Below are 275,000 nucleotides of genomic sequence, written 5' to 3'. Positions count from 1 at the left end.
TAATTTTTTGGGAATTTTTTGGGGAATTTTTTGAAATTTTTCGGATCAAATTAACTTCATACACCCCCTTTAAAGTGGCCGTAGACATTGAAAAGTTTGCCGACAGCAATCAGCTCCCCATTTGATAAAAAAAATATTGAAGACGGCCATAACCCGTGACTCCCTCATTAACATGCACTCTTGGCTCAGCTATTTTGCTAATGGGAGCGATTCCCTGGGGGGAGGGGGAGAGACAGGTAACAATTCAACCTATTGGATCCATGCTTCTCCCCAAGGCAGACATCAGGGGACTATGCCGCAGACATTACTGATACCATTTGACAAATTCTGCATCGCTTCCTCTTGTCCTATACTTTCCTCTGCAGGTAAATGACGTCCCCTAGTATGTATGACACTATTTGGACTAGTTCATGTGCTATACCTACAGTATATATTTATACATTATTTAAATTTATAAAATCAGCTCTAAGAAGACTTTTTTTCCCAAGCTGAACAAGCCCAACATGTCCAGCCTTTTGTTCTAACAGGGCCATTCCATTTATTAATCTAGTTGATTACCTTTGAACCCCCTCCTGCTCTCTTATATCTTTTCTATGGTACCTGAAACTGCATTTCCCATATTCCAGATGTGGCCTAACAAGTGGTTTATAGAGGCGCAAGATTATATTTAAATATATTTGAAAAACTGCTTTTTATTATTCTTTTTGGGCACTGTAAAATTGTACTTGCTTATGTAGCTGCTGCTTGGCATTGAGTGCTTCTGTTTATCTTGTTGGTAAGGCTTCGTTCACATCTGCGTTATGCCTGCTGTTCTAGTGGATCCGTTAGAGGACCACCAGAACGGAAGTAAACGTTTTAAGAAAAACCCCATTGATTTCAATGGGTTTTGTTTTTGCTTCATTTGTGCTCAGTTAGGCTCTGTTCCGCTAGGTTTCCGTTTTTTTTTTTGACTGAAGCAATAGCGTAGTCTGCTGCGCTATTGTTTCCATCAAAAATTATGGAAACTTGACGGAAAGTAGGTCTCCAGTTTTTTTCAACATTGAAGTCAATGGATGACGGATACAAACTGATATACCATCCGTTTGTATCAGTTATGCATTACGTGTAACAGATCCGTTTTTTTCTGGACATGCACAGACTAAGTGCTTGTTCACATCAGCGTTGTCTTTCCATTGAGAGGTTCCATCTGAGCATTCCGTTAGGGGGAACCCCTCGATGGAATGGCAAACGGAAAATATAATTTCCGTTTGCATCACCATTGATCTCAATGGTGACGGATACTATGCTAATGGTTTCCGTTTGTGAAAGGGTTCAGGTTTTTTCTACGGAATTTAATAGCGCAGTCGAGATCTATAGTAATGCCAAAGGAAGCTATGGTATTCCGTTTGCCTTTCCATTGAGGGGTTCCCCCGACAGAAAGCTCAGACAGAACCCTCCCACGGAAAGGCAACGCTGATGTGAACTGGCCCTAAAAATGAAAAGAAAGAAAGATGCAAAGATAAAAACAGATCTGTTAAAGATGGAGTATGTATAACTGATGGCAAACTGACACAAACGGAAAGAACTGATCCGTCAAAAAAAAACATATTTTACTTTCCGTTGCATTCAGTCTGGCATCCATTAGTCTGTCCGTTTTTGTTTTTTTTCCAATGGATCCGCTAAAACAGATGCCACAACGCAGATGTGAACGAAGCCTAACTAGTATCTTCAAGTATTTCTCTTGCTCTGCTAAACCTAGTATTTTTAGCCATAATATTCCTTTGGTTTAGGCGCACTATGTTACATTTATTAACGTTACATTTCATCTGCGATTTATCATTTCCCAGTATAACGGTTCTCACCGGTTTGTTCGTGGATCCTCGGTGTCGTCTGGGAGATGGTGCTTGGAACCCAGGCAACAGTTGGCACAGCGGTAGAGGCGGTCGGATGGATAAGCAGAAGTCAGGACAGGCAGCAGACGTCGTAACGGGTATGGCAGCAATAGGTCAAGGCAGGCGGCAGATTTCATAATGGGTATGGTAGCAATAGGTCAAGGCAGGCGGCAGACAAGGATAGTCAAGTTCAAGCAGAGGTCAGTAACGGGGAATCCAGACAAAAGGCAGAAGTAACGGAAACAGGGAACTAGGGCACAGGGAACTCACGGGGAACTTGGTTGAACAAGCAGGGATGGAAGGGAGGAGAAACCTTAAATAGGAAGTTCAAGGAATTAAGGCGCGCGCTGGCCCTTTAAGGCAGGACGAGTCAGCGCGCGTGGCCCCTAGTGACTGCAGCCGTACATCGAGGATGCCGACCGCGGAAGGAGGTAATGGATGCACTCACCTGACGCCGTCCAGGGCCAGCAGAGCGTCCGGACCGGGTAAGTGGAGCTCAGGATGAGCAGCTGATGAGGGAGGGCGCCGGAACCAGAGCAGAGGCCGTGGGAACGGCGGGGAACGGCGCGGAAGCCGTTACCGTACCCCCCTTTACGCCCCCTCTTTTTAGGCTTGCTTGGAAACCTTCGCTCAAAGTCCTTGATGAGAGCTGGGGCGTTGATATTCTTCACAGGCTCCCATGATCTCTCCTCAGGACCATAATCTTTCCAGTCCACTAGGTACCATAATCTCCCCCGTGATCGTTTGACATCCTGGATCTCTTGAATTTAAAATTCGGCATCAACCGCTGGTACAGGATGAACCGGAATTTTCTTAGAAAATCGGTTGAGTATAGTGGGTTTCAGCAGAGAAATGTGGAAGGAATGAGAGATTTTTAGAGACTGAGGAAGGTGAAGTTTGAAAGTTACTGGATTAATTTGTTTCGTTATTTCATAGGAAACCGAGGAGCTAGCTTGTAACAAGGGGTCTTCAGACGTATGTACTGGGTGGACAGCCAGACTTTATCCCCAGGAAGGAGCTGCGGCGGTATCCTGCCTCTTTTATCCGCGTCTCTTTTAAACCTGGCTACGGCTTTGTGGATGGAGTCCTTGTCCATCTGCCAAATCCGTAGAAAGTCGCGGTGGACCGTGTTAGCAGCTGGAACCTCAGAAGGCACAGAGACTGGTAGGGGAATTCCTGGGTGCTGGCCATACACCAAGAAGAAGGGAGAAGAGCAGGTAGATTCCCCCGTATTGTTGTTGTAGGCAAACTCGGCCCATGGAAGCAGACCTGCCCAGTTGTCTTGTCTCGGAGACACGAAATTCCTGAGGAAACCTTCAAGTATTTGGTTAATCCGCTCTACTTGACCATTGGATTGGGGATGGTACGCGGAAGAGAAGTCTAGTTTGACCTCCAGCAGTTTGCACAAGGCTCTCCAGAACTTGGATGTGAACTGAACTCCTCTGTCAGAATTAGGGATCTCAGGCTGTCTAAGCAGGGGAGCCACTGACTGGATGTCAGGTCTCCTTTAAGTGTCCCATAAAGCACACTGAGTGGGTTCTTGATATGAGTGGTCGAGGGAATCACATGGGAGGGAGGGTTTAAGATTATATAAGTGAGGTTACTTCCTGTAGTGAGCCTCTTTCCCGCTTTCCAGACAGAGTTAAAGGCATAGTGTTGCCAGAAAAACATGTTTTGTTTTTTTTAATTAAACATTTAGTGTGTGGGTGATTAAACATTGTTCAAATTTTTTTTATTTTTTTCACGAGTCAGGAAATATTATAAATTAATTCTAATTTATAATACTACCCATTTTTGGTCACTAGATGGAGCTATTCCCAAAATTGCAGCATTGCAACATTGGGTTAAAAGCCCTCGCTCTAGTGAGCTCTCAGCATCCCCCCCTCCTTTATCCTGGCTAGTGCCGGGATAAACGAGGGGTTTGAACGGTGTAACCTCCTACACTGTGTGTCGCCATTTTTTGAGCTAACACACAGTGTAGTAGGTTTACATACAGTAGTAAACACACACAAACACGAACATACATTGAAATCTCTTACCTGCTCCTGCCGCCGCGGCTCCCTCCGGCCCGTCCGCTCCGTTTGCTGCCGCTCGTCCAAGTGCACAAATCCGGAAGCCGCGACCGGAAGTAGTAATATTACTGTCCGGCCGCGACTTCCGGTCCACAGGAAAATGGCGCCGGACGGCGCCAATTTCGAATTGGACTGTGTGGGAGCGGCGCATGCGCAGTTCCCACACAGACGCCGTACACGGAAGTCAATGGGACGGGAGCCGTTCGCAGTCCCTATGGGACTGTGGCTGCCGTATTCCATGTCTGTATGTGTCGTTAATCGACACAGACAGAAATGGAACAAAAAATGGCAGCCCCCATAGGGAAGAAAAAGTGTAAAAATAAGAAAAAGTAAAACACAAACACACAAATGAATATAAACGTTTTTAATAAAGCACTAACATCTTTAACATATAAAAAAATAATTTGTGATGACACTGTTCCTTTAAGGAACCTCTACAGCTAGTGAAGCTTTACAGAGTAATCATCACTCTAATATGGCAGAGCAAGCGCTGCTGGCGCTTTTAAAAGAGAAGATAGCGAAGGAAGGATCAGCCTGGCTAACCCCGCTCCTACGAGGTGGGTCTGAGCAAATGGATGGCGCGGTGTCTGAGCCGTTAGCCAGTGGCAAGCGGCCCACAAGGAGGTGCCGTCGGCCTACTTGGCTGAGTCCTTCCCCCACTAGAGCTAGAAAACGGGGGAGGGCGCCGTCTCGTCACCTGGCTCAGCAGCGTGGCGAGGTGAGCGAGCAGCGTAGTGTAGGAGAGACACTGCCGGTTCACGATGAAGGAGGACGGGCTGGGAGCCAGGCCTCCCTTCTCACAGGGCAACATAGCAGACAGGCAGGTGTAGTGAGGCAACGCACACCCCCGCGCGTAGACGGCGCGGTGGGTCATAGCAGCGGCATGGAACAGGAGGCAGTGCAGCAACAGGTTGCTCCAAAACCACCTGGCAGGCTTGCTAGGTGTTTTGGCAGAAAATCTGCCAATGTTGTAAAGGACACGCCGGTTATGAGAGGAGACAGGGGGAGGGGGAAGTTCCCACAAGCAATGCAGGACTTAGTCAGATTGCAGACGATAGTGAAGAAGACTTTTTCGAGTGCATTCAGGGTACACCGCAGGATAGGGCCAGTGAGCAATTACAGAGATGTGTTTCCGCCGGCAGAGCCCATAGGTGTGGGACAAGGGGCCGTGGATCGGACACATGCTCCGAATCAGGATCTGACAGGTCGGGGAGACGAAAGCAGAGAAGGCTTGGCTCCCACAGACGCACAATTTATAGGGATAGAAGGAGTAGGCATAGGCAACGGTCGTGCAGTAGGGTTTCTAGACATCGATCACGAGGCGCACGAAGAAGCAGGTCAGCATATCGCACGTCCTCGGCTTCCTCGGAGGAGTCCGTGGATAGACACAGCAGGAGGTCACGCGTGAGCAGACAACGTGGGCGGAGAAGCAGATCGTTCGACCGAAGGAGACACCGGAAGACTACACCGGTTGAGGCAACAACGGTTGTTTCTCCGCCGCCCACAACGCAAAATGCAGATGTTCAGTCAGCGGGTCATCAGAGTGGTGAGTTATCATGTGCACAAGCATGGAATAAAAACGCTGATAATGGTGACGAGTTATTTGGTATGCTGAAAAATGTTTTGGAAAAAATGGGTGGGGCTGAGGTCCCGATTAAGGTCCCAGGGGCGGCGGAGCCGCAGCCTGTGCAGGCGTTGGATAACACGGGCATGTTGCTCAGGGACTCGTATTTTTGTGGAGTTGCTCCCCTGGGGACACATATATCAAATGAAGTTAGAGAAAAAATTAAAAAATGTGAATATGTGGATATATGGTCTTTAGTGTCGCCAGAGCAGCTAACAGTTGATAAAGAGAGGAAGTTTGATAAAAGTGATGATAAAAAGCCCAAAGTGGCAAAAACGTTTGGAAATTGGTTGCAGGCTTTCGCGGTGTTGGCGAGCATAGCGAGTCAAAGTAAACCAGAAAAAGCCTTTGAATTATTTACATATCTGGATACAATTTATTCTGCGCATAAGTTGCACGGGGGAACTGCATGGTGGAGGTACGACGAGGAATTCAGGCGCCGTTTAGCTATTCGGCCAGACATAGGTTGGTCCTCTAAGGCCACGGATGTATGGATATAATTAATGTTGACGCAGAGGCCCCAGAATTCCTTTCTTGCCTCCTCCACCGCCCCCCCTCAGGCGGCAGTTGCGGGTCGCAGACCAGGGGCTTGTTGGCTCTTCAATGAAGGGCATTGTCGGTTTTTCGCTTCATGCAAATTCAAGCATGAATGCTCCATATGCGGGGGATCCCACTCAGCGCTGCGTTGCTTTAAGAGAAGTAAGAACCCCGCGAGACCAGCTGCTGCAGGTAAGCCAGAGGACGCCGGTGAACGTCCAAAGGATGCGCCCCTGGTTAGACAGGTACCCCAGGAGACAGGAGGCAGAAATGCTCATTAGGGGTTTTTACACATGGTTTTCATATACCGCATGTTTATCAGCCGGCTGCTACGTTTGCTTCAAATTTAAAGTCTGTTATAGCTCAACCGGAAATTGCTCAGGAGAAAATAGACAAAGAAGTTAGCATGGGGCGAATGGCGGGTCCTTTCGCGGAACCACCATTAGAGAACCTCAGAATTTCCCCTCTGGGGATCGTGCCAAAGAAAGAGCAGGGAAAATTTCGTCTCATACACCACTTGTCTTTCCCTCCAGGTGAATCAGTCAATGATGGGATATCTAGGGAGGAGGCGGCTGTGTCGTACATATCATTTGACAGAGCTATGCAGTTAGTTTCAAAAGCGGGACCGTTTTCCTTGTTAGCTAAGTCTGACATTAAATCAGCCTTCCGCCTCCTCCCGGTTCATCCTGACTGTTTTCACCTGTTGGGGTGTCAATTGAACGGCCTATATTACGTGGACATGTGTTTGCCGATGGGGTGCTCTATTTCATGCTGCTATTTTGAGATGTTCAGTTCCTTTTTAGAGTGGGTTGTACGGTCTGAGACAGGCAACACATCGGTAATACACTACTTGGATGATTTTTTGTTCATCGGTCCTAGAGATGAGTCGTTATGTTTATACACTTTGAATTCTTTCAGGTTTTTTATGGCCATGTTTGGTGTCCCTCTAGCGGAGGACAAAACGGAAGGCCCATGTTGGTGCCTCTCCTTCCTGGGGATAAAAATCGATACGAGCAAGATGGTTCTCAGCCTCCCGGAAGACAAGATTGCAAAATTGAGACAGGATATTAACAGCAGCATATGCGCAAAAAAGGTCACGTTGCATGACTTACAGTCCTTGTTAGGTCAATTGGCTTTTGCATGCAGGATATTCCCTATGGGAAGGGTTTTTTCTAGGAGGTTGGCCATGGCAACGGCAGGGGCAAAACAGCCGCATCATTTTATAAGACTACCCAGTTCATTAAAAGATGATTTAAGGATGTGGAAATCTTTCCTAAAAGATTATGAAGGTATATCGTGTCTCATGGAGGAGGAAATGGGCAATGCGGACCTGCAGCTGTACACAGATGCGGCAGGGGCCCATGGTTATGGGGCGGTTTTTGAGCATAAGTGGTCGGCTGGTGTTTGGCCGGCGGATTGGTACAAAAAAGGTTTTAATAAAAATCTGACGTTATTGGAGTTGTTCCCCATCGTAGTAGCAGTGGAGCTATGGGGTGCAGAGATGGCGAACAGGCGTATTTTGTTTTGGTCCGATAATGAGAGTACGGTTGTGGTTATAAATAATTTAACGTCTAGTTCTCTCCCGGTGTTAGCTCTGCTCAGACGGTTAGTGCTAAAATGTTTATCGTTTAATGTGGTGTTCAGGGCATGTCATGTACCGGGGGTTGTTAATGACATTGCTGATGCTCTGTCTCGTTTTCAGTGGCTTCGTTTCAGGACATTGCATCCTCGGGCGGATCAGGAGGGGTACGACTGCCCGCCATCTCTTTGGGACCTGCCGGGGAGCAGCTGACACCGCTGCTGCAGAATTCTCTGGCAACAACTACGTGGAACTGCCATGGTAAGGCATGGTCTGAATGGCTGTCACATGCAAATGCGACTGAGGTAATGTCCCCGGAGTCATGTTATGTGATCACGTTGCAGTATTTAGGTTCTTTAAGGGAAAAAGGCATGTCGGCAGCGGTGGTTCAAAAGCGCTTATCAGGGGTTGCGTTTGCGCTAAAGATGTTGGGGGTGGAGGACGTCACCAAGCGTTTTGTTTTTGCGCAAATGTTAAAAGGTTGGAGGAAGGAAAGGAAGACATCGGACGGCCGTCGTCCAGTGTCTTTTATTTTGCTACGGCGGACGCGGCGACATCAGTTTGTTCATCCGTTTTTGAAGCATGCTTATTTTCATGCGCTTTTGCGCTTGCTTTTTTCGGGGCACTGCGCGTTAGTGAATTAGTCTCCACCTCGCGGTCATGTCCGTCGGGCTTGTTTGGCGGACGACGTAGTGGCACTGTCGGATTCAATAAAAATTCGGGTGCGGCGGTCAAAAACAGATGTGTTGGGAAAAGGGGTGTGGTTAACCATCTTTGCCCTAGATTCAAAATTTTGCCCGGTAAGGGTGGTGAAGAGTTACATGGCGTTGCGCCCACAGGGGGGTAGTTTCTTGTCACATAAGGATGGCTCTCCTTTGTCAAAATTTAAAAAATGCTTGGTCTCGGTGGGTTTGCCTCCTTCTGAGTTCGGGACCCATTCGTTCCGCATCGGGGCTGCCACAATGGCGGATGTGGCGGGTTTGACGGAGGTGGAAATAAAAAATTTGGGAAGATGGAAATCGGGTTGTTTTAAGAGTTACATTCGTCCTCATTTGTTAACCTGTTGAATTTTATATGTTTCTGCAGATGTTCGTAGACTGGTGGTTTGGTTTATCGGTCATTCGTACATTTATTGGGCGGCTCAGAGGGCGTCTTGCCGACCTGGAGGGCTGGATCTTGGCTTCAAACATGCGGATGTGTACTGGAGGGGCATCAGAGGCCTAAAATGGCTGCAAGTCCTTCCGGAGGTGGTGGCTGTGAGCAGAATGTCACAATCTCCAACGGTCGTGGTGATACACGCAGGTGGCAATGACCTTTGCTCAACGAGGGTAGCGGAGCTGATTTCCATTATGCGGTCGGGCTTTGATCGCTTCGCGGCCTTTTTTACGGATCTGGTGGTAGTGTGGTCCGAAGTAGTTCCGAGGGTTTTATGGAAGGGAGCTAGGAACAACGCGTCCCTGGAACGGACCAGGCGGCTTTTGAACGTCAGGGTATCGCGGCATGTCAGGGGTCAAGGGGGTGTAGTCCTCAGGCATAGGCAGTTGGAAGGTGACAACAGGGGTTTAATGTTGCAAGACGGGGTCCACTTGAACGACATTGGCCTGGACATTTTCCTTTCAGGTTTGCAGGACGCCGTCGATAGGGCATTGTTTTTGCTTAGGGGGGTGGGACGGAGCGCGGTGTAGGAATACACCCGTCTCCGCTTGGCGTGTTCGGAGGCTCTTGTTCCGTTTCGTTGAAGGGAATGTGTAAGACGGCTCACCTGGCAAAACAACAAAGACATGCCCACCGCGGGGGCGGTGGCACGGCATGCGAGGTGATCGTCATCCAGAACATCAAGTTAATGAATGTCAATGAACGGACAAGGTTTCCTTTTGTTATATTGTTAATAAAAGCTGTGGCCACCCCCACTTTATTCCACAAAGATGACTATGTGTGTTTTTCTATAGTAAGTATTTAAGTAACACTCAGTAGCACGGGAAGGTACATACAGTCTTAGGGATCTCAGGCTGTCTAAGCAGGGGAGCCACTGACTGGATGTCAGGTCTCCTTTAAGTATCCCATAAAACACACTGAGTGGGTTCTTGATATGAGTGGTCGAGGGAATCACATGGGAGGGAGGGTTTAAGATTATATAAGTGAGGTTACTTCCTGTAGTGAGCCTCTTTCCCGCTTTCCAGACAGAGTTAAGGAACGCCCGCCCGCCCGCCCTTCTTTTGTATTGAGAAGTTAGAAGTATTTATGGCTTTGTGTTGTATGACTTTGTATTGATAAGATTTGGTCTCCATTTGTCACAGCTGGCGTGTTCGGAGGCTCTTGTTCCGTTTCGTTGAAGGGAATGTGTAAGACGGCTCACCTGGCAAAACAACAAAGACATGCCCACCGCGGGGGCGGTGGCACGGCATGCGAGGTGATAGTCATCCAGAACATCAAGTTAATGAATGTCAATGAACGGACAAGGTTTCCTTTTGTTATATTGTTAATAAAAGCTGTGGCCACCCCCACTTTATTCCACAAAGATGACTATGTGTGTTTTTCTATAGTAAGTATTTAAGTAACACTCAGTAGCACGGGAAGGTACATACAGTCACAATGTGCTTAGGAAGACCATGCAGGCAAAAGATGTGCTCGACAAACAGCATGCTAGTCGGGAAGATGACGGAAGGCCTGAGAGAGGTACGAAGTGCGCCATCTTGGAAAAGCGATCCACCACAACCCAGATTACGGTAGTACACCCAGCAGAAGTAGGCAGATCGGTGATGAAGTCCATGGCAATGTGCGACCAGGGAGAGTCAGGCACAGGCAGGGGGTGCAACAGGCCAGCAGGTCTTGATTGGGAGATTTTATTTTGAGAGCAAGTAGAGCAGGCAGAAACAAAGTCTTTAGTGTCTTGGGACATGGAAGGCCACCAGTACTGACGACCAATCAAATCGAGAGTCCTTTTGATGCCAGGGTGCCCAGAAACCCTGGAGGCATGACCCCAACGCAGAACACAATCCCTTTGTTTCGGGGGTACGTAGGTCTTTCCCCGTTTCGGATCTATAATAAACTGTGGGCTGGGCACTTGGTCTGTGGGGTCAAAATAGCGAGATAAGGCGTCAGCCTTGGTATTCTTTCCGGCAGGTCTGTAATGAAGCTGAAAATCGAATCTGGAGATGAATAATGCCCACCGAGCTTGACGAGAATTTAGACGTTGAGCAGTCTGTAAATATAGGAGGTTTTTATGATCTGTGTTAATGATGATGGGGTGCCGTGCACCCTCAAGCAAATGTCTCCATTCCTCCAGGGCCAATTTAATAGCTAAAAGTTCTTTATCTACAATTCCATAATTTTTTCAGCGGATGTGAACGATTTGGAAAAAAAAACGCAGGCCAACAGTCTACTTCTACAAGTCTTTTGGGACAGAATAGCTCCAACTCCCACAGAAGAAGCATCGACCTCCAGAACAAATGGTTTGGTGGCATCCGGTCTATGTAGGACTGAGGCAGAAGAGAAGGCAGCTTTGAGAGCTTGGAATGCGGCTTCGGCCTCCGCGGTCCAGTCTTTAGCATTAACCCCTTTTTTGCTCAGAGCAGAAATAGGAGACGTCATAGAGGAGAAATGAGGAATAAGCTGGCGGTAATAATTTGCGAATCTTAGCAGGCGTTGGACCGCTTTGAGTCCTTGCGGACAAGGCCAGTTGAGAATTGAGGACAGCTTGGCTGGATCCATTTGAAGACCCTGGTTGGAAATGACATATCCCAAGAAAGGCAGGCTGGTTCTCTCGAAGAGGCATTTTTCTAGCTTGGCAGACTTTGTAACACTTGGCGCACATGCACACGATGAGTTTGAATATTGGGAGAAAAGATTAAAATGTCATCTAGGTATACCACCATACAGCTGTAAAGCAGATCTCGAAAAATTTCATTAAAAAAGGCTTGGAAAACCGCAGGAGCATTACAAAGTCCAAAGGGCATGACAAGGTATTCAAAATGCCCATCACGAGTATTGAATGCAGTTTTCCATTCATCTCCCTCGCGGATACGGATGAGGTTATAAGCTCCACGAAGGTCTCGTTTGGTGAAGATTTTCGCCCCCTGTAGATGGTCAAAGAGTTCTGAGATCAATGGTAGCGGGTACTTGTTCTTTAACGTGATATTATTTAATCCTCGGTAATCAATACAAGGACGCAGGGAGTCGTCTTTTTTCAGAAAATTCCCAGCAGATCCGGAATCTAGGAAGGGTTGAACGTCGAAAGATGTTCCTGCAAAGGACAGCTTCGCTGGTATGGTCATCTTCCGAGAGGAAGGTATTCCACCTAGGGTAGCCTCTCCTACTTGCCCTAGGCGTTGGACAGTCTCTGAGGAAGTGCGTTTTTCCACCACAATACAAACACAAATTCAACTTGCGTCTATTCTGGCACTCCTTGTCTTCTTCTCTCCACCTGCATGGGTTCGTCCGACCGGGAGGAAGATGAAGCCAGAAGAGTTCTTTGGAAGGTTGATGCCAATCGTGATGTCCGATTGCCTCGAACAGATTCCTGTGGTCTCTCACGGAAACGTATATCAATACGATTAGCTAGGGTAATCAAGTCATCCAAGGACGGTGGAAGGTATCGGCCAGTAAGTTCATCCTTGATTCGGCCCGCCAGACCCTCCCAGAAGGTCGATACCAAAGCCTCATTATTCCACTGGAGTTCAGTAGCCAAGGTGCGGAATTGAATGGCGTATTGGCCTACAGTGGAGGTTCCTTCTCGGAGCTTGAGTGGAGAGGAAGCTGCAGAAGAGGCTCGGCTCGGTTCTTCAAACACCTTTTTAAACGTGGAGAGAAAGTTCTGAATGTTGTACATGATCGGGTCGTTTCTCTCCCACAAGGGCGATGCCCAAGCCAGCGCTTCACCAGACAGCAGGGATAGGATATAGGCCACCTTAGCCCGGTCTGAGGAAAAATGATGTGCCATGTGTAAAGGATCTGCCAGACACAGCTTCTGTGTCGACGCCCGTGGTTACTCACTCTGCACCTGCTCCTAAGTCTGGTCGAGTGACCCCTTCTTCCACCAATCAGCCTGGGAGGCTGAGGAGTGGGAGAGCCTATCACAGCCTGGCCAGACGGAGCTAGCTCCCGCCCTCTGTCTATTTATACCTTCACTTCCTGCTCCTCCTTTGCCTGTGATTCCTTTAGTCTGTTTCCTGGCTCTGTTGCGGCTGCTGCTTACTACTTGTCTTCTGCTTCATATTGACCCTGGCTTGACTGACTATTCTCCTGCTCTGCGTTTTGTACCTCGTCCACTCCTGGTTTGACTATGCTAGTTCACTATTCTCCTGCTCTGCGTTTTGTACCTCGTCCACTCCTGGTTTGACTCGGCTCGTTCACTATTCTTGTTGCTCACGGGGTTACCGTGGGCAACAGCCCCATTTCCCTTAGCTTCTGTGTACACTTGTCTGTTTGTCTGTCGTGCACTTAGTGAGCGTAGGGACCGTCGCCCAGTTGTACGCCGTCGCTTAGGACGGGCCGTTGCAAGTAGGCAGGGACTGAGTGGCGGGTAGATTAGGGCTCACCTGTGTGTCTCCCTACCCCGCCATTACATAATCACAGGCCCATATACCTTTTCTACCCTGGTCCCTGTCACAACTATGGACCCCCTTGAGACCCTGGCTCAGCAAATGCAGGGCCTCTCCCTACAGGTCTAAGCCCTGGCTCAGAGCGGCAACCAGCAAGATGCTACCCTGGTAGTGCCCCCCACCTCACCTCTTGAACCCCACCTCAAGTTGCCTGACCGGTTCTCAGGGGAACGGAAGACTTTTTTCTCCTTTCGGTAGAGTTGTAGGCTCTATTTCCATCTAAAGCCCCACTCCTCAGGTTCTGAGAGCCAGCGAGTGGGTATAATTATGTCCCGACTCCAGGACGGGCCCCAAGAATGGGCCTTCTCCTTGGCTCCCGACGCCCCTGAACTTTCCTCTGTTGACCTTTTTTTTCTGCTCTCGGGCTCATATATGACGAGACTGACAAGACTGCCTTTGCCGAGAGTCAGCTGGTGACCTTACGTCAGGGTAAGAGACCCGTTGAGGAGTACTGTTCGGACTTTAGGAGGTGGTGTGTAGCTTCTCGGTGGAATGACCCTGCCTTGAGGTGCCAGTTTAGATTGGGTCTGTCGAACGCCCTGAAGGACCTGTTAGTTAGCTACCCCTCTTCCGACTCTCTAGATCAGGTTATCGCTTTAGCGGTACGACTTGACCGACGTCTCAGGGAACGACGGCTTGAACGTTTTTGTGCCTTCTCCTCTGGCTCCCCCATGATGGCTCCCGAAGTTCCGTTGCTTCGTTCTTCCACGGAAAACTCGGATGAACCAATGCAACTCGGGGCCTCCGTGTCTCCCCAACAACGTAGAGACTTCCGCAGGAAGAATGGTCTCTGCTTCTACTGTGGGGAGGACAAGCATCAAGTGAACAACTGTCCTAGGCGTAAGAATAAGCAGCCGGAAGAACTTCCGCGCCTAAGTGATCATCGGGGAGGTCACTTGGGCGCACAGGTATTTCCCGTAAATATGAAACCTAATAAGATCTTGCTTCCCTTTCAGGTCTCTTTTGGGGGTAGGTCTGCTACCGGCAGTGCCTTCGTGGATTCAGGGTCTTCTGCTAATATTATGTCTGTGGAATTTGCTATGTCTCTAGCTATGCCACTGATTGATTTGCCTAAACCTGTCCCGGTAGTGGGTATCGACTCCACTCCTCTTGCTAATGGTTATTTTACACAGCCTACCCCTGTTTTTGAACTCCTTGTTGACTCCATGCATTTGGAGCAGTGCTCTGTACTGGTTATGCAGGGATTATCATCCAATTTGGTTTTAGACCTTCCCTGGTTGCAGTTGCATAATCCCACGTTTAACTGGAATACTGGGGATCTTACCAAATGGGGTAATGAATGCATGACGTCATGTTTTTCTGTAAATTTTATTTCTCTCCCTGAGGAGGTGAACACTCTACCTGAGTTTATTCAGGACTTCGCTGATGTTTTTCTAAAAAGGCCTCTGAAGCGTTACCTCCTCATAGAGAATACGATTGCGCAATCGATTTGGTACCAGGAGCTAAGCTCCCTAAGGGTAGGGTATTTAATCTCTCTTGTCCTGAACGTGAATCCATGAGAGAGTATATCCAGGAATGCCTGGCCAAGGGTTACATTCGCCCCTCTACTTTGCCGGTAGGTGCTGGCTTCTTCTTCGTAGGGAAGAAGGATGGTGGTCTTAGGCCGTGCATTGATTACCGAAACTTGAATAAGGTCACTGTAAGGAACCAGTATCCCCTTCCTTTGATTCCTGATCTCTTCAATCAGGTTCAGGGGGCCCAATGGTTCTCTAAGTTTGATCTACGGGGGGCTTATAACCTTATCCGTATCAAAGAGGGGGATGAGTGGAAGACTGCGTTTAACACGCCCGAAGGTCATTTCGAATACATCGTCATGCCCTTTGGGTTGTGTAATGCTCCCGCGGTCTTCCAGAATTTCATAAATGAGATTTTAAGAGACTACCTGGGGGTATTTCTTGTAGTGTACCTTGATGACATCCTAGTGTTTTCCAAGGACTGGTCCTCCCGCATTGAGCATGTCAGGAAGGTGCTCCTTCGGGAAAACAAACTGTTTGCTAAAACCGAAAAATGTGTGTTTGGGGTGCAGGAGATACCATTTTTGGGTAAACTCCTCACTCCTCATGAATTCCGCATGGACCCTGCCAAGGTTCAGGCTGTGGCGGAATGGGTCCAACCTGCCTCCCTGAAGGCGTTACAGTGCTTCCTGGGGTTTGCTAATTATTACAGGAGATTTATTTCTAACTTCTCGGTCATCGCTAAGCCTCTTACGGATCTCACTCGCAAAGGTGCTGATCTCCTCCATTGGCCTCCAGAGGCGGTCCAGGCTTTTGAGATCCTTTAGAAGTGCTTTATCTCGGCCCCAGTGCTGATTCAGCCTAACCAAATGGAGCCATTTATCGTGGAGGTTGACGCCTCCGAGGTGGGAGTGGGTGCTTTCTTGTCCCAGGGTACCAGGTCCCTCACCCATCTCCGTCCCTGTGCCTACTTCTCCAGGAAGTTCTCACCCACTGAGAGTAACTACGACATTGGCAACCGCGAACTCTTAGCCATTAAATGGGCATTTGAAGAGTGGCGCCACTTCCTGGAGGGGGCTAGGCACCAGGTTACGGTCCTTACCGACCACAAGAATCTGGTTTTCCTAGAATCTGCCCGGAGGCTAAACCCGAGACAAGCTCGATGGGCGTTATTTTTTACTAGATTCAACTTTTTGGTCACCTATAGGGCTGGGTCTAAAAATATTAAGGCTGATGCACTGTCACGTAGCTTCATGGCCAGCCCTCCTTCGGAGGAAGATCCTGCTTGTGTTTTGCCCCCAGGTATAATAATTTCCTCTGTTGATTCTGACTTAGTCTCCGAAATTGCGGCTGATCAAGGTTCAGCTCCCGGGAACCTTCCTGAGAACAAGCTGTTTGTTCCCCTGCAATTCCGGCTAAGGGTACTCAGGGAAAATCATGAATCTGCACTATTCTGCCATCCAGGCATCCTGGGTACCAAGCACCTCATTGCCAGAGACTATTGGTGGCCTGGGTTGCTTAAAGACGTTAAAGAGGATCTGTCACCAGATTTTGCAACCCCTATCTGCTATTGCAGCAGATAGGCACTGCAATGTAGATTACAGTAACGTTTTTATTTTTAAAAAACGAGCATTTTTGGCCAAGTTATGGCCATTTTTGTATTTATGCAAATGAGGCTTGCAAAAGTACAACTGGGCGTGTTGAAAAGTAAAAGTACAACTGGGCGTGTATTATCTGCGTACATCGGAGCGTTTTTACTACTTTTACTAGCTGGGCGTTGTGTATAGAAGTATCATCCACTTCTCTTCAGAACGCCCAGCTTCTGGCAGTGCAGACAGCGTGTTCTCGAGAAATCACGCTGTGTCGTCACTCACAGGTCCTGCATCGTGTCGGCCACATCGGCACCAGAGGCTACAGTTGATTCTGCAGCAGCATCAGCGTTTGCAGGTAAGTAGCTACATCGACTTACCTGCAAACGCCGATGCTGCTGCAGAATCATCTGTAGCCTCTGATGCCGATGTGTCCTCGCTTGTCTGACACGATGCAGGACCTGGGGAAGTGACGTCACAGCGTGATCTGCCAGAAGCTGGGCGTTCTGAAGAGAAGTGGATGATACTTCTCGTCAGAACGCCCAGCTAGTAAAAGTAGTAAAAACGCTCTGATGTATGCACATAATACACGCCCAGTTGTACTTTTACTTTTCAACACGCCCAGTTGTACTTTTGCAAGCCTCATTTGCATAAATACAAAAATGGCCATAACTTGGCCAAAAATGCTCGTTTTTAAAAAATAAAAACGTTACTGTAATCTACATTGCAGCGCCTATCTGCTGCAATAGCAGATAGGGGTTGCAAAATCTGGTGACAGAGCCTCTTTAAGGCCTACGTCGCCGCTTGTGAAATTTGTGCTAGGTCCAAGACTCCCAGGTCCCGACCAGCGGGCTTACTATGTTCTTTGCCCATTCCCCAGAGGCAAGTCGGTGGTATGGGTGGTAGTGGACCGCTTCAGTAAGATGTGCCACTTTGTGCCCCTCAAGAAACTACCCAATGCTAAGACGTTAGCTACCTTGTTTATCAAACACATCCTGCGTCTCCATGGGGTTCCTGTCAATATTGTTAATGACAGAGGGGTACAATTTGTTTCATTGTTTTGGAGAGCCTTCTGTAAAAAGTTGGAGATTGATCTGTCCTTCTCCTCGGCCTTCCATCCTGAAACTAATGGCCAAACTGAGAGGACTAATCAGTCTCTAGAACAATATTTAAGGTGTTTTATCTCTGACTGTCAATATGATTGAGTCTCCTTCATTTCCCTCGCTGAATTTTCCCTTAATAACCGGGTCAGTAACTCATCAGGGGTCTCCCCCTTTTTCTGTAATTTTGGGTTCAATCCACGGTTCTCCTCCGTTTCACCTGGTGGTTCCAACAATCCTGAGGTAGATGTCGTTCATCGGGAACTGTGCAGAGTCTGGGCCCAGGTTCAGAAGAACCTAGAGGTGTCCCAGAGCATACAAAAGACCCAGGCAGATAGAAGACGTTCTGCTAACCCCTTGTTTGCGGTCGGGGATCTGGTGTGGCTGTCTTCAAGAAATTTGCGCCTTAAAGTCCCGTCCAAAAAATTTGCTCCCAGGTATATAGGGCCGTACAAGGTCATTGAAGTTCTTAACCCTGTCTCCTTCCGACTGGAGTTACCCCCGTCTTTTCGAATACACGACGTGTTTCATGCCTCCCTCCTGAAACGCTGCTCCCCGTCCTTGGCTCCCTCGAGGAAACCTCCGGTCCCTGTTCTCACCCCTGAAGGGGTAGAATTCGAGGTGGCCAAGATTGTGGACAGCAGGATGGTCCAAGGCTCTCTCCAGTACCTGGTCCATTGGAGAGGATACGGGCCTGAGGAGAGGACTTGGGTACCCGCCCGGGATGTTCACGCTGCAGTATTGCTCAGGAGGTTCCATCTTCGGTTCCCCTATAAGCCAGGTCCACCTAGAAAGGGTCCAGTGGCCCCTCATAAAAGGGGGGGTACTGTAAAGGATCTGCCAGACACAGCTTCTGTGTCGACGCCCGTGGTTACTCACTCTGCACCTGCTCCTAAGTCTGGTCGAGTGACCCCTTCTTCCACCAATCAGCCTGGGAGGCTGAAGAGTGGGAGAGCCTATCACAGCCTGGCCAGACGGAGCTAGCTCCCGCCCTCTGTCTATTTATACCTTCACTTCCTGCTCCTCCTTTGCCTGTGATTCTTTTAGTCTGTTTCCTGGCTCTGTTGCGGCTGCTGCTTACTACTTGTCTTCTGCTTCATATTGACCCTGGCTTGACTGACTATTCTCCTGCTCTGCGTTTTGTACCTCGTCCACTCCTGGTTTGACTCGGCTCGTTCACTATTCTCCTGCTCTCCGTTTTGTACCTCTTCCACTCCTGGTTTGACTCAGCTCGTTCACTATTCTTGTTGCTCACAGGGTTGCCGTGGGCAACAGCCCCATTTCCCTTAGCTTCTGTATACCCTTGTCTGTTTCTCTGTCGTGCACTTAGTGAGCGTAGGGACCGTCGCCCAGTTGTACGCCGTCGCTTAGGACGGGCCGTTGCAAGTAGGCAGGGATTGAGTGGCGTGTAGATTAGGGCTCACCTGTCTGTCTCCCTACCCCGCCATTACACCATGACTTCAAAGTGGATGGTGCATTGGTTAACAAATCCCCTGCAGGTCTTGGGGTCTCCCTCATAGCGGGCAGGCGTAGGTAGGTGAAGTCCGGGTCTGTAGACAGGAGCTTGTTGCGGTGGTGGTGGTGGTGGTATCGGAGGCGCCGGAGGTGCCAGCTCGTTCAAACGAGTGGACACATTCTGCAGTAGCTGAAACAGCTGATCTTGGCGGACTCATTGTCTAGAAAACTCCTGAGCCATATCAGCCGTGTCAGGCAGGACTGTGTCAAGGGGATCCATGGCTTGTTCAACCTATAACGGTTCTCACCAGTTTGTTCGTGGATCCCCGCTGTCGTCTGGGAGATGGTGCTTGGAACCCAGGCAACGCTTGGCACAGCGGGTAGAGGCGGTCGGATGGACAAGCAGAAGTCAGGACAGGCAGCAGACGTCGTAACGGGTATGGCAGCAATAGGTCAAGGCAGGCAGCAGACGTCGTAACGGGTATGGCAGCAATAGGTCAAGGCAGGCAGCAGAGAAGGATAGTCAAGTTCAAGCAGAGGTCAGTAACGGGGAATCCAGACAAAAGGCAGAAGGAAAGGAAACAGGGAACTAGGGCACAGGGAACTCACGGGGAACTTGGTTGAACAAGCAGGGATGGAAGGGAGGAGGAACCTTAAATAGGAAGTTCAAGGAATTAAGGCGCGCGCTGGCCTTTTAAGGCAGGACGAGTCAGCGCGCGCGCCCCCTAGTGACTGACCGCACATCGAGGATGCCGACCGTGGAAGGAGGTAATGGATGCACTCACCTGACGCCGTCCAGGGCCAGCAGAGCGTCCGGACCGGGTAAGTGGAGCTCGGGATGAGCAGCTGATGAGGGAGGGTGCCGGAACCGGAGCAGAGGCCGTGGGAACGGCGGGGAACGGCGCGGCAGCCGTTACAGCCAGGCTGTAAACTTCTCGAGATCTTTTTTCAATATGGATCCTGTGTCAGGACAGGACAATTTCTCTTTATTATTTTGTGTCACCAGTAAAACCAGACTCTTCACTTTTTTTTCCAATCCCATCGTCATTATTAGGGTATGTTCACACGGCTTATTTTCGGCTGTTTTACAGGCCGTAAATGGACGAAAAACGGCCGATAAAATGGAAAGCAGAACTCCTCCAAACATCTGCCCATTGATTTCAATGGGAAAAATGGCGTTCTGTTCCGAGAGGGCGTTTTTTTACGCGGCTGTTTTGAGAAATGCCCGCTAAAAAGAAGTGCATGTCAATTCTTGAGCCGTTTTTGGAGCCATTATTCATTGACTCCATAGAAAAACAGCTCCAAAAACGCCCATGAAAAACGCGAGTTGCTAGAAAAATGGCTGAAAATCCTCAGACGTTTTTTGTTAAGCGTGTGAACATACCCTCATTAGTAAAACAATTTATAGAAGTGAAACCTGCATGCCATTCCCTAAACAGGGCATCTGCTGGATCCTGGTATACTAGAATTAGGAACTATTATTCTTAGTATTATTGTTGTTTTTATTATTTTTATCGCTAACGGCGTGGTTTCAGGACAGGCATTAAAGTGGTTCCCCGTGTTGGACAATCCCTACTTGTTAGAAGGGTTTCTTGACGATAAGCAGATCACAAAGTGTCCTCCTACAGGAACCCCCAGCGATCAGCTGTAATCTGAGAGAGCATGGTCATGCAAGTTACATGAGTGAGAAATCTACGTTAAATTGGCGTATACGCTAATATACCTATTTACGTTGGGAAAGGGTTTTTAAAAATGGTGCCCGCTCAGAAGCCGAGCGGGCACCATGGCTGCCGGGTCTCTGCTGTGTTGCACAGCAGGGACACAGCGGCAATGCTTGAGATCAGAAAAATCTCTGATCACAAGCATTTAACCCCTCAAGTACTGGTGTCAGATGTGACCACCGGCATCTGAGGGGTTTTTACTGCCCCTTTCACTTCGGGCGGGTCACTGTCTCCCGCGCGGCAAGATCGCGGGAGCCGGTGTGTTCCTACATCAGCCGGCAGCCTTGTGAATGCTATAGGAAGATTGCCTGTGGAAGGTCTCAATAGCAATGCACTAGTTTTGCCATAGACTGCAATATTGAGATATTACAGTCTATGGCATAAGCGATCTAATGAACGCAGGTTCAAACCCCATAGGGGGGCTAAAAAATAGTATTAAAATAAGGATTATAATCACCCCCCTTTTCTTAGATCACATAAAAAAATAAATATAAACACATTAGGTATCCCGGCATCCAAAAATGGCAGAACTATAAAAATATTTTTCCAATACGGTGAACGCTGTAGCGGAAAAGAAAAAGGTAAAAATGGCCGGATCGCTGTTTTTTTGCCACTTCAACCCCCCCAAAAAATGGAATAAAAAGAGATAGAAATGCCAGACATTCCCGAAAATTGTATTAATAAAAACGACATCTTTCCACGAACAAGAAGACGCCTTACACAGCTCTGTAGACGGAAATATAAAAAAAGTTACGGGGGTCACAATATGGCGATGCAAAAAATTTTTTGTTTCTTTTAAACTTTTACATTTTTTTAAAGGTACTAAAATATAATAAAAACTATAGAAATTTGGTATCTTGGGATCGTACTGACTCGCAGAATAAAGATAATGTGTCATTTTCACCGTACAGTGAACACCGTAAAAACAAAACCCATAAGAAAATGGCGGAACTGCTTTTTTTTCAATTCCACCCCATTCTGAATTTTTTCCAGCTTCCCAATACATCACACATAATATCAAATAGCACCATTAGAAAGTACAACTGGTCCCGTAAAATTAAGCCCTCATATGGCTGTGTCAACAACAAAAATAAAAAAATTATGACTTTTTGAAAGCGGGAAGGAAAAAAGAGAATGCATAAAAATGAAAATTAGTTTGGCCCTGAAAGGGTGAATTTCCCAAGCGCCGCAATCTGTTAGAGCCGTCACTCAGAGCAGAGAATCACACTTGTGAGCGCGGAACTGGGAACATCAAAGCGTAGATTTCTCTGTCAACTTGCATGACCGACAATAATACACACCTCAGCTGCTGCAGAACATCATAATACACACCTCAGCTGCTGCAGAACATCATAATACACACCTCAGCTGCTGCAGAACATCATAACACACCTCAGCTGCTGCAGAGCTTCATAATACACACCGCAGCTGCTGCAAAACATCATAATACACACCTCAGCTGCTGCAGAATATCATAATACACACCTCAGCTGATGCAGAACATCATAATACACACCACAGCTGCTGCAGAACATCATAATACATACCTCAGCTGCTGCAGAACATCATAATACACACCTCAACTGCTGCAGAACATCATAATACACAGCTGCTACAGAACATCATAATACACACCCCAGCTGCTGCAGAACATCATAATACACACCCCAGCTGCTGCAGAACATCATAATACACACCTCAGCTGATGCAAAACATCATAATACACACCTCAGCTGATGCAGAACATCATAATACACACCTCAGCTGCTGCAGAACATCATAATACACACCTCAGTTGCTGCAGAACCTCATAGTACACACCCCAGCTGATGCAGAACATCATAATACACACCACAGCTGATGCAGAACATCATAATACACACCTCAGCTGCTGCAGAACATCATAATACACACCTCAGCTGCTGCAGAACATCATAATACACACCCCAGCTGCTGCAGAACATCATAATACACACCCCAGCTGCTGCAGAACATCATAATACACACCTCAGCTGATGCAGATCATAATACGCACCTCAGCTGCTGCAGAACATCATAAGACACACCTCAGTTGCTGCAGAACCTCATAATACACACCCCAGCTGATGCAGAACATCATAATACACACCTCAATTGATGCAGAACATCATAATACACATCCCAGCTGCTGCAGAACATCATAATACACACCACAGTTGCTGCAGAACATCATAATACACACCTCAGCTGCTGCAGAACATCATAATACACACCTCAACTGCTGCAGAACATCATGATACACACCTCAGCTGCTGCAGAACATCATAATACACACCTCAGCTGCTGCAGAACATCATAATACACACATCAGCTGCTGCAGAACATCATAATACACACCTCAGCTGCTGCAGAACATCATAATACACACCTCAGCTGATGCAGAACATCATAATACACATCCCAGCTGCTGCAGAACATCATAATACACACCACAGTTGCTGCAGAACATCATAATACACACCTCAGCTGCTGCAGAACATCATAATACACACCTCAACTGCTGCAGAACATCATGATACACACCTCAGCTGCTGCAGAACATCATAATACACACCTCAGCTGCTGCAGAACATCATTATACACACCTCTGCTGCTGCAGAACATCATAATACACACCTCAAATGCTGCAGATCTTGTTTTTGAAAAGAATGAGGTAGTTTCATATTAATCAATGGTAGACAGGAATCTACCCCTTACTATACAGAAAGAGGTTCTGCAGCAGCTGAGGTCAGTATAATAAGGAATAATGTACCTCCTACTATAAATGATAATGTTAGACGTTGTCTCGGAGATCCCTGTCCTGTATAGATCATCTCATCTTGCTGCTTCTACTTTTATATGGTGACAGATCTCCTTGGTGACTGCTAATATTCTTATAATGTACAGGGCGGGGGGGGGGGTTAATTATTCGTATATTATTTTATGATTGGATCCCTCTCAGCATTTCTTATACTAATTATATATATTAAAAAATTGCTATTTATCATTTACCAAAGAAATCTAGAAATAATGGACTGTACCACTAAACCTGCGGCTTCAATGAATGACGTGCAGGAAACTTTTGGTGGAGCAGGTGGGAGCCGCCATGTTCATTGCGCCCGTTGTTATTACGTCTAAACACAATTGTTCTCGTGTTCTCCATAGAAGAAAGCGAACACAGGACGGGGGGCTCTGGGGGTCATTTGTGATGCTGGAGAAGAACAGCTGCAGCCATAAGCGATGTCATGTACGGATGATAGAAACAAAGGTCTATTCTGTGGCGGGAATAATATCCGTATAATCTATAGAAATCCCGGAGACATAAATATAAAGTCCAAGGAGCTTTGTCAACATCACCAGCTTTCTCGTCTCCGTTATTAGCAGTCACGCTCCGTCGTGTATTTATAAGACGTCTATAGGTTTATATACAGTAAATATATCATGGAGTTGCTATAGATAAACTGCCTACAAGACTTTTGAGTGGGGTTGCTAGGCAGAATGTCCATAGCAACCAGTTTGTCTCAGATTTCTTAGGTCTTTAGCTTAAGGTTGAACCGCTACTGACATGAGGGTAGAGAAGGGGAAATAATTATTGGGAGGACCTAAATCATGTCTTTATGTAGTACATAGTACATAGTACTACTAGTATGGTCCCGTATTAAGGAGCCATAGTTACTCCGTGTGCTGGCACATGGTGCCCCCATGATACTCCCCTAGAATCACTGTCTCCATAATACAGCGTGCCACAAGTTTTGTGTCATGGATCCCTAATGTGTCTCTTTTGCATATAATAGGGGGCACATGAGGGTACAATATTGGCCCAAAGCACTCCATGAACACTACGGATCCTTACATTACAGATACATAATACGGCCATGTGCAGGAGCCCTAAATTATAAATTTAGCTAAGAAATATATTTTTAAGAAACAAAAAAATAATTTAAACTTTTTCTGACTTTTTTGCTTTAAGAATAATTGAATATTTTATAACATACTTGCCAAAAGTCCCAATATTGGCAGGACAATACCACAAACCATACCGAAAAAGGGGTGGAGTTGTACACAAATTTGCTCAAAAGTGTGTCTTTATAACTATTTTGGGGCATTCATGGGTGGAACAAGGGCGGAGCTCAGATTTCCCGATTTTGTGGATTTAACCCCTTCCCTCTTTAGCCACTTTTGACCTTCCTGACCGAGCCTCATTTTTCAAATCTGACATGTGTCACTTTATGTGGTAATAACTCCGGAATGCTTTCACCTATCCAAGCGATTCTGAGATTGTTTTCTCGTGACACATTGGACTTTATGTTACTGGCAAAATTTGCTCGATATGTTCAGTATTTAATTGTGAAAAACACCAAAATTTAGCGAAAAATTGCAAAAATTAGCATTTTTCTCAATTTAAATGTATCTGCTTGTAAGACAGGCAGTTATACCACCCAAAATTGTTGCAAATTAACATCACCCATATGTCTACTTTAGATTGGCATCGTTTTTTGAACATCCTTTTATTTTTCTATGACCTCACAAGGCTTAGAACTTTAGCAGCAATTTCTCACATTTTCAAGAAAATTTCAAAAGGCCATTTTTACAGGGGCCAGTTCAGTTGTGAAGTGGCTTTGAGGGCCTTATATATTAGAAACCCCCAAAAAGTCACCCCATTTTAAAAACTTCACCCCTCAAAGTATTCAAAACAGCATTTAGAAAATGTCTTAACCCTTTACACATGTCACAGGAATTAAAGCAAAGTAGAGGTGAAATTTACAAATTTCATATTTTTTTGCAGAAATAAATTTTTAGTACAATTTTTTTTATAACACAGAAGGTTTTACCAGAGAAATGCAACTCAATATTTGTTGCCCAGTTTCTGCAGTTTTAGGAAATATCCCACATGTGGCCGTAGCGTGCTACTGGACTGAAGCATCGGCCTCAGAAGCAAAGGAGCACCTGGTGGATTTTAGGGCCTTATTTTTGTTAGAATAAATTTTAGGCACCATGTCAGGTTTGAAGGGCTCTTGCGGTGCCAAAACAGTCAAAATCCCCCAAAAGTGACCCCATCTGGGAAACTACACACCTCAAAGAAATTATCTAGGGGTACAGTGAGCATTTTGACCGCACAGCTTTTTTACAGAAATTATTAGAAGTAGGCCGTGAAAATGAAAATCAACATTTCTTCAAAGAAAATGTAGGTTTAGCGATTTTTTTTCTCATTTTCACAAAGACTAAAGGAGAAAAAGCACCGCAAAATTTGTAAAGCAATTTCTCCCGAGTAAAACAATACCCCACATGTGGTAATAAACGGTTGTTTGGAGACACGGCGAGGCTGAGAAGGGAAAGAGCGCTATTTGGCTTTTGGAGCTCAAGTTTAGCAGGAATGGTTTGTGGAGGCCATGTCACATTTACGAAGCCCCTGAGGGGACAAAACAGTGGAAACCCCCCACAGGTGACCCCATTTTGGAAACTACTCCCATTGAGGAAATTATCTAGGGGTATAGTGAGTGTTTTGACCCAACAGGTTTTTTGCATAAATTATTGGAAATAGGCCCTGAAAATGACAATCTAAATTTTTTCAAAGAAAATGTAGGTTTAGCTAATTTTTTCTCATTTCCACAAGGACTGAAGGAGAAAAAGCACCGTAAAAAATTTGTAAACCAATCTCTCCCGAGTAAAACAATGCCCCACATGTGGTAATAAACGGTTGTTTGGAGACACGGCAGGGCTGAGAAGGGAAAGAGCGCTATTTGGCTTTTGGAGCTCAAGTTTAGCAGGAATGGTTTGCGGAGGCCATGTCACATTTACAAAGTCCCTGAGGAGACAAAACAGTGGAAACCCCCCACAAGTGACCCCATTTTGGAGACTACACCCATTGAGGAAATTATCTAGGGGTATAGTGAGCTCTTTGACCCCACAGGTTTTTTGCAGAAATTATTGGAAGTAGGCCCTGAAAATAAAAATCAACATTTTTTCAAAGAAAATGTAGGTTTAGCTTATTTTTACTCATTTCCACAAGGACTGAAGGAGAAAAAGCACCACAAAATTTGTAAAGCAATTTCTCCCGAGTAAAACAATGCCCCACATGTGGTAATAAACGGCTGTTTGGAGACACGGCTTGGCTTACAAGGGAAAGAGCGCTATTTGGCTTTTGGAGATCACATTGAGCAGGAATGGTTTGCGGCGGCCATGTCACATTTGCAAAGCCCCTTAGGGGAAAAAACGATGAAAACGCCCAAAAAGTTACACCATTTAGGAAACTACACCTCTTGAGGAATTCATCTAGGGGCGTAATGAGCATTTTGACCCCACAGATGTTTCATAGAATTTATTAGAATTGGGCAGTGAAAATAAAAACAATCCTTTTTCTTCAATAAGACGTAGCTTTAGCGCAAATTTTTTCATTTTCGCAACAAATAAAGGAAAAAAAGAACCCAACATTTGTAAAGCAATTTCTACCGAGTACGGCAATACCCCATATGTGGTCATAAGCTGCTGTTTGGGCACACGGCAGGGCTCAGAAGGGAAGGACCGCCATTTGGAGTGCAGATGTTTCTGGATTGGTTTCTGGGCGCCTGTGGGCCCAAAACAGTGGAAACCCCCCAGAAGTGACCCCATTTTGGAAACTACACCCCTCAATGCATTTACCTACGGGTGTAGTGAGCATGTTAACCCTGCAGGTGTTTTGTAGAAATTAGTGTGAACTCGATGTTGCAGAGTGAAAATGGGATTTTTTCCACAGATATGTGGACAATATGTGGTGCCCAGCTTGTGCCACCATAACAAGACAGCTCTCTAATTATTATGCTGGGTTTCCTGGTTTTAGAAACACCCTACATGTGGCCCTAATCTCTTGCCTGGACAGTCGACCAGGCTCAGGAGTGAAAGCGTACCATGTAAAATTGAGGCCTAATTTGGCGATTTACAAAGTATTGGTTCACAACTGCAGAGGCTCAGATGTGAAATAATAAAAATAAACCCCTGGGAAGTGACCCCCACTATGGAAACTGCACCCCTCAAGGCATTTATTAAGGGGTGTAGTGAGCATTTTCACCCCACAGATCTTTTCCATAAATGAATGCGCTGTGGATGGTGCAAATTAAAAATTTATATTTTTCCCTAGATATGCCATTCAGTGGCAAATATGTCGTGCCCAGCTTATGCCACTGGAGACACACACCCCAAAAATTGCTAAAAGGGTTCTCCCGGGTATGACGATGCCATATATGTGGAAGGAAACTGCTGTTTGGGCACGCTGTAGGGTTCAGATGGGAGGAAATGCAATTTGGCTTTTGGAGCGTGGATTTTGCTTGGTAGTAGTTTTGTTTGGAGTCTTACTGGTGTTTCCGTTTATAATGTGGGGGTATATGTAAGCCGGGCGGAGTATATAAGGGGCATAGTCAGGTGGTATAATAACGGGGTAAAAAAAAAACAATAAAATGATCCATAGATGTGTGTTACGCTGTGAAGCAATCCTTTCTGCACAGGCCAGTGTCGCACTGATAAATGGTGTCATTTCTTATCCCCCTTTTGGTCCACACTCCGCACCTTTGTAGTTTGGGGAATTTTGCTGGGAAAGTGTTGTCCTGGTATAATACAGGCACCGTCGCTTCCAGCGGATATGTTTGGGCCCTCCCTTTCCTGGTTCCCTAATTTTAGGTCCTTGAAAAATCGCCTCTTCAAACAGAAGAAATGTTCCCATCGGGCTGCACAGCTGCATATTTTTTTATTTCCTGACTTATTGGAGCCATAACTAATTTTATTTTTCATAGACGTAGCGGTATGAGGGCTGGTTTGTTGCGGGACGAGCTGTAGTTATTATTGGTACCATTTTGGGGTACATGCGACTTCTTGATCACCTTTTATCCTATTTTTTGGGATGCCAGGTAAACAAAAAAACGCAATTCTGGCACAGCTTTTTTCGTTTTTTTTTTATACAGCGTTCACCATGCGTTATAAATTACATGTTAACTTTATTCTGCGGGTCAGTACGATTCCGGCGATACCTAATTTATAGAACTTTTTCATGTTTTACAACTTTTTGCACAATAAAATTACTTTTGTAAAAAGAATGTATTTTTTCTGTCGCCAAGTTGTGAGAACCATAATTTTTTAATTTTTTTGTCGACGGAGGTGTATGAGGGCTTGTTTTTTGCGGGACGAGCTATAGTTTTTATAGGTACCATTTTTGGATACGTGCAACTTTTTGATCACTTTTTATTCTAATATTTGTAGGGCAAAGTGACCAAAAAACAGAAACTCTGGTAACGTTTTTTACGTTTTTTTTTACGCTGTTCACCGCGTGCAATAAATAATATAATATTTTGATACCTCCGGTCGTTACGGTCGTGGCGATACCAAATACATATGGTTTATTATTATTTTTCAATAATAAAGGACTTGATAAGAGTAAAAGGGGGATTGTGTTTTATTTGATTACTTGAAACTTTTACTGTTTTCAAACTTTTATTTTGTGCACTTTTTTTTACACTTTTTTATACTTTTTTTACACTTTTTCTCAAGTCCCACTAGGGGACTTGAAGTTCCAACGGTCAGATTTTTTTTTTCTAATACATTGCACTACCTATGTAGTGCAATGTATTAGATCTGTCAGTCATTCACTGACAGCAAGCCGATTAGGCTTCGCCTCCCGGCGGGGCCTAAATCGGCTTCCGTAATGGCAGAGCAGGAGACCATTGTGTCTCCTGTTGCCATAACAGCAGTCGCCAGTCCCGATTGCCTGTCAGGGCTGGCGATCTGCTAGTAACCGCTACGATGCAGCAATCGCTTTCGATTGCTGCATCGAAGGGGTTAATGGCAGGGATCGGAGCTAGCTCCGGTTCCTGCCGTTACAGGTGGATGTCTGCTGTACAGTACAGCTGACTTCCACCGCTGATGACGCCGGATCAGCTCCTGACCCGGCGCCATCTTGCCGGCAGCTACGGAAGCCGATCAGGCTCCGCCGCCGGGCGGATCTTGACCGGCTTCGGTGCTAGGCAGACCGGGAGGCCAGTATTAGGCCTCCGGTTGCCATTGCAGCCACCGGAACCCCGGCAATTTCATTACTGGGGTTCCGATGAGCTGCAAACACCTTAAGTGCAGCGATCGCGTTTGAGCGCTGCACTTAAGGGGTTAATGGCGGGGATCGAAGCTAATTTCGGTCCCCGCCGTTACAGCCGGATGTCAGCTGTAAGATGCAGCTGAGATCCGGTGATGATGGTACCGGCTCAGCTTCTGAGCCGGTCCCAAACATTTGGCGTACATGTACGGCAAGATGCGGGAAGTCAGTACTTTCCATGACGTACATGTACGGCAAATGTCGGGAAGGGGTTAAAGAGGCTCTGTCACCAGATTTTGCACCCCTATCTCCTATTGCAGCAGATCGGCGCTGCAATGTAGATTACAGTAACGTTTTTATTTTTAAAAAACGAGCATTTTTGGCCAAGTTATGACCATTTTTGTATTTATGTAAATGAGGCTTGCAAAAGTCCAAGTGGGCGTGTTTAAAGTAAAAGTACAACTAGGCGTGTATTATGTGCGTACATCGGGGCGTTTTTACTACTTTTACTAGCTGGGCTTTCTGACGAGAAGTATCATCCACTTCTCTTCAGAACGCCCAGCTTCTGGCAGTACAGACACAGCGTGTTCTCGAGAGATCACGCTGTGACGTCACTGACTTCCTGCCCCAGGTCCTGCATCGTGTCAGACGAGCGAGGACACATCGGCACCAGAGGCTACAGTTGATTCTGCAGCAGCATCGGCGTTAGCAGGTAAGTCGATGTAGCTACTTACCTGCAAACGCTGATGCTGCTGCAGAATCAACTGTAGCCTCTGGTGCCGATGTGTCCTCGCTCGTCTGACACGATGCAGGACCTGGGGCAGGAATTGACGTCACAGCGTGATCTCTCGAGAACACGCTGTGTCTGCACTGCCAGAAGCTGGGTGTTAACGAACAGAAGTGGATGATACTGATTCGTTGGCATCATACACTCCCATTCACAACGCCCAGCTAGTAAAAGAAGTAAAAACGCCCCGATGTAATGAACATAATACACGCCCAGTTGTACTTTTACTTTAAACACGCCCAGTTGTACTTTTGCAAGCCTCATTTGCATAAATACAAAAATGGTCATAACTTGGCCAAAAATGCTCGTTTTTTTAAAATAAAAACGTTACTGTTCTCTACATTGCAGCGCCGATCTGCTGCAATAGGAGATAGGGGTTGCAAAATCTGGTGACAGAGCCTCTTTAAGTGTTGCTATGTTTTAATACAGTTAAGGTAAGTTCACACAACCTATTTTCAGCCGTTTTTCGGCCCGTAAACGCCCCGAAAAACGGCTAAAAATACGGAGTCTGAACGCCTCCAAACATCTGCCCATTGATTTCAATGGGAAAAACGGCGTTCCGTTCCAATGGGCCCGTAAAAAAACGCTGTCACTTCTTGAGCTGTTTTTGGAGCCGTTTTTCATTAGGACAATAGAAAAACAGCTCCAAAAACGGCCGCAAAAAACGCCTCAAAAAATGTTTATGGTTTTTAAAAACGGCTAAAAATCAGAGGCTGTTTTCCCTTGAAAACAGCTCCATATTTTATAGCCGTTTTTCGTTTTGAGTGTGAACCTACCCTTAATATGAAATCCTTTAGACCTGGACATTATATATTTTTGTAAAATGATTAGGCCGGATTCACACGAGCGTGTTCAGTCCGTGATATACGGTCCGCTGGTCGGCTGCATTTCCCGGACAGAGCACACTGCAGGGAGCCGGGCTCCTAGCATCATTGTAATCAGAAGACGCTAGGAGTCTTTTCAATACAATTACACTAGAAAATTTGTGTAATTACAATAATAAATTTGCCCCTATATATGTGTGTGTGTGTGTAAAAAAATTAAATGGCATAAAAAAACATGCAGTATATATATATATATATGCAATGCATATTTATTTATATTAAGCGGTTTAGGTGACATTAGTGTTCGCAGTGTGCTGTCGGCATTTTCTTGTGTGCTGTATATTTGCAGTCACAGGCGTTCTTGCACCTGTATTGTTTCATTTTGTTGGAATGTGCTGATCAAACTTTTGTGTCTCTTATGTATTGCATATATGTGGGGATAGTCACTGCCTCCATTTTTGATATTGCACTCCTCCCATTCTGCCCTGGGTGATTTTAATTTGTTTAATGCTGGTTCCTACCATCCCCAGATACATGTAGGCTTAGTCCCAGTTCTGGGGGTAGGAGCAGCATAAGGACCCACCTTATAGAGGTCGTCTCGTCGTGGCAGGTGGGCTCACACAATTTGATCAAAATGTGCGCAGAGAACCTCATTATTGTAAGTAGATTCAGCAGCAATGCATATTTATTTATATTTAGTGGCTTAGGTGGCATAGTGTTGTCGCCATTTTCTTGTGTGCTATATATATATATATATATATATATATATATATATATATATATATATATATATTAAAAATATATATAATTTTTTTTTAGCCCTTTCACTACATATTACACATCTGTTGTGGTAGCCAAAACGTATCTAAAATTATCATGTGTGAGTAGAGGGGTCAACAGAGATGAAGGGTCCTAAATATTAACCTGTTGGATTTCCTAGGCCCCTCCCTCTATAATACAGCAGAGACCCTGCACAGCCCAGGTGAGATGTTTTGACATAAACACTATTGAGGTCCCTCGGAGTCAGGAGAGTTTCCTGTGTTCTGTTGTCTACAACACAAAGTTATCTGTAAAACCTCTCTGTTTTTGGAGAAACTCCTATTGATTTCTCTGTTTGTTAGCAAATATTCCCCAATAATTCCCAGGCTTTATTTTTTTCCAAACCACAAATGTAACATCATTCCCTAAATATAATTCCATACAGGAATAGACCAAGGTGCCTGGTTATGGTGTAATGTGGAACCAAACCAGAATCAGATAATTGAACCCAGTGGGGTTTTTAAAATGTTTGAAAAAAATATAGTTCTTGTTCGGACTTCGTACATAGCGTTCCCAGGCTCCTGAATGGGTAATTTGCCTAGATATGCAGAAACTAGGATGCAGTACTGCATGAGTAGGTAGATTAGGAGTTAGATTGGGAAAGTTGGGTAACAACCTCTTTGGGATTACTGGTTCTCACCCAACTGGTAAATTTAACGTTTGGTTTTACGCCCTTTTTTTTGCTTTGTTTTCAATGTGGTAGTAGTACAGCCTTTTGCCACACCAGTACCTGCACATGTGAATGGACCCTTAGATATTGGTGGCCAGGCAAATATAGATATTTTTTTTAGGCGGCCGTAATATTTGGCCATGTTATAGGGTCCGTGTTATGGCTGCAACATCCAAGCTTCGATCATCATAGGGCTTTATGTTTCATTTTTGTTTCATTTTTATTTCTATAACATTTTTCAGTTTTTCATTTTAGTTTTTACCTCCCAGTCTTCCAAAGGCCATAACTTTTTATTTTTCCATTGACATGGCCGTATGAGGGCTTGTTTTTTTGCAGGACGAGTTGTAATTTTTAATAGCTCTATATAATGTACTGGGAAACTACAAAAATATTCTTTGTAGGGTGGAATGAGAAAACTGCGATTCCTCCATTGTTTTTGGGGTTTTGTATTTAGGGCGTTTACTGTGCGGAACAACGATATGTTAACTTTATTCTGCGGGTCAACATCATTACGCGAGATACCAAATTTATATCGTTTTTTTTTATGATTTACGACTTTTACAAAGGAAAAAGTATTTGTAAAAAAATAAAAATTTGTGTCGTTCTGAAACCTATAACTTTTTTTTGTTTTTAAGTGGGTGGAGCGGTGTGAGGTCTTGTTTTTTGCAGGGTGAACTGTATTTTATTGGTACCATTTTGGGGTATAAACTTTGTGATCAATTTTTATTCTATTTTATTTGGGAGGTAAGTTGACCAATTCACAGCAATTGTTTTTTTTGTTTTTTTACAGTGTTCACCGTGCGGTTTAAATAACAGTATATGATAATAGTTCGCACTGATACGGCGATGAATGTGGCTCTTTTTTTTCTGTCTTTGTGTTCATTTACACTTTTTATATCAGACCCGTATTAATTCCATTTTTATTACATAGAAAAAATGATGCCAATATATTTAAATAGTTTTGTTCAAATTTCAGTTTTTTCTATATGCACAATTTTTTTATGTTCATGCTGTTTTTTTTTTTTAATACGCAGCCAATCTAAGCCAATGGGTTGATTTTAAAAATATATTTTCTTTTTTGGGCTAGTTCACATGTGCGTATTTGGTCTGGTTTTTTACATCTGTAGTTCAGAAACAAAAAATTGACAATCTTTTAACAAAAAGCTGAAAAAATACGGATGAAATATGAACAACTCATAACAAAATACAGAACAAAAACATAAAATACGGAAAAAAAAGAACGAAAACAATTGTGGAGAAACTGATCCTTAGGGCTTATTTAGACGAACGTGATATACGTCCGTGCCACCCGCGTGATTTTCACGTGCCTCGCACGGACTTATGTTACTCTATGGGGCCGTGCAGACTGTCCGTGAGTTTCACGCAGCGTGTGTCCGCTGCATAAAACTCACGACATATCCGATATTTATGCGTTGTTCACACATCACGCACCCATTGAAGTCAATGGGTGCGTGAAAAACACGCGCAGCACACGGAAGCACTTCCGTGGGACAAGCGTGATTCGTGCAACAGCAGTAAAAAGGATGAATGAAAACAGAAAAGCACCACGTGCTTTTCTGTTTACAAACATCCAAACTGAGTGTCATAAAGATGGCGGCGGCGCAAAAAGCACGCAGCCGCGCATCATACGGGGCTGACACACGGAGCTGTTAAGTGCCTTTTGCGCATACAAAACGACGCGTTTTTTGCGTGCGCAAAGCGCACACGCTCGTGTGAATCCGGCCTTATTGGGCATCCGTATTGAAGGAGCCCTTAATAAGATGTAGGACTGGAAGATTTCACTCTAGAAGGTGATCACAGATTAGGAACAGGGTGTTGAAATGTGGAGAAGACCCATCCACTCTACTATCTTGCTTCTCCTAATATATTTATCCACACAAAACTGTTTTTGGTTTTTTTCTGATTTACAGAATTTTCAAATAAAAAAAATAAAAATATATATTAAAAAAATCAGTCAATAAAATCAGATGATTAAAAATAATTTTTGCATTAACCCCTTAACGACATGCCACGTACATCGCTGGTTCAAGTCCCCCAAGGGGACTACTAAAAAAAGTAAAAAAGAAAGTTTTTTATAATGTTCCAAAAAAAAAATAGAAAAATGAAAGTTAAAAAAAACCACTCTTTACCCATTTTTTCCCTAAAGCAATGTTAAAAAAAAGTTAACATAACTGGTATCGTCGCATCCGTAAAAGTCAGAACTATCACAATATAGCGTTGTTTAACCCACTCGGTGAACGCCGTAAAAAAAAATATAAAACGTGCAAATTGCTGTTTTTTAGTCACTTCAGCTCTCCTAAAAAAAAAAGAATAAAAAGGGATCAAAAAGTCACTTGTACCCCAAAATGGTATCGGTGAAAACTACAGCTCGCCCTGCAAAATGTAAGCCCGCACATTGCTAAATTGATGGGAAAATAAATAAGTTATGGCTCTCAGAATATGGTGACACAAAACATTATTTTTTTTAGCAAATAGTTTTATTTAAAAAAAAATGGTAAAACATAAAATAAAACATATAAATTTTGTATCACCGTAATCGTATCAACCTGTAGAATAAGGTGAATATGTCATTTTGGTGGACGCCCTAAAAATAAAACCCCCCAAAAAATGGCGTAATTGCTGTTTTTTGCCCATTTCACCCCACAAATAACTGTTTTTCAGCTTATTAGCACATTATGTGGTACAATAAATGGTGCTATAAAAAACTACAACTTGTCCCGCAAAAAACAAGCCCTCATATAGCTATGTCGACAAAGAAATAAAAAAGTTATGGCTTTTGGAAGGCAGGGAGGAAAAAACGAAAATTAGCCTGGTCTTTAAGGGGTTAATCCTTAAATCACTATCTGCTTTTCAGCCATGAGTTAAATGTGTTTCTGAGAAAGCTGGGTGACAACCATTATGGCCACCATTACCGTCCTCGAATTTGAATCCCAGCATTTCTAGACCCCCGAATGGCAGATCTTCAGCAATATCGGAGCAGGTAATGTATCACTGCATAAACAGGGGTCATGGAAAGCAAACCCAAAGTGAACTAAAATAATGGCTATGTCACTCAGCTTTTTTGAAAACAGCTAAAATTTAGTTCATTTTTTTTAGGGAAAGAAAAAAATAATAATATAAAAAAATAATTAAAAATAACATAAATAAAATGATAAAAAAATGTATTAAAAACAATCAAATGAATAAAAAAAATCTAATAATAATTTGATATAAAAGTAAGTTATTAAAATATATTTCCTAATGTTTGCCTGCTTAAGAGAGGAAGATTATACTGGCGTCAGCGCATCCTTTGTACGGCGCTGCGGAATATGTTGGCACTATATAAATAACAGATAATAAAATAAATAGTGCTAAATAATCATCACTCTGTAGATGAAGATTGAACTGGACTTGTCCTGTCCTGGATAAGACAGATCCAACATCTTCACTCACACCATGACAGCCGGGTATCTCTTCAGCATCGTCTGTACATCAACAGGCGGACCTCACCTTTTCACACACTGCAGCCAGTACCTAAGGCCTCAGTCCATCTTATCACAGGCCTTATCTGTCCTCGGTGAATGCAGCGGAGATCATTAATCCTCTGCCCTCCCCCACAGCAGTTATACTGCAGGTTAATCCGTCTGTCATTACTGGATTTAGCCCCCAGGTATCAAAAGAGATATGGAATGTTATGTTAGTATAGTAACACTGACGGGGGCGGTCATGTACTGAAATGGGGGTGGAGGTAAAAAAAACCTGAAGTGAAGTCAAAAACAAATTTAGTAGTTAGATTAAAAGCTCCACCAGATCCCCCTATACTGGAGTCCTAGAGGTGGACACACTGATCATATCATAATTACATCGGTTTTACAGCCACTTTATATATCACGGAATTGCAGTAGGAGCAATTACCTAATTACTATTCTGTCGGTTGTGAGTGAGTAGGAAAATTTAAATTCCTGTTCACACATTCATTTATTGTTTCGAAAATGTAGCATGCTCTAGACGTGCTGTTTTTGGAGCAGTTCCCACCATAGACCTCAATAATAACAAATAATGCACCAAAGAAACGCTATTTGGTGGTATTATTCAGTAACTGTATGGTGGTAATAATCAATCACCCTATGGTGGTATAAATTAGTCACTGTATGGAGGTATTATTCATTCCCTTTATTGAGGTATTATTCAGTCACTGTATGGTGACATTAGTCAGTCACTGTATGGAGGTATTATTCAGTCACTGTATGGAGGTATTATTCAGTCACTGTATCCTGGTATTATTCAGTCACTGTATGGTGATATTATTCAGTCACTGTATGGTGATATTAGTCAGTCACTGTATGGAGGTATTATTCAGTCACTGTATGGAGGTATTATTCAGTCACTGTATCCTGGTATTATTCAGTCACTGTATGGTGATATTATTCAGTCACTGTATGGTGATATTATTCAGTCACTGTATGGAGGTATTATTCAGTCACTGTATCCTGGTATTATTCAGTCACTGTATCCTGGTATTATTCAGTCACTGTATGGTGATATTATTCAGTCACTGTATGGTGATATTAGTCAGTCACTGTATGGAGGTATTATTCAGTCACTGTATGGAGGTATTATTCAGTCACTGTATCCTGGTATTATTCAGTCACTGTATGGTGATATTATTCAGTCACTGTATGGTGATATTAGTCAGTCACTGTATGGAGGTATTATTCAGTCACTGTATCCTGGTATTATTCGGTCACTGTATAGAGGTATTATTCAGTCACTGTATGGAGGTATTATTCAGTCACTGTATCCTGGTATTATTCAGTCACTGTATGGTGATATTATTCAGTCACTGTATGGTGATATTAGTCAGTCACTGTATGGAGGTATTATTCAGTCAGTGTATGGTGGTATTATTCAGTCACTGTATGGAGGTATTATTCAGTCACTGTATCCTGGTATTATTCAGTCACTGTATGGTGATATTATTCAGTCACTGTATGGAGGTATTATTCAGTCAGTGTATGGTGGTATTATTCAGTCACTGTATGGAGGTATTAATCAGTCACTGTATCCTGGTATTATTCAGTCACTGTATGGTGATATTATTCAGTCACTGTATGGTGATATTATTCAGTCACTGTATGGAGGTATTATTCAGTCACTGTATGGAGGTATTATTCAGTCACTGTATCCTGGTATTATTCAGTCACTGTATGGTGGTATTAGTCAGTCACTGTATGGTGGTATTATTCAGTCACTGTATGGAGGTATTATTCAGTCACTGTATCCTGGTATTATTCAGTCACTGTATGGAGGTATTATTCAGTCACTGTATGGTGATATTATTCAGTCACTGTATGGAGGTATTATTCAGTAACAGTATGGAGGTATTATTCAGTCACTGTATCCTGGTATTATTCAGTCACTGTATGGTGATATTAGTCAGTCACTGTATGGAGGTATTATTCAGTCACTGTATAGAGGTATTATTCAGTCACTGTATGGAGGTATTATTCAGTAACAGTATGGAGGTATTATTCAGTCACTGTATCCTGGTATTATTCAGTCACTGTATCCTGGTATTATTCAGTCACTGTATGGAGGTATTAATCAGTCACTGTATCCTGGTATCATTCAGTCACTGTATGGTGATATTATTCAGTCACTGTATCCTGGTATTATTCAGTCACTGTATGGTGGTATTATTTAGTCACTGTATGGAGGTATTATTCAGTCACTGTATGGAGGTATTAATCAGTCACTGTATGTTGGTATTATTCAGTCACTGCATGGTGGTATTATTCAGTCACTGTATGGAGGTATTAATCAGTCACTGTATGTTGGTATTATTCAGTCACTGTATGGTGATATTATTCAGTCACTGTATGGAGGTATTATTCAGTCACTGTATGGTGATATTAGTCAGTCACTGTATGGAGGTATTATTCGGTCACTGTATGGAGGTATTAATCAGTCACTGTATGGAGGTATTATTCAGTCACTGTATGGAGGTATTATTCAGTCACTGTATGGAGGTATTATTCAGTCACTGTATCCTGGTATTATTCAGTCACTGTATCCTGGTATTATCAGTCACTGTATCCTGGTATTATTCAGTCACTGTATGGAGGTATTATTCAGTCACTGTATCCTGGTATTATTCAGTCACTGTATGGTGGTATTATTCAGTCACTGTATGGTGGTATTATTCAGTCACTGTATGGTGGTATTATTCAGTCACTGTATCCTGGTATTATTCAGTCACTGTATCCTGGTATTATTCAGTCACTGTATGGTGGTATTATTCAGTCACTGTATGGAGGTATTAATCAGTCACTGTATGGAGGTATTATTCAGTCACTGTATCCTGGTATTATTCAGTCACTGTATCCTGGTATTATTCAGTCACTGTATCCTGGTATTATTCAGTCACTGTATGGAGGTATTATTCAGTCACTGTATCCTGGTATTATTCAGTCACTGTATGGTGCTATTATTCAGTCACTGTATGGAGGTATTATTCAGTCACTGTATGGAGGTATTAATCAGTCACTGTATCCTGGTATTATTCAGTCACTGTATGGTGATATTAGTCAGTCACTGTATGGAGGTATTATTCAGTCACTGTATGGTGATATTATTCAGTCACTGTATGGTGATATTATTCAGTCACTGTATGGTGGTATTATTCAGTCACTGTATGGAGGTATTATTCAGTCGCTGTATGGAGGTATTATTCAGTCACTGTATCCTGGTATTATTCAGTCACTGTATGGTGGTATTATACAGTCACTGTATGGCGGTATTATTCAGTCACTGTATGGAGGTATTATTCAGTCACTGTATAGAGGTATTATTCAGTCACTGTATCCTGGTATTATTCAGTCACTGTATGGAGGTATTATTCAGTCACTGTATGGTGGTATTATTCAGTAACTGTATGGTGGTATTATTCAGTCACTGTATCCTGGTATTATTCGGTCACTGTATGGTGGTATTATTCAGTCACTGTATGGAGGTATTATTCAGTCACTGTATCCTGGTATTATTCAGTCACTGTATCCTGGTATTATTCAGTCACTGTATGGAGGTATTATTCAGTCACTGTATGGTGGTATTATTCAGTAACTGTATGGTGGTATTATTCAGTCACTGTATCCTGGTATTATTCGGTCACTGTATGGTGGTATTATTCAGTCACTGTATGGCGGTATTATTCAGTCACTGTATGGAGGTATTATTCAGTCACTGTATAGAGGTATTATTCAGTCACTGTATGGAGGTATTATTCAGTCACTGTATGGAGGTATTATTCAGTCACTGTATCCTGGTATTATTCAGTCACTGTATCCTGGTATTATTTAGTCACTGTATGGTGGTATTATCAGTCACTGTATGGCGGTATTATTCAGTCACTGTATGGAGGTATTATTCAGTCACTGTATGGCGGTATTATTCAGTCACTGTATGGCGGTATTATTCAGTCACTGTATAGAGGTATTATTCAGTCACTGTATGGAGGTATTATTCAGTCACTGTATGGAGGTATTATTCAGTCACTGTATCCTGGTATTATTCAGTCACTGTATCCTGGTATTATTCAGTCACTATATCCTGGTATTATTCAGTCACTGTATGGTGGTATTATTCAGTCACTGTATGGAGGTATTATTCAGTCACTGTATGGAGGTATTAATCAGTCACTGTATCCTGGTATTATTCAGTCACTGTATGGTGATATTAGTCAGTCACTGTATGGAGGTATTATTCAGTCACTGTATGGTGATATTATTCAGTCACTGTATGGTGATATTATTCAGTCACTGTATGGTGGTATTATTCAGTCACTGTATGGAGGTATTATTCAGTCACTGTATGGAGGTATTATTCAGTCACTGTATGGAGGTATTATTCAGTCACTGTATGGTGGTATTATTCAGTAACTGTATAGAGGTATTATTCAGTCACTGTATGGAGGTATTATTCAGTCACTGTATAGAGGTATTATTCAGTCACTGTATGGAGGTATTATTCAGTCACTGTATGGAGGTATTATTCAGTCACTGTATAGAGGTATTATTCAGTCACTGTATGGAGGTATTATTCAGTCACTGTATGGTGGTATTATTCAGTAACTGTATGGTGGTATTATTCAGTCACTGTATCCTGGTATTATTCGGTCACTGTATGGTGGTATTATTCAGTCACTGTATGGAGGTATTATTCAGTCACTGTATCCTGGTATTATTCAGTCACTGTATGGAGGTATTATTCAGTCACTGTATGGTGGTATTATTCAGTAACTGTATGGTGGTATTATTCAGTCACTGTATCCTGGTATTATTCGGTCACTGTATGGAGGTATTATTCAGTCACTGTATGGCGGTATTATTCAGTCACTGTATGGAGGTATTATTCAGTCACTGTATAGAGGTATTATTCAGTCACTGTATGGAGGTATTATTCAGTCACTGTATGGAGGTATTATTCAGTCACTGTATAGAGGTATTATTCAGTCACTGTATGGAGGTATTATTCAGTCACTGTATGGAGGTATTATTCAGTCACTGTATGGTGATATTATTCAGTCACTGTATAGAGGTATTATTCAGTCACTGTATGGAGGTATTATTCAGTCACTGTATGGAGGTATTATTCAGTCACTGTATCCTGGTATTATTCAGTCACTGTATCCTGGTATTATTCAGTCACTGTATCCTGTTATTATTTAGTCACTGTATGGAGGTATTATTCAGTCACTGTATCCTGGTATTATTCAGTCACTGTATGGAGGTATTATTCAGTCACTGTATCCTGGTATTATTCAGTCACTGTATGGAGGTATTATTCAGTCACTGTATCCTGGTATTATTCAGTCACTGTATGGAGGTATTATTCAGTCACTGTATCCTGGTATTATTCAGTCACTGTATCCTGGTATTATTCAGTCACTGTATCCTGGTATTATTCAGTCACTGTATCCTGGTATTATTCAGTCACTGTATCCTGGTATTATTCAGTCACTGTGTGGTGGTATTATTCAGTCACTGTATCCTGGTATTATTTAGTCACTGTATGGTAATATTTTTTTGTTACTTTATGGTGGTATTAATCAGTCACTTTATGGTCGTATTTTTAGTCACTACATGGTGATATATTTTTGGAACTTTATCTGAGCAGGTCCTTGGTTAAATTGATACCTGAATCTCAAGTACAGAATAACTACAAGTCTCAGCAACAAGAAGTCGTATGAATTGTGGATCCCTGAGAGTGCTGTTACAGAGTATATGTGCCTCATTGTTTTTCAGGTTGCCAGCCCCACAGCGACATACTCCATATTTAATGGAATTGTCCATAGGTTACATGCCTGTGTATTTATGCTTATACCCTTCCCCATCCCTTGGTTGAACTTGATGGACATGTGTCTTTTTTCAACCGTACAAACTATGTAACTATGTAACTATGTAACCCTAATGCTTACATTCATTGGAATTAATATTCCCAGAAACCCTTAGAGGGCCCTCCTGAATAGGTAAATACTTAAATTCCCAGGGTCCCCCTTGACCCAACCTAATGCATTGTCGGTCCACCCTCACACGTTTCTTTACTTAATTCTTCATGGTCCCTTACCCATTCTCCAGGTTGTTGGCCTCCTGGAGGCCTCTACCTTCCTACCCTCTATATTATGTCCCTTACTTTTTCCCAGTTGGGTCAGTTGAACATTAAAGTGCTTGTCTTGTTTAGAAAACCCATTTTCAATACCCTATTAGTAAATTCTGAGTTAATAGAGGGTGTTCCCCCAGAGTGGAGAGCAGCTACAAAGAGTGTCTCTTCCTCTGGAGGACCCGGCACCTCCGCGCATTACACGGAAAGCCCATTAATTCAAATGGAAAGTGTGTAATGCTTCATTTCCCCTGTGGTAGCGCTGCAGGAGACTTGACTACTTGCGGATGGGTTTACATATTAATTACAGCAGCGGGACACCCTGTGATCAGCTTGTCAAGTCAGTGCCCAGCTCTGATGACATTATTATTACCCATGCTTATAGTATCTGATGATTGCAATGGTCACATTACTTGTACCTAACCCTTTGCTTTTTTTTGCTACATGTTTTAATAGATATGTTAAGCATTACCACAAAAAATAATTTATAGACAGAAGCTGACTCTGGAGCAATTTAGTACATGTATTCATTTAAATCTATCAGTTTAACCCCTTAATACCAAAGGTATTTTAACCCCTCCCTGACATTTGACGTATGGCTATGTCATAGCCGGGTAGGGGGATGTATGGGCTGAGCCCGCTCCATACAATGCGGGTGTCCAGCTCGTTTAACACATTCAATGCCACGGTCAATAGTGACCGCAGCATTTAAATCGTTAGAAAGAGGGGGGCGAAATTTCCTGCGTTTTTTGACTGCAGAAAATGGTGTGTATTTTGCTGCGTTTTTCTTAATGTTAGGAGATGGTGACATCTACTCTGAAAAACGCAGCAATTCAGTCCGCTTTCCGCAGCAGGAATTGACGTGCTGCAGTACAAAAAAATATGCACCGCAAGTCAATTTCTGCTCTGAATATTTGTTGAATCTCATCCACTTTGCTGCTGCTGCATTCTGCTGTGTTTTTTCCATCCACAATTTCGGACGGAAAAAACTGAGCAATTACGCTACGTGCGGACGAGCCCTAAGGCTATGTTCACACACTTAGCAAAAAAGTCTGAAAATACGGAGCTGTTTTCAAGGGAAAACAGTTCCCGATTTTCAGTAGTTTTTTATTCAAACACATGTTTTTTATGGCCGTTTTCGGAGCTGTTTTTCTATAGAGTCAAAGAAAAACGGGTCCAAAAACGGCTCAAGAAGTGACATCCACTTCTTTTTCGCAAGCGTTTTTTTACGCGGCTGTTTTTAAAAACGGCTGCGTAAAAAAAATCTACCCCTTCAGAACAGAACGCCGTTTTGCCCATTGAAATCAATGGGCTGATGTTTGGATGCGTTCTGCCTCCGATTTTTAAGTGGCCAACTTCTTTAGCCGTTTTTGGAGCCGTTTTTCATTGACTCTATAGAAAAACAGCTCCAAAAACGGCCGTAAAAAACGCGAGTTTGATTAAAAAACGGTGGAAAATCAGGAGTTATTTTCCCTTGAAAACACCTCCGTATTTTCAGCCGTATTTTGTTAAGCGTGTGAACATACCCTAACAGTCCTATATACAGGGTGGGGAGAGCTGTGTGACGATACCTATGTTGATGGTCATGCAAGTTGCATGACTGAGAAATCTTAGTTTCGTTTTCCCCAATGCTGCAATCGCAAGTGCCACTCTTTGCTCTGAGTGACGGCTCTAATGGTCTCCTTATTGGACGCTGGAGCTGTCACTCAGAGAGGAGAGGAGAGGCGTTTAGTGCAGAGAGTCCGGAGCACTGAACATAAAGAGGCCATCTCTGTGGCACTTGTGATCACGGCGCTGGAGACATCAAAACAGAGATCTCGGTCAGGCAACGTGCATGACTGACAACACAGGCACTCTATATAGCACTGTCAGCAGTTTTGAGGGTTTAAGGCCTTATTCACACGAACGTATGTAAGTGAATGGGGCCGTTCAGACTGTCAGTAATTTTCACGCAGCGTGTGTCCGCTGCGTAAAACTCACGACATGTCCTATACTTGCCCGTGTTTCGCGCAGCACGCACCCATTGAAGTCAATGGGTGCGTGCAAATCGCGGTCGGCACATGGAAGCACTTCCGGGTGATGCGCGTGATTCGCGCAACAGTAGTAAAAAGAATGAATGAAAACAGAAAAGCACCTCGTGCTTTTCTGTTTGTAAACATAAAACCAGTGTCATAATGATGCCGGCTGCGCGAAAATCACGTAGCCGCGCACCATATGCTGATGACACACGGAGCTTTTGCGCGCAAAACGCAGCGTTTTTTGCGCGCGCAAAACAGACACGTCCGTGTGAATAAGGCCTAAGACTGCTGACAGGTTCCCTTTAGGGAACATCCACACACACAGCGTTAACACTGCAGAATTTCCGACCAGATTATATGTGCGGAAACTCTGCAGCGATTTCGCATGAGAAATTGACATGCTACAAATTGAGAATTTGCACGTGTTAATTTAAGCACTTCTTTTTCTGCAGAGTGTGCATTAGATTCATTAAAACCTCAACCACTTTGCTACTACTGTAATACGCCACCGATTTTCCGCAAAATATCATCATAGTTATCGCTGTCCCGTACTGTAATCATGTTTTCAGCATGGGACTGTATTCCCGCGGGGAGGCAGGGACTCCTAGCATCATAGATCACTATGACGCTAGGAGCCCGGCTCCCTGAAGTGTGTTCGGTCCGGGAAATGCCGCCGACATGGGGACCGTATATCACGGACCGAACACGCTCGTGTGTGGGAGGCCTAAAGGGGTTCTCCGGTTTGCTGCCACACTCCATAAACTGACTGATTGGTTAATTGGCTTCCAATGAATTTGATCCTAGTGTGTAGGTGAGTCAGGGAAATTAGATTTCAAGCCGCATCGGGGACAGGAACGAATGTGAATGGCGAAATCTGTACAGCGGTGACGGTGAGGAATACGATGGCGTTATATAAGCAATATAAATAAAGGGGTATTCCAATCCTATAATGTTATAGGACATCTGTAGGTTAGGCCATAACATTATGATCGTGGGGGTTGGACCTCTGGGAACCCCACAATCCTCAAGTAGGAGGCAGAAGCCCCTTCGTCTCGGCTTTTTTCCCAGCACAGGGGACTGCAACACATCTCCATTGAACCCCAGATGGATACAGGGATTTGGTTCAAAAATATGTACGGTTGAAGCTATGCATAAAAATAAATTCAATGACATTTTGTTTTTTATAAAATACAAGAATAGAAATGATAAAATATGCAAAATAAAAAAAAGAAAGCATAAAATAGAACTACAAGTCCCATCATCCTATGTCCTAGGCAGCTCAAGGCGTTACTATTAACGTTGTTTATTTTGTTGTTGTTGTTAATAAAGATTTAATCTTCAAGTCATTCTAACTTCGCTGCCAGTACTTCTTACCTACAGCTTACTTCCGGGTTCCCTTGCATGGGCTGGGCAGGTTCAACCAATCAGGAGACTGAAGCTTTCCCCTTGTCAGAAATCTTCCAATCAGGAGTAACTTAACAAAACACCCGGGAGCCTTGCTAAGAGACCGAAGCACGGATTGGCTGATGAGATGGCAGTGACAGCACAGCAAGGTTGTTAGGTGGTTTCATGTTTAGTTTCATGATCAAGGCTCCATAGACGTGCATGTGAGTTGTATGTTGTGCTATGTCTGATCTATAGGGGAGGGATTGTTGTGATCAGTTAGTAATGGCGCCTGTAATGCATGTTCTGCTCTCTTGCCTTGTACTAATCCTCTGCACAGACATAGAGGGAGTTACTAATGCCTGGTGTAGTGATATTGAGTATGACTCTGCTGTAATACTCTGTCAATTTGTTAAAAGTTGCTCTTTAGCTGTGTTTTTGGTCTATGTATTTGGGAAAGTTGGATGACAACCAAATTAGAGGCTATTACAGCTCCCCCAATGGTGATCACCCAGCTTTCCAAGACTCCTGAATGGTATACTGCCCCAATGACCCTGCGTAACAAGACAAAATGGACGTTCTGGGAAAGCTGGGTTTTGCCTGCAACATAATTTTGAGACCACTGAATAGAATTTAGAACAATGAGACAGAAAAGGGAATTTTTATTTTTTTTACATTTTTAATGAAACGCTCTTTCAGTAGAGATGGTGGAGCGGCTGTCATGTGTCATTATGACAGCCAATCCGCTGTTTGTTGTATATTATATTCAGCAGTTTCTAATTCATACAGTATCTGTTTAGGGGAAAGCTGGGTGACCACCAATATGACTTGGGTCATCATCCAGCGGTTATAAAGTCTTGAATGGTGAATTTGCTTAATTATGCAGAGATCTGGAAGTGGAAATATTTGTTGTCACCCAGCTTTCCCAGAAACCGATATAACGTGCTTCGTCATACAGAGATCCCGTGAGGGGGATCACTACATTACTGGGCAGATATGCTGTTCAGGGGTCTTGGAAAGATGGATTAAAATCCCCTCTCTGTTGTGGAAGATATGACGGCCATATTGATTGTCACCCAACTTTACTAGATATAGATATGACTAATATCAGAAACGGCTGAGTAGAGTTTTTTTGCAACTTGACAGAAGAGAATGAAGGATTTCTATTTACTGGAGCTTTTTTATTTAAACACCCAAAATATAAGACCTTCAGACGTCTTTAAAGGGAATGTCCACCATTTCATAATTTATATACAAATATATTCTAAAGAAGTTGCGTAACATTGCAAATACATCACATCCTGTATTATACTCCAGAGCTGCACTCACTATTCTGCTGGTGGAGTCACTGTGTACATACATTACATTACTTATCCTGTACTGATCCTGAGTTACATCCTGTATTATACTCCAGAGCTGCACTCACTATTCTGCTGTGGAGTCACTGTGTACATAGATTACTTATCCTGTACTGATCCTGAGTTACATCCTGTATTATACTCCAGAGCTGCACTCACTATTCTGCTGGTGGAGTCACTGTGTACATACAGTACATTACTTATCCTGTACTGATCCTGAGTTACATCCTGTATTATACTCCAGAGCTGCACTCACTATTCTGCTGGTGGTCACTGTGTACATACATTACATTACTTATCCTGTACTAATCCTGAGTTACATCCTGTATTGTACTCCAGAGCTGCACTCACTATTCTGCTGGTGGAGTCACTGTGTACATAGATTACTTATCCTGTACTGATCCTGAGTTACATCCTGTATTATACTCCAGAGCTGCACTCACTATTCTGCTGGGGGAGTCACTGTGTACATACATTACATTACTTACCCTGTACTGATACTGAGTTACATCCTGTATTATGCTCCAGAGCTGCACTTACTATTCTGCTGGTGGAGTCACTGTGTACATAGATTACTTATCCTGTACTGATTCTGACTTACATCCTGTATTATACTCCAGAGCTGCACTCACTATTCTGCTGGTGGAGTCACTGTGTACATACATTACATTACTTACCCTGTACTGATCCTGAGTTACATCCTGTATTATACTCCAGAGCTGCACTCACTATTCTGCTGGGGGAGTCACTGTGTACATACATTACATTACTTATCCTGTACTGATCCTGAGTTATATCCTGTATTATACTCCAGAGCTGCACTCACTATTCTGCTGGTGGAGTCACTGTGTACATACATTACATTACTTATCCTGTCCTGATCCTGAGTTACATCCTGTATTATACTCCAGAGCTGCACTCACTATTCTGCTGGGGGAGTCACTGTGTGCATACATTACACTACTTATCCTGTACTGATCCTGAGTTACATCCTGTATTATACTCCAGAGCTGCACTCACTATTCTGCTGGTGGAGTCACTGTGTACATACATTACACTACTTATCCTGTACTGATCCTGAGTTACATCCTGTATTATACTCCAGAGCTGCACTCACTAATAGCTTCCTATAATAAGGGGCTATTCTAAAAAACCTGCAGGTCCTGATGATATTGATATTATTGTTATGTAAGGCAATTCTAAGTAAATCTACCCAAAAGTATATAATGCCCCAAGTGATGGAATTATCCTGGTGGTAACATAATGGCCAACCTGTGGGTACATGTGTTATAAGAATAAGACAGACACGATGTTCTGCACCGCCGCCCCACAGGGCTCTATAGGTATGGCACTCGTGAGGCGATGGGCGAAGACCAGTGCGCTTCTGTAGAACCTGACATGCTGCCACTGGGGCCGCTCTTTGTATCGGAAACTGTCTCACTCGTAGGGCAGTGAGGCTGCCGGCGTGGAGTATATCTCCAGAACACGGAGTGAACGCTCCCAGATAGTGTGCTGCTGTTCTGTACTAGTGCCGGCAGGGCAGAACATAAATTGACTGTAAAGGATCTGCCAGACACAGCTTCTGTGTCCACACCCGTGGTTAATCAGTTTGCATCTGCTCCTAGGTCTGATAGTGACTCGATCTGCTACCTGGGAGGCTGAGGAGTGGGAGAACCTATCACAGCCTGGCCAGACGGTTCTAGCTCCCGCCCCTGGTCCACTTATACCTTCATTTCCTGCTTGTCCTCTGCCTGTGATTCTTTCCTGTTTCCTGGCTCTACTGCTGCTGCTTGTACTATTGACCTTGCTTCATTTTGACCCTGGCTTTACTGACTACTCTCCTGCTCTGCATTTGGTATCTCTTACACTCCTGGTTTGACTCGGCTCGTTCACTACTCCCGTTGCTCACGGTGTTGCCGTGGGCAACTGCCCAATTTCCCTTGGCTTCTGTGTACCGTTGTCTGGTTGTCTGTCGTGCACATATTGAGCGTAGGGACCGTCGCCCAGTTGTACTCCGTCACCTAGGACGGGCCGTGCAAGTAGGCAGGGACTGAGTGGCGGGTAGATTAGGGCTCACCTGTCTGTCTCCCGACCCCGACATTACATTGACTTTCTAGTTTTATTGACTGCTTGTCCCTGTGTGTACATGAATGAAGTAAGGATAAAAATTAACCAAACACCCGACGCGTTTTTCGCCGGCTTTTCCAGCGCCGTCTAGGAGTGGGGACTGCCGCTATCACGGCCATAATATAGGTCAGAATTTGATCGACAGAACGTACAGCCAATCACAATATTTAAATGGTGTAATCCAGTGGAAAAGCTGTATATTGAGTTATGCGTCGTCTCTCCCTTAGTTTTAAAGGGATTATGTGGGGACCAAAAATAATTAGCAGTGTAGTCCCTGCACTATGTGAGTACACTCGCTAATATACATTCCGGTCACCCCCCCCCCCCATCGCGCTGATTATTAAATTTTAATAGTTTATTATAGCGCTGCTGGCGGATTAGTTGCACAGTCTTCTTTGATGACGATACGACTGTTTGTCATGTGACCTGCCCCGCTTTACTCTATGTGCTCTATGTACTCCATGTGCTCTATGAACTCGCTGTACTACTTCTAATACTTTTCGGTCCCCACTTAACTCATTTAATAAAAAATACCACCACGTGAGAATTTCTTTATTGTGCGATAGAAGAACATGTAGAAGATCACACCCTTATACATAATAGTATATATACAAACAGTGATGACAATAGAGCTATATGTACATCTGCTAGTTTTGAATATTACTTTATAGATAAAGCTTAGGCTACAACGTATGAGGGAAACCCCCAAATATGTTATTAAACTGGATTTAGGTCTCATGCACATGGCTGTGTCCTTTTATACGGATCCGCAAAACACGGTGCGGTCTGGTTTTTTAACAGACCATTGAATAGAATGGGTGAGACTGATCCGCAAAAACTGACAGGGATAGGACCTGCTTTAAGTTTTGCAAAAAAAAAACGGAAGCGTGCATGGCTGCATAGAAATGAATAGGTCAGCGGGCTATCCTTTAGAAAAACGTACAGCCAACTAAAGAAAATAACTGATGTCACGAGCCCTAATGCATGAGATGAAAAGTGAAAGTAATAATGTTGTTGTCGCTCCTCACATGAGGACTGGGACATAAACCGCCCGCTATGTGATGATACGTAAAGCCCTGATAAATAAGGGAGCTTAACCCCTTAGTGACCAGCCTGTTTTATGCCATAATGACCAAGCAATTTCTTTAGTTTTACTATCGGCGCATTTAGAGTTATAACTTTTTTTTTTTCCCCGTCTACGTAGCTATTTGGGGACTTGTTTTTTGCGGGATGAGTTGTATTTTTCAATGGGACCATTTTGGGATAGATATCATTCTTTGATTCACTTTTATTAACAGTTTTTTGGGGGAGAATAGAAAAAGCAGCAATTCCGCCATTGTTCTAGGCGTTTAAAATTTACGCCGTTCACTGTGCGGCCTAAATAACATGTTAACTTTTTATTCTATGGGTCGGTGCGATTACATTGATACCACACGTATGGTTTTTTTTAATGTTTTACTACTTTTGCGCAATAAAAACACTTTTGAACTAAAATGATTTGTTTTCGTATCGTCGCTTTCCAAGAGCCGTAACTGTTGTATTTTTGCGTCAGTGTCGCCATATGAGCGCTTGTTTTTTGCGGGATGTGATGTAGTGTTTGGTGCCATTTTGTGGTACATGGAACTTATTGATTAACTTTTATTGTTATTTTTTGGGGGGCCACGGCAACCCATCTGCAGCCCGCCATCGCTTTTGCGTGCCGCCAATGGTTGACAGAGGGAGCTCTCTTTCTCTATAAACCACTTAAATGCCGCGGTCGCTATTGACTGCGTCATCTAAAGGGTTAAACGGTCGCGAACAAAGTAAACTTTGATCGCTACCATTAGTGCAGCAGCCCGTGCAGGACTTAGACTAGGCTGCTGTCAAAAGGCAGCAGCCTAGCCTAAGGCCCGTTCGTGATCTCCGTGAAATGGCGTATTGGTGGTCCCTGAAGCTCCATTTACTCTCTTATTTTTTTTTATTTTTTTAAAGAAGTCCCATCAAGAATGCCTCTCGTAAGCCGGAAATGCCGGCGAAACGCGTAGTGGGTGTCTAGTTAATTCCACACTTCATCCATGCACAGGCAGGGACAAGCAGTCAATAAAACTAGAAAGTCAATTTGTGTTCCGCCCTGCCGGCACTAGTACAGAACATCTGGGAGCGTTCACTCCACGCTGGCAGCCTCACTACCCTACGAGTGAGACAGCTTCCGATACAAAGAGCGGTCCCACCCTGGTCTTTACTCGCTGCCTCACGAGTGCCATACCTATAGAGCCCTGTGGGGCGGCGGTGCAGAACATCGCGTCTGTCTTATTCTTATAAAACATGTACCCACAGGTTAGCCATTATGTTACCACCAGGATAATTCCATCACTTGGGGCATTATATACTTTTGGGTAGATTTACTTAGAATTGCCTTACGTACCATTAATATCAATATCATCGGGACCTGCAGGTTTTTTAGAATAGTCCCTTATTATAGGAAGCTAATTCTACCCCTGCCCCAACTTGTTATTCATATAAGAGCTGTTACCATTTACATGTGAACATTATCTGAATAGGGTGTGATAGTAGGGGGGGGGGGGGCACTCACATCCATCCGCAATTATTCGAAGTGTAGGAGAAGATTTTTCTTTTGAATATTGGGTTTATTTTATGGTTTCTATTATGTAACCACAAACTTTGTCCTCTGACCTTTTCCTAAAACCTCAGCTTGTATTATATTCCAGAGCTGCACTCACTATTCTGCTGGTGCAGTCACTGTTTACATACATTACATTACTTATCCTATACTGATCCTGAGTTACATCCTGTATTATACTCCAGAGCTGCACTCACTATTCTGCTGGTGGAGTCACTGTGTACATACATTACATTACTTATCCTGTACTGATCCTGTGTTACATCCTGTATTATACTCCAGAGCTGCACTCACTATTCTGCTGGTGGAGTCACTGTGTACATACATTACAATACTTATCCTGTACTGATCCTGAGTTACATCCTGTATTATACTCCAGAGCTGCACTCACTATTCTGCTGGTGGAGTCACTGTGTACATACATTACATTACTTATCCTGAGTTGCAGCCTGTATTATACTCCAGAGCTGCACTCACTATTCTGCTGGTGCAGTCACTGTGTACATACATAACGTGCCGTTTTTAGAAAATGAGGCGTAAAAAAACACCCCATCGGAACAGAACGCTGTATTGAAATCAATGGGCAGGTGTTTGGAGGCGTTCTGCTTCCGATTTTTCAGCCGTTTTTTGGGCTGATTACGTCGTGTGCACATACCCTTAGTTTTTTTCCTATGACATTCATCCAGCGGGTTAAATAACGTGATACCAATTATATAAACTTTTTTTTAAATTTTTTACATTCCTTAAAGAGGCTCTGTCTCCAGTTTATAATTGTCCTATCTTCTAGCTAATCTAATAGGCGCTTTAATGTAGATAAGTAATGTGTTGTTTTTTTTTGTTTTTTTTTAAAAACTTTTATTTTTTACAAAGTTATGAGCATTTTAAGTGTTATCCAGATTTGTTCTTAATGCCCAACTGGGCGTGTTATAACCTTTTGACCAACTGGGCATTGTAAACAGAAGTGTATGACGCTGACCAATCAGTGACCAATCAGCGTCATACACTTCTCTCCATTCATATCCATTTGTACTCCGCAAAGAGTGATCTCGCGAGATCACACTGTGACGTCGCTTACTCCCACATTAACTTTACCGGAGTGTCGGGAGGATGAAAAGACATCTCTTCCTTCTCATCGTGCCGCAAAAAACAAGCCCTTATACAACTGCATCGGAGTAAAAATAAAACAATTATGGCTCTTAAAACATGGCGACACAAAAACAAAAAGAATTTAAAAAAAAAGCGTTTTTACTGTGTAAAAGTAGTAAAACATACAAAATCTAGATAAATGTGGTATCGCCACAATCATAATGACCCACTGAATAAAGTTATTTTGTCATTTATACCACACGGTAAACGGCGTAAATCTAAGACGCAAAAAAGGGTGGGGAAATTTATGTTTTTTTTTTCCATTACCCCCCCCCCCCCCCCCCCAAAAAAAGTTAATAAATGTTTATCAATAAATTATATGTACCTTCAAATGGTGCTATTAAAAAATACAACTTGTCCCGCAAAAAACAAGACCTTATACAGCTATGTCGACGCAAAAAATATAAAAGTTCTAGCTCTTGGAATGCGACAATGTAAAAATGCAAAAAATGGTTTGGAGGTAAAGGTTTGAAATAGGCCGGTCATTAAGGGGTTAAGGGCAACTGGGTGTCTTTGGTTTTATCACAAATAGTTTAGGATATCGCTACCTGGTGCATTACATCTCTGCTAGACTTTGAGTCATTTTTGAGTTTGTTTTTTACTGTTTTATTTTTATGTTTTTATTTCTAGAGAAGGAATTTGATTCTGGACCTAAAGGGGATTTACATTCGGAGACCCCCTTATTTTACGCCTATGGGGGATCTATGATTTAATGGCTGTGTGCGCTCCCCCCATCACCATCCTCCAAGTCACCGAACGTCATGCTCATAACCCTCTGCTACGTGTATTTGTGGCTACGTTTTCGGTCCTGTTACGCTTTACTGATCAGGCGCTGTGTGAGCCAGTTCCATAGGACCAGCACCTTAACTTTTTGCACCCACAATCAGGAACAGGTGAAAAAGATCCGTAGTGGACGACAGGGGCCTGCGGAGGACAAGTTGTGCCTGAGGGTGGGCCGGAACGCCTTCTTCATTGACAATTCCCAGGTACTTCGGGCCTCTGTTAAGCTTTGCTGCACTTGACCAATTAAAGGGGTATTCCCATTATAAACATTTGTGGCATAACCACAGGAAATGCCATGAATGCTTGATAAGTGCAGGTCCCACCTCTGGGACCAACACCTATCAGGAGAACTAGGGTCCAGTGACCTTCTTTCTCGGTTCTTTCCATAACTCCCATAGTCTTCAATGGAGAGGTCCGTGCACATGTAAGCCACCTCTCCATTGACTTCTATGGGTTTATGGGCCGGCCTGAATCAATGAACTGGCGTCACAGGACCCCCTGTCCTCCCAATAGGTGAGGGTCCTAGAGGTGGGAGCCACACCTATCCAGCATTTATGGTATATCCTCTGGATAATCCGTACATGTTTATGAGCGGAATACCCCTTTAAAGAATTCCCTATGTTTGGAACTATGGAAAATTGTGATCTGCATTTGCCTAAATGTCTGTATTTTAAAGAGGTTTTATCTTATGGAGAACCTCTCGCCTCTCCTGACGTGTCTGGTTTAGTAAACATATGAATTCCCCATAAAATGACAATTCTGGAGCATCTTTTCTTCGCATTCTGCATTGTACCTTTCCTCTCTTATTCCTCTGAGAAATGTATTTATAAATTGACAAATGGGTGTTACTATTCTCCTTGTCAAAGGGGTGTGTCTCTATACCGTCTCACTCTCAGCACTGATTGGACAGTGTTATTCTGTGTAGGGACACGCCCCCAACTAGTAACACCCAGTTGTCCATTTATTCATACATTTCTTGGAGGAATAACAGAGGAATGCCACATGTGAACTGCGCCAAATATTGTGGCAAATCTTCGTGTCTACCAAAATTTCACATAAATGTTGCTTTTTATGCCGCACTCGCCAAATGTTGACATATGGGCATAGTCACAGTGGAGTGGGCATGCTTTCCTTCTTTTAGACGTATTTATTATAGTGAAAATCAGAAAATGGCACATTTTGTGGCGCAAATGTACGTCAGCTGGCATAGATTTAATTTTCTGACTTTCAGGCAATAAGAAATGCACCAAATTAATTGAGGTAATCACCTTTTAATAAATTTGGCGATAACCCCTCCAACGATCTTTTTTTTTTTTCCTTTCTCTAAGACTGGTGTATGAAATGCCATTATTGATAAATCGGCCCCATTGTGAATAACTGAGAAATAAAGAAGGACCCTTTAGTTTGGTTTTACAGAGGGAGGGGGCATTTGTAATCTAATTAGGTGCTGCGTTCGTTATTGACTGCAGCATCTAAGTGGTTAAATGGCTGGGATCAGAGGTATCTCCGATCACAGCTGTGTCGGTTGTATAGTACAGCCCGTACCCGCAAAAGAGATAATGAAAATATATTAAAATTTTAGATTTTCCAGTGGCATTTGTCGCCCGTTGACACCCATATAAAAAATAACCCAAATCGTATACGACGCGGTTTATGTGTTTATAGGTTCTGCGCTCGTGAACATGTTACTTCTCAACATCTGACGTGTCTAGAGCTGACTTTTTGGGCTCCACTTTCAAGGCCAACGACCATTTGCAGCCCCCTTGCCCCCTTCTCGGACATCAGTGATGTAGCATGTATGCCGCATGAAGTTGTTTTTCCCCGCTTAGGCTTTGTTCACATCTGCGCTAGGGCTCCATTCCGACATTCCGTCTGCGCTTTCCGTCGGAACAGAGCCCTGGCAGACACAAACGGAAACCGTATTTGATTACGCTATTGATTCGGTCAAAACGACGGAACCCTTGCACAACGGAGACAAACGGAAACCATTGGCACCGGATCCGTCACCATTGAAATCGATGGTGATGGAAATGGAAACATGTGGTTTCCATTTGTGTCTGTCAGGGCTCCTTTCCGACGTAAAGCTCAGACGGAACGTCGGAACGGAGCCCTAGCGCAGATGTGAACGAAGCCTTATATGTATGTGTTGTCTTATGCAGAGTTAACGCCGTCCACGCGGTGTATAATATGGAGGAGTCGTCCTCTCTATGGTATTGACTTTGGCTTCCATTACGTCTCATTTCCTATGTCTCTTTTTGTAGTTCTTTGAAGATTTGAACAAGTGGAACCTGTTGCTGGGATCGCCCAGTGATAGTGATCTCGGAGTCAGGAGAATTGCCTTTATTACCGAGAGCACTTCATTACCCAGTGAAACCTTATCAGCTGCTTCACACTCTCCCAAAAAGGTGACCCCCCCCCCCCCATTCGATCTCAGATCCTTTGTCCTTTCTTCCTACTCCTTCTGTTGTGTAAACCTGTAAATCTAAACTTCATTGTAAACATAGGGAACAGGGACATATAGGCTCCGAAAATGATCACGGACCATTCATACAGGATATTATAACAACGATGCGCCTGATAACGAACGTCCATCATGGTCCATGTAAAATATATGAAATTAGACCATTTAAAGGGCATGTCCACCTTTTTACCTTTTCGCTGATCAGAGTTTTTGGACCTCTGGTATCCAGGACAATGGTAAAAAAAACAAACAACTAATTTACAAAATAAAAAAAAACATATCATACCTATATATTTTATGACTTTAGAGACCTGGTACATTGTCAAAATGCCAGTCAGCACTTTATAGGCACCATCATGCAATTTTTTGTCAATGTAATTTTTCAAAAAAATTAGATGCACCACATATCCTATAAGTGAAAGTTTAATATATGCAAAGTTCATACATACCACTTATGCCTATGTCCGCATGCGCTTATCTTCATAAAATCACTAGAATTGAAGATATCAAAAATCTGGTTTTAAGCCAAAAATTTTTTAAAGGTACCATTATTTAAAATCTTGGAAAAAACAAACAAACCCAGGAACTAAATAAAAAAAACTGGATAAAAAAACGCAGTATGAACCTAGCCTTTGCACGCCTACAAAAAATTGCTGCAAAATCACACTATTTTGCGGCAATACTGCTCTAAAGACACCTCTGGGACCCGCACCTATCTCTAGAATGGGGTCCCTTAAACCCCGTTCTAGCTTACTCGGCTCTCGCTGCCTCCCTGCCACTTCAACTAAGGGGTGTGTCTGACAACATGGTTGTGGACTGTTTCCAATGGCAACCAGCAGAATTCTCACAAGTCCTATAGAACCCTCTAATTCCGAAATAACTTGATGTATCAAGATCACCGAGTTCTTTCTGATGCTGTTTTTCTGTATTAAGAATAAAAAAAACATAATAAAACATGCCACTTGCCCTGTACAACCTTAATGTTTTTAGGATGTTTAAACTTAAAGGGGTTGTCTCATAAAGACGATGCCTGACCATTTGCTCTATTAGGATGTCATAGAAGAAGTACCCGACTAAGGACCTCACTTCTATGATCCAGAACGGAGAGCTGTTTTTGGTGGACCCCATACTGTCCATATGGCTGCTGTAGGGAAGATGTATGACCAATACCTGCTGATCGCTTCCATTCAAATAGAGGTTTTCCAGTTTCAGCTGATAAATCCTCTACATTGTATATTATTACATTTTCTTATGTACTATGTGTTTCACTTCCTCACCATTTTCAATTTCTCTGCTATTAGTCCTTGATTAGAAACCTTCATTGTTTAAATCCAAAACATTAGAATCTCTCCTGGTCATGTTAAGATCACACAGCTGCATGGCTTGTTACAGTATCAAAGCTGTGACCTCATGAGCTGGAGGGATTTTCATCCACTAAGAATAAACCAGAAAACTTTGGAAAACTGCTTAAAGTGGGTATCTCGTCCAGATTCATTGAAGCTAACATGATGGTCCGCTGATGTGGGCTCCATCTTATGGCTAATAGAGACGGGTCCAGAGTGGTAGACCCCCCCTCTATGATGTCCATATGCTACAGCAGGGCTTTTCTAAAGGGGTTGCCGTTGGGAAATTACCCCTTTAACATTTCATTATACATAGAATAAGCTTTTTTTGCTGAAATGAGTATATCCATTTAAAGGGAACCTGTCATCAGCATTTCACCTATTGAGCTCTACGCACCCATCGCTGGCCGTTGCTTTTTAAAAGTTCATTGCCATTATCCCTGCTCCTAAACTCCCCCTCCGACTGTAAATAACGGTCTGCAAACAGTTTGCGCCTTTTTGGTAATAATCTGGCAATCTTGTTCGTTCCTCTCCTTATGCCCGCTCACCGCTGAAAACTGGCCCGCCCTGAGAGCCGAAATCTCGTCTGAGATACCGCGCATGCGCCCGTTCTGTTTGGTCTGACACCCTTCCCTGCTACGTCCGGGCCTCTCGTTACTGCACATGCGCCGCTATGATGTTCCGTTGGGCGCACGCTCCAGAACAGGACATCGATGCGCAAGCGCAGGATTTCTATTGTGCTGGGGGAGGCGAGGAGCTGTCAATCAAAAGTAAGGAGGCGGAGTTAAATCGGAAAAGCTTGAGGAATGAAGATATTATTTTATGCTCATTAGCATACGGCGCAGGAAACACAACAAAACTGAATACTAAAGGTACAGAGATGACTTAGAATATAATTATAGGTTACATCAAAAAGATTTTTACCCACTTCCACCAGGTATTGCTGGTTTAATAGGTGAAATACTGGTGACAGGTTCCCTTTAAGTTAGTTTTTGTTCTTTTTTTTCGTCCAGATTGGGCATTGGCTGAGCTGTGACCCGCCAGTAGAATACCACATATAGGGCTTAATAGTGACGGGCGAGCCTGGCATGGAATGCTGGGCAGTGGCAGCCCCTGTAATTAGATTGAGCAGTAATTTATTTTGTTTGCCCCGGGGTCCCCATTGTGTCTATATTGCACTTGTAGGACAAAGCAGCCGCTGTGTGTGATGATCCGCCCGACCGGGGACGACTTGAGTTCTCCGGACACAATGGTCTATGAATGGAGCTCGCTGTGTGAGAGCCTCTTGTTTGGGGCCGGTCTGGTTTCCTTTGCTTTGATCCTCCAGCTCCTTGCTCATGTCCCTATCAAGTCACAGGAAGAGCTGGTCCCTGTTTACTCTTGTGCCTGAGTGCACGGGAAGCCTCTCTTGTACCTGGGCTTCGATGCGACATGACAAGGCTTTGATCAGGTTACCCAGTCCTTGTTTTGGTTGTTCTACATCTTATGTCCTGACGTTATTGGTTATGGAGGATGCAATTAGGTGCGGAATGGGAACTTGATCAGGAGAATATTATTTCAGTGGCAGGGGGCCATTTATTAGAATACTTGTGAATCGCAAGGGAAGCGCTCTCGCATTACCGCCAATACATTAAAGAGGACCTGTCACCTCTCCTGACTCGTCTGCTTTAGTAAATACGAGTATTCCCCATAAAATAACAATTTTGGAGCATTTGTTGTACCGTTCCTCTGTTACTCCTCCTACAAATGATGAAAAATTTGACAATTCGGTGTTACCAGTTGGGCTTTGTCCCTACACAGTCTGACCCTCTCCAATGCAATGCTCACAGTTTGACTATGTAGGGACACGCCTCTGACATGGGAAGTAGTAACGCCCAGTTGTCAATCTTTTTAGAAATTTTTAGGAGGAATAACAGAGGAACGGCACATTGCAGCAAAAAAGATGCTCCAGGAGTCTTTACTGAAACAGACATGTCAGAAGAGCTGTTGGCCAGTGAGATATAGGATATTGCCCTAAGATGTAGCTAGGCTTCTCCTTACCTAGGGCAAAAATTTGGTTTGCTACTCTAGCCCTTTATCTGGATGTCCTGGTCCCCCAGGCACCCATCATCCGGGACAAATGTCTGCCAGCAGCCCCTAGCTATGCCCCTGACACTGTCTGAATTGAAGGGTATCTGTTAAACAGGTTCTCCAGAAGTATGGACCAAATAACATAGACGGAAGGGTTGCTCTCATTTCCTAATATAGGGTTTGATTTAATTCAGTCAGGGGAGAGCGGCGGTGAGTATTTGTTTATTTAAAGGGGCTGTCCACTCTTCACAGTTCCGTTTTGTTGAGACCCACAGCGATCAGCTGTAGTCTGGGAAATCTGGTAGTAAGCGTTTAATTCCCCTGCAGCGCCATCACAGGTGAAATGAAGCATTACATGGTGCATATTGAAATCAATGGTGGTTCATGTATTGCATAGATGTGCTGTGTCCTCCAGTCACAGAGAGAGACTCTCCGGCTTATTGATCAAGATACCAAACGAGGGAGCCCCTTTGTTTACTTAGAAAGTCCTAGTAGGATATTTAGAAATAGGTTTTCTAAACCAGACGGCCCTATAAAACAACATTTAATCTCCAAAATCAAAGGATTACCAGTAAATATAAGACATTGAATCATTCTCAAATTCTATTTAGCAGTTTCTTAGTTATATCTGTTTCAGGGAGAGCTGGGTAATATCTAATCTGGCGGCCAAAAAGTTCTGTCACTCAATTTCGGCAACTCTTTCTAGTTCTCGCTCCCTAAATAGGTGAAGTTGTCATTCAGAATTCCAGAAGAGCTTTTTGACCAGCCCTTTGGGTGCTGCAATATTCCTCCTATCGGTGGCCATATTGGTTGTTATCCAACTGTGGAAGGAAAAGGGAGGCTAAGGGGAGACATTGTACAGCAAGCAGAGGTAGGCCGTGCAGACAATAACTCTTAAAGGTTAAATAAACGTTTGCCAAACTTCTGACATGTCATAGTGACATGTCAGAAGTTTTGATGGGTGGGGGCCCGAGCACTGAGACCCCCACCGATCGCTAAAACGAAGCTGCAGAAGCGCTCGTGCGCGTTTAGCCGCTTCGTGTTTTTTTTTTGTCTTTTTACAGAAATCCTAAAACAAAACATATCAATTTGGTATCGCCGTAATCGTATTAACCTGTAGAATAAGGTGAATATGTAGTTTTTACCGCCTGATGGATGCCCTAAAAACAACCCCCCCCCCATATAATGGCGTAATCGCACTTTTTTTTGCCCATTTCACCCCACAAATAAATTTTTTTTTTCAGCTTCCCTGTACATTATGTGGTACAATAAATGGTACCATGAAAAACTACAATTTGTCCTGCAAAAAAAACAAGCCCTCAATTGGCTATGTCGACGAAGAAATAAAAAAGTTATGGCTTTTGGAAGGCGGGGAGGAAAAAACGAAAATAAAAAAACTCAAATTGGCTGTCATTAAGGAGTTAAGGCTATGTTCACACAGGGTGGTAAGCTGCATAAAAGCACACCGTGTATCCGCCCTGTGCGCCGAAGGGAATTCCGGACGGAATGTATGCTGCAGAAAACAGCACAGAAAAGAAAAAAAATAGATACTTATGGCGACGCGTCCCTCTGGCGTCCTGCAGGCCTGAGATGACCTTTCATCCCGTATGACCGCTGCAGCCTGTGATTGGCTGCAGCAGTCACATGGGAATAAACGTCATCGTAGGAGGCTGGATGAAGAAAACGCATTCTGGGTAAGTATAAGACTTTTTTCAGCAAATTCTGAAAAAACAAAAAAGCAAAAACTGAATTCAATGGGGGAAACCCGCAACAAATAAGCAGCGTTTACGCAAATACAATTGATATACTGCGGACTAAAAAAACGTACCACATGTCAATTTCTGTGCGTTTTTTTCTGCTTATCACTTATGCTGCGGATTTTTAGCAACGAAATCCGTTGCGGTAAATCTGCAGTATTTACGCTACGTGTGAACTTACCCTAAGGGTATGTTCACACGGCCTATTTTCGGCCGTTTTCGGGCCGTAAACGCCCAAAAAATGGGCGAAAAATCGTAAGCAGAACGCATCCAAACATCTGCCCATTGATTGCAATGGAAAAAACGGCGTTCTGTTCCGATGGGCTGTTTTTTTTACGCGGCCGTTTTGAAAAACGGCCTTGTAAAACAACGGCCGCGAAAAAGAAGTGCAGGTCACTTCTTGGGAGGTGATTGAGCCTAATTGTATGTCTTTTAAATAAAATTATTTTTTTGGAAATCATTATCATTACTTTTGGGACGCACCTCGTATATAATATAATGTGTCACTCTATGATGTCACTTGTATATCAGTTACCCCTCCCCCAGAACAAAATCCTACAAGCCAATCCGCTGAGGGACACGTAAACTTTCATATGTAGCATGTTCTCTCTTTCATGCTATATATTAAATGTACGAATCTAAAAAAAGGCCTCAAAGTTGCATTTCTATTGTTTTTGGAATTTTTCATTGTATTATCAAAAAAAACCAAAAAGAATAAAAAATGCAAACCAAGAAAAACCCCAAATGGTCTAATTTACCCTTTTTTTTTTTTGCTAGGTTCGGAGGCTCTCTGAATACTGTTTACCCCTGGCTCTCTGCCATGGAGATTCTTTAAGGTTATTGGCAGCAGCGAGCGTGGATAATTTCAGCGAGCTGGGTATAGCGTTCATGGAAGATCGCCTGCAGATGGACAACGGATCGCTTCCTCAGAAAATTACCTGTAAGCTCCCATCCTCCTAATTCGTGTAAAGCAGATGAAGGGAGCCACGAGGCACCACGTACCTCACACCTCAGTGACCTCAGTAGCTGCGAGTGAACGCACTGCATGTAGATGAATATATTGACATATTACGCAGTTTTTTTATTATTATACCATAAAGTTTGTATTCGGGGTCTTGGGGATGAATCGGATGACTGCCGTGTGTATATGCACAGTACAAGCTCCACACACTGGTCCTCTGTCTACTGATCTCCGATTACCGTCAATCACAAATATTTCTGTCAGATGGTTTGGATTTATTAACTCCCGGGGTCTATTTCTGAGAAAATTCATAGGAGTGGTAGCCCCAAAAATAGAGGGAGCCCAGGTCTTCTCGGTCAGGTGATCATTTGATTGTGTGATTGAAATATAATGGAAATAGAGGAACATTTGCCTTATGTGGGCCCAGGCTCAAAATTGACAATGGGGCCCTGGGAGAACCAGCCCCTTAATTCCCAGCAGTTCCCTTCTGGAGGTGACTGTAGGGCGGGTCATTCTCTGCTGGAGTTTATAACTTTTTATAGATAACCCTATAGACCTTATAGGTGATGGGACCTGTGTGTGTGCAATGATAACAGCAGTGGTTATGATGCGATTAAAAGGGGGCACACTTGTTCTGTATAGCTGTGGGATGGACCTTCAGAATGGTGGGTCTCAGGTACACTAGTGCGAGGCCTGTGCGACTTTGGTACCGTCATAACCTCCACCTGCTTCGCTTCAGGTGACTAGGTGGAGGGGCTTAAGGATGGGAGTGGAGCTTGTAGGACAGGCCCTGCTATCTCCACCGAGGTATATAACATATGTTGTATGGAAACTTTCCAATATAAAACATTATTTTAGTTAAATCTTTATAAAAGATTAAAGATAAAACTTGCTTTATGTTTGTTTTGTTTATGTTTGTTTTGTTTTTACCAATTTTGAGTTATGTCATTCTGAAACATAGTGTTAAAAGTTCTGCTGATTGTCCTTGGAAACAGACAATGTCTTATCACCCACCCGCTGTCAGACATGTGACATCTTAGCTCTAACAGTCATTTGTTCTCCCAGAATGCACTGCTCCCACTCCCTTTCTCTAACTCACTTTCTCTCTTTTTCTCTTTCTCTCTCTGTCTCTTTCTCTCTCTGTCTCTTTCTCTCTCTGTCTTTCTCTCTGTCTCTTTCTCTCTCTGTCTCTTTCTCTCTCTGTCTCTTTCTCTCTCTGTCTCTCTCTGTCTCTTTCTCTCTCTGTCTCTTTCTCTCTCTGTCTCTTTCTCTCTCTGTCTCTTTCTCTCTCTGTCTCTTTCTCTCTCTGTCTCTTTCTCTCTCTGTCTCTTTCTCTCTCTGTCTTTTTCTCTCTCTGTCTTTCTCTCTCTGTCTCTTTCTCTCTCTGTCTCTTTCTCTCTCTGTCTCTTTCTCTCTCTGTCTTTTTCTCTCTCTGTCTTTCTCTCTCTGTCTCTTTCTCTCTCTGTCTCTTTCTCTCTCTGTCTCTTTCTCTCTCTGTCTCTTTCTCTCTCTGTCTCTCTCTCTCTGTCTCTTTCTCTCTCTGTCTCTTTCTCTCTCTGTCTCTTTCTCTCTCTGTCTCTTTCTCTCTCTGTCTCTTTCTCTCTCTGTCTCTTTCTCTCTCTGTCTCTCTCTCTCTGTCTTTCTCTCTCTGTCTTTTTCTCTCTCTGTCTCTTTCTCTCTCTGTCTTTCTCTCTCTGTCTCTTTCTCTCTCTGTCTCTTTCTCTCTCTGTCTCTTTCTCTCTCTGTCTCTTTCTCTCTCTGTCTCTTTCTCTCTCTGTCTCTTTCTCTCTCTGTCTCTTTCTCTCTCTGTCTCTTTCTCTCTCTGTCTCTTTCTCTCTCTGTCTCTTTCTCTCTCTGTCTCTTTCTCTCTCTGTCTCTTTCTCTCTGTCTCTTTCTCTCTGTCTTTTTCTCTCTCTGTCTTTCTCTCTCTGTCTCTTTCTCTCTCTGTCTCTTTCTCTCTCTGTCTTTTTCTCTCTCTGTCTCTTTCTCTCTCTGTCTCTTTCTCTCTCTGTCTCTTTCTCTCTCTGTCTCTTTCTCTCTCTGTCTCTTTCTCTCTCTGTCTCTTTCTCTCTCTGTCTCTTTCTCTCTCTGTCTCTTTCTCTCTCTGTCTCTTTCTCTCTCTGTCTCTTTCTCTCTCTGTCTTTCTCTCTCTGTCTTTCTCTCTCTGTCTTTCTCTCTCTGTCTCTTTCTCTCTCTGTCTCTCTTTCTCTCTCTCTTTTGCTCCCTTTTTCTTATATTTCGCTTTTTATTATTTTTTTTTTCTTCCTCGCTCTATCTAATGTCCAAAAAGATGTCAGCTGCACAGCCCCAGTAGTTTGTGGGTGCAAGCCTGCCTGGGTCACGACCATAAGACCCAAAATTAGTAGATCCAAAGAATCAGGCATCTATCTAACTATCTATCCCATTTACAGTCCAGTCTTTTTCACAGCCAATATGAAGTGTTTCACTGTTTTGTTACATCATACACTTTGTTATTGTATTACAGCTGTGCACTTAACAGAGCCTTCGACAAGTCAAGGTAAAGCATTGCAAGAAGTTGAGACAACATCCACACAGGAACCAAGCGTCTCCAGTTCTATTAAGAACCATAAAGAAGATATGGGAGTAGCTGAGAGCACTGAGATGATTCATACCCAAAACAGTGGTGGAAACTCCAGTGCAAGCGGTGGAACTAATCCCAGACAGAATGAGGAAGCTGGTGGAGAACATCTTCATCTCCACCTATCTAGCTGCCATGAGTGTCTGGAGTTGGAGAACTGCACCATCGAGTCAGTGAAGTTTGCGTCTGCCGAAAACATTCCGGACCTCCCCGAGGATTTCAGCAGCTTGGAGGACAGTTCTGATGTGAGTTGCCTTAGAGAGACATCAAATCTGAACAGAAGTGGAAAGCCACCAAACGTTCTCATTTATGGTGGCTCCACATCGCAAGAACGGCTACAGCAAGTCAAAGATGTTCTTCTCCAGTGCTTTGATCCATGTAGATATGTGGTCTACGCCCTCCCAGAGGAACAAGTCCTCAGGGCTCCGTGGATGGATAACTGCTTGTTGTTGGTTGTGGTGGCTGAGGAACCAATTCCATCCCAGATCCACAACCTGTTTACTTCTTACTTGGGAAATGGTGGGAAGATCCTCGGACTCTCCTCCTCATTTACATTTGGCAACTTGAGTTTACAAAGAAAGTCTCTATTGCAGGAGTCCGTTCAAGCTTTTGTTTTTGACATACCCAATGGCAACCAAATACATTTTACTGGAATAGCCAGTGGCTATGTGTATGAGATGCACGTCGATGATCAAGTGGATGGATGGGGCCATATGAACAATGACAGTAGAGATGTTATGATGGTCCACCAAACCTATGGAGACTGTGGGGGAGAAGCTGTTCTTTGTCAGGTAAAAACGTTTTCTTGCTCAATTCAATTTCTAGTGCATATTTTCACCCTTCAAGTACCATTTTTTATTTAAAATTTTTCTCAATAAAAAGTTAAGTAAGGCCCCATGCACACGACCGTGCCCGCAATCACGGCCCGCGATTGCGGGCACGGCCGGCCGCTGACTGACAGCCGCATTTTCGGGCCGTGCTCCCATACAAAGTATGGGAGCACGGCCCGCAAGATGCGAAAGAACGGACATGTTCCATAATTCCCGGAACATTTCCACGGCACTGACACCCTTCCGTAGTGCTACGGAAAGGTGTCAGTGTTCAATGAAAGTGAATGGCTCAGTTTTTGCGGACCGCAATTGCGGTCCGCAAAAACGGAGGTTTTTTACGGTCGTGTGCATGGGGCCTAACACTGTAAATATATTACATTACTTATCTTGCTGTTATTTTGAGTTACAGCCTGTATTTCACTCCAGAACTGCATTCACCATTCTGCTAGCTTCAGAGCTGAAATCTCCCAGCATTCCTCAATGCCTGGCTCAATGTCTGCGCAAAGCTTGCTTTGCTGATTTTCATTTTGGCAAGTGCAGTATTCACCACAAACACTGTCTGGAAATCTGATGTAAGTAAAAACTAAACTGTTAGGGGTGTGCCTGACAACAATATTGGTTTCCAATAACAACAAACAAAATAGGGAGTGCAGCTCTGGAGTATAATACAGGATGTAACTCAAGATCATTACAGGATAAGTAATGTCATGTATGTACATAGTGACACCACCAGCAGAATAGTGAGTGCAGCTCTGGAGTATAATACAGGCTTTAACTCAGGATCAGTACAAGATAAGTAATGTAATGTATGTACAAAGTGACTCCACCAGCAGAATAGTGAGTGCAGCTCTGGAGTATAATACAGGATGTAACTCAGGATCAGTACAGGATAAGTAATGTAATGTATGTACACAGTGACTCCACCAGCAGAATAGTGAGCGCAGCTCTGGAGTATAATACAGGATGTGATGTATTTGCAATGTTATAATACAGGCTTTAACTCAGGATCAGTACAAGATAAGTAATGTATGTACACCGTGACAACTCCTTCAGAATATTGAGTGCAGCTCTGGAGTATAATACAGGATGTAACTCAGGAACCTATGGTTTCCGTTTGCCTTTTCCTTTTGAAGGGTTCCTCCGACAGAAATGTCTCATGGAACCCCTCAACGGAAACCAACGCTGATAGGAACACGTCCTTATATGTAAATCTAGAGAATGTGTCTCCTTATTAGTTATATCTGCTTCTGGTTTTATGGAATTCCCTGTTTGTGTTGCAGTATCATGGCGGAGACTAAATTACTCGACTGCTGGATGCTACATTAAAAATATGTATATATAATATTGAGCATGTGTGTGACCAATATAGAAGAGAATTAATTAAAATTGTATGAATGTGATAAGCCCCCAATGGGATTGTCCCATCAAATGAACCCCTTCCCATAGGCCTACTTGGGTCCCCCTCTATTAGCCGGAATGGAGATCAACTTCTACTCTGGAAGACTTGGCGTTGCCACCATGTATTACATGATATCAATGGGTTCTGTGTGATTCTACGATATGTTTTGTTGATTGCCATCGCAGCAAATCCCCCCTTCCCCCAGCGATAAGTTGATCACTGACCCCGTTGGTCTGCTCATCATTGGTGGAGTGGCTTTAGGAGACGGGGTTGTTCTGATTGGGGCTCCACATCCCTGATCATCGCCAGGTATCCGCTCTCTAGTCTTTATAGCACAGAATTGCTGCCTGTGTCTGAGGATTTCAATGTGTTCATTTAGTATATTTTTTTTTGCATTAACTTTTTGTTTGTCCTGTGTTTTTTGACCACAGGTGAGACTGGAGATCGCTCCGCAGAGTCAAATAGTTGATGATAAGGGGACCTTTGACTCTCTGAAGCTGAGCAACCCCAAGAGGCACGAGGTGCTGACACAGATCCTCATCAGTCTTGGCCTGGATTGTGATTTCACCTCCGTACCCTCTCTGACACCCGTCTACCTGCTGACCGCCCGACAGGTGAGTGTCTTCCAGTGACCTCTAATATGCTTATTAAAGATAATTTCCCCTTGAAGTCACCTTTTATATGAAGTTATCTATATATCATTAACTGATTGGTCCTCCGAGAAATGGCAGTGTTATGGATGTTTTTGTTTTTTTATGATTAAATATGTATATTTTGGAACTGTCAGGACATGCTGGGAGTAGTAGTTCTGCAAATGCTGGAGAATCACCGTTTAGAGACCGTTAGGCCTCATGTACACGACCGTAATTTTTATGTATCCGTAATTGGGGATAAAATACTGATCCATTCATTTTTATCGGCCACGGACACCTTCCCGTATATTTACGGGTGTGTGTCCGGGCCGTAGAAATGACCCGCAAAAAATAGGACATGTCCTATTTTTCGCATTTACGGACCATGCTTCTATGCTTATTACTGCACACGTGGTCCGCAAATTCAGGTGACACGCCACGGCCCGTAAATACTGCCCGATTGTGTGCATGAGGCCTAACTGTGCAGGACATAAATATGGTCCGTCTTATTCGGTCACTGCAAGAATTGGCGCCATCTAGCCCTAGGTTTAGGAATTCTTGCTTTCAGCCGGAGGCTTTATGCCTGTACAGACCTATAACTTTCCACAGCTGAGATTTGCTACCATTGTATTTAGTTTAGACAATCACGGCAGCTACGGGAGACCTTACTACTCTAAGGCCCTGTTCACACTGAGTATTTTGAAAAATTTTTGGGCGCGGAAACCGCTCCGCAAAACATGTCAAAAACCGGCCGAAAATGCCACCCATTGATTTCAATGGGAGGCAGAGGCGGTTTTCTCCTGCGAGCGGTAAAACCGCCTCGCGGGAGAAAGAAAGGACATGCCCTTCCTTCGCGCGTTTACGCCTCTGACCTCCCATTGACCTCAATGGGAGGCAGAGAAAGCGTATTTCGCAGAGTTTTTTGCCCGTAGCACTCAATGGCCACGAGCGAAAAACGCTGTGAAAATCGCGCCGCGCAGGAATTTCTAAATCTGCCTCAAAATCACAAACAGAATTTTCCTCCTGCAAAAAACTCAGTGTGAACACAGCCTAAGGCTTTCGGGAGGTAGGAGACCAGCCTGGCGCTAAACTTTAATCCCTTTCCGCCCTATAAAGATGCTGACTTCAGCATCTAAGTGGTTAGACCGAGGTAGGGGGCTCCCTCTGTCATCCCATCAGCCGCGATCGCGGTGTGTCGATGGGTTGCTATGTCAGCTGGGGGCCTAACAAGGTCTACAGCACTGCCACCTTAGCAGGGCCTAAGGGCGGATTTACAAGAGCGTGTGCGTTTTGCGCACGCATTAAACGCTGCGTTTTGCGGGCACAAAAGGCACTTAACAGCTCCGTGTGTCATCACCATATGATGCGTGGCTGTGTGATTTTCACGCAGCCGCCATCATTATGACACTCTGTTTGGATGTTTGTAAACAGAAAAGCACGTGGTGCTTTTCTGTTTCCAAACATACTTTTGACTGCTGTTGCGCGAATAACGCGCGTCCCACGGAAGTGCGTCCGTGTGCTGCGCGTGATTTTCAGGCACCCATTGACTTCAATGGGTGCTTGATGCGCGAAAAACGCAGAAATATAGGACCTGTCGTGAGTTTTACGCAGCGGACACACGGACACACGCTGCGCAAAATCACAGACTGTCTGCACTGCCCCATAGACTAATATAGGTCCGTACGACACGCGTGAAAAACATACGCGTTGCACGGACGCATTACACGTTCGTGTAAATCCGCCCTAATAGTATGACTGTCAGTGTTCTGTTTACAGGCATAATACACTGCAATACAGACATTTTTTTAGGGTATTATTTCAACGATCAAACGATTGTATAGTCAATCCCCTAGTGGGACTAAAAAGGAATATAAAAAGAGTAAACATTTAAAAAAAAAATATTCACAATATTTTTTTTCCCATGAAAAAATGCTTTATTATGTTGAAAACCAGCAGAATTGCTGTTTTTTCCCCCCACCCTCCCTCAAAAAAAAAAAGACATGTTTACAATGCATTATACTTACCCCAAAATGGTGATATTAAAAAATATAACTCGTCACGCGGGTATTTCGACAGTAAACTCAAATGTTACGGCTAATTCGAGTGCTGCAATGAAAAAAATCGCTGCACCCTGAAGGCCAAAATAGGTCGCGTCTTTAGGGGGTTAACCTAATTATATCTTGCTGTAATGCTTGTGCGTGTCATGTTGTGCATGCGTCTGCCATCTAGTGGTTATATTTTGAACTTCTCATGAGAAAAGATCCGCTGAGTGTAATAAGTCTCTTATAAGGCTGCCGTGCTTACAACACAACAATTGGGATGTGAAATATTAACATTTTTCCTGTTTTAACTAAGAAAAAATAAAGATTTGCAGGTTGATATTGATGACACGTTGAACACTTTCTTATAATATCTCATTCAATCGCCTCCTCCATATACTGATTCTGAGTCCTCCCATTCATTGTGTATATATAATCAGCTGCACCGTACAGTATTACGTCTTCTGCTCTATTCTGTTTCACTTGTTTTGTTCTCTAAGTCACAATTCTAGACAAACACAAGCTAACTAAATCTTATAATACACAGACCGTTGTAATGTCCATGTCTTTTATTGAGCACATGGAGTAAACATCTACAGTGCAAGGAGAAAAAGTAAATGAACCTGTGTTAATGACTTCTCCAAGAGCTAATTAGCAAAGGGTGTTTTAATTAAGGAGATGAGATTGTAAGTGTGGGTGTCACAGGTGCTTTGCCCAATGCATAAAGGCACACAAAGCCTGGTTACTGACAAATCTGTTCTTCTCAAGAAAGGTTTGTTAGTCTGAACCATGTCTCAGGACAAACAACTTTCAGAAGACCTCCGATATAGATTGAGGGAGGCATACATAATAGTGTCCACACACACATCACTAGTATGCCAATGTGTGGGAAATTATTTGAGCGTGCATCTCACCAACATGAGATCAATATAACTACAAGAGAGATATGAGACCAAACACCGTTATAAATGACAAATCATTAAAGCTTTATTTCATTACATATAAGACAGATACAAATGAGTCACACAATGGGCAATCCCACAAGTCCAAATATCCTCTGGGGCGATGTATATATCGGATCAAGGATCTTGATACCTCTGGATGTAGCATACACTAGTAAAGTCCTATAAGACACGTGATAAAATCAGAGAAGGATCAAATGTTTGTATTAAAACCAATAAAAAAAAATTTATTGGAAAAAAAAAAATCCGAGAAGGATCACAACATCCAAAATATATAGTGTAGATAATATTCCTTAAAGTGTTACTAAACGTTCAAAAAACTACTGACATGTCATATTGACATGTCAGAAGTTTTGATTGGTGTGGGTGCGAGCGCAGAGACCCCCACCGATCGCTAAAACAAACCGGCTGAAGCGATCGAGTGATCGCTGAGCCGCTTGGTTTCTGATCGGCTTTTCTTGGAAAGCCAAACAATCGGTGTATGGGCCCAATAGAAAGTTTGAGTCTATACACCTTTTCTCGGAAACCCGAGCAGAAATGAAACGGCTCAGCGCTCACCGGATCTTCGTTTTAGCGATCCGGGGGGGGGGGGCGGGGTCTCTGTGCTCTGATCACCGCCAATCAAAACTTCTGACATGTCACTATGACATGCCGGGAAGATTTTTTGAACGTTTAGTTACCCTTTGAATCAACTTTGGGTATGCATTAAACTGGGATGGCGCCAACGCTGATGAGCTTTTCAGCACAAACTTTGTGGGTGACGTCATCTCGCTGAGTAACACACTTTAAACTACAGTCATTATCGGCGGCATGGCCAGCACAGATGGCAGTATTCGGAGGTATGCAGATGGCCCTGACGCTGACAATGCTCAGGTGGTTGTTCTAACACGTGGCCGTTATCGATATGATGACTGTAATATAAAGGGTGTTAGAAGATTTGTGTTTTGGAACGGCCGTCAGAATCCTGAACTTAACCTTATCGAGATGCAATTGCATGACCTGTGCACGGCTTCCCAGAAATATTCATGAACTGAAACACACTTTTTAATATTAACTTAAAAAAACAAGAAAAAAAAGAAAAAGGAAAAAAAGATAAAAAAGAAATAATATTATATATATATATATATATATATATATATATATATATATATATATTTATATATAAATTTGACTTACAATGGTTCAACCATGATTTCGAATATTGCATCAATTTATTCCGAATTTTTTAATTCTTCATCTGACCACGTGGTGTCACTGTTGAGCCACAGTTATCCTTGCAGACTCAAAAGGCATAGAACATTTTTCTTTATATTTCTTTCTTTATTAGTATTATCCGAGGTGTAAATCATTATTATACTAATATTTAGAGTAAGTTCATGCAAGTATTATTGGCATCGGCCGATCTTACCTATAGTGTAGTTCATAAAATGAGGTAAGAGGTAACCGGCCCCAGAAGAGAACCTGTGCACTGCTCGGTGTTTATGTGATCGCAGGTCCTATTTAAGAGTGGAGGAAGGTGTGTTCTTATCCAACATTTCGGAGATATTTAATGTTATGTTATAATTGGAAAGCAAATCTGCAGCAAAAAAGAGAGCGGGCGCCTCCTGGGATAGTATGTTGTGTAACAGTGAATTAAAAGTACAACGGTGCTGATCTGAGGTTTGTTATCCGATAAGCGTTTTTTTTTAGATGTGTAATTTTATTTCCAATGAATCCCAGTTATTTATCACATCCGGGATTTTATTTCTGCCATTATTTTGGTTGCGCCGAAGTCTGGAATATTTTGCTACGAAATATTCCCCCGGTGGTGTAATTGGAATCACTTGATTTTTGAGCATACGTGGCCCCACCTTTACCTGACTGTAGACCCAATACCAGACACCGCCTATAGGAAGGAGAGGCCGTCTTATCGCTAGGATATACCATAAAATTGTGATCTGCGCAGCAGTTCTCCAGGGGCCTGGGAATGGCGCTGTGTTTGGGTACGTTCACACGTATTTCACCATAAACTCCTTCCGTGGAAGAAATCCAAAGCGTTTCTGCCGCGGTTTTGCTTTGGGTTCCCAGCAGATCCGCATGAGGTTTAGCCCCGTTGTCATTCAATGCGGCTAATCGTTGGATTTTCCTTGCGGAATTGGGTGTAAATAGGTTGCGTCTTATTTATTTCTGCGGCTGATTTTAATTTTTTTCTGCTATGCGTGCAAAAATCCCCACAATTTTTTTTTAGAGCATGTGAATGGGGAGGTGGAAACCGCATTAACATGCATTGGATGTGGATTGTCGCCGGATTTGATGCAGATTTTGCCTCCGAAATCCGTACGTAATCCGACACGTATGAACAGGGGCTTATTGTTCCCTTCACAGTTGGTGGCCAAGAACGCTGCTGTGCAGGGAAATACACGAAGGAGCAGCAGCACTTAAAGCCATTACAAAAACATGGCTGCTTAATTCCAAAAACAGCACCGCACCTGTCCTCCGGTTGTTTGTGGTATTGCAGCTCCGCTCCATTTACTTCAATGGAGCTAAGCTGCATTTCCAGACACAACCTGTGAACCGGTGTGGTGCTGTTTTTGGAATTGAGCAGCCATGTTTTTGTAATCCTGGACAGCCCCTTTAACTACAACTCTGACGCCTTTCATTCTGAGGATCACGGGTCACCCCAGCAGTAGGACTTCCGCTGATCAGTACATGATGGCACATCCTAGTAATATGCCGTCACTTCTGACTATGGGAATAGCCTTTCTTTAGTAAAAAAAAAAAAAAAAGACGGTGCAAAATGCAGTGCTGTGTTCTTTTCTAGAAGTCTAGCGCCCCCTGTTGGTGCTGCATTGAATGTCTCTCTATAGGTCAAAGGCCCATGCAGGAATGTTCTGTTCTATCAGCGTTTCATAGAAGCCGTTAAATCATAAATTAACATTTGTCTTGTTTAAAGTCTACGGAGGGGAAATTTATTGTGTATCAAATCATCTGAGAAAGTTTTTCTTCCACTTCGGGGCTATTCCCCACGTACTTGTAACTTTACCTTTCCTGGCTACCAATAATGTTGTAAAATGGCATAATTGTTAAGAAAGTTGAAGCCTAAAGAGACTAATAACTGTTCTGCATGAAAAGTGAACCCGTAAAAACAGGACGGGCAAGAACTTAATACCGCAAGTGAACGCTCGTCTTAGCAAGGAAAAGAATTGGCTTGAATATGTCTTCAAAACCTGGGAACAGATGGCTAGACGGCACAGGAGAGCAAAGAAAAAACAGCAACCCCCTATATGTTCAATATGAACACGTCCCTCTATGAGGAGCCGGCAGAACCTGAGGAAGAACCCTGGAAGGATAGGATTTAAAGTCACGGCGTCGTAAAACCTTTTTGCACCTGAACATGGGAATTCTGGGTCTAACCAGCAGATATTTAAAATCATCATTGAATAACACTCAAATTGGCCCCATGAAAAACACGCAACTTTTACTTCTGCTCAGGGACCAATATATCATCGCGCGCTCGCAAAACCAGCAAGGACGTGATCCTTTTTCATGTACTTAATTGACAAAGTCTATAACTTTTTCCCATTTGCAATACCAGGTTGTAAATGGGTGAAAAGTCTTCTTGGGTTTGGGCTTTTTGCGGATGCGAAAGGCGAAAAAGACAAAAGTCCTTTGTGCCGGGTGTCGTAAGGAGTCGAGTGGCTCATTAACACGTTCTGCTATTGTTTACACAGATGTCTGTTTGAAAAAGTAATGAGGATATTAAAAATAAAAATGGAATGGTTTAGGAAAGCCGGGCATATGTTGTCACATCTGTGACTTGGGAGAGCGGTGGGAATCTGCTCAGAACACATGAGGTCGTCTTGAATCCACGTATCGGTGGAATTGGCTTCCAGGTAGAGCCAAGTTAGATTTAATTGGACGTTTTGTCTTCATTTATTTGCACTGCGTTTATTCTGTTCTTAACAGGAAATCCATCTGTTTTCTAACTTTGTAGGCAACTTATAATGTAAAAGAATGTTCTGTGTTGAAGGTTAGGAACTTAAGATTTCACACTTAAAGGAACCCTCCAGGCAAACTGATCCACTGTATTCTGTCTAGTGCAGGGCCTGAGGGGGTGGAGCATGACACGGGGATTAATCATACACTAAAATAAGATCCCTGTGTAATACATCACCCTCTAGGGCCCAGCACTAGACATAACAGTGAATTAATTTTGCCGCAGGGAAAGCTCATCTTTAACATGATAGCAACACTTACATGTACTGAGAACACTTCTTGTTCTATCTCTGAGAAGTAATAAGTTCTCCTGTGTGGTGTAGCGTAGAGGATCTGTCAGCTCTCCTGTGTGGTGTAATATAGAGGATCTGTCAGCTCTCCTGTGTGGTGTAGTATAGAGGAGCTGTCAGCTCTCCTGTGTGGTGTGGTATAGAGGATCTGTCAGCTCTCCTGTGCGGTGTAGTATAAAGGATCTGTCAGCTCTCCTGTGTGGTGCAGTATAGAGGATCTGTCAGCTCTCCTGTGTGGTGCAGTATAGGGGATCTGTCAGCTCTCCTGTGTAGTATAAAGGATCTGTCAGCTCTCCTGTGTGGTGTAGTATAGGGGAGCTGTCACATCTCCTGTGTGGTGTAGTATAGAGGATGTGTCAACCCTCCTGTGTGGTGTAGTATAGAGGATCTGTCAGCTGTCCTGTGCGGTGTAGTATAAAGGATCTGTCAGCTCTCCTGTGTGGTGTAGTATAGGGGAGCTGTCACATCTCCTGTGTGGTGCAGTATAGAGGAGCTGTCAGCTCTCCTGTGTGGTGTAGTATAGTGGATCTGTCAGCTCTCCTGTGTGGTGTAGTATAGAGGATCTGTCAGCTCTCCTGTGTGGTGTAGTATAGAGGAGGTGTCAGCTCTCCTGTGTGGTGTATTAAAGAGGATCTGTCAGCTCTCCTGTGTTGTGTAATATAAACGATCTGTCAGCTCTCCTGTGTAGTATAGAGGAGCTGTCAGTTCTCCTGTGTGGTGTAGTATAGAGGATCTATCGGCTCTCCTGTGTGGTGTAGTATAGAGGATGTGTCAGCTCTCCTGTGTGGTGTAGTATAGAGGATCTGTCAGCTCTCCCTTGTGGTGTAATATAGAGGATCTGTCCGCTCTCCTGTGTGGTGTAGTATAGAGGATCTGTCAGCTCTCCTGTGTGGTGTAGTATAGAGGATCTGCCAGCTCTCCTGTGTGGTGTAGTATAGAGGAGCTGTCCGCTCTCCTGTGTGGTGTAGTATAGAGGATCTGTCCGGTCTCCTGTGTGGGGTAGTATAGAGGATGTGTCACTTCTCCTGTGTGGTGTAGTATAGAGGATCTGCCAGCTCTCCTGTGTGGTGTAGTATAGAGGATGTGTCAGCTCTCCTGTGTGGTGTAGTATAGAGGAGCTGTCCGCTCTCCTGTGTGGTGTAGTATAGAGGATCTGTCCGGTCTCCTGTGTGGGGTAGTATAGAGGATGTGTCACTTCTCCTGTGTGGTGTAGTATAGAGGATCTGTCAGCTCACGTGTGTGGTGTAGTATAGAGGATCTGTCAGCTCTCCTGTGTGGTGTAGTATAGAGGATCTGTCAGCTCTCCTGTGTGGTGTAGTTTAGAGGAGCTGTCAGTTCTCCTGTGTGGTGTAATATAGAGGATCTGCCAGCTCTCCTGTGTGGTGTAGTATAGAGGATCTGTCCGCTCACCTGTGTGGTGTAGTATAGAGGATCTGTCAGCTCTCCTGTGTGGTGTAGTATAGCGGAGCTGTCAGCTCTCCTGTGTGGTGTAGTATAAAGGATCTGTCAGCTGTCCTGTGTGGTGTGGTGTAGAGGATCTGTCCACTCCCTTGATGTCTCTTTTAGTAAATACTTGTATTCTCCATGAAATAACAATTCTGCCAAGTCTTTTCTTAGAAATCTACATTGCACTGCTACTCTGTTATTCCCCTAAGAAATTAATAATTTTGACAACTGGGTGTTAACATTCATCCTTGTTAGTGGGGTTTTTCCTAACGTGCTCTGACATTGTCAGCACTGATCGGACAGTGGACAGTTCTTTAACAGCTCTGGAGGTATCATTTAGTCATCGAGTCACCCAGGCTTCATAGGAATGCATAGTCCCTTCTCTTTCCTTGCTTTTCTCTATGGTTACTTATCTTGAATTCTGTACAGTGCCTGAGACATAAGCGCAAGAAAAATTCAGGCAACGCATGAAGTGTAATAGTAGAATCTAGCCTTCAGTGACTAATTTTAGGCTCTCCCATGGGATAATGTGTCGCTGTGGACAGAACGTCACTGTAGCCTAGTAGAACCCCAAAACTTACACCCATCCTGGAAAAAAATAATAATAATGTATTTTGTAAAGGACACATCTGGTTATAAGTGACCACTTAAAGATTCTTCTATAGGATGTCCCCATGAAATGTGCGGTGTCTGAGCTGTACGGAATCCAGTGCCTTGTCTGAGCCCCATATGCTGTGTGTTTGGGATGGGATATACGTCTATATCTTAGTGTTGAAAGGCTACAGAAAAGGGCAGCTGGGACACAAAAGCAAACACTTAGTGGATTCCGTCTTATACAATAGGTTTGTAAAGTTGTCAGGTTTTGGCTTCTTGACTTTGCTCTTGTGTTTGGATAACCCTGGAATCCCGGCAGCATAGATATTCAGCGCTACTCCGCAGGTTTAATCCCCGGCAGCATTAGTATATGTGTACAAGCGCCTAAAACAGATGTCAGGAATTGACTGCTGTGTACTGCTCTGCGTCACCGTGAGAATAGACAAGAGACTCAAAGTAAGGGGAGGGGGTAGAAACAAAAGAATGGAGAATGTCAAGTATTTGATAATTTTAGAGAATCTGTCACCAGGACTGACCCCTTTAAGTAAGCGCATCTATTAGACACTCTATAGCCTCATGAAACCTACTGATTCTCCAGCAAGTAGCGACTCTGCGGAAAAAAATAGGAAAAAATGTGTTCTTTGTAGGGAATGGATCAGTTCACTCTGAACAGCACCCAAAATCCATGGATTTCGAGCACGTTATATGTAAATTAACATACCTCACGATCTCATTCGCCAAGAGGCACCTCATGCAACTTCAAGTACTAAAGTGTCATGGCGGGGAACATGTGGTACCACCCTGCCAATCCGGGGAGGTACATAAACTTACATATAGTTCTTGCTTTAAATCGGGGGCACCTGCTATTGTTCTGTATTTCTTAAAGAGCAAATGTTAACAACTTAAAGGGATTTTACCGTTCGGAATATGATTGTCCTTGTGCCCGATTAGAGCATATGGACATAATGGAGCAGAGCCAGTGCCAAGAGTGAAACAAAGTATTACATTGTCGCCCATTCATTCAAATGAGCGCCATGCAATACCACATTTCTCCTGCAGTGGCCACTGCAGGAGAATCGTGCCATCACCTGCATCTTCTCATCGATGGTGATCAGTTGATTGCCAGTTGGTCCTCCATTTAGAGAACATATTTTTCATGATCCCTGAAAAAAAGAACCTAATTATTTGCAGCAAGAAAAATGTACATGGAGTTGTGTGAAAGTCCTAATATAAATATATAAAAAAAAGCCATGAAGTGAAGAAGTTGCGTGGAAAGTGCTTAACTGCAATATATGGAGGTAGCCCCACCCTACAATTTACACCCAATATGACCAATGTTTCAATAACTTTCACTATGTGGACACTGATCTACAAAGGTTCAGACACCGATACCTACAAATGTCGGCATTACTTTCCATGTATTGCTGCTACTATTATTTTCTCATACAATAACTGATTAAACTTAACGCAGCCAGGGGTTTTGGGACAATTTCCACAATTTTGACATAGACAAACAACTTTAATTATGAAATAAAAAAAATTATATTCTACCCCATACCTATATATTTTATGAAAGTAGACACCTGGAGCATTTAAATGCCACCCTACACTCCTGGACGCCTTCATGCAATTTAGCATCAAAGCGTAGCGTTGTGTATAAAATGCTTAAAAAATTAATTTGCCGCTTGAATTCTGATCCAAGCGGAGCCTGAGATGGACAAATCCTAGAACGTACATATTCACCAGACTGGAGGAGGCCAAAAATCTCAGCGATCTAGAATAGACAAATGGTCTGAATAGGTGCAAGGGGTGATTAGATGTGTAAGTGCTCATCCTCTCACTCCTTTAGTACAACACCCTCTCCCCCAAATGTTTAGTTGAAGTAATGATAACAAAAGAAAAAGAGCTCCTGTATCGCCTCACGCCCTCCTGGGGGTCAATGATGGCTGTACAGGGAGGGAGATGACCGTAACAGGCTGTGATCTTTCTTCCTGCTCTCACTTTCCTCCTCCCACCTCTCCCCTACACAGACACAGAACCAGAAAGTAACATTTTCATTCGGTTTCTCGACTTCAAACAAGTACTGTGCCCCGAATACTTCAGATGGGACTTAAATAGCTTTCTAGTATAATTTGAAAGCTAAGATTCTGATTATATTCTAGTCGCGGTTTTCCTTTAAAATTTGCTGAAACCGGATAACAACTTTAGTGTTTTTTTTTTTTGTTTTTTTTTGTATAATTAAAAGTTATAACATTTTCCAATATTCTTTGTGTATTTCTCATGGTTTTCAAGATCTCTGGTTTGTTTTTCCAGTAGGAACATTTATCATTTACTTCCAGTGGATAATATTCTATCCTGGTCATGTGATGGACACACAGGTGCACTGCTCGTTACAAGACTATCTCTGATACACATACTGTAACGAGCCGTGCACCTGTGTGTCCATCACATGACCATGGACAGAATTTTCCCCGTTGGAAGTAAACAATGAATGTTCCTACTAAACAACAAGCGGAGATCTTGAAAACCATGAGGAATTCATACAGAAAGTAGATTTCAAAATTGTACAACTTTCAATTACACAAAAAAATAAACTAATTTTCTGAAAACGGACAACCTTGTTAAAGTCATGACTTATTAAATATGTCCTTGGTAGTGAATGGGTTAAAGGGTTAGTCCCAATATGACAATATTTTTTCCTTATAACCTATTCGGGCATATGGATCTTATATAGGAAGGTCTCTTTCTCTGGATCTTATTTATTGGCCGCACCAAGACCTCTGAGCTGTGGCTATCCATTACATGGCTTCTAATTCATGATTGTGTGGCTGCCTGAAGCTTCCCCTCATCGCCAGCAGGTCTGTATTTAGAAAAGGGGTGTCCTGATGGGACAACCCCTTTTACATTTTACAATTTCTCCTCCAGCCTGTGCTCTGGGAGGGTCAAGGGATGGGGGACAATGGGTTGAAAAGGGTATAGAACTTATCAAAACTTCTATGACATGTCAAAAGTTTTTGGAAAGGAAAGTTTTTAGTTGCCCTTTAACAACTGAGAAAAATTCTTCCTATGTGTAATAACCAATATGGCCCCCACCGTAGCTCACGCAGGAGTTAAAACCCAGTTTAGCCAGTGCAGTGTTCACCCAGCTTTTCTAGATTCCTGCACGGCAAATCTGCCTGGTTATATAATGATACATACCCCTCTCCTGCATACATATTACCCTGGAAAAGCTCAGTGCCATACTCCTAACGCTAATGCCGTCCTATCACCCAGCAGTACCGCTATAACCACTGAAATGAAAATAATTTTTAAAGACTTGACATAAGAGGTTGACTCAACGGGCCTTCATTTTAGTGGAGATTTTTAAACGGTCGATTGAGGGGAAAAAAAAAAAGTCAAAAATTTTTTCCAAATTTTTTGTTTTTTTATTGGTACATTTACCCATCACTTGTGGATCTTCCATATTCATTTAGCCAGTACTAGTGTAAATATCCTGTATTGATGGTGCCGAGCGCACAAGTGGAACACTGCTGTGACTGAACAGCGCGGTTCATTCAGCGCACACGGTTCCTGAGTAAATATACACGCTCGCCCTGCAGACCTGAATGTGTTTTTCTTGTATTATTTGGCTGTTTTCTTATGCAGCGGGTGTATCAATATGCAGGTCTATTTGCTTGCAGATAGAGTTTAGCTCTTGACCTGAGTGTTTTCCTACAATAAACACCTCGGTGATGAGGGGAGAAGTTCCGCAGATTGCTTCCAGATCAACTTATTTTGCAAGCGACAGGTAAAATAAAGGGGGGAGGGGCAGGATTGAGTGACCACGAATCCTTGTAAATCTGACATGAGCTCATTGACTTCTTGTTTAAAAAAATTCTGCCGCAAATCAACACAACATTATTAGTATTTTTACTATATTCGATTTTTTTAGTACTATTCTCGTAAGTATTAGCATTTGTTTCAATGGGCCTCGAAACGTAAGCCTTAAAAGTCCTCGTGTAAAAATATTCACAGAACAGTGACCCCAAAAAACATGACCCAAAGGGCGAACTTGTTTCGGACCTTAGAGAAGATACAGCTGCTATTGAACTCCATAATGAACCAGTCTTCAGAAAGCTCCTATGATCAGAGACACGCAGGACCTGCGGTCACTCAACCCGTCAGTCCCACGGAGCTGACGGGAAGAGGAGTTAGCGAAAGATACAGCTGCTCTGTATAGAGAATACAAAGCAGCTGTATCTAAAAAAAGTCAAAATAATTTTTAATTAAGGATTTGTAAAGTTGCACCGAACACACTGATACACCTTTCGATTTAAAAAAAAAAATAAAAATAAATTTGCCTTGCCCTACCGTGGTCACATGATGGAAGAATAATCGAAAGGTATATTTTAATCTTGGCTTTTAGAATCCCTTTAAAGGCTACGCACAGTAGCCTTTAAAGGGATTCTAAAAGCCAAGATTAAAATATACCTTTCTATTATTCTTCCATCATGTGACCACGGTAGCCCAAGCACTGCCGACTGTGGTGAGGTTTTGCCCAGGGAACGACGCGAAGTAACGGCTTGCAAATTTAATAAAATAAATATTAGAATATTTTTGTTGATTTTTGGCTTTTATGAACATTGGGCCATATTGTCCTACATGGGACAACCTTTTTAAACCCTGTACTAAACTTTTCTTTTTTGTATATATTTCCTTTCCCTAATTTACTTACGTTTTCTGAATGCCTCCCTTTGTGTAGAACCGACCTAATAATCGAGCTGGAAATCAAACTCCTCGTTGTTGTCATGCTGCACGTTTAGGGGTACTGGCATATCTAAAATATACACGAGTGTGGAACTTCATGTTGCCATAAACACAATGATATATTCCCGGTCAGATGAGCATACATGTACAGATGTTCAGTTAAAAAACGTTCAGGTCATGGCAAAAAATTGTACAAAAAATTTGTGCTCAGAATTTTATGAATTTTTGAATTGCTTCATTTTTTTTAACATCCATTTTTGCTGAAATATGTTGAAAAATTATTTCTGGAGGTGGAGTACAAACCGGTTTTGTTACTTTATCATGTCTGGGGCCACTTATAATCTATTCTACTGGACTCATTGCGCATTGGTAGCTGATGTTTTGCGGCTTTTACGTGGTATTAGGTCCTTGTCCCCTTTTCATTGACATTCTGGTTAAATAACACGCTGGCTAAATTTTTCTTCTTGATTTGAAGTCTTATTAGCCATTAATTGTAGCTTTTTTTCTTTTCTTTTTTGTATTTGTATTGTATTTTGTATTTGTATTGTATTTTGTATTAAGATTGTGAACAAATACAAAATACAATCTAATCATCTGTTATAAAACCTGTAATTCTGTTTCCCCCCCAAAAGCCCAAAAATTGCCATATACTGCTAAATCTGAAGAGAAAGTTAGTTAATTTTGTATTTTAGTTTTTTTTCTTACGGAAATATTGAAATTTTTCTATGTTGCATAGAATATTTTTGTGAGATTGGTGATAGGATCTGACCCCTTATTAGTTGTCATTATTGAATGTACATGTGGGTTGTGCAGTACAGAAGTAATTGATGGGACAACTGTTAAATCGTGAAAATTGGTGTGGCCTTTGATCAGGCGAAGTCTCACTTGCACGGATGGATATTTTCTGCCTAGAAAAGATGTATTTAGTCTGATATACAAATATTATTACTATTTTTATATGGTGTGTGTATGTGTATGTGTATAATATATATATATATATATATATATATATGTGTTATATCCACTTATTACATATAAATGAAATCTATATTATGACATTTAGTAAATATGTCAAATCTAATAAAAAAAAATTGTTGTTAGAATTTTTTCAAATTAACAAATTGCAATTTTTAAAATGATTTTAGGTTTGGTTTTTTTAAGCAGTAAAGTATGTGTATCTATATATTTAACTTTTTACCTAACTTCTGATAGATTTTTATGAAATTTGTTAATAAATTATTTAGTCATTTTGATGAGAGAGAAATTGTAATTGTCGATTTTTTTATTTTTATTTTTTTTTTAATTTCTTTTTTGGTTCATTAAAATGTATATGATCATTAACAGGCATCAGTGCTCATTGGGAAATTATAATACAAATTTAATTAATTTAAAAAAAAAACACTAACTGCCATGATGTTAGTTAATGAAGATTTCTAATATATTATTATTACTATTTAGTATTTTTTTTTTTACTTAATTCTTGTATTGAAATCAAGTACATATGATAAAGTAATACATTGTAAGCATTTTTTAAGCCTAACTTTTTATTGCAGTTTGGAATTGGTAAATTTGTCTAAAAATAGAAAGATCATAATCTCAAAAATAATTATTAATTAGGAAATAGATATATAATCTGTAGTTTTTTTTCATGTATTATGTTGAAATTGTTTTTATTTATTTTTTCCTTTTAAAAAATGAACTAACTTTTTAATTTATTGAGTCATTTTCTTCAGGTTTTGTCCATTTAAATGTATTCTTTTTTATATAATGGATCTTCCAAACTCTTTACTGTGTGTTCATAAGTGCCTCGTACGGTGCAGCCGGAGGCTATTTTTTCAGGAGGTATAATTAGAGATTTGTAGAATATGAACAGCTTAGTATTTTGGCTATTAAAGCAAATCTTTAAACATTGTGAATTATTTGAAAGTAAATATCAATTCATGAAGAAATGATATATTCAGTCCATGGTGGAATTATATATGTCATGTTTGGAACAAGTGTACTAAGGAAGATGCAGTTTGTATACATCTTTTGTTGTCTTTAACGAAGGGACACAAGGCTTTTATTTTATTGAAAAATTGAAAAAAAATCAATTAAAAAATTTCTAAATCAATCTTACATTTAAGCAACAGAATTGATCATTATAGACTGAAAACAAAAAATAAATGTTGGTTGTAGGACGAAAACCTTATACTGTACAAGAAAAAGGAAATTAATTTTTACTACTTTTTTTCCAGTGGTTTATAGTGTGTGTGTGTGTGTGTGTGTGTGTAAAATGTTGTTTTTTTTGTTATTTTTGTTATTTTGCTATATTGTAAATGCTGCGAATATAGTTAATCATATCTTTTGTTCTTTTAACACTTTTTTACTTTCTCCTGGCAAAAGGAATCACCAACATACAGTATAGTAAAAAACCAAAATATAAGTGAATAAAGTCATATATATATATATATATATATATATATATATATATATATATATATATATATATATATATAATTCACTTTGTTATATAAATATATACATATATCAATATTTTTTTTTTTATTGCACAAATAGCTATATATATATATATATATATATATATATATATCTATTTGTGCAGGGAAAAAAAGTTATCTGTCACTTAAATGTTTCTGCTCTTTTTGCTACATTTAGTGATTTTAGGATTCGTGCATCATTATGTTGAGGGGGGATTTGAACACTAGAGGGCAGTATAGATTGAAAACGGTGAACTATTTCCATTCCGTCTACAGCCATATGAGAACCAAATTGGATTCTGTAATTACGATTATAAAAACTATTATTATTTTAATTATTATTTTAGAGTGGTATTTGTGCAAAAATCCTTATGCAACAATAAAGAATTTATATTCACAGTTTTATCATAGAAAATTCTAGTGATTTCAGGCGATAAAAAAAAACAAACAAACAAATTTTGCATATTATTTAACATGTAGATTTAATTACTAATTTCTTGGGGTTAAAAGCCAGAGGTCCCGTGGCTCTCGGAATGGCTACTTTGGGAATAAGTCTTTGGACCACATTTACTAATGCGATCTCAGGATGAAGCCAGGTCTTTTCCGGTGATACGTGCGGGGCTGGTGGTTTTTCTTGGTGTGTCATTTTCTGGATCGCTGTATGTATTTTTGTATACAATGGTTTTTTTAAATTTATTTTCTGGTTTCTATAAAATGTTGCAATTTTTTTTTTTTTAAATATTGGCTGGATGTCATGTCCATTTTTTTTTTGCCCTACTTTTTTGCTAGTCTTCAATTTTGGCACATCTTTCATGACCTATTAGACTCTCTTCTCTTCCTTATACCACATTTTTATTTGTAATTTTTTTTTATTTTGCGGCAGTTTTTTGACGCATTTTAAGCTTTGTCCCGTTTCCGACGCTTTCCAGACCAAGATACAGTAGTAAATCTGCTCCTTTTTTTATTTTTAGCATTCCACCTAAACATGAATTTAACATTCTATTACTCTTGCCAAGCACCAATGGCATCCACCGGTTTATAAGACATAAATATAAATTTAATTCCATCTTGTTTTGGTTGTTTGTTACCCATTTTTATACATTTTGTTACATGTTTTTAAATATTGTAGTATTTATATATTAATATTATATAAAATATAATATTGTTATCGTTATTAGTCAAATTGAACATAATTTAATAATATAATTTTTATTCCCCTCATTTTATAGGCTATATGATTTATCTTCAACATTAAAAATTATTATTTTGAAATAAAAAAATTACCTCCATATCTATAAATGGGCTGTTAATAACATGAACATCCCAACTGGTGTTTGCTCGCAGGGTAAATTTAATATCACTATGGGGTTTTACCCGGAACCTTTGTATGACCTAAAGGCAAATAACGCTCTACACTTACAGGGGAAGTTACTATAATAATTGCCTTGAGATTTTGATAGCAGATTAGTATTTGTAAAATTAGCATTGAAGTCTGTGGATCTGTTATGCAATTTGCTCAACAACTGTTCCAAAAACTTCCATAAATGCACAAATAACTCAGCCGATATAATTGTTCGTTTTGGTGTCTGAAGACAGGATATCTATGGCTGAAAAATATATGGAAAATTTGGTCAACCTGTTGTTATTTTTACTTTTATGCCCTAAATCAGAAAAAACGACTTGTTGACTTCTATTGGAGAGTGTAGTGGGCATGCTCTGTGACTTGTGCAGAGGACAGTGGGAGGGGGAGGAGCTGAACTGTCCCCATCACCTATTGTCTATAGTGATATTCTGTATTCTCTATTTCTAGCTTCATAATGAGTGTTGTAATTCTGTCTGTGACATTAATGAAATGACTGGTGAAAAGTAATCTCTACAGCACTGTAAGGCCGCTCTCACATCTGCGTCAGGGTCCCGGTCTGATCTTCCGTCTGAGCTTTCCGTCAGAACGGGACCCTGAACTGACACAAACGGAAACCAGGGGTTTCCTTTTCCATCACCATTGATTGCAATTGTGACGGATCCGCTATTGATTCTGGCAAAACGACAGATCCGTTGCACAACTGAGACAAACGGAAACTATTGGCACCGGATCCGTCACCATTGAAATCAATTGTGATGGAAACTTTTATTGTGTCTGAAAATGTTTGAATTAATTAAAGTGACCCTCCAGTCCAAAATAAATGACTATACATTGGAAATGTGTAGTCCATTTACCTGCTGCTTTGCTCCTGAATGATCTGAGTTCTTGTCGCCCAATTTCCGCTCTCCATGATGGTTGCCGCAGTCTCCGTTTTCACTATGGAGAGCTTTTTAAGAAGTCATAGACACACCCCCAACCCCTTCACTGCCCTCCAACAGACGAGCGCTGATCAAGTCCGCACTGGTGTACACAGTGCCCACACAGGGGCTGACGTTATCCACTCTTGTTCATCGGAGGGCAGTCAAGGAGGCGGGGGCTTGTCTCAGATTTCCAAAGAAGTCCCCCCCCCCCCCATCAGGAAGTCTGAAACTGCGACGGCCATCTTGGAAAGTGGAAAATGGGATACCTGAGCAAAGGCTGGATCATTCCGGACCAGGGCAGCAGGTAAGTTGACTATACATTTCCAAATTTATTTTTTTTTGGACGGTCACTTCAAGGCAATGATTGGATGGATTTAAGGTGCAGTTTTTTTGGTTGCTATAATTGCGGCAAAAAAACCCGCTACAGAACCTTCTAGTGTGAATAGCGCCTTAGACAGCTCTTTACTTACTGTGCTTGTAAGCTTGACACATTCTATTTTTTTAGATTCAGTTGGGTTTTGCATAGAACGATTTGCTGTCACTTTTGCTGCTTTTAGAACTGTCATGGGCTGAATTTACACATTCAGGTTTTGGGGCAGTTTTTTTTCTTTTTAGCCAAAGCCAGGAGTGGATCCAGAAACTATTACCCAGTCCTTGCATTGGCGTAAAAAAAAAAAATTAAAATATTGCATCAAAAACTGCATGTGTGAATCTAGCCTTAGGCCTCATGCACACGACCGTGTTTTTGCGGCCGCAATTCCCCCGAAAATCCACGGGAGAATTGCGGCCCCATTCTTTTCTATGGGGCCGTGCACACGACCATAGTTTTTGCGGTCCGTGCACGGCCCGGGAGCCCGGACCGCAGAAAGAACGGGCATGTCTTATTACGGCCCGGTTCTGCGGTCCGGGCTCATTGAAAACAATGGCATGTGCATGTCCCACGATTTGCGGGCGGCCTGCGGCTGACAGTCCGCTGACAGTCCGCCGACCCGAAAATCACGGCCGTGCACACGGCTACGGTCGTGTGCATGAGGCCTTAGGCTTGAATCCCACAAGAATGATGCTGTTGTTTGAGCCAAATGCAGGAGTGTATAGAAAAGAAAGAAGAAGTATCAACCTTTTACTTTATACAACTGTATATGTAATTTCAGCCTTAGCCCTACTTTACACAAAGTTTTTGGCTGGCATTTGCCTGCTATTTTTGAAGTTCTATAGAGAAGCCTATGGAGAAAAATTCCAGACCTAATGCCATACCTATAGCGGGGCCAGTCACATGACGAAGAGTATTATAATCCTCAAAGAAGACTGCAACTAGACTTCGGGTCCCCCGCCAGCACTATAAAAATCTCAGAATCAGTTCGGGGGACCGGGATGTAAATTCGCGAGTGTATCACATACTGCAGCAAGTACACTTCTAATATAATAATTTCTGGTTTCCGCATAACCCCTTTAAACAAAAACATTTACTATCAAATGTACAAATGAAATCTACATATTTCAAAAAACACACATAAACTCCATATACCTACTATATGACAATCTAGACGGCTTTGCCATTCAGGAGTCTGAGCTAACAGGGTTACAACCCCAGATGTCCATCGGCCATAGAAATGAATGGGTCTGTAATTACGGGCGATTTTATGGTCGTGTGCATGGGGCCTAATATCAGAATTCACGGTTCCATCAATTATGACAAATCGTCCAGGTTCTGCAGAAGCAAAGCAGTCTCCGACCATCACACTACCACCGCCATGTTTTACTGTTGTATGATGTTTTTATGGTGGAGTTCGGAGTTCGTTTTACTCCAGATGTAACGAGACCCATGTCTTCCAAAAAGTTCCATCTTTGACTGATCAGTTTACAAAATATTAACCCAAAAGTCTTGGGGCTCATCTAGATGTTTTTTGGCAAATGTTTTTGCGTTCTTTTTGGTCAGCAGTGTTTTGCGCTTCGCAACTCACCCTTGGATACCATTTATGTCCAGTGTCTTTCTTATTGTGGAGTCGTGGACATTGACCTTAACAGAGACAAGTGAGGCCGGCAGTTCTTTTAGATGTTCCTCTTGGTTCTTTTATGGCCTCCTGGATGAGTCGTTGATGCGCTCTTGGTGAGATTTTTGTAGGCTGCCCTCTCCTGGGAAGGATCATCACTGTTCCAAGTTTTTTCAATTTGTGGGTAATGTCTCTCACTGGGGTTCGCTGGAGTCCCAGAAACTTCGCAATGGCTTTGTAACCCTTTCCTGTCTGAGATTTCAGAGACTTTGACATCTGTGTTTGAATCTCTTTAGGACGTGGCATCTTGTGCTTCTTTTTAAGACCTTCTAGCCGGCTTCAAATTGTCACACAGGTTATATTTAAGTAATGTTTAGATTCAACAGGTCTGGCACTTGGGTGTCGCTAGTGAAATGTAACCTAATTGTCAATTGAATTTGGTTAACTAGTTGGTAAAGTAGTTAAGGGGGCAATTACTTTTTCACATAGGGCCAGGTAGGGCTGAACAGCATTTTTCCTACAATAAATGAAATCATTATTCAAAAACAGCATTTTAGGTTTACGTGTGTCCAATATTCAAAGTAGTTTGATCCGAAACAGTCAAGTGTGACAAATATGTAAAAGTAGAAGAAATACTTTTTCACAGCACTGTAGGCTCCTTTCTGCAATCCAGGATCCCTCTTCTGGGGGTCTGAACCTAAAGAAAGTCATGGGGGATGCTTGGGTGGCAAAAGGTACCGGTGGGCAGGCCTAATCTTCAGCCTTGATTCTTTTTGGGCCTTCTGATTCTGAAGGTTAGGAAATGGTAAGGGCCCATTCTCTTTTCAGCGAGATTTTGCAATAGACCACACCCTAGTTTTTTTGTGATTCACTTTTTATGCACATGGAGTAAAAAAAAATATAATCTAATATTTTTTATTCCCTGTGTATACAATGCTTCAGTTTTATATATGGATATAATCTGCATGAAAAGTTGTGTGACTTTGTAAATACATTACTTATCTTGTTCTGATTCTGAGATTCGGTCTATATTATACTCCAGATTTAGCTCTAAAGCTAGCAGAATTGTGAGTTCAGCTCTGGGGTATAATACAGGCTGTAACTTAGGATCGGTACAAGATAAGGTAATGTATTTGCAAAGTGACTGTACTTTTTATGTGGAGTATAAAATAGTGTTCGAAGGTGAACACCGTCTTCATTAACTGTAAGCTGGTGGTGCAATTTCCTCCCTCCGAACTATATTAGGGTGGTCTTAAGAGAGCGTGTCAGATAGACCTAGAGATAACATGGAAAACTTAGTGACGGCATCACAAGAAATGTCAAAAGGGTGGTCAAATTTCCAGGATGCAACTTTGCAAAAGAGGGATCATCTCCAAATCCCAAAGACAAAACACCTCCGTCCATTAGTTCGAGCTTGAGAAAGTCCCATCTGTTGTAAGGGTCGAAAAAACGATGCTGTTTTATCTGCTATTTTGGTCATAATAAAAGACTATTTATGGTGGATACTGTTAGTCCTTCATTAATTGAGGACCATCACAAGAAAGGTACCCTGCAGCTTCTCATGTGGTTCCTCTCGGCCAATGGCTCCCTAATTCTTAGATCGAGGGACATTCAGTGGGTTCAAGAGCGCTACTAGCCTACTGGTATTAAGGCAAAACAAGTTTCGTTTTTTTGTGGTTTTTTTTTTGTGTGTATTATTATGTGTATAAAATCAATCCCATTTGCAGGGAGTTTACATATTTGGGATACGTTATCCATTGAGCGGTCAATCTCTCAATATAGCCTAAGCATCATAGTGGGTTGTTCTGACTAGGTTAGCATCCTGGTCTAGAGTGATGGGAGATGGTAAAATTGGTTGACGGTAGTTCTAGAAATATGTGAGTGTTGACATTATATGGGGCAATGTCGTCATGGAGAAAGCTTAGAATGGAATAGATTTACTGTTTCTCAGCAATGTGTACCTACTGCAAACCCAATGGTAGGCTTGGACGCCTCTTAAAGGGGTTTTCCACCTTCTGACAACTGATGACCTATCCACCCGACAGGTCTACAGTATATCATTGGTTCGGGTCCGACACCTGGATCCCGACCATTAAGCCGCTCCAGTGGCCTGCGGGCCCTAGATGTTATGGCACAATACGGAGCCCGGAAGCAGTTGGCTCCGTACATAGCTTAGCGGCTGTGCTACAGAACTGCTCCTATTCACTATTCGCTATTCTGCACGGAGGCATCAGACCAGCTGATCTGTGCGGGGTCTGGGTGATGGACCCCCACAGATCAGGTACTGATGACCTGTCCGGTGGATAGGTCATCAATTGTCAGAAGGTGGAAAACCCCTTTAAGCAGTAAAGTCTAATTGGTTGACCAGTCTTCATGAGAATTTCCCTACGATTAAATAGACTTGGATGTGTGTGCCTCTTGCTGGACTGAGCTTTCAAACTCGCCCCTTTAAATTCAGCGTCTTCGATACTATAACTGGACTAAATTGTTGCAGAAGAACCAGAAGACACAACCTAAAATCACAATTGAGAAGAAGCCTAAATTGAAGATGACCAGGAACAAAATGGATAAGTCTTGGATCAGAATTGTGTCCGGAAGCTGGAGAACAATGATTGGACAAAGAAACTATGGATCAGAATTTCAGAACTGTTAGAAGCCCGGTCTAGCTGGAGTCACCTATGAAGGCAGAGACTTGGGTGTCTCAGTTGCTCATCACGGCCAAAGGATTATGCCATCTTGAATAGTCTGATAAGAAACTTACATCACCCTGTTGGGTTGGCACAGCCAGTATGTTTCGGTATATTTTTTTGTAGACCTGATGGAGAATATGACCTTGAGGACCAAGGATACTGGTGGAGAGAGGTTCCTACTACTCCCCACTCTTATTCTAAGATGTGATTATTATTTCTGTTGGCATTGTTCTGGTGACTTGAATGTTATTTGTCTCACGCTTTGGCTTTTCCATTGCGAGTATCACAGTTTCCTTTCCATGCTACCAACATTGAGAGGATGTGCGATGATTGGATTTAGCAGATTTGCTGTGTTTTTAAAAAGTATTTCTTTTAGAACCCATGAGGTGTCCACCCTTATTACTGTGTTATGTTTGTCTTAGGAAGACCGCATGTGTGGCCAAGCCGTGCTGGTCGGTGTTACTTGACAGATGCGTCTATTACTATAAAAAACGTTGACTAGATCCTTCACATGTTGAGGACACTTACGGGAATTGCCAGCGACAAATATTATTTTAAAGAGTAGTTCATCGGAGTAGTATCAGTAGCTGTGAAAATAGCTCTCGCCTCATTCCTGAACACATCTGTAATTCCTTGTGAGATTTGTGGCAGTCAGTTTGGAAAAGTCTGACGTTGGAAAATTTGTCTCGCTATTATAGGATGGAGATTTTCAGAAATATGCGCTACCTTGTTGATGTATCTTTTAAAACAAAATCCGGCGTTGAACTTTGCGTAACGCAGTACTGAGCAAATGTAGAATGTTCACAACGATTATATGAAAAATAGAAAGTACACCCCTCATTCATATAGTTCTTCCACAATCAGTTACAATTCTACAATTCATTTTTTTTACTCAACGAAAAAATTCTGTGGGTGGAAGTTAAGGTGTACGAAGGCTGCAATACTGCTGTGGTGCTTGTCCAAGATTCCACACATTCATTATAGGGCAAGAAGGGCTTCGGCTCATTTTCTAGCTCTTTTTCATCCCTAGTATGAAATGTCGTGAGATCTTAAGGCAATATAAATTTGCCTGAGGAAAACGGTCAATCTTATCTGTAGTCTACCTAGTCGTGGTGTGCCTATCAACCATGGAGACTGCTTATATGGTACATGCATTGGGTTTGTAATGTTAACATGCACATGAATATGTCTTTGTGTTCAAGGAGTTAAAGATGAGCTGGGAGGCAACTAGAGTTAGTAAATAATTTTTTTATTAAAGGCGTTTCAAGGTCGGATTGACTTTTTCATGGTCACCGTGCGGAAGAGGCTACTTCATTGAGCTAAGAGAAGCTATTGCGGTATATCGCTATGTAAAGGGCTTCAAAGTATCTCCAAAGCAATAAAAAAAGTCCATCATTCTATGGTCCGAAGCAACATATTCACAAATGGAGGAGAATTTAGAAGGTCAACAGTCGCCATCTGGGTTCGAATTCCATGCCATTTCATCCAAAGATTTGTTTAATGAGAACAGAGAAACCAAGAGCCATATCGAGATAACTGTAGGACTCTGGCAGCATAGTTAATTTTTAGTTCATCACCATATCTCCAAAAAATTATTGGATAAATATGGCTTTCATGGAAGCATTATCAAGGAAAGACCGCATCCTATAACACTTTGTAAAGCTTAGTCGTAAATTTCTATAGTGCAACTCTTCAGAAACAATGTCCACCTGACCGAAAGCTCAAAGGGGACTGTATTGCGAACGGAAGAAGTGCCCTTCACACCAAGGTGCAGTAGATAATTGTATAAGGTTATCTGTCCAACAACTAAGGCTTGGCTGAAGATCTAACAGGACAGTAGTCCTAAGAATCCCAACAGATATATGGAATGGATTTTTACTAAATAGCAAAAAGTTAAAGTTTTGAAATTGAGAAGATCGTCTAGGTGAGACTTCAGTGCGGTGAATAACATGCTAACGTGGCAGCTTTCTCATATATGTGCATTTGATAGTTGTAAAAAAATAAATTCTACAACTTTTTATTGGATTAAGTTTCGTTTCACACGGCCATAATATTGCTGTATTTTAGCATCTGACACCCGTAAGATCTGGACCCACCGTGGTTCTACGGAACTGAATTTGGATCACCCTAGAACCTTGCAGGGATTCAGTAAGAGTTCTGTGGATCAGGACGTTGTGCACGTAAAATGGATTCCAAAATGTGTCCATATTAGATGTGTAACAGGCCTAAGTTTTTTTTATATTTTGTGATCTTAGGTTCTTAGTATATGTTTCTCAAGCCATGTGTGCCAATATACCCTACCATGGCGACTATATTTGGATTGGCCATGACTAATATCATATCGATACAACTGGAGATTTGCTTCTTTTATTGGACCTAAACCCACAGACTACATCTAACCAGATCTGCAATGATAAAAGTAGGCTATATGGTGGCGTGCTGCTTGGCCAAAAAGGAAGCGGTTACCACCTGGCGAGTTGGACGGATTAATCTGGGTTGGGCAGATCCATAACAAAAGTTTGCGGAAATTTGGTAGAATTTGAATGACCTAAATACAGTAGAACACTGACCTCAACTACATCAAAGATCTTTGGGAAGAATTGAGCGCCCTTTCAGAACCAGGCCTTACTGGACATCCCTACTCAACCTCCCTAATAATCTTCAGCTGAATCTACGCAGCCAAGTTCCAAAAGCTATGGGAAAGCCATCTGAGATAATTTTAAGCTGGTGTAGATGTCCTATTAATGCCCATAGTTTCAGAGTAGGAGATGTTTGGTAAGCATATGTGAATGGGATGATCAGTTGTCCACATACGTTTGGCCCTGTTTATGCTTTATATACCTTTTATACAGATGTAGCAGAGCTAAGTTTGTAATTTTGTACAATAATTCTCAGTTAGCAAGTAAAACAATTAGCCGGAAAAATTCACCTTGGCTATTTAATAATTTTTGTGATGCTAAAACTCCAGTGCTCTTTAATTTCCTTGTATAAAATCAAATACAGGTCCAAATACCCAAATTTTTATGCCAGTCCTTTACTCTTGGTAAATGACCTCCAAAGTCTTTCCACCTATTACTCCAACATTCTTGTGGCACATCCAGTCCTGTACTGTTACTTATTAATGTGTCCCATTACAGTCCTTGAGAAAGTGAGTTATAGCCTCATAGGAAGAACCAAGTAACACTGTGTACAAAATGTTTATTGGCGTGTTCAGCAGAATACCCCAACTAGATTTTGACGATCAGTCCAGTTTCAGACGTCCATAATATCGCTCCATTTTAAAGTTTGTATTCTAGCCGCAAGACCTAGGCTTAACCCCTTAATGACCGGGCCATTTTGCACGTTAATGACCAAGGATTATTTTTTGTTTTTTCACGGTCGCATTCCAAGAGTCGTAACTTTTTTTTTATTACGTCGACATAGCCGTATAAGGGCTTGTTTTTTGCGGGACGAGTTGTATTTTGTAATTGCACCATTTTTAGATGCTTACAATATATTGATTTAACTTTTATTAACTTTATTTTAGGAGAGAATTGAAAATAAGCAGCTATTCCAGCATTAATTTTCACGTTATAAATTTATGCCCTTTACTATGCATCATAAATAACATGTTACCTTTATTCTACGGGTCGGCACGATTACGAGGATACCAAATATGTAAAGGTTTTATATGTTTTCCTATGTTTGCACAATAAAAACCCTTTTAGAAAAAAATTACTTGTTTTTGCATCGCCGCGTTCCAAGAGCCGTCATTTTTTTATTTTTCCGTCGATGTGACCGTATGTGGGCTTGATTTTTGCGGGCCAATGCGTAGTTTTCATTAGTACTATTTTGGGGTACATAGGACTTATAGATTAACTTTTATTTTATTTTTTATGGGGGGAATGGGAGAAAAGAGAGAATTTTGCCGTTGTTTTTTTGCGGGTTTTTTGGACGCCGTACATCCGGCGGTTTCATTAATGTGTTCATTTTATTGGTCAAGTTGTTATGATCGCGGGGATACCATATATGTGTATGTGTTATTTGTTTTGACACTTTTACTGAATAAAACCACTTTTTGGGCAAAAAAAGTAGTTTTATTTGATTTTGACTGTAATTATTTTATTTTTTTTCAACAAACTTTATTTAACTGATTGACATTTTTTTTTTAAGTCCCACCAGGGGACTTCACTATGCGATGTGCCGATCGCATATATAATGCTTTGGTATACTTAGTATACCAAAGCATTATTGCCTGTCAGTGTAAAACTGACAGGCAACCTGTTAGGTCATGCCTCCGGCATCGCCAAACAGGCAGTTGCGGAAGACAGACCTGGGGGTCTTTGTTAGACCCCCGGCTGTCATGGAAACCCGAAGGCGACCCGCGATTTGTTTGCGGGGGCGCCGATCGGGTGACAGAGGGAGCTCCCTCCCTCTGTCAAACACATTAGATGCCGCTGTCACTATTGACAGCGGCATTTAATGGGTTAAACTGCCGGAATCGGAGCGCGCTTCGATTCCGGCAGTTGCAGCAGGAGCCAGGCTGTGTATAACAGCCGTGCTCCTGCCGCTGATCGCGTGGGTACACTGGCAGTACCCGCGCCATCACAGGACGGATATATCCGTCCTCCTGCGCGAACTAGCAGCTGCTGAGGACGGATATATCCGTCCTTCGGCGTTAAGGAGTTAAGGTGACCTGCTCCCTGAATGTTATGCTTGATTCAAATGTCTTTAGTCCTGCAATGATGGCTCCATTCTTCAGTTAAATTGTTCCCTCAAAGGCTAAAATTGGCAAAGATCTTGTGAGGGAGATGAGTAAGACGTCCTAGACGCCTCGTAGAAGAAGTGTTCTCCTGTGTACAGAATTGGCACCGGGTGTTGACTTAAACTTATATCACAGAACCTACGTAATGTACTCAAATATACCCCACAAAAGGGATAGTAATCACAGTGATCGTGCAGTACAGAGATCATGATAGTGATGTCACACTGCAGAGATAATGCGCACAGTGATGTTACAGTACAAGGATAATAAATATAGTAATGTCACAGTACAGGGATAATCACAGTGTTGTTGCAGTACAGGGGTAATAAACGCAGTAATGTCATAGTACAAAGATAAACACTGATGTCATAAGACAAAAATAATAAACACTGATGTCACAGTCCAGGGGTAATACACATCATGATGTCACAGTCCAGGGATAATAAACACAGTGATGTCACAAAAAAAGATCATAAACAGTGATGTCATGATACAAAAATAATAAACACTGTGATGTCACAGTACAGGGCCCAATATAGAGATAATGCACACAGTGATGTAACAGCACAGCGAATAATTAGCAGACTGATGTCACAGCACAGGGAATAATTATCAGAGTGATGTCACAGCATAGGAGTAATAAACACTGCTTCATAATACAAAGACCATGCACAGAGTGGGGCCACAATACAGAGATAACTAGTGCAGTGATGTCACAGTACAAAGAATAAACACTGGTATTCCATTATGTGGCAGAGTGGCTGTTGGGCCCCCTCAGGAACTGGGGCTGCAACCTCTGCACCCCCTATAGTTATGTCCTTGACTATCACCACCAGTTTGGAAATGAACATGAAATATTAAAATATGCTATAGCACAAATTAGGCTGTTTAAATTAAAGCAATTTTGATCAAGAGAACCTAATTAGCATTTTGTTTAGGCTGTTTCACACGAGCGTAATATGTTTTTTTGTTTTTTTTGTTTTTTTGTTTTTTTTTTGCCTATGGTGCTCTCACTTATGAACGGCAGGAGGTTCAGGTGTTGCGTGCGTAATAAAGCACCCATATTATGCTCATGTGAAACCATGAACCTGGACTTCAACCATTCAGTGTTGGTGACTGGATGCCAACTCAGGCTGCATTTCCTTGTTTTTGGGTTAAATTCCCGTCTCGTCCTTAGCCTATCCACCGTATTGCTTATTGATTTACTCATCCCAAGATATTCCCATCTTTGTCGTGGTTTCCGTTTATAACGGATCCACAATGCAGTGTCAGACCTGTCTTGCGTCCAACCCTATTGACTTATAATAGGGTCTATCAAGTTCCACCATGGTCTCTGTCGTCATGACAGAAAGTTTAGTTCTGCATGCAGAGATATTCTTCCTATCAAATCTGATGGAATTTGCGACACAGGCGCCAAAGCAAATGTGAACAGTGCATGACTCTTCATGACCTCCGCGATCAACCAGCAATTTTTGATTGATATTGTTTTGCTTCTAGCAACCCTCATGGTACACTCCTCGACACACTGGAGTGGTGAAAAAGCTGGTGGTTCAACAGATGTGAAATGCATATGTCCTATCTAAACCATTGTAACTTGTATGTATCAGAATCGGCTTCACCCGCTCCACTTGTATATATCAGAAGCGGCTTCACGCGCTCCACTTGTATGTATCAGAAGCGGCTTCACCCACTACAATTGTATATATCAGAAGCGGATTCACCCGCTTCACTTGTATACCTTCGCCTGAGCATGACCAACATGGGTTGATGAGCACCCTCTATGTACTTTGTTTTTTTTGTATGTTATCCCTATAGCCCCATTTTTAATTTGAAGTTATTTGAAATTTATTTGTCACATTGGCCCAAAATACCTTCAACTTTTTTACTCCAAACAACTGTCGACCAATCGATAACGGGTCAGAGCAGGCATGCATATAAAAGGGCTTTTTAAAAGGTCAAAAAGACCCAGGCCCGATTTCTGTCCTAGGCTGGTACAATATATAGAGAGTTCGCTAAAATTTTCAAACATCTTTGCTCCTTTTTTTGGAATTAAGGTGAGTCCTTGTAAAAAGTCAGTAGTATTAATGAAACCGATTGCATAGAAAATGTATGTCCAGGGTTTATTTCCTTTGAGATGTTCTGAGTCGATGTAACCGCGCAGCCAGAATGTAATTAGAGGTTACAGTGTGGGATTAAGATAAACCGCACATTGATGGGACCTTGACAGGGGCTGATGTGATACAGACATATGGTCTTCTGCCAATGTGATACCTGGCCTTACTATCCATGAAGGAGCAAACCACATGGAGCTCCCAGGCCCATCCATTCACAGGTCATGCTTTTCAATCCCATTCTGGGTCTCGGCACGGAGAACTGCATCATATTAATTGGTGTTACATCATTTTGCACGATCTTCTTTTCAGAAGCCTCGGACTACATTACAACGCTCGTCCATCATACAGTTTTATGCTAGTAGAAAGGCAATCTGTAATATTATATCTGTACAATAACCACTACACTTCATAAAATCTGGAAAGTCATGAAAACCAAAGACATTATCCCGAGTGACGGTACATCACTATGGAGGCCATCCTCCAACTTTCACAGTCCCCCAAATAGGAAATCGGCCACATTGTAGGGCTCCCAGCTCCATTACCTGTATTGCTCCTACTTCTATTTGGGGTAACAGATATATATTTGTGAATTGCTAATAATGGTTTACTGTCACCCTCCAATCAACTGTTCTTGGCAGGGGAAGTCAACGACCAGTGTTCATTTCTAAAAATCAATGGGTCATTCATGTAATGACACACAATGTCCTCCGGAGCATGAACTCCTCTTTGTTTCAGCTCTCAACTTTGATTTATAGGGATCTCAAATAGGGAGTTTGTGTTAAAGGGACTATCTTCATGAGAACATATGGACATCATAGATGGTGGTTCCCCGCTCAGGGGCCTCCCTCTACAAGCCAGAGTGTAGTGCCGCTAGGTATCGGTGGTTGCCGCTCTCACAGACCCAGTCTATTCATGTATTCCATGGGCGGCCATCCATGTGAAATGATTCAACCGCTTTCCGAAGCCGAACCCGTGGCAATCAGTTGATCGCCGGGCTAAATAAATAAGTCTGATCCAGACTATCAATTTAATAAGCTCTTCTAGCTTGTGGTATTTGCTTTTGCCTTCACAATTGATAATTATACCCTCTAGCTGTAGTCCTCCATGATATTTTATGGTTATGTCTCTCGTATAGGATGAATACCTTGATGTTCTTCAGTGGATTAAATCAAGGAGAAACAAAAATGATTTGATAAAATCTAGCAGGATGTCTCTGAAAATCTGTGACTCCCCCCAACATGATGTGGACATCACTCCATCTCTAGCTCCACTTATAACTGGAGAAGAATGCTTCGTGTCTGAGGACTTCAACCTTGACAAGTATAGGGAGAATCTCCAAACCGAAAAGCTTGGCAAAGTCGTACTGTTTTCAGAAGTCACCACTTCCACATTTAATGTTCTTGATGGGTAAGTTCAACCTAGAGACTTATTTCTTCTTGTGTGAATTATTTAATGTGACCAAATCTGAAATCCAACCCTTGAAATAGGAGCAACCATGAATGCCATAGTGTTGTTGTACCTTGTGTTACCTAAATTTCACAGAACGTATAATTCCATAGAACTCACTGGGACAAATATGCCTATTGGTCTGTGATCTGTATAGTGGATTGGTTACAGTCCATATTGAAGAAAATCTCAGAATGTCTTCAGAATTGTGGCCCTCCCTAGGTAAAATTAACTATGTGGGGGACCCCTTCTGGGAATTCCAGTTTTTAGGTGTTCTCTTAGGGAGAACTAATGGGTAATTTACCTGCAACGACTCTTAAGGGGAAGCAACCCATTATATGGAGGTTGATTTCAGTGCGTGTAGGCAGTAATGGAACTGTCGGCTATAGCTAATAGAGAAGGGGTGGGAGGACTTTTACATGGTTTTGTCTAACTCCGACCTTCCATTTTAAATATCATGGTCTTGCTTCTTGTAACCCAACTGCTTATCTGCTATTAATTTGCAAGGGGCGCTGTATAATACCACATAATGGTCGTCTTCTCCAATAAATGGTCCCCTATGTTCCTATTCAATACCATACAATGTTCTGGATAAGATGGCTGAATATATTGCCACCAACCTCTCTTGCCCCCTCCCAAAAGCAGAATTACCAGAGTGTTTGTTTATTAGAAACTTGAAAACTTTTCTGATACCTGCCTCTGGGGCATTTTAATAAAGTGTAGGAACCCCTTTAAGGGGTTATCTCCTTTTTTTTTTTCTTTTTCTTTTTTTTAAGACCGGTCCCCTGACTAAGTGATCATGGGGTGTGCCTTTTGTAAACTGAAAACCTACGAGTGTTCCATTACCCTACAACGCCACCGCAGGGGAAATTAAGTATTACACAGTTCCCACTGAAGTCAATGGGCAGTCTGTGTAATCCACGCATGTGCCAGGTCCTCCAGAGCGAGACACTCTCTGCTCAGACTAGTAAATTAAGGTCCTGAATGGTGACCCCCATTAACTCAGAATTCCCTAATATGGTATTTTTGATCATTCTAAATCCGATAACCCCTTTAATAAAATATAAATAGAAAAATAGTAACTTCCCTTCAGTGCTGATTACTTCAGGCAATATTTCTGTCTACTGCCACCAATCTACACCACCCGTTAGAAAAACTTTTCGTTTTCGGCTAAATCCATTGACAATCCAGTATGTATGTGGTTCTTCCAGACTGTCTCGGGTATTGCATCTCTGTAGGTGTTGATGTGTCGGCCATGTACGATAATTAAAAATTATAGTTTACTATATATTCACCCGATCCAAACCTGCTTGATAATTTGAGGCATCCGAGCTTGCTCGTGTCTACCAAGTAACTTTCATCCAGCCGTAATCTTCTGCGTATGGTCAACATAGATCATAATAATAATAGGGCTCATGGTATTTTTTTGCCCAGCACAGTCACTGTGTTTTATAACTTGACATTTGGACAGCAGATCCTAGTGTTTATGTATTCATTATGTTGTCTTGTACAACTTAACACGCATTAGAAATGATATTTGCAGCGAGACGCGGCTTTGTCTGTCCGCGAGATGATTGGCTGACTCTCGCGGATGGTCTCTGGGGTTCAGAAGATAATGGATTGGTTAGAGCAGCGTATCTCTACTGGGATAATAAATGCAGGGATTAGATTCGGCTTGACAATTGCTTTTTAAGTTAGAAATGTTCCTCTCTTTCTCTTTCTCATCTTTCTGTTGATTTGAATACGCTTGAGCAATTTTTACCATTTTGATTTTTTTTTTTTTAAATAAGGAATAGGCAATGGTGAGACTTCATCTTTCAGCTTTATACATTTATGCGTGATTTATTTATTCAAACGCAATTCCCAGTCTGGTGTGAAATTCCTCCTAGCGTACTATTGACCATAGGGGGCAGTAGAATGGGTCTATGACATTTTTTGGGCCAAATATGGGCTCCGAGCAGATGACACTGTTCTTGGCAGCTCATACAAAGTGCGTTACTCAGCAGCGGAGGACACTGAGCACAGGAGAAAGCACCTCTCAGGGTAAAGAAAATAGGAAACCCTTTCTCCATCCTACGGCATGATGAGGCACAGCAATTATAAAATGGGCAATACGTTCCATGCAGGGTTGCCAACCGTCCGTAAATTCCTGGACAGTCCGTAAAAATAAGGGTCTTTTTCCAGCGTCCGTAAAAAAAAAATTGATGCATCCGTGATATTTTTGGAATTGAATGAGTTTTTGCCAATCATTGGGATTGTAATTATGATTGGTTTAGAGGTCACAGCACTTGCTGCGAGTGTGTTCATGTCACTATTCTAAGCTATAGACATGTATTACTTATAATCTTCATGATTCATTGTGGTTTTCCAAATTGTCCGTAAAAAATATTTACTGTACGTGATTTTTGGATAAGTTGTCCTGAAAAAAACAACATATCAGGTTGGCAACCTTGGTTCCATGTCAAAGTTTTTTTTTGATCCTAGAACAATGTTGATTGGCACCTGGACCCCTGGAATCTCTCCAAACCTCCCAACTTCGTACACAGCAAATAACATATTGTCTTTCTTGTTCCCATACACACCATTTTGTTTTGTACCGTTTTTATCCTAAAGCTTCATCTTGTGTAAATATTTCATCCTTCATTTTGACTGATTCGGAGGTACCTAAAACAAGTCTGTGTAGCCTGGAGAGGAAGTCTGTTGTATAGCTCATAGAACTTCCTGTATATGGAAATAACTACCAGAGTAATAGATATAGCAGCTGCTATGGGGCCTCGCAGCTGAAGAGCCTATCTCCACACCGAGTTCAGGTGTGGTTGTTGATCACTGATGGAATGGGCTGTGCAGAATTGAATGCGGATAACTTGGAGACCAAGAACAGGAAGATCATCCACAAGGAACAGAACAGAGACCAAATTAATTATAAGCTTTCCATGCCCTAAACCCACTTTCTCCTGAAGGTGGCTTCATAGCAGAACTTGAAATGGGGCTCTACGGTAGATTTTTACACCCTTATACTTGTGCAAGTAGGTACTTCTAGTCATGTGGTGGTCTCCTATACAGGAAGTCAAGTAAGTGGTTGTTCGGAAACCTGCGGTACCACAGTCAAACTATGTATTTGTGGTTGCTGTAGTAGAGTTGGACTTTGACCAAGCGCAAGTTGTCAAAATTGACCACATACTTACATAGTTAGTACTGATGCAAAAAGACTTATGTCCATCCAGTTCAACCAAGGGATGGGAAAAATTGAAGGGAAGATGAGTAAACTATAGAACTTTTTCTTCGGCCCCATGCACACGAGCGGGTTCGGTCCGTGATATACGGTCCACATGTCCCGGACCGAACACAGTGCAGGGAGCCGGGATCCCAGCATCATAGTTATCTATGACGCTAGGAGTCCCTGCCTCTCCGCGGAACTACTGTCCCGTACTGAAAACATGATTACAGTACGGGACAGTTGTCCCGTAGCGAGTCAGTGACACCTAGCGTCATAGATCAGTATGGCGCTAGGATCCCAGCTCCCTGCACTGGGACATGCGGACCCTATATCACGGACCGAACACGGTCGTGTGCACGGGGCCTTACCTCTATTAATTCACGTCTCCAACAATATTGGGTGATTTTTATTTTTTTTTAAGGAATTTTTTTGAATTGATTCTCTTGTTGTTTTCTGTGGACTGGTGAATATGCAGATTGGTGAATCCGGCTACTTGATTTTCTCATCTCGAATAACCATCCAGTTCCTTTTTTGCTGTCATTTTGCAAAGCAAGTGCATGCATGTTCTGCCTAGTTTTTCTGCACGTCTGCTATTATTCGAGAGTGAGTGCCCCCCTAACATAATCATCCTAGTTACAGCTCTGCCAGTTTTGAGATTATAAAAATGTTGCCCCCTCCTGTGTATTCTTTTCGCAGCGCTAATGAGGACACTTAGAAGCCTATGTAGATTCTGACCACAGAACAAGTCAAATCTTGCCAACAATAATACAACATATATATTAATATGTAAAACATCAACAAAGACCATCTGGAGATCTAATGAATAATCAAGGGATTCCAAATTAAACTATAGATTTTTTTTTTTTTTCCTCCCCTGCTCCGAATCTTTAGGACAACACTGTCAAATTCAATTTAGTCAGCCCGGGCCTAGAATCCATTTTTCAAACTTTCTATGACAGGACTAATCGCTTCCACCTGTTGTTTGACTCGGAGCCTTGACTGGCATCTTACCAGTCAGGGTGGAAACATATACACACCGACTCTTATTAGACTCCGGCTGTTTCTCTGCTGTGAGGTCATTCAGCCATTAAATTAATTCCATCCCGTTTTTTCTTTTTTCCTCTCTTTGCTGTGCTTTTTTTTTTTTTTGTACGTATATTATATCGATTTATATGTAGGTAGTCAGTGGGTAGACTTTCATTGCCTAAGTTTTTGCGAGCCGAGTCGGCAAGTTACTAGAAAACTACCTCTCTTTCTTTGGCGGGGCTTTGCAATGTGACACATCATTACGAGCGGTCACTAAACTGATGACTAATCCGAGCATGACACGCTCCTAATGGCTTCATGCGTCCGAAAGCAGCAGTTTATCATTGTCTCAGTCCTAACATTTTTGTAGCAAGAAGAGATGAAGGCTTTTTAATAATGGAGGAATTTTGCCGGTAAGAATGGGCGGATGTCTTACTAACATATTGTGTATAGGGGCATTTTTGTTGGGAGTTTTTTATTTTATTTTTATGATCTATAAATTGTCATTTTTTTTTACCTTAAGTTTTTTTCTTTCCGTCACGGAAAACAATTCTAAAAAACCAAAAACAGACACCAAACTACAGCCACACTATCTTATATGTAGTGCCACTGTCTACCAAAACATGGACCTGCAATAGATAAAAAAAAGTAGACAAGCAAAGTGACATATCACCTGATACGGTGGCCCAGACCTTCTCAAAAATGTTGCGGCAGATCCTACTTGGTAGCGTAATTTTTACATATGGAGTCCTCTTAATAAGTGGTCTGTTTTAGTCTATTTGTTTGCTAGGTGAACAAGGAAACATTTTATATTTTATTTAGTGCTGTACAGAGAATACATTCACATCTCTCTTCTTCGTACTATTTCACGGCCAATTTTATAAAGCCAATCAACGGAAGACTATAGGAGTAAACCGTAGAACCTTAGGGAAATGTGTTAGAAAACTAGGAGGATCCTAGTGACAACCACTACTAATGGCTACCCATCATGTAAAATGTATTATAATGCCCAGAAGGGCTTTATTGCCCCAAAAATGCACATGATCAGTACAAAGACGTAATATTGGTCACGAGGCGGTTGCCAATTTAGACAAGTCTATCCTGCTTCCCTAAAATGTGATCAAATCTCTTGACCCTGTCCAATATTGATACCTAAAGTGGGCGAAAATCTCCTCGTCCCCTACATTACCAATATATCATCATATTTGGTCCAAAAATCAGGTCATAAAAAATTTCAATTTGTCTGATCCCTGTTGTAATTTTTAATACAGGGAATCCTTCAGATGACTTCGGCACAAAATGCATATTAAAGGGGTATTCTCATCTTCTTAATCATTGCTAATATCACAGCCACCACGAATATATTCACTTTACTAAACGATTTAATTTTGCAGAAATATACGGTTCTCCAGCAATTTTTTTTTTATCTCCCCCTTGTTGTTTGTAGCTTATGGTTTCTGGTACCGACAACAGCTGCCGGGGCCATGCTTGCACCGCTTTGGCACATCAGTTGATTGTAGAGGCTGGCTGGGGTCATGGGGGTATTTGCGACCGCTCCCGACTCGGCCACCTCTCTCCATCCCTATAGAGGTCTATGGAGGACCCCAGGGCATGCGCAGGCTCACCGTACACTGCTGATGCTTCAAGTTTAGATCGCAGCATCGGGAGCGCTTACCTTCAGGGCAGCTTGGCGTTTTTATCATCACAACGTCGCTGTCTTGGACTGTCGATCAAACGGAAGAGTACTGCACCACAGAGAGCAGCAAATGCGGAAGTGGCAGGCAGCGGCGGCTCCGGACTTTAGATTAAATGGATGATGGGAATGGTGTTTTAACCAATACATTTTTCAAATCTCAAAAAAGCATGTTTTTATATCACATTAAGGCCTTATTCACACGAGCGTATTTCACGTCCGTGTTACGCGTTTTAAAACCACGGACCTACGCAATTCAATGGGGCCATTCAGTGTTTTTCACGCAGCGTGTCCGCTGCGTAAAACTCACTGCATGTCCTATTCTTGTGCGTTTTTTTAGGCGCATCACGCACCCATTGAAGTCAATGGGTACTTGAAAATCACGGACAGCACATGGACGCACATCCGTGTGCCATACGTTTTTCACGCATCAGTTGCTAAAAAAATGATGAGGAAAAAATAAAACCTCTCCTTCAGTTTATTTTGCTAACGTAAAGAACGCGCGACGTACGGATGACATACACGCGTAAAAAACGCAGACACCTACCATACACGGAACTGCAACGCAGGAAAAACGCTGCGATTTTTATGCGCTCGTGTGAATAAGGCCTAAAGTAAATAGTAATGAGTTGGCAGAGACTGATGCCATCATGTAGGAATAAAGAACATGTATCCAGACTGTGAAGATTTATAGGTTCCTTTTTTATTTTTTTATTCTGACAAAATACTAGTGTGAATAAGGCCTAACATGAATCCTAACGTCATAAAAAAAATCCTGTAAAGAAATGCGTGAACTATAAAAAAAATAAATATATAAATTCTGAAAAAATATATTTTTTATTTAAAATTGTTTTTAATTTAAAAAAAATATTAAATTAAATGTGACATTGGGGACGGATGGTACTATAATATGCAGATACACCTATATTTATGCATTAAGTTCCGCAGGTGTGTGTGAACTGCGGCCTGTATTCTTCTGCCTTGTAATGAATTCATAATCCAGTGTGTGGAATTGCTGGGTGAATGCTTTTCCTTCGTTTCTGGGCTTTGATAAATTGCAAAAAGTGAGAACATTGGTACAAGTAGAACTGGCAATACCTGAAACTCACTGCCTCGGGGCTGACTGCATAAGTAATGCCCTCAGAATACACCCCTTAATGGCTGTGCTGACACTGCAAAGCTTCTCCACCTGCGTGCGCATAAGGCTTATATTTTTTTACGACATGCAAGGGCAGACATGGTGATCTGGGCCCCTGGCATTAAAGGTCACGGGCCCTTCACCAATGACTATAGCCATGATGCACTTGGTTCGAGTAAAAATACAGCATTTGAGGATCACTTCTATATTATAGTGTTGTAACATGGGCCACTTTTAGGCGTGGGCCCTCGGGCACTGCCCTAATGCCCGCATGATCATTTTGACACTGTGTTACTGTCTTCTTCTGAGGAGCCGTTTCCCGTAAAATAAAAAAATGACCAGTAAAAATAGGCTCACGAGTACTATATCGTATAAAAAAAAAAATTCAGCTATTTTTGAGTTTTAGATATTTGTGGCCATTATTGCTGCCCCTTCAGGGGCTGACATTGCAGCTTTTCCGGCGTTCTCAAAGGCAAATCTACTTAGTAATGTGACCGTATAGGTGTAGGGCATGTGTCTTTGCATAACTAGACAAATTGTTCAGTAGCTAAGAAAGCTGGTAGACCACCTCTGAGGGGGCCGCTATGGGGGCCACATTTTTAAAAATGTTCTCAGAATTTTTTGAATCTGCCTTGCCTAGTATCCCACTCCCCTTTTGGTATTTCTACTTGACTAAACCGTTTTTCTATTCGGGTATCCTAGAGTGACAACCGCTGTGGACGTGTAATGTTTTTGGATTCTACCCATATTTTTTTTTTTTGATTTCTGAATGTGAAATCCTGGCTAGTTTTATAAACACTCAGAATTGTTGTTGAGGCTCTAGAAAAGCTGGGTGGCGGTCCCTAACTTAGCTCAAATAACGGCCATATTGGTCGTCGCCCACTTTTCACATGGCAAATGACACCCTAAAAATCCAAAAATTCTTATACTAATACTTTTTTTTTTTTTTAAGCTGATAACTAGAGAAGTTGGAAAATGCCTGGTTTAGGTAGTCAGGGTCACGGCGCTGAGTTACTTATTTCATTTGAAACAGGTTAATTTGTGTTTGACTTTTAATCCACTGGAAGTCAAAGGCCACGGGTTAATTTTGTTTTCAGATAATCAAATGATTGTCTCGAAAATCCAGCTCCCTGCTCAGAATTAGCTGACACTGACCCCCCATAAACGCGTTAAAAATATCAGAATCTTTTCCCCCTCTTGTTCCTCACGGTCCCTGCGGCCTAATTTTCTTCCAATTATACCGGGAGTGCAAATATTTTAACAATCTTATTTTGTATTCACGTGAAGTTTTCAGTCATAACACCTCATATCCTTGAGGCTCAAGTGTCCTTTTAATTGTAAAGGGAACATTTCATTTCCCCTCACGCTGATTTGGAGTCTGTGGGATTTCTGTAAAGACAGATTTCTCATTTTTATTTAACCCTTGTTAAAAAGAAAATGCCGGGCCTCCTGAAAATTGTCTCTGAGAAGAAGTGGCCTTGTTACCAGTAGCAACCAATCAGAGTTCAGCTTTCATTTTTAAAACAACATACTGGAGAATTGAAAGGTGGACACTGAGTGGTTGCTATGGGCAACACTGTCACTTTTTTCTCTGTTGTGAAACTAGGCCCATAGGGCTCTTGTATTAAGGGATTGCATGCCAGTTATTTTTGGCGCGGTTATCTTCAGTCGTGACACACACATTTTTTATATTTGATATTGAATACATTTTTTTGAATATTGTAAATGCCAAGTTATGTCCATTTTACATTCGGAAAATAAAGAGAAATCAAAGTTATTCTAAATTAGAGTAAAAATTTTGCAGTACGATCATAGATATGGCGCCATATTCTCTGACGCCTGTACCAAATATTTGGTGTACCATGTTGGCATATTTTCGTATTCATTAACCCCTTCCCGCCGCAGCCCTTTTTCAGATTTTCATTTTCGTTTTTTCCTCCCCACCTTTTCGTAGCGCCATTTATTTTGCCATATAATGTACTAGGAAACGGGAAAAAAATTATTTGTGGGGTAGAAAATGAAAAAAAAACGCGATTCCGCCATGTTTTTTTGCGTGCCATTTTTACAGAATTCACTGTACAATTAAAACAACATGTTAATTTTATTCTGCGGGTCAATACGATTACGGCGATACCAAATATATGTAGTTTTTTCTATATTTTACTACTTTTACAAGTAAAAACCAAAGTGTAAAAAAGAAAATTTCTTTTGCGTCGCCAAATTCCGAGAGCGGTAACTTCTTTATTTTTCCGTCAATTAAGTGGTATGAGGGCTTATTGTTTTGCGGGATAAGCTGTAGTTTTTAATGATACCATTTTGGGGTACATGCAATGTTTTGATCACTTTTTATTTCATTTTTTGTAGGAGATTAGGTGACCAAAAAATAGACATTCTGGCGTTTACAATTTTTGTTTTTTACGGCGTTCACCGTGCGGGTTAAATAATGATATATTGTGATAGTTCAGACTTTTACGGACGCTGCGATACCAATTATGTTTATTTATTTAATTTTTTACTATGCTCTATGGGGAATATGGGAAAAGTTTTTTTTTTTTTTTTAAACTTTAAAAATGTCTTTACATTTTTTTTTACACAAAAAAACAAACTTTATTTAACTCATTATTTAATTTTTTATTAATCCCCCTAGGGGACTTCAACCAGCGATCGTTAGATCGCTTGCACGATATACTGCAATACTAATGTATTGCAGTATATCGTGATTCTGACAGTCTCCTATGAAGCCCTGCCGGAGGCAGAGCTTCATAGAAGTACCAAGATGGCGGACCTGGGGGACTTCGTCAGGCCCCCAGGCATTCGTGCAAACCAACGGCTCCCCCCGATCTCGCCGCGGGGGGGGCGTTGAGACGTTACAGGGGATCGCCCCCCTGTTTTTAGTAATTTAAATGCCGCGATCTCTAGTGAACGCGGCATTTAACGGGTTAAAGAAGCGGGATCGCGCTAAAACGCGATCCCGCTCGTAACCCGGAAGTGTCGGCTGTAACACACAGCCGACACACTCGCTCTATGGAGCGGACTCAGCCCGTGAGCCCGCTCCATATTCCCCCACCCGGCGTGCGCCGTATATATACGGCGGATGTCGGGAAGGGGTTAATTTTATTTTAGAGGTCGCAGACCGAAACTGCCCTGAAAACGGGTCGTAAAAGGGGTGTGGTTTATGTTAATTTGCAATAAAAAAGGGGCCATTCTGGTCATTCGGGGGACTTTTTTTTTTTTTTGAGCAGAATGGTGGCAGGGCTTAAAATGTCCTGCAATTAGGGATACAAATGCTGGGAAGTATGTGGGGGTTTTTTTTTTTTTGTTTCTTTTTGCTGTGGCCATCTGTTTAAAGGTTATTGAATGGTAATGTATGAGACGGCCATTCACACATTGCTGTTTTGTTTTATTCCGTTTCTCTTGCTGTGGGTGTAGTTAGTTGGTTTTATAATAATATTTTATTTTTTAACGTCAATGGGGAAAAGCCTCAATGTAAATAGAAAAATGTAAAAAAAAAAATTACCCACAGTACCTAGGTTTCCATAGAAACATTACTAGAAATATTTCTATGAACTGTTTCTTTAAAATAAAATACCTTTAAAATAAAATACCACCTGGCATGGCGGCCTACAGAGTTCCAGAAGTTCTAGAATCCCCGTTTTTTTTCCTTTTAGGATAACGTCGTCTATTATACGGCATCCATTAGAGCATGCTGTAATTTCTTAAGAAAAAAAAATAAAAAATCAGACTTTTTTTTGGGTTGACTATTATGTTGCGGATTTTATCCACAGAATTTGCAAAATCAGCATGCAGCGGATTTGTTGCTGATTTAGGGAAAAATCTGCAGAAAAAAAATCCACTACACCTAAACGTACACTTGCACTACAAAAAAAAATAAATCTATGTATATTTACATTTAATGCCCATCTCCAGTATTGGGAACTGACTGCTATCTTCTCTTGCATTGTGTGGGGCAAACATGTTGAAAGGGCCATGCTGGTCAGTGGGCAGATCCAGAGTAGTCACCCATGCCTATCTGTAAAGGATCTGCCAGACACAGCTTCTGTGTCGACGCCCGTGGTTAATCAGTCTGCACCTGCTCCTAGGTCTGATAGAGTGACTCGATCTGCTACCACTCCGGCTGGTAGGCTCAGGAGTGGGAGAACCTATCACAGCCTGGCCAGACGGTTCTAGCTCCCGCCCTCGGTTTATTTATACCCTCATTTCCTGCTTGTCTTTGCCTGTGATTCTTTCCTGTTTCCTGGCTCTGCTGCTCCTGCTATTATTATTATTGACCTTGCTTCATTTGGACCCTGGCTTTACTTACTACGCTCCTGCTCTGCGTTTGGTACCTCGTACACTCCTGGTTTGACTCGGCTCATTCACTACTCCTGTTGCTCACGGTGTTGCCGTGGGCGACTGCCCTATTTCCCTTAGTTTCTGTGTACCCTTGTCTGTCTGTCGTACACTTATTGAGCGTAGGGACCGTCGCCCAGTTGTACGCCGTCGCCTAGGACGGGCCGTGCAAATAGGCAGGGACTGAGTGGCGGGTAGATTAGGGCTCACCTTTCTGTCTCCCTACCCCGTCATTACACTATCACTATGTGGCCGCCCAAACTTCCTTCTTGGATTTGCGATTTGTAAGGATTATCCAATAGAGAATTTGAAGGACCCCTTTTTAGGGAGAGGGAGATCAGCAGTTGTGATATACATTTTGCACCACTGATCTTAAGAAACCAGGACACAAATTGAAATTCCACCTGTCAGATCCTTATTTCCCTGAAGAGAGATTTCGGGAGACCATTGGCCAGTTCTCGTATACAAGTGTTGAAATTGGCGGGGTCGGCCAAGAAAAATTTGGTGTCTGTGGCCTTAAGCAACTCTGTAGGCTAAACCTCCTACAGATGTGTCCAACCTTACTTTTTCTTGAATTGCGTCATGGCTCTGTTCACACTTTTTTTTTTTTTTTTGTCAGACTTCAATTGCTTTTTTTTGATAATCAGAATAGTGGAAACATGACTGATCGATTGCAAGTCATTGGAGAAAAAAACTGATCCGTCATGACTGATCATGACTGATCATAACCGATCCGTCATGGCTTCTGTAAAACCGGAAATCATGACGCGAGTGTGAAGTTAAACAATTTTATCATGATACCAATGCCATACAATCTCGTACTATCCATTAAAAAAATGTATACAGTAAACGTATATTTTTTAACATGGGAGACTTTGGGCAATGGATGGTCGACGGATGTGCAACCGTCAGAGGCATCCAATAAAAAAAAGGGAGGGAAACATATACGTTTTTAACATGAAGGTCAGTGGTCGACGGATGGCCAATGAATGCTTCTGATGGATGCCACCGTGGGGCATAGACTCCCATGTAAAAAAACAACTTATACGTTTAACATATATATTTTTACTGGATGGCGCGGGATTGTATTGCATTGGTATCTTGACAAATTGTATAATTTAACGCAATTCGAGAAAGTATTGGGCGGACACATCTGTAGGAGTATGTGTTTTGTATATGTATTTTTACTGAATTTACAGATTTTTTTAACATGGGAGTCTATGGGCGATTGATGGCTGACGGATGGAATATCTCGAAGGAATACCTTTTTTTTTTTTAATGTTTGCCTAACATCTTGCGCAACCCATATTGGGTTATTGTCGGAGAGAAAGTAAGGGAGAACGCATCTGTACATACATATTTGCGGAAGTGATGGGTAAGATTTCCAAAATGTTAATTTTTTTTCAAGAAGGATTCCCTTTATTTATTATATTTTAGGAATAGGGAAAAGAGGAAAAGAGTTGTAGTTCCTATTAGAAATGGAAAAGGATTCCCTTTATGCCTCATGCACACGACCGTTGTGCCACTCGGGCCGTTTTTGACGGCTTCCGAGTGGCACCCGTTAGTCTTCACGGACCCATTCACTTAAGCGGGTGAATCGGGTCCTTGAAAATGGTCCGAGTCTCTGATCCGAGGAAAGATAGAACATGTCCTATCTTTCCTCGGATCACTGACGGGACTCGGACGGCGGACACGGTCGTGTGCATGAAGCGTTAGTGAAGCTTTGAAGACTTGTGCAACTTGGAGGTATACAGTGAAACCTCTTTAAAAGACCACCTCTTTGAGAAGCCCCCCCCCCCCCACCCTTATCCAGACCAGATTTCCTGGGCCAGAGTTTCAGTTCCACCATATATTATACATAACGTCTATGTTCTTTGAGAAGACCACCTCCCTAGAAAACCACTTTTCAATGCAATTTTGGGTGATCGTCTTAAAGATGTTTCACTATATTATTTGGGGCGAGTAATATGGTAACATCTACGCTTTTAAAATAAACTTTGGAAACTTAAGTTTTCCATTGAGTGGTCATTAATCCCGATGTAGGGCTTTGCTATAAGCTCTGTGTCATAGATAGGCACCTGAATGCTACCACAGCGATTTCCTCCATTAGGGTTATTTATACTATTATATTACAGCACCTTACTGCTTCGGCTGAGCGTGCAGAATATGATCGTTTTGGGTTTTCAGAAGCATTATTCATTTCAACATAGTAATGAATCACTGACCTATCCGCACAATTACCGGGCCTTCTCGTAGCCAACATAAGTGACTATGGGTATGTGTTCTTTATAAAGAATGAGAAGATAAAATAACATTAAAGGCGCGCCAAATTTGGCGTGCCAGATCCTACTATAGAAGCCTCTCCATGGCAGGTAATGGCGGACAACCGGAAACAATTGTACTCCGCAATAGGGACAAGATGGACTATTGGTTTAAAGGGCCACTTGACCCAATGTCAGAAACGTGCAGTATTAATTAGGTGACCTGCTTATATCATTGACACATGTATGTAAATGTCTCAGAACGCGGGAAAATAGTGATCCCGAGGGTAAGGTTTACCTACCTAGAAACCCCAGTCCGTAATGGCAGATAAAGGAACACACCGGGCAAATCTGATACACATTGTTATGCCTAGCGTAGGTTCTGAGGGATCGGTGCATGACACAGGCATTATGTTTTTGGTGTCCTTTGAATCCTTGTGTCATACTCCACCCCCCTCTTGCTCTTCACTTGGCATAACATCGTGTACCAGTTTTATCCAGAGTGTCCCTTAAGCTTTAATACTCCATGGAAGAACAAAGTTATCAAAAGAAGATGGTTATGAGTCCTGTGTATTTATGAGGATAGCAATCCCCCCACCATCCTCACAGTGATTGATGGTAGAGACGGGGGGACCGTTCTGTATGAATTCACCGGACATATAGCTAGGAGTCCGGTGTATGTTTTTACACTCCTATTAGCCAAAAGGCATAATATTTTTTATGTTGTTTTGGCTAATAGAATATCGGATCTTTCCACTGTAATATGATGCCCTTACCTAAGGTGGCATATTCAGCAGATAGCTCTCCTTCCACCCCTTAACGCAAATGTTTTGCTTGTTTGTTTTTTTTTGCCACTTGGCGGCTGGAAGATACAATTTCTGTTCGCATATATAATACACTAACGGGCATTATGTTAGGCCTTTCCGATAGGCATGTAGCAATGGCAGTCCTAGTGGCTCCCAGCTGCCATTGCAACCCATCGGCATCTTGCGATCGCTTAACTGGGCTGGACTGAGAAAGTCCCTACTGTGTCAAAAACTTTTCTTCTGTGATCGCTATTGACCACACCATCTAAGGAGTTAAATGAGTGGGATCGGCGTTATCACCAATCCTGGTCGTTTCAGCGGGATGTCCACTGTAAAAACTTCCCACCAATGCCGTGGTGCAGGAAGGAGTTAAAAAAAAAATCTGATTTCTGTATTTTTATTATTATTACATTTTTTATGACTTTTTTTTAAATCCGTCGGCGGAGTATAAAGGAACGTTTGTTTTGGTTTTGACTTTAAAACCTATGTTATAGATTTAAAAAAAAAAGTTACAATCGGACTCGGCCGTGTTGCAGATGACAATACCAGATGTGCGGTAAAGCTGCCGGTGGCCACCTGCTTAGTGTGTGTAAAGTCCTGTGTGGTAGCTGATGTCATTTTGAATGCATGTGATTGAGAATAATTTTAACAGCGCAACCCGGATCGGGTTCACCAGGATCAATGCGAGAGGAATGTGCAGAATCTCTGTGTCCTGCTCTTTGCATCTGTTGGAGGAAAGGGGACAGGAAAAGCCACAGAGCAGATCTTTAAGTCACCGAAATCTGGGTGCATTGGTCGTGATGATTAAGAATGGGTCACAACTTAAGGCCAGGTTCCCACACCACCATTTTTTGCCCCCTATTTTTTTTTTCCTCAATTCCGGCATTCGTGGTAACTTTCCTTTGCACTCTCTTACGCTGTTGGGGGGAAAAAAAAATAAGGACGCCGGCTTTTCAGTTTTCCCATGGTTCAACGGCGTATGTGCCATAGAGGCAGCCCTATATGACTGCTATTGGCACCCCTATATTACTGGGTGGTGAGAGGAGCTGCAGTTTTAGCAAGTACAATGAAAATAGGAATGGGGGCAGCAGGGCCTTCTGTCACAGATGTTTAGATCGGTGGTGGTGTCAAGCAGCTGCTGAAAGGGACCCGTATTTTTATCTTTGCTATGGGGTCACTTATCCTTCGTCACTGTCATAGTGCTGTTTATATACAGTTTATCATGGAGCTATTGTGTTTCATGCCCTAAAAATAATGCCATCTGCCTTGAGTTGTAAAAATGTTTATGGCCCTTTATATTTTCAGTGTTGGCTGCTTTTTATTACGACTCCGTTAGAGCAAAGCTGTGATCAATGACTCCAGTTTAGTTGCATTGTTTATTATAAGTCTGCCATGGTCCGAAATCAACTTCCTGTCTTATCAGAGGCCCAGGTTGCTGCCTTTTCCCCCTTCCCCATGATTTACACTGCAGCTCTACTTGGAGGTACTGGATGTAAACACACATTGCTGTTCCTGTAGCTCTAGTACTGAACTGCAGTATTCCTCAATGGGATGTCTGACAGAAGAATCCTTTCCCTCATGGTGACTACTTAATGACACATCTCTCCAGTTGTGACAAACTCCCGAAAGATTTATATTGGCATCTCCATAAGCTTCAATTTTATTAGCTGCTTATCTAAAGTGCACCCGTCGACTCTTCTGACATGTTCTGTGTGTTTTAAGTAGGTACTTAAAATAACAATTACGGAGCATCTTCTTTTTTTAAAACCTGCACTGGGATGTTCCTCGGTTATTCCTCCTGGAAATGTATGATTTATTTTGACAACTAGGCTTTACCATTCCTCTTGTCAATATAGTGTGAACAGTGTCAAACTGTCTGACAAGAGGAATGGTAACTCCCAGTTCTCAATGTATTATACATATAAAATATGGAATTATGCATTTGAAAATGTTCATAATTCCTCCCTTAGGCCCAGATCAGGGCCTGATTTTGATGCGGAAATCGCGTCGGCATCAGCACCAAAAAACGTCCGAAACCGCCTCCCATTGATTTCAAGCGGAGGCGGTTTTTTCCTGGGGTGGCTTTTAACTGCTTGTGTTCTTTCTTGCCTCGGACCTCCTATTGAAATCAATGCTGCATTTTTTTAACTACGGTCCTCAATGGCCGCGGGGAAAAACTGCGGTAAGATTTCCTAAATGCTTTTTATGTGTAGCATGCGTTTTTCACGTCCGTGCAAGCACTTAATTTTAAAAATTTTTTTATATCTCTGCTTTTCAATGTATTTGATGCGTGAACCACGGACAGCACACGGATGTTATCCGTGTGCGGTCCGTGGTTTTCACGCACGTATAGACTTCAATGGGCGACTAGGTGGGTGAAAACGCACTAATATAGGACATGCAGTGAGTTTCACGCGACGGACACACGCGTGAATAACAACGCATATGTTACTCGCCCCATTGAATTGCATGGGTCTGAGTGATTGTAACGCACATCACACGGACGAGTATTACGCTCGTCTGAATGAGCCCTGAGGCAGGTTGTACGTACGTCGCTTTGCTTATGTCACATTTGCGTATTTTTACTTTATGTGGAGCTTTAGATGGAATAAAACGCTTATATTTGAAGGCTTCATTCACACACTAGAGCCGTGAGTACAGAGCCTGATGGCCGTACATGGAGTCTCAATGGCTCCATCCTAATGAGCAATAAGCACTGCATGTGCCACGCTACGTGGGCGGTGTATAGCATGGTGTTCTAATCTCTAGAAGCAATGCTAAAACCTCGTAATGTGGCATCTGTTGGAACATTTATTTTTTATATTTCAAAAATGGAGCAGCGATACGGCCGTGTTCACAAACCCTTGTCTGTAATAAAAATGTCAAAAAGAAATAGAACGAACATAGAATATACAGTAGAAATGTAAACAATGTGGTCCCAGTTCACCATCTTCTCGACCCCTTACAATCTGGTTTCCGCACGCTACAGAAACTTCCCTTACTAAAGTCTCGAATGACCTTCTGACGACTAAATCTAACGGCAAATACTCTCTGCTGATTCTTCTGGATCTCTCGGCAGCCTTTGACCCTGCGGACCAACAACTCCTACTCAATATGCTCCACTCTATTGGCCTGAATTCTCCTTCTTCTCCTCCCGCCGTTGCTATCGGGGGTTCCTCAGGATCAGTCCTAGGTCCACTCCTCATTTCTCTATTCAGCCCCTATTGGATAAACCATCAGCAGATTTGGCTTCCAGTACCATCTCTACGCTGATAACACCCAATTATATGCCTCTTCCCGTGACATCACCCGCGCTCTAATACAAAGCACCAGTGATTGTCTGTCCGCTATCTCTAACATCATGTCCTCTCTCTATCTGAAACTGAATCTTTCTAAAACTGAGCTCCTTGTGTTGCCACCATCTACTAACCTCCCTAAACCTGATGTCTCCATCTCAGTGTGTGGCACTATCATAACTCCTAAGCAGCACGCCCGCTGTCTTGGGGTTATGTTTGACTCCGATGTTTCCTTTACTCCTTTTATTCAATCACTTTCATGCTCCTTCACCTCAAAAACATCTCCAGAATCCGCCCTTTTCTTACTGTGGAAACAGCAAAAACTGTCATTGTCGCTGTGTTTCCCTCGTCTTGGCTTCTGTAACTCATTACTAGTCGGTCTTCCCCTCAATAAACTCTCCCCTCTCCAATCAATCCTTAATTCAGCAGCCAGGCTCCTCTCTGACCAAATCTCTCCTCCGTGCTGCACCTCCTTACATCTCCTCCCTCATCTCGGTCTACCACCAGACCCGTGCTCTATGTCCTGCCAATAATTAAAGGGGATGTCCGGGCACGGAGCGGTTTTTCATACTGACGACCTATCCACATGATACCGGATGTTATGCAGTGGCCGGTGTCGGAATGAGATGGCTCCATACACTGTATAGCGGCCGTGCTGCAGCTCTACTCCTATCCACCCAGTAAGAAAAGCAGCCCCGTGCCCGGACAACCCCTTTTAACCTCCTCCATTCTCCGAACCCGTCTCTAAGGTTTCTCTCGTGCTGCACCAGGAACGCTCTACCCGATTAGTTCCCAACATTCACAGTTTTATGCGTGAATCATCTTTTTAGATAGACCTATCACATTCCCTAATCGGTCACCTTTCCTTTGCCCCCCTTATTACATTAGTCCTCCGAACCCGACCCCTTCATTCAGCCGTATCCCCAACACTCCTTGCACCCTAATACACTTCATGTCTGTCATACACAGATACCGGCTGGTGAGCGGCTCATGCAGCTTTATGTTACTACCCCATATGTATAAAAGATGGGGGGGACCATTGTACTGAACAAGCGCTTGTTACATTGTCACCCCCTATTTCCTCATAGATTGTAAGCTCTTGCGATCAGGGTTCTCACTCCCCTTGTTTTAATGGTAATTAGTTATGTCACTATGTAATGTCTGTAAAGTGCTGCGGAATATGTAGGCGCTATATAAAAAAAAATTATATTATTATTATTATTGCCATTCCTAATAATAAAAATATATATAAAAATGTTTAAAAAATTCTTACATAAAAGGATAAATCCATATAGCCGGGTCTTTATAATATATTACAATAAACTTGGAAATCCGCTTACAATGGTAATAACGTTTTTCTCGTCGTCTTATAAATCCGTTATTTGTAATGGCTTTTGATGAAGTGCTAATTTGCGAGCAGCAGGGTGTCCGCGTCCCGTAATTAGCCTCTGCCTTGCGGACCAAACCACCTCGCTGAAGTATTAGGTGCTGAGGTGTTTATTTTAACATAGGGAAACGTTTATCACCAAAGCCTTCTCCTTCTCCTACGCCTAAATTCTATCTCTCAAAACCAGATGTACCACGTACGCATTTGACACGGCTTGTAAAACACTGTAATCCGGCACATTTGCAGGATTTCTTGAATGAATGATTTTTTTCCCTTTATAGATCTAACGCGGGGGTTGTTTTTCACCGGCTCTTAATAAATGCAAAGTTTTATTCTGCCTGCTGTGAAAATATATACAGAGAAAATAAACGCATTAATAAAAGTTTTTGGCCGCTGTAAAATGTGTATCATTATATTTCATTTTCAGTAGCTACAACTTGTATTATATTAATACTATAGTGGACAATGCAGGTAATTTTAATTTTTACAAATTTGTAAACAATTTTTTAACACTGGTCCAAACCGATTGGAGTAACGAAATGTGAAATGACACCAACATATTTTTTTTCGGTCTGTTAAATTAAAAAACAAAAAAAAGTACTACGTTTTGGGGGAGAGGAGGCAGATCGACTGGGGAAATCATCCAGGGTAAAAAAAAAAATTATATATATATATATATATATATATATATATATATATATATATATATATATATATATATATATATATAAAAAAAATATTCAAAAGTGTCATAAATCTATATTTTGGTCACGACTTGTTCAGTTTAGAAAGCTCATTTTTTATATACCCTATTGAAGGTTTCTGCGTTAATACACTATTCAGGATCCTCATCTCTTGGCCAGAGTGGAGAGCGGTTGCAAAGAGAGTCTCTCTCTCTCTCTGGAGGACCTATCCTGTCCTGCACTACACAGACATCCCATTGATTTGAATGGTTAGTGTGTAATTCTTAATTTCTCCTGTGGTGGCGCTGCTGGAAAACCAAGCAATTAATGCCAGATTTCCCCACAGATGATCGCTAAGGGTATGTGCACACACACTAATTACGTTCGTAATTGGCGGACGTATTTCGGCCGCAAGTCCCGGACCGAACACAGTGCAAGGAGCCGGGCTCCTAGCATCATACTTATGTACGATGCTAGGAGTCCCTGCCTCGCTGCAGGACAACTGTCCCGTACTGTAAACATGATTACACTACGGGACAGTTGTCCTGCAGCGAGGCAGGGACTCCTAGCATCGTACATAAGTATGATGCTAGGAGCCCGGCTCCTTGCACTGTGTTCGGTCCGGGACTTGCGGCCGAAATACGTCAGTCAATTACGGACGTAATTAGTGTGTGTGCACATACCCTAAGGGTCACAGCAAGGGGGCACTTCATAATCTGCTCATTGCCAAGGAACGCTTGTAAGAGTAAGGATACACGTAGCGGCCGCAATATGGCCAAACATTGTGCCGACTTGGCGGTAGAACAAGGGGAAGGGGCAGATCTTCTGTGGAATTTTTTTTAACAAAAAAACTTTTTGGCCATATCTTCAGCCCTATCTTAAAAGGGTTTTCCCACAAACACATGTATCTTCTGACCACAGGACCCCCAGCGATGAGGGGAGCGGGGACCGAAAGTCCCCCCAAAGTGCTTCATGAGAATGGTGCGCATGGTCGACCAGCGCTTCATTCATTTCTATGGAGCTATTGGAGAGTTTTGTGGGAGAACCCCTTTAATGATCAAAACATAAATAAAAAAATTGCCCCTTGATGGAACAAAAAATTGTTTTGGGCATAAATTAAAGTACCATGAAAATATTGGGGGAGATTTTATTAATTCTATTCTAATGTTGGACAGGATAATACTAGACCACACAGGCAGAAACGGCATCGAGTTATTCATAGTGGCGCACACAGTGTGATAAATTTGGCGCGTCTTGATAGGAATGTTAGTGAGCAAAAACTTCTGAAAATACGGGGCTGTTTTTTACGGCCGTTTTTGGAGCGGTTTTTCAATGGAGTCCATGAAAAACACCTCCAAAATCGTCCCAAGAAGTGTCCTGCACTTCTTTTGACGAGCCATCATTTTACGCGCCGTATTTTGACAGCGACGCGTAAAATAAAGGCTCGTGGGAATAGAACATCGTAATTCCCATTTCAAGCAATGGGCAGATGTTTGTAGGCGTATTAGGGGCGTTTTTTCATGCGTAATTCGAGGCGTAAAACGCCCGAATTACGCCTGAAAACACTGCGTGTGAACATACCCTTAGGCTGGGTTCACACGAGCATGTTCGGTCCGTAAAGGATGGAACGTATTTCGGCCGCAATTCCCAGACCGAACACAGGGCAGGGAGCCGGGCTCCTAGCATCATACTTATGTACGATGCTAGGAGTCCCTGCCTCGCTGCAGGACAACTGTCCCGTACTGTAATCATGTTTTCAGTACGGGACGGTAGTTCCATGGAGAGGCAGGGACTCCTAGCGTCGTACATAACTATGATGCTAGGAGCCCGGCTCCCTGCCCTGTGTTCGGTCCGGGACTTGCGGTCGAAATACGTTCCGTCCTTTACGTACTGAACATGCTCGTGTGAATCCAGCCTTAGCTGGCGTATTTTACTTTTACACCAATATTTTGTGCCGTCTCTAAATTTGGAGGATTTTACGCCCCTTTTCTAGACTCTTTTCAAGTCTGTTGATGAAGGTGCAAAAAGTGTCTAAAACACATAATAAATTTGGCACATTTTGCTCAGTAAATCTTCTTTTACTTTTTTTTTTTAGGTTGGCTTCACTTTTTGGGCGGTTTTCTTTTTGCAGGAAATAAACCCCAGTACGGCCAGATAATAGAACGCACTACAAACATGGCTTTTTTTAAGTGGCTTTTTAAAAAAAAAAAATAAATTGTTTATTGGCTCATTGGCATCTTTTAAAAATCAGAGCAAGTCTTGGTTTGGCGTTTTTTTTCTTAGCAGTCAGTAGCGTATTTCTCCCATAAACCTCCATATTTTTTCTTTTTGCTCTTTTTTTGATGCTTTTTTTTTTTTTTCTAATAAATCAATGTGAAAAACACCACGAAAAAAAAACCCTGCAGGTAATAAAACACACTATAAGCAAAACAGGCCATAAAAAAAAACCACATGTACTATTTTACAAAAAAAAAAGTGCTGTAAAACCCAACTTTTTGCCCAAAAATTTATTTTTTTATTAAAAGTACCAGTCTGTACTAGGCCCAAGAGGCTGTACGAGCACTTTATCATATCCACTTAGAAAAGTATTTAGCTCTACACTCCAGTAAGTAAGCGTTCTGACTTCACACTACATTAGTCACCTAACCATCTCGTGCTCCGGCTCCTGCCCGCCGCGTTCCAGGAGGTGTAATAACACAATTCTAAGTCCGCTGATTATTAATGGGACGTCTCATTACGACAAATAACTGCTGGTTAATAGAGCGCGTGTTTTGCTGATTATTATGCAATGTACAGTAAAATTCCAGTAGTCCATGGGACCGGACAAGTGCCGGATAATCAAATATTCTGCATTATTGGACGGCCATAGAGAATTCTAGTAACCTCACTATTCGTCTTCCTCGAGAACACTTCAGTCAAATGCTTTAGTGTGCTATATTTTTTAACAGATGGCACACTGACCCGTTCATTTCTATGGAGCCATGCCCACTTCCATTATTTTAACGGTTCCGTGCGTACAGGTGTGCGGGCGGACAATCCAGCATCACCTCCATTCAGATGTAGCAGAGCTGAGCTTGTCATTGTAAGGCCTCCTTCACACTTCCGTATGAAAATACGGATCAAATACAGATGCGCAATAGAAATCCGTTGTTTTTTTTGTTCTGTATTTGTTTCTGTGTTTAGCATTTGGGTATAAAAAAACGGAAATGTGAATAAAATTATTTCAATGTGTTGACACTTTTTACAGAGAAAAATTGAATCCATACGCATCGTGTGCATGGTCTCCCGATCCTGTACTGAATGAGTCCATAGACCCTCTATAGATTTGAAGGATAGTAAAAGAGTGTTTTGTTTTTTTTTTGCACTGGGGCCTATGGATGACATAGGCCACTGTATGGTATACACGAAAGCAATGTGAACAGAGCCTTATCTGTGTCCTGTGGAAAATAAACTTGAGATTGCATAATTCAGTTTATCACAGTGCAGAAAGATAACACTGCAACAACAAAATCAGCTCTGCTACATCCACATCCATATATGCTTGTTTAAGATTTTATTCCAAAACCATGGGCTTTAATATGGAGTTGGTCCCCCCTTTTGCTTCTATAACAGCCTGTACTCTTCGGGGAAGGGTTTCCTCCAGATTTTGGAACATGCTGTAGAGATGTATTTTCCTTCAGTCACAAGAGCATTAATAATGTTTTGCTCTCATATTGGGTGATTACGGTCCGGAACGTAGAGATCTATCTGTGGCCGAAGTCAATTTTGGTAATTTTTTTTATATAAATCACCAGTTAGTCCACATATGAAGTATTGTGTAGAGTTTTGGACATTAATATAAGATGTAGCAGAGCTGGAGTCGGCTCAGAGACGAGCAACCAATTCAATTGGGGGGTTCAAATGCAGTACCAGAAAAGAAAGCTGAAGGCCAAGAAAACTGAAACATGATCAAACTTGTAGTGACTATTTAGTGCCACTTAAAAAAAAATAAATATATATATATATGTGTGTGTACATATCTGTGTGCATATAAAAATGGGGGTATCCATTTCAGCTATGGGGAAAAAACTCTCTGCCGTAGGATGTTGTAAAGCAACTATGCTAATAAACGTGATTCAAAATATTCTACCATTTTTGTATACAGCTCCTATGCCATCTATGTGTTTCCCTGGTAACAGACTACAAACAAGTCTGATCCTGCTGTCATTCTTCATTTCATCTGTCCCCAACATACATTCAGCAGGTATGACTGCAGGGTCAGACTACACAGGACTTTTCTTGTAGTCTGTAACCATGGAGACACACAGATTTGCATAGAAGCCGGATGCACAAAATAGTAGGGCACATGTAATAAAGGCCATTTGCAAAGACGCTTCATCGCTGGAGCCGGTTAAACGAGGTACCAGGGAAGTGTCGACAGAGGATTGGTCAGGTGGGTATTATTATTTTTGTTATTTTATACTATTGTCCGCTATTGGTAAAAAAAAAAAAAATGGGATTTGAAAAAACCCTTCGAGCCAATTACTCCTATCAAACTCTTTGACTTTCCATAAATAAAACTTTCCCAAACAAGCCCACCCGTGCGTCCTATCCCTCCCCCCCCCCCCATCCCAATGAATCTTCATTACTGTTCTTCTGTCTGCTCGCGGCTTCTGTTTGTCCTTGTTGAGCTCTGCTACTCCGGATTTAAAGAGATTTAATGCTAAGACTACTGCTCCTTATAAGATGCCGTCTCTCTCTTAAGCAGTTGTAAACCCTGGAATTTTTATTCTGTGGTTCAGCCAAGATGTAATGACACTTCAAGGACTGATACAGATCAGCATTGCTGCTAGCTGTGAAATTGTCCTGCAATCTCCCAGTCACGCAGAAGATATCCATTTTATAAGTGGGAAAGAGACATTTTTATTTGTAAGACCTCCGTTTCCCTCATCGTAGCCCGCTACGGATTGGTGTCAAAGAAGAATCATTGTTTACATTTCAATTTATTTGCTTGGCGTGAATCCTACCCAAGCGTAAAATATAATATTACTGTAACCTCAGGGCTGTGTATACAGTCAAGCTTCTGCTTGGAGTCACTTTATATAATTTATTAGGGAATTGCTTTAATGGCAAATTCTTAAAGGGGTTATGTGGGGACCAAAAATGATCAGCAGTGTAGTCCCTACAGTATATGAGTGCACTCGCTAATATACATTCCGGTCCCCGTCGCGCTGATTCTGAGATTTTCCTAGATTTTTATAGCGCTGCTGGGGGACCGGAAGTCGAGTTAGTCTTCGAATACGATACGGCTCTTTGTCGCGTGACCGACCCCGCTGTACTCTACTCTATGTACTCGCTGTACTACTACTACTGCTCATTCATTTCAATGCAGTCGTGTGATGACCGTGAAAGAAAATGGCACGTGGCCAATTATCCCGTTCGTGAGAATAAGGCCTTAGGCCTACTTTTTTAAATATTTCTAGTTTATAGATGCAATTTATAGTTTCCTAGTTTAATCGTTGCTATTTTTCCAAACCATTTTATTAAATTATCATTCGAAGATAAAATAAGTTTTGGCACACATCTGAACTAAACTCCACGAGTCCACGGGGATGCATTTCAGTTGCAAAATGGTTAATATTAATAACTAAAAGAAAAAAAATGAGAAATAACATTGAGCACGAGTCTAAACGAAGTTCCTTGAGTTCATGAATATGCATTTCCGTTTCATAACTGATAATATGGATAAGAAAACTGGGGAAAAATAAGATATGGCACAAATGTAAACTAAGTTGTTAGAGTGCAAGAGGATGAATTTCATAATTGTTAATATTGAAAAGTAGAAGAAAAAAGCCTCAGGAATAAGATCTCTAAAGCCGGGTTCCCACGGGTCAGATACGTTGCGTAAAACTACGCAACGTATACGACTTAGAACCCGCAGCATATTCTGTCCGAAAAACCACACCTCATTGTGGTGCAGTTTTTCGTGGGGAATTTCCGCTCTGAATGCATCTCTTGAAGAAAAAAAAAAAAAAAAGTTCATACTTTCATACAGTAGGAAATTCACCGCAGGGAATTTGGGACGGAAAACCACACCAAATTGTGATGCATTTTTTCGGCCGGAATGTTTGCTGCGGAAAACTGCACATGAAAAAAACCCAAAAGTTTCTTATTTACCCGTAGCCATGGCATTGCATCCCCCTGGCGTCCTTCAGCTCGCCCTTCTGAGATGATGCTGCAGCTCACGTGACCGCTACAGCCTGTGAATGGCTGCAGCAATCAAATTGGATGAAGTGTCATCCCAGGAGGCCGGGCTGGAAGAAGAACAGAAGAACGCGTCGCTATAACAATGGTCGAGTATTCTAGATTTTCAAGTTTGATGGTCTTCTTGGCTTATAAGCTTTTTTTTTATTCATTTTAAACCCCAAAAAGTTTTTAGTTTTTTTTCTGAGTTGCTTTTTTATGCAGCGGAATTGCAGTGTTTCCACCGCAAAAGTTGCAATCACATTGGATTCAATGGGGAAGACCGGCAACAGAAAAGCAACGAAAATGCAGCATAAATTGACATGCTGCGGATTTAAATTCCGCACCACAGGTCAATTTATAAACGTTTTAGCAGCGTTTTTTTCCGCAGCGTGGTCATGAGATTTTTGAAATCTCTTCCACTTTGCTACTGCGGAAATTCCACAAAGTTTACGCTACGTGGGAACCTGACCTTAGGAATATGAACGAAGCACCCAGAGTGCATCAAGATTTTTCTTTTTTCATAATTATTAACAATACAAAAGAAAATTGAGCCGGAGATAAATCAAATGTAACGCCGGCGGCGGGTCCCTCTCCACCCGGCAGTCCCCATCTCGTACCTTGTCCGCCCGCCGGCATCAGACTGTTCCCTTCTCGCGGCCACACTGTTCCTAGTGTCTCACCAATCACTGTTGCCCCAGGACTGCTTAAGGCACCTTCACTATCCACCGGGTGCCTGAGCAATATTGAAAAAGCCTAGTGACGGCATCTGTATGCACCTATATCCTATCTGCTATTGCTATCCGTTATCAACCTGTACCCGGTTATGCATTACCAGCCTGCATCCTGTCTGCTGTTGCTATCTGTGGTCTGCCTGCCTGTGTCCAGCTTCCCGCTACCCGCCTGTGTCCAGCTTCCCGCTACCCGCCTGTGTCCAGCTTCCCGCTACCCGCCTGTGTCCAGCTTCCCGCTACCCGCCTGTGTCCAGCTTCCCGCTACCCGCCTGTGTCCAGCTTCCCGCTACCCGCCTGTGTCCAGCTGCCCGCTACCCGCCTGTGTCCAGCTGCCCGCTACCCGCCTGTGTCCAGCTGCCCGCTACCCGCCTGTGTCCAGCTGCCCGCTACCCGCCTGTGTCCAGCTGCCCGCTACCCGCCTGTGTCCAGCTGCCCGCTACCCGCCTGTGTCCAGCTGCCCGCTACCCGCCTGTGTCCAGCTGCCCGCTACCCGCCTGTGTCCAGCTGCCCGCTACCCGCCTGTGTCCAGCTGCCCGCTACCCGCCTGTGTCCAGCTGCCCGCTACCCGCCTGTGTCCAGCTGCCCGCTACCCGCCTGTGTCCAGCTATCTGCTATCCGCCTGTGACCAGTGATCCCCGTTCAGCTTCCATTCGTCCAGGTACCATCTGCCAGTGCTTATTTCTCGTCTGTTTGGCCAGCGGCTACCCTGCCGGGACCAGCTCAAGGAGTAGCCCAGTGGGTCCATAAACCTGCTGGTCGTAATTTCAGATATAGCAAGAATCTTGATCTCTTTGAGTGCAACAGGATTTAGCTCTGTTACCAAATTGGCAATATAAAAAAAAGCATGCATTAGATATTGCACAAATCTTATCCTAGCCCCCTATATGGGTGTATGGCGATATATCGCTATAATTATTTTGTTATTGATTTGTTATATGGCCACACACTCATATCCCAAATCATTTGACCGGTAGGTCCCTCTTGAAAATGTTGCCCCTCTAGACCGCCAAAAACCACAACCACATGTTAACAATGTGGTCGCCGTGACCTTATGTCCTGCATCGCTAGTACTAAGGCCTGCCCTTTGTAATAGGAACCCTATTAAAATGTTACTACTGAGGGGGGCTCTGGGGTACCACGTCTCAGAAAGGCGCTGGGACTCTTTATAGACCACCCCATTAGGAGCTTCGTAACTTTGGAGCCAATCACTTACATTCAGCTTCAATGAGACCGGATTTTGGGCTATCAAATATTTCAGATTATCAGACAGTCATAGATAAAAAGATAAAACTCACTTGTATGAGTAAAGAACACAAAATGGACTGCTTCAACCTTGTTTTTTAGGCCGAATCTCCATGGCAACTGTCCAACCACGATAGATTGGCGTCACGCATTATTGTCACTAGCCTTAAACTGTAGTGTCACATAAGAGAATCTATGCACGTGGCTTCATGTGAGCACTCAGCCACTTCGTTTCTGTTCGGCTTTTTCCGGAAAGCCGATGTAGCAGAGTACGGGCCCATAGACTTTATATTGAGTCCATACACCGCTACATCGATTTGAAGAAAAAATTACAAACGAAGCAGCTGAGCGCTCACATGATTACGTGCACAGCCATGTGCATGAGGACAAAAACCAGCTCCTGCTCTGGTACATCTGGTGCACACATGTATTACATAGTCGGCCGGCATGTAATACTGCATTTACTGTATAGTCATCTGGACCTCCCCCTGGTAATAGATGATTTCTGTGGTTCCAGGAGCCAGATCCGCGGTGATCAGAAACAGGATCTTTAGAGCAGGGGTTGTCTTCATAAGACAACCCCGTTTAATTATGCTCTGACAATTTCTGTAAATTCTTTTAAAGGGGTCGTCCAGAATTTGAAAAACAGGGTGCCACATAAAAAACAGCGCCTTATCTGTCCACAGGTTGTGTGTGGTATTGCAGCTCAGCCCCGTTTACTTCAATGGAGCTAAGGTGCAATACCAGATATAACCCATAGACCGGTGTGGCGCTGTTTCTGAAAGATAGCAGCCGTGTTTTTATAAGGGTATGTGCACACACACTAATTACGTCCGTAATTGACGGACGTATTTCGGCCGCAAGTCCCGGACCGAACACAGTGCAGGGAGCCGGGCTCCTAGCATCATACTTATGTACGATGCTAGGAGTCCCTGCCTCGCTGCAGGACAACTGTCCCGTACTGAAAACATGATTACAGTACGGGACAGTTGTCCTGCAGCGAGGCAGGGACTCCTAGCATCGTACATAAGTATGATGCTAGGAGCCCGGCTCCCTGCACGGTGTTCGGTCCGGGACTTGCGGCCGAAATACGTCCGTCAATTACGGACGTAATTAGTGTGTGTGCACATACCCTAATCCTGGACGACCCTTTTCAATTAAGAATGACGCCGCATGTGTCGCCCTCTCCATGGAGACTAAAACCTCCCCATTGCAGGATTAGTGGGGGTCTCTGAAGGTGAACCCTCATTGATCAGTGTGCTTATGCAGGAGAAACCCTTTAAGCGCAAGGTTGAAAACCATTTCATATATATGTTTTATTGCAAATACCAGACACAGCCTTTAAACGGAGGGTGGCGCTGTTTTCTGGGAAAGATCAAAAAAGGAGACCCTTTTTTCAAATCCTGTACCCCTTTTAATTTGTTTTTTTAAATCAGATGCAAATTTTGTGCTATAGGATTTCAGTGAAGGAATCCATGGATAAAGGGTCAATATTGTTTCTACCATGTAGAGAATCTTGAGATTTGTGGATTTGATCAGTCACATTTAGGTTTTTCTTTTTAATCTCCTAAGGCCCAGAACCTATTTTGGGGCCCCCCAAGCAATCTTTTGCCGTTTTCAGGGAAGAATAAACACAAACCGCAAACCTGTCATTGTTTTTATGGATTGAGGGAACTTCCTCCCTCTATAAAACCACTCTGGGGCCACGGTCCCGATTATCGCCGATCCCGGCCATAAATGCGGGATGTTAATGGTTGTTAAAGCCGACACTCGCTAGTTATTGTCACGGCTTCTGTGCCCGCCCCATCACCAGACATAATAGTACGGTTGTTTTTAGGAATTACCCGCTTACCGTAAGTACTATTATGTCCCAGTGTAGAAAGAGTTTAATTAACCCCCTAATGACTGCCCACATACGTTCTCACAAAGGTCATTAAGGGTACTTATGCCACAGTGCCATGATAAGGCGGTGCTGTGACAAAAGCTCGGCAGGGTGGGATTGAAGTTAGCTTCGATCCCGCCCGTTTAACCCCTAAGATGCCGACGTGAAAAGCGACCACGGCATCTAAGTGGTTTGAGAGGGAGGGGGCTCCCTCTTTTAACCCCATTAGCACCTCTGCAACGTGATTGGGGGGGGCAATGGTTTCTATGGCAGCTGGGGGTCTAACAAGTTTTACACTGGCAGTCGTAATACACTGAAATACAGAAGTATTGCAGTGTATTATAAAAGTGATCAAATGATCGCATGGTAAAGGTCCCATAGTGAAGCTTAAAAAAAGTATAAAAAAGTTAATAATAAATAAATTAAAAATCCCAAGTAAAAAAGAAACCGAAACCTTTTTTGATATGGTTATGTTATTTATACCACACGGTAAACGGCCTCACTTTAAGACGCAAAAAAGAATGGCGAGTTTTCAGGGTTTTTTTTCATTACCCCCCCCAAAAATGTTAATAAAAGTGAATCAATAAATTATATGTACCCCAAAATGTCGCCATTAAACTTGTCCCGCCAAAAAGCAAGCCCTGGTACGGCTAGGTCTACGGAAAAATCAAGTAATGGCTTTTGGAATGCGACGATCAGAAACCTGAAAAAAAAATCTGTCGTGAAGTCCCACAATAGGCTGGTCACTAATGGGTTAAGAAAGCCTTTTCTGTGCCCGGATCATCATCATCTCGCGGATCTTGGATGGTAAAGCGCTTGACAGATTATCATTGTGTTATTTACCGCACCCCCCTGTCGTCTGTGAGCCCCCCCACTATTACGTCTGAGAAGCGCGCTCATTGTTTATTATCGTACAATGGATGTTGACCCCGATCCCTGTTCACGTCTGTTTCCTGTAAAAATATCAAGTGCGTTAAAGAAGAAAAAAAATGCAAAAAAGCAGCTCGCCGTAGATTTACACACACACAATAATTGGAGCAATTGACCTTCTATGGTGTATTTACAACTGCCTTGAAATTGTAAGCAGATGCCGGTCGTCTTACTGGAAGGAGACGGAACATCTGTTGCGCTCGGCATTTTCTACTCGCTGTGTGCAGTGAGTGGGACTTGCTTGCTTGCCGTTTGGATTTGATCCTATTTTTTGTCACAAGATAAGCAGCTCCAGGGTTGTGTGGCAACCGCTTATCTCCCCACCGCCCATAGAATTAAGGGTATGTTCACACGGCCTATTTACGGACGTAATTCGGGCGTTTTTGCCCCGAATTACGTCTGAAAATAGCGCCTCAATAGCGCTGACAAACATCTGCCCATTGAAAGCAATGGGCAGACGTTTGTCTGTTCACACGAGGCGTAATTTACGCGCCGCTGTCAAAAGACGGCGCGTAAATAGACGCCCGCGCCAAAGAAGTGACCTGTCACTTCTTTGGCCGTAATTGGAGCCGTTACTCATTGACTCCAATGAATAGCAGCGCTAATTACGGCCGTAATGGACGCGGCGTTCAAGCGCCTGCACATGCCGTTACGGCTGAAATTACGGGGATGTTTTCAGGCTGAAACATCCCCGTAATTTCAGCCGTTACGGACGCCCTCGTGTGAACATACCCTTACATTTACATTTAGCTGAGCCAATCATGCATGTTAAAGTGGACTACCGGCGATAAAACTTGGTGTATGTTACATGATACGTAATAAAACTGCTGTCAGTCAGAGCCGTACAAGAAGCTGAAGGTCCAGGGTCCAGATCACCGTTAGGGTCAGTTCACATGTAGCGTAAATACTGCAGATTCTCCGCAACTGATTTTTGTACATTAGCAGCAGAGTGGATAAGATTTGAACAAATCTCTTCCGCACGCCGCGTAAATGATAAGCGGAAAAAAAACGCTCAAAAATTGACGATGTGCGTTTTTTGTCAATTGTATTTGTGTAATCGCAGCTTTTCTGTTGCAGGTTTTTCACATTGAATTCAATGGGGAGGTAAAACCTGCAACAAATAGCAGATGTTGCGATTTTTGGGGCGGAAAAGTTGCGATTCCGCAGCAAAAATCGTAACACAGGGGAAAAAAATCTTATACTTACCCAGAATGCTGTGCATCTTTGTCCAGGCCGGCCTCCTGGGATGACGTCTCATCCCATGTGACTGCTGCAGCCAATCACAGACTGCAGCAGTCACATGGGATAAAACATCATCCCAGGAGGCTGGGCTGCAGGGCGGCAGAGGGACGCGTCACCATGGCTACAGGTAAGTATGAAACTTTGGTGCGGTTTTTCCGACAATTCCCTGCAGCGACCAGGGTGGATACGCAGTGTGCTTTTACGCAGCATATCCGCGCTGTGTGAACATACACTAACAAGGACAACGCTGGATCCTGGAGAGTTGAGAAAACCACTGGACACCAGGTATGTGCTCGAATGAAGACATTCATATTTTCCCTGCCCTAGACCACCAGGGATGCTGCAGTTAACCCCTTCTCTGCCCTAGACCACCAGGGATGCTGCAGTTAACCCCTTCTCTGCCCTAGACCACCAGGGATGCTGCAGTTAACCCCTTCTCTGCCCTAGACCACCAGGGATGCTGCAGTTAACCCCTTCTCTGTCATAGGTCACCAGGGATGCTGCATTTAACCCCTTCACTGCCCTAGACCACCAGGGATGCTGCATTTAACCCCTTCTCTGTCATAGATCAGCAGGGATGCTGCAGTTAACCCCTTCTCAGTCATAGATCACCAGGGATGCTGCAGTTAACCCCTTCTCGGTCATAGATCACCAGGGATGCTGCAGTTAACCCCTTCTCTGTCATAGGTCACCAGGGATGTACAAAATATCCTCTTCACTGCAATACACCATCAAGCAGAGCCCCCCTCCCCTCACGTTCGCTGAGGAAGATGCGGTGGTCAATGCCAGGTTTTACAGGGCTGTTGGGCCCCCTTAAGACTAGTTAACAGGTTCAGTCTGAGACATAACCGCCTCTGCCTCCTTCTCCTCCACAGTCCCCATCGTGCGCACATATGATATAAATATCTATTTGTAACGCAAGCGATTTGTGCTCAGATGCATGTAATTTTTCACAGATGATCAGGGTATTGCTTCCATTTGGAAAGAAATACTTTTTATCAGCAATATTCTAATGCTTCCACCCACGCTGCCTGCAAGATCTGTGCTCCACGGAATGTTCTACGTATAAACCATAGAAGAGTGAAGGTTTATTTTAACTTTGTTTTCCAAGAACAGTAGATTATAAAGTTAATTATACAAAGACCTACATTCCTCCGGTTTGTTTAAAGACCTTCTCCTCCACCCTTGTCATAGTTAAAGGGAAACTGTAGTCACCAATTGTAACATTGCAATAATTCCGCACCGCAAATCCTCAGCAATTTACAGTCCAATCCATGTGGATGGGATTTTAAAAAATCTGCGCAGAAAAACAAGGATGCTGCCTATCTTCAAATCCGCAGCATCCTCCATTAGGTTGCAGAAAAGCTGTGTATTCTCACCCATCCAATGTTCTAGGGAGAAATCCACTGCAAAATCTGTGTGTAACACGTGTGGATTTTGCTGTGGAATTGCGGCGAGATCGGCAGTAAAATTTTTCCACTGCATGTGAACGTGCCCTTGGAATCTGTTCTCAGTTTATCTCCACCCCACTGTCAGTCATGTGACCTAACGGCTTAGCTCTAACTGTGCAATTGTCATCGAAGCTCCCACAATGCACTGCTCTATGGTAACAAAAATGTAGCTTTCTGCCTGAACAGAGAAGAAAACATCATGACAATAATAGTCCGTACAAGATCTATAAAGCCAATACATGTCATGTAGACCGCCAATATGCCTTTTCACGGTGGCTACTAACGGGCTTTATTCTGATGCATACGCCTTTTCACGGCGCTGCTGCAGAATAAAGCAGCGCCGCCAGGAGCAGTAAGAGCTCCCTGCTCTCGGCTACCTCCGGTAGCTAAGGGCTTAAAGCAGCGCTGCTCGAGCAGGCGGATCAAAATCCGCCCGTTTAACACCTTAGATGCAGCATTCAATAGCGAGCGCCGCATCTAAGTGGTATTGGGGGAGGGAGCTCCCTCTCTCACCCCATCGCCACCTAGCTATGTGATCGCAGGGTTTCGGTGCTTTCTATGGCAGCCTTAGAAAGGCCCCCAGGTTTGCCTTTAGTTAATGCCAGAGGAATGGCCTAGCAGATGCCTGTCCGTTTTACACTGACAGGCAATAATACACTGCAATATAGAAGTATTGCAGTATATTCTAAAAGTGATCGAACGATCGCATAGTGAAGTCCCCTAGTGGGACTAATAAAAAAGTTGAATAAAGTTAGATAAATAAATAAAAACCCCAAAGAAAAAAAAATGAAAAACCCACTTTTTCGCCCATACAAAATGCTTTATTATGAAAAAAAAGTTACACATATTTGATTTTGCCGCGTCCGTAATGACCCCAACTATAAAGCTATTACGTTATTTAACCCGCTCGAGGAACACTGTAAAAAATAAAATAAAGAGCAATTCCAGAATTGCTGTTTTCTGTTCACCCTGCCTTCAACATTTTTTTTTCATAAAAAGTGATCAAAAAGTCGCATGTACTCCAAAATAGTACCGATTTAAAAACTACAAGTCGTCCCTCAGAAATAAGCTGATGAGTGTCCTTCTAATGGATTCCATAGTGATCAGCTGTAATCTGCGGGGGGAGGGGGGGGGAATCCGCCAGCAAGTGTTTAATTCCTGTATAGCGCCACCCCAGGCCAAATAAAGCATTAAAATGAATGGGCTGTTTTATATAACACGTGGACATACTGGGTCCTCCAGAGAGAGACACTCTTCATAGCCACTCTCCTCACTGACTTATTATTAGAGGACCCCCTCCCCAGTATTAACTCACTATGCTCTGACTGGGTATTTTAAAATGGGTATTCTAACACAGACAAACCCTTTAAGACAAATAGCACAAAGAAATACGCCATGCTTATAAGTGGGCCCGTATTTGAATCCGCCTGTGTGAATGAGGCCATAGAACCATCTGTAGCCAATTTTACCATATAACCACAGCCCACTAATGACGACCAGTACTGTAGATGCTTTACAAGGCCTGTGTTCATGATGTGGTTGCCGTAGCAACGGAATTTGACGGTGTTCCGAGTTCTAACTTTACCTGAGAACTTGAATGCTGTTGTCATGGAAACCTAATTCAAATGCTACGTGGTAAGAATGGCCACTTTAATTTCCCATAGGTCCCTATTAGGAAGCCAAACATACAGTGGCGTAGCTATAGGGGTCGCAACGGTCGCAGTTGCGACCGGGCCCTTAAGCCTGAGGGGCCTCCCGTTGCCACACAGCGCTGACCACGTTGGTACCGCTGCTACAGTTCAATCAATGCTGGAGCCTTCACTGTGGTACACTTATAATGTGCTGGGTAGCCGCCTTACCTAATAGTTTGGGCGTAACTAATAGGCCGTGTGCCAGCGTGGTGCACTACATGTAACCGTGAGACTGGCACACTTATAGAATCTATGTCTGTGTGCGATGATAATACTAAGCAGCCCCCCCCCCCCCTTGAATATTAGGCGTGAGAGAGTCTGTTCATCAGTATTTTTGCACCTGTGCAATCTCCCTCTATGTAGCATTGTAGTCGGCCGGCGGCCTCATGTGGATTGGTGTGTATTTGCCATTGTGAGTAAGTTTGGCTTTTTTCAGGAGTTTTAAATTAGTATTGCAAATTTTTGTGATTTGCATGCGCGATGTAGTGACGTCATCGCGCCTGTCTGCGCCGAGTCACTCACAGCACAGTGCAGAGGAGAAGAAGCCTCCACCCGTCGTGGGAACCAGGATAGGTAAGTAATTGTTATTATATTTCTATTAGTTACATTATACTGGGTATGGGAGGGGGCTAATATGGTAGCTGCTGATGGAGCATTCTACTGTATGGGGGCATTATACTGTATTGGGGGCATTATACTATATGGGACCGCTATGGGGGGTATTATACTGTATGGGGGACATTATACTATATGTGGCAGCTATGAGCTATGGGGGCATTATACTGTATGGGTGTATTATAGTTTATGGGGCAGCTATGGGGGGCATTTTAGTGTATGGGGCAGCTATGGGGGCATTATACTGTATGGGGCAGCTGTGGGTGGCAATATACTGTGGGGGCAGCTATTGGGGCATTATACTGTGGGGGCAGCTGTGGAGAGCTTTATACTGCATGGGGCATCTATGGGGGGGCATTATACTGTGGGGGCATCTATGGGGGCCATTATACTGTGGTGGCAGCTGTGGGGGGCATTATACTGTGTGGCGGCAGCTATGGGGAGCATTATACTGTGGGGGTCATTATACTGTGGCGGTCAGCTATGGGGGTCATTATACTGTGTGGGGGCAGCTATAGGTGGCATTATACTGTGTGGGGGGCAGCTATAGGGAGCATTATACTGTGTGGGGGCAGCTATGGGGAGCATTATGCTGTGGATGCAGCTATGGGGGGCATTATACTGTGGGGGCATCTATTGGGTCTGTCGGGCAAGGCGGCTGGGCATAGGCATGCGCAGGGGTCTGGTGGTGTTGGGGAGGAGTAATGGGGCCCAAGATGAAGTCTTGAACCAGGGCCCATGAGCCTTTAACTACGCCCCTGCAAACATGACAAAAACTAGGAAACCAGTGGTGTACATAGAAGAAAATCGGCCCCATAGAAAAAATCAAAATGGGCCCCTTATAATGGTTCTGCGGTTTGCCACCCAGGACAGAAGGGCCTGTTGTTTTATTTCCCCTCCAGTCCCTTTCCATGACCCTTGGGCCTATTCCCCACCCCCCTGTTTGCTAATAATTTCGTTTCTCTGGAGAAGGAAGTCCGCCATCCAGGGACTAACTAGCGCTGGGCCCCCTGTCTCCAAGGGCCCCATAACAGCTACATCATCTGCCCTTGTGGGAAACCCCTGATTGTCGTACCAAATGACAAACTCCGTTATGCTACATCTGTACATGATGGTCCATCCAGGTAAAAGTAAAAAGTGATGCTTTGTTTTGCAGCTCCCCATCCGCTTCTTGGGGTTTGTGTGGCAAGACCTCCCCTGCCGTAGGTGAAAGATTTCTGTCTGACGGCTTCTCCCCTTTCTCCTCTCGGGGGCTGCAATTTGTAAGCTGGAATGGAGCGATTTTTCTCCCTGCTTTATGTCATGCGTCCATAAACAGTCATTGTATCCATATTGTTCTAGTCCCCTCTCCCTAATGTCAGGAAGCAGGCAAACATTTTACTTGCAATTTATATTTGTTTGCTACTCCCAAAATCTGCTATGCGGGGATTAGCCGGGAGCCGTGAGTGTACCGTATTAAAAGTCTGATTGGATGTATTATATTTCACGATCCTACGCTGCGTTCTAGCAAAGCCACACAGAGCACACTAACACTCATTATTTCACTCGCCTTCATCCCTGTGATTGCAGTTGACGTTCGCGCTCGCTCGAAGATTGTGGTTCAGCTGGAAAACAACTATTTCAATGTTTCGAAAATTACCAGCCCTTACGCCTGGCTCGACCTGCTCTGACCTCTTTAGTACTCTGGTATTATCTTATGTAAGTGCGCTATTTTGTTTTAATATTGCAACTCTCATTGGAAAAGCCTACGCCATAAAAGCTTCACTGTTGCTGGCAACTCTGTGTTTAACTTTGCAAATATTGAATAAGCTGGGAGGTGAACCCGGGTAAGTTTTTAACACAAAGGGTGTGTAGCCGGCAAAACAAGGAGGAGAACGAGTGACTACTGATAAATTTTAAAGAGCAAGTCCACCCTAAAAGAATATTTACGCTGCACGTAGGATCTGATCATACAGTGTGTTACATGTGTGAGTATTTTTAGCTGTGGTTCAGGTCCCACTGCAGGGCCTAAAAGGTAGCCACAGCTTTGAGCTCATTTCATGGCACTCAGAGCCATCTCTTCCCTCATATGTAGACGAATAGAGATCTCTGGAATAGATCCAGTAATAGTCCTGAGCTCACCCTTCTCCCGATGGGCGTCTAGAAGTAGTTAAGTTATAGCTGGCATTTTTAAGAAAATCCGGAGCTGCCGTTTAGTCACAGAGTCACACAGACTTCAAAGAAGTGCATAGTCCCTGCTCTTCGCATTTACTGCTTTCTATTGGTCCTCCTGTAAGGTTCTCAATCAGTGGCTGGTCTAAATATGGTTATTCACCATGATATAACAATTCTGGAACATATTTTCTTAGAACTCGATGTTCTGCCGTTCCCGTTATTCCTCCTAGAAATGTATGAATAAATGTGACGAAGTGTTACCAGTTGGGGGGGGAGGTGTCTCTATGCAGACTGACCATGTCCAATCAGTGATGACAGTGTGAGCATGTATAGGGACACGCCCCTTTTGACAAGGGGAAAGGTAGAGCCCAGTTGTCAATTTACTCATAAATTTCTAGGAGGAATAACAGAGTAACGGCACAACGCAGAGTTCTAAAAAACAAAAATGTTCCAGAATTGTTATTTTATATATAATAGACTTGTCAGGAGAGATGACCAGTCCTCTTTAAAGAGGCTCTGTCACCAGATTTTGCAACCCCTATCTGCTATTGCATGTGATCGGCGCTGCAATGTAGATTACAGTAACGTTTTTATTTTTAAAAAACGAGCATTTTTGGCCAAGTTATGACCATTTTTGTATTTCTGCAAATGAGGCTTGCAAAAGTACAACTGGGCGTGTTTACAGTAAAAGTCCAACTGGGCGTGTATTATGTGCGTACATCGGGGCGTGTTTACTACTTTTACTAGCTGGGCGTTCTGACGAGAAGTATCATCCACTTCTCTTCAGAACGCCCAGCTTCTGGCAGTGCAGACACACAGCGTGTTCTCGAGAGATCACGCTGTATCGTCACTCACTTCCTGCCCCAGGTCCTGCATCGTGTCGGACGAGCGAGGACACATCGGCACCAGAGGCTACAGTTGATTCTGCAGCAGCATCAGCGTTTGCACGTAAGTAGCTACATTGACTTACCTGCAAACGCTGATGCTGCTGCAGAATCATCTGTAGCCTCTGGTGCCGATGTGTCCTCGCTCGTCCGACACGATGCAGGACCTGTGAGTGACGACACAGCGTGATCTCTCGAGAACACGGCTGTGTCTGCACTGCCAGAAGCTGGGCGTTGTGTTGAGAAGTGGATGATACTTCTCGTCAGAACGCCCAGCTAGTAAAAGAAGTAAAAACGCCCCGATGTACGCACATAATACACGCCCCGATGTACGCACATAATACACGCCCAGTTGTACTTTTACTTTTCAACACGCCCAGTTGTACTTTTGCAAGCCTCATTTGCATAAATACAAAAATGGTCATAACTTGGCCAAAAATGCTCGTTTTTTAAAAATAAAAACGTTACTGTAATCTACATTGCAGCGCCTATCTGCTGCAATAGGAGATAGGGGTTTCAAAATCTGGTGACACAGCCTCTTTAAAGCTCCATGGTACCATAAAAAGGCACGTAGGAAGGAGTGGGGGTAACTTTTTTTTGTTATTCATGTACACTTAGGGAATAACTCTTTAAGATTGTACAATACTACTGTGATGATGGATTTGATTAGGTCCAGGCACTATCTACATAGAGTTTGTACGTTCTTCATATATGTATACCGCAAGAACCTCTCTCAAAAAACAGAATCTAGATTCGCTGAGAATTTTTCTTGTTCCATCATTGTGTGCTGTGATTTCTTCCTGTGCCAGCCAGTCATGATTCTGACCTCACCCTTCTCCCTTACTGCTAGGAGTTTTGGAGTAGTTGAGTCATAACTACCATTTTTACAAAATATGGAGCGGTCATTTCGTCACAGAGTCACACAGACTTTAAAGAAGTACATAGTCCCTGCTCTTTTCCCATTCACTGCTTTCTGTAGATCCCCTGTAAGGTTCACAATTAATAAAGTGTAGTGACTGGACTATGGCCGCCTCAGAGAAAAAAAAAAGCTTTAAAAAATGATACAAAATAAAAATACTGGAGAATAAAAAAAATCATTAAAAGTAGCAAAATTCTAAACATTTTTTTTTAAATAATCCTAGTATTCTGAGAAACATCTCCATATAAAGTTTAATTGCAATAGCTAGAGATCTTTAATAATTCCCAATGTACAAAATAAAACCTAAACTAATTTGGAACACCCCTAAATGCCTATTTTATGGACGTGAAATTTTGGACCATGATATTTTGTTGTTATGAAGCTACTTCGAGCCTGGGGGGGGGGGGGGGGAGAGATCTCCCTCTTAAGCTATAGTAGCCGTGTTCCCCCTTATTGCTGTGTGGTGTTATGGAAGTGACCCTCATGCTGACTCCATAGACATAACCATTATCGCTCTTGAGTCCCCCATTCCTCAATAAGGCCACTAGTCCCTAAGGAAGGAATAGCCGCCATTTTCATGGATATTGTCTTACTCCGATTGGAATCGGTGACAATAAATATCATATAGGACAGATGACTTGTCTTTCCTGGCTATGATCTATCTACACGGCTACAACGTCAGAAAAGTATTGAGCGTCAGTAAATTTGAAAACCTTTTAATCTATTTTTCTATAGATTTTTTTTTGAGCAGCCACAAGTCAAGTAGACCGGATCTGCAGATTGTTATATCGGCTAATGACACGTTCGCACTTTTTAACTAACAGGATTTAATAAATGAGGCACATTTCCAGATTGCTTTGTTTATTGATCCGCAGTCGTTGTGTAGGAGATCAATGATAATGTACTTCACATTCATAATTGTTAATCCCTTTCTGGCTATTAGCATTGACAGGTTTTGGCAATATCCCTTTAAATGCAGAGTGAAAGCTATGGTGAATCTTTTAAATAGATATGAAAATCTTAACAAAATGGATGTGTGAGCGCTCGTTCCCGATCATTGCCCTGTGTGAACCAGCAAACGCTCATTTATCGGCCGATTGTATCATTTATGTAGCACAAAATCTTATAAACAACGATGTGCTGCCAACTTGATGGAAATGCATGGTGACGAGCGATCGCTCATCCCCATACATTACTGATCATAGCTCCCTGTGAAATCGGTGCTCGTTTTTACGGCCCATGTTGGCCGGTGTGAAAGGACCCTTAGGCCTGGATGATTATATTAACAGTAGACTAAAGGGTCATTTCAAATCAAGCTACAGAAAAAAGTGTTTGCCTTTGAGCACTATCATTATGGGGGCACGCTGTAGCTGTGGCACTGTATATGGGGGCCCTCTATATCTGTGGCAATGTATAAATGAGGCACTCTAGCTGTGGCTGTAATGAATCTGGGTGGGGAGACGACAGGTGAGCCCTAATCTACCCGCAACTCAGTCCCCGCCTACTTGCACGGGCCGTCCTAAGTGACGGCGTACAACTGGGCGACGGTCCCTACGCTCAATAAGTGCATGACAGACAACACAAGACAAGGGCACACAGAAGCAAAGGGGAAGTAGGGGCAGTTGCCCACGGAAAACCGTGAGCAACAGGCAGTGGTGAACGAGCCGAATCAAACCAGGAGAGTACGTAGTAGCAAAACGGAGCAGGAGAATAGTCAGGCAAGCCAGGGTCAAAAAGGTTACAGCGGTCAATCCGGTAAATAGCAGGAATAGCAGAGCCAGGAAACAGAGAATCACAGGCAAGGAACATGCTGCAAGTGAGGGTATAAATAGACCAAGGGCGGGAGCTAGAACCGTCAGGCCAGGCTGTGATAGGTTCTCCCTCTCCTCAGCCTGCAAGCCTGAGTGGTAACAGATCGCGTCACTCTAGCAGACCTTGGAGCTGGTGAAGGCTGATTAACCCCGGGCGTCGACACAGAACCTGTGTCAGGCAAACCCTTTACAGTGGCACAGTTTATATGGGGGTACGCGATAGCTGTGGCACTGTATATGAGAGCACTCTATATAGCTGTGGCACTGTATATATGGGGCACTCTGTAGCTGTGGCACTGTATCTAGGTGGCACTCTGTAGTTTGGGTACTTTTATGGGGCACTATAGCTGTGGCACTGTATATATGGGGCACTCTAGCTGTGGCACAGTATATATGGGGGTACGCGATAGCTGTGGTACTGTATATGAGAGCACTCTATATATCTGTGGCACTGTATATATGGGGCACTCTGTAGCTGTGGCACTGTATCTAGGTGGCACTCTGTAGTTTGGGTACTTTTATGGGGCACTATAGCTGTGGCACTGTATATATGGGGCACTCTATAGCTGTGGCACTGTATATATTGGGCACTCTAGCTGTGGCACAGTATATATGGGGGTATGCGATAGCTGTGGTACTGTATATGAGAGCACTCTATATAGCTGTGGCACTGTATATATGGGGCACTCTATCTGTGGCACTGTATATATGGGGCACTCTAGCTGTGGCACAGTATATATGGGGGTACGCGATAGCTGTGGTACTGTATATGAGAGCACTCTATATATCTGTGGCACTGTATATATGGGGCACTCTGTAGCTGTGGCACTGTATCTAGGTGGCACTCTGTAGTTTGGGTACTTTTATGGGGCACTATAGCTGTGGCACTGTATATATGGGGCACTCTAGCTGTGGCACAGTATATATGGGGGTACGCGATAGCTGTGGTACTGTATATGAGAGCACTCTATATAGCTGTGGCACTGTATATATGGGGCACTCTGTAGCTGTGGCACTGTATCTAGGTGGCACTCTGTAGTTTGGGTACTTTTATGGGGCACTATAGCTGTGGCACTGTATATATGGGGCACTCTAGCTGTGGCACAGTATATATGGGGGTACGCGATAGCTGTGGTACTGTATATGAGAGCACTCTATATAGCTGTGGCACTGTATATATGGGGCACTCTGTAGCTGTGGCACTGTATCTAGGTGGCACTCTGTAGTTTGGGTACTTTTATGGGGCACTATAGCTGTGGCACTGTATATATGGGGCACTCTATAGCTGTGGCACTGTATATATTGGGCACTCTAGCTGTGGCACAGTATATATGGGGGTATGCGATAGCTGTGGTACTGTATATGAGAGCACTCTATATAGCTGTGGCACTGTATATATGGGGCACTCTATCTGTGGCACTGTATATATGGGGCACTCTAGCTGTGGCACAGTATATATGGGGGTACGCGATAGCTGTGGTACTGTATATGAGAGCACTCTATATATCTGTGGCACTGTATATATGGGGCACTCTGTAGCTGTGGCACTGTATCTAGGTGGCACTCTGTAGTTTGGGTACTTTTATGGGGCACTATAGCTGTGGCACTGTATATATGGGGCACTCTATAGCTGTGGCACTGTATATATGGGGCACTCTAGCTGTGGCACAGTATATATGGGGGTACGCGATAGCTGTGGCACTGTATATGAGAGCACTCTATATAGCTGTGGCACTGTATATATGGGGCACTCTAGCTGTGGCACTGTATATGTGGGGGCACTCTGTAGCTGTGGTACTGTATATAGATGTACTTTCTGGCTGGAGAACTGCATATGGGGACACTGTATCGGTGACACAGTACATGGTGGCACTCGCTGTCTCAACCGTAATATATGGAGGCACTCTGGCTGTGGCACTGTATATGGGGGAACAAGCCACCTCACAAGCCCATAATTGGTGTGGGGATGTGGAATCAGGACTGGATGTATATTGGAACGTAGAACCTTCTCTCGACTGTTGACCATGTAGTAAAGTACAGAACCTTATTATAGGGGAAATCTAGCCGAAACGTTTTTCAGTGTCAGATACATTTGACGAGACTGGTGAAAACTGTGATATTGGACCACCACTAGGTACTAGAACAAAAAAAAATCTGTATATCAGATGATAAATTGCACTGAACTTCCCCTTGAAGTTGACTACATGTCCCATCATACTTCGCCAGTAGACCGGATCGGTAGCAGCTGGTGGGGAGAACGTAGCCCGTCACCAATTGGTTTACTTGTTAGACATATTGTTCCTTCTGCCAAGCTTAAAAACCTAAAAATACCTTTAAGTGGAGCGATCGACAATGCCTCCTATATCTTGCTCTCTGGAAGTCCGCCAGTCGTTGCTCATTACAGAAATAGCCATTATGCTGCAGAACTGTTAACAGGATTCTGTCACCTTTTGGGCGTAGTGACCCTTTCTCAGTCTACAGTTTATCTTATTTCAAGTGCTTTATCTCCATAATTCGATAATTATTGATGTGGTAAAAATGTACGTTTGTGTGAATTGTCCCATAGCGGAGTTTAAAAAGAAATCTAGTAAAGTGCTGCTGTGAAGCTTCCTCGTGTCCTTTCTGTTCTCGGGGGAAGTCATTGAAATGGCTAGAATACTAAGATACAGCAGAATAACAGCAAGCATTGTTATTACTATTTATTTTATTTTTTATGTTTTTTGTTTTGTCTTACGTTATTTTTTCCCCATTTCCTTATAACAGCTGCTATAATATTTAAAGGGGTATTCCCACATTCCACATTTATGGCATATCCACATATATGTACTCAGCTATTTCCGTAACTCCTTTCACTGCTATCGAAGTTGCATAAACAGCCGAGCGTGGCGAGGTGGGGACTTTTCGTCATTCCCGGGCCACGTATCCACTGATTCTCTGTTTGAATAAGGGGTCCGCAGCAGCCTCACCAGATGGGACAGGGTCTGGGGACCCCGGTGCTGGTACGGTCCTGCATGTATATTCTATAAATGTCTTCGAGGAGAATACACCTAAAATAAAATGATGTAATAGTAACATAAATTTCTCCAATTAGTGGTAAAGTTTGAAGCCTAAAAAATAGGTTGTGGTAAATGTTTTTATTTTTACATTCACTCCCATCATACTTCATTTTATATTGCCCTTACCCGGAGTGGAAATTACTCCTTTTGTCCACTGTCCCCCTTTCCTAAGTACTTTATAAGCCCTACTGAGAGGATAAGGCAAAGGCAAATGACAACTATTCTGAGCGCATTTCCGGATCGGTAAAGTGGTTGTCACCTTTTAAGCCAATGCATCTATTGGTCGACTTATTTCATCAGCACTATCTACTATAATACTGCCCCCTAATGGGCAGGAATAGCATCACTATAACACTGCCCCTTAATGGGCAAGAATAGCATCACTATAATATTGCCCCCTATGCACAGGAATATGAGCCTGAACAGCTATCAGAATTTTCATATCTGACTGGAGTTGCTGTACAAGTACCCACTAGGGATTTAAAATTGCTATTAGTGCAGCCAAACAGTTTATAGGGGTTTTCCTGGACTTTAATATCGTTGGACTATACTTAGAATAGACCATCAATATTTGATCAGTGGGGGGCCGACTCCCAGCACCCCTGCTTATCAGCTGAATGAAGAGACTGCAGTTCTCCAGAGGGTGCCATGTCCCATTAATTATTTACCCAGGCACAGCGCCATACATATGTTTGTGGCTATGCCTGGTACTACAGTTTACTGTTGCTCAGTCCCGTTCAAGTAAATAGGCTTTTTACCGACATGACATGTGCATTTAAGGCCTGGGCTCCCCGGCAAAGGGCAAGTCTGGCATCATGCAATGTGACTTTAATGTGAAGGCTGTTGTGCAACTTTGAGACATTCTGCAAATAAATTGAATGGTACATGTTGCCAAAATGGGCTGGTCATTGCGGTTACACAACATTTACCACTGAGTTCGAGTTCAACTATTGCATGACCGTGCCGTGTTAGTGACGGTTGTTCCACTTGCTTAGGTCCAAATCTAGACCAGGAGCTGCCAAACTTGTTCAGTATGGGATCCACTTTTTATGGAGCCTGAGTTAGGTGATCTACGAGGGGACCAGGGACCGGGTACATGTATCACGTGGAAGATGCTGTTTTTTTTTCTAGCTTTTTTTTCTGATTCCTTTTTTTCCTTCTAGTGTTAATAGCACCCAAATTTACTTATTGCACTTGCTCCGCAGCCGCGCATTCCATCCCTTCTTCATACATGACCGTCCTGCTCCTTTCCTCTGCCCTGCTCTGTACTAGAGGGTATGTTAGAGGTCCGAAATGTTTAAGACCCACACTGGCCAATACCCCTTGTCAAGACTCATAGTCCCTATATGATTATAATAGAAAGGGTGACCCTACGAGAAGGAGCTTTTCACACTTCTGTAGAACACCCTCTTGGCCCAACATCAAGATCTACTGGTCCTCGCTTTGAAGTCTACCTGTGGATCTCAAACTACTATTTGGCCATCACTGACGTAGACATTTCAATGGTAAAATAATAGGATCGCGAGTTTATATATTTTTGGGGGAATTGGGAATGATCAGATTTATAATGCCTTTTTAGTGTGTATTTTGCTCACCCAACGCACCCACTGTTTCACTATTTTTGGAGAACACTCTAGGAGCTATATTTGCTCCTCAGTTTATGGGTCAATTCAAAAACTTCACAATGGATTTTGCCCACACATTGAACGAAACGCGTTACTCAATTCCTTGGAAATACATATCTGTTTATCATGTCCTGTTACCCTATCACGCAGCTCTATGTACAGGAAAGGGTTTCTCCTGTGATCGGACCTCTTAAAAAATGTTTACTTTTTGTCCCTGCAAATGTTTTTTGGGGGGCCAAATACCAAAAATATTCCTTTTTTTTTTTTTTAATGAAGAATGAAATACCGATCTTACATTTATGCTTCTTTTTTTAGCTAATGATTCTTGAACAGGACGGTTCCTAAACAATATTATTTATAAAAAAAACAAAGTAATTAGTCCTGTTGGGGAATATAATACGGTGTGGATGCTAAATAAAGGATCACACATGATCAGCTCAGAAGCACATGCGTGTGGAATTAGTTTTATAATATTGGTAAGTATGATATCGGTAGATATTGATATGGTGAAGCTTACAGACCCAAAGCCCCCGAGCTTCGAGACATCAATGCTAAGTGAGTTGCGTAATCCAAAAGCTAAGCTGGAAATTCACTCAATACTGTTTTACATGCTAATCCACCCAAGACTCATTTTGCAAAGGTCAAAGCACCTGGCAACTTGTGGATAAGAAGAAAAGCCACTTTCCAGTTCCCAGACACAAGCAATGGTCGTCTTCCCATTGTGACGCTCATAAGAGGCCTGATTAATGCATAAAAGACATCAAAAAGGCCCTTTGTTATCCTAAAAGATTAATTCAGCTGCCCAGTGACCGGCATCAGATTGAGCTGGTGGCCACCTATGGGTCAGAACATGTGAGCCCAAACATACTACTATCCGTTTATAAATGTATTTTTATGGGAATGATATGCACAACTATAGCAACGGAAAAAAAGCAGCAAATACCCTCAGGGGGCACATAAACAACAACTGTACTTGGATATGGGATGTCTGTTAGATAACTAAAATGAGAGATATATTAGATAGATAGAAATACTATAGATAGATATATAGATTTGAGATAGATAGAAATACATTAGATAGATAGAAATACATTAGATAGATAGAAATACATTAGATAGATAGAAATACATTAGATAGATAGAAATACATTAGATAGATAGAAATACATTAGATAGATAGATAGATATGAGATAGATAGATATGAGATAGATAGATAGATATGAGACAGATACAGTGAAGGAAATAAGTATTTGATCCCTTGCTGATTTTGTACGTTTGCCCACTGTCAAAGACATGAACAGTCTAGAATTTTTAGGCTAGGTTAATTTTACCAGTGAGAGATAGATTATATTTAAAAAAAAACAGAAAATCACATAGTCAAAATTATTTATATTTATTTGCATTGTGCACAGAGAAATAAGTATTTGATCCCTTTGGCAAACAAGACTTAATACTTGGTGGCAAAACCCTTGTTGGCAAGCACAGCAGTCAGACGTTTTTTGTAGTTGATGATGAGGTTTGCACACATGTTAGATGGAATTTTGGTCCACTCCTCTTTGCAGATCATCTGTAAATCATTAAGATTTCGAGGCTGTCACTTGGCAACTCGGATCTTCAGCTCCCTCCATAAGTTTTCAATGGGATTAAGGTCTGGAGACTGGCTTGGCCACTCCATGACCTTAATGTGCTTCTTTTTGAGCCACTCCTTTGTTGCCTTGGCTGTATGTTTTGGGTCATTGTCGTGCTGGAAGACCCAGCCACGAGCCATTTTTAATGTCCTGGTGGATGGAAGGAGGTTGTCACTCAGGATTTGACGGTATATGGCTCCATCCATTCTTCCATTGATGCGGTGAAGTAGTCCTGTGCCCTTAGCAGAGAAACACCCCCAAAACATAATGTTTCCACCTCCATGCTTGACAGTGGGGACGGTGTTCTTTGGGTCATAGGCAGCATTTCTCTTCCTCCAAACACGGCGAGTTAAGTTAATGCCAAAGAGCTCAATTTTAGTCTCCTCTGACCACAGCACCTTCTCCCAATCACTCTCAGAATCATCCACATGTTCATTTGCAAACTTCAGATGGGCCTGTACATGTGCCTTCTTGAGCAGGGGGACCTTGCGGGCACTGCAGGATTTTAATCCATTACGACGTAATGTGTTACCAATGGTTTTCTTGGTGACTGTGGTTCCAGCTGCCTTGAGATCATTAACAAGTTCCCCCCGTGTAGTTTTCGGCTGAGCACTCACCTTCCTCAGGATCAAGGATAACCCACGAGGTGAGATTTTGCATGGAGCCCCAGATCGATGTCGATTGACAGTCATTTTGTATGTCTTCCATTTTCTTACTATTGCACCAACAGTTGTCTCCTTCTCACCCAGCGTCTTACTTATGGTTTTGTAGCCCATTCCAGCCTTGTGCAGGTCTATGATCTTGTCCCTGACATCCTTAGAAAGCTCTTTGGTCTTGCCCATGTTGTAGAGGTTAGAGTCAGACTAATTAATTGAGTCTGTGGACAGGAGTCTTTTATACAGGTGACCATGTAAGAGCTGTCTTTAATGCAGGCACCAAGTTGATATGGAGCGTGTAACTGGTCTGGAGGAGGCTGAACTCTTAATGGTTGGTAGGGGATCAAATACTTATTTCTCTGTGCACAATGCAAATAAATATATATAATTTTGACAATGTGATTTTCTTTTTTTTTTTTTTATATAATCCATCTCTCACTGGTAAAATTAACCTAGCCTAAAAATTCTAGACTGTTCATGTCTTTGACAGTGGGCAAACTTACAAAATCAGCAAGGGATCAAATACTTATTTCCTTCACTGTAGATAGATCGATAGATACACAGACTCAAACCTTACTTTTCCATTAGTAGATCTGCACTAGGGTATATTGGCTATCTTGGGTTATATTTAGCACCAGGTTCGGACAGATCTCAGGACTCCTGTAGCAAATGCGACTAGAAATTTACTACTGACATCTACATTTTTCGGCTGCCTTCTGTTGATGGCTATGGAAGTTATTGCTGATCAATATAAATGTCAAACTGTCTTCTGGGGGGTCTATCTGCTTCTTAGATTCTATAGTATTTTATAGTACTGTCAATAGATAGATATGAGATAGAGAGATAGAGAGATATGAGAGAGATAGATAGATAGATATGAGAGAGAGAGATAGATATGAGATATATACATTTTGAGATAGATAGATATGAGAGAAATAGATATTAGGTAGAGATAGATAGATATGATTGATAGATATGACAGATATTAGATATATACATTTTGAGATAGATATTAGTTAGAGAGCTAGATATGATAGATAGATATGACATAGATATGAGATACATTTTGAGATAGATAGATAGATATGAGAGAGATAGATATTAGGTAGAGAGATAGATATATATGAGAGATAGATAGATATGAGATATATAAATTTTGAGATATACATTAGAGAGATAGATATTAGGTAGATATATAGATATGAGGTAGATACAGGGGCGTCGCTAGAATCGGGGCTCAATCCCCAGATCTCTGACCCGGTGTCCCCCCGGACCGCGTCTACAAAAATAGTAACTCTGGCCTATGTCATAAAATACACAGGCCCCTGTTACTATAGTAAAAACACCATACTTACCCTTCTTTCAGAGCGCAGTGGAAGTCCTGACGTCTTCTCGCGTCATGATGTCACGACGCTGGATGGTGTCGGGACATCCGCTGCACCCAGGGCCGAAGAGGAGGGTAAGTGTAACGGTACTGCCTGCTGGGGTCGGTATCTAAGCCTGCCTTGTGGTAGGCTTACAGTGTATAACAGACAGTATCTCACATGGATCCTGTATCTAAGCCTACCATGTAGTGGGCTTAGATACATAACCATGTATGATACGATCTGATAGGCCCTGTATCTAAGCCTACCACATTGAAAGCTTAGACTCAGGGCACCACCAGATGTTAAATTTATACTGTAAAAGATTACTGTCTGCTGGGGCCCTGTATCTAAGCCTACCACATGGTTGGCTTAGATACATGGCCCATGTCTAATCCTGTCTGATGTGCCCTGTATCTAACCTTAGATACAGGGCCCTAGCAGACAGTTATTTTATACAGTATTAGATTACGGTCTTCTGGGGTCCTGTATCTAAGCCTGCCTTGTTTTAGGCTTAGATACAAGGTCTAGAAGACAGTTTCACACGTGGGCCCTGTATCTAAGCCTACCACCTGTGTTCCTAATGTTTTTTTTGTTTTTTTTTACAGGTTCAGTTGTTTGACTACGTCTGATTCGATGACTATTTCGATGACGTTTTTTTTAATTTTCAATAAAATGGTTAACGAGAGTTGCGTGGGGGTTTTCTATTCCAATAAAATATTTCTTCTATGTCTGTATTTTCTTTTGAACTTCATTGCTACCGCCTTAGTACCGGCCGCTGACTGATTGACAGCGTCCATTACTAAGGCGAGCCTTAGCGTTAGCCGGAGCAGGGGCTAACGCTAACCCCCATTATTACCCCGGTACCCACTGCCACCAGGGGTGCCGGGTGCGATCCAGTACCCGACCATCTGTAGTGATGCACGGGAACTAGAGCGGCCGCAGGGTGGTATTACTAGGCTGGGAAAGCTCAAATACAGTGGCCCTTCTCGCCCTGGTAATGCTAGGCTGCTGCTGTGTTGTATCTGGTATCTGGCTGGTTATTAAAAATGGGGGGACCACACCTCATTTTTATTTTTTTGTAAATTGGAAAATCTTGCGCCCCCCCCCCCCCCCCCATTTTTCATAACCAGCCAGATACAACACAGCAGCAGCAGCCTAGCATTACCAGGGTGGGAAGGACCAAGGTTTCCAACCTATCCCAGCCTAATAATACCAGCCCGCCGTCGCCCCAGTACCCGACCATCACTGCAAATTGTCTGGTACTGAATCGTACTCTACAAGGACGTAGAAAAAAAAAATGTTGAAATTAAAAAAAGCACCACACAACCCTCATTAACCATTTTATTGAGAATAAAAAAGCTGTACTCAAAGCAGTCCTCGAATCTGTCCAACAACCGAACCTGTAAAAAAAAAAAAAATCGTAACACAAAAAAGCATAGCAATTCTTATACCTACCTTTCCTGGGTCCAGCGCTGGAGCCGCAATGTCAGTGAGCTGGGCCCTATATCTAATCCTATTATGTGTGATACTGTCTGCTGATCTAATATATCTAATCCTATCCACAGCTATAGGATCGGAGTGCTGTATATATGCTGTCATATATATTTTATATTATTTATATATATATTTTATATACACACTCACACACACATTTTTTTGGTGGTGAACTTATGTTAGTGCAAGGATACTTACTGCTAGGGCCCTGTATCTAAGTTTATCATGTATGATACTGTCTGCTGAAACAAGGTGGGTATGTGGGAATACTTGTGACACTGTATACAGGGGCATTTTGAGAGGGACTCTCTACAGGTGTCTTTGATTAGAGCCCCGAGACATAACTTTGCTTTGGGCCCCTGAAATGCCAAATTTGCCCCTAGTACAAGGATACTTACTGCTGGGGCCTGTATCTAAGGCTACATTCACACGAGCGCGACAGATTTCCGTGCATAAGAAAGGCGCGTAAATCTGTCCGTGTGCGTTGCGTTTTTGCATCAGTGTGCTTCGTGTGTGGCATGTGTTTTTCACGCACTTGCAAGTGCTTTTTTTCAGTGTAATTGATGTGTGAAACACGGAAAGCACATGGATGTGCGTCCGTGTGCGGTCCGTGGTTTCCACGCACTCGTTGACTTCAATGGGCGACTAGGTGCGTGAAAACGCACCAATATAGGAAATGCAGTGAGTTTCACGCAACGAACACCTGCTGTGTGAAAACTCATGCATGTGTGAATAGCCCCAATGAAAGTCATGGGGCCGTGTGCTGTGCGTTGTTTCAATGCACAGCACACGGACGAGAATCACGTATGAATGAGCCCTAAGTCTATCATGTGTGATACTGTCTGCTGAGATAATGCATCCAATTCTATCCAGCGGTGTAGCTATAGGAGCCTTAGTCTTATAGATATGCGATCTCTGATATGTATGTAAAAATTTATTTATTTTTATGGGGGGGGGGGGGGGGGGTTAAATATATGTTTTTTGGGGCTTGTGCCCCTGATCTTTTAAGTCCCTAGCAACTCCCCTGGGTAGATAGACAGACAGACAGACAGACAGACAGACATACATAGACAGATAGATATGCGATACATAGAAAGATATGAGATAGAGGGATATGAGATAGAGGGATATGACATAGATGGATAGATAGGTTGAATGGATGGATATATATCGGAAAAATAGTGATAGATACTGTAAATAATTGGATACCTATTAGGTAGGTAGATATATAGACAGATGATAGATAAATTCATAGTTATTCGATAATAAATATGGGATGGCCAGGGGCTTAACTCGGAAAGACTGGGCCCCATAGCAAACTCTTGACCGGGGTCCCCCCCCGGGTGCCACAAGCAGCCCCCCCTTATAAATAGTGCCCCCTGTAGAATGTGCCATAAAGCCCCCCTGTAGACAGTGCTATATAGCCCCGCCTATAAACAGTCAAACCCCATTTGTAGATAGCACCCCCACCTCCCCCTTGTAGATAGTGCCATACAGTCCCCCTGGAGATATCGCCATAAAACCCCCACTGTATATAGCACTATACAGATCCCACTGTATATAGTGCCACACAGACCCCCTTAGTAGAAAGTGCAGCACAGCCCCCCTTAGTAGAAAGTGCCACACACAGTGCCCTGTAGATTGCTCCACACTCAACCCCCTGTAGATAGAGCCACAGCCCTCCCCCTTGTAAATGGTTCTATACAGTTCCCCCATGTGTATAGTGCCACACAGCTCACCCTTGTGTATAGTGTCACAAAGCTCACCCTTGTGTATAGTGCCACACTGCTCCCCCTTGTGTATAGTGCCACACGGCACCCCCTTGTGTATAGTGTCACAAAGCTCCCCCTTGTGTATAGTGCCACAAGGCAATGGCGCATCCGAGAAAGTTGTATCAGCCAGGGAGATGTCACTCAAACATGGAATGGTAGGTTTGGATGCAGGACTATGTGACTCTTCAGGATAGCGGCACCGCCCCATGACCCTCTAATGAGTAATTAGCATATAGTGTGCGTCGTTTTAAAAGTGGATTTTAAGGATTTTGCTGAATCTGAAAAAAACATACAAGGGATTGTTTGGAAATAGTGTCAGGTCATGTATTACCGCATGGTGGCGGCTCAAGGGGTTAAAACTACCTGACAGATTCCCTTGAAATATACAATGAATTGAGAACAATTCCATCTGCCCTGTAATTTTGTAATTATAAATATATCCTATATAATTACAGATCCAGACTCAAGCTCTGACATATACAGTACCACAACCAAGCTCAGTACATAAATACAGTACCACAACCAAGATTAGTACATAAATACAGCACTAGAACCAAGCCCTGACATATATACATCACCAGAACCAAGCTCAGTACATATATACAGCACTTGAACCAAGTTCAGTACATAAATACAGCACTAGAACCAAGCCCTGACATATATACATCACCAGAACCAAGTTCAGTACATAAATACAGCACTAGAACCAAGCCCATACATATATACAGCACCAGAACCAACCTCAGTACATAAATTCAGCACCATAACCAACCTCCGTACATAAATAAAGCACTAGAACCAAGCTCAGTACATAAATACATCCCCAGAACCAATCTCATACGTATATACAGCACCAGAACCCAGCTCAGTACTTACATACAGCATCAGAACCAATGTCAGTACATATATACAACACCAGAACAAATACAGCTCAATTTAGTGCAACCCCTGCCATATAGGTTTGTACGTCGTAAAACTACAGCTCCCAGCATGGCCCGAACAATGGTGAGGAAATGCTGGGAGATGCTGTTTCACAAAAAAAATCATACCACCCATCATCTCGCTGCAGATCATACAGTGGCTACATTACTGATTAGAGGCAGAATAAGCATTTACATTAAGTGACTCACCGGTGACGTCTCAGATTCGAGTTATTTTCTTCTCCCTCTGGTCCAGACATCTATGATGGATTTCTCCCGGCCATGACCCATTTCTGCAGTTTTCCTCTCAGATGTCTTCAGCTTCTCACTTTTAAAACATTTCTGCACCTATAAATGAAGTTAAAATACTCAACACCTCTAAATATAATAAAGCACCATACACTGCACCTATAACTATAATAGCGCCATACACTGTGTCCCTGATTATAATAGTACCATAGACTGTCACACACACACACACACACACACACACACACACACACACACACACACCGTGCCCCCTGTAGATAGTGCCCTCATAGCCCCCTGTAGATAGTAACCCCCATAGAGCCTCTGTAGATAGTGACCTACATAGAAGTCACTGTAGATAGTGTCCCACATACAGCCCCAGTAGATAGTGGCCACATATGGACTCCAGAGCTGCAAGGCAATAGTGCTAACCACTGAGCCACCGTGCTGCCCTACATATAGCTTCCCCTATAGACAGTGCTCCACGTATAGCCCACCTCTGTAGATAGTGTCTCACATATAGCCCACCCCTGTAGACAGTGCCCTACATATAGCCACCCTGTAGCTAGTGCCCCACAGGTAACCCACCCCTGTATATAGTGTCCCACATATAGCTCACCCTATAGAAAGTGCCCTAAAAAATAGTGCTCTACATATAGCCCACCCCTGTATAGTGTCTCACACATAGCTCCCCCTGTATATAGTGCCCCACATATAGACTTCCCTGTAGATAGTTCCCCACATCACCACATATAGACCGCCCCCTGTAGATAGGGTCCCACATATAGACCCCCCTGCATATAGTGGCCCACATGCCCACATATAGACCCCCCTGTAGATTGTGCCCCACATCCCCACATATAGACCCCCCTGTATATAGTGGCCCACATATAGACGACCCCCCCTGTAGATAGAGCCCCCACTATAGATAATGCCACTCAGTTTTATGAGAAAAAAACAAAAAATTTTACATACTCACATGATCCCGTTCCCACGCTGTCCGCTGGCAATGCAGACATTCTCTCTTCTGAGCAGGTCTGCTGGAGCTAAACGAGCATCGTCCAATGACGCTGATTGGCGGGTAGCCAATCTGCGTCATTGTAAGGCGCTGAATGGTCGAAACATGCCCGGCCATTCAGCGCTAATGCATGTATTTGGCTATCGCTAGCACCAGGATCCCCTCCGGTGCTAGCGACGCATACGGGCATGAGAGGGCCTGTGTTGCCCGGCCCTTACTTGTTGGAGGCTCGGCGGCGTGGTCCCCATAGTAGCGGCGCTACTGCTGTAGCAGCCATAACGGCTGCTAGCAGCGTCCCCGGGCATATGGGGGGGGGGGCGTGTCGGCTGGCGGCTGCTACTGCGGTAGTTACGCCACTGGGATATAGGAAAAATACTTAAATATGGGAGAGTGAGTGATCGATACATATCAAAAAGATGGAAGGATATTACATGGAAAGGTAATAGCTATGAGATAGATAGATAGATAGATAGATAGATAGATAGATAGATAGATAGATAGATAGATAGATAGATAGATAGATAGATGGGTAGATATTGGATAGGTAGATATTAGATAGGTAGATATTGGATAGGTAGATATTAGATAGGTAGATATTGGATAGGTAGATATTAGATAGGTAGATATTAGATAGGTAGATATTAGATGGGTAGATATTGGATAGGTAGATATTAGATAGAGCGATAGCTAGGTAGATATTAGATAGGTAGATATTAGATAGAGCGATAGCTAGGTAGATATTAGATAGGTAGATATTAGATAGAGCGATAGCTAGGTAGATATTAGATAGGTAGATATTACATAGGTAGATATTAGATAGGTAGATATTAGATATGGATTGATATTAGATATGGGTGGATATTAGATAGATTGATATTAGGTGGATATTAGATAGATAGATATGAGATAGATAGATAGATAGATAGATAGATAGATAGATAGATAGATAGATAGATAGATATGAGATAGATAGATAGATAGATATGAGGATAGATAGAGAGATATTAGATAGATAGATAGATAGATATGAGATAGATAGATAGATAGATAGATAGATAGATATGAGATAGATAGATATGAGATAGATAGATATGAGATAGATATGAGATAGATAGATATGAGATAGATAGATAGATATGAGATAGATAGATAGATATGAGATAGATAGATAGATAGATAGATATGAGATAGATAGATATGAGATAGATAGATAGATAGATAGATATGAGATAGATAGATATGAGATAGATAGATATGAGATAGATATGAGATAGATAGATATGAGATAGATAGATAGATATGAGATAGATAGATAGATATGAGATAGATAGATATGAGATAGATAGATAGATTAAGAGATAATACCTAATTCTTATGATGGATATATGTTGGAAAAAAGATATTAGATAGATAGACTTAGTTTTAAACCTTACTCTTCCACTAGTAGATCTGCACTAGGGTATATTGACTACCTGGGATTATATTTATCACCGAGGCTGGACAGATCCCAGGAGTCCTGTAGTAATTGTGTCTAAAAATATACTACTGGCGCCTACGTTTTTGGGCTGTTTTCTATCGATATCTATAGATTTTCTTGCCTGGCCACTGGCTCCTGGAATCTATCGTGTTTTTGTCAAGCCCTGTTCATCAGCGTTATTATTATTGTTGCATCGTCGATGAAGCTTTATATTCCATGCCCTTATCTTTTGTTATTTGAGCCAGTGCCACACGGCTGTAGCATTTCGCCCGACATAGAAGGAATTAAGTCAATGTAACCGTACACTGTGGCTTTCCCGGAGAGGTCAACGTCAGACCCCTTGTTCTCTACCTGGTGACTGCCCACGTTCCCATTAAACATCATTTATTCTGAAGGAGGCCTCACTGAGACCATCTGGGTCCTCCTGTCTGAGTTGATCAGAAGATAATTTCTCAACTCGGTGCTGTAGTCATGTTCCAGTGCAGAAGGCGATCTGCCGCTCCTGCCGAAAAACAAGAGTCCTTAATTAGCAGCAGTGTTCAATGAGAGTGGTTAACCTGCTGTATTGCCAGGCAGGTCATGCTGTTCCCGGTGCACTGAATGCATCGCCGGTAAACTCTGACCCCTAGAACTTTCCAATATTCGCGTGTGCTCACGGGGGGTCTTACACTTACAATTCTGAACAGGAGCTCACACAGCTGGAGAGAAGAAGACTAGTACTTTTCTTTTTTTTTTTTTTTTAAGGATTTTTTTTCCCTTAGACCTTAAAATATACAAAAAGCTAGGCCATTATTTTAATATGAATTATTTTTACTTTTATTTCAAAATTAGTTAAAACCTTTCCATAACCTTAGAAACAATTAGGAATTATCTTTTATTTGTTTTTTTTTCTTAGTTTAAAAGAATTATTTTTAAAAAGTTTAGAAAAATTAGTGATTTTTTTTTTTTTTTTTTTTTTTAAAAAAGTGATACGTGTATTTCTATTTCGATTTTTGCAGATGACACCAAGCTATGTAGTACTGTTCATTCTATGGAAGATGTTCGTAAATTACAAGCTGATTTGGACGCACTGAGTTTTTAAGCGTCCACTTGACAAAAGTTATGCATCTGGGTACCAACAACCTGCATGCATCATATGTCCTAGGGGGAGCTACACTGGGGGAGTCACTTGTTGAGAAGGATCTGGGTGTACTTGTAAATCATAAACTCAATAACAGCACAATGTCAATCAGCTGCTTCAAAGGCCAGCAAGATATTGTCGTGTATTAAAAGAGGCATGGACTCGCGGGACAGGGATGTAATATTACCACTTTACAAAGCATTAGTGAGGCCTCATCTAGAATATGCAGTTCAGTTCTGGGCTCCAGTTCATAAAAAGGAGGAAAAATACAAAGAAGAGCAACGAAGCTAATAAGGGGCGCGGAGCATCTAAGTTATGAGGAAAGATTAAAAGAATTAAACCTATTTAGCCTTGAAAAAAAGACGACTGTGGCCCCATGCACACGAACGTAAAAACGCCCGTAACCGCGGGCCGTAATTATGGCCCGTAATTACGAGCCCATAGACTTCTATTGGCCACAGGTACCTCCCCGTGCCTTTGAAAAATATAGAACATGTCCTATTTCAGGCCGTAATTATGGCACGGGCAGGCCCATAGAAGTCTATGGGGCTCCCGTAATTATGGGTGACTACGTGTGTGTGCGCACCCGTAATTACGGGAGCGTTGCTAGGCGATGTCAGGGGATAGTCCAAGGTGCTGACAGAGTTAAACGATCGGCAGTAACTCTTTCAGCACCCTGGACAGTGACTTCCGATCACAATATACATCAACCTGTAAAAAAAATAGAAGTTCATACTTACCCAGAACTCCCTGCTTCTTCCTCCAGTCCGGCCTCCCGGGATGACGTTTCAGCCCATGTGACCGCTGCAGCCAATCACAGGCCAATCACAGGCTGCAGCGGTCACATGGACTGCCGCGTCATCCAGGGAGGTCGGGCTGGATGTCGAAAGAGGGACGCGTCACCAAGACAACGGCCGGTAAGTATGAATTTCTTTTACTTTTACTGCGGAAAGGGCTGTCCCTTCTCTCTATCCGGCACTGATAGAGAGAAGGGGCTGCCGATTAGTGCAGTGGAATACGTTTGACACCGGACCCGTATTTACGGGCACGGGTCCGTAAATACTGGTGCAATACGGGTCGAATATGTGTGACCAAGGACCCGTATTTACGCCAGTATTTACGGGAGGACCTGCTCAACCTGCAGAGGCAACAAGGCTTAATTACTGTGAGAACTGTGAATCTATGGAATAGCCTACCGCAGGAGCTGGTCACAGCAGGGACAGGAGATGCTTTAAAAAAGGCTTAGATAATTTCCTAGAACAAAAAAAATATTAGCTCCTATGTGTAGACATTTTTCCCTTCCCTTTTCCCGTCCCTTGGTTGAACTTGATGGACATGTGTCTTTTTTCAACCGTACTAACTATGTAGCTATGTAACTATGTAAGTTTTTTTTTTTTATTATATTTTGATTTGTCAATGCTCACATACCAGAAAAATGTGTGACTTTTATTCATCAAAATTGCACCATTTTCTTTCAAATACAGAAAATTTGTTGACAATATTTAAGTACTGTTAAAAAAAAAATTAAAAAAAATGTTGATGATGACCGTTGATTACAGGGTGTCCTGCTGATGAGACCCCCAGAAATCCGATGTAATCGTCGGGAAAACTTGGCAGGCAGTGTTAATTTTTCTCTGCAGCGCCACCAGAGGGCAAATGAAGCATTACACAAAGACATACGAATGCTACGCCCTGCCTAGACAAATGCAGCATATGAAAAAAGGAATATACACACACTACTGATAGTGGCCCCAACATCTCCTAGATTACCAGGCAGACCGTATTGGACTTAAGGTTATCTTATATGGCCCGATGTGGGCCATGTAAACGAGCACTCGTTTGCGCCTTTCACAAGGAGCTATGTACAGGAACGAGTGCTCGTTACTACGGTTACTCGTCCCCATACATTTCTATCATGTCTGCTTCACATCTCCCTATTTACACAAGAGATGTCCTGCTGACAGCGATAATATTTTCGGCTGCATAAAGGATACAATCAGCCGTTGAACGAGCTCGCTCATCGGCTGATCGTTGCCCTGTTTACACAGATCAGTGATCGGGAACAAGCAGTCTGTGAATGCTCGTTTGTCCGATAATTGGCATGTGTACCTTGGACTCTACAGAGGAAATTATTCCACCCTCCTCTATATAAAGTATATATGTGCCCCCTTTCAGTATCACAGTAACCTCTGTTTTTATCATTGCAAGTGCAGACCACGTTATAAGTATAATTTCATATGTTTTCTGGAAGTATTATACCTTTGCAGGAAGTGACCCATTGTGGGTTTTGGATGTGGTTATCGAATACTGAACCTCACGGACCCTTCTTTGGCACCATCCCATTATCATGTCGGGACCTGGCACTACCAGAGAACTGTCCGTCTATCGTACGTATAAGGCCTCATGCACACGAACTTGTTTTTGCGTTCGCAATTCATCCGCAAAAATGTGGATGAATTGCGAACTTATTCTTTTTTATGGGCCCATGCACACGGCGGGCTCATTGAAATCAATGTGTTCGCGGTCCGTGATTTGCGGGCGGCCCGCGGATGAAACTCCGTGGCTGTCCATGCTGCAATCACGGGCCGTGCACACAGCTACGGTCGTGAGCATGAGGCCGAACCCTAAAAACCAAGGAATGTATAATGTATATCCTCTCAATAAGGCTCACACGTCCTCCCTTTAGGGCCGTTACCATTGTCATTTGACAACAAAAGATGATCGATATGGATGTCAAAATGGAACATTTGTGCAACATTTACCTGTCCATCGGGTGTCTAATCCAATGCCCCATCCGTGTTTCTAACATTGAAGTCAATGGGATGACAAATTCGATGGATGGAAATGACAGATGTCACGGATGACATAATAATTTTTTTTTCCATCTGTTAGTGTACTAAAATTATAGAACATTTTAAAGAGATCTATAGATAACTTTTTAGATGGCCTAAGCATGTTGGTCCTATTACACCCCATGAACGGTCCCCATAATTGAAGGGCTGTCATAAAACAGCCTGTGTCTAATGACTGGGCGACAGAAAGTGTGAGGGTTTCCTCGTGCTTTATTATGGCATCCTATAAGGAGCAATTCCACGAATAGAAGTATATTCGGGGATAACCCTACACCCACAGAATCAAAAACATATTACCTAATGATTTTCTCTTTTTGCTTTCTGGCCGTGTTGATTATTGTTAAGGGTAAAATTACTTATAGATTGGTTCTCTTCTTAGTTCGTACCATTTTTTTTCTCTAGTTACTTTTTGTCATTTTCCAATTTCCAAGATCCATTCAAATTCTTAAAGAAACAAGTCTTAAGTGGCGTGTTGATACGTTAATCCCTTTGTACATATGGGTTCATCCTATAGCCAACATGGTTTGGGTGGTTAGAGGCAGATCAGAGGGAATTTTGCCTATCTGTTTGTCAAAGGATTCTCGGAAAGAATGTTTGCCTTCTTCATTCCTTATGTGAATGGTTGGATTTTCGAGGCCTTAAGCCCATCGGCCGTGTATTTACACGTTGTGTGTCGGGTTTTGTGCTAAAAGATTTCAGTTGTGACTTGCAAGACTCTAAAATGTCTTTATAAGTGGAATATCTCGTAGCCAGGGGGGGTTTATTCTGTAAAGCTGAGACGTCGTTTTATTTTACAATATATTTTTTTAAATTCTGTTTGTGCCAGAGATCGTCACGTTTTCACCAGCACTGACCCCACAGTGTCTATATGTGCACTATGTGGGAGAACACCATACTTTACTAGTCCCTGGTGTCCAAAAATAGATTTTTTTTTTAATTTTTTTTTTAAATATTTTTTTATTATTATTATAAAAATATACGACTTCTCGGAAAGTATCCACCCTTTTATTTTATTCTAGTCTTTAAGAGTCCTTAATTATGTGACAAACTATTCTTCATTTGCGGAAAGATCCTAAAATGTCATCAGTTATATACAGTTCCCTGATATTTGCCAAATATAACCGGTCATGAGCGGTAGTGTAGAAAAAAATTAGGTCAACATCCATGAGCCTTCAGAGTAAAACATTTAAAAAGTAGGAGAAAGGACTGTGCAGTGTTACTTGCCAACATTTTCAAATTTTTCCAAAAAGAAAAAAAATCCCATAAATTAAACAAATCCAATAAATGAAAAAAAATAAAATCCCATAAATAAAGTAATCACATAAAATAAAAAATAAAAAAGACTTTTAATGTTTTGTTCATCTTTTTCTGAGTAGACATAAATTCTGGGTGACAACCACTAGTGGCAAACATTACAGCGCCCATAGGGGCTGCCTCCCAGATTTCCACAAAACCTAAATAGAATATAAATCTACCTTGTTATCCAGAGCATCATTCTCCCCGGGTTTCCTAAATAATTCCTCTAAACTCTTTTAGGAGCTCTGCGCACCCACTAACTTAACCCTTCATTGGTATCTCTTGATAGAACCGCGTTAACGTGTATGAACAGATTGTCCTAAGATACTTTTTTTTTTGTTAAGGGAGATATATCTGAGTGTACGCCTAATTATATACAAGAAAAAATACCCGAACGATCGTTCTTAAAGGGAAACTCCATTAAAATTTTCCCTTTAGGCTTTCGGAGTCCCTAATTAGTTTTGTGAGAAATTATTATTTCCCTGTAATGGGATCCATTCCTATTACTTGATATTCATTCTAATTACCTTTTTGGTCCCAAACACGTGAATGCGGCAAAGTAATGGCGCTAGGTTCAACTCCGTATTTTCAGTATACTTATGATGTTTTTGTATAATAGACAGATGGATAGTTGAGCTCCATAGTGTAGTAATTGACTTCAGCAGAAGTGTTTCAACCCGAATCGTCTGTGGCTGCGGTGCTCCCACGTTGCATTATAAGGAGCAGATGTCTGCTGGCCCTTTAATCGAGCGCACAGAAAACCAATCTGTTTACAATAGCAGCAAGGTGTTTTATTAACTCCCACATAATCCAGCGGTCGCAGCGCTCTCAAACTTCACAACGTTGTGTTCTTTTGTCTCCTTCGGTAAGGCTGAACCCCAGTGTTTGTGACATTAAACATGGGAAACCTCTCCGTCCTCAGCTGCAGAATAAAAAAAAAAGCATGTAAGGAGTAAAAAAAAAAAACACGTGCCCTTTAATCCTTGTAAGAAAAGCACGCTACGTGGGCGCAAATCTTTATTCCTGTTTTCCGACTTTTATGAGCTTAAATTGTTCTTTACAAATCTGAACTGGACACTGAAATTCCATGTAAAATTCATAAATTGAGCAGCAAATATAAATTCTTAAGTCACTCTCTTCTGTCAAGCTTCTGAGAAAGCTGGGTGACGATCAATACACCTTGACCGCCCCCACAATGGTTGACATCCAATTTGGCAAGACTCCTGAATGGCAGCTCTGTTTACTCTTTGATAGGCTCACGTTCCTGTGGCATAATGTGAGTCAAAGCACTTTGGCATTGTTATAGACTTACCTGTCCAGGATCTTGTGACACATCCTCTTCCTCACAGTCACCTCTGCGAGTCACGATGGGGAGGACAGGGACACCGGACGTGCATGCGCAGCCATCGGCCAATTAAAGTCAAAGGCGCTCTTTTTAATGGACTCTTTGCCTGTGATAGTGGATTTTCCCCCCTTTTTTTGTGCGTTTTCTGTAGTGTTCTGGTGCCTGTAACCTGTATAAACCTGAACTGCTTTGACCCTGGACTGCCTGACTATCTTTTTGATTACTCCATCGCAATGCTCCCTGTGAAAGGTATGTAGAGTTAGCGAGCTGGTGTGTGGGGCCTAACTTCTATCATGTCTTCTATACTCTGCACACAGAGAAGAAAACATCCTGCTCTCTTATCTGTATTTATCACATATATAGAAACAGCAGCAGCATGGAAGATATCAAACAACAGTAAAGAGCAGTGTAGCTGTGAATCCAGCACTGTGGTGCGATATAACGCTTACTAGAAGCTGCTGCAGCGTCTGTGTGTCTCTCTGTCTCTCTCCCACTCTTCTCCTTCTCCCCCTTCCCTCCTTATAGACTTCTATGGGCAGCATGTAACCTCACTCACATTCCAGTCTTTTAAGGAGATGGATTTAGTAGTAAATTCATTGACTTAACAGTTAGGTGAGACGGAGGAGGAGGAGGAGGAGGAGGGGGGGGGGGTGGCAAGGAGCCTAAAAAGTGGGGAAAGAGGCATTTTCTCTAATAAGATATATATTACAAAGCTCCTTTTTATATTCTCTTGTTCTATTGATTTATGCAATGATTGTTGAAAATTTAGTGACCATTTAAGGACAATAATCCCTGGGAAAACTATGCAAAATAGATCTCCCCCCCCCCCCCGCTCTGGGAAGAAAACTGTCTCTTTAGTGCCACCTATAGGTGACTACCCTGTAAGTCATTGTCCGACCCCTCCATAGAGCTTTGAAACATTAATAGCTTAAACCAGAAATGCTCATCTGTAGACAGCAATGTTTAGTAGCGGCTGCTTCTGATCAGTATATAGTAGGGTTCTGGTTGGTTAAGTGCGATGCCTTTAACGCAGATCTTGGAAGATACTAATTCTAATACCACATTCATTATACGTCTCACCACTGTTAACCGACCCCAGCTATGACCACTTGCATCATCAACCTCCAGTTTGTCAACCTTCTCTCAGAGGTATGTTACGGTGTTCATCGTTGCCCTTAGCAACCGTTTGTCCAAATGATTCCTTTACGTTCTGGTGCGAACTATGCTAGATATTATCCAGGGAATCAAACACCGAACTAGCTAGGGGCACAATAGCCCCCCGGCCATCTGAGTCCATTGACTTTAACTGTCATAAGAAAGGAGGTCCTATAGGTAAACTGTGTCCTCCGCATAAACCCCCCCACCCCCATGCTCTTGCCAGAGTATAGGTAATGTTGTTAGTACCTTCATAAGGATTCTTGTGTCTTATGTGTTCCTATCTGTGCTTGATGACCACTTACTGGCTTTCACATTGACCTCTCCTCACTTGCCTTTCGACTTGTCCTTCTAGTGTCCCAACTCATCAAATTTTACATATTCTGCTTCACACTGGGGCCTCGCGTGGCCTGACCACCCATTCAAGCTCTTCAGAAGTTATGACTATTTCCTTTTATGCCTCCTGTGCCAGATCACACAATAGAAGGTTGATTTGAGGCCCCTTACTTGGACAGCCAGTTCCATTCTGTTTTGTGCATGGGCCATGGTGGGAATTGGTTATCTGTTAGACTCTTCATCCTGTTTTGGGTAGTACTATTGTTAGGTGGCATTATTGGATTTATACGCTCTCCCAATATTATAGTTACAAAATGTATTTGAGCCCCAACATCAAGTAGACCCTTCTTGGATGGTAAATAGCAGGTTGACCTAAGATGGGTTCTCCATTTAATTAGAAGCCTTTCTACCTTCGGAGTACCAGAACATGTGGTATCTCACATAGACATCCAGAACCCTAATCTGTACTGAGGAGGAGCAATAACGCCAAAACATTGCGGACTACAGATGGGTGACTGGTTTGGCTGATAACCAGAGTCATGTTTCCAGGCTCTTCAAAGGGTCGGACATTGACTTACAGGGTAGTTGGCCCTAGAGAGACAGTCTTCTCCAGTCTAGAGGAGAGCTACTTAGCTTACCTTTTTGCAGGTGGCATTCTGCTAAAAACCTCCTTACCCCCTGGATCTCAGCCAGGAGAATCCGTTCCTTCCCATAAGAAGTTTGTCTGAAATGAGATAGTAAAGTTACCTAAATTTTTTTCGGGGAAACTTCCTTAATGTTCTAGATACCTATTGACGTTTTTACGGAAAGTATCATTTTATTTTTACGGCCCGCCTAACACTATAGCTCCTATAATTATTTCTGAATGAACTCGAAATAATTACAGTGCTGAAAGGGGGATTTCTGCCAAAAGCCATGTTACCGGGGGATGAAGTTTAGTGAAGTAACTCGAGTGCAGTACGTGATACTATCTACCTCGTTCCAGACGACCCAAAAAGCAGATTGTGGTCCGAGGACTCTTTGGATGGACAACAATAATGTGTATTCATAAAGTCGGAAAATACGTCTACGGAGCTTGATTAAGAAGCTGACAGATATTTCTACCGGCTGGGAACTGGCATCCTTCTTTGAAATGTTCTCCTGAAGCCATCAGCAGAGCAGCCCAGAATCTTGGAATCGAGTGAGATTTATACATCTTGGCCGAATTGAAAGTTATTTTTGAAACTGGCTGCTACTTTTTATAGTATTGGTTTAGTGGGAAAAAAAATAGGTAAAATCTACTACTAGAGGAAGTCTTGTTCTTTGACAAGGGAAACACAAGCATCGTTAATCAAGAAAGTCATAAATTAATACATCCGAAAGCTGTTTTCCAACATCCACATTTTTTAGATGGTTGGTGATTATTAAAGATCCCAGTAAAAAGAAAATCACAGCTTTAACATGATGGCTTCTACATTTAAGGGGTTTTCCTGGACTAAAACATTGATGGTATATCCGTAAGATAAAGCCATGAATGTTTAATCGGTGGGGGTCCGAGCCCTGGGGTTTCGGCCCGTTCAATGTCTATCCAGGCACAGCTGCTCATATATACGTGTGCCTGGTACTGCAGCTCAGCCCTATTCAAGTGATCATAATCTTTCTGATGATCGCCGGGGATACCGAGCGTAATACCTACACCAATCAAATTGATAGTCTATCCTAAGGATAGGCCATCTGAGTTTTAGTCAAGGCAAACCCCTTTAATTAGTCTCCTAACATATCTGTTTTAGTAAATACTTGCATTCCCCATAAATTACCAATTCTGCAGCACCTTTTCTTAAAATACTGCATTATGCCATCTCTCTGTTGTTCCTCCTGGAAAAGTATAAATAAATTGACAACTAGGTGTTCAAAGGGGCGTGTCCCTACACAGTTTGAAATGTCCCATCGGTGCTGACAGTTTCAGACTGTGCAGGGTCACGCCCAGTTAACAAGAGGAATGGTTACACCCAGTTGTCAATTTAGTCAGAAATTTCCAGGAAGAATAACCGAGGAACGGCACAATGCAGAGTTCTAAGAAAAGATGCTCCAGCATTGCTATTTTATTTTATGTTTTATTTTCTAAAACAGTCATGTCAGGAGAGCTGAGAGGTCCTCTTTAGGGTAGGTATTTTCAGTAAACCTTTTTGAGTTGTGATTTTTGAAATAACAAAAAATATTCGGCCAGATTTATTATAAATAGTACCAGTGGATAGTTGCAAATAGCCACAAATCTGATTTCAGCTCTCATTTTTCAGAGCCCCTTTGGCAAATGAAAACAATCAAAACTAGTGCAAGAGGAAAGGAGAGGAGTTGCCTATCACAACCAATCATTGCGATTGGTCGTGATTGGCAACTCCTCCCCTTTCCTTTTGCACTAGTTTTGATAAATCTCCTGTTTTTAAAAAAATAAACATTTTTAATCTTTATTGAATTTTTCTTTATCTTATAAAAATCATAAAAATTCATCCTCAAAGTGAATTTGACCATCTCCCGATACGGACATGGAAAAATAATAATTTCCGCCTTGATTTTTTTTAACAGTGCACCCTGAGGCCCAGCTCAAAAAGACATTTTGGGCACATAATAAAAATGTACATCTACATCTCTATGTAAACTATCCAAAGCACCTGATGTATCCATCAAATTTTTAAGTTCCCCCAATAAGCAGCCAACTGGAGCCTGAAATAAATGACTATGAACTTAGCGTGCCCATATGTCCACCTTTTATTTTTGGCAGTAACTGAATTATTAAGCTGGTAGTAGACAGTGTGTTCAGACTGTTTCTGTACTGAATCTACATATATCCCCCGAAGATCTCCCCGATCCAGGAAAGTCGTGTGACTGATTGCCGGAGCAAACCTTACATGGTAGAGATTCTGGCCGCCCTTCACATATTCTGCTGAAACCTACATTCCTTTTCTGTTCGCACCTTCCACGGGCAAGAAACCCACAAAACTGAAAAATGAGTCGACAAACCGCACTGTATTCCATCCAGAATTATATGATCTATATTATTTGTTCTTACAGTCCCTATTGTGTTACATAAAGAGTATATTTTAGATTCGTTTTTTATTACCATATTTCTTTACTGGAATTTTACTTTTGTCCATTGTTTTTTGTTTCTATTTTATGGTGTTTTTTTATTTATTACCTGGTTTGTTTGTTTTTTACATTGAAAATTTCACCTATTTTTTTTCTTTTTTATTGTATTATTACAATATTACCGTATTAGTATTGCCCATCCTTTTTTTTATTTTTTGGATACTTTCTATTAATTTATCGCTGTTGCTTTATACAGCGCTGACATATTTCGCAGTGCTGAACAGATATTGTCTCAAACTAAATACCCATTCTCAAACACCCCCAGGCCAATTTCATAGGAAGCCAATTTACCTATCTGTATGTTTTTGGAGTTTGGGAGGGGAAACCGGAGAACCCGCAACAGGAAACCCACGCAAACACGGGGAGAACGTGCGAACATACAGATGTGGCCATCTTTAGCTTGACTTTTAACGATAGGCCGGACCTGCTTTCACTGAATCTGTCAGTTGCGCGGACCTGACGGGACAGGATTTAGCAAATGATACAGCTTCAATTATAAATTTGCACCAATTACACTGACTGAAAGTTTTATTAAAAAATAAAAATAATATGTCTATCAAAGGTGTATATAGTCTTTAATTCACCTCTTACGGATATATAGAAAGGTTCTGTCATTTAGGTTCGAATCACACATACAGTTTTTGGTGCCGTTTTTTTTTTTTTTTTTAGATAAACGTAATACAAGAGAAGTATCTTCTCTTCATTCTTTTTGGATCCACTCCTTGTTTGGCTGCCTCCGGGCACCGGACGTACATGCCGGAAGCGGTTGGCTCTAGCCACTGAATAGCGGCCGAGCTGCAATGTTCAAGTGAATAGAAGCAGAGCTGCAGTTCGGCATCACGGCCGCTATGCTATGTACGGAGCCAACTGCTTCCGGCTCCGTACATCGCATAATGGGCCATAATAGCCGGTGCCCGGAGGCCACCGGAGCGGCTTAACTGTAAGTTTAATACTATATGTGTAAGCCGGCCTTAAAGCAATACTATCCTATATTAAGCAGTAGGCGTACTAGGTGCACATGGCGTTCCCTCCGGAATACAATATTTCAGGAGTCCTTTTGAACTGTGTCAGTCAGTGTCCCTTTGGCTCTTTAAATAAAATTTTACTCTAAAATAACATTCCACCGTAAATATAAGTCATTGGATATTTGTCGTTGTATACATTCTTTTAGAAAAGTCGGAAAATATGGCGCAAGTTGCAGTAAATTCATAAAAATGGTGCACATGGCGTGATGATTTTGCCACAAGTCGCTAAGCCTATTAGCCACATTCCTCTTCCTTGCGCCACCTTGTGGCTGGTGCATATACCTCAATATTCTGCTAAAAAAAATGTCCGCCTGTTCACTGTATTGTTCACACGGTGCTCAAAAAAATGCGTCAAATACGGTAGCGTTCTTGTGAAGCGCTCTTTAGGTGATCTTGGTGCATTTTCCACGTGTTCTTTGACGCGGTCTTCGGGTGTTTTTTGGCGCGTAATTACGACTCACATTGACTATGGGAACGTTTGCCGCATTTTACACATCAAATAATTGACCTGATGCTTTTTTTTACGCATCGTGTTTTTTTTTTTAAATACGCTTGCGTAAAATAAAAAGTGTTGTATGTACTAACTGCGTGCTTTTCCCATTGATTTGTAGGGGAAGCTTAATAAAGCGTCTTTTGACACGTATTTTTGCACGTAAAATGTACCAAAATACACGCTGTGTGAACGGGGCCTAAAAGTACGTATCTTATCGCATTTATTTTGGAAAGTAATAGTGATCATGGGTACATGATTTTTCATACACTGCTGGACTGTAAACTCTGTTTAGGGGGTGAAGTGTTGGTGACCGGTTCCCTTTAATTCTCCTATTTGACTCCTCCAGTTTTCCATAGATCTTTCTGCAGTCACAGAGGATTTAAAGGCGTTTTTCAAGATTTTAATCTAAATACATAAATGCACTCTTGTGATAGAAAAGAAAACTAACCAGCACTGTGTTCATTACATTTTTTTGCCCTGGGCCCCCCACTGTAGCCCCTGCTGTGCGCTGGAGCCATTGAATGATGTGGTCACATGATTGTATAATGTTCCATTCCAACGTGACATCTCTATAGACAATGCGGTCGATCATTTGCCTCTTTGCGCAAACCCACTGTTTTGTTTTTTTTTTTGTTTTTTTTAAAAACTATTCCATCTGCCAGTTTAGTCTGGCATGTTGACCGTGGGATCGTTTGCACGATCGATCCGACATGATTGATCGCTGCATTGTGGCCGATCATAATATCAGCATAACAGAAATTTCTGAGCAGTGTCATTGGGGTTTGAACACTCCCTAAAAGGGCTGCTCCATTATGACCTAAATCAAAATCACGATTAATTGAACGTATAACCTCGATTACGATTAATGAACGATTATTTAGATCACACCCCTTATTGCATACCCGCTCCCCATTTGCATGCAACACCACTGAATTAATATTTATCCCCTGAGCCTGCTGTATACTACTGTATATAATATACCCCCTGACACTGCCCCCACACAGTATAATCCCCCATAGCTGCCCCACACATACTAATGTCCCCATAGCTGTTCCCACACAGTATAATGCCCCTACAACTGCCCTCCACAAACTATAGTGTCCCCCAAAACTGCCCTTCACCCAGCATAATGCCCTATAGCTTCCCCACACACGGTATAACGCTCCATTAATGCCCCCATAGCTGCCTCTACACAGTATAATGCCCCTATAAGGGACTTCCACACAGTATAATGCTCCTATAACTGCCCTCCACACAGTATAATTCCCCAATAAGTGCCCCTAAAGCTGCCCCCCACACAGTATAATTCCCCAATAAGTGCCCCTAAAGCTGCCCCCCCATACAGTATTAAGTCTCCCATAGCTGCCCCCTCACAGTATAATGCCCATAGCTGCCCCCACGCGATATAATCATAGCTGCCCCCACACAGCTCCAACAGTGCCGGATAGAAATAATAATATACATATTCACCTAACCCCGTTCAAACGACGAGTGGAGGAGATCCCTCTGCTCCTCCGGTCTGTGCAGCTCAGGGCCGACAGGTGCAATGCCGTCACTGCTTCGCTTTACGCGATACATAGTCAATGGTGGAGCAGTGACCTTACGGCTCCCTGCTCTACTATTGGATTCGGCTGTATCTGCGTCCTGAAGATGCAGATACAGTTTAAAGCGGGGAAATAAAAACAAAATGCGCAAGATTATGTCGGTTAATTGCGCTGAATTTCTGTTTCGTTTTTCGATCAATTGCCCAGCCCTACTCTCTAATGTGATCTTCTCACATTTATCTGTGACATGTCAAAGGATCATTTTGTCTGGATTTCCCCATTTTAAGATTAAGTTCAGATTTTTCAGGGCAGCTGAGGAACTGTGGCACGAGTCGTTCAGGAGGGCATTCCTAATCTTTGCTCTTCCGGCTTTACGTAGTTATACCCTGGTGCCAAAAATGCCACAAAATGCCCTAGGTGAACCTAGCCTTACCCAAAAATTTGCACAAAAACACCCTATGTGAACCCAGGTCGCTGACACTTTTTTTTCTTTTCATACCTTCATCGGCTTACACGGAGATTTGTTAAACTCACAGGCGGATTTAGTCTCCTGTATGTCATGATGCGAACTATGAAGTTTATTGTAGCGGAGGAGCGGTGGTGTAATGCCCCAGGAGTTCTCTCGCATCGCACGTATAAATCTGTCTGCCTTCATTTGTCTCCATGCTGCATTATCCGCTTCCCTCGTATGTTTTTTACCTCCTTACCGAGTTTCCTCTTGGCCCAGAGGAACATCTACTCAGCTCATTAATATGGCTCAGCAGCCCCTGCCAAATATTTAGAAGCATCAAAGATTTCCCAAAAAGTTTTTATTTTTATATTTTATTAAGCCGTGCCCTAGACGATTGTTATAAATGGGATACTTTTTTTTATGTCTGTTTTTGGTTAAACATATTGCGCTCACTGGCACTTAATTAAAGTTCTCTGACTCTATGAAACATGTAAAAATATAGGTAAATATCTGTTGTTGTTTTTTTTTTTTACAGTTTGATTAGACTATTCCTGGAAGATCTATAGATAACGACATGGTTTATTTATTTTGGTCTTCCTGGTTCATGAATATAATGCAAGAATTGCAGTGAAGACTGACACTTGTTGGAGAGGGCTGTGGGAGCATAACTCTAGAACAGTAAGGATTTGTACGCCTTCCAGGATAGAGGGGGAACTGTCAAACAACCCTTATGGGCACTTGTATGTTGTGGCTGTTGCCCTGCATCTGTTAGGTATGTGAACACACGAAATAAAAAAAGTCTAAAAATACGGAGCGGTTTTCAAGGGAAAACTCCTGCTCATTTTCAGAAGTTTTTATTCAAAGTCGCGTATTTCGCTGTTTTTAACGGCCGTTTTTGCAGCTGTTTTTCTATAGAGTCTATGAAAATGTCTCCAAAAACGGCTGAAGAAGTGACCTCCACTATCTATCTATCTGTCTGTCTGTCTGTCTGTCTGTCTGTCTGTCTATCTATCACGGATTTGCTGCAGAAAATGTACTCATTAACTAGCAGACAATCCACTGTGGAAACTCAGCACCATTACATGCGTTTTTTTTCTGCGGAAAATGGTGCAGATTTTTGCTGCGTTTTTTTTTTACGTTTTTTTTCAAGGGCTGTGTGATGATGATATTTCTTCTTCCTGTGATGTCATTTCCACCTCCTGTAAGAAATTCCGCAGCGTTTCTGCAGCAAATTACCGTTGTGTATGGACAATCCCTTGTGGTTTCTGTCTAGATTTAGGAGTGGAACCTGCGCCTATATCCTGGCAGAATCCACAAAGTGTGAACATGGTCTTAGAAAACTCAAGTACCTGCTATCCCTTTTGTAACACAGAGTTTTGTCAGGCTTTGTCACCCAGCTTTCCTAGTCTTCTGACTTACAATTCTGTTTAGTTATAAAGTCTTGCATCCAATCCCCCACGACATGGCAGATGTATTATTCAATTGCTTGGAAAAGCCGGATTATCACTCCTGTCAGACCTGTAATGGTAACCATGCTCCTTATATCTGCTCCTTGGAAAGCCGGGTGACACCTTTATAACTGGTGACTTTTTTTTTAAAAACGGTATGTTCACTTTGCAACCATTTTCTATTACTCCAGTGCATCTAAAATAAAAAATAATGCAACTATTTAATCGTACTATTTAATGTATGCAGCTCCTATGCAGACCTATGTGTCTCTATAGTATTGTATAATCTTATCCTGCAGTCATATTTCCTTCCATTATGGTAACATACATTTGGCAGGTTAGCCAAAATCAGGGGACAAATACCAGGAATTATAACGGCAGTATCAGACTACACAGGGTTTGTCTGTAGTCTGTTACCATGGAGACACACAGGTCATCATAGAAGCTGTACACCGAATACAGTAGGAGATATTTAATGAAGACTATTTGCAAAATTGCTTCATTTTTTATTTTAGATACATCCGAGCAATAAAAAAAAAAAATATGCAAGTGTACATAACCTTTTAGGGTCAATAAATCTTTAAATGCTGTTTTATTTCTTTTTTTATAATGATCGGAGCCCTCGCTTTGTGCTCGCTGTAGGAATTCTTTTAATTACGATTGTCCCGAATTGAATGTTATGTTGCTAATTCAGGTTCTCTGTATAATAAATGTCTCCCCCTTTCCCCTTAAGGACCCTTTATTCTGTAAAGAGCTATTAGCGTCAGGGTTACATGTGTAGACTATTCATCATGGAGTCTAATGTTTAATGTTATTAAAGTCTAATTAGATCTCTCGGGGAAAGAAGTCGCTTTGAAAGCCGAGTTCTCGTTAAACGTCCCGTTCTCGTATAGCGGAATCCTGCCGACTTCCTGTTAATTCTGTAACCTATTTCACCATAGCCTTCTTTATTATCTTATACTTTATACTATTATTATATTATTCACGTGTCATTGTCTTTATCCCTTGTCGCCATCTTGTATTCGAATCGTCTATCATTACAGCGCTGCTTAGTCGGCCGCATTCCTGCCAAATTAAATAAACACTCTTGTTAAATTCAAAGGATGTAATCACGGAGCGTCCGTAATTTGTTAATGTTTGTTTATTTTTTATTACGCTCCCTTAAGATTTCCATCTCCCGTTTCCCTTCAAGTTTATATTACAATAAACACCAATTTCGGCTCAGGGTAGATGTGTAAAACTGATCCCTATTTTGGCTGGAGATATTGGGGGCTCATATTAAGCTGATTTTTAAAAGTCATTCGAGACTAAATGTATTTGGTATATCGGCAAAACAGAAGCAACTTGTCGTTTTTCCATTATATTGCGTTTGAATTATTACAATGATCGCCCCTACGCCGCCATTTTTCGGAAGGAAATTTGATTGCACTAGCATTGCAGTTCTTTAGTCCGATGACCGTATACTTTTTGTAATTTAACGGACGATAACTATTATTTTTGTATATGAATGACACGTGATTCCCAGTCACATGTCACAGTCGCACATGATATTTTCATAACATTTTTTATTATTTTTTTTTTAATGATGTTTCGGTAATTTGCGCAACGTCCCGCATCTCGACAGAGAAGTCAGACGCTTGCAGTTGTACCAATACGGCTCATTGCTTTTCTATGGAAGCCATCCGGTAGCCCCAGCCTTAAAGTGACACTCCGCTAATAGAGGCGCCCGCTCCCAATGCCCCTCCTACATGGACCTGGCTGATTGGGATATCCGTGGATGTCTTCTAGACATCCGTTTCTGTAGCCTGTCTATACACTCTGGTACAAGGCAGTGTTTTATAATAAATAGCTTACTATGCTTGTAGGCGAAGAGAGATCTATACGTTATTCCCTATACAGGTTCCTAGGTGGGTCATAACAACCACTGACGTGTCGCTAGGGTCATGGATCGCCCGATTAGCGGAGGCTGTGTAGGGGAGGTTTTGTGGTGGAGTGTATATTCAGCATTTGGAATGAGCGTCGCTTTTACCATTATTGTGCAGAGTTTGTCAATGTAGCAGAGCTCAGTTGTTGTTGATGTTGTTGTTGTTGTCCTCTGTAGACTTACATTGGACTGCTGGTAAATCTACTAGATTATCTTAACTGTATTATAGGCGAACATTGCAGCCATAAAGGGTTGAATAAGAAATTCTGCTTTACAGATGTAGCAGAGCTGAGTTTGTTACAGTGAAAAGAATCACGACCGATTCAGCTCTGCTACATCTGTGATTCTATGTTTGTATATGAACCTTTTATAAGAGGACGACCTCTCTTACCAGCAGTATATACTACATCTTCAGCCGAAAGAAATGATTCTTGCAAAGTGATGCTGATTGCTCATTTCACACTTAATTACTTTTTATTTGTCTCTGCTTCCTGTGCTAACTGACCAGTTATTTTCCCATCACTTTCAGGCTGATGTTTCACGAACCAAAGGAAATGGGGTTAATCGCTATTGCAACTCAGCAGACTCGAGGCAAAGGTCAGGGGACGTCTTTCAATTTAAAAAAAAACACACTCACGAAAGTTACTATTTAAACATGGAATTCGTTGTTTTTTCTGTCCTGTCTCTTTAATTTCATTTTATTTACTCTGCCCGACTGAAAAATTCAGGGTTTTTCCCATTTTTTTTGTTACTTTTTATTTTAACTTTTTATTGCATTAACTCTTTCCAGTATGAGAAAAAAAAACTTGTTTTCATCGAAAAAAAAAAATTGATGGACAGAAAAATAAATAATCCGTTTCCTTTTAGGGTGGAGTTTAGTGAGGACGAAGACTATTTTTTTGCCCAAATTTTTTACGCTTGGTGTGTATATTCATCGTATGCACTGGAAAATGTTCCCTGCGTATATGTCCCTACACCCGTATAGATCCGATGGATGGCAAAAAAGTCCCCTAGACTTTTAACGGATTTTACTGGACCGGGAGGGTTTTTTATGATGTCATGGATCACAGCTTGTTCCACTTAATGATTCACTGGTTCCTGGTGGAGTAATGGTCTATTCTCATGAATAGTGGTTTTTCGTCACTGTCCTTGGTACACAAGGTCACTTTACGTTCATCTCTCACGGAGCGAAGGTCCTACCTGATAACATGACATAGATTTTATATTAAAGGGCAGGTCCAGTTCCAGTTGCTAATAATTTTGGTGATACAAGGGTAGGGTAAGACTTTTAAAAATACACTTCTTTTATTTTTAAATATCGCTACCATCATGCCTCAGGATATAGCCCACATATATTTCACATGGTCATCCAGCTTTGGCAATAAGTCATGAGCTCATAGTTGCCCTTACCTTACCAATTGTCACTTCCCTTAGCACCTGTTAGCTGTATAAACATGTCTGTTTTAGTAAATACTTGTATTCCTTTTGAAATACCATTGCTTAAGCATCTTTTCTTAGAATTCCTCTGTTATCCCTCCTGGAAATGTATAAATAAATTGACAACTGGGTGTTACCATTCCCCTTGTCAAATGGGCGTGTCCCTACACAGTCTGGAATGGTCAGGACTGATTGGAGAGATGATAGGGCCTCTTTGACGTCTGAAGGACTGCCTACTGAGTATCTTCAATGGAAAGTTCAGATACTTTTTATATTAATACAGATTACTGTAGATAGAAATATTGAAGTGCCTCGACTGGCATGTGATTGGGTTTAATATTTGTCTGCAGGCCGGGGTGGAAACGTCTGGCTCAGCCCCAAAGGATGTGCCTTAATGACATTGCTGGTCTCCATTCCCCTGTCCTCACCGCTGGGGCAGAGGATCGCCTTTGTACAGCACCTGATGTCCTTAGCTGTTGTGGAGGCCGTGAGGACACTGCCTGGATATGAGGTATCATCAACTTTTTGGGCATTTGTACTGTTAGTAAGTGGACCTGTGGCCCCCCCCCCCCCCCCTTGGCATGAGACCTGGTTGCCATCTCTGTAGTTCTGGTTCTAACATGCTATACAAATAAAATTTTACCAAAATTGTAAAAAAAATATTCTACATTGTCTGACTAAATTTATCCTTAGGAAAAATCTGATTAATAATGCAGGATGGAGGGTATAACTTGACTGATACCAAGATTAGTTTCCTCTTCTTCTTTCTGCACCATGCAAATCCAAATTTGAGGAGAATACTTGAGACCGACTGGCTAGGTAGACACTCGGATGTCCGTCCCTAACAACCAGTCCATCTCAGATTACTGGCATTCCCAGATAGATTTTCTATGAGCTAAAGATAAAGAAGGGGTAAGGAGGTTTTTCAAATACCCTATTAGGGAATTCTTCCTAAACAATGGGAGATTCCCTGTTCAGGACCGTCATCTATTAGCCAGAGCAGAGAGCGGCTACAAAGAGCATCTCTCTCTCAGGAGGACCCAGCACTTTCGAGTATTACACGGACAGCCCATTGATTTCAATAGGCACCATGCAATGCTTTATTTCACCTGTGGTGGTGCTGCAGAGGAATGAAACACTTGCTGCTGGGTTTCCCACAGATTACAGTTGATCACTGATGGCACAACCTATGATCAGCTTATTGTCGGATGACCCAAAATAAAAAAGTCCAAAGCTGAGACTTTTCTAAAAAATACATTCCCTGTATAAATGAGCCAAATACATAGAGCCCTATTTAATTGCGCCTTGATAACAGCGAGCGTACAATTGGCGCCCTTGGAATACCTGATGGTACTTGAAGAACAAAAGGTTAACTACGTTTATTGAACGTGTCAGTCGGCTTCAACACCTCGTAGCTCATTCTGCTGCTGTTGCCGTGTCCTAATAACTGCTAACGAAACCTTTTTTTCTTTTTCTTCGAGGGGCTTTTTTTTAAAAAAAAAATTTCTTTTTATTATTTATTCTTTTTTTAACACCAGCATATGTTTCCCATATTCCCTAAAACCAGTGACTTCCGCACATTTACACTAGATCTTTTTATATACTTCACGTGTCTCCTTCCAGCCGCCATCCTTTACTGGATCAGATCTTCATGCCTTGTGGCCATTTATCAGCCGAGGACTTATGGTAGACAGAAAGTTGACGTGTCAGGCCAGTCATGGCTGATTTCTCCAGCATCGCTCCGTACTCAATCCATTTACCTTTACGCGGCGGTTCTGTAATCCGGCGCGTCAGTTGCTGCCTCCTGCTGTTGTTCCCAAACCTCAAACATTTTTCCCTTTAAATCTTTCTAAGCCTTATGGGGCACATATCAACGTCTCGCCCCGTAGGGAGCTCTCTATGAAACGTTAGCTGCTCGGCCGCTAAATGTAAGCAGATGGACGTGCTTTGAAGAATGTCGTAGAGTCTCACAGAAAGAGCAGAGAAAGCTCCGTTGTGTTTCACCTTTCCAATATAAGCAAGGGGAGAAGTAAGCCGGGACTTTACAACCGGCGCTGGGCCTTGGTGATTGAAGTATTTGCTGGGAAGCTATAGATTGTTGTGCTGTATATGCACAAATGTTACAGCCTTAAAGGGGTTGTCCAGGATTAAAAAAAAGGGATTAAGCCTAGAAAACCCCGTTAAAGAGCCAAAGAACAAACTCCGCTCTGCTATGTCCGTTTTCAAATCAGATGACTATAACCTTCATGGTCTTCATTTCTGGTATTACCCTTTTACTATTAATATTATTTATTGGTATATTTTTTATGTAGGGTAATTTTTTTTAAATATTCTGTAACAGGGATGAAGACAATTAGGCAACTATGTACACTGAGAAACAATTCCCCTAGCAAAATCAAGAGCAACCCCCCTATGTTTTCCTAGTGCGGGGTCACAATCTTACCCTCAAAGCTTTGTCCGTTCCCCCCACTTATGCATGCCCTCGGCTTGTTGTCTATACTTTCTTAGCTGTCCCTCCCTTAAACCTGGAGATTATGCCAGTGTAGAGGTGACAGACGGTCAGTAATAAGGTCAATATTCTGAGAGGTATACAGCTCAGATATTCCAATTGCTTGAGTCCCTTAAAAAAAATCTATAGGGACTAGTGGCCGATTGTTGTTAGAGGTCCAGCAGGTCTAGAGGGTGCTTGCTGTTGAAGGTCCAGCAGGTCTAGTGGTCCCTTTCTGTTAGAGGTCCAGCAGGTCTAGTGGGCGCTTGATGTTGGAGGTCCAGCAGGTCTAGTGGACCCTTGCTTTTGAAGGTCCAGCAGGTCTAGTGGGCACTTTCTGTTGAAGGTCCAGCAGGTCTAGTGGGCACTTTCTGTTGAAGGTCCAGCAGGTCTAGTGGGCGCTTGTTCTTGGAGGTCCAGCAGGTCTAGAGGGTGCTTGCTGTTGAAGGTCCAGCAGGTCTAGTGGTCCCTTTCTGTTAGAGGTCCAGCAGGTCTAGTGGGCGCTTGATGTTGGAGGTCCAGCAGGTCTAGTGGACCCTTGCTTTTGAAGGTCCAGCAGGTCTAGTGGGCACTTTCTGTTGAAGGTCCAGCAGGTCTAGTGGGCACTTTCTGTTGAAGGTCCAGCAGGTCTAGTGGGCGCTTGTTCTTGAAGGTCCAGCAGGTCTAGTGAGCGGTTGTTCTTGAAGGTCCAGCTGGTCTAGTGTGCGCTTGTTGTTGGAGGTCCTGCAGGTCTAGTGGCCGCTTGTTGTTGGAGGTCTAGTAGGCGCTTGCTGTTTGAGGTCCAGCAGGTCTAGTGGTCCCTTTCTGTTAGAGGTCCAGCAGGTCTAGTGGGCGCTTGATGTTGGAGGTCCAGCAGGTCTAGTGGACCCTTGCTTTTGAAGGTCCAGCAGGTCTAGTGGGCACTTTCTGTTGAAGGTCCAGCAGGTCTAGTGGGCACTTTCTGTTGAAGGTACAGCAGGTCTAGTGGGCGCTTGTTCTTGAAGGTCCAGCAGGTCTAGTGAGCGGTTGTTCTTGAAGGTCCAGCTGGTCTAGTGTGCGCTTGTTGTTGGAGGTCCTGCAGGTCTAGTGGCCGCTTGTTGTTGGAGGTCCTGCAGGTCTAGTGGCCGCTTGTTGTTGGAGGTCTAGTAGGCGCTTGCTGTTTGAGGCCCAGCAGGTCTAGTAAGTGCTTGCTGTTGGAGGCCCAGCAGGTCTAGTAAGTGCTTGCTGTTGGAGGCCCAGCAGGTCTAGTGGGCGCTTGCTGTTGGAGGCCCAGCAGGTCTAGTGGGGGCTTGCTGTTGGAGGCCCAGCAGGTCTAGTGGGCGCTTGCTGTTGGAGGCCCAGCAGGTCTAGTTGGCGCTTGCTGTTGGAGGCCCAGCAGGTCTAGTGGGTGCTTGCGGTTGGAGGTGCAGCCCAGAAATACACACAGGAATCCCTATGATGAATCTCATACGATGCAGTTACATTATGGAAATAACAGCAACGCATTTTGAGACCGGACAACCTGAATCAGCTTGAGGAGAAGACTTTTCTGGGCTTGATCTTCAACAACTAGTTCCAACTAGACCTCACTGATTTTCTTCTTCTGGATCTGTTGCTGACTTTGCCAGGTTTACATCCTCTACAGAACTCTTGTGCTGCAAATATCCCGAAGAAGTCATGGATGAAAATCCTTTACTCTTGTGTCAGGCATCCCCTGGTCCAGTCCTGTAGGTCAACCACTTTGACTTCCATCAATACTGGAAAATGTTTTGTCCTTGGTCTATAGCAATTGCTAAAATCTATTTAGGAAGAAAACCCCGGAGTGGCCATTCTCAAGATCCACTTGCCCTGCAGTTCCTATGGCAGCTATCTTTTATGCTCAACGCAGAGGCCTTGCTTCCGGCAAGTCCTGCATTGAGAATGCAAACTGAGGGACCACCTAATATCACCGCAGCCCATAGGTCATTGGTCGTGGTCACCTTGATCTTCATAAACTTATAATTATAACTAAAAAGAGACTTTACATATGAAAACCTTTGTAATGAATTAGCGGAGTTGTTGCAGGTTGGGCTGGTAATGTTGTGGGGGCACTTATCTGTTTATCTGAACCTAAACTTCTGTTCTGTTCTTTATCGTTTTTTACAGGATATTGAATTAAAGGTGAAGTGGCCGAACGATATTTATTACAGTAATCTGATGAAGCTCGGGGGAGTCCTGGTCAACTCGACACTCATGGGAAACATGTTTCATATATTGATCGGTATGAAATGCCTCAGTTACGATTTTATGACCTTATGTTGACTCCCAGGATCTCCTATACGGGCTCTAAATGCCAAATTAGAGGTTTTTAACAAAATAATAATATAGTATTGCTGTGCTGAGTTATCAATAATGAAAGATACAGACGTCCTGTGACCAGACAAGATTTGTGTTGTAAGTGTTGTCATAGGGACATTATTTGGATCCGAATGTCCATCCGCGTAACTGGTAGGGTAGAGATATTGGGGGCTGTATGCAGGGTTGAGATATGGGGAGCTGTATGCAGGGCTGAGACATGGGGAGCTGTATGCTGGGTTGAGATATGGGGAGCTGAATGCAGGGTTGAGATATGGGGAGCTGTATGTAGGGTTGAGATATGGGGAGCTGTATGTAGGGTTGAGATTTGGGATACTGTATGCTGGGTTGAGATATGGGGAGCTGTTTGCAGTTTTGAGATATGCTGGGTCCTCCCTCTGTCTGCCTGTGACATGCAGGGGACACTATGGTCACCAGGAAGGTTTTTTCCCTGATTTACTAAATATTGCCTCAGCATAGTACAAAAAAATTAATTGTTTTGTCATATTTTCCAGGCACGCAAAGGGAGAGCTTTACAATGTGCTCCACAAACCACTCCCCATATCTCATCTTCCTGGGCCTATGCGAGTAGGACATTATGGGAGTGGGTTACTTGGATTTTCTGTACTTACACCTGAATTTTTACGTTTTGAACGGATTGTCAGATTTGGAAACCCCATTTTTAAATACGCTATTAAGGTATTCTGAGTTAATAGTGGGAGCCTTTGTAGCTGCTCTCTGCTCAAGATCCTGAATAAAGAGCGTCTCTCACTCTGGAGGACCCTACAGATCTGTTCATTACGCTCTTCAGTTATAATGGAAACCATGTAATGCTTAATTTCCCCTGTGCGGGCGCTGCAGGGAAATTGAGCACTTACTTCCAGGGTCCTCCACAGATTACAGCTGATTGCTGGATGTCCCTGTGATCAACTTATAGTCAGGGGACCCGTCAAACAAATTGCACAACCCCTTTAAGTGATTCTTACTGGAAACCTTCAAAATTCAACAGTTTCGCCAATCCGGTAACACCGTACAAGCAACTCCATATATTTACTATGTGGTGTAAGGTCATAATACGTTAGTTTTTTTCTTATTTTTCTTTCTTTTTCTCCTAGGTTGTGGGTTCAACGTCACTAACAGTAACCCAACAATCTGTATCAATGATCTCATCTATGAGCACAACAAGAGATATAAAATAAATATTGATCCGCTAAGGGTGGATACATTGATAGCCCGGTCGGCGACAGCTCTGGAGCGGCTCATTCATGTATTTCAGGAGGAAGGACCCAATGGTATTCTGCCCACCTATTATAAATATTGGGTACACAGGTGAGTGTGACAACATTGTTCAGGGCCCCTTTGTTTAGTGTGGGGCAAAAGTTCACTGGCTGAAGACTTACGTGAAAAAATATCTAGATAACTTATCATAGACTTTGACTATTCTTTGGTCTGGGATTAGGCACTGCTTATTCTGAATTATACAGGTCAGTCATATTTCTAGCATCCATCATCAAGATAAGGGCATTGTCCGTGATTGATGGGTAAACAAGGCCTTCTCCTTCATCATAGGCACCTCATGTGGCTGAGGCATCCATTATAAATTTATATTAACGATAAACAAGTTACGGGGTCATGACATGAAGAACATACAAAACCATACAAGAAAATTGCATTATTTATGGGTTTGGCCATATAGATGCTTTTCATACAGATTGACTGCGGTGGAACCTACTTAAACCACATTTTTGGGGGCCCACAATTGCCATGACCATTGCCCTTGTGGACTGGCAGTCATGGCATTCTTATAGTCATAGTGTATGGAACTATGGGTATCACGACTGGTACATGTTGTCTGATTTGGACAATCCTAACTCATACTGTGGCTCCAGGACGCTCATTTCAAAAGGTCTTCCAATGGGTGAAGGTCAATGTTAATGAATGTCAAAGCGGGATGAAACCTCAATTAATAATGAAGTATTGTCTGCCGTGACTTGGGACCTACTGCTGTCCACACCATATGCCGATAAATGGTTCTTAAAGGTGTTTTTCCACCATGTACGTTCATGGCACATTGCTAGGATGCACAAATGGTGGTGGTCCGACCACTGGGACTTTTGCCAATTGCTATAATGGGCCAATCATGTTTACTCATTGGGAAAACCCCTTTAAGTCATTCTTACAAGATATCGGTCATTTGTATATAGCACAGGTACAAGGTTCAGTGTGGCATGACAGGTCCTCAGGCAACTTTGCATACTGCTAATGGGGAGCGATGACCAGTTTTCAATAGTGAGAAGTCCTTTGATAGTTACCATCCTAAGGCCCCATGCACCGAACCGTATTTTTGCGGCCACAATTCACCCGCAAAAAACTCACGGTCCGTGCATTGCCAAGTAGCCTGGACCGCAAAATGATAGGACATGTCTTATTACGGCCGCATTATGCGGTCCGGGCTCATAGAAAAGAATGCACACGCCCATTTGCACGGCCCGCGATTTGCAGACGGCCCGCTGGTGTCACCCGCGGCCGTCCGAGCCGCAAATCACGGCCGTGCACACCACTACGGTCGTGTGCATGAGGCCACTCTAAAAGAGTATCCTGATTACCGCACCTATGTGATGTGATAACGTTTTTGCCCCCTTCCCAGTTTCTTTTATTTTTGCATATTTTTCACAAATGAATGTTTCAGATTATTAAACTATTTTTAATATTCATGAATACCTATATAGTTACAGACCAAACGATAACGTTTCTAATGAACGTCCACATGTAACAAAAAATATAGAATGAATACCTATAACTGTACATGTGGACCTATCACACATCCAAAAAGGAAGAAATAGAACAACAAGTACAAATTTGTACCTTGTAATAATCACAATGCTTTATTGAAATACATATAAAAACATATTGGCCATCAAGACCTAAAAATGGGACAAACGGTTGAAATGCATAGATGTGGGGAGCACCAAGGCTATGACAAATGACGTATACTCAGAGGAAGATCAAACATCTATATAAGGTAGCTCAGAAAGGCATGCTATATATGAAAGAATCCAAAGACCACAAGTGTGATACAAACTGCCATGCCTATACAATAGAACAAATAATGAACCAACAGCGAGTATAAAGAGAAGACAGCACACAACACACACTGGTATGTGTGTGAGTGTATACATATAAGGTGTCCAGGGAGTAACCGCAGTTCAAACCCGGTCCCAGGGACTATAGCAACCAGTATGTGTCATAGTAAGCCTCAGGTGAACCCCACACCGCGAGCCCCGACGCGCGTTTCGCGGTAGCTTTATCAAGGGTACTGACAGGAGAGGTGAATGTCGCTCCATTTATACTAAATAGTGGGAGGAGTTTGATTGAGAGAAGGTCAATAGTGGCCCTCTACTGCAGGTGGATACTATTAGAATACAAGTGGTATCACAGGTGTACACATCACTAGAACAAACGAGATATAATTACCTGAATGATGCTAGGTGAACGGCAGATACCGCCGATGAATGCCCAATGTGTGCGCTCTCGAGGCGCGAGTGCACACGCGCATAGACGCGAGCGCAAAGGCGCCACGAGAGGGCAGTGTAGACGCAAAAGTATGACGTGTCATACTGTGGTGGCCATTTTTTTAATATATCCTGTCTCGTTGTGGTTGACCTTTATTGGCACATTGTCCTGTGTAGTCCTTTTCTTTACTTTTTGGCCCCAAGTGTTGTGCGGACACATTGACTATTTCTAACGGGCTATTGTATTTCATACATACCTGTTTTGCCCTTAAGTCTATAACTGTTAAATGGTCTCTGATTACATCTTTCCCTGCCCGTTCCAGTTTCAAAAATGGCCACCACAGTATGACACGTCATACTTTTGCGTCTACACTGCCCTCTCGTGGCGCCTTTGCGCTCGCGTCTATGGGCATTCAAATTTGTACTTGTTCTATTTCTTCCTTTTTGGATGTGTGATAGGTGCACATGTACAGTTATAGGTATTCATTCATTATTTTTAATATTCGACAAAGATAACCCAAGTAAACTCAAAATGCTGATTTCATCGAAGGAAAAATGCTGCCTTCTCTTATGTAAAAAAAAAGTAATTGCCCCCTTAGCTACTAAATCAACCAGTTAACCAAAATCAATTGGGTTTAATTTTACTAGCCACATCCAGGATTGGTTATTCCTGGCCCTATTGAATATAAACTTCACAATCCGGGGACCAAAAATCGCATTAATATTTTTATGTAAAAATAAGTCACTTACTAATGTACTTTCATTTCAAATTCGGTACTAAATGGTGCAGTTCAAACACGGTGAATTGTTCCCAGAAGTCCTGGAGCTTTTATAATATTGATGTTCTATATGGACAGTGACGTTGGCAGCAATGCTGGAGTCCCCGGGATGAGCATCAGCTGATGCTCTGCTCTGGAAATCCAGCGATAGGGAACTCCTGAAGTCACTGACCAAATGTCGGGAGCAGTGCTGGAGTCCCGAGCAAAAAATTTATGCAATGCAATTTGTGGTCCCCGGATAACCCCTTTTAAATAGAACCTGTCTGACAATGTGAAGCCGACTAGAAGGTCTCAAAAAGCAGCACATGAAGCCACGGTCTGGAAAGGGTTACAAACCCATTGCTGAGGCTCCTGGACTACAGCGAACCCCAGTGAGAGCCATTATCCACAAATGGAGAAAACTTGAAACAGTGGTGAATCTTCCCAGGAGTGTCCAAACAAAATGTCACCAAGATCGCATCAACGACTTATCCAGGAGGTCACAAAACAACCCAGAGGAACATCTAGAGAACTGCCGGCGTCACTTGTCTCTGTTAAGGTCAATGTCCACGACTCCACAATAAGAAAGACACTGGGCAAAAATGGCATCCAAGGGAGAGTTGCGAGGCGCAAACCACTGCTGACCAAAAAGAACGCAAAAACATTTGCCAAAAAACATCTAGATGAGCCTTAAGAAAATTGGGATATCTTCAATAAATGAAATGATCATTTAAAAGCTGCATTTTGTGTAGACTCGTGTTTTCTTCATCTAATATTTTTATTATTTGGATGATCTAAAACATTTAAGTGGGACAAATTATAAAAAATAGAAGAAATTGGGTGATGGGCAAATACTAGTTTACTGACTGTACCTACAGAACCATTAGGCCCTTCCTCCCCATCCATGTCACTAGAGGACTACAGTTCCTGTTATTCCGATCAGCCGAAGCTCAACAGGGAAGACACAAGGGCAGCATTAGGGGCACTCCTATGTGGCGAGAGGGTATGATGGAGGTGAAGCGGAGAAGAATGTGGGTGTCATCACGCAGCCTTGTAGGATTATGTGGTGTCCTGGAGAGCCAATCACATATGATATGGATTACAATACTAGAGCTGAGAGATTGACTTCTGGTTTCTGCTACATGGGATAGGCGATCTCTGCCGTCGAGATGCCAGAGCATCACCGTAAAGACTGCACATATAAGGAGCACAGTTTTAATTTTCGAGGGAGGTACACCATTTTATTTATCTACTTAATGTTTTTGAAATCTTGAATGAAAAGCTTAAGTCCTCACATAAATTCCCCACTGTTGAAACCCCTATGGGATATCAATGATGACTAGGCTTGAAAATTCTACAATGGAAATCTATCTACGTTAATAATTTCCCAGGACTCCTCATGTCCAACTTTCTTTTTTATAAATCATTTTCGAGCCTGGGCGGAGCGAAGTTATTACTGGATTATGTTTGCCGGTCAATCGGAGCCTATGTGGTAAAGAGAAATAACATATGGAGGTGGAGTCTGAAAAACATTTTCTGGCTTGGGAATTAATATGTCAAGGAGATTCTAACCACTAACTGCTACAATGTAGAAACCTTACTGCAACCGTGCATTCAATCTACTGACAAAAACACACACACGCATTATGTTATAGCCGATTTTCCATTGTTTTGTTTGGAATTATCCCTACACCCCATGACTCGTGTCTGTTTTTGTTTTTTTTTTTGCTTGTCTTTCAGCGGGCAGCAGATTCGTCTCGGCGGCGAGGATGGTCCTTTGGCTTCGATTGTTGGCGTAGATGACTCCGGGTTTCTCCAGATTCTCCAAGATGGGAAAGAAGTCGTCACTGTCCATCCCGACGGCAACTCATTTGACATGATCAGAAACTTGATTATACCAAAGCACTCATAATCCGCATATATTCTTTTATACATAGACATTCCGAAAATCAGTGGCCGGCGTGGGTCGCTGTCTGAAATAGATATATTTTTTAATAAGGGAGGTTGTAGCTCATTTCTTATGTCTGGATGTATTAAGCCTCTTGTAGTTTTACCTTTTATCTTGTCGTACAATCTAGATAGTGCTAGCAGCTGTATGGAGATACTTAATATTGTTACAAGGGGGCTGGTAGCACTATTGACGTAGGGACTTGTTTACAGGTGGTTTTTTTGGGGGGGGGGGGGGTAGGGAGTTGGTTGCGCTCAAGTAAAATTGTAGTTAAGATGCAAATAAAGGAAAATGATTCAAGAGGTTGTGATTAGATGTCTATTTATTTTGGGGGGTGCATATTTCTTACATATTCCTTTTTCATTATATTGAGTGACGGTATTAAACCACCCATATCTGTCGGGGATGACAGCGAATATCCATAAAATTTGGCTAACATTGGGTATAGAAGGCTTTAGTGATTGGTACAAAAAAACTACAACTATATTAGGGAATAAGAATTAGAGTTTTTTCAGTTTTTGTTATATAAAGCGTAAAGGGTATGAATAGGTGTGCAACCCGATTTTTATTGCTCCGATGCCATAAAAAATAAAGCAACTTTGCAAATAATCTTGATTTAAAATATTCTACTGTTTTGCGTATACAGTTTCTATGCAGACCTATGTGTCTCCACACACTACAAATAAACATTGTCTAATCTGATTGCCATCATACTCCCTGCCAGTGCCTTCTATAGATTTATGTGGGCCCTTGGGCGACACAGACTTAGTAGGCCCCTTTGCGGGGTCACAGCGGCAGTAAAATGGCAGAAAACGGCACTTTATGCTCTCATATAGACGTTAGGCCCTGACAATGCCCCCATATAGAAGTTAGGCCCCCAGTTTGTACCCCCATAAATTTAGTGCCCTCTGTAGATGGTGCCACACAGCCCCCTTCCCAGGTAGTGCCGCACAGCCCTCCCTCCCAGGTAGTGCCACACAGCCCCTCCCTGGTAGTGCCACACAGCCCCCCTCCCTGGTAGTGCCACACAGCCCCCCTCCCTGGTAGTGCCACACAGCCCCCCTCACTGGTAGTGCCACACAGCCCCCTTCCTTGTAGGCAGCGCGTTTGGGGTTCCCTATAGGAGTGGAATCCCCAGCCAGACACTTGCCGACGCTCTGAATGGGGATTCCGCTTCAGGAGAAGCTCCTGATGTCACTGTCCATATATGGACAGTGTTGTCAGTGGCAACCCCAGAGCCATAGTCCCGGGCAGAGCACTACTAGCTCTCTGCCTGGGACCAGGGGCATAGATAAAGGCTCATTGGCCTTGGTGCAAGAATTCAGCTTGGACCCACCTACCCCTCCCCAACACCACCAGACCCCTGCGCACGCCTATGCCCTGCTGCCTTGCCCGACAGACCCCATGAATGCCCCCACAGTATAATGCTCCCCCACAGCTGCCCCACACACAGTATAATGCCCCCCATAGCTGACTACCACAGTATAATGCCCCCATAGCTGCCCCCACACAATATAGTGTCCCCCATAGCTGCCCCCACAAAATATAGTGCCCCCCATATCTGCTCCCACACAATATAGTGCCCCCCATAGCTGACCACCACCACCACCGTATAATGAACCCATAGCTGCCCCCACAGTATAATGCCCCCCATAGCTGCCACATACTGTGTAATGCCCCATACAGTATAATGCCCCCCATAGATGCCCCATACAGTATAATGTACCCATACAGTATAATGCCCTCCATAGCTGCCACATACAATATAATGCCCCGCATAGCTGTCCCATACAGTATAATGCCCCCCATAGCTGCCCCATACAGCATCATGTTCCCATACAGTATAATGCCCTCCATAGCTGTCCCATACAGTATAATGCCCCCTCAGCAGTTACCATATGAGCCCCTCTCTGATACCCAGTATAATGCACCTAATGTACCTAATAGAAAAATAACATAATTACTTACCTATCCCCGTTTCCACGACGGGTGGAGGATCCTTCTCCTCCTCTGCACTGTGCTGTGGGTGACTTGGCGCAGACAGGCGCGATGACGTCACTACATCGCGCCTGCGTGTGCCGAGCCGCTTGCGGCACAGTGAATGCTGGAGAAAGGCTCCAGCATTGAACCCAACTGAATGTGCATCCTGCAGGCCCCCCAGGCTTAGGGGCCCGGTCTCAGTTGTGATCCCTATAGCTACGCCACTGCCTGGGACACTGCTCTATTCCTGACAACACTGTCCATATATGGACAGTGATGTTAGGGGCTTTTCCGGAGACTGAGTCCCGGAACAGAGCCACTTTTAGCCCTCTGCCTGGGACTCCTCTCCTTCTGACATCACTATCGACAGTGATGCCGTGACGACGGCAGCATCTGGCTGCCGAGTGCCCCCCCCCCAAGTGTAGTGGGCCCTGGCACTTGTCCAGGTTTTTCCGGGTGCTGACGCTGGCCCTGCGCCTTGCCATAGGTTTCCTTTTTCCTAAAATATGTTTAGTTGGTTAACGAGAGGAAAGGGATGGGAGGAACCATGACTGCAAGATCAGACTACACAGGTTTTTTTATGTAGTCTGTTACCATGGAGACACATAGGTCTGCATAGGAGCTGTGTAATTAATAATTACACTTCTCTCCACAACGCCCACTTGGTCAAAAAGTAAAACACGCCCAGTTGGTCATTAAGAAACTCATTAGCATAAAGATAAAATAGGTCATAACTTAGTAAAAAATGATCGTTTTTCTAAATAAAAAACACCGCTGTAATCTACATGACAGCGCCGATCATATTCTGTAGAAGATAGGGCCCTTATAATGTGGTGACAGAGCCTCTTTAAGGTGGATCGCGCCTTTTTTAGACCAAGACAACATATTGCACGCGATTTTATTCCGAATTACAGTGAAAACTCGCGTGTAATATGCTGCCTGTGATAGTAGTAAGAAGGGGGAGGGTATTCAATTGGTTTTATGTGATTATCGAAAAAAAAAAAAAATCCAACACTGTTAGATTTATGCAATCGCGATATCGTGGGATCCTGAACCATGAGACATGCGCAAGTTCGATTATCGTGTGCGTTTAATTGTCATGGAGCAGTGGACCAAGTTACTACAGGAGCTGATCTTGTCCTGAACCTACTGAACCAAAGAGAAGAAAGCTCTCCGCATTTCCTGACCCCAGGTAAGTAATCTTGTGGGGGCAAGAAACCGGCCCATCTTTGGGCAAAAATGCAACTTTTTTAGTTTTTGGCCTGAAATTCGCCTTGAAATGTTTACAGTCTTTTGCAACTTTTTGCCTTATTAGCATGTGTTATGTATACCCTGGTGCCGGTAGTATTACATATTCATTGTCATACGGGCAAAATTAAATTTTTCTCACCGCACCCGGCAGAAATTTCCCGTCTGTCCTTTTGCAGCTGCAGGTTTTTGGCCCCCTGTTCAGGATACATTACTTTCAAATTGGTCATTTCATTTTATTTATTTAACGCAAATAACTTTCAGGGAAGAAAAAAGAAAAAGAAAAACGCCAAGTAAGAATATAATATCCTATTGTGTAAGCCCTTTGGAATTATTGCGGCACGTCTACTATTAAAGCGTCCCTGTAGACTGGGTTATGAATAGCAACAGATTTCATAGGTCCCCGGGGAGATTCCCTATAAACCATGCACATTTCAATCTGCTTAGATATTTACTAATTTCATTGTATATGAAAGATAAAAAAAAGGTTAATTTGTTTCTGATTTCAGGACGTATAAATCAGAGATGGTTTATGGAGGTTAAGAATTTATATAAGCACTGATATGCAATAAATAACATTCTCCTGGCCTGGGCCGTCTATAGCCGGTGGATTTGTAGGAATATACAGCAAAACCCTAACAAGTTTAATGATAATTTAATCTGAATGTCCATGTATCTAGGGGTTGTATAAGATTTGGAAAAAGGTTTTGCTTCTTTTTTTTTATTCCAGAAACAGTGCCACCATGGGTAGTGTCTGGTATTGCAGCTCAGGCCCATTGGGTGTCGGTCTTCACTGCCCTTCTGGCATTCTATTCATGAACTAGGAATTTCTATATGCAGCGGCTCTCTCAACTGATTGTCGACGAGGGACCACAAGGTCGCATCCATAGTAAGGACGGTTTTGTGAATGTTATCGTGTGGTCCCTCGTAGCCAATCATCCAAGATGGGCATGGCATTTGGATTTCCTTTAAAGGGCTCATGTTCTTTTATAGATCAAGAGTAAATTCAGTTTTACAGTACATAGAAGATACTGTGTTCTTATATACAGTGCCTTGCAAAAGTATTCACCCTCCTTGGTTTTTTCCCTGTTTTGTTGCATTCCAACCTGAAATTAACCCCTTAATACCGAAGGTATTTTAATCCGTTAGTGACCGCCAATACGCCTTTTCACGGCTGCCACTAAGGCGTTAAATCTCCCTGCTCCCCTCTACCTCCGGTAGCTGAGGGCTGGGAGTAGCCCTGCTCGAACGGGCAAGATCGATATCACGATCGATCACGCCAGTTTAACCCCGCAGATGTGCCGCTCAATAATGAGTACCACATCTGAGTGGTTTTGGAGAAAGGGACAGAGCTCCCCCTCTCACCCCACCGGTATGCTGCGATAAGATCGCAAGATGTCGGTGGTTTCTATGGCAGCCGGGGGGCCTAATAAAGGCCCCCAGGACTGCCACTCGTTATATCTGCTAGGACATGCCAGAGGCATGGCCTAGCAGATGCCTGTCCGTTTTACACAGACAGGCACTAATACACTGCAATACAGAATTATTGCAGTGTATTATAAAAGCGATCGAAGGATTGCATAGTGAAGTCTCCTAGTGGGATTAGTAAAAAAGTTTAATAAAGTTAATTGAAAAAAAAAATGAAAAACCCACTTTTTCCCCTTACAAAATTATTTATTATTAAAAAAAACAAAGAAAAGTAAAACAGTTACGCATATTTGTGATCTCTGCGTCTATAATGACCCCAACTATAATGTTATTAAAACAATGCAAAAAATTCTGTTTTCTGTGAATACTGACTTTAAAAAAATGTGATAAAGTGATCAAAAAGTCGCATCTACTCCAAGATGGTACCAATAAAAGCTACAAGTCGTCCCGCAAGAAAAAAGCCCTCATACAACTGCATCGGCGGAAAAATAAAAAAGTTATGGTTTTTCAAATATGGAGACACAAAAACAAATAATTTTGAAAAAAAGTGTTTTTACGGTGTAAAAGTAGTAAAACATACAAAATCTATATAAGTTTTGTATCGTCACAATCGTAACAACCCGCTGAATAAAGTTATTGTGTTATTTATACCACACGGTAAACGGTGTAAATTTAGGACGCAAAAAAGGGTGGGGAAATTGCTGTTTTTTTTCTATTCCCTCCAAAAAAAAAAATTTGAGAATTGAATCAATAAATTCTATGTACCTCAAAATGGTGCTATTAAAAATTACATCTTGTCCCGCAAAAAAACAAGACCTTATACAGCTATGACGACGCAAAAATGTAAAAAGATTATAGCTCTTTAAATGAGAGAAGGGAAAAACTTAAAAAATTGCTTGGTCATTAAGTCCTAAAATAGGCTGGTCACTAAAGGGTTAAACCTTAATGACCAAGCAATTTTGTTGTGTTTTTCCACGGTCACGTTCAAAGATCTATAACTTTTTTTTATTTTTTGCGTCGACATAGCTGTATAAGGACTTGTTTTTTACGGGACAATTTGTATTTTTTTAATAACACCATTTTGGGATCCGTATAATTTATTGATTAACTTTTGGGTGGGGTAATGAGAAAAAAAATAGACATTTCGCCACTCTTTTTTTTTTGTCTTAAATTTACGCCGTTTACCATGTGATATAAATAACATAATAACTTTATTCAGCGGGTCGTTACGATTGCGGCGATACCAAATGTATCTAGTTTTTTTATGTTGTTTGCTACTTTTACACAGTAAAAACACTTTTTTTCTAAATTATTTGTTTTTGTGTCTCCATATTGTAAGAGCCATAACTTTTTCTTTTTCTGCTGACACAGCTGTATGTATTTATTTTTTTTGCCGGACGTCTTTTAGTTTTTATTGGTACCATTTTGGAGTACATGCGACTTTTTGATCACTTTTTATTAAATTTTTTTGAAGGCAGGATGAGCCAAAAACCGCAATTCTGGCATTGCTTTTTATTTTATTTTTTATGGCTCTCACCGTGCGGGTTAAATAACGTAATCGTTTTATAATTGGGGTCGTTACAGACGCGGCGATACAAAATAAGGGTTTTTAATTTTTTTTACTTGGGACTTTTATTTATTTATTACAATTTTATTAAACGTTTTTTTTTAATCCTACTAGGGGACTTCACTATGCGATCTTCTGATCGCTTTTATAGTACACTGCAATACTTCTGTATTCCAGTGTATTATTGCCTGTCAGTATAAGGGTATGTTCACACGCTTAACCAAAACCGTCTGAAAATACAGAGCTGTTTTCAAGGAAAAACCTCCTGTTTTTCAGAAGTTTTTTAAGTCACTCGTGATTTTCGCGGTGTTTTTTGTGCCGTTTTTACGGCCGTTTTTGGAGCTGTTTTCTATAGAGTCAATGAAAAACTGCTCCAAAAACGTCCCAAGAAGTGACCTGCACTTCTGTTTTGCTGCAGTTTCTTTTGTTGAAAAACAGCCGCATAAAAAACGGCCCGTCAGAACAGAACGCCGGTTTTCCCATTGAAATCAATAGGCAGATGTTTGGAGGCGTTGTGCCTCCGATTTTTCGGCCGTTTAGGCCGAAAATAGGGCGTGTGAATATAACCTAAAACTGACAGCCATCTGTTAGGCCATGCCTCTGGCATGGCCTAAAAGGAAATCACTAGAGGCAGACCTGAAGGCCTTTGTGAGGCACCCGGCTGCCATTAAAACCATCGGCATCGCAGGGAGCCAATGGGGTGAGACAGAGACCCCCCTCCCTCTAAAACCACCCCGATCACTGCTAATGGTCTCTGATTGACGCCCTGAAGCCTGAGGCTATTAGCAACAACCTGTGCTTCAGGAGTACCCTGTGCAAAGCGGGAAAACTTCTGAAGTGCCACTGTGAAAAGGCAGCGCTTCAGAACAACTACCCTGAACGGCCACTGTAAAAACACTATAGGGCGGTCATTAAGGGGTTAAAATAGATTTTTGGGGTTTGTACCATTTGTACACAACATGTCCACTTTGAAGGTGCAAAATATTTTTTACTGTGATACAAACAATAATTAAGACAAGAAACAGAGAACTGTAATGTGATAAATATTTACCCCCCGGCAGTCAATACTTTGGGGAGCCTTTTGCTGCAGATACAAGTCTCTTGGGGTCTCCATTAGTTTCTCAAATCCAGACACCAAGATCTTTGCTCATTCTTCCAGGTAAAACTCCTCAAGCTCCTCTATGTTAGATGGTTGTGTTGGTCTCCAGCTCCTCCAGGTGAGATGGTTGTGTTGGTCTCCAGCTCCTCCAGGTTAGATGGTTGTGTTGGTCACCAGCTCCTCCATGTTAGATGGTTGTGTTGGTCTCCAGCTCCTCCGGGTTAGATGGTTGTGTTGGTCTCCAGCTCCTCCGGGTTAGATGGTTGTGTTGGTCTCCAGCTCCTCCGGGTTAGATGGTTGTGTTGGTCTCCAGCTCCTCCGGGTTAGATGGTTGTGTTGGTCTGCAGCTCCTCCATGTTAGATGGTTGTGTTGGTCTCCAGCGTCTTCAGGTTAGATGGTTGTGTTGGTCTCCAGAGTCTTCAGGTCATGTCACAGATTCTCTATTGGATTGAGGTTTGGACTTTCGGCCACTCCAGGACATTTCCCTTACACCCTCCAGTGTAGCTTTACCAGGATGACGAGGGTCATTGTCCTACTGGAAGGTGAACCTCCGTCCTAGTCTCAAATCTCTGGCAGACTGAAACCGGTTTTCCTCAAGAATTGCCTTGTATTTACTGCCATCCATCTTTCCTTCACTCCTGACCAATTCTCCAGTCCCTGCCTCCACAGCAGAACGCTGCCGCCACCACCATGCTTCACTGTGGGAATGGTGTTCTTGGGGTGATGGGAACTGTTGGGTTTGCTCCACGCACAGGGTTTCCCTTGATGACAAAAAAGTTAGATTTTAGTCTCATCTGAGCAGAGAATCTTCTGCTGTGTGTTTGGGGAGTCTCCACATGCTGTTTGGCAAACTCAGAACGTGTTTTATGTTTTTCCTTAAAGGGGTTCTCCAGGACTTTTATATTGATGGCCTATCCTTAGAGATCCCAGTCCAACACCCCACTAGTCAGTTGACTAACGGCTGCATCAGTGATGTTTACCAGGCACAGCGCCGTACACTTCCTGGAATTGCAGTTCTGGTTCGATTTCAAGTGCATGGGACTGAGCTGCAGTTTCAGGCACAGCCGCGGTTCTGTCCTTTGTAAACATTAAAGAGGCCGCGGCATTCATTGCTGGGGTCCTTCAGTTAGCTGATCGGCAGGGATGCCGGGACTCGGACCTGACCGATCTGATATTGATGACCAGTCTGATATTGATGACCTATCCTAATGATAGACCATCAATATAAAAGTCCTGGGGAACCCCATTAAGCAATGACTTTTTTTCTGGCCGCTCTTCCATATAGCCCCACGCTTTGGCGTGTACGGCTTATAGTGGTCCTATATACAGATACTTCCATCTCCACTGTGTATTGGACAGCTTATAGTGGTCTTATGGACAGATACTTCCATCTCCACTGTGGATTTTTGGAGCTCCTTCAGTGTTATTATTGGCGTCTTTGTTGAATCTCTGATTAATGCCCTCCATGCCCGGGCTGTGAGTTTTGGTGGGTGCCTACTCTTGTCAGGTTTGTAGTTGTGCCATATTCTTTAGATTTTTTGCTATAATGGACTCAATGCTGCTCTGTGGGATGATCAAAGTTTGGGATATTTGTTTGTAACCCAACCCTGATCTTTACTTCTCCACCACTTTGTCTCTGACCTGTTTGGAGATCTCCTTGGTCATGATTCTTGCTTGGAGATGTTGTGGACTCCGGGGTCTTTCAGAACGGTTGTGTTTATACTGACGTCATGTGACACTGATTGCACACAGGGGGGACCTTATTCATCGAAGTATTATATATGCAATTTTTCAGTTTTCAGGAATTTTTAAATTTATTATTATTATTATTATTTATTTTTATTTAGCAAGGTTTTTATTTTTACTTTGCATTGTACCAGGTTGGATTATTTTGTCCGCTCCATTAGATAAAATTAAATCTATTTTAATTCCAGGTTGTAATGCAACAAAACAGGAAAAACACCAAGGGGTGAATACTTTCGCAAGGCACTGTGTGTATATTTGTGAAAAGTGAAAAAAAAAAAAGCAATGAGTAAGAGGGTGAATATTTTTTTCACCGCACTGTAGTAGGGTCTGTCCTGAGACGGAACCCCACCTCCCTTGTTTGCTATATTCACAGTGCCCATTTCACTCTGCCATGGGTAGATATTGCCACCCTGAACTCACCCCTCATCCTCCATGGTCCTGCCTGTGTAATGTGTGCATGCTGGTATAAAAACTATGTTAATACTGAAGTGTATACCGTATAACTAGTATATATTACAAAGTGCTTCTCATAAATCAATCCAGTGTGGATATATTTCACCGCTGCTGCTCCATCAGTACAACCTGCATATTCTTCATCCATGACAACATTATAACTACACGGATGTGTGTATATAACAGGCAGTAACAGATATTGTATCAAATATTGTAACAAACTGTATCAAGTGTACAACCCCCAATGCACCAGACCCTCCGCTACCTACAGCTGCATCATGTTAACACTTCATCAGGAAAATGAATAAGAACATTAAGCGGGAAACTGGAACCACCAAGAACACGGAGGAGGAAGAGTCTGTATCACTGACCTAAGTAAGTGCAGCATGAATAAAGTGTTCACAGCTAACCGGCTCTCCAGGCCAGAGTGATCGAGGGCAGATAATGCCAGACCTTTATTTATTTTTTTGTAAACTATATATGTTATTTGTAAAGACCAGGAAGCAAAAGTAAGACCAAATAAACCTATGCGCAAAAATATAAAAATGTATTTATTGTATAATGAAACGTTCTGCAACGGTCTAATATTTGTTTCATTCCTCACCAAGAACTCTGCGGGCTGTCAGTGAATGTGACCATTGTTGTTTACATCCAAAGGCCGAAAACCTGTGCATAACTTATATGCGCTCACTACATTTAGAAGAATAGCATAACTTCCTATACACATAAAGAGACTCTGTCACCAGATTATAAGTGCCCTATCTTCTACATAATGTGATTGGCGCTGTAATGTAGATTGCAGCAGTGGTTTTTATTTCGAAAAACAATAAATTTTGACCAAGATATGACCTATTTTAAATTTATGCTAATAACCTTCTTAATGCCCAACTGGGCGTTTTTTAGCTTTTGACCAAGTGGGCGTTGTGGAGAGAAGTGTATGACGCTGACCAATCAGTGACCGACCAATCAGCGTCATACACTTCTCTCCATTCATGTACTCAGCACATAGAGATCTTGCGAGATCACGATGTGCTGTCACTTACTCGCACATTAACAGTACTGAAGTGTCTTGAGAGTGAATAGACATCACCTCCAGCCAGGACGCGATGTTTATTCACAATCCCGACACTTCGGTAACGTTTGTGTGTGACTTACAGCACAGCACATCGAGATCACGCTTGCTGTCATTAAGTGCCACACAAACTGTATCAGTGTTACGCCTCCTAGTGTGCCAGCAGTATAGACCCGGACATAACTGTATCAGTGTTATACCTCCTATTGTGCCGACAGTATAGACTCAGACATGACTGTATCAGTGTCATAACTCCTATTGTGCGGCAGTATAGACCTGGGCATGACTGTATCAGTGTTATACCTCCTATTGTGCGGCAGTATAGACCCAGACATCACTGTATCAGTGTTATACTTCCTATTGTGCGGCAGTATAGACCTGGACATGACTGTATCAGTGTTATACCTCCTATTGTGCCGACAGTATAGACTCAGACATGACTGTATCAGTGTTATACATCCTATTGTGCGGCAGTATAGATCCGGACATTACTGTATCAGTGTTATACCTCCTATTGTGAGGCAGTATAGATCCGGACATGACTGTATCAGTGTTATACCTCCTATTGTGCCGACAGTATAGACTCAGACATGACTGTATCAGTGTTATACATCCTATTGTGCGGCAGTATAGACTCAGACATGACTGTATCAGTGTCATAACTCCTATTGTGCGGCAGTATAGACCTGGGCATGACTGTATCAGTGTTATACCTCCTATTGTGCGGCAGTATAGACCCAGACATCACTGTATCAGTGTTATACCTCCTATTGTGCGGCAGCATAGACCTGGACATGACTGTATCAGTGTTATACCTCCTATTGTGCCGACTGTATAGACTCAGACATGACTGTATCAGTGTTATACCTCCTATTGTGCGGCAGTATAGACCCGGACATGACTGTATCAGTGTTATACCTCCTATTGTGCGGCAGTATAGACCTGGACATGACTGTATCAGTGTTATACCTCCTATTGTGCGGCAGTATAGACCTGGACATGACTGTATCAGTGTTATACCTCCTATTGTGCCGACAGTATAGACTCAGACATGACTGTATCAGTGTCATAACTCCTATTGTGGGCAGTATAGACCTGGACATGACTGTATCAGTGTTATACCTCCTATTGTGCGGCAGTATAGACCCAGACATCACTGTATCCGTGTTATACCTCCTATTGTGCGGCAGTATAGACCTGGACATGACTGTATCAGTGTTATATTTCTTATTGTGCGGCAGTATAGACCCGGACATAACTGTATCAGTGTTATACCTCCTATTGTGCCGACTTTATGCTTGAAAAATTCCAGTTGGACTGAAACGTCGCATGGGTGAATAAACAGCTCTTGCTCTTTTTGGAAGTGCTGCCTCTGTCCATTCTTTGTCTGCTTGATATCCAGGACCGCGGACCAGGTCTAATTGAGGCGTGCACCCACTTGCAGTCCAGTGCTGTGGAATCTTTTCGTTTTGTTGACTGTATAGACTCAGACATGACTGTATCAGTGTTATACCTCCTATTGTGCCGACTGTATAGACTCAGACATGACTGTATCAGTGTTATACCTCCTATTGTGCGGCAGTGTAGACCTGGACATAACTGTATCAGTGTTATACCTCCTATTGTGCCGACTGTATAGACTCAGACATGACTGTATCAGTGTTATACCTCCTATTGTGCGGCAGTATAGATCCAGACATGACTGTATCAGTGTTATACCTCCTATTGTGCGGCAGTATAGACCCAGACATCACTGTATCAGTGTTATATCTCCTATTGTGCGGCAGTATAGACTCGGACATGACTGTATCAGTGTCATACCAATTATTGTGCGGCAGTATAGACCTGAACATAACTGTATCAGTGTTATACCTCCTATTGTGCTCACAGTATAGACCTGGACATGACTGCATCAGTGTTATACCTCCTATTGTGCGGCAGTATAGACCCGGACATTACTGTATTTTTGTACCCCTATACATGATTTTACCAGTACTGAACCTCCAATTGTACCAGTAATATAAACCAGTACACGATTTTATCAGCTGTTGTACATGATCTGCATATGATATAAACAGTACTATACGTCCACTTGTACCAGCTGTCGTACATCTGTATACAATTTTATCAGTTACTGACACCAAGTACAAGATTGTGCTAGTACTATACCCCCCATTGTGCTAGAAGTAAAAACTTGTACACAACTATATCAGTTGTTGTACCCCTATACATGGCCAAACCAGTACTGTACCGCCAGATGTCTCATTATAATCACCCTACACATAATTGTATCTGCTATTCTACCTCGTACATGACTCTATCAGTGCTTTACTTCCAATTGTACCGGTAGTATAAATCTGTACGCAATTCTATCACGCATCGTACCTCTGTACATGATTGTTGCAGTATGAGGTCCTTGCACAAAACTATAATAGCAGTAATAAAAAAAGACCCAAACCCTAATGTCCCAGCCACGTGTCTTACTGTCTCGTTCCCTTTCCTTTCTCTGTTCCGCACTCTTAGCTTTGGTTTTCCAGTTAATGGGAACCAGCCTGTATGATTCTGAATCACCTTTATGGAAGAACAATGTTATTATTTAATTTCCCTCTTACAAATGAAAACTAATGAAGTGCGGAGATGTCAGAGACGGAGGAGATCCTCCAGGAATGTCCCCAGAACCGCAGCCGCCTCTCTTATAGGAAGAGAAATGCTGTTTGTCATCAAGTCCATTTAGTCTCAAGGAAAATGAGCTTTACCAAAGAGAATTCCTGCTTTCTGTACAGGATCTGTGTATGTCCTGAGCAGATGCTCTTACAGGAACCCCCCAGTGCACTGATAATGTGTTTACCCATTTAACACCGCTGGAGAGCGGAGATGTGAGAATAAGAAAAGGTGTCACGTTATAGACTGTGTATGCAAAGCAAAGCATGTTGTCTATATCTCATCTCAGGAGGCAGAAGGGTGATGTTTCCCTTTTATACCTGACAGCCATAATTGTTTGTAGAAAACATAACGTCCTACGTAGGGGGAACAATCCTCCCCTTAAAGGGACAAAATATAAAGTAATAAAAATGGCAACAATGTGATATCCTGATCCTGTTGTATCCCATATCTCAATCTTAAGGTGAATTTTTTTTAGTTTATTTAAAAAAACATCTTCTTTATGAGTCCAAGGTTTGCATCCACCACCGTCCCCCCTTTCAGTGCTAGTGCGTGTGTAGCAATATGTTTTGATAAAGGGGTGGGGCTTAGCCTGCTTGTTTGGAGAGGCACTTTGCCGTAATGTGAACCTTCTCCTACTTCCTCTAAAGATAAATGGGTTTACGAGTAGATGGAACCCAGTCATGACCCCCAAGCTGTGTGAATGTTACTCATTCTGATGGTTGGTGGGGTAAAAATTGTAATTCTCTTAATGCAGCACTGCAAAGCATCAAGGTCCTGAGTTTCACAACCAGTATAGTAGTGGATCTGTCGTCATACTGTGCTGCCCTGTGTACATATGGAGACTGGTCCGCTGCACTATTAGCCCAAACGAGACAAAGAAAGCCAAAAATACGGCGGACTCTTAGTTATAAGTCTGTTGTAATCCCATTACTCTCCCCACCTCCACCCGCCTCTCACCAGTGACTGACAAACACCGTATATACAAGCAGATACACGTGTATACAAGCAGTTCGCTGTTTTTATGAGTGAGAGCTCCCCACGCCACTTTCACCAGTGACTAATGGTCGCAATACCTGCAGATACATGGCAGCCACTGTTGAGGCCGGGATGCGGGGGGAGTGATCCCCCCCATGAATATATCATTTATTCTTTATTATGTTCTTTTAGCCAAACTGCACACTATTTTCAAATTTAGAACTGGATGTTACCATTCCCTTTGTCAACAGGGTGCGTCCCCATACAGTTTGTCACATTCAGGACTAAACAAACAGTCATAGACTGTTTAGGCACACGTCCCATTGACAAAGGGAATGGTAACACCCAGTTGTCAGTTTATTTATACATTTCCAGGAGGAATAACAGAGGGACAGCACAATGCAGAGTTCTAAGAGAAATTCCTCGAGAATTGTTTTTTTATGAGTAATGCAAGTATTTACTAAACTAAATAATATTATGATAGGGTTACTCCGTTTTAATAGTGGCTGACCACAATGACTATCATGTTTTATATTATTGGGTTGAATCGCTGTTAGTCCTTTTAACATTAAAAAAAAAATCTAAATAAATTGAGTTCAGCGAGATGTTAAACTCTGCAACAATTCAGCCTTTACTTCCAGATAGCTGTCATTAGTGCTGCCACGCTGCCATAACTCATTCCTGACTCCAGACTCTGCTGTTTGTCTGCCGCACGCTTTCACCCTGGACCAGATTCAGCGTAATGCCTCATCTGATGTTAATTCATGGCAGCGAAACATCGTTCCCCGCAAGAGTCAAACCTCAGTAGTCCGTGCCATATTCAGGGAAGTAACAAGTAATCATAGGACCCCATAGTAATAGCTGCAATAGACCCCTAACATTTTCTCATTCTATCCTCTCTTGGCTGCTTATCTTTTGCTACTTCCCCGTATAAAGTTTTGTTCTCCTTTTCTACTTCTCCCTCTCTCCTTTTTCCGGCAATTCTTAAAGGGTCATTATAATTTCATCTTTTCACTTTGCGTCTTCCGTCCGTAGTGTGATGTGATGGCGGGAAATGCAGCCGGCATGTTGGGTAGCACAGTTGCCAAGGCAAACATACGACCCTCAGAGCCTCTCCTGCACAGCTCCTATTCTAATTTATAGGCAAGGCTTTGCACGTCGGATGGTTGCCTTGGCAAATCTACCAACCAACATGCCGGTTGGGTCTCCCACCACCATTTCAAACATCAAATGATAGTGACTGTTTAAACAGTAGGAAATTGGCCTTTCACCTTCTTGGACCTCTAGCATCAACCAGGCCTTCTTCTCTGGTCCTTACTCCTCTGGCCATACTTACTTAAGATCGAAAAATCCTTGGTGTCCATTTTTGTGTTCAGTCAATACCCATCTTCATCTGTCAATCTCTGGATCAATTTGTGGCAGCAGGATCCATACCTATGTCCAAGTAGTCTGAGCCATACATAAACCATACCTATATAAAAGTATATACTGACATGTCCCATACATAAATATCAGTTAATAGGGTTATTTGGTTCAGAAAGCTTACTTTCAAATATGCTATTAGGGAATTCTAATTTTAATGGATACCCCCCCCCCTTCAGGACCTTCGTCTCAGAGAGGAGAGCATGTCTCGCTGTGGAGGACCCAACAGGCCATTGATGTCAATGGGAACTGTGTAATGCTTCATTCCCCCTGTGGTGGCACTGCAGAGAAATTGACCACTTGCTGACAAGTTTACAGATGATGTCAGATTACAGATGATTGCAGAGGGTCCTAGCAGCAAGACATCCTGTGATCAGCATATCATCTGGGACTCTTCTAACAAAATAGACAACCCCTTGAAATCTCAGTACTCAGTGGAAACCAGTAGAAAGTTTCATAAACACACATATCACCTCGCACTTGGATTTGAACCCCTGTCTGGCCGCTAATTAGTGTCTCAGACCTGAGGATCTCTAAGCTGTACACAGTTTACATATGGAAACATTAGTCTTGTAATTATATGATCTATGTCTTGTTTATGAGTATATAAATATCCAACTCTCTAGTTACAGAAGTCCAAGAACTGGTTACGGCTCATCTCACAGGCTCATAAATCATAAAGTAATATGAGCTATTATTACAATGCAGATCTATGTCAGGCCGCCGGTGTTTCGCCAATTGTTGTGGTGCTGGGTGTATTGTGAAATCTAATGTCCAGCAGTCTGTAAATAAATTCAGTAAATATGGTGTATAGCCCACCTGTGAATCATGCCGGGATCATGGACAATGAGGAGGGATACATGGGATTATGGACATCCCTTGTGGATTCTGTGGGTAATTATTCTGGGAATTTTCCCGCATTTTTCTTGTGCTGTCTCTAGGCAGATGTTGTCTGGGGAGGGGTCGGAGATTGATTGGTCAAGTTTTAGATCTATCTGTTCTTGTTGCTGGGGGAGAAGATTTAATTGCCCCCAGTAACAGCAAGTCATTTGTTCCTTTGAAGCTCATGTGATCTGGTTTTGTGTATAGCACCGTATGTTCTTTTCTCCCATGAACCACCAATAAGTGATGGTATGGTGGATGGGTGCAGACTGAGTTGCCAATGTTGTGTCCGATTTCCAATCTCTGAGTAGTGTCAAATGTGGTTTCATCCCTTAATACAACAATGCATTCTGGAGATCAGAGTTGGTCCAAGATCACAGATTTGAAAAAGGACATAAGTCCAAAAGGTTGAAAAAAGACATAAGTCCATCTAGTTCAGGGGTCTTAAGCACAGGGCCCCTGAGGCTGTCATCTGCGGCCCGCGGGGCACCAAAGCTCCCTCAGGAGGGGAGAGAGCAGGCCGAAGGAGGAGCGCTCCAACGTGCCTTCATAATGTCATGAAGGAGCGCAGACCATTTCCTTCACTGCTGAATCATTGGTGGTAGGTGAGCTATGGCCACACAGCCCCTGTAGATAGTGCAACACCCCCTTTAGATAGTGCCCCACACACCCCACCCTGTTGACAGCGCTACACCCCCCTTTACTGTAGTTAGCTCCATTGGAGCTCCCTGTAGGAGTGGAATCCCCAACCAGAATATTGCAGACGCATGGGCCGGGGATTCCTCTGCTGGAGGAACCCTTGAAGTCACTCGCTCTGGCCGGGGAATCTGGTCCAGGAGGATCACCTGACATCACTGTCCATATATGAAAAGTGACTTCAGGGGCTCCTCCAGTAGAGGAATCCCCGGCCAGAGCGTCGGCAATGCTCCGGCTTGGGATTCCACTCCTAGAGGGAGCCCCAATAGAGCTATATATAGGGGGTCGCACTATCTATAGGAGTGTGTGTGTGTGTGTGTGTGTGTGTGTCACTATCTACATATGGTTGGGTGTGGCACTATCTACAGAGGGCACTGTGGCACTATCTACAGAGGACATTGAGGCACTGTCTACAGAGGACATTGTAGCACTGTTTACAGAAGTCACTGTGGCACTACCTACAGAGTGGCATTATCTACAGAAGGCACTGGCATTATCTACAGAGGGCACTGTGGGATTATCTACAGAGGGTATTATAGCAATGTAGTATTGTTATAGTAATGTAGTATTGTTATAGTAATGTAGTATTATTATAGTAATATGGTATAGTAATGTAGTATTGCTATAGTAATGTAGTATTATTATAGTGATGTAGTATTATAGTAATGTAGTATTGTTATAGAATGTATTATTATTATAGTAATGTGGTATTATAGTAATGTAGTATTATAGTAATGTAGTATTATTATAGTGATGTAGTATTATAGTAATATAGTATTTTTATAGTAATGTGGTATTATAGTAATGTAGTATTATTATAGCAATGTAGTATTATAGTAATGTAGTATTGTTATAGTAATGTAGTATTATAGTAATGTAGTATTATTATAGTAATGTAGTATTATAGTAATGTAGTACTGTAGTATTATAGTAATGTAGTATTGTTATAGTAATGTAGTATTATTATAGTAATGTAGTATTATAGTAATGTAATTTTATAGTAATGTAGTATTATAGTAATGTAATTTTATAGTAATGTAGTATTAGTATAGTAATGTAGTATTATTATAGTAATGTAATATTATTATAGTAATGTAGTATTATTATAGTTATGTAGTATTATAGTAATGTAGTATTGTAGTATTATAGTAATGTAGTATTGTAGTATTATAGTAATGTAGTATTGTTATAGTAATGTAGTATTGTTATAGTAATGTAGTATTATAGTAATGTAGTATTATTATAGTAATGTAGTATTATAGTAATGCAGTATTATTATAGTAATGTAGTATTGTAGTATTATAGTAATGTAGTATTATTATAGTAATGTAATTTGATAGTAATGTAGTATTATTATAGTAATGCAGTATTACAGTAATGTAGTATTATTATAGTAATGTAATATTATAGTAATGTAATATTATAGTAGTGTAGTATTATAGTAATGTAATTTGATAGTAATGTAGTATTATAGTAATGTAGTATTATAGTATTATGATAGTAATGTATTATTATAGTAATGTAGTAGTATTATAATAATGTAGTATTGTTATAGTAATGTAGTATTATAGTAATGTAGTATTGTTATAGTAATGTGATATTATTATAGTAATGTAGTATTGTTATAGTAATGTAGTATTATAGTAATGTAGTATTATTATAGTAATGTAGTATTATTGTAGTAGTATTGTTATAGTAATGTAATATTATTATAGTATTGTAGTATTATTACAGTAGTGTAGTATTGTTATAGTAATGTAGTATTGTTATAGTAATGTAGTATTATTATAGTAATGTAGTATTGTTATAGTAATGTAGTATTATTACAGTAATGTAGTATTATTATAGTAATGCAGTATTATAGTAATGTAGTATTGTTATAGTAATGTAGTATTATAGTAATGTAGTATTGTTATAGTAATGTAGTATTATAGTAATGCAGTATTATAGTAATGTAGTATTATTATAGTAATGTAGTATTATAGTAATGTAGTATTATAGTAATGTAGTATTGTAATATTATAGTAATGTAGTATTGTTATAGTAATGTAGTATTGTTATAGTAATGTAGTATTATAGTAATGTAGTATTATTATAGTAATGTAGTATTATAGTAATGTAGTATTGTTATAGTAATGTAGTATTATAGTAATGCAGTATTATTATAGTAATGTAGTATTATAGTAATGTAGTATTGTAGTATTATAGTAATGTAGTATTATTATAGTAATGTAGTATTATTATAGTAATGCAGTATTACAGTAATGTAGTATTATTATAGTAATGTAATATTATAGTAATGTAGTATTATTATAGTAATGTAGTATTATAGTAATGTAATTTTATAGTAATGTAGTATTATAGTAATGTAATTTTATAGTAATGTAGTATTATTATAGTAATGTAGTATTATAGTAATGTAGAATTATAGTAATGTAGTATTATAGTAATGTAGTATTGTAGTATTATAGTAATGTAGTATTGTAGTATTATAGTAATGTAGTATTGTTATAGTAATGTAGTATTATAGTAATGTAGTATTGTTATAGTAATGTAGTATTATAGTAATGCAGTATTGTTATAGTAATGTAGTATTATAGTAATGCAGTATTATTATAGTAATGTAGTATTGTAGTATTATAGTAATGTAGTATTATTATAGTAATGTAATTTGATAGTAATGTAGTATTATTATAGTAATGTAATATTATAGTAATGTAATATTATAGTAGTGTAGTATTATAGTAATGTAATTTTATAGTAATGTAGTATTATAGTAATGTAGTATTATTATAGTAATGTAGTATTATAGTAATGTAGCATTATTATAGTAATGTAGTATTATAGTAATGTAGTATTATAGTAATGTAGTATTGTTATAGTAATGTGATATTATTATAGTAATGTAGTATTATTATCGTAATGTAGTATTATAGTAATGTAGTATTATTATAGTAATGTAGTATTATAGTAATGTAGTATTATAGTAATGTAGTATTATTGTAGTAGTATTGTTATAGTAATGTAGTAGTGTTATAGTAATGTAGTATTGTTATAGTAATGTAGTATTATTATAGTAATGTAGTATTGTTATAGTAATGTAGTATTATTACAGTAATGTAGTATTATTATAGTAATGTAGTATTGTATTGTTATAGTAATGAAGTATTATAGTAATGCAGTATTATAGTAATGTAGTATTATTATAGTAATGTAGTATTATAGTAATGTAGTATTGTAATATTATAGTAATGTAGTATTGTTATAGTAATGTAGTATTGTTATAGTAATGTAGTATTATAGTAATGTAGTATTATTATAGTAATGTAGTATTATAGTAATGTAGTATTGTTATAGTAATGTAGTATTATAGTAATGCAGTATTATTATAGTAATGTAGTATTATAGTAATGTAGTATTGTAGTATTATAGTAATGTAGTATTATTATAGTAATGTAGTATTATTATAGTAATGTAGTATTATTATAGTAATGCAGTATTACAGTAATGTAGTATTATTATAGTAATGTAATATTATAGTAATGTAGTATTATTATAGTAATGTAATTTTATAGTAATGTAGTATTATAGTAATGTAATTTTATAGTAATGTAGTATTATTATAGTAATGTAGTATTGTTATAGTAATGTAGAATTATAGTAATGTAGTATTATAGTAATGTAGTATTGTAGTATTATAGTAATGTAGTATTGTAGTATTATAGTAATGTAGTATTGTTATAGTAATGTAGTATTATAGTAATGTAGTATTGTTATAGTAATGTAGTATTATAGTAATGCAGTATTGTTATAGTAATGTAGTATTATAGTAATGCAGTATTATTATAGTAATGTAGTATTGTAGTATTATAGTAATGTAGTATTATTATAGTAATGTAATTTGATAGTAATGTAGTATTATTATAGTAATGTAATATTATAGTAGTGTAGTATTATAGTAATGTAATTTTATAGTAATGTAGTATTATAGTAATGTAGTATTATTATAGTAATGTAGTATTATAGTAATGTAGTATTATTATAGTAATGTAGTATTGTTATAGTAATGTAGTATTATAGTAATGTAGTATTGTTATAGTAATGTGATATTATTATAGTAATGTAGTATTGTTATAGTAATGTAGTATTATAGTAATGTAGTATTATTATAGTAATGTAGTATTATTGTAGTAGTATTGTTATAGTAATGTAATATTATTATAGTATTGTAGTATTATTACAGTAGTGTAGTATTGTTATAGTAATGTAGTATTGTTATAGTAATGTAGTATTATTATAGTAATGTAGTATTGTTATAGTAATGTAGTATTATTACAGTAATGTAGTATTTTTATAGTAATGTAGTATTGTAGTAATGTAATGTCGTATTATTATAGTAATGTCGTATTATTATAGTAATGTAGTATTATTATAGTAATGCAGTATTATAGTAATGTAGTATTGTTATAGTAATGCAGTATTATAGTAATGCAGTATTATAGTAATGTAGTATTGTAGTATTATAGTAATGTAGTATTGTTATAGTAATGTAGTATTATTATAGTAATGTAGTATTATAGTAATGTAGTATTATTATAGTAATGTAGTATTATAGTAATGTAGTATTGTTATAGTAATGTAGTATTATAGTAATGCAGTATTGTTATAGTAATGTAGTATTATAGTAATGTAGTATTATAGTAATGTAGTATTGTAGTATTATAGTAATGTAGTATTATTATAGTAATGTAATTTGATAGTAACGTAGTATTATTATAGTAATGCAGTATTGTAGTATTATTGTAATGTAGTATTATTATAGTAATGTAATATTATATTAATGTAGTATTATTATAGTAATGTAGTATTATAGTAATGTAATTTTATAGTAATGTAGTATTATAGTAATGTAATTTTATAGTAATGTAGTATTATAGTAATGTAATTTTATAGTAATGTAGTATTATTATAGTAATGTAGTATTGTTATAGTAATGTAGAATTATAGTAATGTAGTATTGTAGTATTATAGTAATGAAGTATTGTAGTATTATAGTAATGTAGTATTATAGTAATGTAGTATTATAGTAATGTAGTATTGTCATAGTAATGTAGTATTGTTATAGTAATGTAGAATTATAGTAATGTAGTATTGTAGTATTATAGTAATGAAGTATTGTAGTATTATAGTAATGTAGTATTATAGTAATGTAGTATTGTAGTAATGCAGTATTATTATAGTAATGTAGTATTGTTATAGTAATGTATTATTATGTTATAGTATTATTATAGTAATGTAATGTAATGTAATTTGATAGTAATGTAGTATTATTATAGTAATGTAATATTATAGTAATGTAATATTATAGTAGTTTAGTATTATAGTAATGTAATTTGATAGTAATGTAATGTAGTATTATAGTAATGTAGTGTTATTATAGTAATGTAGTTTTATAGTAATGTAGTATTATAGTAATGTAGTATTATTATAGTAATGTAGTATTATTATAGTAATGTAATTTGATAGTAATGTAGTGTTATTATAGTAATGTAGTATTATAGTAATTTAGTATTATTATAGCAATGTAGTATTATTATAGTAATGTAATGTGGTGTTATAGTAATATAGTATTATTATGGTAATGTAGTATTGTTATAGTAATATAGTATTATTATAGTAATGTAGTATTATAGTAATGTAGTATTATTATAGTAATGTAGTATTATAGTAATGTAGTATTATTATAGTAATGTAGTGTTATAGTAATGTAGTATTGTTATAGTAATGTAGTGTTATAGTAATGTAGTATTATAGTAATGTAGTATTATTATAGTAATGTAATATTATAGTAAAGTAGTATTGTTATAGTAATGTATTATTATAGTAATGTAGTATTATTATAGTAATGTAGTATTATTATAGTAATGTAGTATTATTATAGTAATGTAGTATTGTTAAAGTAGTTTTAAATAAAATTTTGTATTGTATCAAATTGAAAACCTTTTTTCTATGTGCGGCCCATTTACCCGGTCGAGTTTGAGACCCCTGATCTAGTTCAACCTATTCTCCTGTAATGTCCAGAGGAAGGAAGTACAATCCCTATCAGGCAAAAGACAATTGTTTTTGTTTTAGGGAAAAATTCCCGACTCAAAATCTGGCAATCAGGATAGGTCCCTGGATCAACAACACATCTCCAGAAATGTAGTAACCATAACATAATCTCTATCAATAAATGAACCATCATAACATCCTTTGGCAGCAAATTCCATAGTCTCACTACTCTTACTCTTACAGTAAAGAATCCCGTCTATGCTAATAGCAAAACCTGTAGATGAAGTGGATGCATGGTCCGTGATTACAGCACAAGGAGTCCAAGGAGTGTCATCTGTGAGCCGTCCGCAATCACGGACCGTGCACATACAAGATGTGCATTGACTTTATGGAGCCTGGACCACAAATGTGGCCTGTAAAATTACGTCCTATATTTTTGCGGTCCGGGCTACCAGGCAATGCACGGATCGGGAAACCACAGTCGTGTGCATTGGCCCATAGGATAGAATGTGTCCTATACTATCCGCAATTGTGTCCTATACTATTCACTATTGCAGATAGCATGCGGACCGTAATGCAGAGTCGTGTGCACGGGGCCTTAGGTCCTATGTATAAATAAATTATCTGTATTGACTTTTGAGGTATGTATATATATATAGTTTTTAGGTCTCCTTTAACAATGTTGTGGAATTTGACTGCAGGTATTGCGTTTTTAGGTGCGAATTTTACATTTTGATGCAGAAACACGTGTGGATTTAATGCTGCGAATTTTAGCGCATTTTCTTTATAAACTTCAGACTACAATTCTGAGACTTTAAATGCAAAATAAATTGACATGCTACAAATCTCAAAGTCCGCACCGCAGGTCAATTAAGGTGCGGAAAAATTCTGCAACATGTAGATGAGATTACTTGTGATCTCATTGACATTGCTGGTAGTGTATAAGGCTATGTTCACACGCAGTACCAAAATACATCTGAAATGACGGAGCTGTTTTCGCCTGAAAACAGCTCCTGATTTTCAGAAGTTTTTGTAACAAATCGCGTTTTTCGGGGCGTATTTTAAGGACGTTATTGGAGCTGTTTTTCAATGGAGTCAATGAAAAACGGCTCCAGAAGCGTCCCAAGAAGTGACATGCACTTCTTTGACGCGGGCGTCTTTTTAAGCGCCGTCTTTTGACAACGCGTAAAATGACACCTCATGGGAACAGAACATCGTAAGACCCATTGCAAGCAATGGGCACATGTTTGTAGGCGTAATGGAGACGTTTTTTCAGGCGCAATTCGAGGCGTAAAACGCCAGAATTACGTCTGAAAACACTGCGTGTGAACATACCCTTACACTGCAGATTAGCCGCAGGAAATCTGCACGTAATACGCATCGTGTAGAGATTTTTATTTTAAAAAAAAAGTGTACACCTTTTACAATTGACTGTATTTTCTTCCACCACCCGGCCACAATTGTGGATCAAATATGAACATTATTACAGCTGCATTGACCATATATGGAATTATTTATTACAGACGGGAATGAGGTCAATTATAATAAAGGATAAAAACAACTACAATAAACGTGTATAAAACATGGTGATGAAAAGATAATTCTGTGTTTCGATGTTCTAGTCCTTCATGGTATGACAGGGAGCTATGTGTCTATTTGTTAATGTTGGCAAATGCTCATTAACTCCGTGTATTACTATGGCCGCAAATTACTAATGAAGGAGCGTTAATAAATAACTTTAATTACTTTGGACTGGAAAAAAAAAGATTTTGCAAGCGCTCTCATCTGCCAATATGTTTTGTACGTTTCTGTTTTCTACTATTTGGATAAGCACGGTAAAAATACTCGACACTAAATGATGGACATGTCCTTAACTGACTTCAGTCCTGGGGCGAGAGTGACACATGATGGGCGTGGTCTCGCTGTTTATTCAGGGTGCATTATGGGTAGTCTGTCAGTATACATAGGGAGTTGATTACCCTTTTGTTAATAACATGGGTCCTGCATTGATTGGAATGGTGTGAAAGCCAAAATTCTGCCTCGTAGATTGGGATGAATCACGCGCAACACTCTTCTGCTGCAGGTTTACGGGAGATTTCAGCAAAAGAAGCCTGAACTGATCTTTATTTATATATTTGGGCTTGTCATTATTAACTTTGGCCCATAGAATCTACTCTAATATTTATGTCTTCTGGGGGAGCCATTGGAATATTCTGAACGTTATAATATTGCAGATATAGCGGCAACCTATTCCACAGTGCAGTACAAATATGGTCATCATTGACGTCCCTGTCCCAAAGTTGGGCTTACAATCTAATTTCCCTATCTGACATGCATACATAGTCTCTATGGACTGTTCCTAGGACTATCCTCATGCATACATAGTCTCTACGGACTGTCCCTAGGACTATCCTCATGCATACATAGTCTCTACGGACTGTCCCTAGGACTATCCTCATGCATACATAGTCTCTACGGACTGTCCCTAGGACTATCCTCATGCATATATAGTCTCTACGGACTGTCCCTAGGACTATCCTCATGCATACATAGTCTCTACGGACTGTCCCTAGGACTATCCTCATGCATACATAGTCTCTACGGACTGTCCCTAGGACTATCCTCATGCATACATAGTCTCTACGGACTGTCCCTAGGACTATCCTCATGCATACATAGTCTCTACGGACTGTCCCTAGGACTATCCTCATGCATACATAGTCTCTACGGACTGTCCCTAGGACTATCCTCATGCATACATAGTCTCTACTGACTGTCCCTAGGACTATCCTCATGCATATATAGTCTCTACGGACTGTCCCTAGGACTATCCTCATGCATACATAGTCTCTACGGACTGTCCCTAGGACTATCCTCATGCATACATAGTCTCTACGGACTGTCCCTAGGACTATCCTCATGCATACATAGTCTCTACGGACTGTCCCTAGGACTATCCTCATGCATACATAGTCTCTACGGACTGTCCCTAGGACTATCCTCATGCATACATAGTCTCTACGGACTGTCCCTAGGACTATCCTCATGCATACATAGTCTCTACGGACTGTCCCTAGGACTATCCTCATGTGCATCATGTTGCTACTGGTGTGTCTACAATAAATAGTTAAACGGAGTGGGTGCGGCAGTATGGTCAATGAATTGGATATGCTCTAGGGACTATTTCATAGGAAGTCAATTAGAGGTGGTTTTATACAAAATGGGGCCTTGGGCACTAAGCAAAGTTGCCCTTTGTGGTCTATGGTAGTCGAAGGGCAAATTGTAAATTCCTTGGTGGTCTAAGACAGTGAAGGGGTTATTTTTACATTCCCTGGTGGTCCAGGACAGTGAAGAGGTCAGTGGTTAAAGCGGGTCTGTCAGCGAATGTGATACTCTAGGTAAAGCTGGGTCTATGCAATCTTATATCTGCCCATAACGAACGATCAGCGCTCGATTAAATGCCCTTTTTTCACGGGCTGATGTAACTTTACGGGGAAGAGCGATCGGTAATACGATTGTTCGGTCCCCATACGGTTTGCATGATGTCGGCAGCACATCCTCTGTTTACACAGGGAGATATGCCGCAGATAAGTGACCATTTTTTGGGCCGCATAAAAGATCCTATCAGCCAACAAACAAGCGTTTTCTCATTTTGTCGGCTGATCGCTGGCCTCTTTACACAGGGCGATGAGCGGGACCGCCCGGTCATTGGTCGATCATTGGCACTTGTAAAAGCATAAAACAGTGACCTGTCTGTACTATTAGCCAAAACAGCACATAAAATGTTGTGCCAATTGGCTAATAGAAGACTCAAAGACTAAATTAGTTACGAGTCTGGAGTATTCATGAGGGGAGCGTTCCCCCCGCCTCCGCCTCTCTGGGGAGGTGGAGCGAGGTACGGGGAGCGTTCCTCTCATGAATACTCCAGAATCATAACTATGAGTCCGATGTATCATTTGATGGCTCCTCAAGGCCAAACAGCTCAATATATATATTTTTTGTGCCGCTTTTGGATCGGACCTGTCCCTATAATATGCTGCCTAGGGCAGCATATTAAGCTGACTGAGGATGCTCCTGAAGAGTCTGACCCGCAGCAGGTCCAATTCTTTGCAGTTCTCCACGCCAAAAAGTTAAGCGTGGATCTGTGGAAGTGTGTGACGCAGTAAAAGAAATTGCGGACATGGCCCAAAGAAAAGGGCTGCTGGACGCCTGTGAGAGAGGGTAAAAAAGATGCCAGACCGTGCGGTTCCTGTGGATCACGGGATGCGACTGCTCGAGAGACTACCTACCTTAGTGAGGCTTGGAAAGAGACTCTGTTTATTCCCGTCATTGAGGATCACGACTGTGAGGAAATTGAGACATATTGAGTGAGTAAAGTGCTTAAAAGAGAGAGTGAGAGAACTACGAGAGAAGGAAAAGCCACCACCGCCAACGTGTTCACCGGTTATGTGTAGAAACCTAATTGTGGAAAGTCTGAAAGCTTCTGAAGTAAAGTTCTTTTGTTCACTGCAATTGTCTGACAGCGATTTGATTCCTGGAAAGGGGCCATGCAACGGCCTTTCTAGGTAAATACCCAGTGCTTGGGGAAACAGTATCACAACAGCTGTTGCAAATGACGAACTCAGCTCTGCTTCATCTGTAATAAGCACTTGACTTTTTCTTGACTTTGCTTCATCCTGACCAGCTTACCTTGCGTAAAGTATCTCTGTAATGTGTAGGTGAAGCTACATCCAAGAGGTTGGTAGAAACTGCTGATTCTTCAGTGAACTGATATCCATCAGAACCCACCTTAAGTTGGTCGCAGTTAAAATGTAGCTTACCAGAGGTGGCACCTAGCGTATAGAGACCATTTCTATAATGAGTTACCAATATTCATGTTTCGTGCACATTGTGCCATTTCTAATTATGTTAGACCAGTAGTGGCAATGATCGCCAACACAGAACAAACCAATCAATTGCTACCTGTGCCCACTTAACAATGAAACATTGATGAAAAAGCAGAGTTTTATGATGACATGAGCTGGCAAACTCATTGTTTTTCCCTATTTGCCGGGTTGCATCATTATTTTAATAGAAGCATGCTTGTAATGGCAGGAAGGAGGTGAAGGGAAAGTGAGCCCTAATCTACCCACCGCCCTGTCCCTGCCTACTTGCAACGACCCGCCCTAGGCGACGGGGTACAACTGGGCGGCGGTCCCTATGCTGTCTAAGTGCACGGGAGAACAAACAGGGAACACGCAAGGGAAGGGGCAGTAGCCCACGGAACGCCGCGAGGAAACTGAGCGGTGAACGAATAGTCAGGACCAGGATGAAGTGGAGTATACCAACGTAAGCACGGAGAAGGAAGTAAGCCAGGGGCAAAGCGAAGCAGGTAAAGCGGAACTGCAGCAAGGCAGAAGCACGGCAGAAGCAGGCTGGAGCAAGCAGCAGTGGGGCCAGGAATCCAGAAGAATTACAAGCACTGAGGAAGAGAACACGGCAGGTAATAAAGGACAGGGGGCGGAGCTAACTCCGACTGACCAGGCCGCGATAGGCTCTCCCACTCCTGAGCCTGCCACCCTGGTTGGTGGGAGACGGTGTCAGTCTAACAGGTCTGGCCTCAGGTGTGGATTGATTAATCCCAGGAGTATACCTAGACGTAGTACCTGGCAGATCCCTAACAGTACTCCCCCTTTTATGAGGGGCCACCGGACCCTTACTAAGAGGACCCGGTTTAGTAGGGAAGAGAAGGTGGAACCTCCTGATCAATACCCCAGCGTGAACATCACGGGCAGGTACCCAAGTCCTCTCCTCCGGCCCGTATCCTCTCCAATGGACCAGGTACTGGAGGGAGCCCTGGACCATCCTACTGTCCATAATCTTGGCCACCTCGAATTCCACCCCCTCAGGGGTGAGAACGGGAACAGGAGGTTTCCTCGAGGGGGACCAGGACGGGGAGCAGCGTTTGAGGAGGGAGGCATGGAAGATGTCATGTATGCGAAAGGATGGGGGCAGCTCCAGACGGAAGGATACAGGGTTGAGGACTTCAATGATCTTATAAGGTCCAATAAATCGGGGAGCAAACTTCCTGGACGGGACCTTAAGGCGCAAGTTCCTGGACGACAACCAGACCAAATCCCCGACGACAAACCGGGGGTTAGCAGAACGTCTACTATCAGCCTGAATCTTTTGTGCGCTCTGGGACGCCTCTAGGTTCTTCTGAACCTGGGCCCAGACTGTGCACAGTTCCCGATGAACATCCTCTACCTCAGGATTATTGGAACAACCAGGGGAAACGGAGGAGAACCTTGGGTTAAACCCGAAATTACAGAAAAACGGGGAGACCCCTGACGAGTTACTGACCCGGTTATTCAGGGAAAATTCAGCAAGGGGAAGGAATGAGACCCAATCGAATTGACAGTCAGAGATGAAACACCTTAAATATTGTTCCAGGGATTGGTTAGTCCTTTCCGTTTGGCCATTAGTTTCGGGATGGAAGGCGGAGGAGAAGGACAGATCAATCTCCAACTTTTTACAAAAAGCTCTCCAAAATAAGGAAACAAATTGTACCCCTCCGTCAGAAACGATATTGACTGGGGCCCCATGGAGACGCAGGATGTGTTTCACAAACAAAGAAGCTAACGTCTTGGCGTTAGGTAGCTTCTTAAGGGGCACAAAGTGGCACATCTTGCTGAAGCGGTCTACTACCACCCACACCACCGACTTGCCCTGAGATGGGGGCAAATCGGTGATAAAATCCATGGAGATATGGGTCCAAGGTCTCTGGGGAATGGGCAAGGAACGTAGTAGGCCCGCAGGTCGGGACCTAGGGGTTTTGGACCTAGCGCAAACCTCACAAGCGGCGACGTAAGCCCTAACGTCTTTAGGCAACCCAGGCCACCAATAGTTTCTGGTAATGAGGTGTTTGGTGCCCAAGATGCCAGGATGACCAGATAGAGCGGAGTCATGGTTTTCCCTGAGTACCCTTAGCCGGTATTGCAGGGGAACAAACAGTTTGTCCCCAGGGACGTTCCCGGGAGCTGAACCCTGATCAGCCGCAATATCAGAAGCTAAGTCAGAATCCGTGGCAGAAACGATTATACCAGGGGGTAAAATACAAGCAGAATCCTTCTCGGAAGGAGGATTGGCCATGAAACTACGTGACAGAGCATCAGCCTTAATATTCTTGGACCCAGCCCTATAGGTAACCAAGAAATTAAATCTGGTAAAGAATAGTGCCCACCGAGCTTCTCTAGGATTAAGCCTCCGGGCCGATTCTAGGAAAACCAGATTCTTGTGATCCGTAAGGACCGTTACCTGGTGTCTGGCCCCCTCCAGGAAGTGCCGCCACTCTTCAAAAGCCCATTTAATGGCTAGAAGTTCGCAGTTGCCAATATCATAGTTACTCTCCGTGGGCGAAAACTTCCTAGAGAAGTAAGCACAGGGGCGGAGATGGGTGAGGGAGCTGGTACCCTGGGACAAGACGGCCCCCACTCCCACCTCGGATGCGTCAACCTCCACAATAAATGGCTCCTCTTGGTTGGGCTGAATCAGCACGGGGGCCGAGATAAAGCACTTCTTGAGGGTCTCAAAGGCCTGGACAGCCTCAGGGGGCTAATGGAGGACATCAGCACCCTTGCGAGTAAGGTCCGTAAGAGGCTTAGCGACGACCGAGAAGTTGGCAATAAATCTCCTGTAATAGTTGGCGAACCCTAAAAAACACTGTAACGCCTTAAGGGAGGCAGGTTGGACCCATTCCGCCACAGCCTGAACCTTGGCAGGGTCCATGCGGAATTCATGAGGAGTGAGGATTCGCCCTAAAAATGGTATCTCCTGTACCCCAAAGACACATTTTTCAGTCTTAGCAAACAGATTATTCTCCCGAAGGACCTGGAGCACCTTCCTGACATGCTCCACGTGGGAGGACCAGTCCTTGGAAAACACCAGTATGTCATCAAGGTACACAACAAGAAAAATACCCAGGTAATCTCTCAGGATTTCATTAATAAAATTCTGGAAGACAGCAGGGGCATTACACAACCCAAAGGGCATGACCAGGTATTCGAAATGACCCTCGGGTGTGTTGAACGCAGTTTTCCACTCATCCCCCTCTTTGATGCGGATAAGGTTATATGCCCCCCGTAGATCGAAATTAGAAAACCATTGGGCTCCCTGAACCTGATTAAAAAGATCCGGAATCAAAGGAAGTGGGTACTGGTTCCTTACGGTGACCTTATTCAGGTTACGATAATCAATGCACGGCCTAAGACCACCATCCTTCTTCCCCACGAAGAAGAAGCCAGCACCTACAGGAGAAGTCGAGGGGCGAATGAAACCCTTGGCCAGGCATTCTTGGATATACACCCTCATAGCTTCACGTTCAGGACATGAAAGGTTAAATATCCTACCCTTAGGAAGCTTGGCACCAGGCACCAAATCGATGGCGCAATCGTAATCTCTATGGGGGGGCAACACCTCGGAGGCCTCCTTAGAAAACACATCGGCGAAGTCCTGAACAAACTCAGGAAGCGTGTTTACCTCCTCCCGAGGAGAAATAGAGTTAACAGAAAGACATGACATACAACATTCATTACCCCATTTGGTAAGCTCCCCAGTATTCCAATCAAACGTGGGATTATGCAACTGCAACCAGGGAAGACCTAATACCAGATCAGACGATAATCCCTGCATCACCAGTACAGAGCACTGCTCCAAATGCATGGAGCCAACCAGGAGTTCAAAAACAGGAGTATGCTGAGTAAAATAACCATTAGCAAGGGGAGTTGAGTCGATACCTACTACAGGGATAGGATAAGGTAAATCAATAAAAGGCATCTTTAGAGACATAGCAAATTCCACAGACATGATATTAGCAGATGAGCCAGAATCCACGAAAGCACTGCCCGTGGCAGACCGGCCAGCAAACGAGACCTGAAAGGGAAGCAAAATTTTATTGCGTTTCACATTAACGGGAAATACCTGTGCGCCAAAGTGACCTCCCCGATGATCACTTAGGCGCGGACGTTTTCCGGCTTTTTATTCTTGCGCCTGGGACAGGTGTTCAGTAGATGCTTGTCGTCCCCACAGTAGAAGCAGAGACCATTCATTCTGCGAAACTCCCTACGTTGTCGAGGGGACATGGAGGCCCCGAGTTGCATAGGTACCTCCGAGTCCTCCGTGGAGGGGCGAGGGGACGGGACCTCGGGGGGGATCGCAGAAAAGTCAGAGGGGAGCACATTGAAACGTTCAAGCTGACGTTCCCTGAGACGTCGGTCAAGTCGTACTGCTAGGGCCATAACCTGGTCAAGGGAGTCAGAAGAGGGGTAGCTAACCAGCAGATCCTTCAGGGCGTCAGATAATCCTAACCTAAACTGGCACCTTAGGGCCGGATCGTTCCACCGAGAAGCTACGCACCACTTTCTAAAATCAGAACAGTATTCCTCAACCGGTCTCCTACCCTGACGTAAGGTCACCAGCTGACTCTCGGCTAAAGCAGTCCTGTCAGTCTCGTCGTAAATGAGTCCGAGGGCAGAGAAAAAACGATCAACAGAGGAAAGTTCAGGGGCGTCAGGAGCCAAGGAGAAGGCCCACTCTTGGGGCCCTTCCTGGAGTCGGGATATGATGATACCCACCCGCTGGTTCTCGGAACCTGAGGAGTGGGGTTTTAGGCGGAAATACAGTCTGCAACTCTCCCGGAAGGAGAGAAACGTCTTACGGTCCCCTGAGAACCTGTCAGGTAACTTGAGGTCGGGTTCTAGAGGTGAGGTGAGGGGTACTACTAAGGCAGCGTCACCCTGGTTGACCCTCTGGGCCAGGGCCTGGACCTGTAGGGAGAGGCCCTGCATCTGCTGGGTCAGGGTCTCAAGGGGGTCCATGATAGCGTCAGCGTAGGAGAATGGTAGACTAGGTATGGGCTTGTAATTATGTAATGGCAGGAAGGAGGTGAAGGGAAAGTGAGCCCTAATCTACCCACCGCCCTGTCCCTGCCTACTTGCAACGACCCGCCCTAGGCGACGGGGTACAACTGGGCGGCGGTCCCTATGCTGTCTAAGTGCACGGGAGAACAAACAGGGAACACGCAAGGGAAGGGGCAGTAGCCCACGGAACGCCGCGAGGAAACGGAGCGGTGAACGAATAGTCAGGACCAGGATGAAGTGGAGTATACCAACGTGAGCACGGAGAAGGAAGTAAGCCAGGGGCAAAGCGAAGCAGGTAAAGCGGAACTGCAGCAAGGCAGAAGCACGGCAGAAGCAGGCTGGAGCAAGCAGCAGTGGGGCCAGGAATCCAGAAGAATTACAAGCACTGAGGAAGAGAACACGGCAGGTAATAAAGGACAGGGGGCGGAGCTAACTCCGACTGACCAGGCCGCGATAGGCTCTCCCACTCCTGAGCCTGCCACCCTGGTTGGTGGGAGACGGTGTCAGTCTAACAGGTCTGGCCTCAGGTGTGGATTGATTAATCCCAGGAGTATACCTAGACGTAGTACCTGGCAGATCCCTAACAATGCTCCTTCGAAATGCCAAGGCACATTCAAGCTCTTATACCTACTCATGATGGCCAAAGTCCAAGACCTCAACCACTGAATGTCTTGAAGTCAACCTGGACATGGTCCTGAATTCACTGAAGAACCAAACACCTTAAAGATAGAGTCATCCAGGAACACGAGATGTGGTCTGTCCACTTCTATTTCATGTTCAAGACATTGAGGGCGCCTGTCGTCTAAGGCAGGACGTCCAAGTTCTTTGAGGCCTCTTCGAGGGCATCCATGACCCTCCTATGGTATTAGAGATTGACTTAGTCACTTTTTAGGCTAGGTACCAGGAGAATCAAGCAAATCCTTCGACACTTTCTCATTTACGAAGAAAGACAAGCCATGTTGAGGATGAAAATAACCAGCAATGAGTTGGATGGCGGCAACAACACTAATCATGGAAAATTCACAGAGAAGCCGGAAGATCCAAACAGAAAACCCGTCATTCCAGAGAAACACTGGTCATTGGGCGTTATGCATGACATCAGTACTGGATCCCAGCATCCAGTAAAATTCTGATCCACTTGCGTGTGTACAACAGTGCCGCCATTATATGAATACCCAAGATAAACTATGAATTGTTCTATCATTTCTTCTAGCAACATTATATATACATAAGTATTGGATGGAGACTATGGCACTAAATCCTAATGCATGAACCATGATGTGGCCCTCACGGGGTAGCTCATTGGCACGGGCCTCTTGAGCCTAATAGAAACTTGGGTTCTGCAAGAGAATAATATATCAAGTTAATGGCCAGCCATGTAATGCATGGACAGCCAGGTCCACTGAGTGAAAGCTGTTAAGTGACTCAACAGTCTGGCCCATAGAGGGTAACCAGAGCGGGGGTTCCTCCTTTTTATGTCCTAGGGCATAAGGACAGGGGTTGTCTTCATAAGAACCACTTATAATGTTAATGAGACACTATATTAAAGTCTGATCCTAGCAGCACAGTACAAGGGGATTCCATTCTCTATACTCTTTTTAGAGAAGTGGTTACTCATGAGTGCCTGGTGGATATACTGCATAAAGTTCTTTAACACCCGCAGTAGGGCTCTGTAGGCAAGGGAGACCAATGCCCAGAGGGGTAGCTAGCGGATGGGGGCATGGTGGGGCCCAATCAGTGGCATTACTATAACACCACTGAGTGTGCCCCATTCTAATCACGGGGTGCAATCATGATCGGACCTGGAAGGTAAAGGGGCCCGTTTCGGGTCTCCACAGGCTGACACATCAGCACATAGAAGGCACTGACACTGGGCAGCCTTAGTATGTTGTATGCAACCAACTGGCCCTGATGTGGCAACCTGTGGAAATCTGGGGCGGATGGGCCGAGAGAAGCCAGCACTGACACTATTACCTTGTGGGAGGCACAAATGGGGATTATTTCTATTGGGGTACAAATAATGGACGTCGTTACTGTGGGGCACAAAAGGGGCATTGTTACTTTGTGGGGGAACACAAGGGGGAATTATTACTGTGTAGGAGCACATTTGGCAACTATCGCTTTGAGGGAGCACAAAGGGGATATTATTACTGTGTGTAGGGACTGCTACTTTGTGGGGCACAAAGGGGAGCACTATTACTGTGTAGGGGACACTTAGAGGGGCATTGATGCAGCTGAAAGTTACGGACAGACGTGGCCGCTAAGGAAAGTTGCGTGGGGGGGGTGGCACCTGAGCTGATTTTTTGGACCAAGGCCCATGAGTCTTTAGCTACGCCTCTGCCAATGCCCTTCTTACTGACAGTTATCAATACCAATGACCGATAATTCCTCATGGATTATAATAGCAGTGAGGGAATTGCTAGAGATCCTTTAAGAAGGGTCTCTATGACCAGCACCTTGTTTATTTGAGTATATAAGATCCCAAATCCCTACTGTTCTGGCACAGGTTCCCTCTGCTGTTTATGCCGGCCCCTGGTATAGGTATTCAATTAAAGAAAGTATACAACGTAATGAGTGGAAAGTCCATAAAAGCAGACATGTATAGTGTATTCTTAATCTGGGAAATTCCTATCATTTGAAGTAAACTCTCTATAATCCCCCGCTGCCTCCGGAAACCTGCAGCCACATACGCCGTGATTTTGCACAAACACTAGATGAGGTTATAATGTTTGTACAAAGCACAAAGCCATGAAATAAATTCACAGGTGTCGGGGAGAAGGATCGCACAAGCATGAAAACATCCTTAGGTTGTAATTCTTGGCATGGGCAGTGAATGTAGCAATCATCTACCATACATCAGGTTATTACCGACGTGTTTGATGGACTGTAAGAAATCTCCAATAGAAAGCTGGTCCTTCATTGTCCACTGAACCCGTAAAACGTTCAGTTCTGCGTTTATAGTCCGTGCTTCTGTTTCCATTATGGGTAAATGTTCTTTTTCTTTAATCAGCCATACACATTAGATATCCGCGTTTTTGGTAATAACATTTCACGGATTTGTAGAATTGCCATTCAGGACGAGAGACAGAGACAGCGAGAGATACAGAACGAAAGAGAGAGATAGATGGATGGATAGATAGATAGATAGATAGATAGATAGATAGATATTAGATAGATAGATAGATAGATAGATAGATATTAGATAGATAGTTATTTGTATGTATATATTTACTTGTGACCTTTTTACTCATATTAGTTGAACATTAAAGTGAACATAAGTATCGGAGCCTTACTTTTCTGTTTTTAGAGCTCCAAATACCATGTAGTCATTGAGTTATATGATAACATTTTGCCACCACTAGGGGGAACTTAGGAACTTACTGTATACAGTTGTACACAGGTGCACGGCTCGTTACATGGTCATGTGATGGACACATGGGTGCATAGCTCGTTACATGGTCATGTGATGGACACACGGGTGCATGGCTCGTTACATTGTCATGTGATGAACACACGGGTGCATGGCTCTTTACATGGTCGTGATGGACACAGCGGTGCGGGAATCATTAGAAGACACAGCTCCGATACACATACTGTAAATGTAACTTGCCGTGCACATGTGTGTCCATCACATGACCATGTAACGAGCCATACACATGTGTGTCCATCATATGACCATGGACTGAATTTTATCCACTGGAAGTAAACATTGAATGTTCCTACTGAATAACAACAAGCAGAGATCTTGAAAACCGTGAGGAATTAATACAGAAATTATTTAGCAAAATTGTATAAATTTTAATTATACAAAAAATAACGCTAACTTGCTAAAACCAGACATCTGTATGTTTTCTTATATGATGTAAGTTCATCCAGGATAGCCGAAAAGTCACTGTGTAGCCCTAGAATTACCCCAAAACTCACTGTGTAGCCCTAGAATTACCCCAAAACTCACTGTGTATCCCTAGAATTACATTTAGCAGTGGGATTTGCCTGTTCATCTAATAATATAGTAATTTATAATAATAATAGACCTCTAGAGAATTGCTTATAGTGAACTTCACTAACATAACTCTGGTTTAAAGAGTCTCTGTCACCACATTATAAGTGCCCTGTCTTCTACATAATGTGATCGGCGCTGTAATGTAGATTACAACAGTGGTTTTTATTTAGAAAAACAATCAATTTTGACCAAGTTATGACTTATTTTAGATTTATGCTAATGACTTTCTTAATGCCCAAATGGGCGTTTTTTAGCTTTTGACCAAGTGGGCATTGTGGAGAGAAGTGTATGACGCTGACCAATCGGTGACCAATCAGCGTCATACACTTCTCTCCCTTCATATACTCAGCACATAGTGATCTTGCTAGATCAGTATGTGCTGTCTGAGGGTATGTGCACACACACTAATTACGTCCGTAATTGACGGACGTATTTCGGCCGTAAGTACCGGACCGAACACAGTGCAGGGAGCCGGGCTCCTAGCATCATAGTTATGTACGATGCTAGGAGTCCCTGCCTCTCCGTGGAACTACTGTCCCGTATTGAAAACATGATTACAGTACGGGACAGTTGTCCTGCAGCGAGGCAGGGACTCCTAGCATCGTACATAAGTATGATGCTAGGAGCCCGGCTCCCTGCACTGAGTTCGGTCCGGTACTTGCAGCTGAAATACGTCCGTCAATTACGGACGTAATTAGTGTGTGTGCACATACCCTTATACTGACACATTAACATTACTGAAGTGTCTTGAGAGTGAATAGACATCACCTCCAGCCAGGACGCCATGTCCATTCACAATCCCGACACTTCGGTATCGTTTGTGTGGGACTTAATCACACAGCACATCGAGATCATGCTTGCTGTCATTAAGTCCCACACAAACATTACCGAAGTGTCGGGAGTGTGAATAGACATTGCGTCCTGGCTGGAGGTCATGTCTATTCACTCTCAAGACAGCGCCGATGAAATTATGTAGGAGAAAGGGCACTTATAATGTGGTGACAGAGCCTCTTTAAACTAGAGTTATTTTAGGGAAGTTCGCTATAAGCAATTCTCTAGAAGTCTATTATTATTATTATTTATTTATAATCTAAATTATATTCCCAACCTGACAGGTTCTCTTATAGTGCCAGTCCCTCAAAAAGAAAATAATTCATAGTCCATTATAACTACATAGACACCTGCACAGTAACACGGATCCCTCCTCTTCAGGTCTACAGCTCAAAGGGCTAAAAAAAGTGACATGAAATTTGCCCAGAAATGTTGTTGTTGTTGTCCCGCCTACACACAGCAGTAAAGGGGGCAGTACTATTCCTAGTTGAACCCACCCAGATTAGTAGAAGTATCATGGTTCAAAATTTTAAGACCAGGAAAGAAAAAGTATATATAAATATTATTTTGAAAAAAATGTCCTCATTTTATCACCATGTCATTTTCAGCTCCATGGTGATTAACTTCTTATTATATCTTTATAGTGGTCGGAGCTTCGTTTTTTTTTTTATACAAAGCTCCAAATCCCCTGCAGAGTTATAGACTAATATGGTAATAAAAGAATTTACTGCATATTATTTTAGTATTGAATTCAATGTATAAGCAGTATGCAGTATACGCCCCCTAGTGGTGGCCGCAGTCGGACAGAATTTTATCACAAAGGAAAAATCATATTAAAGGTCATTACAAAAATAAAAATCCTGTTCACACGACGCTCCAAGAAATTGCAATTTGCTGGATTCTACGCATCCTTCTGTTTAGTTATAACATTATTTTCTACCTCGGAAGCAGAGCTGAGTTTGTCTGAGCTTATTATATGGTACAACTTGTGTTTTCTATGGTTTTGCAGTGGCCTGTAGACAAACCTGTTGGTTTGTCTTAACAAAAAGTGACAGAGCTGAACAAACTATTCCGTTTACCCCCCTAAAATAGTAACAAACATATTCAGCTCTGCTACATCTCTATATGAAGTAGTGTTAGGTCTCTCTATTGTTCTTTACACATGTGAATGAGCTGTTAATATATGACTTAAGTAACTATGATAATTAGCCAAATACCTAAGTTTCCACTCACATCCAGCTCGTTTACATGAATAGAGGTCAAAATCTTATACAATGAAAAACGTAAGGTACCGAAAGAAAATGGGTAAATTGCCATTCAGTCGCAACTAATACAGCTGTGCGTCCAATTTATAATTCAGGGCTCTATCTCTTTAAATTGCCGTATTTGCAGTCCATGGGGTCACTTATATATTAAGTGGCGGTAAGTTTGGTCTTTTTGTTTTAATTACTTGCAGAAAATGAAAACAGGAAGTGCTGCCATATTGGTTTACTTCTTTGAATTATAGGGGTTGTCCAGGATTAGAAAAACATGGCTGCTGTCTTCAAAAAACAGCACCACACCTGTCCACAGGTTGTTTGTGGTATCACAATTTTTTAATATTTAATATTCTTTTTTCTTTACATGATTATTGGGGCAACCATCTTGTCTGAGCTGTGAACTGCTGCTGCCAAGATTTGCTGTACAGCAGGCACCTGGATATCCGAAAACATCCTATTGAATTCTATGGGAGAGTGTAGTGGGCATGCTCTGTGACATGCACAGTAGTTACTGTGCAGAGAGAGAGTGGGGGAGGAAGAACTGAGCTTTCCCAATCACCTATTGCCAATGGTGTGATCTTATGTTATTTGCCTCCAGCTTTATAATAGAGGTGTTACATTTCATTGTGAACCTGCCCCCAGTGTACACAGCACAAGATGAAAGGGATGTGTACTTAACAGAAAGTGATGTGAAAACTGCACAATTTCAGTTTTTTTTTATATATAGACATAGTAATATAAAAAAAAAAGCATAAAAACTTAATTTAAACAATGGGTTAACTTCAAAAAACAAAGTTAAAGCAGTTGTCCGGTTTGGACAGTCCCTACTTGTTAAAATCGTACCTTAACAATAAACAGATCCACCTCCTTGGACCCCCAGTGATCAGCTGTAATTCATGGGAAAACCTGGCAGTAAGTTCTCAATTTCCTGCAGCACCACCACAGGGGAAATGAAGTATTACACAGTGTCCATTCATACTGTGTTTCCCCGAAAGTAAGACAGTGTCTTACTTTCTTTTTATCCCCAAAAGCCCCACTATGTCTTACTTTCGGGGTATGTCTTATATTGTAAAAAAATTGTCGGATTTTTTTTTTTTTTTTTTCACAAACTTTATTTAACTGTTTTACATTTTTTTTTTTAGTCCCACCAGGGGACTTCACTATGCGATGTGCCGATCGCATATATAATGCTTTGGTATACTTAGTATACCGAAGCATTATTGCCTGTCAGTGTAAAACTGACAGGCAACCTATTAGGTCATGCCTCCGGCATCGCCTAACAGGCAGATGCTGAAGGCAGACCTGGGGGTCTTTGTTAGACCCCCGGCTGTCATGGAAACCCGACGGCGACCCGCGATTTGTTTGCGGGGGCGCCGATCGGGTGACAGAGGGAGCTCCCCCCTCTGTCAAACACATTAAATGCCGCTGTCACTATTGACAGCGGCATTTAATGGGTTAAACTGCCGGAATCGGCGCGCGCTTCGATTCCGGCAGTTGCAGCAGGAGCAAGTGCAGGGGACGGCGCGGTGACGTATGGAGAGGGGGGCGGCGCGGAAGTGGGCAGGAGGCGGCAATACCCCCGTGTTTCCCCGAAAGTAAGACATATGTCTTACTTTCGGGGTACGGCTTATATTAGCCGACCCCCCTGAAACCCCCGATACGTCTTACAATCGGGGGTGTCTTACTATCGGGGAAACACGGTATCAATGTGTTGTCTGTGTAATATAGGACAGGATAGGTCCTCCAGAGCAAGAAATGTTCTTTGTTACCGATCTTCTCTGAACAGAGAACCCCCCTCTATAAACTCAGAAGTCTATAATAGAATATGTGAAAATGATTTTGTGAAAACCTCTTAAAATATAATATTCTGTGCTAACATTTCTCAGTCTTTCTTCCTGAATGTCTTCTACTATTAAAGGGTTAGTCCTAACTTAGACATGTATGGCATATCCACAGGAAATGCCATAAATGTCTGATAGATGCGGGTCCCAGCTCGTAGTCACGCCTGGTGCGGCAGCTGCAGGCTGCCGATTTCAGTGGGGCTGCGCTTTTTTAATGGAAGTTCAATCGGAGTTACAGAAACAGCCAAGCAAGCGCTGTTCGACTGTTTCTGTAACTACCATACAACAGAATGGAGAGAGCCGCACACATGCGCATCCCCCTTTTACACTAGTCCCCTCCTGGAATCTGAGGATTGGGTGACCCCCGTTGTCGATATTGGTGCAGGTCCTAGAAATGGACCCGCATTTATCAGACACTTATGGCATATCCTGTGGGTATGCCATAAATCTCTAAGTTGGGAATACCCCTTTGAGGTTCTGTTCACATCCAAAATGATTGGAAAAAAAATAGCGCAGCATGTTGCGCTATTTTTTTGGGGTAAAATGACAGACACCATGATGTAAACCAGACGGGCCTTAAAAAAAATTCGGTCCATCAGGCGCTTTTGTTTTCCAGAGGTGGGACCCGCACCTATCTGACATTTATGACATATCTCGTGGATATGTCATAAATATCTCTCATGGGAAAACCCCCTATAAATTCAGTTTTTCTGCCCCTATGCCGGAACAGAGAATTGGAATTCTTAGCACAGATATGAATTTAGCCTAAAAGTACGTCTTACATACTTTTCTACAACTGTTTGAAAAATCCAGAACATCTAATAATCCAGCACCTTTTAGGTCCCATTCATGCCTTATTAGTAGGAATTTTACTCCACTTTCCAAACCAAATCATAAAACAAATAAAAGACAAGACACATACAAAATTCATTGACTTTGGTTTATTATTAATATACACAAAGACTATTATTATTTCATTATTAAAAATGTTGCACATTAATAGCTGCATAGTCAGCCCTTCATAGTACAAATACATAATCTTCGCGGTCTAGGTCATGTCTACCCTGTTCAGATTTCTAAATGTTCTCTAAACAGATGGGGTTTAAAGCCACAGAAGAAATCTGTCCCTACAATAATGTCTTTGGTACTTGTATTTTATTTCTTGCCAAGAAAAATTGTTATTACAAAGTGAACAGACAAATTCCCCGCTGTCTGGTCATAAAAATAAAAAAAATTAAATATATATATATTTTTCAAAAATGACTCGACTGGTATTATTTAAGGTTGTACATCCCTACATTTTCCTATGCCATATATCTTGGGAATACTTAAAATTCAGACCTTCCGTGCCACCTTAATTTGGATTATTGCCTAATATGTCTATTAAATGAAATTTATACTGCTTTGGGTTTCCTGCCTTCATTCGCTGGTATTACTATACAAAAATGTAAAGGAAAAAATGTCAACCGCCCTACATTCATTACAATGTATCTGTCACGTCATGCACTCAAATTCTCTTTCTGGTACAGGGGATTAAAGGAGTTGGGTTTTTTAAGGGGAGGAAAAGAAAAAAAGTTTCCTTCATATAATTAAATTTGAAACTGTGCGTCTCAGCCGCTGCCCTTTTTTATTCATCGAGCAGTGGAAAAGAGGAAAATATGATCTGGCACATTACTTCTCAAATGGCGGAGTCTACACCAGAGATTAATCTGGAACAATGCTGCTCTGAAGCTGGTTGTATAATTCTGACCTTTTAGGTTCTATTACATACAGCTTGCCAAGAGAACATGCATCTCTGTCCTTTCACGACCTTCAGCTACGCTTGGTAAGTACTGGTCACCGGGCTTTCTCATGCTCCTGTGTAAATAATTCCAGTTTCGATCAACAAGCCAAAACCATGTCCATTGTCACCTTCCATTGGTTATTATGACCGAGGTCCCGATATAGTGGGGAAGTGCAGCTTCACGGTGACTTTCCGGTGAAGAAAGGGATGAAGGACTTTGGTTTTTGTACATGTATGAGTTCGCTTCCTCAGAGGAATAGCCATAGTTTTCCGTCCCGTGTTCTCGTTCTGTGCATGACGGTGGTTGACAAGGTCCATGTTTGGATAACACGTGGTGGTAATTTAGAGGTACGTAAGGGACCTGGCCACGGGGCTTGAAGTGCTCATGTTCAGGATTATGGTGAGGGAATTTTGTTGACGTTCTATCAGAGTGCTCTAGTTCATGATATCCTGTTGGATGTAAACTGACGTGCCCGTATCTGGGCTCCTTCATACAGATCCTTCGTGTCTGCTCACAGACCATTGGCCTTGGCGGCAGATGGTTTAATTGTCCTACAGACTTGGCGTGAAGACATTCTGATTTTGTCAAAAACGAGCTGTTTAAGGAGTCTGAAAAGTGCTTGTCGTTATCAGCCATCTTCTCCTGCCGGTATCTACTAAAGTCCATCTTGTTTTCTTCTTTTACAGTTTGGTAGGTTGGGGTTCCTCTGTTTTCCAGTTTGCTGGCTTTCATTGTTGAACCATAGTGCTCATCTTTATACCGGATGTTGGATCTTGATGACGTTGAAGAACATCCTGTGAACGCATCGGATGTGTTGTCCCCTGTGACATACCTTTTGGTTGCTGGTAGAGTTTTTGACAAGGAAGAAAGAAAAAACAGTTAGTTAAAAAATATGAATAATATAGCAAAAAAAGAACATTTAATTTGGACATTAAAGTCGATGTCTCATGAAGACAACCCATTTTTGAAATCAAGCAGACACAGCGATCAGCTGATCGCCACGAGTCTGGCTTCTCTCACGTTAGGCGATGGACAAATTAATGGCCATCCATGTAATGGACCGTGTAATATGCCATTCTGAGCAGGGGACCCCCTCTATGACTCTGATATGGATAGTGTTTGTCATCCTGAGACAACTCTTTAAGTTCACTTTCCTACATAGTCATATGTTAGGTAATTTCCAAAAATATACAAATATTTATACTGTTCCCTTTAAGGCCATGGCGGGAGATTTCTGCAACTTTGCTGCAACAAAATTTGCAGAAGACCTTGAAAAATATCTTACTGGATACAGTGGTTTGCACCTTTTTCCCAAGTGGAAACAATGAGGTCAAGATAATCCTATTATTTGACTCTGTCTGTCATTCTGTCTATGGAGCAGAAGACAAAAGCAATCAGAAAGCTATTTCCTAAAAGTGATATGATGTCAAACCACGTAGTCTGATGTTGCCCTCATACTTCCCACCAAATGTGTTAGCTTGATGTAGGGGAGTATGCTTGCAGGATCAGACTACACAAGGTTTATTTGTAGTCTACTAGAGAGACAAATAGGTCTGCATAAGAGCTGTATACACAAAACGGTAAAATAGGTTTAATATTTGCAAAGTGTGAACAAGACGTTACACAATAAAGCAATTAGTGAAAGGTGCGTGCAAGTTAATAAAGCAAATTATGGTGAAGGCCGAAAGCCCTTTCTGGAATATAAGCTTTATGTGTTTACACCCAAAGAATCTGTCAAGGAAATGAACATTTAACATAAATATTAATCAAAACAAACTTGTCTGTTTGCTAAATCCATTTAATCTGCTTCTCAGAGTTTACCGATCCATCAAACTGCAGAAACCGCAACGTCAGCTGGGACGGCTTTGCGTGACATAATGCGGGCTTACATTTACACTTCACATCAATAATTACATCATCTGATGTTTGGTCAAGTCATAATAACAATTCAGAAGTTTGATGGAAACCGAGTATTTTTCTACTCAAGTAGCAGTAGTCAAATATTAACCTTCACCAGTCAATGTATTCATCATACATCCACCTCACTGCCTCATGATGTATTGGGGTGCAAAAGTTGGGGTGAGCTCTGCACCTCAGAAGAAGCCCTTCCCTAACTGCCTTCCCGAAATATCCCTTCACTTTGCATTGCACCCACCCAGCAAGGGCAACCAGTAATAGAGTCCTCCTGCCTTCTCTAATAACAGGCATCAGCCCAGGAAGAAGAAGTTACATGAAACAGCTGCTGATTGGCCGCTCACGTCTGACTTCCTGTCTGCAAACAATAGAATCGGGAACAGGGGGTAATGGACCAGGTATTGTTCCTTACTTTGAGGCTTGGGCTATGGGCACAACAATTAGTCTGGCACTGTGGGGTGGCACTCTGATGATTACATTATGGCCATTACTATGAGGTTGGCCCTATCGGCACTACAATGAGCCTGGCACTGGATGGTCTACTGTGAGGCTGACATTATGGGCATTACAAGAGGCTGGCCGTATGGGCACAACAATTAGTCTGGCACTGTGGGGTCTACTGTGATGATTACATTATGGACATTACTATGAAGTTGGCCCTATCGGCACTACAATGAGCCTGACACTGGGTGGTGTACTGTGAGGTTGACATTATGGGCATTACAAGAGGCTGGCCCTATGGGCACTATAATTAGTCTGGCACTGTGGGGTCTACTGTGTCTACTGTGATGAATACCCTATGGACATTACTATGAAGTTGTCCCTATCGGCAGTACAATGAGCCTGGCACTGGGTGGTGTACTGTGAGGTTGACATTATGGGCATTACCAGAGGCTGGCCCTATGGGCACTATAATTAGTCTGGCACTGTGCGGTCTACTGTGATGATTACACTATGGACATTACTATGAAGTTGTCCCTATTGGCACTACAATGAGTCTGACATTGGTTGGTCTACTGTGAGGCTGAAATTATGGGCATTACAAGAGGTTGGCCCTATGGGCACTACAATGAGTCAGGCACTGTGGTGTGTACTGTGTCTGACAGTGTGGGCATTCATTTTTGAGATGGTGACAACAGGAAGTGCAACCATATTGGTTGTTACTTCTGAATTATCTTCTCAGCAGCTGATGGTAAAGTTATCACTTTTTAATTGTTTGGACATGGTGACACAATGTCAGTTTCAGAGAGGATAGTAAGGCTAGAATTCCGGTTGTCACTTGTTGCCACCGCCACCACAAAAAGTAACCATTTTATTTTTGCATTGACACAGGTGTATTAGCTATACTTTTTTGTTGCACTTTCTAAATGGACTCTTTTGGGGTACGTACAAAAAAAAGAGAGAGCAATTAAAAATGGCGGCCACCCCAATGGTACATCAACCGATCCACATGTGTTTGTATTGCTGCACATGCTGTGGGGTGTGGAAGATTCACAACCAACATGCTTCTAATCCAAAATCCCCATCCACTGGGAATAATGGCAGTTGTACCACCTATTTCTATGGCAGGGATATAATGAGCAATAATCGAAACCATTTGACAAAAAGATTTTTCGACCTTTTATTTCATCTTGCATTTAATGTAAGGTCCAAGGATGGTCACATAGTACCAAACTGTTGTCTATGTGTCAGAAGCTCCCTCAGTGCTAGTCATTAACCACTCCACAAATCAGACAAACTTAATCTATCAATAGTGTCGTAACATGCGAAAATATTTCAAATTGGTGCCAATTTTTCTAAATATTTGGCGCAACTCACTATACATGTTATACAGATTTGTTTTCTTACACCAACTCATGGCTGACGTACATAAACACCAATAATCTGATGCACATCTTTAGCTAATTTGGTACTTTTTACGACTCTTCTTAGCCACCCTTTTTTCTGTCAAAACATTTCCAAAATTGTCGAAAACAAGGAAATTGGTGCACTTCATTTTTTGCCACAATGTTCTCAGTAAATCTCTCTCAATATAAACTTATAGCCAGGACAATAACTTACCATCATAGTTCTGAGAGAGGTTATGACGCATCTGGTTTGATTCATCGTGAGCAGTTTTTGGTGGCGAGTTCGGTACCACTGAGTTCGAATAACGCCAATGACACTCCCCGCCTGTCTGTAACGTGCCAAAGAAAAATCTTGCAACTTCACAAGGTGAACCTTGAGACTGCCCAAATCTGGAAGGCATGACTTGTTTCTTTGTACTTAACACATGAGAGTCCATTGAAAAGTGTCCGTAGTGATAAGGGAATGGCAAGCTGTAGGTCGGGGTATATAAGAGTTCACTATTTTCTGTATGGCTGTTCGGCTCCTGGTTTGCCGTGGAGCTTATTGCTGAGTTTCCTTTCCAACTTCCGGGCTGAGCACAATCCAATTTCTCACCATGGAAAGGACTGTATTGCTGCAAGAAAAAAAATCATAGGATTATCATAAAGATTGTTGGTTAGCATGTTATTGGTTATATTATGTTATTGGTATTTTATGTTTAATAAAGGCTATGTACATGTTTAAAATAGTTTTTTTTTAATGTTTTTTTAATAAAAATCAGTGTGTTTGGTGCAACTTTCAAAATACTTTTTACTAAAAATAATTGTAACTTTTTGAGATACAGCTGCTTTGTATTCTGTATACAGAGCAGCTGTATCGTGCGCTAAGACCTGAATCTGTCAGGTCTGCGGGACTGACGGGTTCAGTGTCAGCGGGGGCCTGGGTGGACTTGCAGGATCCACCTGTAAGTTCTGAAATTAGATATGAGTGATAGCAGCTCGATCCTGCGTGTCGACCCCATGACTCTCAACGCGTCAGTCCTGCGGACACAGGTTTCAGCGTTAGATACAGCTGCTCTATATACAGGCTACAAAGCAGCTGTATCTCAAAAAGTTAAAATAATTTTTCATAAAATGTCTTTTGAAAGTAGCATCAATCACACTGATCGACTTTTTTATTTAAGAAAAAAAATTATTTCAAAAGGTGTACATAGTCTTTAACCTATCTATCTGGATCCCCCCCCCCTCTTAATTTTGGTGGGACTGAAGGATGGCAGGCAGAGTCCAGGAAATGCTTCCTGTCATTTTTTACTGTTTTTTGTCCTTAATATTTGCACCCCGTAATGCAATCTATCCCTGAATAAGTTGAAAACAAGTTTGTTTCTGAATACAGCTCGACAGATCAATACTTAGAGCATTGCAAACAGTCCAGAATATCATATGAAACTGCATCAAGTCCCAGTAACAAGTCGGAAAACAACATTAACAGAATTTCACCACTAAACGACTTTAACATTCGTGCTTCTAAATGCCCTCATGCAACCTTTCCTATCCGTCTTGATTAATTATTCAAGCTTACTTAAAGGAATTTTCCCATTAGAATCACTTATTCTTAAAAAGCAACTTTGCCCTCTTTAGTCCGGCTGCTATCACCAGGGAGAGATGCGGGTGGACACATAGGGGAAATGTTGAATTACACTGCGCCCATTCAATTAAATGGTCGACCATGTTATACCGCTTTGATGTAATGCTGCTTTAAGTCCTCCAGAGCGGGAGTTTGCCCTTACAGAGACACTTAGCTCTGGTTAATAGGAGGGGTCTAGAGTGGGAACCCCTGCTCTGATGTCTATATCCCATGAGAAAAGGGGAATTCTATATTTGGGAATTACAACTTTTATTGATTTCTTTCGAAATGCAAGAAGTTATATTGATTCGGACTGAAATCCAAGTAGGAGCAGAAGCCGTTTCTTTCTTCCTATACTTCCCAGCATTCCCTGTTTTATAATCTGTTACAAAAAAAGTGTAATCGTATAAACTATAAGTTAGTGTGAATGTTCTTGTCTGTCTGACACATGATGGACAAATAAACATTTAGCCACCGAAACCAGATACTGCTTCACATTCTACAGGTAGATACTCAATCGAGCACGTCTGTGCACAGTGAGAGGGTCCGGAGGTTTCTCTCGCTGTGATTGACTGCCAGGAATAACTGAGAGAGGGAGGGGAGGACCCATGAAATCTAATGGTTGACAAGGAGATATGTGACATAGCTAATGTCGGTATCAGAAACAGTAGAAGTTGGAGCTAAGGTTACAAGAGCAAGACTGCACACAGTTACTGTATAGACGGCAATAGGAGTAGGGTTTCATTTGTGCATCTTCCTAATGACATATAGAAAGAATGTTTACATTGCGTAACAGTTTCGGGGACTAACGCGTTGCAGAGTTGTACATATGGCAGAGTATTATTCCATTGAAACATGGCTGTTGTGCAACACCTTCAAGGACAAAAGTGGTAATATAAAAGTAAACCTCTTACTGTAGCCTAACAATGGGCTAAATAAAACACCAAAATGGTAAAAATTCAACTGGCAACAAACCACAGACGGGTGTATCGCACTTGTATTTAAGTGTCCCTATTAGGGACGTCAAGCCTGTATCCATCGCGGTTCTACTCAACCAAACTTAAAGACGACCTCTCAGTACGTCATATAAGTTGAACTGGTTAACTGATGTGAATAGCGCAGTATCCAAGATTCCACCGCTGTTTTTTATTTGTTCCTAGACCCCTCCGTTCCAGAGATATGGCCCACTGTTGTGTTGGTTCCCTATATGCTGATTTGCTGTAGTTAGCCAGTGGGGTGGAGCTAGCATCCCTGCCTCTGATGCTAACCAATCAGCGCAGGTAGCTTGAAGGTAGTTCACACCCTGTTGGCTAACTACAGCAAATTAGCATAGAGGGAGCCAACACAACAGTGGGCCATATCTTTGGGACGGGGGTGGGGTCCAGGATAAAGAATATCAGCGCTGAAATCAAGAAGACAGCGCTATTCAGGTCAGTTAACCTGATCAACTTATATGACCTAGCGACAGGTCCTATGGTGCTCTTAATTTGATTCAGTGGAACCACGCGAGATCCGGATGTTATGTCTGTTATAGAGACAACTAAATACAAGTGTAATATAATGTGGAAGCCCTTTTATGAACCCTCCCGGATCTTCGGCAGAAATGCAGACCATATTACCTGTGGGTAGGGGTTGGATCGTGTCTGCTTGGTTTTGACTTTTGCAGCTTTCATCTTGGTGGGCTTCCGTGCCTCCTGTGAGGTGGTCATGGAGTTCCGACAGGGAAATGCGGCTTTTGAAACAGTCACCTGCTCCAAGGACAACTGCAGCTCCTTATATTCTACATCTCTGCCCAAAACAACAAAGAGAAATATTTGCAGCAAATCTCAGACAATGTTTTTAAATGTATCTGTGGACAACAAATTTTCAGGTCTTTGGTATGTGCACCAAATATGTCAATTCTAAGATTCAGAATTTTTAAGAAAATTAACCTTCCAGAGAAAGTTTAAAGGTGGTATCTTGTCATGTATCAAACTGGTGAAAATAAAAAAACTTTGTAAAGGAAAAATTTGGCAAATATGTTTTGGGCTTAATAGAACATTCCAGGAAAAACAGATACACTGTGTAATGTCTAGTGCAGCATCTGAGGGGCGGGGCATGACACAAGGATTCTCTTTAAATCCCTGTGTCATGCTCCACCCACTGGCCCTGCACTAGATATTACACTGTGTATCTGTTTTGCCTAGAGTTTTCTTTAATATAAACTGTTTCTTTTTTTGTCATACATTAGTGACTTTGTTGGTTGTTTTTCTGTCTTTTACATATGTAGCAGAGTTATACGGCAGAGTTATACGGCAGAGTTATACGGCAGTGTTCTTAGCATTTCCACCAGGGTTTGGTTGGTAGGATGTTTTGAATTAATACTTGGTCTAAGCGCAGTGAATTCCTATTGCGTCATCTGTTTGCACATCATTTAAATTACATGGCAAGTGTCTGATTTGGCAATTACAGATTGATTGCACTGTTTATATGATATGGCTTAGTCGTCTCTGCTGAGCGCACAGCTTTTAAACGCTTACGGAATTGAATTTTCTGGGATTTTCTTTCTAGCTTGACAATGATTTTATAATCGATTATATGGATTTTTTTTGTAGATGATAAATTATAAATATTAATAGTAATAATCTTTATGTATCGGAAACATGTTCTACAGAGCTTTACAACTGGGGTAATAAGACTATGCAGTTACTATCCAAAGTATTAAAATATACCCCAAATTTTTTTTTCCTATAAGGACGGGTTCACATGGGACGGATATCCTGCGCAAAAGCACGCAGCTTATCTGTCATGTGCGCCGCAGGGAATTCCGGACGAAAAACCGCACCAAACTGTGGTGCAGTTTTTTGCCAGGAATGTCCGCTGTGCAAAACTGCAGCACCAGTTTCACCCCAGGAGACCGCTGCAGCCTGTGATTGGCTGCAGCGGCGGTCAACTGGGATGAAGCGTCATCCCAGGAGGCCGGCCTTCTGATGTCACCCTGACCGGCCTTCTTGGATGACGTTTCATCCCATGTGACCACCGCTACAGCCTGTTATTGGCTGCAGCGGTCACATGACATGAAACGACATCCCTGGAGGTCGCACTGGAGGAAGGAACACAGACTTCTGGGTAAGTATCCGGCTTTTTTTTTTCTGAATTGCGTTTTTTGCGATGGGATCGCTGCGCATCTGCCTCAAAAAAATGCAACAACTGCTATTTGTTGCGGGATTTAGCTCCTCATTGAATTCAATATATAAGCGGCGTTTACGCAAATACAATTGACATGCTGCAGAATACATTTCCGCACCGCAGGTACATTTCTGAGCGTTTTTTCCGCTCAGTATTTACGCAGCGTGTGGATGAGATTTGTTTTATCTCATCCACTTTGCTGCTACTGAATTCTGCTGCGTTTTTCCCGTCCGTAGTTTATTTTGCCGCAATTGTTACGACCCATACTATTAGTAACATGTTATTTATACCACACAATGCATGATCTAAAATAAAAACACAAAACACATGAAAAATTAAAGTTATGGCGCTCGGAATGCAGTGTTAAAAAAAACGCTCAAAAACGAAGGCGTTCGTATCATTATTGTTCTTGCTATTCTTATTATTATGCAATAGGTATTAGAGATAATTACCCATAACAATGTATTCTTCCTGTCCGTTTCTAACCGTGTAGATTTGATATTAATAATATATGCCTCTAGCTTACATTTTACTGATTCAAATGTGTTTTATGTACATAACCTCCGCCTGTAACACACATGATTTCTGTCATCTTTTTTTTAAATTATTATTATTTCAATTTACATTTATCTTGCCGATGTTTTTTATATGTTCATTCTTTTTTATTATTATTCAAAACATATATAAATAAATTACCAGCAACAAAGGCCTAATTTAGACAGAATATTTTACCTGTGTTTAACAGTCCATATTCTGGATATTACCCCTGGACCTCAAGAAGTTGTACTGAACCCAACCTACAGTACTACAGATCCCTAAAGAACGTACGGAACCATAGAACTTTACAGAACAATTCCCATAGAACGTACAGCATTATAGATACTTACAGAAGCTTTCATTCAGAACTTACAGCACCATTAACCTCTACAAAACCATTCCTACAGAACTTACAGCACCATAGATCCCTACAGAACCATTCCTAGAGAACCTACAGCACCATGAATCCCTACAGAACTTACAGCACCATAGATCCCTACAGAACTTACAGCACTATAGATCCCTACAGAACCATTCCTACAGAACCTTCAGCACCACGGGTTGTCTACAGAAACATTCCTACAGAACCTACAGCACCATGTATCCCTACAGAATTATTCCTGCAGAACCTACAGCACCAGGGATCCCTACAGAACTTACAGCACCATGGATCCCTACAGAACTTACAGCACCATGGATCCCTACAGAACTTACAGCCCCATAGATGCCTACAGAACTTACAGCACTATAGATCCCTACAGAACCATTCCTACAGAACTTACAGCACCAGGGATCCCTACAGAACTTACAGCACCATAGATCCCTACAGAACTTACAGCACCAGGGATCCCTACAGAACTTACAGCACCATGGATCCCTACAGAACTTACAGCCCCATAGATCCCTACAGAACTTACAGCACTATAGATCCCTACAGAACCATTCCTACAGAACTTACAGCACCAGGGATCCCTACAGAACTTACAGCACCATAGATCCCTACAGAACTTACAGCACCATAGATCCCTACAGAACTTACAGCACTATAGATCCCTACAGAACCATTCCTACAGAACTTACATCACCATGGATCCCTACAGAAACATTCCTACAGAACCTACAGCACCATGTATCCCTACAGAATTATTCCTGCAGAACGTACAGCACCAGGGATCCCTACAGAACTTACAGCACCATAGATCCCTACAGAACCAGTCCTAGAGAACCTACAGCACCAGGGATCCCTACAGAACTTACAGGACCATAGATCCCTACAGAACTTACAGCACTATAGATCCCTACAGAACCATTCCTACAGAACTTACAGCACCATAGATCCCTACAGAAACATTCCTACAGAACATACAGCACCATGGATCCCTACAGAACCATTCCTATGGAATCTACAGCACCATTGATACCTACTGAACCTACAGCACCATGGATCCCTACAGAACCATTCCTACAGAACCTACCGCACCATGGATCCCTACAGAACCATTCCTGCAGAACCTACAGCACAATTGATCCCTATGGAACTTACAGCACCATAAACCTCTACAGAACTATTTCCAAAGGAACTTACAGCACCATATATCCCTACAGACCCATTACTACAGAACTTACAGCACAATAGATCTAAACCTGTGGTGTACATTTGGCTCAGTAGAACGGTGGGGGGGGGGGGGCAGAGTGTTACATCCGGAATATGGACAGTTAAACATGGGTACAATACGCATACCAGGTTGTCCTAGATACTTACGTGAGGACGTAGTTCACACTAACGATGCAATGAGGCCTGGAAGAGCGACTGTTGTGGACGATTGTTGCGTAACTTTGGACCCAGACCCATCCTCCATGTTTGGAAAGCAACCGATAATATTTGGTAGTTACTTGGCCTTTTACCAACACTAAAACAAAAGTAAAATGTTCACTGATTAAGATCATTTTTTTGGATGTAGGTAATACAGAATTACACAATTCCATAAAAAGTATATGAATCGTTCAGAATTCACACAAAGTTAAAATGATAAATTATACAATTGACCTTCATTTTTTATCTATTTACAATTTTATATTTTTAGATATTTTCTCTATTTTTCTATATACATAATAATTTTACAGCTATTGTTTAAAGGAGTTGCCTGAGATTAGAAATAAATGTCTCATTTTCTTTTTAGAAACAACGCCAATTTGATCCATGGGCTCCGTCTGGTATTGCAATGAATTCAAGTTAATGGGGTTGAGCTGCAATACCAGACAAAGTCCATAGATAAGACTGCTACCATTTCTAAAAAAAATCCCTTTAATCTTTTGTGTAGTGTACTTATTATTTATAAGGGTTTTCCACTTTGGTCAATCACATTTTGTTAAAAGTGTCCCCTAAAAATAAGCTTATCACAGGACATCCTAGGACATTGCTGAAAGAACACCCAGCGATCTGCTGGAATCTGTAAGAGGAACCTGGCAGCAAGTCTTTAATTTTGCTGCAGCGCCACCACAGGAGAAATAGAGCATTACATGGTGCCCATTAAAATCAATAGGCTGTCCGTATAATGAATGGCAGCCCGGATCCTCCGAAGGGAGAGGACCTCTTTGGAGTCACTATCTGCTCCGGTTAATTGAGGGATTCCCCTCTATTAACTCAAAATGTCCTGAACCAATAGTAATAACAACAAAAATATATGAAACTTACAGAGATGGTGAGCATATCTCAAGTGGAACACATCACAGCCATGGACGTGGTGGTAAAGAGTTTTCTCTATGAGGTCTTGAGGTTCATAACCGGTTAATTCAGCTACTCTGCACAGAAAAGAGGGCGATTGAGGGTTTTTTTTTTATAACAATTTTGTTATCATTGTAGAATTTATTAATACATTCCACATTCAACAAAAGTTTGCAGCATCTAGATACTTTGGATCATCTTGGATGTTCCACAAAATACAACATTTTTGTTCCTAACATATGAAACTAAGATAATCGTGCTCGTAATGATGTGCCAAAACCTGATTACATCTATTGGATGTGCTTTATTTGTGTTATTAGGAGTGATAGTAAAAAAGAAAATTAGCAAAAACACTGGATGTTTCTACTTCTTTAATAACATTAAGAAATCTGGCAAATCTAATATGTTCCATCTCATCCTCATACTGGGGACTGACTGAAGGTGGGACTTGCCTGGTCTCCATTGCAGACAGCGCAGTAGAGGAAGATTTCTGCAATCTGTCACTAGTTTATTAATTCCCTACCTCTTAACTAATCTAATAGGCACTATGATGCTGATAACTACAGTGCGATTTTCTTTAAAAAACGTTTTTTTTGCAAAGTTATGAGCATTTCTCTAAATATGCTGATTTGGCTGTACTTGCCAAATGGGAGGTGACTCTTTCTTTTCACTCTAGGCGGAGTAATGTTTTCTGTATGACGCTGTCCAATCAGAGTCATACAGTTTTCCTCTTCCCTGCCCAGCAAAACAACATGATCATATAGTACACAGCTTCCATTCCGACTGTGTTTTCAACTGGTGATACCTCTGGTTGTTTCACAGCTAGAACTGCGATCCTGGTTAGATTAGAATCTCATCTTTCATATGTCACCAGAACCGCTGTTCTAGGTGGTCCACAGCCGGAGATATGTCTGTTTGAAGTGATCCCCCTTCCCCCCAGCCTCAGTCTCTCACACTGTGTGAAGCAGCTCCATGCTGATAGGACAGCGTCAGAGACTGGGAGGAGCTCCACCTCAGGAGAATCGCTGCTGTTGCCTCCCACTTGTCTAGTATGGACTCATTTGCATATTTCGAAAAAAGCTCATAACATTTTAAATAATAAACTTTTTGGGACACAATTTTCACTAGTATTATCAGTGTAACAGTGCCTATTGGATTAGCTAGGAGATAGGGCATTAATAAACTAGTGACAAATCCTCTTTAAGGCCCTAGCATTGGGCTAGAACATATAAATATATCAAAGGTCAAAACAAAGATCTCTTTCATGATCTATTCGTACCCAGGACTGTAACTATAACAAGAGGGATCTTCTATGCCTAGAGGAAAGAAGGTTTCTACACAGACATAGAAGGGGGTTCTCTACTGTAAGAGCAGTGAGACTATGGAACTCTCTGCCAGAGGAAGTTGTCATGGTGAATTTATAGGATATATATAGGATAATTGACCTGACGTGACTGGAGTTATGACAGAAAAGTTAGTACATTTTGGTTTTATAGGTAATACAAGTTACAGAGCTGCTTACCTTGAGTCCAGGAAAATGAGTTTGAGGTCCAGACTTGCTCTGAACATAAACATGTTACTGTGGAGTTTGATCTCTGTGATGGCGCTCGGTGGTAAGGACTGACCCACAGCCACTAGCCCTATAATTTGATAGCAGGAGTCATATAAAGAAATGTCCAGCATATACTGCCTTATTTTCAGATACCCACTGCAGTGAATCACCTGTTACATAAAGATAAAACATATCACATATACACTAAACAGACCAACCACGCACAAGTATTTGATATTCACTGTACCCCAGGTTACCCTAACATTACGCAAGCAAATGTAAAACTTATCTCCAAAGACTGGGAATCAGGATGCACAATTAAACTGGTATTTTTGTTAATAAATTCCATTTATTACTTTTTTCCATGCAGCTATGCCCAGACTACTTGATATATTGATTTCCATTAAATCTAAACAGTAGGAGAAGCTAGCTACTTCCTTCCTCACGAATGTCACCACTGAGCAACACTTCTTGTTTTTCAAATTATTAAAAACAATATTTCTAACTCAAGAAGCAATAATTTAGGCTGAAGCTTCTGGTCTGTCTGTCCCTGATGTACAAATAAGCTTTGGACAATGACAGCAGATGCTTTTTCACACTCTGGGCTAGCTTCCGTTCTCTTACTGTGACACTGACTACCAGGGAGACCTGAGATAGGGTAGATAAGGACCGACTGTGTGACAGAGATATTATTTCCAGGAGGGATAATATGGCTGACAGGAAGTAGCTGTCAGGTACTTCTTATTCCAGAAACCTCCACTAGGGGGGTGAACTGAATGGGAGGTAAATAAAGCTGCATGCAGTGAGCTCCCCCTAGTGTTAGCTAGTGGTAGCTGCTATGACAGTGTAACGGAAAGCATGGGAAGCAGTTCAGTGCTGGGCCCACTCCAACCATGGGCTCCAGAGCAGTTGCACGGTCTGCCTCTATGGTAGGTACACCACTAAACTAGGCTGCTCGGAAAGATCCATGTTTAGTAAATGCCAGACGGGTATAATCAATTTATTTGTCGTATTTTAATTTGTAAATAAAGCTACATTAGGCCGTATATATAAAAGTGCTTCTGTATACTACATTTTATGTGTCTGCTTTAGTGTGTATATGTATGTGTATATCTACAGGTTTTCGCCACAGTAATAACACTTACCTTATATCCGCTACATGTGAGTCCTGCATTTCTTTTTGCCAAAACACATTTCATTCGTAGAAAAAACGACCGCTCAATTTCATATTCTGCAAGAAATATAGATTTGCGAATAAATAACATGTAATATCAATATATAAGCAAAATTTGGATGTACAAGAAAGGAATTTTAAACTATGGCATCTAAAGACTCTTCATTTAAGATTCTTTTATTATTTTAGATGACATTATAACGGTGGGCACTCTGATCCAGAGCTGTAAACTCATGTATATAATAGTTAAATTATATAAAGAACGGAGACTCCTAATGAACAATTACTATGAAAAATTCAGTGATGGAATGGCACACAACATTGTGTTACTATCCACCAAAAATAACAATTTAAATATTCCATTCTCACTCTGACCACAAGAGCCATCACAAAAAGATGATATTTCCTGTTCTCTGCAGTTCACTTGTCAGCTTTACTGTATTGACTGGGACAGGATGGACAGGTCATCTCATTATTATTAGATGGTGGGCAAGTTAATGATAGCTCTATTGTAGGCAGGATGCAGGACGCAGGACACACACACACACACACACACACACACACACACACACGCACACGCACACGCACACGCACACACACACACCTCCCCTGCAGACTGTACTAATCATCTATGGACAGTTTTTTGTCCATTAATTCCCATTAATTTCAGCTGCCATAAAGCACACACACCCAGTCTTTAGGGCCACCCCAGGAATTTTATAAAAATAAATAAATTATTACAAAAATTACTTAATTAACTAAAATTGCATACATGAGACTGTTCCTTGCAACTTCAGCTACCAAAAGTTCTGTAAAGCTGTAACCGCGTCAAAAAACACGCAAAACAACTGCCCAAAATGCATCCCATTGATTTCAATGGGAGGCAGAGGCGTTTTTTTTGCAACGAGCGGAAAAACCGTCTTGCGGGAAAAAGAAGCGACTAGCCCTATCTTCGGGGGGTTTTTGTCTCTGACCTCTCATTGACATCAATAGGAGGCAGAGAAAGCGTATTTCGCTGCGTTTTTGCCCGTGGCGCTCAATGGCTGCAGGCGAAAAACGCAACGAAAAACCAGATGGAATTTTGAGGCAGAATTTTCTGCCTGCAAAAAAACTCAGTGGGAACAGGGCCTAAATGTGCTTCCTAACAAACATGCACCAAACAAAACATGGGCAATATCTTGATTCTTACATTATATTTGGGAGTATAATTTGTTATGAAGTTAAAATGGTAAATGACCCCTGTATTCTGTGTTATATGTGTAGATACAATTTGTAGTTAGTTGGACCAGCTATACAAGGCTTCAGAGTGTTTCAGGTTTTGGGATTAGGAATAATTCAGGTAATTATTGCCTCTCAGTAAATAATGGAGTATCCATTTACCATGTCAGATCCAATATTCCTTAGTCTAGAGGTTAATGTAGTAATAATAGTCATTTTGTACATAAGTTCTCCTAAGCTTTACCGGCTTCTCTCTCATAGGAAAATAATATCTTGGGGATTTGAGGAACCTCACACTGAGGGTCACATATAACAAATATCTTTTTAAGGTTTAAAATAGAAGAGCTTTTTTAATTCTGAATGTGCTTTTTGTATGTTTTTGCACAAATCCTTTTTGAGTAATATTAAAAAAAATATTGGCACTTTGTGCAGGTTATTTTCTTACAAAATACACAATGACATCCTCGAATATTTCTTCTCTGGCAGTGTAATTTTCCTTAATCAAAACTGGGCCAAAAGAATATTCAGGGTTCCGCCCATGTCCAGCCCTATTACTAGATTGTTTCACAGCTTCCTGTACATGGGCAACCTTATAGACCTGATCAGACATGCTCAGAGATAGGCACATCACATAGACGTCTTCAGAGATAGACACACCCCTTAGAATTGTTCAGAGATAGACACACCCCTTAGAATTGTTCAGAGATAGACACACCCCTTAGAATTGTTCAGAGATAGACACACCCCTTAGAATTGTTCAGAGATAGACACACCCCTTAGAATTGTTCAGAGATAGACACACCCCTTAGAATTGTTCAGAGATAGACACACCCCTTAGAATTGTTTAGAGATAGACACACCCCTTAGAATTGTGCTGAGATTGATACAACCCATAGACATGTTCAGAGATAGACACACCCCGAAGCACATATGCTGTGTGGCCTGCGTATCAGTGTATGGGAATTGCCGTTTTAGGAGCTTTAAGTATAAACCTTATTAAAGTGAAGCATAAGCAAAAACATTGCCTTTGTTCACACATGTATGTAAATGTGGAAACTGCGCAATGCTTTATTTCGCCTGTGGTGGAGCTGCAGGGAAATTAAAAACGTACTGCCATGTTTCCGCACAGATTAGAGATGATCACTAGGGGTCCAAACAGGGGGACACTTTTTTATCTTTGTATTGTCAAGGGACCATTCTCACAAGTAGGGATTGTACAAAGCGGAGTAGCCCTTTAAGAAAGCAGTTGTAGGAAAAGTTACCAGGACCACTTATTTTATTACATACTAAATTGTGGTACAACAATGCTGTTAATGGGGGAAGACACTAGACATAAGCCAAGATGTGGTTTGAAAAAAGTGGGCAGAAAAGTACTTCACACCTGTAACATCTTCCTACCGGAAAATTAAAACTGTGACCCTGTCAATACCACAGTGATGTAGTGCTGATTATTAATTGTGTATTGCATAAGCATCTGCTAAAAAATATAAATTTAAGAGCTGAGTATGAACTCTTCTAAGGGCCTGTTCACATCAGCGTTGCCCTTCCGTTGAGGGGTTTAGTCGACTGCGTTATTGATTCCGTCAAAACAACGGAACCCTGTCATAATGGTGACCAACGGAAACCATTAACAACGTTTCCGTCACCATTGAGATCACTGGTGAGGGAAACCGAAGCTAAGATTTCCATTTGCCTTTCCGTTGAGGGGTTAACCTGACGGAAACCTCAGACGGAGCCCCTCAACGGAAGGGCAGCGCTGTTGTGAACAGGCCCTTATTACACATATGTCAGCCTATTATCCTTGTAGCTGGGTTCAGGAATAAGTAAGCCAGAGAGCTATCATTCTGTCATACAGTTACCCAGGCTTTACTGCAGCACATAGTCCCTGCTCTGTTGTTTCTTTGATGTTTTCTCAGGGCTGCAGTACCACCAAATGGTCTGCCGTGCCCTATAAACAGTAGACTTAAAATTGTATAGATCCAGAAACAAGTCTCTGGTGTGTTTGACCATGCAGAGGTTCGATCATCAGAATATACTGTCCTATTGAAAGGCAGCATATCATAATGACTGGTCCACTATTACACCATAAGTCTGCAGCTGCATCTCCCTCCTCACCTCTTTTACTTGTAATATATACTGTTTCAAACTAGAGGGATTTTTTTGGTGAGTGAGGAGGTCTGTGAACATTTACAGAGAGCCTTTAGGCAGGAAACAAGGTGTTGGGAGGTAAAGAAAAAGGCACTTTTCCCTGATAAGATATATTACAATATTTTATATATTCACGTGTACTACTGGTTTATGAAAAAAATATATTTTAATGAAAGACCCACTTTAAAAGGAAGGTCCATCTTCCTGACCATTGTTTTTATTGTTAAAATGAAAAAATGAAGCAACTTTACAGATCGTCTTAAAAATGTCTTGTATATGTAGACCTATGTGTCTCCATGGAAACAGACTACAAGCAAACTATGTGTAGTCTGATCCTGCATATATTGACATTCATCTGTACCCTACTTCTTGTTAATCTACCAAATGTATGTTAGTAAGAAGTATGAGACACATGGAAGGGAGGGTATTTTGACGTTAACATGGAGACACATGGATCTGCATAGGAGCTGCATACACAAAAGGATAGGAGATTTTTAACTTAGGCTAATTGTAAAGTTGCCTAATCTTCCATTTTTCACATTATTTTTTTTAACATTAGTGTCTATGGGGCCATGGACTGTATTACTGGTGTAAAAAATACCGTGCCCTAAATTAGCGCTAGTAGGAACTAAGGAAATCAATGTGAGTTTTGCTGATTCTGGACTATGAAGCCTGTTACATTGTTCAGGACTTTGCATAGTAACTGGATTAACTACTCGTAAAGTACGTCTTCGTAAATGCTCTGATCATAGGGGATTAAGCGGAGATTTCTAGACAAACCTCACCGCTATATATCCAATACCATATTGTTTCCAGGAGTCGCCGATGTCTGTATAAATATTCATCATCCAGAAGAAATATGGCCGGGGGGAATGTAGGGGAACAGACTGTGGTGTGGAATATCACCCCCGCCAGTCTCGTGCTACATTATGGTATTATAGCGCGGGAAACATGAACTGCTATGAGTGTATTATGCCACTTATGGAAATTCTTAGCAATCCCTTTAACAAATATTCTGCGGTGACTTAGTGTAATATTGTACGATTAGCGCTAAATATCTGGATAATGGTTACATCATTCCTCATGTATAAGGCTGATTCTTAAAGGAATATTCTACAGGAGAAGTGAAGGAGCGTAAAATGTTATATAGCATTTTTTATCTAACTCCGCCTCTATTTAAAGAGGAATTCCCTTAAATTCAAAACTGTACCAGTAATTGTACGTAAGTCTTAAATTGTCCTCTTCAGTGGAGAAGGTAAAATTGCTATTTAATGGTTACACCTGTTTCAATAAAACCTGCGTAAAAAACAATATGGCAACCATTATGGGCCTAAAAAAGGACCCAGTTTTTCTGGACTCCTGAAACACCCAGTCCACTTAAAGGGGATTTCCAACCTAAAATAAAAAGGATCTAAATAGCTTAAAATACCACAGGGCACTATGCTCCCCATTTAAAATGCCCGTTGTGTCCGAGCCGCATGTTTCCAGTTCTTTGCGGGCTCTGGTTTACTTTAGCGCTCCAATTATGTCCCGTCTCTGACATGTGACCCTGAGGCCAATTTCTGTCTGCAGCAAAGATGTCAGTTGGTACAGGATGTCACCACTGTGGTGTCATTGCGGTGCTAAAGTAAACAAGAGCTGGTGGGGGATCGGGAACATGTGGGAATTTTATGGTGGGCACCTTTGTTATTTTATGCTATTTGGAGTCTCCTGCACCCTTTTATTAAGGGTCAGAAAACCTCCTATAAATAGTTGAATATCCCCAGCTCACATAATACTTCTTGACTAGACATTAGCAGATTAGCCATTCAAGACTCTAGGAAAGCTAAGAAACATCACTCAAGAACGTGCATATTTTTTATTTTAAGAAGTGCTTCTTAAAAATGTTTTTTCTGCTTTTGGAAACTTCTTTTTGTTAGAAGAGTCTCCAGACAATAAGCTGATCAAAGCAAACCTGTCTGCAAGCTTTCATTTCCCCTACAGCGCCCCCACAGGAGACTTGCAACACAAACATGTCGGGTCCTCCAGACTCTTTTTGTAGCTCCTTTCCCGTCTTGTTTTCAAATTGCAGCCAATGGCTGACGTATGGCTATACAGTGGCACGTGTCGGAGGTATACGTATGTGGAACACATCGTGGAATAATACTGAAGTATACCTCTGACGTAAACAAGAACGAAATGTGAATGGAAACAGAGCCTTAGAAAAAAAATCACATGTGCAATGCAAACAAAAAACGTCAAAACTGATATACTTGCGCTTTTAGTCCCTATAGCTGCACAGAGCGGGGACCCCCGATATTTTTGAATGTTCAGACAGCATTATATTCACTGGAACCACCAAGGACTTCTTGTTTCTTTCATGTGGTGGAAGTGACCGCAGTTAAAATAGTTAAATTATGGGTAAAGAAATTCTGTCTGCTGGAGAATGAAGAGTGTCATACAAGCAGATTGGATTTTTGAACTGGTAGAGGATGGAGAAATCAGAAATAATTTCTATCACATTGTCCGCAAACACCAACAGCTGGTTTTAATACTTCATCTGGGGAGCCAAAGCCGTTGGCGTTTGTTGCGGCCTTTGATATACAGAAAGCCTCACAGCGTCTCGGCCGGGTGTTTTATGTCCCCTTTGATTTACACTATTCATAATGTTCAATCCTGTCACATACAATATTTAAGGATGATGAATTGGAAATGTTGTATTTATAGGATGATGTGGCCTGGAGTGCCTGTGTAAGGAACAAATGGAGGTGGCCATTTTGTAATTGTCATTAATATACTTAAGTGTAATCACTATTAAAGGGGATGTACATGAAAAGTGCACCCCAGAGACAGAATAAAATGCATGTGAAGTATGGGAAACACGTTCTCTGTGTCCAGACTGTAATTGAAACAGCTCTCTCTTCCCCTCTCACATCACAAAATCCCAGCACAATTCAGCAGCTAAAGTACATCCAGTAAATTTCTCTGTAATTTAGGAATCATCTGCAGGTCACTTATCACGTCAACATATTTTATCCATAAAGCTTGTCACCTTGTTGATATCCTTTTAACGGAGCTGTCATTGGTGCAACTTTTATTTATTTTTAGTAAAGCAAAACTATTACTATGATTTATTCAAATATTTTGCACCAGGCCCCCAGTCCACCACCCTCTCTATATCCAAAGGCGACTGGTGAAGAATTCAGCAATCGGCGTAGTGTCATATACTGTAACATCACGGCCAACGGCCATATCACCTAGTCAGGTGACTGAATAATCCAATGTTTTTAGCACTGTGTGCTGTCTGATCCTGCAGTTTTCAGGAAGAGAGAAAGTAACACGTCTGTAGGATCAGACTACACAGTGTTTGTTCGTAGTCTGTACCCATGGAGACACATAGTTCTGCATAGGAGCTGTATACACAAAACGGTAGTTTTTTTTAATGTATAAAAGTAATAAAAATTGGATACTGAAGTGTACATACCCCTTACAAGCAGCGTTTGCTTATACACTAATTGACGTGTTGCATAAAATGTTGTAAAAACAGTCCTAATAGCCTTATGTAGCAATATAAAGAGCATCACATGTCTGATAACCAAACTCGGTGATAGCAACAAGACGCCTTGCTAAACATGGTGGTCATCGGGAGGCACGATAGCCCTGGCATCGTTCAAATTGTGAATTTTTAAACTAGTAAACCTTAATGAAACCCTAACTGGTTGCCTATAGTAAGATAACAATCTGTTTACAAAGTACGAGGGCTTCTGTAAAGATTTATATCACATTTGGCAGCTTCCCTGCATACAACACAGCTGCTTGCTGCATACAATGTGTTTTTCTTGGTTATTAGCTGGTCTTTCCAAGATTGTCTTTAAGCCACATCCAGATCTTAAGAATCTCAGCCAAAATGTTGTCATATTGTGTTTGGAATTACAATGAAGTGTTTGACTAAGAAAATCTCTTCGAAATAAAAACGATGGCCTATGATAAACATTCCAGTCAAACCATCCAATACTACAAACACAATGCAGTTTATATTTCTAATCCCTGCGGAAATCAAATGGTTAATGATCTAAAATGGCTTTTACAAAAAAAATATATATCTTTGGGCACAGGTGCAGAATTGACAAATCCATGTGGAATAATAGGGACTAGTACAAGGATCTTGGAATAATAATTGGAGCCTTAAACCATGACATAACTGCTAGTGAGTTATTAGAGTCAAAGAATACCGCCTTAAAATTTAAAGGTAAAGTACACACCCCCGTTTATCCTTAATTTACCTCTAATTTTGATTAGGTGTCTCTGAGATCCACCATGCCTACATATATAGTTTATTGCAGTAAGATATATTTAAGTTATTTGTTTTGATGGCAGCTATCCCAATAATAAAAAGTAGTTGTCACAACCCCACCCCCTATCTTTTAGCATGTCAAGTGATGTGATCTTCCAATGCTACCTGATCTGCAATATGACCATCCACTCCCTACCACCAGCATATTATCATCTTCTGTCCCCTTCGTCCAAAAAGTCGCATACGCGAGAGGCTGCCTCATTGTCTCTGTCGAGAGAGGCGAACCCTAGATCTGATTGACCCCCAACTCAGGGCATACATACAAGTGAGGGAACACGTCTCCCCACCTGGGACAGGAGGAACTTGGTACTTTGCCCATCTCCTGTCCATGTTCCTTGGGTTAACTTCTCACATCCAGGGGCATACATACCATAGAGACAGACCATGCCACTGCTATGGGGCCTTTGGTGAAGGCGCCCAGCTCTGGTTGGCCCTATACCATTTGTTACTGGGTGAAAAGAACCTGTGCAGGAGTCCTCTCTCCAGAGGGGGTAGGAAATTAGCCCAAGTGTCATAAAAAGGGCTTAGAGGCCCTTCTGTCCTGGATGGGAAAAATTGGCACCTAAATGGCGGGAGCATTTTAATCTTTGCTATGTACACCGCTGCTCACACTTCTGTTTCTTCATGTTATATGGGCTGTGGAGAGGGTATCCTTGCTCAGATGCTTTCCACTCATCAGACTTTGCCATCTCTCTCTAAGTACCACATAATAGCTGTATTGGCTGTCCTTGCCAACAAAAAGCTTTTCACGAATTCTGTAACGCTTAGTAGTGCTCCATCCTTACCAGACAAGGATAAAAAAAAATTAGGGTTAACCAGCCTTAGGGTCCTGACGCTCTTCCCCCATACATAGGGATGGAAAAGTATGAGGGCGAACAAAAACTTGACCCGGAATGGGGCACCTGGCATCGTAAATCATCACCATACCTATAGATCCATCACTGCCTTTTCAGTCAATGTTTCTCCAAAAGTCAGGGTCCAATCAGAGTTTTAGGTAGAAATCAACTAAATCGTGGAAAACTTTTGTGTTAGCATCTTGTATCTTCGATGCAATCTATTGGAATCCACTATATTTATCAAAGGCCATCTGAAGACCAGGCACCCTATAGCTTTCAAACAACTACATAAAATTTTTAAAAAATACAGGCCGTCTTACCCTATACTTACACCTCATACTATATTCCAGAATGAGCTGTCTGGTTTCGATGCTGAACAGTCGCACGACACCAATATATGAAGCAAAAATAAAGCTGACTAATATGAGAAATTTGTTCCAGCACGAAATAGACATTTACCTTGTAATAAGTGCGGGTGAAGGGGCTGATGAGCTGTCAGTACGGCCGTCATCTCATCATGATCGGAAGGATGGATATATTCATAAATACTATTGCCGGTCAGTTCCACCTACAAGGAGAAACCACAAATAGAGTTAGCAGACGATACCTAATATGAATGTAATGTCTCAATTCTTATCCCTGAAGAACAATGAAATTTCATCGAGGAGGAGAGTTCTACAGACACCGGCACTAAACCTTCTACTGCTATTAAATCCCGAAACATTCGAGAACATCTCCTCTTCACAATGGTAACGGATTCATTTACTTAGAAGACAACGTTTGTGGATTCTTCTGGAGAATGGACGATACCATATAATGATCTAGAACCCTACGTAGCTCCTGCTGCCGGTTGTATCTGATGATGAATTCACGTAGCTTCTGGCCAAAAGGAAACCCATATTGCAAAGAAACGCTATTGTATTATCCTTAATGACAAAGGGCAGGATCCTCCAGTGGGCCCAGGCTCTGACATATTAATGGGCCACAAAGGTCCAGCAGAAGTCAACCCCATTTGGAGGTGACTTTGCAGTCAATCACTTACCACTAGGGTTTATTTCTTATGGGATGATCACAAATGACCTATTAGGTCTTATTAATGATATGTCCTGTGTGTACAATGACAACAGCAAATATTACAATGGAATTAAGAGTGGACGCAACGTGTTCTGTATAGATGGAGGTTGGACCACAGAATCATCTCCTCTGGTGGGACCAAGGAACCCAAGATCAACGCTGACCAAGGACATTGTCATAAGAGCAACAATTAACAAAGAAAGATAATACACGTTTAGTTTTGCAACTTACAACATACAAATTGAAACATGGTGCAAGCCTTTCATAAATATGGCGCACATCATTTTTCTAACATACTGTACATTATGAAATTTTACTCAAGTTCTTAATTTTATTAAACGTGCCCCATAGCGCTACCGATCACATCACACTGATTATATGTTCAGGGTACATTAGAGAACAGAAGGTTTACTTTATATACACACACACACACACACACACACACACACACACTTATCAGCCATAACATTGAACCCATTCGACTAATCTTGTAGGCTGCCCTCATGTCACCAAAACAGCCTCCAGCCGTTGAGGCATGGACTCCACAAGATCTGTGAAGGCTTCTGTGATATCTGGCACGAAGATGTTAGCAGCAGATCCTGTAAATTTTGAGGTGCGGACTCCATGGATCGGACTTGTTTTTCCAGCACATCCCACAGATGATCGATGGGATTGATCTGGGGAATTTGGAGATAAGTCGTCACCTTGATCTCTTTGTCATGTTCCTGAGACCATTCCAATGTCTGCAGTGTGGCAGGGGCATTATTCTGCTGAAAGAGACCACTGCCATTTGAGAATATCATTGTTATGAAGGGGGGTACTTTATCTGCATGAATAGTTAGGTAGGTGGTCTGTGTCACATTCACATGAATACCAGTAACCATGGTTACCAGCAGAACATTGGCCAGAACATCACACTGCATCTGCCGGCTGGTCTTCTTCCCATAATGCATCCTGGTGCCACCTCTTCACCAGTCTTCACACACCCACCCGGCCGACCACATGATGTAAAAGAAAATGTGACCCATCTGACTAGGCCATCTGCATTGCTCTATGGTCCAGTTCTGATGTTCATGTGCCCATTGTAGGCGTTCGTCGGTGGACAGGGGTCAACATGGGAACTGACCGGTCTGCGGCTACACACCCTGAAAACACAGCAAGCTGCAATTCTCTACATGTTGTGACATCTTTCTGTCATAGACAGAAGTAAGTTTTGCAGTAATTTGTGCTACAGCAGCTCTTCTGTAGGATTAGACCAGATGGGCTAGCCTTCACTCCCCACGCACATCTATGAGACTTGGACGCCCATGTCCCCATCTCCGGTACACCGGTTGCCCTTCCTTGAACCACTTTTGGTAGGTCCTAACCACTTCATCAGAGGTTTTATTGTTATGGCTTATCGGTGTTTATACACACACACACACACACACACACACTTATTTGCAGATATACTGTATATACACACACACAGAAACATACACATACATATACCCAGATACACACACACACACACACACACACACACACACACACACACACACACACACACACACAAATAAATATACTGTATACATACATATACACACATATACAGTATAATACACATATACAATACACAGATATAAACACACACACATATATATATACAGTATAGTTCATATACACATACATATGCACACAAAAAAAATATATATATATATAGTATATAAACATATACACAGATATATAACACACATACAAACAATATGCAGATACATACTGTATACACACCGATAAATATATATAGTATATACACATATACGCAGGTATATAACACACATATATGCAGTACGCAGATACATATACATACACAGATAAATATACATAGTATATACACATATACACAGATATATAACACATATAACACGCAGCTATATAACACATATATATACAGTACGCAGATACACACACATTCCTGGTTATGCTTCCGGTCAGGCATGTGACTGTATAGATATAAACACCTTTATAGGTTTTCATTGAGATTTCCTTGTTGCAAAACTGTAACTAAACTAAGTTCTAGTTCTCCATGCAGCGCTGACTGGCGACCCCTACACATATCTGTAGTCGGGTCTCCCGGCTCGCGTAGCTCCTCCCTCTACAGAAAACTGATGATCGGCTACAGCGAGCGCCAGTCAAACAGTGAATGTCTATTCCTGAGTGACACCTCACCAATGCACTATGTAATGTGTCTCAGCACCTACATAAATTGTGCCTCCTACCCAATGGCACCCTAGGCGGCTGCCTATTCTGCCTACCCCTTGTCCTGGCCCTAGGTGGGCCTAATTTGACTGAGATAGTGGCCTATGGCATGGAGATCGCATTTGCTGTGACTGCGATTCCTCTTACTTTGCCACGGCTTGGAGTAAATAATTCTGTGAATGTGGAGTTTTCCTTTAAATCTGTTCCTCAGCCTAGCAATATATCTCCCATATCTCGGCAGTAATTCGGTGTGTATCTCAGGCTTATTACAGCATGAAATACTCCTGGCTTTATTGTTAGAGATGATATTAAAGTCCTGCACTAGTCCACATACTATAAAATTATATGAGATTTCCTTCGATCCCCCAGGACTTTAGAAAAAGTCAAATTCATCCAATAGACCTTATGTTTCCTTATCTGTTTTCCAACCACACAAATGTAATTTCTCTCTGCTGAAAGGAGAAACGATTTACAATATCACAAAATAATTTTTGTAAAGACAGGAGGTTTTACCGAACATGACAAATCGCCAGACATATTAAATTCAAAGCAGCATGAATAGAAAGGAATATTCCAATCTCTGGTATTATCAGGGCTCTGGTGGGGTGCGCGGATTACCATACGCACGCACAATGGCTTCCAGATGTGTCAGCGCTGGACATGGTGCTGATATCCATGTTTCCCATCACTTTACAACAAGCCTGTAATGTTTACCTCTGGTCTACAGAGGCCTCCTGGTGTGTTACATATTCAATGATTTATGTCGGATGCCCTTAGAATCACTAGGCAGGTTATAATACCAGTCAGCAGACCGCTGATACCTAGGCTTAATGTCAAATCCTTCCTTAAAGGGGTTGTCCAAAATTTTAATAAGTCCCTCCAAATAGGCCAGACCTGTAGAAAGTTGTCAAATAGAAAAGATTGTAATATATTTATAGTCAAAATATTGCTCCCCATACCGTCCCTTCGGTCCTACAGTATATAAACTAGGACTCAGAGATGATGGGCCTCATGGAGGAAAACTAGTGCAGACAGGAACTGGAGGTGGTGATCTTAGCAACTAATCAAATCGCCGATTTAGGCTTGGACTTAGATGGGATCGTTATTAGGGAGATCCTGGGTGTAGGAGACACGTAGGACCAGCTTTCAACATAGCCGTCAGTTCAGCTGAACTGACGGACGCAGCTCAGACAGAACGATACATCTTCTATGTATACAGGATACATAGGGGGTATATCTTAAAAAGTTAAATAAAATTGTAATAAAAGTCTATATAAACGTTGCTTAAAAACACATAAAACATTGATTTATTAAAAAAAAAAAAAAAGGATTCCAATTAAAGGTGTACGTAGCCTTTAAGGCAGGACTTAAAGTGGTATTTCCAGAATTCCATGTAACACTCAATTGCCTTTTAAAATTCACTAATGTTACTGAAAATTTGTCAAAAATTACATTTTTGACCAAACCCCCCCCCCCCAAAGTACCTCATGTAAGACTTCCCAATTTGTGGAATGAACATGGTCAGAGGAACGGGGAAACCGGACTCAGAAAACAGAGAAGGGAAGAACATAATAAGGCCTCACTCACACGAGCGTGGCGTTTTTGCGCGCGCAAAAACGCGGTGTTTTGCGTGCGCAAAAAACACTTAACAGCTCCGTGTGGCAGCAGCATATGATGGGCGGCTGCGTGCTTTTCATGCAGCCGCCATCATTATGACACTCCATTTGGATGTTTGTAAACAGAAAAGCACGTGGTGCTTTTCTGTTTACATTCATCCTTTTGACAGCTGTTGCGCGAATCACGCAGTTAGCACGGAAGTGCTTCCGTGCGGCATGCATGGTTTTCACGCACCCATTGACTTCAATGGGTGCGTGATTCGCGCAAAACGGCAAAAGAACGGACATATCGTGACTTTTTTTCAGCGGACTCACGCTGAGTAAAAATCACGGACATGTCTGCACGGCCCCATAGACTAATATAGGTCCGTGCAACGCGCGTGCAAATCACGCGCGTTGCACGGACGTTTTTCCCGTTCTTCTGAATAAAGCCTAAAGGAATGATGGCGTGGGGAGTTATATTTTCAGAACTATGGCAGGTACAGGGCTTTTTAGAAAAACATAGGATTCTGGTCCAACTTCTTTATTAGTAAATAGTAAAAATTGCATAGATATTGCAGTGTATTCTACCAGCGATCAAGCGATCACTTGTTCAAGTCCCCCCGGGAGGATTAAAAAAAATGTCAAAAACAGTTAAATAAGGTTTTTATTCATGTACAAAAAAATGTGAAACATTAAAAGCTCAAAAAAATTATTTTCCCATTTTTTCCTTTAAAAAAACAAAAACCCGCCAGGATTGCTATCTACGGTCGTGTGCATGGGGCCTTAGAGTTTGGAAAACAGCTTTACAGATTTTACATAGGCATCAACTAACATAAAATGCTGCTCATATATATATAAGAACTAGCTATTCATTAGCAATTATCATGTCAAATATTATTACAATTTATTTCATTGCAATACCACTTTTCACCACAGCGGAAGCCAAGTACTTTCCATAGAGACCAATGCAACAGCACCCCCTGCTCTATTCTATTTATTACAACATTTATTCAAGAGTAATGTATTAAATTCAATAACTTTGGTTTTTTGCATTCCGAGAAATAACCTTGATTTCACTGGTTTGAAAAAAAGAATGATTTTGACTACAAATCATTCCCGCCCCCAGACCCACAGTGATCTGCTCTTCGTCAGGGGTACGGCTTTAGGAAAGTATAGTTGTACTCATTGGACAATTAAAAGGGGCATTACAGTTTCAGCAAATAAATGTTCATTGAATAATGAAAAGTTATGCAATTTTCCAATATATTCACTGCAGCAATTCCTCACAGTTGTCAAGATCTCTGCTTGCTGTCGTTCAATTGAAACCTTCATTGTATACCTCCAGGGGCTAAAAATCTGTCATGGTCATGTGATGATCACACAGGTGCACGGCTCATTAAAGTACAGTTATCAGAGCTGTGTCTTGTAACGAGCCGCGCACCCGTGTGTCCTTTACATGACCAGGACTGATATTTAGCCCCTGGAAGTAAGAAATAACCACCAGCACAAAAGACTACGACTAAGGCCGAATTTAGACGACCGTAGTATACGTCCGTGTGACGGCCATTAAAACAACGGCCGTAACACGGATGCATGTATTTCAATGGGACCGTTCACTTGGCCATTATTTCAATGGAATGTGTAAAGGGTCCGTTGAAGAATAAAGCGTATCCTAGTTTGTTCTATTTTCACGGATCCCTCGATAGACTCAAGTCTATGGGGATCCGTGAAAACAGGACCCGCCCGGGGGCAACTTGGACGTGAAAAACTGCTGTTTTTACGTCCGAGTTTCCCCATGTTCATCTGAATTTGGCCTATGAGTCACCACACAACCATAGGGCAACATTTTTTTAATAAAATAGAAATATATTTCATAAAAGTTGCTATCGCCTTTTATATCCATTTAAAAGAAATACAAAAAAATAATGTATAAAATAATATAAATATAAAAAAATAAAATAAATATACACAAATCAATGGTCCTGCATTGGGCTCCAGCCATTTCCCAGCAGACAGGACCCGTAGTGTGAATAAGCCCCACCAGCTCTTCCACTGAATGCTGGGCACCTCAAGACGGTGGAGATGTGCCTGTTGTCCCCCAGTGACCTGCCTTCTCTGTTACTAAGCTGCGGCCCGAATATATTTGTACTGCTACTTAGCAAACACAACTGCTGAAAATCATTCGCTAGGGAGTCGAAAAGCGTCTCTATTAAATGATTACAGGGAGATTTAAAGGGCAATCGTTCTCAGTCTGATACAGAATATCGGTATCAGACATGGGTTCCTTGGGCCCACCAGAGAACATGACTCTGACGGTCCACCCTCCATCTATACAGAACACGTGCACATCCACTTTTAACCCATTGATGACCTGTGACATAACTATGTCACGGCTGCCCAGGGGGAGTACGGACTGAACTTGCTCTATACAGCCGACGACTCATTGCAACAGCCAGGATCGGCGTGTTTAACCACTTAGATTCATCTCAGCCGTTAGAAATAGGGGGACAGCCCCCTCTAGCCGCCCATCGGCCCCCACGACACAATCGTGCCAATAGTTATCATGGCAGCCTGGAGGCCTATAAAAGGCCCCCAGAACTGCCATGCTTCTGCTCCTAATAAACCCTGCCAGAGCCAGGACTTAATAGGAACCTGGTTAAAAGTACCATCTACCGCAGTACATACCGGTAATCATTGCAGTGCTTGGTACCAGCAATAGAGGATCACTTGTTCAAGTCCCCTAGGGGGAGTAAAATGCTGTTAAAGAAAGTTTGTTTTTTATATATAAAAAAAGTCTTAAAAGTAAAAAAAATCTTTATATGTAAAAAAAAAAAATGAACATAATTGCCATCTCCACGTCCATAAAACTCCGAACTATTCTAATATAATGTTTTTTTAACCCGCAAAGTGAGCTCCGTAAAAAAAATGACAGAATTGCTGTTTTTTTGGTCACCTTAGCTCTTAAAAGAATTTCAATTAAAACTGAAATATTAAACTAAAAATATACATATAAATTTGGTATCGTAATTGTATTGATCCACAGAATAAATTTAAGTTGTCTGCTGTAAAAATGAATACCAAAAAAACAATGGAGGAATCGCTGTGTTTTTCCCATTCCATCCCACAAAGAATTGTTTTCAGTCTCCCGATACATTAGATTAAATTGTGCCATTAAAAACTACAACCCCTCCTGTAAAAGACAACCCCTCATATGGCTATATTGACGGAAAAATAATAAAGTTAAGGCTTTTGAAATGCGGGGAGCAAAAATTAAAATTAAAAAATGATATTGCTGTGGCACCAAGAGGTTAATTTCAACATAATCTTTGTGGTTATCATTGTACACACGGGACATATTATTAATAAGATCTAAGGCAATTTGTGATCATCCCATAAGAAATAAACCCTAATGACAAGTTATTGGCTCCAAAGTCACCTCTGTTGGACCCTTGGGCCTATTATTGTTTCAGAGACTGGACCCGCCAAAGACTCCTCTATTACTCTAATGGCCAACCCTGCAGAAAACTCACAGGACAACAGGGTTATAATTAATTATGGAATATACTAATGAGATATCAAATTCATCTACATTCATTCATATCTACTGGCAACGTAAACACCATGTTAATGACAATTTTTAAAAACTTTTTGAAGATTTTTCCCATATCCTAGAAAACACACAGGTAGAGAAAATATACAAACTCATGCAATGACCCAATGTTTTTCATTTCAATTAGTGAGATAAAATAAGACCTAAGTCCATCAAGTTCAAACTTTTTTTACTTACAAATATCACCCTTGAATGGCCTAAACTAATTTACAATAGAGTGGAAAAATGTGTTCCTGGCCTCTCTTTGATAGGGGCATTAAATCCAGAGGTGGCAGTCACGCCTGGGCCCTTGTACCTGATGGGGCTCTACCACCTAAGAGAACACAGCACTATAAATGGTACAGTATGGCTGGGGGCCATGGTATAGACATTACTTAAGGGCCAAAGTGCTTCAAGTTACACCTCTGCCCACTTCAATGCTTGAGCCCCATTATCCAACATACACCTCCATTACTTTTTTGAGTGGTCAAAACGATGAGCGTAGTTTAAACAGATCAATTTACCTGCGACAATCCCAGATGCACAGAAGCTGTTTCGGAAATGTACATTATCTTTCCATCCGACGCGACAACAAAAACAAATCCGTCCAACGTCTGTAAAACACAAAAAGAGAATTTAGGTGAGAATAGACTGATGTTTATTCGAGGTCAGAACTGTACTGGCTCATGTATGACCGTCGACCCAAGCAATATTTGAGGGTAAGCAAATCACCGTTACTAATGTCAAAGGGCGAAACCCTTCAGAGTTTCAGTAGTAGCTTTGTTAAAGGGGTTATGTGGGGACCAAAAATGATTAGCAATGTACCCACTGTAGTAAATGAGTACACTCGCTAATATACATTCCGGTCCTCTGTTGGGTTGAGTCTAAGATTTTCATCTATTTTTATAGCGCTGCCGGGGCACAGCCCTCCTTGATGATGATATGACTCTTCGTCATGTCACCGACCCCGCTGTACTCTATTTACAAGCAGTAGTAGTAGTACAGCGAGTACATAGCGCTATAAAAATCTATGAAGATCTCAGAATCAGCGGAACGGGGGACCGGAATGTATATTAGTGAGTGCACTCACATACTGCAGGGACTATACTGCTAATAATTTTTGGTGTCCACATAACCCCTTTAATGAGATCCTATCACCACTTTTTCCCCTATTAAATAAACATAGAAGGGTATATAGATCCTCTCGGCAATGCAGGGGGCTCATCTTTTTCCATTGCATTCATAGGCTTTTTTGAGCCTGAAATCTTTCCTTCTGCCACTTACGATTTTAGGAGTCCCAGGCAGAGAAGAGTCCCCTCTAAAGGTCATGTGCAGATTTGTAGTTCATCACCTATTTATCTTATATGGGATAAAGTGGTGACAGGTGCTCTTAAAAGGTGAAATCCACCTTAATTTATATTGAGACAACACAGCGCCATTGATTTCATGCTGTTATATTATGTCACCAGGACTCCTAGTAACAAATCTATGACCAGTACTGGAGATGTTCGGCCCCTTCATTTTGGGAATTGGTCATGATCTGAATCATTGTTATCTTCTGATGTTATAACAAAAGACAAATTAAGGTTGAATTAATATTTAAAAATTCTGGTGGCAGAGCTGGGATATAGTGTTTTGGCACTCTTGCCAAAGACACTGAAATTAAGTCACTCCCTTAGAAACCCAATGGTATTTCTGCTCCCCCTTCTCATGCCTGTGGATTTCTATGGTATAATTGTGCTTCTGACAGATATAGGTTAAGAGCAGGTTCCTCAGCTCCTCGTGGGCGGGATCCCCAATGAAATCATTTGCATAAATGTTCACACAATATTGACTACTGACTACAATATAGAGAACAGCTGTCATCTGGAGGCCACTTGGTTCCCAGGTTCCTGCATTGGCTTGAGATCGGTGCATAAATCAAAACTCCATGCCATCAGTGCAAGAAAGAGCTTGTATACGTAACAAGTCACTAGACATCATAAACAAGCAGATGAATAGCTATTGAGGGTTTTTTAAAGAATATATAAAGGTCCTAAACTGTGTGAATTTGGAATTTCAAGCTGTGCTTCTGCTGACAGGAGATTATCTACTGAATTATCATGGACTAAAGCCATAGACCATATATCATCAGGTGCTATGAGGTGACTGATGTAAAAAAGCTTGCCCACTTGGTCTTCAAGTACAGGACAGTTGCCCACTGGGCCATCAGGAACTACTGTATACCTACTAAGGACTTACTGGTTTCCATAAACTGGACCATCAATGTTTGCATTATGTAGACAATTTCTGGCACGCTGCAGATTCGGATAAACGTCCTGGCATGGCTGGAGGCGATGTCTGTTTAGTCTTCTGTCACTCCGGTGAAGGACCTGCCGGAGGAAGTCACGTCACAGCTTGATCTCGCGAGATCACGCTGTGCTGTGAATCAAGTTGGGCTGGAATGAAGAGAAGTGTATGACGCCGATTGGTCAGCGTCATACACTTTTCTATACAACGCCCACTTCGTAAATAGAAAAAAAACGCCCAGTTGGGCATTTAGAAAAAATTATCGTAAATCTAAAAATGTTCATAACTTGGTCAATAATAAACGTTTAACAAACAAAACAAAAAACAGTAGTTATCTGGATCAAAGAGCCTATTACATTAGGCAGGAGATAGGGAAGTTATAAACTGTGACAGAGCTTCTTTAAGCAGCATTGAGGAAGGAATGAGGACCCGTAGCTCTCCTAGGTCTCCCCCTTTTACTAAAATGTACTCTTTGTTTCACCCCTGAATACGATGTTTTTCTTGTTTTTTTGTTGGATCTTTCATTCTGGGCATTGAAGTCATCCACCATAAGGGCAGGTTCACACGTGGCGGAATTGCTGTGGAATTCTCCAGCGGCCGTTTTTTACATTTGTTTCAATACATTTTTAGGCAAGTTAGTTCAGACGTTGCGGAAAACTCTGCTGCGGACCATAGTCTGCGGTGCAGAATTTTCCCTCCGCAGCATACATTGTCTGTTGCGGAGAAGAAGCGAAATTTCACTGCGGATTTCAGCCTTTGCAAGCAAAAACTGAAATCTGTGGCAAGTCCGCTGTGTTTTCTGCAACGTCTGAATTACCTGTCAAATATGCAAATGTTGGTGCAGATTCGTTGCGTAATTGCCCTAAATCTGCACCAACATTTGCTGCGGAAAAACTCTGCCACGTCTGAACGTGCCCTAAGAATGATTATCCTGATTGTTGTATTCTTATTTTCCCTCTTAAGGTCATTACAGATTCATGTTTCTTGTTCTGTCATATTATGAATACAATTTGACTTTATAGCATTTGTTTCATCTGTATATACGTTGGGATCTATATTTCTTAAACAGTCGCAGCTTGTTATCTTGTAAGTGAAGCAGAAACCTCACTTGAACAATAATCGAACAAAACATCTCAGAGTACAAAACGTATAAACACTCCAGAACGTAACATCAGGAACTTTTGCACCTTAATAGCAGTTTTTGCGAATTTGCCACCGAAAACACCATGGAGGCCTCTAGAGGTCCCCCAATAGCAGATAAGGTCTCTTCCTTGGCATTGTGTGGACCTAAGCAGCCTCGAAAGCTTGAATCTACTCAATGACCCAATAGGAAATATGTCATACAACTACAATGATGTATTAGGGCTGCCATATAGGTGCACGGTGACTCTACTGTACCTCCGCATGTCTCCAATTTTATTTCAAGGAACAATGAGGTTTTCTTTTATTATGTTCCGTCCAAATCAAAGAAAATAAAATTGTTATCCGTATTACGCACATATAACAACCGACGGAGCAACATATGGCGGCACAGTAGTATGGAGCCACAGAGGACTACGTGTACCATCATAAATCTTTCTTACCACTGTTCTACTGTGTGCAAGAGGTCAAACCTTGCGTAGTCTGATCCTGCAGTCATGTGTCAGGCTGGCCATACACATCAGATGTACGTTGGCTGAACCTGCCGATTTCGGCAAGACTGGCCGACCATCTAATGTATATGGGGGCGTCCTGATTCTCCCCTGATGGCACATGTTGCGGAAAGAAGGGTCGGGAAATTGGATAAGCTGCTGCCAGAGTAGTCCGGCAGCGGCTTTCTCATTTCTAACTGTTGAAAAGACATGCACGATCGGTCAAGCTGAGTGCTCATGGGTATGGCGGAGCCGGGAGGAATAGCTGTCGCCGAACAAGTCTATGGTTTCACTCTCTTCCATGTGTCTCCATTCCTGCGGTCTGTAGGGTATGAAGAAGACGGGGCAGAGGGAGTGGAGTGAGAGTGTCTTTACACGCTACGATCATGTGTACGAGTTTGCAGAGCTGAATATTTATATGTAGTAATGATCTTGGTCACATGTGGGGAATTCCAGATATAGGTGGTCATTAATTTGTATTGTATTTTGCCGTGGTTTAGCAAGTTGGCGGGGCATGTGTCTGGATGCTGTGTGCCAAGGGGGGGGGGGGCATCAACACTCTGACTTGGACAGGCTATTCAGATACAGGGCTAGGGCAGCTATCTGAATCTTCGCCCTGGGCGTGGGTAAGATTTTACGATCTGACGATAAAAATTCTTATCATGATTTTGACTGTACGAACCGGTCATATAGGAATGTTTACATTGTTGTAGCTTATAAAGCCGCTCTAAAATATGACTGCAGGATCAGACTACACACATGGCTTGATTGTAGTCTGTAACCATGGAGACACATAGGAGCTGTATACACAAAACGAAAGAATATAAAGTTTTTGCTTTTGCAAAGACTATTTGCAAAGTTGCTTCATTCTTTTCATAGATGTAGTGGCGCAATAAAAAATGGTTGCAAGATTGTATACGGCCTTTAAAGTTACGGTACCAGCTAAACCGATATGACCTGTGATAAGCAACTACTCTGCCTGACAAAAACTTTTTTACGTGTTACTTAGTTATATCTGTTTCTGGTAAAGCTGGGTTAGTACAATCATCAATATGGCTGCCATTAGGGGTTGCCACACAACTTTCCTAGGGTTCATTCACTTTTTTTGTGTTAATTATTTCTATTTTCTGTCTCTTTTGAGAAGTTTACAGGTATTTCCACTCTGAAGAGGTAAAAACCAGGTCTTATGGAAAAAAAAGTCAGGGACCTGGTATACAGTGCGCCTTTATGAGAACCATATTGCACTGAGTGATATTGTGCAGGGTTTTGGAGAGATTATTGCAGCCTGTTATGTATTTTCCTCAAATAATAGTCACATTCTATACAAACCTACAGGGCTTTAGGCCACAAATGAAAAATTGCAGTGGATTAAATGGTTTTGCACAGAGCACACACACACTTGTATGGACAAACGCTACTAAGATCCCCATAAATACTCAGTCTGGGCGGGGGGCCTTATTTTATGCCGTTATGAATCCCACATAGAGCGCGGTTTTCAGCATTGACCCGGCTGTAGATATGGATTACGGTCTCTGTAGCGTTACGACTGCTCACACACGGCCACAGAACTGTTTACACAATAGCAATTATCGTTACGTGACGCTCATAATGTAAATTACAGTGTAAGGCATTGCCTCCGAAAATGGGGACATACCTGACAACAAACTAAGTGTAACAGTCCCTTTATACAGGTCCTAATGTTCCTGAGAATAAGCCATGGATATCCTCATAATAGTGTGCCTGCTACAGATGCCCCCATAACAGTGTGCCTGCTACAGATGCCCCCATAACAGTGTGCCTGCTACAGATGCCCCCATAACAGTGTGCCTGCTACAGATGCCCCCATAACAGTGTGCCTGCTACAGATGCCCCGTAACAATGTGCCTGCTACAGATGCCCCCATAACAGTGTGCCTGCTACAGATGCCCCCATAACAATGTGCCTGCTACAGATGCCCCCATAACAGTGTGCCTGCTACAGATGCCCCGTAACAATGTGCCTGCTACAGATGCCCCATAACAGTGTGCCTGCTACAGATGCCCCCATAATAGTGTGCCTGCTACAGATGCCCCCATAACAGTGTGCCTGCTACAGATGCCCCGTAACAATGTGCCTGCTACAGATGCCCCCATAACAGTGTGCCTGCTGCAGATGCCCCGTAACAATGTGCCTGCTACAGATGCCCCATAACAGTGTGCCTGCTACAGATGCCCCCATAACAATGTGCCTGCTACATATGCCCCATAACAGTGTGCCTGCTACAGATGCCCCCATAACAATGTGCCTGCTACAGATGCCCCCATAATAATGTGCCTGCTACAGATAACTCTAACAATGTGCCTGCCATATATGCCCCCTGTAACAGTGTGCATGCCACAGATGCCCCATAACAGTGCGCCTGCTACAGATGCCCCCATAACATTGTGCCTGCTACAGATAACTCTATAACAATGTGCCTGCCATGTATGCCCCCCCCCCCGTAACAGTGTGCATGCTACAGATGCCCCATAACAGTGTGCCTGATACAGATGCCCCCATAACAGTGTGCCTGCTGCAGATAACTCCATAACAGTGTGCCTGCTATAGATGCCCCATAACAGTGTGTATGCTACAGATGCCCCATAACAGTGTGCCTATAACAGATGCCACCATAACATTTTGCCTGCCACTGATGTCCCCATAAAAGTGCGCCTGCCACAGATGTCCCCATAACAGTGCGCCTGCCACAGATGTCCCCATAACAGTGCACCTGCCACAGATGTCCCCATAACAGTGCGCCTGCCACAGATGTCCCCATAACAGTGCGCCTGTCACAGATGTCCCCATAACAGTGCGCCTGCCACAGATGTCCCCATTACAGTGTGCCTGCTACAGATAACTCTATAACAATGTGCCTGCCATATATGCCCCCCTGTAACAGTGTGCATGCTACAGATGCCCCCATAACAGTGTGCATGCTACAGATGCCCCCATAACAGTGTGCATGCTACAGATGCTCCATAACAGTGTGCCTGATATAAATTCATACATAACACTGTGCCTGACAGATTTCAAATCACAAACTATGATGTTGGCCAATAGTGAGGAAGTTCTATATATATTATTTTTTTGCAGTCTGCTATATATTACCTGCAGTAAATGAGATCCTAGTTCCTTCGCCACATTATCTAGTGGTCCTATTCTTGCTGGATGTCCCCAAGCATCTCCCAGTCCTAAAAAAGAAAATAATGAAGAGGTTACAGTCCAGCAGTCACAAAAATGTCAACGAAACCGTGCTCCCTGCTCAATAGTTTACACTGAGGCCCTGCAAGACAAGATGCCTGTGTATATGGTCGCCCTCCAAGCACAGTAAGGCCTCATGCACACGAACGTGTTTTTGCGGGCACAATTCACCCGCAAATCTGCGGACCCATTCATTTCTATGGGCCCATACACACAACCATGGTTTCCACGGTCCGTGCATTGGCCGGGAGCCCGGACCGCAGAAAGAACGTACATGTCATTATACGGGTCGCATTTGTGGTCCGGGCTCATTGAAATCAATGTGTGCACGGTCCGTGACTTGCAGCAATCACGGCTACGGTCGTGTGCATGAGGTCTAAGGCTAGGGTCACCCCACATTTGTACCCTTCATCAGACGCCTAATTTTTTCATACCAACTGAATGCTTCAAACAGATCCATCAATAAAAAGCGTAGAGTTGGCGTCCAATTAACGAATCTGTTGTTTCATTTTTTTTAAAGGGGATAGTGATTTTTTTTTTCCTTTTTTCTTTCTTCAGACGTATTACTCTCTAAACATATGTTAACGTAAACCCATATATTGAAATCCATCTGACATTGACTTAAAAAAAAAAAGTATTGCCCCATGGATATTCACGGGATTAGAGCTTGACAGATTCAGGATCTCCTAGAGGCATCCGAGTGATCATCTGGTATGCCTGGACCTCCTCTTACAGGGTTAGGTACTAGAAATCACGCTAACACATACTGAATAATTTTTTTAATTGTCCAAAAACTCTAAAAATATCTCTAAAAGAAAATAAACACATTACATAACAAGGTAAAAAAAAAAAAGGCGCACGTCCTCCATAAATATAAAGCACGTCTCTTCCATCATTTTTCTAACCCACATCCACCATATGTTAGTTTTCTGTGCCCTATAGTGCCATAGTGTATAGGATATACTGCACGAAGCATATTTGCCAACAGTCCTGATTTTAGCCGAAGTATAAAAGGGGCGGTATTTATTCTAATTTGCATAAAAGTTCAATTTCTGGGACTTTTTGGGGGCAACATTTTTGAAAATTTGGATTAAAATGTAGGTAAGTATGTGTGAAGCTGTATTATATAGAACTGCATGTATCGCTAGGGTATGCCATCACTTTCTGATAATTGGAGTTCCGACTGTTAGGGTCCCCACCGATCCTGAAAATGAAGGGACTGCAGAGTTTGCTTTAAGGTAAGGGCTGCACCTAGACTTTTTGTAGTGCAACTTATTGATTTTAACAATTTTTGAGTGACAGCTGCAGTCCACAAGATCGCATGCAACTCACTGTAGTTATGTGGACTGCAGCTGTAGCTCAGTAGTTAAAATCAATCAGTAGCACTACAAGAAGTCTTGGTGTAGCCCTGGACTAATGCTTAGGGACCCTCAAAGTTTTTCCTGCACAGCAGTGCTCCCGGCCACCCGCTGAGTAGGGAACTGTCACATGTATTGGAATGGAGCTGTGCAGCAATGCCCTGCACGGCGGGTGACCGGGAGCACCGCTGTGCAGGAAAAAATAGTATGAACTATACGGGAGGCTTGACAGATGCCATTTACACATTACAAGAATTAGAATTGGAATATATAAATCTGCACATGATTGGTCCTACTACTATAAACTGCAATTGGTTCCTTGGTTAATGATCATAAAGTATGAGCAAATGACACAGGATAATATCTCATGATGGGGAACAGAAACAAAGATCATGTCTTGTCTGTGCATGGCAATTGATTTAAATGGGTACTGTGTAATTCCTATATTCCCCTGCAGTGGCGCTGCAGGGAAATCGAAAATTCCTCCACAGATTAGAGATGATCGCCGGTGGTTCCAGCATTGGGACAACCGGTGATCAGCTTAATATCACGAGTCTTTTAAACAGAACGGGATGTTCCACCTTGTTAGCGCCAATATTAGGATCAGACATTAAATAACTTCTCAATCGATATATAAAACATGCGGCACGCCAAACTGAAAGGTTTCACCCGCAGGGCTTCTTCCAGCGCAAGTTCAACCTGTCAAATGCCACAATTCAAAAAGCCAATTGAATAATAAAAGAGGGAAAGTAGCATAAAGGCAACCCATGGGGCCCCCGGAGAGGAAGGGCCCAGGTTGGCTGCATCCCTTATTTTCATGGGGCACCAGAACCAATGCAGAGAAACCCTCTTCACAGGTCCAACAACATTTAAAAACAATGGTGAGGGGGAATTAACCCAGAGATCCTGAAAAGGAGCAAACAAGCACCAAGTTCTCCTGGCTCAGGTGTTTAGGTGTACAGGGGTGTTATCCACCAGAAGGGGGTCCCATTTTAATCTTTGCTGTGGGACCTCCTCACCTTTATGTACAGTACATACACCTTTGGCATAATAAACCAACAGATATGGCAGTCCATGTATCCAGTGGCCTGAGAACATATATACACAGTGGATATAAAACGTCTACACACCCCTGTTAAAATGTCAGGTTTTTGTCATGTTACAAAATCAGTCCAAGATGAATCATTTCAGAACTTTTTCCACCTTTAATCTGTACAATGGTATTGAAAAACAAACTGAAATCTTTTAGGGTGGAAAAATAAAAATAAAGAACAAAAATAATGTGGTTGCATAAATCTGCACACCCTTAAACTAATACTTTGTTGAATTACCCTTTTACTCTATGACAGCGTTCAGTCTTTTTGGGTAGAAGTCTCTCAGCATGGCACATCTTGACTTGGCAATTGTTGCCCACTCTTCCTTGCAAAAGCTCAAAATCTGTCAGATTGCGAGGGCATCTCCTGTGTACAGCCCTCGTCAGGTCACTCCACAGATTTTCAAAGGGGTTCAGGTCTGGTCTCTGCCTGGGCCATTCTCAAACTTTGATCTTCTTCTGGTGAAGCCATTCTTTTGTTGATTTGGAGGCTTTGGGTCGTTGTCGTGCTGAAACGTGAAATTCCTCTTTATTTTCAGCTTTTTAGCAGAGGCCGACAGGTTTTGTGCCAATATTACCTGATATTTGGAACTGTTCATAATTCCTTCCACCCTAAGTAAGTTCTAGCTGCAGAAAAATAGCCCCAAAGCATAATGCTGCCTCCACCATGCTCCATAATGCTGCCTCCACCATGCCCCATAATGCCTCCACCATGCTCCATAATGCTGCCTCCACCATGCTTCACTGTGGGTATGGGGTTCTTTTGGTGATGTGCAGTGTTGGCTTTGCGCCAAACATACCTTGTGAAATTATGGCCAAAAAGTTCAACCTTGGTCTCATCAGACCATAACACGTTTTCCCACATGCTTTTGGCAGACTTGATGTAGGTCTTTGCAAAACATACGGACTTGGATGTTTTTCTTTGTTATGAAAGGCTTCCGTCTTGCCACCCTACCCCACAGCGCAGACACATGAAGAATACGGGAGATTGTTGTCACATGCACTACACAATCAGTAGCTGCCATAAAGTCCTGCAGCTCCTTTAATGTTGCTGTAGGCCTCTTGGTAGCCTCCCGGACCAATTTTCGTCTTGTCTTTTCATGAAGTTTTGAAGGACGTCCAGTTCTTGGTAATGTCACTGTTGTGCCAAATGTAATCCACTTCTTGATGACCATCTTTACTGTGTTCCATGGTTTATCTAATGCCTTGGAAATTCTTTGGTACCCTTCTCCTGACTGATGCCTTTCAACAATCAGATCCCTTTGATGTGTTGTAAGCTCTTTATGGACCATGGCTTTTGCTGTCACACACAACAAAGAAAATGTCAGGAAAATCCTAATAGAACAGTTGAACTTTATATAGGGATACTCAGAATCACTTTAACTAATGGCAGCTGTGCACTGACTGCTATTTAACATGACTTTAACTGTGATTGGCTAATTCTGAACACAACCACATCCCTAATTATAAAAGGATGGTCACACGTATGCAACCCCATTATTGTAGTTTTGTTATTTTGTTATTTTTATTTTTCCCCTCTAAATTATTTCAGTTTATTTTTCAATGGAATTGTACAGATTATGGGTCACATTAAAGGTGGAAAAAGTTCTGAAATTATTAATCTTGTACTGATTTTTTGACATGACAAAAACCTGGCATTTTAACAGGGGTGTGTAGACTTTTTATATCCACTGTATATATCTGGATATGAAATGCAGGATTCTTGAAATCCACGTACAGTGTTAACATCCAAGAGTCTGCGAAGTACAAGAATCTGTCAGTGACTACTGCCACCCAAACAACTCTCCAGAGGCATACTGTATGTGCGCAGAACTGTGCTTGATAAATGTATCTATATTACATGACCTGTGATCTCACAATCCATTTCTCATGGTAGTAAAGGGCCCTGTGTCTACGTCCGCATATTACACAGCCCTCAGTAATAAATTCAAAAGGGAGAAAACAACGGTTTTCTGTTTATGTATTTTTCTGCAAGAGACGGCATAATGCCAGGCCAGGGCTCCACCTGGTAACAGCCGACATTGGGGATCGTATACCAAAGAAAAAGGTATGTAAAAATATGGACGTTTCAGCGTGCACCATATTTATCCATATATTGGTTCAAAATTGCCACAAATATATATTTTTTTAAAACACAAATTTATCATCTTAACTTTCGAATTGGGTTTTATAAAAAAATATTTTGAGACAGCTTCTATGTATCCTGAATACATAGAAGCTGTATCTTACGGTGAAAGCTGAATCAATCAGGTCAGCGGGAGCGACTGCTTCGGCGAGCGCTGGTCCTGCGTGTCAGACCTATCAGATCAGATCTAAGTTCTTAGATGTGATTGATAATAGCTAGATCCAGTGTATTAGAGACAGACAAGACCAGTGCTCAGCGAAGCCGTCAGTCTGATTTGGCTTAGACCGCAAGATACATCTTCTATGTAAACATGATACAAAGAAACTGTGTCTCAAAAAGTAAATAAATTTTTTATTAAAACTCAATTCAGAAGTTGTTCAAAATGAAATAAAACATTGATTTATTAAAAAAAGACACTGTTGAAAAAAATAAATATGTCCTTCAATTTCAACCAAGGGATGGGAGAGCACGTGGATGGGGGGAAGGGGTATGGGTAAACTTTAGAACTTTGTTTCCTACTATTGATTCAGAGGAAGGTAAAAGAAAAAATAAACCCATAAGGCGTTAACTAATCTACCCTAAAAAGGAAACATTTCCCTCCCGATCCCAAGTGGGGATCAGATGGGATCAGCATTTAAAGTGTAGCTAAACGTTCGGCAAACTTCTGACATGTCGTAGTGACATGTCAGAAGTAATGATAACAGAGGAAAAAGGGAAATGGGAGGAAACCTCCAGCTCACCAGTCTGACACTCCTGTGTTGGTAGTCGCCCGCATCAGCCGCGACGGCACACGGCAGCAATTGTAGAAAAAACCAGAGGAGATCCAGCGATATAGATATCAATAGGAAAAACTAGGTTTCCACTTTATTTGAGTACAAGCTGGAAGCTTGAGAAAAACACCAGGAGGAAAAGACAAGGTGGTGATATGCGGCAATAGATAGCCTACGCGTTTCAGGCACTGGCTGTGCCCTTAATCATGGCTAAGTCGTGACATGTCAGAAGATTGGATTGGTGGGGGTCCGAGCACTGAGACCCCCACCAATCGCTAGAATGAAGCAGCTGAAGGGCTCGTGTGAGCGCTCAGCTGCTTCGTGTCTGTTCGGCTTTTTCCGGAAATAAATGTATCGTGTACGGACTCAATAGAAAGTCTATGAGCCCGTACTCCGATACATCGGCTTTCCGAAAAAAGCCGAACAGAAACGAAGCAGCTGAGCGCTCACACGAGAACTTCAGCTACCTCGTTCTAGTGATTGTTAGAGCTCTCCGTGCTCGGACCCCCACCAATCCAAACTTCTGACATGTCACTATGACATGTCAGAAGTTTGTCGAACGTTTAGCTACACTTTAAGCAATAATTCTATACATTGACATAGACGCTGATATTTTTTTTTGCTGTATGAATTTATCTAAGCCTTTTTTAAAGCCATCGACTGTTCCTGAAGTCGTCTATTCCGCAGATTCACAGTTCTTATGGTAAAGAGGGATTGAACCTTTTTTTCTCCAGACAGAGGGTTTACACCATATTTTTCATCTCTTTTCAAGGCTAAATAGGTTTAATTATTTTAATCTTTCCTCATAACTAAGATTCTCTATGCCCCTTATTAGTTTAGTTGCTCTTTTTTGTATTTCTT

General features: G+C 42.0%; 2 protein-coding genes across 3 annotated transcripts in view; one reads left to right on the top strand and one right to left on the bottom strand.

The window, feature by feature from the left end:
• The first annotated feature begins 45,983 nt into the window (after window positions 1–45,983).
• On the top strand, window positions 45,984–187,400 carry HLCS (holocarboxylase synthetase). 2 transcript variants are annotated; one of them, XM_075854599.1, is made up of 12 exons: window positions 45,984–46,072; window positions 53,730–54,085; window positions 56,144–56,287; window positions 62,291–62,453; window positions 64,960–65,864; window positions 67,734–67,916; window positions 99,424–99,695; window positions 175,273–175,340; window positions 176,531–176,691; window positions 180,772–180,886; window positions 182,076–182,289; window positions 186,971–187,400. In XM_075854599.1, exons 2-12 carry the CDS (start codon window positions 53,861–53,863, stop codon window positions 187,140–187,142), a joined length of 2,622 nt encoding a protein of 873 aa, XP_075710714.1. In that variant the 5' UTR covers window positions 45,984–46,072; window positions 53,730–53,860; the 3' UTR covers window positions 187,143–187,400. The 2 variants fall into 2 exon arrangements, with proteins under 2 accessions (XP_075710714.1, XP_075710715.1); XM_075854600.1 differs by lacking the exon at window positions 56,144–56,287.
• A 41,933-nt stretch (window positions 187,401–229,333) lies between these two features.
• Window positions 229,334–275,000, bottom strand: part of SIM2 (SIM bHLH transcription factor 2) — a 76,710-nt gene continuing 31,043 nt past the window's right edge. Inside the window, exons 2-11 of the mRNA XM_075850987.1 lie at window positions 268,680–268,762; window positions 262,155–262,244; window positions 253,591–253,699; window positions 244,568–244,653; window positions 243,393–243,592; window positions 241,841–241,947; window positions 240,908–241,055; window positions 237,060–237,228; window positions 234,052–234,451; window positions 229,334–230,918 (exon numbers count right to left, since the gene is read on the bottom strand). Of these exons, the coding sequence (XP_075707102.1) occupies window positions 230,200–230,918; window positions 234,052–234,451; window positions 237,060–237,228; window positions 240,908–241,055; window positions 241,841–241,947; window positions 243,393–243,592; window positions 244,568–244,653; window positions 253,591–253,699; window positions 262,155–262,244; window positions 268,680–268,762 (2,111 nt within the window). The 3' untranslated portion in view covers window positions 229,334–230,199. The remainder of the gene's footprint in view (window positions 230,919–234,051; window positions 234,452–237,059; window positions 237,229–240,907; window positions 241,056–241,840; window positions 241,948–243,392; window positions 243,593–244,567; window positions 244,654–253,590; window positions 253,700–262,154; window positions 262,245–268,679; window positions 268,763–275,000) is intronic.

This window comes from Rhinoderma darwinii, chromosome 2 (assembly GCF_050947455.1).
Source record: "Rhinoderma darwinii isolate aRhiDar2 chromosome 2, aRhiDar2.hap1, whole genome shotgun sequence".
In the NCBI taxonomy this organism is placed as follows: Eukaryota; Metazoa; Chordata; class Amphibia; order Anura; family Rhinodermatidae; genus Rhinoderma; species Rhinoderma darwinii.
Note: the sequence above shows the minus strand (reverse complement) of the source record. Positions and strands in the feature narration are given on the sequence as shown.

Excerpts from the sequence above, each read along its gene's own strand:
- HLCS (XM_075854599.1), top strand. The coding sequence starts at position 53,861 with ATGCTCATAACCCTCTGCTACGTGTATTTGTGGCTACGTTTTCGGTCC. Across the intron at positions 56,288-62,290 it reads CTTCACACTCTCCCAAAAAG|GTTCGGAGGCTCTCTGAATA; the intron begins GTGACCCCCCCC and ends TTTTTTTGCTAG. Across the intron at positions 175,341-176,530 it reads TCAGCAGACTCGAGGCAAAG|GCCGGGGTGGAAACGTCTGG; the intron begins GTCAGGGGACGT and ends ATTTGTCTGCAG.